This window comes from Amborella trichopoda, chromosome 8 (assembly GCF_054954075.1).
Source record: "Amborella trichopoda isolate Santa Cruz 75 chromosome 8, AtrichopodaSantaCruz75HAP2 v2.0, whole genome shotgun sequence".
Lineage (NCBI taxonomy): Eukaryota > Viridiplantae > Streptophyta > Magnoliopsida > Amborellales > Amborellaceae > Amborella > Amborella trichopoda.
This window is the reverse complement of record NC_142343.1, coordinates 6,878,481-7,149,558: the sequence shown is the minus strand read 5'-3', so window position 1 is coordinate 7,149,558 and position 271,078 is coordinate 6,878,481. Positions and strand designations below refer to the sequence as shown.

The 271,078-nt window shown below is 34.9% G+C and overlaps 8 protein-coding genes and 5 long non-coding RNA genes across 24 annotated transcripts; 3 read left to right on the top strand and 10 right to left on the bottom strand.

The window, feature by feature from the left end:
- Positions 1-2,077: 2,077 nt before the first annotated feature.
- On the top strand, positions 2,078-5,608 carry LOC148780751 (uncharacterized). The gene is made up of 2 exons (XR_016039759.1): positions 2,078-2,504; positions 5,216-5,608. It is a non-coding gene; the product is annotated as an uncharacterized LOC148780751 (long non-coding RNA).
- Positions 5,609-66,068: 60,460 nt separating this feature from the next.
- Positions 66,069-68,581, bottom strand: LOC148780750 (uncharacterized). Its single transcript, XR_016039758.1, has 2 exons — positions 68,320-68,581; positions 66,069-66,867 (listed from the first exon to the last, which is right to left on the bottom strand). It is a non-coding gene; the product is annotated as an uncharacterized LOC148780750 (long non-coding RNA).
- A 20,813-nt stretch (positions 68,582-89,394) lies between these two features.
- On the top strand, positions 89,395-105,213 carry LOC18436185 (FKBP-like peptidyl-prolyl cis-trans isomerase family protein). Of its 6 annotated transcripts, none has more exons than XM_011625818.3 (6): positions 89,395-89,550; positions 95,019-95,132; positions 103,350-103,483; positions 103,581-103,660; positions 103,966-104,058; positions 104,735-105,213. In XM_011625818.3, exons 1-6 carry the CDS (start codon positions 89,469-89,471, stop codon positions 104,883-104,885), a joined length of 654 nt encoding a protein of 217 aa, XP_011624120.1. In that variant the 5' UTR covers positions 89,395-89,468; the 3' UTR covers positions 104,886-105,213. The 6 variants fall into 6 exon arrangements, with proteins under 6 accessions (XP_011624120.1, XP_011624124.1, XP_011624123.1 ...); XM_011625822.3 differs by having other exon boundaries at positions 95,005-95,132; XM_011625821.3 differs by having other exon boundaries at positions 89,395-89,633.
- A 3,512-nt stretch (positions 105,214-108,725) lies between these two features.
- LOC18436187 (uncharacterized) lies at positions 108,726-114,177 on the bottom strand. Its single transcript, XM_088845678.1, has 3 exons — positions 113,688-114,177; positions 110,379-111,058; positions 108,726-109,430 (listed from the first exon to the last, which is right to left on the bottom strand). The coding sequence occupies exons 1-3, from the start codon at positions 113,723-113,725 to the stop codon at positions 109,357-109,359; spliced, it is 792 nt and encodes a 263-aa protein (XP_088701804.1). The 5' UTR covers positions 113,726-114,177; the 3' UTR covers positions 108,726-109,356.
- Positions 114,178-116,210: 2,033 nt separating this feature from the next.
- On the bottom strand, positions 116,211-119,541 carry LOC148780749 (uncharacterized). Of its 2 annotated transcripts, none has more exons than XR_016039757.1 (4): positions 118,743-119,541; positions 118,166-118,628; positions 117,753-117,914; positions 116,211-117,145 (listed from the first exon to the last, which is right to left on the bottom strand). It is a non-coding gene; the product is annotated as an uncharacterized LOC148780749 (long non-coding RNA). The 2 variants fall into 2 exon arrangements; XR_016039756.1 differs by having other exon boundaries at positions 116,211-117,128.
- Positions 119,542-123,468: 3,927 nt separating this feature from the next.
- LOC18436188 (DHHC-type zinc finger family protein) lies at positions 123,469-144,175 on the bottom strand. Of its 5 annotated transcripts, none has more exons than XM_006846210.4 (7): positions 143,811-144,175; positions 125,237-125,329; positions 125,039-125,140; positions 124,853-124,930; positions 124,667-124,765; positions 124,474-124,569; positions 123,469-124,023 (listed from the first exon to the last, which is right to left on the bottom strand). In XM_006846210.4, exons 1-7 carry the CDS (start codon positions 144,078-144,080, stop codon positions 123,913-123,915), a joined length of 849 nt encoding a protein of 282 aa, XP_006846273.1. In that variant the 5' UTR covers positions 144,081-144,175; the 3' UTR covers positions 123,469-123,912. The 5 variants fall into 5 exon arrangements, with proteins under 5 accessions (XP_006846273.1, XP_088701803.1, XP_020524008.1 ...); XM_088845677.1 differs by lacking the exon at positions 143,811-144,175 and adding an exon at positions 134,990-135,306; XM_020668349.2 differs by lacking the exon at positions 124,853-124,930.
- Positions 144,176-148,728: 4,553 nt separating this feature from the next.
- On the bottom strand, positions 148,729-153,498 carry LOC18436190 (laccase-17). The gene is made up of 5 exons (XM_006846212.3): positions 153,100-153,498; positions 152,872-153,023; positions 151,201-151,574; positions 149,394-150,365; positions 148,729-149,075 (listed from the first exon to the last, which is right to left on the bottom strand). The coding sequence occupies exons 1-5, from the start codon at positions 153,211-153,213 to the stop codon at positions 148,945-148,947; spliced, it is 1,743 nt and encodes a 580-aa protein (XP_006846275.1). The 5' UTR covers positions 153,214-153,498; the 3' UTR covers positions 148,729-148,944.
- Positions 153,499-156,385: 2,887 nt separating this feature from the next.
- LOC18436191 (zinc transporter 2) lies at positions 156,386-160,591 on the bottom strand. The gene is made up of 2 exons (XM_006846213.4): positions 159,753-160,591; positions 156,386-156,809 (listed from the first exon to the last, which is right to left on the bottom strand). The coding sequence occupies exons 1-2, from the start codon at positions 160,357-160,359 to the stop codon at positions 156,415-156,417; spliced, it is 1,002 nt and encodes a 333-aa protein (XP_006846276.1). The 5' UTR covers positions 160,360-160,591; the 3' UTR covers positions 156,386-156,414.
- A 5,673-nt stretch (positions 160,592-166,264) lies between these two features.
- LOC148780748 (uncharacterized) lies at positions 166,265-167,822 on the bottom strand. The gene is made up of 2 exons (XR_016039755.1): positions 167,465-167,822; positions 166,265-166,427 (listed from the first exon to the last, which is right to left on the bottom strand). It is a non-coding gene; the product is annotated as an uncharacterized LOC148780748 (long non-coding RNA).
- Positions 167,823-182,075: 14,253 nt separating this feature from the next.
- SDIR1 (RING/U-box superfamily protein) lies at positions 182,076-195,486 on the bottom strand. Of its 2 annotated transcripts, none has more exons than XM_011625823.3 (9): positions 195,250-195,486; positions 191,524-191,674; positions 191,340-191,394; positions 191,194-191,249; positions 190,810-191,038; positions 189,959-190,094; positions 189,718-189,766; positions 188,417-188,542; positions 182,076-182,328 (listed from the first exon to the last, which is right to left on the bottom strand). In XM_011625823.3, the coding sequence occupies exons 2-9, from the start codon at positions 191,599-191,601 to the stop codon at positions 182,203-182,205; spliced, it is 855 nt and encodes a 284-aa protein (XP_011624125.1). In that variant the 5' UTR covers positions 191,602-191,674; positions 195,250-195,486; the 3' UTR covers positions 182,076-182,202. The 2 variants fall into 2 exon arrangements, with proteins under 2 accessions (XP_011624125.1, XP_011624126.1); XM_011625824.3 differs by having other exon boundaries at positions 191,194-191,246.
- A 20,082-nt stretch (positions 195,487-215,568) lies between these two features.
- LOC148780747 (uncharacterized) lies at positions 215,569-219,737 on the top strand. The gene is made up of 2 exons (XR_016039754.1): positions 215,569-215,741; positions 219,117-219,737. It is a non-coding gene; the product is annotated as an uncharacterized LOC148780747 (long non-coding RNA).
- Positions 219,738-229,530: 9,793 nt separating this feature from the next.
- Positions 229,531-232,600, bottom strand: PCS1 (Eukaryotic aspartyl protease family protein). The gene has a single exon (XM_006846217.4). It carries the CDS (start codon positions 231,715-231,717, stop codon positions 230,422-230,424), a length of 1,296 nt encoding a protein of 431 aa, XP_006846280.2. The 5' UTR covers positions 231,718-232,600; the 3' UTR covers positions 229,531-230,421.
- An 18,693-nt stretch (positions 232,601-251,293) lies between these two features.
- On the bottom strand, positions 251,294-260,141 carry LOC18436196 (amino acid transporter AVT1C). The gene is made up of 11 exons (XM_011625870.3): positions 259,520-260,141; positions 256,543-256,823; positions 256,104-256,318; positions 254,913-254,936; positions 254,621-254,801; positions 254,086-254,305; positions 253,817-253,952; positions 253,568-253,733; positions 252,607-252,650; positions 252,054-252,116; positions 251,294-251,920 (listed from the first exon to the last, which is right to left on the bottom strand). Exons 1-11 carry the CDS (start codon positions 259,705-259,707, stop codon positions 251,825-251,827), a joined length of 1,614 nt encoding a protein of 537 aa, XP_011624172.1. The 5' UTR covers positions 259,708-260,141; the 3' UTR covers positions 251,294-251,824.
- Positions 260,142-271,078: the final 10,937 nt, after the last annotated feature.

Sequence of the window (271,078 nt, the reverse complement as noted above, 5' to 3'; positions counted from 1 at the left end):
AATAAAAAATCTTATTTTATATTATTTTATATTATTTTTTTAAATACTCAAATGGTCACCGAAACCTGCCAAACCCGGAAGTGGCTGGTTCCAATCTAACTGGGTGGTAACCAGTTAGACTGCTGGATTTTTCTTTCAATGATAGAAACATATATAGTGTGTTGCATTTTAGTTCGAAATAATACGCTAGCAACCCCACGTATACACGATCTTGTTGAAATCAACAACCTATAGATTTTCTCCACACGATAACCATTAGGACTTTCCAAAGTCAAATAATTCTACACTTCCGCGAAAGCATTGTAGGGATTCACTCAGGTAAAACCCTACCTACGAGCATTACTATGTACCCAAAGTTTAGAGAAGGATATGCTCAAAGGTGGCCAAATTTAAGAAAAAAGTAATAATAATTTACATTCATACTCGTTTTGTGTCTTAAAGAAAACACCCTCAAATTCAATAGAGAACTTCCAAGTTTTGAATAATTATTAGATCTAAGTACTTAAGTAGCTTAAAATCGGTTCTCTTTCTTCTCCTTTTTTTGTGATTGTTTTTTCCTCCCACTGCTGCACCCAGATTATCAATAGAACTTCCATCAAATTTTAATTTGATAACTCCACTTAATGGTGGTTTTCATACCATTAGCAGTCTCATTTTGGAAATTTTCAACTGAATCACGTCTTTCATATTTCTCATAAGATCTATTATACACCCCAACAAGTCCTTATTATTAGGTTCCCAATTAATCTTAAGTCTCCAAAGCAAAATTCTTCCCTTTGCTGTCACTTTTACCTCTACTTGAAAAGCTCTCCAATTTCTTTCTCTCCAAATCTCCATAAAATTACATCCCTAAAAGCTTTCCTCACCACCTTACCTATGTTTGGTAGAAATGACAAGTCTAAATGATCCAAACAATTAGTTGCAAACCATGGAGGATTGAAGAAGACTCTTATTTTGTTCACCACCCACATCCAAATACCTTATGAAAAAAGGTAATGCAAAATTATATGATCTATTGACTCTTCATCCACTTTACATAATAAACAACTGTTCCCCTTTTTCCTTATGAATCCGCCATAAAAATTTTCCCGAAGTAAGAATCCATGGAAAAGCTTGGATTTTAGAAGGAATTGGCCATTTCCATATCTTAACCACAGCTAGAAAATTCCACCTAAATAGTTCATGAAATAAGTTCTTCCACTGTGGATCCCAAAGTTTCTAATTTGAAAAATAGGATTGCATTGTATAAAGATCATTTCACTTTAGTACGAGGAGCTCACTGTCAACTCCTAGCCATCAAATATAACATCTAATAATTTAGGGTGTATTAGAAAGTTTTAATTTTTTTTATTTAGATTTTGAATCCATCAATGATATGTCATCAACAGCCTAATTTCATATCAAACGGTCTAATGGTGATTGTGAGTTTGTGGACCATAGATAAATAATATTAGCCTTAGGGATTGTCTATAAATAGATCATTTGTTTTTTTTTACATAGAGGTCACAATCATTTTTGTCCTTTAAATTTCAAAATGGGTGGTTGTAAGAGTATCATTGAACATAGACACAAAGTTCCCAAAAAAAATTTCTTGGTTTTTGTGATTCACCGCAATTCAGCCAATTTGACATCTAATGAGTGAGAATTATTGTAGCCTCCATGTATAAAAGATAAATGACCTCTTTGTATACAATCTCATAATCTTATGGGTAAGCTTTCTATGCTTTCCTTACAACATAAAACTTATATGCTTCCCCTTATCCAACCGTCCATTTTGAATAGAGGGCTAAGATTTCACAATGTCACGTCTCTACACTATTTTATTTTTAATTTTTTTCTATAAAGTATTTTGACACCAAATTTTGCATGTCCAATCATCAATTAAATTTGTACTAGCAAAAAATATAAAAATAATATTTTTAATAAAATAAAATGACCAAAATACCTTTGAAAGTTTAATGAGCATTTTGGTCATTATATTTTATAGAAAAATTATTTTTAATATTTTTATATGTGCGTTCCAATGAGAACATGGCACGTACCAAATTTCATACTCATACATACTAAATTTCATACTCATATAATTTGTATAAAAATAACTAAAAATAAAATACTTTGAGACATCGGATTTAAGATCAAACGACGAGTGGCTCTCTTGATCGAAATTGCACGGCTGGATGGTAGGGAAAGCATAAATATTCTATCCAGTAAGGGAAGTATAGAAACCTTTCCCTAATCTTATTGTTTACTTTTCTTTAAAAATCGTCCTAAGCGTGTATTTTACGTAAGCGAGCAAATATGGAGTTTGTTCCTATTAGAGCATAACAAAAAAATATCACAAGTGAATTCTTTATTTTTTGAAATTTTTTATTTTTATTTTTTTTTTAAATTAATATCCCCAAGTCGCCTCACACCGGACCCAATAGCTCAGAGCATGGACATCATCATCATCAGGAGTCTAAGCATCCCTCTATGTTTTCTATCTACTCTCTGTCGATCTCCAGGTAACAATTTCTCAATTGCTCTCGTGTTTTCTCGCTCTGTAAGTCCTAGTTTTTTTTTTCCTCTGCAGCTTCTAGTGCTTTTTTATTTGTTTTTTTCTCCACTTATTTGATACACAAGCCCATGAATCCTTGCTGCTCTTTTGTTGAAACCCCTCTAATGGGTTTGTGAAAGTGGGGGTCTTTATTTGCTTGGTAATTGGTGTGTAGTTCAACTATGGCGTTGATTTGAGGATATTTTGAAGATCTAGTGAAGATTCATAAAAAATTTCTGGTAATTTTTATTTGTAGCTTCTTGTTTTGGTGGAGGGTATTCGTCCTTTTTGTGATTTATTTTGTGGGTGTCAGCCAAATCACAATTTTGCCCAATTACAAGCTCCATTTCCTCTGTATTTTTCCTAACATTTCTCTCTGTGTTGGGTTCCTTGCTCTGTTTTTTATTCATGGGTATTGTTTGCAGTTGTTCTTTGTTACAATTAGATAGATATGCTTTAGAGCTGAGTTTGAGTCCGATCCCGGGGTCTTTTCATTAGGCATGTAATTCTTGGATTGATCATAACCGTTAGTTAACATCTGTAAGACGGTCCATTTTCAGTGCCTACCCTCTACTTGTAATAAAGAGAAGAGAGATATATGTGGCTTTAAAGCTCACTTTAAATTTACAACATGCCTGTAAGGTATTTGATAAAATCGCCATGAAAAACCGGTTTTTTAATTTATTAGGAACAGGGTAAATATTAGGTATGCATGCATGGTAAGTCGTTTGATGAAATTGTTTGCCAAACAATAAAAAATACTGAATTTATAAAGTTTCTGAAATATGAGTTGACAATCAAAGAGACACAAGAAAAACATACGAGGATAATGTTTTGGTGCATTTTTGGATCATCCAGAAATAAAGTACAACCTAAATACAATGTCAAGATAGAGGCCAGCTGCATGCCAACCCAAACATGGCACAAACCCGTGGGAACGGGCAAAATTGGCCGCACCCACACTCAAAAATGAGACAAAGGCTTGGGGATGGACATCAAGAACTCCGATGATCCACAAGCTACATGAGCCTAATCACCGATCAATCAGGCGGCAAACATGCGATATAAAGCAGACTGTCAGCATTTCAAATACTCAAATACCTATAAAAAACCTGTTAAACTGTATCCGAATGGAACTGAACATGGACGGTTACGCTAAAAATTGGAGTAAGCTAGACTGTTTGTCACTTGAAGAGCTTTCCAACAATCCAAGTTTTGTCTCAATCAGAGTTATGGTTAGCAACATGCCAAATATAATTGCAGGCTAGACTGCTTGTGGCTAACAGTTCTCCATATGCGGATATATCATGCCCCCTTGCTGCTGAATATTGCTGCATGCAAGTTTAGCACAGACACATTCGGTTAAACCATAGCCACATGCGGCCTGATTTTAGCTCGGTGCAGTCTCACCACATGGGGACCTCGAGAGATGATAATTTTGTCTACACAAACCCAATTTGATCATTAAATCTTAGTTGTCTGTTCAAAATCTTATATACCTTACTTCTTTTTTATAAAGGAAAAAGTTTATATAAGGGCTTAAACAATCAAATTAAAGCGCACATCAAAAATTCACTAAAAGAGGTTGCTTAGATGATAAAAAACCCTCAATTTGATCATCTCGATCTCAAGATGCATGGACATGAGAGAAAATAGATTTCAAGTCTTGAAAATAGTGTATCTTTTAATGTATTATTTAGACCGTCAATTTTCAAGATTTTCAAGTGTTCATAAATCTGCTTATTCGGCACAATTTTTTATTCTTTAAATTTTTTAACTAGAGATAAAAATAAATTTTTAGGCCATCATAAAGCTTTTTTTATATTGAAACAACATGTTTTGGCACTACTTGAAGGTGCGTCTTACTTTAATTGTTTAGGGCATCAGCCTTGTACAAACTCCTCTCAGCCTTCATTCAATATAGTTAAGGAAAATTGAAACCAGGGATTCTATCCTAGAGAGAGAAAGCCTCGGATATATGGAGGAGATGATATTGTTCAAAGTTGCTGGTCTAACACACAGATTCATGGATATTTTGGTTTCAGAGTGTCAAAAAACTTTTAATTTGAAACATAAGCCGATTCAATAGAAGAGGAATAGTAAATATTTTCTCCAAAAAATTGTATCAAGACTCTTCTTAGGAAATGCCAGGAACCTGATAGATCGGAACAAAAGAGAATATAGCCCTGAATAACCATCAGGGTTTAGAACTACATTCCGATACACAAGTATTTAAAAATTGAGGGGATTTATTGGAGACAAAGATCAATAGCAAAATAGCTAAAAAATGAGGGGCCTAAATACAAATTTTTTTTCACTCTATTATAAATGCTAGAAGTACAATGAGCTAAAAAATGAGGGGCCTAAATACAAATTTTTTTTCACTCTATTATAAATGCTAGAAGGGCAATGAATAGTTTTAATGGATTACATAATCATGGTGGAGTTAGATGATGAGGAGGTTTGGAAAAAAGCTATTATTAATTTTTCCAATGAAGCGTTCACCGATGAGCAGAGGCCAAAAATTAACCTTAGACGTGTACCATTTAAAACGTTCCCTCTAACAAATCCAGATCATTTAGAACTTCTTCTCTGTGAAAGTGATATAGAAGAGATAGTTTTCTCTTTGGTGGGTATAAAGCTCCTGGACTTAGTGGTTTTTCCTTGGCTTTTCTGCAGCTGTGAGTATTATTTTATTTTGATGGTTGGGGAGTTTTAAAAGTTCGCCTCGCCTTCAATGAAACTCTGTGTTTTGACGGACTCCGACATGATAGTTACTCCTTGAGGATGAGTCTATCTTCCCGCATCAAAGAGTAGCCATGAGCATCAGAGCCAACCAACACACATGGGAGAGAGAGGTACACAATAGATGAAGAAAAACTTGTATTCACTAATCCGCAAATGCTTATAACTCTCTGAGTTACCCCGCATATAAAATGTCTTCTTCCTGGTGTCGGCAATTTGATTTACAATGAATGGTCTAGATTTGTACAAGTGATGATAATCCAAAAGCCAGGAAAACTCTAGTCATTCAAGAAAGATCTTCTTCTACAATGTCTTCCTGAGGATAAATCATTAAGTCTTTTTGGACTTCCTTTGACTTCTCTAGATTTTTCTAGAACTTTCTAGACAATTATGATGAATTTAGAACCTTCTAGACAATTATGATAAAAAATACCAGACTATGTATAATATATGTACAAAGTTTTGTAGGGATACCTCACAAATTAGTTGGGTCTAACATTCTCTGACAACTAATTGGGCATGTTGCACTTTCTTCATGACACTCCCTGATCAACTTCTTAGGCACATACATCCACTCCATGATTCGAACCATCAAGTTTTTCCCTTAAGTACCACCTCAACTGAATCCTTTGACAAGAGCTCATGCTACGGTCCTTCCTTTTTTACCTTGTCACGAACCAGCCCTTGGAGTTGGCAAACAGACGCCATGAATTCTAGTTTGTTGCTGCTTGCTTTCTTTATCCAATGGGAAAAGTTTATATACAACCTAGGATCTAAATAATCAAATTAGAGCCTACATCAAAATTTTCACTAGGAGATGTTGTTTTGATGCCCGAATGTTATCAAATTGATCTTCTTGACATCAGTATGCATTGACATGAGAAAAAAGTGGATTTCAAATTTTGAAAATAGTGTACTTGTAACGTATTTTTGGACCGTCAATTTTCAAGATTTTCTATGTTCTCATAGATCTACTCAATATACACTATTTTTTAAACTTTAAATTTTATAATTAGTTATGAAAATATATTTTAAAGTATCACAAAAATTTTCAGTATGAAAACCATATTTCTCGACACTATTTGAAGGTAGGCTCTAAGTTGATTGTTTAGAGCCTCGGCTCTATACAAACCGCACCCTTATCCAATTCCACCTGCCATTCTTCTTTAACAGATCGGTCATGAATGTTGCATTTTCCGGAATTAAGATTCGCCCCAAATGGCATCGCGATCTCTACAAATATGGAATCGAGATTTTAACCTCTTTGGAATCGAGCATTTCACCTATTTCGAGTCGAACCATATGGAATTAAGAATTCTTTATATATGGAATCGAGATTCTAAAATCTTTGGAATTGAGATTGATACAAGTTTAGAATCGAGATTCATATCAGTTTGGAATCGAATTTCAATCCCCATGGCAATACAGATCTGTATTTTTATGGGGTTGAGTTTTAACGCCTTGGAATCTAGATTCCTATATCAATGATAACTTGCACCTAAACCACTTAGAGCCATGTCAAGAAATCAATATCAGAAGTCTCAAGGCTGTCAATTGGGATACTACCATGGTAACAAGCTAAAGACCACTGACATTACAAGCTATGTCTCCTATAAATTTCCATTTGGACTCATAATCACCCTAGCGGCTTTTCGCACCTTAATGAATAAGCTCTTCCACTCTTTATCTTGATCGGTTTGTGGTAGATGACATATTGCTATGCGTTGAACATCTAAGATTTTACATGGCGTACATAGAGAAAATGAGCTCCATGTCAAAATCGGAAAATACTTATTTGCCCCGCAAGATGTAACATTTCATATGCAGGGATAAGGATGAAGTGTAAAGGCCTTAACCTTTTTTTTTTTTTTTTTGAACAAGTGCGACAATTCATTACGGTAATGAAGGTTACAACAATTTTTGAACAAGTGCGAGAATTCATTACGGTAATGAACGTTACAACAAAAGAAAAAAGAAGGTAACAAAGAGAAAAAAAAAAAAAACTATTATTGACCAGACTAGAATGGGATCCTCCAAGGACAAATTACAAAAACCCTTCAAAAAAGACCAATTTTTATTTAGCAACGTTTACCCCAAATTAAACTTTTCTAACAAATACCTCCAAGTCAAAAAATATATGAACTTTTTGATGAAAATGTCCATAGTGCCGGACTCCTCCCATTTTGTGCCGAACCGTATGCCCAAAGTGATGGAACGCCCCTATTTTGTGTCGGACCGCATGCTTTCCAGAAGCCCACAGTGCCGGACCACATACCCAAAATGCCGAACCGCCCCTATTTTACGCAGAACAACATGCTTTCCAAAAGCCCAAAGTGCCGGACCACACACCCAGTTTCCAAAAGCCCGAAGGCTAGACCACAATTTCTAAACCAGTTGTTAGTTGGGAGTATGCGTTCATATGTTGTACACGATTGAAAAACGAGGTTAGAACTCAAGAGATAACACTTCAATGATAATGGCTCTGGCCCATTACATTACACAGAATAACATAGCAATAATGGCTTTATCGGAAAACGTTATTTAATGGTAGTTGTCTTAAATATAAATAAAACCCAAGTTTTTTGTTCTGGTGACGGTCTTTTGACTTGTTTTGAAGGAGTTATAGTTCACCCCCCTTTTTTATATTTTCATTGTCTCTTTCTTTCTATTCTTTCCTCCAGAATAATTGTTTTTGTTACGTATCATGTTATGACAACATTTATTATATTTTTTTTTTTTGGGTAATTCAGTGGGGAAGACATGCCGCTGTCTATTTTTTAAAATAATTTCAGAGCTAGGTTTTTTTGAAAATATTAGCGAGGTGGTGTCAATGAGAATGAAAACTACAATGTGGTGACTAAGACGTAGGGGTGTCACCACCACGACCCCAGCCCCATTCCTACATTTATCAAATCTTAGGTGGGCTTGTTTTCACAATGGGGATTAGTGTTGTTTGCATGGAAAAACAAATTTTTCAATCATAAATGAAAAGTATATTCCCTAACTGGTTTTAGGGTCTTCTTTGGTCTCAAAGCCAAAAAGAAATTTGGTTCAAACCCGAAGGATTCTATACAGGAATAAAAGAATTGACTCAGGAGTGTGCATTATAGATCTTAAGAGTTTTGCTGCCTCTCAAATGCATTATTGGGTTTTTAGCGCATCGTTGGGTTCCAAATGCTTTTAAGTGAGTTTCTAGCTCTCAAGTGCTTTGCTAGTTCTCCAATATATCGCTAGCTCAAGCGTGGCGGGATCTCAACTTCAGTTTTGGCACTAATATTATCAGATTCGCTTCGTTTCGGCTGAAGAGGTTGAAGTTTTCAGATTTTTGGCTTAGAAAAAAGTGAAGCGAAGTTTTGGTGCATCTGCTTCCGCTAGCTTCGGGCTGCTTCGGCCTACGTCGGTCTGATTCGGTCGAAGCTTCGACCTGTTATGAGCAAAGCACGTAATTGTCTTTTTAAATTACTTTTAAATTTTTGAATTTTTATTTTTGAATATTTATTGTTTTAATATTATTTTTATTTATAAATATTTACTTTATTTGTATTAATTTTTTTAGAAAATTTCGAAGCTTGAATCGGCCAAAGCAATGGATTGCTTTGTTTTTCTGACCAAACCCAAGAAGGCTCCACAGCAAATCTAACAACACCGGTTATCACTAAAGTGCGTTGTTGGCTCCTAGTTGGCAGAATAGATGACAATGCCTGTAAGAAAATAACTTATTGATCTAAACAAATGATGATGGGTCGTGGCAATTAGGGTAATTGCTTAAAAACAGTACAATTGAGCCTAAGGTTCAAAGCATAAAGGTCTACCTTTAGACGTGGTTTGGATACCTGGAAATATATTATCTGTGAAATATATTACTGGCGTAATACATTATATGCAAATGTTACTATTTGGATAGTATTTAGATGCAATCTGGGAAATACATTGCTCTTACTTGACACGGTTTAATATGGAATTGTATAACATTGCTCTTAGTAGACACAACGATTAAATATAGAATTTTCTACAAAGAGACCATTTATCTTTTGTACGCACAATCATTCTTGTTATTTAAATTTCAAAATGGGTGGTCCTTTAAATTTCAAAATGGGTGGTTGTACTAGTGTCATTGAATAAATACAAAATTTCAAAAAAAAATTCACTTCATGACTCACCTCAAGCCATCCAATTTGATATTTAATATTTGAGAATGATTGTGACCTCTATTCACAAAATCTCTTTGTAGAGATTCATATTTAATAATGAAATGGACATGTATAGATAGCATGACTACACTATGCTTGTCATGCCTCAAAGAATAATAACTTAATAGTGTGAGTTAATATTGGTCATAAACATTGAGTGAACTATTTTTAATCACAATCTTTCAATATCGTTAATTTGTAGTTTAAATAGTAAATGGTGATGTATTTTTTAAAAAAATTATTATTAAATGGTAAAGTATTTGAAAAATTACATTGAGATATTGGATGAGGTCAATCTGTACGTAATTTATCACTTCTTTATCTGTATCTAAACCATAATCCCAAAAAATCCTTTTTTTAAAAAAAAAGAGTATTCATTATAATTTAAATAAACTATAATTTATTTTTTTTCTCGATCTAAACCCTAATCTCAAAAACATCTTTTTTAAAACAAAATATTGGTAATCATTATAATTTACCCACATGGCTAGCTTGTAGAAAGAGAGTAGAGGAGAGAGGCTCGAAGAAAGACAGAGAAGAGAGGCTCGAAGAGGGACAGAGAAAAGAGGCTGAGTAAAGAGTACCAGCACGACTCACTTGGAGAGAAAGAGCACAGAGAAGGGAGGCCACTTTGAGAGAGAGAGCACAAAGAAGGGCGGCCACTTGGAGAGAGAGCACAGAGAAGGAAGCTCGCTTGGAAAGAGAGCACAAAGAAGGAAGGCCGTTTGGAAAGAGAGCACACAGAAGGGAGGCTCGAAGAGGGACAGAGAAGAGAGGTTGATTAAAGAGGACTGACTATATCAAAAGGGCAAACATAGAACATTTGGTTTCCATGAACGCAGTGCCTGATAAAGAGAGAAAAAGGTCGAAGAAGCAAAGAAGAGAGGGAAGTGTTAGGCTGAAGAGAGAAAGGTTGAAGAGGCAAGGAAGAGAGGGAAGTGGTAGGCTTACCAAGTTGAAAGGAAAAGGAGAGTTTGATAGGGAGCAAACAAAGGTCGAGGAAGCAACGAAGAGAGGGAAGTGGTAGGCTGAAGAGAGAGAAAAGTTGAGGAAGCAAGAAAGAGAGAGAAGTGGTAGGCTTATCAGGTTGAGAGGGAAAATGGTAGCTTGATAGAGAAGAGGGGAGCTTGATAGGGAGAAGTTGAGAGGGAAAAGGGAAAATGGTAGCTTGATAGGGAAGAGGGGAGCTTCATAAGGAGGAGTGGAGTTGGTAGGGAGAAGAGGATGTACTCAAGAGAGAGAGAAAAAGGGGAAAAAGAGAGCTTGATAGGGAGAAGTTGAGAGGGAAAAGGAGAGCTTGATAGGGAGAAGTTGAGAGGGAAAAGGGGAACTTGATAGGGAGAAGAAGATGTACTCAAGATAGAGAGAAAATGGTGTTTTTAGAGGATGTACTCAAGATAGAGAGAAAATTGTGTTTTTAGATGCACGCATTAGATTACCTGTCATGCCCGTAAAAGATTTTTTAATTCGGAAAATATTGTGTAATCTATTTTTCGTTTCCTTACTAATAAATATACCTAATGTAAAGGACATTTTTTTAGTTATCTATTTGGCTGTAATATATTTTCAGGTACCCAAACATGTCATATTTTTTAGTAATCTATTTTCCTGTAATATATTTTTAGGTACCCAAACGACCCTTTAACAGCATATGCATCACCATGAAGCTCAACACTTAATGGCAGAATAGATGCATCGACAATAATGTCATTAAGAAAATGGTGCGTATCTTAAACAAAACTAACCTCCAAAACTGAGCAATCACAAACAAGATTAGTTTTGATCAACTTGGACATAGATGCATGAGATGTTATCGGTGTCTTCTATTAGTTTTACATGTCAGACTTGATAATCTCAAGATGCAAATGAGCTGTGACAAGGATACCTGCTCGACACAACCTACCCCACTAGAGCATCGTGTGTTTGGTTTGCACTCCTAAAAAGACTACAAAGAGGCACTAACAACTAATTGATTTAGCTTCCAAGAAAAACTCAAAACTAAATTTTGGGTGAAGAAACTTAATGGTGGCTCAACCCTAGTAAAAAATGATTTTGGAGAGAGGTTCAAATCCTAACCGCTCGGGTAGATGGAACTGGCCGGTTCAGGTTTCGGCGGGGTATTTTAAAAAATTAAAAAAGATTACAAAAAAATCTTAAAAAATAAGGGATTTTGTTTGTAATGTATTTTTTAATGTTTTTCTTCATTTTGGCAAAGATTGGAAATTGTTTGGTCATTAATACTTATTTTTACATTTTTCCATCTTTTTTTAAAATTTTAAAAATACCTTTAGTACAAATCCATTTTTTCAACTTTACTGGGATGTGCATTGTTTAATCATCCTTTAAATATATTTTTTATATTTTATTAGATTTTTTGTATTTTTTTTTTTTTTTTTTACATTCGGGACTTACCCGGTTAAGCCGGTTGAACTGATTAGTTTATTGGTTACGCCGGTTGAACCGCTTCCAACCCATGTCCGGATAACCATTCCAGTTCGATTTTTCCTATACTATTTTGAACTTGAATGACAATGAGAGGTAAACTAGAGACGATGACCTTCGTCAACACTAGAAAAGAGAATGAAAAATGAGAATGTATGAAAAATGAAAAATGAAAACATTTCTGAAAATGTATTTTCAATTATCCCAACGATCCCTAAAAGAATATGAAAATGAAATATAGAAAAAATGATCTGAGACAAAGAAAATCTAGTCAAAGAAGGTCCTGCCCCGTTGATTTTGATGACCCTTAGAGCAATGGATTATTTACAATTGCATCGCAATAAAGAGATTTTGGTTTCGTGTTGATTGATTAAAGCTCAATTTTTTAAAACTCGCTGGGGCCTCGAATCGAGTCGGATTCGGCCTAGCAGTGTTGTGCAAAAGGTCTTCAAAAAAGAAAAAAAATTTAAAGTATGTGTACTCATGAGATACTCTCATCACAGTTGTTTTGAAACGCAAACACTAACATATTAATTACCAGATGAAATAAAAAAAATAACCCCCAATTGTAAAATTATGGACATTCTCATTTAAGATCCGATAATTTAATAGCATCTAATACATTAGAAATATCAATCATCTCAAGTTTTTGCAATTATAAGAATACTTTTTCTTACAAATTGGAATAAAAGAATAGTAGATATTTTCTACCAAAAATGGTAATAACCTTAGTATATGAACTTATAATCATGAAATCGACTCAGTTATGCATATCAGACTAGATTAGTATTGTGCCCTCCAAAGAACAACTCCTCTCAAATCTAATAAAAAAGAGTTGATATTGAATCACATTCTAAAGATTTAGTTTAGGACTATTTAGTAATAAGAGAATGAGGAATAGAGCTCTCTCCCTTGTTCCCCAAGTTGGTGGTCTTAAGAGACTGATTTTACAATATCTAGAGTGTATCATCCACAAAATGTCATTCCACTATCCATTTTTAACCATGGACGACAGAGATAGTTATTGTCCACTTGAATTCCACTTCCATACTCATTTTGATCTGCATATTGTTCTTCCCTGCAAATTACTACATTGTTTACAAACTCCACAACAAGATAAAAAAACCAACCTTAAACCCTTCCAAATGCGATATTGGCCAGGAATAAACAATGGTTGGGCACTAATGAATTTTCCTAATCGGGTCTGCATCCACCTAGATCTGGATCCTGATCCAAAAAATACACATAGAATCCAGAATTGGATCCAAAATGTTTCGATTTGGATCTCGATCCCGATCCAATCAATCCCATAATCCGATCCAGAATAGGGATTAGGTCTTTAAAAGTTAAAAATATTACATACATTATATATAAATTAATAAGTATAATATATATTATTTTATATACTATTTTAATAACCAGGTCAGATCCAGATCAATCCACCTATACTCGGATTTGATCCGAATAGTTATTTGGATCCAAATTTTAGATTCAGGTATGAATTTCAAATCCAAATCTCAGATCCAAACCCGAATCCAAAAAAGATAATTTGATCTTAGCGTAAATTCTTAGCGTTAGCATGTGTAAATATAATTTGATCTTAATTTTTTAGATAATATATAATCTTTAACATGGAGATCATGATATACAAAATAAAATAAAATTTGAAATCTAGAAATAAAAATTATGTTAAGAAAACATTTGGATTGTTAGTTACAATTGTTTTTAGATGGACCACCTATTTACATCCATCTTTAAGATTGATGCTTTATACCTCTTTACCACATATTGTAACATATTGTACAAATAATACGGTCCAGGCCGCATGAAACCAATTGTTCATATTTTTTTTCCCATCATTGCATCAACCGAATGTGGGACCATAAGTTTAAGTTGAATGGCTAAAACGACACTTAATCCATTTGGCCATCTTTTAGTGATTGAACTAAGATTTTATTTGCATTTTTCCTTAATGCCCGAAGAATCAAAACAAAGTTACAACAAACTTTACATTTTTTTTTTTTTTTCCTTAATGTTTGAAACACTAGAACAGAGCTTCAAAATATGCCCCAAAAGTTTGACCGTTGACAAAGAAAAAGAAGTTTCAACATATGCCCCCTTAGTTTGATCATGATAAAAGGAAAGATAGTAAACATGTAACATTTTACACCTCTATGTTCTTCTTAAAACATCACTTAGAAACTCAAAGAAAGTTACAGTTTCAAGTAAGATATACATGGTTGTACACCAAGTGTTAGACAAACTCAAGGAATTTCAACGATTTTTTCAAAATCAACTAGCTACTAAATCATTCATCAGACACCCAATTTCCTTTTATTGATTTTCTCACCTAATTTTTGTCTTCTTTCGCCCTTTAAGAATGGTACGACTCCTTGTATTTTTTATTTTATACCACTTAAATTTCTAGTGGAGGACCCTATATTGAATCATCATTCTGAATTTAAAAAAAAAAAAAAAAAAAAAAAAAAAAGAAGAAGTTATGTTTGCTACATTGTCATTTCTTATTGACTTAAAGGGGAACAGTTCTACATGGATATGCTACACAAGAGGTGTCAAAAAGTGTACAACAATTTCTTTTTGACTTAAAGGGGAACAGTTCTACATGGATATGCTACACGAGAGGTGTCAAAAAGTGTACATATTGTTGTGATAATTGTCAAAATCACCACTCCAATGTTTTTTCGGTATTATTTTGTGGGAAAAAGACCAAAGGCATTTCTTGAGGAGCAAGAAATAAGTTGCAATAGTCTCTACACGTAGGGATCAAGGACATGTAATACTAAGGTCAAACATAAAAAAAAAAAAAAGGACATGTAATACACATTCTTCTACGGGTCGACCTTTTAGGTTAACCTTTGGGGTGTCATGTGAAAGAGGAGATTCGAGAGAGAGAGATGGGTACCTAGACTCTTATAGAGAGGTAGTTCTCCCATAGGATTTTAGGCCTTACTCTCCACTTTTCGAAAAAAAAACCATCTAGGTTGATCTCAAGGTAATTTTTTTTGCTTAGTGAGATTTATCAGTGATGTTGGTTGGTCAAGGAAGTCAGTTTAGAAGAGAAAATCGATTAGAGTTTTGCTAATACTCAAAGAGAGGCATATCCCTTGTAACACATAACTATAATCTTCATCGGTAGTAGACTTCAACTTACTGAGTTCAAGGATGTTATTACCGAGTCTAATGGAGGATTCCTCCTTTCTATCTACTGTACGGAGTCTAATGGAGGATCCCTCCTTTCTCTCTACTGTTGTAACCATATGCTTCCTGTAAACTGTATATGTTCATTGTTTCTGTCAATAAAAGAACAAGTCACACAGAGCATTCTCGATTTACATGGTATCAGAGCAGTGCCATTGATCCATTGTATGTTACTGTGCGCCTCTCGTTTTTCTCCATCTCTTCTATCCCGAGCCCTACTGTGACCCAATTCCAGCTAGATTCATTGCATGTTGTTGTTTTTCTCCATCTTTGCTGCCCTGAGCCCTACTGCTACCCAATTCCGACCTATAGTCCCCGTGCCCCGTTGCGACCCAACTCCAGCCAGCAGCCCCTTCTTTGTACTTCTTCTCCTCCATCTCTATTCTTCTTCCACTCTACTGCACCATCTTTGATGCTCACCGCTTCTGCCCCTTTCATGGTCTTCCACAACTCTTCACCCCTTTACTGCGTTTTCTCCCACTTAAACCAAAACGTTGTTTTCTTTTAACATCACATCATCTGTCAAACCCAATACTTTTTACTCTTTTCTTTCATCCAAATTAACCCCCGGTTTTCCCTTATTCACTTAAACCTTTTTCTTTATGTATTTCCTTTAGTCCCTTCTTCCCCTGATACCTTCCACTTCTCTCTCTACAAAAAAAAACAAACAAAAAATCCAACAATGCCTCTTCGTTCGCTACTCTTTTTCTCCTTACTTCCCTTTTCGCTTCTCCTTCTTCATCTCGATCTCTCTCTTCCCATGGCACTCGATCACACCAAATCCACTGGAGAGGCTTCTGATCATTCCTCTCCTTATTTCCTTCATCACTCGGATAACCCGGGGTTGGTGCTCGTCTCCCAACTTCTCCCTGGAGATAACTACCCTCTATGGAAACATGCCATGAGCGCAGCTCTTGATGCCAAAAACAAACTTGGCTTCATCAATGGTACTATCACCAAACCAGTGGCGAATGCACCCACTTTCTCCGCCTCGAATCACTGCAACATAATGGTACTGTCTTGGCTCTGGAATGGTGTCTGCAAAGACCTTACTAACAACATCATTTACTTCAAGACTGCGCAAGATGTTTGGGACGACCTTTAGGAACAATTTTCCCAAGGTGAAGCTGCCCAAATTTACCACATTTCTCACGACATTTCCAATCTAAGTCAAGACCAATTTCTCATCTTTTCATACTACACAACTCTAAAGGGTTATTGGGATGAGCTCGACTCCCTTTCTTCCCTTTCCCAATGCTCTTGCAGAGCTACCAAGGAGATGTCCACACTCAAGCAAAACGATCGTGTTATTCAGTTTTTAATGGGACTGAATGACTCATTCTCGATTGTGCGCAGCAATATTCTCATGATGGACCGCCTTCCTACAATAAGCAAAACTTATGCTCTAGTTTTGTAAGATGAGCGACAATGAAACATGCACTCCCGCATGTCCCAGCCATTAGAGGCCACAACCATGGTTGCTTCTTCCAAGACCTCCTATGGCCGTGGACGCGGCAAACCCGATTGGCAAAATTCCAAGGGCCGCACTGGTACCCGTTGTGAGCATTATGGATTCTATGGTCACACCAAAGACCAATGCCGAAACCTCCATGGTCCTCGAGGCCGTGAACTCCCAAGATGTGACCACTGTGGTTTCTTTGGTCATGTTAAGGATCAATGCCACAAATTACATGGCTCTCAAACTGGCTGTCCCACTGCTGCTGCTACCACCTCTCATGATTTCTCCAACAAAGACACCGTCGCTACTGAGTCACTTGTCTCCTGAGCAACACAACCAATTGATATCTTTGCTATATATCGACAACAGTTTATCATCAGCAAACCTGACAGGCATGCCCCTTTCAAGTGCTACTTTTTCTTCTCAGTCATCTCCCTGGATTATTGATACAGGCACATCCGACCACATGATATCCTCTATGAACCTTCCGCTGTCACACCTATTCCCCACCAATATCAATCAGTTCGATTACCTAATAGAGAAATTGTCACTATTTCTCACAAAGGGCAGTGCTCTCTTTCTCCATCACTCATTCTTAATGATGTCTTATGCATTCCTTCTTTCCATTTGAATTTGTTGTCCATTAGTAAATTAACAGAGACTCACAACTGTGCTGCCATTGTCTTTCCTAACTTTTGTGTTTTTCATGACCTATTTATGAAGAGGGTGATTGGACTGGGTGAAGAACGTGACGGCCTTTATGTCATCAAAGATAAAAAAAAAACACATTCATGCAATCATGCTACATCATTTCAACTGTGGCACAACCGCTTGGGTCACCCCTCCAACCAAAGATTGCTATCATCTGCACTTTCTATTTCTTCTCCATTAAATAAATGTACTCCTTGTTCTATTTTCCCTCTAGCTAAGAAAACTAGAAATTGTTTTCCAATTAGTTCTACTAAAAGCTCATTTCCTTTCCAATTAATTCATTGTGATTTATGGGGTGCCTAATCTACACCAACGCACATTGGAGCACGATTTTTTTTAACTATTGTAGATGATTTTAGTCGCTGTACTTGGACGTTCTTGATGACTTTTAAAAGTGAAGCCTACTCGCATCTTAAACGATTTTGTACCATTGCTGAAACCCAATTCAATTCCACTGTCAAAACTATACGGTCGGACAATGGCTCTAAATTCCTTCCCTCTCAAATGCAAACCTACTTTCATGACAAAGGTATTATATACACACCCCAATAAAATGGTGTCGTTGAACGCAAACACTGTCATCTTCTTGAAATAGCCCAGGCCTTGTGTTTCCAAGCAGGATTACCCCTCACCTTTTGGGGTGAATGCATCTTAACATCCACTTACCTCATCAACCGCTTACCTTCTCCTACTCTCCAAGGAAAAACCCCTCATGAAACCTTGTTTCAATCCAAACGTTCATACCAACACTTGCATGTCTTCGGGTGTTTATGCTTTGCTCACACCAAGAGCAGCGACAAATTTGCTCCCCGTGCTTGGAAGTGTGTGTTCCTCGGTTACCCCTATGGCCAAAAAGGTTACAAAGTTTATGACTTACATGACAAAAAATTCTTTGTGAGTCGTGATGTGATATTTCGCGAACATGAGTTCCCCTTTCTTTCTGAACCTTCTCTTACTGCCTCTGGCCCCCTATTCCTCTTCCCATCATCCATGATGCTTCCATTGAATAGTATCCAATTTCATTTCCCAACAATTCCTCCGTAACCACTCTCACCATGGACCACTCTCACCGATCCGCAGTTCATCGCAACTCCTTCTCCACCTACATCGTTACTTCATCCTCCTTCTGATGATACCATTCACCCACCGGTCGACCTCATTCCTCTTTCCATCACACCAATGCTCCAACCGATTGTTCCCACCATAAGCACTACTACTAGTTCACCACCAACAGCTGCTAGCCCCCCACCTCGACACTCCACTCGCACTCATCGGCCACCCGGCTGGCTTGTTGACTTCAAATGTGCCCAGGTCACGACTTCCTCCTCAGCCAATCAATCCACTTCAGCAAGCTCTCCCACATGTACCTATCACCCCTTTAGTCATTCTATTTCTTATAACATGTTTTCTGCCCCATATCGCGCTTTTCTTGCTGCTCTCACTATTAACCAAGAGCCTAAAAAATTTTCATCTGCCTCTAAAAGCCCTTGTTGGAAAGATGCTATGACTGCATAAATTATAGCACTTGAAGCCAATAACACTTGGATTGTTACTCCATTACCACGGGGCAAGCATGCCATCGGGTGTCGATGGATTTACAAAATCAAGTACAACATCGACAATAGCATTGAACGCTGCAAGGCTCATCTTGTAGCCAAATGGTACACACAAACTGAGGGAATTGACTATCATGAGACTTTTGCACCTATGGCCAAGTTGGTCACTGTCCGTTGCTTACTCTCCATTGCCGCTACGTAAAACTAATCGCTTTTTCAATTAGATGTTCAGAATGCCTTCCTCCATTGTGATTTAATAGAGGAAATATACATGCACACCCGGCTTTCCTCGGAAGGGGGAGAATGGTGAACCATTGGTTTGTCGACTCAAAAAATCCTTATACGGTCTCAAACAGGCTTCACGCAATTGGTTCTCCAAATTCTCTTCCGCTCTTCTTCATGCTAGTTTTCAACAATCTACGGCAGACTACTCAACATTCACACTCAAAAAGCAGCATCAAATCATCATCATACTCGTCTATGTCAATGACATTATATTGACGGGCAATGACAGATCCACGATTAAAATCATTAAATGAGTCTTGTACAATCCCTTCAAAATAAAGGACCTTGATTTCCTAAAATATTTTTTGGGCATTGAAGTGGCTCGTTCCAAAAAAGGGATATTCCTCTCCCAATGAAAGTACACTCTTGACATTCTTGAAGAAACGGTGTGACACCGAAGATGACACACTGCTACCTGATCCTAGTTCCTATAGACAGCTTGTGGGGCGTCTCATCTACTTGACTATTACACGATCTGAAATAACTTTTTCAGTCAATTCCCTGAGCCAATTCATGCAATCCTCGTCAACCTCACATGGATGCTGCTCTTCGTGTTCTTCGAAACCTCAAGTCAAGTTCAGGGAAAGGCATCCTTCTACCATCATCTAACAATCTCCAATTGTCGGGTTATTCATATTCTGATTGGGCCATCTGCCCCGCCACATGTCATTCTATCACTAGTTTTTGCATCTTCCTCGGCAAGAGCCCCATCTTCTGGCGTACCAAAAAGCAATCTATCGTTTCCCGTTCAATTGCCGAGGCTGAATATCGGGTCATGGCCACCTCCACATATGAACTAGTATGGCTCGAACATCTCTTTCATGATCTCGGTTTTGCACATTCCCAACCTATGCACTTGTACTGTGACAACCAAGCAGTGTTACACATTGCTTCCAATCCAGTCTTCCACGAACGCACCAAACACATTGAGTTAGATTGCCATGTCGTTCGTGAAAAATTGCATGTTGAAATCATCTCTACTAAGTATCTTCGAACGAACAATCAGCTGGCTGATATTTTCACCAAACCACTTGGCAATGAACGCTTTGATTACCTTCAACACAAGTTGGGTATTTTTTATCCCCACACACCAACTTGAGGGGGAGTATTACCGAGTCTAATGGAGGATCATCATTTCTCTCTACTGTACCGAGTCTAATGGGGGATCCCCCCTTTCTCTCTACTGTTGTAACCATATGCTTCTTGTAAACTGTATATATTCACTGTTTCTGTCAATAAAAGAACAAGTCACACATAGCATTCTCGATTTACAGATGTAGCCCTTGGGGTTTATCAAGTAAATCTTGTGTCATTGTGCTATGCTTTTATTTTGCTATCTTTCTTGCCCTCTTCTTATTATTGTATTTGCATATTGTCATATTCAAATGACAATGTATATGACCTTGACTAAAATCTCAATATCTTGGAGTTCCTAACTCCACTAGTGAGGAGGTCCCAGGAACTCGTGGATAAAATACTCAAATAGAAAAAACCTCATTAAATACAAGGAAATACAATAACTTTTTGGTGGCTCACTTAAAGTATGATTCTCACGATACACAAACATGTGTTGTTTTTCTAGAGAGAAAAGTCTCTACATACAGGTATTAGAAAACAAGTCATAAAAAGTGAAATGCAGCTATAGATTCATTTATTAACATATTGCTAGGTTGGGTAACCGTCAAAATCACCACACCTATCATATATTTACTTCAAAAGATTACGGGGTATTATAGTAAAAATAAAACGTGAGGAGCAAAAAAGAAGGTCAAGGAAAACATAATACTCATCTAGTGATATCTATAAAAGAAGGTCAAGGAAAACACAATACTCATCCGCTTTAGAGTCTTCTTTTTGGGTTCATGGAAATGGAGCTTCAATAAGGAGATGAATCTCCAAGAGAGAGAGAGAGATGGCCCCTAGAGAGAGACGGTATTCTTATGGGATTTTGGGTTTGTTTAATTTCTACTTCTAGAGAGGGATTGTCTCTTGGTTGCTTTCAAAGCACTCTTTCTAGGAGTGATATAATGGTGGGCAAAACAAGGTTAATCGACTTTGTTGTTTAGTCAAGAGGGCGAGTTTAGAAGGGAATAAATGTGGGGTTTTCACCGATGTCTAGACAAAAGTATATATCTTGTAATAGAATTGTAATATTTGTTGAAATAGTAAATTTTTACTTACTGAGGTCATGGACATAGACTTTTGAGAAGAACCACATAAATCATAAATCATTTGCCTGCAAATGTGTTCCAACAGTGAATGGAACACATTTGCAAGCAACAAGGAAGGAGAAAATCCTAGAATAAAGAATCATATCCCAGAAGGTCTCAGTTTTGAGAGCAAGGGGTTTTCTAGGCCATAAACATTCCAGAGACGTGTTATGCATTGTTGGCCTATTGACTCAACGAAAAAAAAAAATTCAAATTACCATTTTTTTTTTTTTTTTTCTTTTTGAGTTTATCTTTTAAATTAGGAGGTGCGCAGGGATATGTGGGCATTGAGTTTGTGCGTGAGTTGCTATTTATGGATTGGGTTAGTTAGTTAGGACTATAAATAAGATAAGGTTAAATCTAATGGGAGTTTTATCTTTTCAACAATAGCTTTGGGTAAAACATGGGTGGCACTTGAATGGTAAAACATGGGTGGCACGTGAATTTAAGAGAGAGAAGATAAGGATGAGAGAAAATAGGTTAAGAGAGAGAAAATAGGGAGGAGAGATAAAATATTTTTAATTTATTTAGGGGATATTTCCCTTCATTGTAAATTAGTGGATGAGTTCATAAAATTTGTGCTCGTGAAAAGATTATTTTGAGATGGATTCCCTTGCAGACTTTGAAAGATGGTATATTCTCTTAACCTTTCTTGTTTTTTATTGTTATTTTTCTAGTCTTATTTTCTCTCCGCATCAATTGCATCAAATTGGTATGAGAGCAAGTTAGGTCCAAAGTTTACAATGCCACCAAAAGCGAATCAAGCTAATCCTGCTCCGGCTATGGATGATCGTTGGGGAAAAAGTTTGACTAAAGCTCTAGAGGATTTTCGAATTGAAGTACATGAGATGAATCCAAGGATGCAACGCCTAAAAGATTTTCGAACTGAAGTTCGTGATCAAAAGATGAATCAGAGTGTGTAATGGTTGGATCAGAGTTTGCAACGGTTGAACAACAATCTTCATCGTGAAGAATGTGCTCGTAGTCACATTCACCTTGCACCAATAATTCCACAACAAACCGAGAATGTTGATTTCAAGCGTAATGAAGAAATTTACAAGACAGATTCACGTCCTATAAAGCAACCACGAGATTTTGATATTAGAATCGATCTCCCAAAATTTTATGGTCAAAAGTGTTCATCGATTGGATATGGTGCTTCTTTGGAGCTGGATCCATTCCTAGTTAGGAATAATCAACTCAAGCTCGTAATCGATAATTACTATTGGAACACATTTGCAGGCAAAGTGTCTTACATCCTTTTTAAAGAAATTGAAAGAAAAATACTGAAGCTCATGGTGGGACTTCATCACCAACTTTTTAGAAGGCTCCTAAAAGATTTGAGTTCAATAAGCTCGAGGTCAAGCTTCTCCCAACCCCGGGAGAATGATGCAGCCAAAAAAAGAAATTCAAAATTCAAATTACAATTACAATTTTTTTTTTTTTTTAGTTTATCTTTTAAATTAGGAGCTACGCAAGGATATGTGGCCATTAAGTATGTGCGCGTGTTGATATTTATGGATTGGGTTCGTTAGTTAGGAATATAAATAGGATAAAGTTAAATCTAAAAGGAGTTTTATCTTTTCAACCATAGCTTTGGGTAAAACGTGGGTGGCTTGGATGGTAAAACGTGGGTGTCACGTGAATTAAAGAGATAGAAGATAATGGTAAAACGTGGGTGGCATGTGAATTTAAGAGGGAGAAGATAGGGATGAGAGAAAATAGGTTAAGAGAGAGAAAATAGAGAGGAGAGATAAAATAGGATAGTGTTTATTTTTTTTAGTCTATTTAGGGGATATTTTCTTTCATTGTAAATTAGTAAAATGAGTTAATAAAATTTGGTCTCGTGAAGAGATTATTTTGGGGTAGATTCCATTGCAGACTTTGAGAGAGTGTATATTCTCTCAACCTTTCTTCTTCTTTTTTGTTATTTTTTTGGTCTTACTTTCTCTCTACATTAATTACATCACCTATAAAAGCTCAAGAATGCGTGACGCATCACTAAGTCACTACGCCCTCCAGTACATCAAGTACCCCCTGTCATCTGGTCCTTCGTTTCAAATTAGCCAAAAGCAGCCTCTAGAATGTGACTTTTGAGATTGTTTCAAACCGTGCTATTTAAAAATTTGAGCTTGACGGGTCCCACAGTAAGCACCATACTATTTATAAGCAAACTCCTTATGAGACAGACTACTTCAAGTCCACCCTTATATGGCGTAAAGTCACTATTTAAAATATTATGTAGAGATATCCAATTTATGAGAAATCGGTATCAAATGAGACTTCTTTCTCACAAATAAAAAAAATGATTGTATACAGTGAGACCATTTACCGTTGATACAAGGTGGTCACAATTACTTACAGCTATCCGATGTGAAATTTAATAGCTTGGATGTGTCACAAAGTTCGAGAAAATTTCTTTTGAAGTTTGAACTTGGTCAATGGAATAATTGTTGTCACCCAATAATCTTTTGTTTGGTTAGCATTAATGTGACCACTTTGTACCAAAGATAAATGGTCTCATTTTATATTTTCCCTATATAAAAACAACTTTGGAAAATTCAAAGAAGATAGGACTAAAAGATATCGCGGGTTTTAGAATGAGAAAATAAATATTAAGAGGAAAATACTTAAATACAAAAAGTATCTGAAAGCCAAATCCTCAAGACCGGCACCGAGAGTTGTCACCCGATTAGACATTAGGGGTTAGTCTCTGCTCCATTATCCTTTGAGGTTTGCTGATCCAAAATTTGTTTTTTGAGCTTCGGGGGAGATGCTTAGGAATTTATTGTATGGCTTATTGGCTAGAAAGAATTTTCATCGTCTAAGTTTTATTCAAAATTTGCAGTAGGATTAGGGTTTGATTAGAGCTAGGAGGGTACGGGTCAGGTTTGATCTCCAAGACAGGTTGGAAGTCCCCAGTTTATAGAAATCCTAGAAGAAATGGACGGAGAATAGAATATATTAGATTTTCTTTATGGACTTCATGATTTTTGGGGATCAGGATGGACTCTGAAATTTTGAAATTTAAATATCTTTTCCTTAAAATGGTTGAGACTTGGTTATTTTGAATATTTGAGAATATTCTTACATTGGAATACGGTTTGGGATGTGGACTACAATTTGGTGGTCCTATGGAATACGATAGTGTGGCCCTAGGGTGTTAGAACTCAGAAAAAATTCCAAATTCGGAGGGGGTGTATGCAGGAGGGTTCCGCCTAATTGTGGACCACAAAAGGAGGACCTCACACTATCTTCTATGATCTACTGCCCACGCTGATTAACATTCTCCAAAACCGCGATTTAAACCGAAGGAAACGTGGGAAAACAGGAAGCATGCTTTTAAAAAGATTTTGGAAATAGTAAATGAAATAAACTAAGCCAAAAAAAAAAAATGAATTGAAAAGGATGCAGGCCTACTTAGCAAGCTAGACTGGGGGTCTTAATAAGAGCAGTTGGTGTGGGTGGATCATTGCCTCATCTTTTTGGAGTTCTTGAACTAGGGAGACTTGTTGTTAGGGTTCTTCGGAAAAGTAGAGAGGCTTTAGAAATGAGGGGGGACTACGGTGCTCTAGGCTACACCTAATGGTAGTCCATAAGCATGCCTTTAGCCTTTTGTGTTGCTTTAGGATATGGGAAAGTGAGTTTGGGACACTAAGTTGCAGGGAGTTTTAGGGAGTTCAGGACTAGCGTCTATCTAAGTCCAAGATTCCTAAGGTTTTAGGGCAAAAGAATAACTTGGGCATAGTCTAGCATCAAAACGTTTTGAGAAAGGAATACATATAAGAAAGAGTATGGTAATGACTCTGGCCAAGTGGTGGCTCAATCTAAGCCATCCAAGGCAATGTGACGGTCGCACGAGGTCTGATTAGGATTGGATCAGATTCGCAATGGGGTCCAACATGACACTAGTACACTTGTTTTGAGCATTGGACTCCTAGATAGGGGCAATTTCACACAACCTGTCCTCCGACACCCTGTAACAGTTGTTGGGGGCCGGTTATGGGTTTAATACCGGTTTTGGCAATTTTGGGCTTAATGACCTATTATCCTAACGTTTTCAAATTATTTTTTGGTTCAAATTTATGGTTTAGGCTAACCAGGCTGGTAAAAAATGGATCAGAATGTAGTGTTTGGGATTGAAATAAAATGTTTAAGGGTTAAGTTAGGCTAATTAGGCAGATGCTGAGGGTGATTTAGGTAAATTAGGCATGTTTACCTAATGGGTTGGGCTAATTAGGCAAGGTTAAGGCCGCTAAGTATGTTTTAACATTAAATAATCATGATTTTCTTATTATGGGACTTTTATGAGATTTTTGAGTTGTTTTTATGGTGTATAGACTATGGGGTGTGGTTCATCATGAACTACTGGGCTAGTATGGTCTCTAATGAGGTTTAGGGCAGGAAAACAGAGTTTCTAGAGGTTGGTTTGGGGTATTTTCCAGGAGTTACTTTGATATTTGGGATACTTCCAGGAGGTTTTGAGCATTTTGGGCAGTTTTTAGGACAATGATCCTAGGTGGGTGGTACATAACCCCTATAGGGTGTGTGGCTTCTTGGAAGATCTGGACCAAAAAAGTTCTCAGTGTCTTTAACTGATGCATGGCTCTCGCAAATTCGCTTGTAGGGACCAAAATTAAATTTTCCTAGACAAATTTATTTATGTTAACAGTTCTAAACTGTGAATCAGATTTGAGTGGTTCTTAGATCATTGGAAGGCTTATGATCATTGGCCAGAATTTGGATTCATTTTTGTGGGACTACGGTGTTAGGACTTTAAGGTATTGGTTTTGAGTTTTCCGATGCCAGGTTGATGCACATGGTATCTTTCAGTGCTTGTTAGACTCATAATGACTAAGTTGAGGTATTGTGTAGGTGAAAAGGCTGAGTTTTAAATTTGGGAAGGTGGTTAGGTCAGGGCCCTAGAGTTTGGGGTTGCGGATACTTAAGAATGTCCTTAGCCAAAGTAGGGTGTCTTCAGAACCACACAAAAACATAACATTTATTTATTTTATTTTCATTTTTTATTATTTCCTTCTCTTAATTTTCCAAGTAATTGTGGGGTTAGTCCACCCATGGCTCCCTAGTATCAATCATTTCCTCGTTTCTTTCATAGACTTGGTCTCCCTCCAAAGTGGAATCTATAAGAAGAATGTTGATTTGGTTTCTCATGCTTTTACATGTTTTTATTTTTGCCCTTTTTGCTTTTATTTTTCCCTCTTTTGTCGTATTTGGCACCTAGGGTTCAGTTCCTCTGAGTTTTATAGCAACGTGGTCCTCTTTTAGACGGACAATATGTTAGAATATAGTCCACTAAATGCATTAGGGTGGCCCCCCTATATAAACCATGTAGCCTACACCACTATATTTATGGCCTTTCTTATGAGCTCTTTATATGTTATTAGTACTTCCTTCCTGTGCCCTATGCCTTGCCTAGGGCTGTTAGTTGGGAGGGATGGTCCTCCACTGCTCCATTATATTAGTACAACGAAAATTCAGCTTTAAGCCGCATTAAATATCCCAAATTACCAACTCTTTTTAATACAATTTGTTTAGGGAGCCGCTTATATAGATTTGAGCTGCCTTAGATAATGACCATGAAAACTATTCAAACTTACGCAAGATATAGGAAAAATTTTATCCGAAACCCTACCCCAATTTAAGGCATTTTGGTGGATATGATGCCTTGCATATAAAGTCAACCTTTTGGAAATTCAAATTAAAGGCTTTCAAAACACCGAAATCCCACACAAGTTCAACACATGTACTGTACCACATGATAATAAATACCTTCCTAATATGAATAGACAAAAAAAAAAAAAAAAATATTATCAGGAGGTAATATTTAGAGGTTATTATAATTTCACGCTACCAAAAGAAATTCAAGAATTGTATGGGAAGCCCAGGTCAAATTCATTCAAATTTCTACCTCCAAATGTTTTTTCTATTTCACAAAATATATAGTCCTATACTCGTGCATCACATGGGGTTGTACAGTAACCTGAAGGGATACCGCCCTCTCATTGGGTTATCCAATAGAAACAACCGGATAGAATCACAAATCTGATACTGAAGTCCTTTAACTGCTACAACCCCATCTCTCATGTGGGTTTTTCACTTAAAAAAGGACACAGGTTAAGTCTCAGACCCAATTTTGAAATGCAATGCCCCTTAATAATTCGTTTTTTAAATAAATTATGACCCTGATTATTAAGGAATATACAGTCCCTAACATGGAGATTATTAATTAGTAAAATAAAAAATAAAAACTAAAAATATGTCTTTTTAGAAGGAAATATTTCAGCCATTGATTTTCTCCTTTTCTTGGAGCTACTTTTCCATTAAAAAGTAACCTTGCTCCACAGGTCTAATACTACAACGGTTTAACTACTACACATCATCTCTCATGTGGGTTTCCAATAGAGAAAGGCAAAAAGATTATGTATGCTCTCGAGGGAGCATGTCCTGCGTGCACTCTCTGGTGGGAGGAAACCTTTTAGGACTTTAATTTGGGGTCATTAGCTCCTCAACCTAGCCTACAACTTCAAAATAACATAAAATAAACATGCATACTTTGTATATGTTTGAAAAAATAACCTTCTAAGATTCAACAAAAAAAAGTGGCATTTTTTAACAATTACATGTAAGTGATTAAAAACTGAAAATCTAGTTGTATCGCTTTGTAATGTGATTCCAAAGTGCCTCCCAAGATGTAGAGAGTGCATATATTGTACTCCTATGGAAGCATATCATCTACTCCCTCGGTCAAAATACCTAGCTATGTTATTTTTTTATTCTACATTTTGGGAACCATATACAAACTAGAAGATCATCTTTAAAATAAAAAATTTGAATTTTGAGTTTTGTGACTCTTAGACCTTTCAAAATTGGAGGGTCTATTCAATTTTGAAGCATTAATTTTTTCAAGTGCATAAAGAATTTATTTTAAAAGAAAAACAAAAATGATTGAATAGCCGTCTTCTATAATTTGTGGGGGAGTCCCTTCCACTCTCAAAAACTCCATGCGTGAAACACACCCTTAGTCTTTTTTTGAGGGAATAACTGCATAGCATGCTCCGGCATTGGCTCACACAATAAAACTCGTCCACATATGTTAAGTCAATCCTAAAATTATTTTACTAGTTGAACTCAAGTGGGGCATATTGCTGCGGGTCGCAAGGAGCCCAACACGTGAATATTATAACCCTAAACTGCCCCAAAACCCCTATGGCCTACCCTACGCCCTGAGACACCATAGGCCCCAATTATTGGCATGTGTAATAAATAAGGAAACACAAAAATTTATTCTCACTTTCGTGCACTAAAGGGGCAGGTTCACTGTATTCAACGTGTGACGAAAGGGAGAGAAACGGACGCCCTTTAAAGCCCGTCCCTGCCTTTCCAGCACGTGCGAATAGGGCCAAGGCTGTTCTTGCACGTGCGAAACAGGTAGCGCCACCGCGTAGAGTCAGGACCACCAGTGGGGGGCCACCAGACGTAGCCAATGGTGGAGTACATGTGGGCCATTGGGGAGGGGGGCCTTGTCGCTGTCACCACGTGAGCTTGGGTGGTGCGAGCCCACCGGCACCCCGCGTGCGCTACAACTCCCGTGGGTCCGCGCTGCCGGGTTCGACGTGACCCTTGACCCAACCCGCCGGCGGGTCCGTCAACCTCTCTCCTGCGTGGAAAGCATCTAACCATTTTTTGTGTTTCTTTTGCCCTTTTTGTGGCCCCTCGTATCATAATCGTAATAAGCAAAGATCAATGATTTTGTGATACAAGTCACTATTTTCTCACAAAGATTTTTCTCATTGGTTAACGATCTAACTTTCAAATAAGTATGGCTGAGTTTTAACACTCGGATCATTAGGTGGATCGTTCACCGGCAAACTCATGTAAGATCGCTACATCCGCAATTCAGATTGAATTTAGGTCGATTTGAATTGATAATTTAAAAATTATTTAAACTAATAAAATAAAATTAAGGATTTATGGGATTGAGACGTAAGTAGGCTTAAAAAACATCATACAAACTTAAAAGAGGGAAAAACATTTATAAGAGGGGGAGTTTTTGGAGTGGGGGGCATCAGGTTGGATCCCATACCATGCCAGAACCTGCGATGATGGATTCCCATCCGCATCAGAAATTGCCGGCTTTTAAAACACTAAGTATAGTGATCCACAATTTGTGGTTGAGAATGGACGGTGGATATGTATGGGTGTGGCATGTGTTATACACATCCGGCGAGTGTTAAAACTTCCTTTTTGCATAAAAGGTTCTTTGGGAGTTTGTTGTGAATGGTGAACTCGCCATCCCTGATGTGATCAAAATACATGGGCAGGCATGCATTTTCAATCAGAACGGACGGTTTAGTTATATAAAGATGTCAGAGTTTCATGCATCCATCATTGAATCTCTATAATCCAATAGCATATTAAAAAAAAAAAGATCATTGTCATTATATAATTTTTTTAATTAATTGAAATCAACCACGTGAATTTTAATAAGCTATTCCGCTTCATTGAATACACCGGACGTGTATGGTTCACATTATAGACTTAGACAACCGGAAAGAATTAAGAAGAGAGGGCATTTGAGTGGCCCAAACATACAAGAATCGTTTTACTTTTGGCCCTTCTCCACGTCGAGGGAGATTCTTTTATATTTGGAGATAGAAGGGTAGTTTAGTAATTTATAGGGATAGTTTGGTCAATTTTGACGCACTTTTATTAGTGTTGTGGATAATGTTTGGCTTGGTGGCCACCATTTGTGCGGGGGTCACATCCCGATAATAATGGTGTTTGGGATTTGCCCTTCCTTTTTCTGCCCACCAACAAAGGTCTTGTCTAGCTGACTTCGCTCGCTATTTCGCCTACATTTCGTTTGTGAAAAATATCCGGCGAAATTTCGGATTCAAATGTTCAACATGATTTAACAAAGGTTGCGAAACAGAGATAACGGAAGAGGACACAATTATTTGCGGCAAATAAAGGAAAATTGGAGTCAAATCAGAAAAATAAAACGAAAAAGTTGGATGTTAATGTAGTGAAGTGGAGAAAATCAGAAAATCACTACAAAGAATCAAACATTTTAGAATACATTTTTTTTTTTAAAGAACAATTATTTCATGCAAGCTTGTCCGTATTTCTACATTATGCGGTCCCAAGGTATTATGCCTGTCCATCTAAAACCAATTGAAACTAGCCGTTCAAATTTTTTAATAAAAATATTATTTATAAATTTCAAATTTTATTAATTTTTTTATATTCATGATCTCCATGTTAGTGTTTATCTATCCTTAAAAATTAAGTTCAAAATCCATCATAAAAATAGATTTTTAAGTAGTGATTCATTTCTACATGCAGTCAGAAAAGGAAAAAGTTTATATAAGGATGCAACCTTATAATGTAGCACTATGGATGCACCTCAAAAATCCATCGAAAAAAGTAGTTTTAATGTTGAAAAACCGTTTGATTGATCATCTTGATCGGTATGACCATGAAAAATAAAAAGATTTTAAGTCTCAGAATTAGTTCATTTTACAACATATTATTTACACCGTCCATTTTCAAGATTTTCATGTCTTTATAGATTTACTTGATTTTAAATATTTTTTAAATTTTAAATTTTATAATTAGATATAAAAATAGATTTTGAGATAATCCTAAGAACATTTTACTTCAAAATTATATACCATGATAAATTTTGAAGGTGCACCTTACCTCTACAGCTACGGATGCATCCGTACGCCAACTGCGCCCCTCAGAAAAACCATGTCTTTTTTTTAAAACAACGTTATTGAGAAATAACATTAGTTGTTTCAACAGCTTTTAGATAAGGGAAAAGTTTATATAGAGATGCGGCTTTAAACAATCAAATTTGAGCATACCTCAAAAATTTCATTAGAAAAGGTTGTTTTGATGCCCAAATATCTTCATATTGATCATCTCGACATTAAGATACATGGATATGAGAAAAAATGGATTTCAAGTTTTGGAAACAGTGTATTTTGTAATACAGTTTTAGACCGTCAATTTTCAATATTTTCAAGTTTTAATAGATTATCGATCTACACTATTTTTGAAGCTTTAAACTTAATAAATAAATATGAAAATATATTTTAAGGCTATCACAAAGATTTTCATTAATGAAGCTATATTTTTTGATACTATTTGAAGGTAGACTTTAATTTGATTGTTTAAAACCTAAGCTCTATACAAACCGCATCCGACAAGGGAAAAGTTTAGGGGGGGGGGGGGGACACATTTTCAGCTTTGCTTTGCGTCCCCCAGGTATCGAGGTATCAAACATCTCTTTAAGATGGATGTAAAGTTGTGGTCCATCTTAAAAGAATAAAATTTACCCTATTTTTTTCAAAATGGTATCCTTTTAGCTTTGACTATATATATCCAAAAAAGTAAGTCTAATTTCCCTCTAATATGTACGTGTGAGTCCTAGGACACATGAAAACCTTGTCCTTTAATGATGGCCACTCTTTCTACTTCAGTATTATCATGCAGGTTGGGGTGGCCTGACCCTAAAAGACAGCCACGGAGCACAAGAAGTAGCACCAATAGCCATGGGCTAAGGTCACGATAGTGCAGGCTCGTCCTTTTTTTCTTGCTTTTTTTTTCTATTTTGTTAATTTGGATTGTTTTGGCTCGGTACGGGCCTAGAGGCGGCTGAGGTCGGAACCTCATCAGCATAGTTAGGGCTCGTGCTGAGCTACAAGGACTACCGGAGCTAGGGCCAATGCTGGCCCAGCCCAAGCTACTTTCATATCTTGTGATGAAAGGATCAATTTGCATTAAAATGGTTGTTATTTTTTGGAAAAATTATATAAATACATCTAAATTGGATTTTCTAGACAACCTCTTCCCATCAAGTTTTGTATGGCAACTTTTACCCCAAAACAAACTTTTATAGCAAATACCTTTCAAGTTAAAAAAAAATAGTTCTTTGGATCAAAATGCCCTCCTTTTGGTCGTTGAATATCGTCGGTCCAATACTTGTAAATACAGTTCGACATATTGTTACTCCGGTCTGGCAGTTCTGATGGCTTGGTCCGACACTTGTAAATGTGTTCCGAGAGTTTTGTCAGTCTGACGCTATGATGCCTCGGTTTGACACAAGTTACATGCGATTCGACAAATTATTGCTGTGTCTGACAGTTGATGTTCCATTCCAACAGTAATATGCGCCAAACCATCCTTGTTAATTGAGCGTCTATGGGAATGTGGCGCCTTGATATACATACAAGGGTATTTTTGTCCTCCAAACTATGACTTTTTGATATGTCGAAGTCTTTGCTGTAAAAACTAATTTTGGGATAAAAGTTATGATAACAAAAGAATTAGTTGGGGGAGGTTATAAAGAAAATTATATCAATAGGGTTTTTGCAATTTTCTCTTATTTTTAAGCATTGATCGGTGGACTTTGAAATAGGCATGACGAAACTGTGAGTGCGGGTGTAATTTTTTCTTAACTTGAGGGCTAACTTCGTCATTGAAGATAATAGTCTCACCCAGTGTTTTAAAAAACGGCGAGTCGAATCGGATTCGCCCGGTTCAACTTGGAAACATGCGTGCCCGTGTCGGTTTCAACCGAAAACCGGGAACCGCCCTGTTCTAGAGTGGAACCACCGGTTCCCATCCGGTTCTAGAGTAGAAAAGCCGGTTCCCATACGGTTCAGCCCGGTTATAGAGTGGAACCGTCGGTTCCCATACGGTTCAGCCCGGCTCACACATGACTCGCACGTGCGAGCGTGCCCCACGCATACTCACATGCCCACACGGGTGTCCGAGCGCAAGTGCAAGCGTGCCCCACACACACTCACATGTTCACACATGTGTCCGAGCGTACGTGCGAGCGTGCCCCACGTATACTCACACGCACACACGTGTGTTTGAGCGCACGTGCGAGCGTGCCACACGCACACTCACGCCCGCACACGTGTGTCCACACGAACATGCAAGGTTGTCCTAATATTTTTATACACATTTTATAATTCATATTGCATAGGTATTTATTTACCAAATTTGAATACCCATCTTTCGATGTGGGATAATTCCCAAACATCATTAAATGAAAACGAAATGTAAATATAGTCTATTAATTAGCAGTTTATAATCACATGTAGTTAGATGGCTTGATGGTTATGACTTTGAATATTTTGTATATAGTGGTTGGTATAAATATTTTTTTTGTTTTCAAATCCCTTGGGCATGTGTTCTATTTTTGTTGTATATATAGTGGTTGGTATAAATATAAATATTTTTGTTGTGTATATAGTTGTTGGTATAAATATAAATATTTTTGTAAATAATATAAAAGACATAAAACAATGAAAAATAAAAAAAATTAATTTTTTATGTAACCGTTAATTTTTGTTGTATATAGTGGTATAATTATTTTTGTAAATAATATGAAAGGTATAAAAAAATAAAAATAAAGTTTATTCTATTTGAAATCTCCATCTTTCTACTAACAATCTCTTTTACTAGATTTATTATAGAAACCTAAAAAAATAAATTTTTGAAAAATTGAAGTGTTATTTCCAAAATTTGTACGCATTTTATTAAGTTTTACATTGATAACCAAATCTTTTATTTTATTTATGAATTTTTTACATTATAAATCATGCAATGTACTATTTTTCTTATAGTTGTCAATAATACATTTTAAATTAAATAATATTATACAATATTTTTAATTTGTTATTATTTGTCTAATAAAATAGTTATAAAATATAAACTAATAATTATAATTTCAGTATATAATATTATAATTAGTGAGGTTGTAATAATTTTGTATTATAGTTAGTTACGCTGTAATAGTTTGGGTTTTTTTAGCGGATTAGGGTTTTTTGCCAAAACGAGAGTTTAATGACCATTCTTTCATTGATTAGTCTACTCTTTATAATAGTCCATATATAATTATATATTTTATCCTTCATAATTTTATGATTTTTCTTTTATGTGATGCAAATTTAATAGTTAAAATAAATTTATACAGGGCAAGAACATCTCAATATTTACAAATTGATAAAAAAATAAAAATTAATAATGTAATACCATCATTTTATTAGATTCTTAAAAAATAATATTTATAATAAATTTTAATAATTTTTTTGAATCTTTTTGAAGCTTTAATTCAACCGAGTCGGTCAATTACCGATTCGAATCGCCAATCCGCGGATCCTTGAGGTGAGACTCTCACCTTTTCCTTGGGGGGAACAAGCAATGAAGAGCATGTGCATCAATTCAATTTGCAGATTTTATAACAATTTCCGCTTTTTGCCCTCACATTTCTTTCCCACGTGGCATGTGACCGAAAACCTTAATAAATGTTTATCACACTAGAACGGTTTCCAACGCTTCCAGACTCTCATTTATCAAGCCTGGCCTCGTGCAATGCTACTTCTTTATTGTTTTCATACAATGCCCATAAATTCAACAAAAAAAAGACAAATGGTGGTAGTTGAGAGAGAAAAGGAATGAAACATTGCTTAGAGGTGTGCTTGTATTCGAACTTGCATGCTAATCAACATGGGAGAGAGGACCCTGTATAGACTCTTATCAACTATCACAGATTTAAATCACCCTAGAGAGAGAAAGTGCTTATGATTTCACTTTTAGAGAGTGACTAGTTTAGATTTAAAGACAGAGTGGGACTTGCTCCTATAGGTGGCAATGGCCCGGGTGCAATGGGCTCGTAGGCAAGGCGCTAGGGTAGTGGCAGCCCTTATTTTTTCATCTTTTTTGCTTCGTTTTACCTGGCCCGCCCTTACCCTAATAGGGCCAGAGCGAGGGTTGGGTAGACCCTCAAAAGAATAGAGCTAGAGCCACGGTCGGCCTTGTTGGAAATGCGGTCTATCAGGCCATTTTCTCTCAAGAATTTGTTTTTCAATAATAGTACAAAAATCATATTGTAGTATATGTGAAATATGATATAGTTAACATGAAACAATGCTATATGCATGGATATGTTTTTGAGCTTTAATAGAATGTAGTATTGAAGGAAAAACCCGATGTCATTAGAGGGAGATCTCATTTTATTCATTGTAAAAATTAAATTTTCAATGTTATATACACATATATCTTTTATTTAATATCTAAATATATTTTTATCAAATTGTTGGAGTTTTTGGATGACATTCTAACATTCTATCATATGAGTTATTAGTGGATTAATGACAGATTTAACTAATTATGCAATATTAAAAGCTTTGTGACAACTTGTTAATCATAACTAGCTGCACTTAAGATAATTAAGATAAAAATTATACTTAGATCTCAATTCATATAGAGTGTGAATATGAGAATTACGAAAACAAATATGGTTTCGGTAAAAAGAGGTTAACCCCTCATGAAATCATAATAAAAAATGACACAGAAGGATGAAAAACAATATATTTCATGATGGAAAATGACACAGAAGGATGAAAAACAATATGTAAGGTGAATGAGATTTTGTTATTTTTTATCGGGACAAACAGGCTTGGCCAAGAACCATTTCCCATAGCCTAGCGCCATTGCCAGTGTGTGTTAGAACGTGCATGGTAACCAACCTAGGAGAGAGGACCCTGCAATTTTTTTTTCAGTCATCATATATTTAAATCACCCTAGAGAGAGAAGGCGCTTATGCTGGCCATACATGTATGTTAATCACATTATTTAATTTCTAGAGAGAGAAGTTCAGAATTAGAGAGAGTGGCATAGCATATGGAGCAACTGCAAAGAAAATAATTGTTTTAAAGAACTTTGTCAAAAAAAAAAAAAAAAAATTATAATTGTTTTAAAGAATCCAAAGAGGGGGTGGCCCCATTGCTTCATTAAATAATTGAAAGGCCGGTTGGCTCTAGAATGTAATCAATGATTCTTCTGAAGATGAAATTAAAGGCAGGGTTGCCCGTTATAGAGTGGTAGGGGCCATGGTGCCTCCTCTCCCTCCTGCAACATGTCCCATCTTGATTCTTCCACGACCCAAACCCAAAGGAAAACAAAGATATAATATACTCCAATTACTGAACCACCAATTAAAGAAAGTATAGAGATAGAGAAAGCTTTTTTAAAGAGAGAGAGAGAAACTAAATGGAACAAGCAGTAGGCACAGTGCAATCCCTAAAACAGTGCCCTCAATAATTGAAAACCCAAAGCCACCGATTTTTCAGGACGCAGAGACGTAAAAGCTAGCGCGAGAAAATGTACTGAACAGTATAATTGATTCTTGTCTCTTTTGTTACAACAACCAGAGAAAGAAGAAGAAATGCCATTTTTTTTTTTTTTGAGAATTTGAAGAAATGCCTCTTTCAATGCCTCACAAAGAGGAAACAAAATTGGTATTTACAAGAAAGTCCCCTTTAGGAGAATCCGACTTCACAATGAAGTCCTTTAGGAGCGACAAAGCCCTTTCAACACTTTTTCCATCGCCGCAAACTTCAAAATACGGCACCGGGAGAATTTTCCGGCTCGTTTGTCAAAAAACCGGCCTCAGCCTTGATCTCGGCCGGGAACAGAGAAAAAGTGATGAATTCTCGACCGAAATCTCGATTTTGCCAAGGAAATTGCTCCTTACGAATCTCCATATTCTCGCCAACAAACGAGCATCGTCACACAACGGCGCATGATGTAGAACCTGGCGCGTTGTTCCTTTACCAGAGAGGCGCATTTTCGACTGAAAGAGCACCGACTCGTCGAGGGCGAGCCTCGGAGATAGGCGCCGCTCCTTGAGCACTTTTTCGTCAATTTCCACTTACCCTCAACCAAATACTCTGCCGTCGCCATTAGAGAAGTAAAACCAGGTGGGTGTCTCTCTCTAGGCTCTTCCAACTGGGTTTCTGGACCACTTTCTCTCTCCTGTGCAAGTTGCTCAAAGCAGTCTTCTCTGGCCTGGAGTACTTACTCTCACTACACCTCCCTCTCTCTCTCTGTATCTGTATCTATTGCAAGTTGCAGAGAGGATGGGTTTTCTCTGGCTTCTTCTTTTTGCAGGTTTTCTCTCTCCCAGTGGAATGCAGGTTTAGATGTAAAGAAAGTGAAAGAGGGGGTATTTATAAGGGGCAACTGGGGTGTGACACAGTGGGAGTCGGCATCACCTGGGCCTCAGCCTCGGGTTTGGCGCCGTTTCCATGTAATCTTTTATATTGAGGGCTGTTTCCAATACCCATGTCAAGCCCTCTTAATTTAGTGAGAGAAATTAGAGAGAGAAAGAGATGCTTTTAAAATAGTGGGCTTCACATTCGGCCCACTCCTGTATCCTGATTAGAGCCGATAAAAAAATCACGGACTTTCAATGGTCATCCCGAAATTTCGTATCTCAGTGAGATTTCGGGAACATATTGCGAAATCTGGTGGAAGGTTTTATTTGGGACTTGAGGTTTTGCAGGTGGGTCCGGCTAGGGTTCTGAGTCTGACATTGCTGTGACCGGACGAGGCGGTTGCTCATCAACCAGTTCCGGTTGCGTGACTTACTGGCAACCGGTTTGTTACCGCTTCTCTGATACTGCTCTGAACATATCTCTCGGGAGTTTTAATGGCCCAATCCACTCATTTTTACTCTCGGGGTGATATGACCTATTTTGGAAAATTTTAAATTTTGAGAGTTATTTAATAATGGATGGAGTTTTTATGAGGCCTGGGCTCTATGAAAATCAAATAAAACCTCACTTTAAATCCTCTAAAATCAATTTCCCAATACTGACCATTAAATTTGAAATTAAAAAACTTGTATAGATCTTGTGGATTTTTTAATACTTATTTTTAGGATGAAATAGACCGATTAGATATTTACTTTTAAATATATTGTATTTTTTAGAGTTTGAAATCCTAATTTTTTTTACAACTGTAATCTTCAAGTCGAGATGATTCGATGTAAATGTTTTCTAATGCTTGAATTACAATTTTTGATGAGTTATTAGGTGAGGCTTTACTTATTTTGATAGGATTGCAGCCCTAATAAACCATCTTCCTGCAAGAATTACTACGTTGTTATTTTTTTAAAAAAAGTAAAATTTGACTTTTCTAACTCTTAGATCTCACCATGTAAAATCTGATGGTCTCTACTCAATCTCTAGACATTATTTTTTTTAAGTTCATAGAGTGTTCAATTAGAATTTTTTATATTGAGATTAATCTATGAGTTGAAGAGATCACGTCCCCAAAATTTAAGTTCCTTGAATTTTGTAAGTGCGATTTTACCTGAGAGAGTAAATGCGCATTCTACTCATGAGGGAGTAGAAGATCTTTTGGTATAAAATTTGATTTTTTTTTTTTTTTTAATAGATGAAGACTATTTATTTGACAATGATATGGAAACTCATTTCTTATGATTAGACAACAAAGACAAACTAAGCGATAAAGGAACTAAGTATTTAAAAGGACTGAATTAAGGGAAGGAAAAGCGTTCAGTGAGTCGGCCAACTCACACTATTCTTGTGCGAACTACCTACAAAATATTATCTCATAGACGAATATTCGGTTTAAAATTTAGAGTTCGATAATCTCAACCATGGAAAATAATCTAAATTTGGAATTTTTATTTTGATAAAAATATAAATATTATTTTTGAATTCATTTTTGCACCATCCATTTTAACTTTTAGTAGATGTAACATTTTCTGACATCCATCTTAGAAATGGATGTTAGATAGGCAACGGACCACACGATAATATCGGTGAGTCAGCTGACTCACCAAAACCGTATCCTTAAGGGAAAGGTTTATGGAACTTTAGGCACACTTCCAAAACCCACCCCACCATTACATTATCCAAAGACTCTCCAACCAATCATCTTGACTTCAAGATCTACGCATATATACCAAAAAAAAAAAAAATCTTGACCTCAAGATCTACGCATATATACCAAAAAAAAAAAAAAGGCATCATGTACTAAAAAAATAAATGCATCTTACGATGCATTACTATTTTTAATACTTTCAACTGTTTATGCATCTGCTCTATTTTTGAAGCTTTAAACATCATAACTAATGGTACAAACAGATTTACAAGTCATTGCCAGGGTTTATAGCACTGGAATTGCATTTTCTAACAGATTTGGAGGTGGTTTCTAAAGGGATCACTTGCACAATACTGGCTTTTGCTTTTCTCCACCATCCCTCAACCTTGATCAACAGCTTAACTAGTGTTAATGCAAGCTTGGTACACCCACTAGTTCATAATTACCTACTAAATATTCAGTGAGGTTCATGTTTGGACGGTGGAGATCAGAATTCACATGCACTTTGTCCCCGAATGCTACATATGCCATTTACTTTGTGTTCTAAAACAATGTGCCAAAGTGATGGTACACCGATTGGATTTAGACCAAACATTGTGGGTTCCTTCACTCGAAATTTTTTTTTTTGATAGGGTAATCGACCGACTCATGTGTACAAATGCGGCCCCCCCTCTAATATCTATCTTAGATATGATTTTTTTTTTATCTAATTTTATTATGGATTCATCATCTAGACAAGGTGATCATTAATATGTAAAGAAAACTAAAATTTTAAAATTAAAAATATTTTTTTTGGGTATTTTTTCGTGCACCATCCATATGGAATCTATGTGTATGCTTTATACAACGTCCATCTTTATGATGGACGTTTGTAAGTTAACAGACTCTTGCACCTGACTCATGAAACAATTTTATTTTTTATTTTTTAATATTTTCTTTCACTCAAAATCATAATAAACAATTTTATTTTTTATTTTTTAATATTTTCTTTCACTCAAAATCATAATAATATAATTGTTATGATTAGACCGGACCATTGTCAGCAAGTCTTCATTTAAAACAAGATTTTTTTAAAATCCATTAAGAACTCTGTGTTGTTTAAAATATCTTAAAAAATATGAAAATTATCATAAATATACTTTAATTGGAAAAAAAATCCCTCAACTTTCATAAACCTTGTCCACATTTTTTCTTCTCAATTTTGATTTTTTATTTTATCAAAATACCCTTCATGGTAGTCGTATTACCTAATGACTACCACATTACGGTACATTATGATAGGGCCTTTAGGGTAATACAACTACCTAAGGCTATTTTGGTAAAAACAATTTTCAAAATTGAGAAAAAAAGTGTGTGGATGAAGTTTATGAAAATTGAGATTTTTTTTTTCTCCAATTAGACATAAATTAATATATATATTTATGATAAAACACGTTATATTAATTTAATAAAAAATTCCATCAAGAATTTCATCAATAAAATCCCTTAAAGAAAGTGTACCAAAAAATTCCAAGCAATATATTTCCCAAAAAGCCATTGTTTAGTGGCTTTAATAGACCTATAGAACAATTGCAAATCATAATAGTATATTATGTCATATTTTTATATATCCAATATTTTAACTCTATTTTTTTAATCAAATCCGAAATATTCATGATTCTTTAACTTATCATATTTTTTGGTGATCCGTATGTTGTATCCGAATTTTTACCTCAAATGTTAGTAAAACCAATTTATTAGCGATGCTTTGCTTTGCTATATACTATTATTTCCCGACTTGCTAACTATGGACCAGACCAGTTTGATCCATATATTTTTATTATATTTGAATTTTAAATTATTATCATTTTTTTATCTTTTTAGAATCTAGGCTAATTTTAAAAAGAAATGATTTAATGCAATTGTTGTATAGTAGTATAATGCAACCACACCTTTAGAAAACCATATTTTTGGCATTTGTATGACCCTAAATTTTGCACACACATCCTCTTCATCCTCATAATCAATTTTACGAATTTTTTTTTTCAATTTGCATCCTATATATGGTCAAAATTAGTACCCATCCAACAATGAATATCGACCATCCATTTGGTGAATTTCAAGATCTAGGCCTTAACAAATTCAAATTCACTTTTTTCTTTTTCAGCATTATTAATCTAATGATGATAACACTATATAAAAATTTTGGGAATAAAAAAAATCCTTTTGAGGCCTATATCTTACCATCTCAAAAAAATAGATGGCTTATATTAATTGGGCCAAAATGAAAACTTTTTAGAGTATTTTTTAAAAATTTTCTTTTTTTGTGAATGTTCTTTAGAATGGAAAGAATGCATATCTAAAAAATCGTATCAAACAAATGTCTTTAACATGGTCTTTTAATATAGTTGCATTATACTACTATACATTCAGTACATGAAAATCATTCCCCAATTTAAAAATATTATTACTTTTATCTTTTTAAAATCGAAGTCAATTTTTTCATCCGATAATTAGACCAAATTTACTAAAACAAACTCCTCACCGGTTTGATAATCAATTGTGACCGCTCAAAATGGTGACAATACCCAACATCCCATAAAATACAAGGGAAGGTTTGCCAAATGCAAGTGAAATTCAAATAAATTTTCGGATAGCATTCATAGGTTCGATCATTATCAATGGGCATGGATAAGTTTTCGGGAAATGGAAATTTTGTTGAAAATTTGAAATTCAGTAGTCGACATGGTGTGGGTGGTGTTCACATCAGGCACATGTGCGGGGTCGTGGATGGGGCCATGGGGACTCTCTCTCTCTCTCTCTCTTACTGTTTTAGAGAAAGAAAAGATGCTTTGTTTGGTTGATTGTTTCTGAGATGCACACGTGTGGATCGGCTTGAATAGCGGCATGGTGTCCCCGGTCTGTGGGACCGAAAGTCGATGACCTCCCAATCCGTAGTCAACCTCTCGGTGAAATAGAGAGCGTGTGAGGGGATAAGAAAGAGAGACTTGAATGCGCTTCTTCACTACCTTATCTTCAAAGTTCATACACGAATCAAACAAAGTTTTTTTTTCTTTTTGACAAAATTACAAAAAAAACCTAATAATACTACACTTTCTATCTAAGTTACCACCAATTTCACTTTTTTTTTCTCACATTTTTTTCCCAAATACGCTTTTTATGTAAATACCCCACCAACCAAATAAAAACTTAAAAAATGCCTAAACTACCCTCTATTACTATTACCTTCCCTACGTATCTCTCTCCTATATCCCATCAAAGTAGGGGCTCCGGCACCGTATAAATGCAGTCCGGTGCTCGAGCACGTTGTAAATCACGGTCCAGCAGCAGGTTTCCAGAATTATGTAAAGTTCGGTCCAGCGGGCTCCGGCACTGTGTAAACGGTTTGACAATTGAAAAGGGCAGTCTTACAATTGCAAAAGGGTTTGCGGTACACAGTGCTGTCCGACAATTGAAAAGGACTGTCCGAAATTTGCAAAAGGCGGTCCGGTAGTAGATGTTTCTAGATTCCAGGGCTCCTGCACTATGTAAAGGGTGGTTCAGCAGTACTAAGTTTCGGTTCGATAATTATCTTAGCGCAGTTCGGCACTTCCAACAATGTGATAGTGCACTCCAGCAATATGCTATTGGGTCCAAAAGTCAACATCAAATGTGACCAAAATGATTTTTGTGTATGAAAAGGGCATTTTCGTCTTAAAAAAATGAACTTTTTCCTTTGGGGGGGTATTTGCATAAAAAATTTCTTTTGGGAAAAAGTGAGAGAAAAAAGTTGGTTGGGGGTAAGTTGCATAGAAAGTGTAGTCTTGGATTATTATTATTATTTTTGTAATTTTCTCTTTTTTTTGTTGGATTAACATTCTAAGACAAACAATTATGTTTGTTTATATATAGGGTGTGGTTTGTATATAGCTGAGTCTCTAAACAATCAAAATAAAGCGCATCTTCAAATAGTGTCGAGTGATGTAGTTTCAATACTTGAAATCTTTGCGATAGCCTTAAAATATAGTCTTATAAAATTTAAAGGAAAAAGTTTATATATGGTTGCAACCTTAAAATGTAGAATTACATATGCACCTCAAAAATCCATCTGAAAAGGTTATTTTAATGTTGAGAAAACTTCTAATTGGTCGAGATGTATGAATATCAAAAAAAAAAAACATTTTAAGTCTTAAAAATAGTGCATCTTGCAATATATAATCTAGACTGTCTATTTTCAAGATTTTTATATGCTTATAATTCTACGTAGATTTTAACCATTTTGAAGTTTAAAATTTTATTATTAGATATGAAAATAGATTTTGAGATAATCCTTAGAATATTTTTCATCAAAATAACATGTTATGGACACACTCTCTCTCTCAAGGGTGAAGGGCTGAATGGTTTGTCCCTCTCATTCTCCTCTCTCTCACATAGCTACATTTGACTCTTGTTGGCGAGCCTGGACTTCAGCAATTTTGTGACTTTGAAATGAATCGGGCATTAGAATGGGAGAAAAAAAAATGCAAAAATCTACCAAATTTAAGTCCTCAAAACATGACCCAAGGAGGCATAAGAAGTAATAAAAATGGCAGATTGTTACTAGTGGTACCTGAAGCCAAGGAGACATCAAAATCAAGGGTGCTATACCAAGACATGGCCATTATATGTGATATATTGGCCTATACACCATCAAAATATAGATATTTTCTTAGGGAAAATATCACTGTAAATCCTATTTTGTGTACCATTTTCTCACCTAGGATTTTAAAAACTTCATGGCAGCATAGATTTTCTAAAAAAATATATCTTCTAATCCTTTGGCCCAATTTACCGCTTATAACTAAGGGAAAATTTTATATAGAGCCGAGGCTCTAAACAACCAAATTTGAGTCTACCTAAAAAATTTCACTAGAAGAGGTTGTTTTGATGCCCAAATATCTTCAAATTGATCATCTCGATATCAAGAAGCATGGATATGATGAAACATTCAGCCTGGTTGCAAAAATGACATCAATTCGTGCTATTCTCGTTGCTGCATCTGCTAAACAGTGGCCTCTCTTCCAGCTAGATGTAAAGAATGCTTTCCTCCACGGCGACCTTAAAGAGGAAGTCTATATGTCCCTGCCGCATACGAGAAAAAAATGGATTCAAGTTTTGGAAATAGCGTATTTTGTAATGTATTTTTGGACCGTCAATTTTCAAGATTTTCATTTTTTCATAGATCTGTCGATCTACACCATTTTTTAATCTTTAAACTTTATAAATAAATATAAAATATATTTTAAGGTTATCACAAAGATTTTCAATATTGAAACCGTATTTTTCGATACTATTTGAAGGTAGGCTCTAATTTGATTGTTTAGAGCCTAGGCTCTATACAAACCGCACCATTTAACTAATCGCTTTTTACTCAAACAAAAACTAAAAAAAAACCTCTATCTATCTAATAAACCTCTCCATACAACGTCTTTATTTCTCTCTCAGTGGGGGTTTTTTGATGGGGGAAGAGAAATAAAGACATGTTGAGAGAAATGTTGAGTAGATAAGTGGAGAAATCATTTTAAAAGTTGTTTGGCAAAGAAAGAGCAGTCAAAACGGTAACTTATGCCGCCATAAAATTTTTAAAATGCAGGTCTATTGGAAAATGATTAGAAAACCTATACGTCCATAAAGTTTTTAAAATGTTGGGTCTATGGAAAAATGATGCATCATTATAGGAAAATAATCCATCAAAATAGGGTGTTGAGAGATATTTTCCCTATTTTCTAAACATCAATTTCCCTGTTTTCCAACGTTATCTAAACATCAATTTAAGGGAAATGGTTGTTTCCCCGAGTTACACTTCCAATGGATATTCATGCGGATTATTACGAGAACAATTTTTTGAACCATGAGAAAAACCTAGTCGTAATGGCCCATTGAATTTTCCCAAAATACATTGATATGTGGAAATGCTTAAGTTAGGAATAACTGGTACAAACACTAAATTTAGTCACAAAACTTGTTTTAATACGTGTTAAAGCAACTTAAGGTTCCAATACACTGTTGAGAATACTTTTCCATCCTCGACTAAGTATAGAGATAAGTACCTGGTACTTGTATTTGAAAAAAGAAAGAAAGATAAGGAATCTCGAACTTTCATGTGTACAAGTGTTTTGGAAAACTAATTATGATTTGACTGGTCAAATATTTTAGTTAAACGGGCTCAATAGAATAACTAAGTTAATTTATTCCTAACACATGGGTTGGGAGTCTAATAGTTTGTCTCCTCCAACTTCGTATATATCCTGAGGTTTCTAGCACCAACGTAGATTCCCTTTTCATGTGACTACTCGCCTTCTTACTTTCATAATAATAATAGTAATAATAATAATAAGAGTAATTTATGTAGCAGACACAAAATAAATAAATAAAATATAAATAGGTCAATTTTGGTAAAAAATTATGAGAAAAGTAGTTTATTGTAGAGTTTTTAAAATTTTCCCATAATGCCCTTCGGTTCGGGGATGGTATCCCCAAACTGGTTTTAATATTTAATTTTTTAGTTTTTTTCGATTGCTTGGGCTGTGTCCTATGTTTTAGGATAATTGGTGGCTGGTCCGAGGATGAAGATCTTGGACCGCTTCAGTCTAGTTAGTTGTGTGAGGTCCCCATCCTCAAATCGCCCATATTGTGGTGTTCGACGACATTATAGGTAAATCCAAAGATGGAGACCTCAGACCGCCTGTAATGCGGTGTAACACAACAATCTGGGCAGTTTGAGGATGAGCACATCAGACTGCATATATTGTATTGTAATTCCACAATTGGGTATTGTAATTCCACAATTTGGGTGGTCCGAGGATACAAACCTTTGAAGGGTCCCCAACTATCCCAAAACATAGCACACGGCTTAGACAATTAAAAAAACTAAAAAATATATATTTAAAATTGTTCTAGGGATAACATCCCAATGAGGGGTAGTATGGGAAATATTAAAAAACTAAAAGACTTTTCATGTATTTTTGGCCAAATTTACTCGTTTTGTATTTTATTTATTTATTTTATGTCCGTATATAAATTGCTCTAATAATAATAATAATAATAATAATAATAATAATAATAATAGTAATAGTAATAGTAATTTTAATAATAGTAATAATAATAGTAATATTAATAACAATAATAATAAAAGTAATAATAATAATAGTAATAATAATAGTAATAATAATAATAATAATAATAATAATAATAATAATAATAATAATAATAATAATAATAATAATAATAATAATAATAATAGTAATAATAATAATAATAGTAATAATAATAATAACAATAGCAATAATAACAATAGTAATAATAATAACAATAATATTTATAACAATAGTAATAGTAATAATAATAACAATAATATTAATAACAATAGTAATCGTAATAATAATAACAATAATATTAATAACAATAGTAATAGTAATAATAATAACAATAATATTAATAACAATAGTAATAGTAGTAATAATAACAATAATATTAATAACAATAGTAATAGTAATATTAATAACAATAATAAGACTAATAATAATATTAATAACAATAATAATAATAATAATAATAATAATAATAATAATAATAATAATAATAATAATAATAATAATAACAATAATAATAATAATAACAATAATAACAATAATAACAACAACAACAATAATAATAATAATAACAATAATAATAACAATAATAACAACAATAATAACAACAATAATAACAACAATAATAACAACAATAATAACAACAATAATAATAATAATAACAATAATAACAACAATAATAACAACAATAATAACAACAACAATAACAACAATAATAACAATAATAACAATAATAATAACAATAAATAACAATAAATAACAACAATAATAACAATAAAACAACAATAATAACAACAATAATAACAATAATAACAACAATAAGAACAATAATAATAACAATAATAATAATAATAATAATAATAATAATAATAATAATAATAATAATAATATTGTTATCACCATTTTTCTTATGGGATTGTCTATAAAGAAACTATTTATCTTTTGTATATGGAGGTCACAATAATTTTTGTCCCTCAAATTTCAAAATGGATGTTTGTAAGAGGGTCATTGAAGCGACACAAAATTCCAAAAAAAGAATTCTCGAACTTTGTGACTCACCTCAAGCCATCCAATTTAACATCTAATGAGGGGAATGATTGTGACATCTATGTATGAAAGATAAATAGTCTCTTTGTAGACAATCTCTTTTCTTGTTGCTATTGTTAAGTTGAGGTTGTATCCGGTGCTAACCTTGTAACTTATAAGTTAGGCGTATCTCTAAATTTTGCCGGAAGATGTAGTTCCAATGTCGAAAATCTTGCGATGGATTGAAAATTCATATTCAACTCTAACTATGAAATTTAAAATTTCAATGACGGTGTACATCAAGTAAATCTATAAACACTTGAAATCTTTAAAATAGATGGTCCAAATAGCTTGTTAGAAGATGAATTGTTTTTAGGAATTGGAGTTCTTTTTTTTCTCTATATCTATGCATTCGAGGTCGAGATGATCCCGTGGAAGGTTTTCTAACTTCGGAAACACTCTCTTCTACAGATAAGGTTATAAACCAACCATCAGTTTTGTAAGGCTCATCAAGCTGGCCATTCGCCTGTTTGGCATAGTATTAGTCCCTATGTAAATATGATTTTATCTCTTTGCAACAGGAACACATACAAACTCTCGTGGGCATACACTCTGAGACACATTCGTATGCACCTACGTTCTTTTGATGCAACAGATAAAGCAAGTGTTTGGTGTGCCGGCAGAGGGCACGTTTGGTTTGTGTGAAAGTATTTTCTAAAAAATGTTTTCACGTGAAAATTTGTTCTCATGTGGTTAGGCGCGAGAATATTTTTATATTAATTAAACGTCAATTGGTGTGAAAAGATGTATTAGGACCAATTGTTGTCAAAATACTCCCGCACCTAACTTTATGAAGAATATTTTCATGTGAAAATATTTTCCAGAAATTATCTTCGCACAAACCAAATGTGCCATTATATCCTCCTTTGCTTTCACTTGATTTAGCACTCGAAAGCAAATGCAAGAACTTTACAAATGTATTTCTATCAGAGATCCATGAATTTGACGCTCCAAAAGCAATGAAGATCTGATGATTTTTTAGTAACTATAAAGAATGGTGTAAATTTGAGGGGGACAACGTGGGCCATTATTTGGGGTTGCTTTTTGTTTGTTTGTTTGTTTCTCATATTCATAATTGGGAGGGTGAGTATACTTGTAAAGTTTTAGATTGTCAATCCATCTCCAAGATGGAATTTGGAATAGCGGGTCCATGAGTCCACTGATGCACCCTAAGCTCATCAAATATTGATGTCAATCCACTGCACTAAATTTCTCACTGATGCACGCTAACCTCAATAAATATTAAATGCCAATCCATTGCACTAAATTTCCTCAACTATCCAAGAGTTGTTTCACTTTTCATCAGAGCTCATTTAACATATAATGATCTTTTACAACAAAACTTAAATGCATATCATAAATAACAAAACATGCAATACAGATGTGGGCTTCAATCAGTTGGATAAGAGTGATTACCAACAGGTTTTACGGTGGTGAGTATCAGGCCCCAATTGAGGCATGTGCATGCTGGTCGAGGGCTTGGTGATAGTACCTCACATTGGTGTTCCTAACATTGGTGTTGCTAACAAATAAAGAAATGACTCGCTAATCTTTGCGAAAATTCAAAGCGACATGTAGACTGTAATGAAAGCTTTGAGAAAGCTCATTCACTCAGCCACAGTGCACGAGTATGATGAGAAGTTCCTGAGCTAGATATTGGACAGAAGAATATATTTGATGAACACAATCTCTTCAACTAAAGCTCATTCACTCAGCCACAGTGCACGAGTATGATGAGAAGTTCCTGAGCTAGATATTGGACAGAAGAATATATTTGATGAACACAATCTCTTCAAGTTCACAGTTGTAGCTAAGACTAAAGAATGAATGATCCTCCCATAGCTGTGGTTATTAAGAAGAGTCTTGTGGACAATAAATTGAATAGTTAATTTGGTGGTGGATCGCTCCAAGACAAAGGAAAAAAATAAAGAAATAAATGTGCAGTGGACCTGAACCGATAGAGTACGAGGCAGTCCAAGGAATAGTCCTTGGGCAAGACAATGGCAAGGACTTCTCAAACTGCTTCAAATGCAAATGTACCTAAAGAGCCAAGAATTCCCCTTGTAAGCAGTCCTTCACTATACTTCAGATGGTTCAAGAAGATGAGTAATAGGTCTTGAGGAAGACCCTTTTTAAGCACTTTTCTTTGCAAACAGTGGAAAGAGCACTTCATACTTAGATCTAGGCTTTAGAAAGATTTTTCTTTTCTAATTTTTTTAGATGGCTTTATTATCATATGAACAATATTTAAAAAAAAAAATAATAATAATTTTGAATTTATGAAGGCTAAGATCTTGAAATTCACTACAATTTTCCCCTTATTTATGACCTATTTGATCAAGTTCATAGCGCTGGGCCGTTCACCAAATTGGGTTTGCACTTAGGATATTAGCAAGCCTAGATGAGGTGATGATGAGAAAACATATGTGACATCGTAAGGTTTCCTTGTAATGCAATTTGGGCTTGCAAATCCCCTCAATAGTCCTTTGCAATCTTATGAATGATGGGTTTCCTCAATATATCAATATTGTCCCTGTTGTATATCATGATAATATCGTAGCCATACATTTTATGACCATCATGGGCATCTAAGGCTTGTACTAGAAAGATTGAAGGTAAACAGATTTTGTTTGAAGTTGAAGAAGTGTATAATTGCCTAAGAGGATATTACTTTCCGGGCACAAGATGGAGAGGCACCATCTTGATGGATGAGCAAAAGGGGTACATGAGTTACACTCCATAGAGTTAGCAAATCACTACCGGCAGTTAGGTAAATCAGGGGGATACAATAAAAATATATTGCCATTAACAACCTTCTCAAGAAGGATGTGAATTGGAAGTGGAAGGAGGCTTGCAAGTTGGGCTACCGAGGAGTTAAACAAGATAATCATGAACAAGCTAGTCTATTTTCTCCCTAACCTTGATCCAGCATTTGAGGTGCATGCAAATGCCGGTGCTAATTGATGGGTACTTATTCATGATGATCACCTGCTGACTGTTTAGAGCTGGAAGCTCAATCAGCCAAGCAATGCAAGAAAGAGATGGCGACAATGGTAGTCCACTACTTAAGGGTCGGGCTTCATTATTTTCTGGGAAATATGTTAGTTATTTGCAGAAATAACTTGACGATGACCTACTGTTTTGATGCAGAAGAATTAGAATCCTAAGCAGGCCAAATGGAAAAAGTTCCTTGATGAATTTGGCAACACCATGGAGTATAAGCTAGTGAGAGCTAATGTAGTTCTGGATCCCCAAAAGCATGATACAACACTTGGTGGTGGCTGCATAGATGGTTCCTGTGGAAGGCTACCGGCTTGTATGCTTTGCTAAGATGTTTACTAGGATCCCATCCCAAGAAGCTCGTTCAGGTTCAACACACCAGGCGATTTTGGCTCCGGATGGCAATGCTTTATGGTATTGGAACACCTAGGCCTTCGAAAGAATCTCTGGGCACCATGATAATCATGTTGCAGCTCACCTAGGCCATGAGTGGAACTCACTTAGAACCCATCAATCTCTCACTTTCCTAATGTCAATGTTAAGAATATTATTATCCCACTTTCCTATCTTTATCCCATTGGCTGAATTAGTCTCTCTACAACTTACTCTTTGTAAAGGAAACCATTAGTTACATTTTCCCAAAAGAATAAGGATAAACTTTATTAAATTCTTCTCCCGTGCCTTGTGAGAAAATCCCAACTTTTCATTTATAATCCACCACTAAGGAGTGGCCCTCATATACTTCTTCTCTTCCTACATAGAAGATAGAAGGAGTGGCCTTTAGACTCATGTGGCAGGGTGCCATGGCATAACGTCCAGCTTTTCTAACAAAATCTCATATTAATATAGAAACGAGTAAAAAAAAAAAAACCCAATAGTATAGAACAAATGATGTGGAATCTAGCACTTTGATGATAGCTGATTCAGAGAAAGCAAAATAGTTAGTATCCATTCCAAGATCTAGAGGCAGTAAGTGTGACAAGTTGTGGCCCAAGACCTGCATCCTGTGTGGGCTGAGGAGGTTGAGCAGGTTCGGCCTTAGATTAACCCCCCTAATCCTCTTTTTCCATTGCCATCCACCCCCTAGAACAACCTTTCTAGCCTTTCCCTCTCTCTACATAGAAGAAGACGCAAGCAATGCATAGCCTCCCGAGTACATGGGGAAACTTCCACTCTAAAATCTAGTTTTGTGGCTGTGGCGCAGATTATGATGGAAATCTCCAAATGAATTTCAAAAGGTTGCAGTAACTGTTTTCATTGAAGAGATTAAACGTTAAGAAATCTCACATAAGACCATGTTAACAACTTAGGTGGCCACATCAGTTCCTACTACAAAATATACCCAAGTTCCTGATAACTAAAAAAAATAAAGATCATGGATTACTTAAACTTTTGTTCAAAGCTCTCACTCTAATCTCATTTTAGGGCCAATGATTTAGGATAGAGCATCAAATCATTAAACCGAACTCTCTGCAGCACTGGCGATAGTGATACATGGAAACACCATAAAGGGCAAATATAATATGATTCATAATATCGTTGTAATTGTAGTTGCTAAGTGATTAAAAACTTGTTGATCCAATTCAGAATCATCCAACGGATAGAGATAAATGATCCCATTCGAAATCACACAATGGGAGGGCAAATGACACTGCTGTTAATGATTCAAGCCCTGATTCCCTATGGTGTCATCCCGCTTATCAGTTCAATGATGATCAAGTCGGCTAGACAGAGTTCCACAAGGACCTGAGCCAAGTTCTAATAACATGGTTAGGGCATCTCAGGCTAGAAGTAGAAATTATCCCTCCAGAAATAATTTTTTTTAAATAAATTACATGACAGCCCTTGACATGCCTCCGATGGTGTCTATGAAGCAGCGTAACGATGCATCCTTGCCTGTCCACGCTCTTCCTTGTGCAGCTTCTTCCATCTCTTCCAGTGTCATTGATCTCGAGAGAGCTGCTCTCTCTCGAAACAGATTGTATGCATTTTTTGTAAGCTCAAAAAACAGTTGCTCCTCATCTGGATTGAGTGAACGAGGATCGTTGTAAAAGTCAGCATATTTGCCCCTTGAGATTGTCTCCATGTTGATGCCAACTCTTTTGAATAAATTTTTTCAGTTATATTTTTGCGAAACCACTCCAATTGAGCCTGAATGTAAGGTCCTCAGCGACAACCACCAATTGAGCCTGAATGTAAGGTCTTCAGCGACAATGGTTGTCACTGCCATTGTCATGTAGTAAGCTCCACTTGTATCCATATCACCCAATAGAGCAATCACAGGTTTACTCTTAGCAAGAAGTCACATCTCCCTCCATAACAAATCGGAAGCAATACAATCGCCTCCAGGACTATCGATTCTCAAGACCACGGCCTTATATTTCTTTGAATGCCGTCAATAACGAATTCTCTCAATTAAACGATCTGCAATGATGCCTGAGGATGCACCTTCAGCAGCTTGGCTGATGCATCCATATGCTCTTACAATGGCAATTCTGTCTTTCCCGCCCTTCAATCCGAGGCTCATTTTGCTTACTCTAGAGTATTTAGAAGTTTCAGGTTCTCCTTCTTGTTTTCCCTTGCAAATCTATCTTTTAGCATCGAGACCACCATGTCATCGTATATGACACCCGTGATCCAACCTTCATCCTTCAGCCTTTGTGCTTGATAAATCCCTTCATTCACCATTTTCTCAACATCCTCCCTACTCTTACCTAGATAGATGAAATTCTATCTAACCAGTACCTATAACGGTTTTCATGCAATGCATTGTGCATTTCGAAGTACTCTTTTGACATGCTCTTGCGTGAGAGTCTATCCCCCATGTTCTTATATTTTCCAATTCTTTGAATTTGTGGCTCAATTCCCATTCTCTCAAAGATTGCACCCAAAAATGATTCTTGATGGATGAAACCATATAAATGTTTGCGAACATTAGGAGGCACATACACTTCATCACAAGCACATGCAAGGTAATACTCTTTTTCACTGCAAATAGGAACATAAGCAACAACAAATTTTCCTGATTTCTTAAAAGTGATCTCATGTCTTCTGATTTCTTCAAACTTTGCCCACCCACAAGCAAGTGCATCAATTTGAAGATATATACCATAAATACGAGGATCATAAGCAGCTTTTATAAAGTTTTCGCAAATTCTCAACAGAGAGTGGATGCTAGAGGGATGGTGTAGCCATGGAGTTGCATGGACAGGGAATTGGCCTTCTTTATCTTGGGTGAAGCCATGAGCAATCTAAGTTTGGCCTTCAAGCATTCCCAGCCATTGATCTTTTGGTTAAATTCAATCTCTCCCTCTGGATAGCCTTCGTCCTCTTTGGAGATGCCATTGCCCGGAGCAGCTGCAAAAGAAACCCTAGATTCATCAGAGGAGGCCTGCTGCTGATTCTTATCGTCGTTTGAAGTGGTAGTTGATAGAACTTTGTTCATATCATTGGAGCATTGCTGCTTGAAATCAATAGAACTCCATATCGACGAACCATCCCATGCAACATTAAAATGAATATTTTTTTAAGTTTCAAGCACTTTAAAAAATTTATTCAAAATAATCTAATTAATAGTGTTCAGGTTTAAGAACCCGGAACAAGGAGTATTTCGGCAATTACGCTCAGTTAAGTGGACTGAGCTAAAATATGATAACCACCTTGGTTAGTCAATATTAGCAACAAGATATTAAAGTAATACCCTGATTGTCTTCGGCTGGCAACATGGAACTCTCACCTTTTCTCATTGTAAGCTCTTGTTATGTTGTTGTTAACTCTAAACAACCAAAGATATTATCTTTATTTGGCTTGGATAACTTACATAGGCCAAATTCTCAAAATATCTTTGTTTGTTTTGGATCTTCAATCCTGAATACGGATTTTTTGGTCATTTTTTAACATAATTATCAAGGGATGAAATGAAAATTAGAAATAATCATCCTATTGTTAAAAAATATGATTTGCTTCATAATTTTGTAAGGAGATTTGGCCATTTAATTGACATTTTTGTTGGCAAAAAATAGAATAGTTGAAGAGAGAAATAAAAGAAGAAGCATATTTTCAAGAAAGTACAAATTGGGTTAAATGGGAGATTATGAATCCACTCATTAGAGTTCTAAAGATGAGGCAGTTTGACAACTTAAATCAATATTTGAAAACCTTGATCGGCCAACTAGATCGGCGATCCAGAAAATTGATCGGGATCGGCGATCCGAATTGATGGATTGGTCCGGTCCAGTCTAAAAAAAATTTAAAAAAAAACCTAAAAATTGTTATAATGATTATTTTGGATTTCAGAAAAAAAGAAAAGAAAAAAAAAAAGCCGTAGTGCATTGCGAATTTTCGTTCTTTTACAAAAACTCATGAAATTGAGATGTTGTTTCTGTTGACTATCCTATATTTTAATGTTTTCAAAATCTAACTTCAAGCTGAAGATAACTTCGTCTCTAAAAAATTGGACTTGGGCAATTGGAACAGCTCCCCTCCTCTCGTTAAAGAACCATGCCTACCTCCTCAGTAAATGCTCAAGTTGAAGGCCCTGAAGAGAGAGAGAGAGAGGATGGAAAATAAAGGAAGGTTGCAGTTCAAAGAGTGATTTTTTGAGATAAAAAAATATTTTAAATGAACATTGAAAATTGGTTTAGTCGTTGGTGATTACCATTTGTCATTGCTTAATCCCATCGCTTATTTATCATATACCATACTTTAAACATGGACCAATTTTGCGGGGCTCAAAAACCCAAATTTCCAAACCTTTTAACACTTTCAACCCTCGGCCAAATTTGTGGCGTTAAAAACCACAATTTTGAGTCCGGGCAGCCACTAATATAAGTACCTCTCTCTCTCTCTCTCTCTCTCTCACACACACAAACACATGAACATCTCTCTCGCGCCCACACAGAAAAACAGTCTGGTTATTTCAAGAACTGCCCGGTTCCCGCCATATTAAAAAAATTCAAATAATATTTAAGAAAATTCATAGCACGCATGTCAGTTCCTTGGAAGAACCTGTCGGTTATTTAAAAAACTGCCTAGTTCACGATATACAAAGAGAACCAGAACGGCTCTCTCGAAAGCTGATTTGGACCAGGCAATTCAGATTCAAATAGGGCTTTCTTTAGATTTTGACTTAAATAATTGAAAAAGGATGTACATTTAAAGGAAGGAAAATTGTTTCATGTGGGCTCGACCAGATTTCTACATAGCGGTTCTGAAAGGGTCAAGTACCCATCTTAAAGATGGATGCAAGTTGGTGTTCCCTCTAAAAACAATGAAAACTAACTATCCAAATGTTATCTTACTAGAATTATCATTTTTAGATTTTAATTTTAATTTTTTTTTTTTTCATATTCATGATTTCCATGTTAAAGATTACATGTTTTAAAAAATTAAGGCTTAAAATCCATCTCAAAAATAGATTTATTAAAAGGCCTGCATTTCTACATATACGAACTTGGCCACATAGAAACCAGGTCCTTAAAAGAAAATGTTTTGATAGGGCTGCAACTTTTTCAAAATAAGTAAAGCCTCACCTCAAAACTCAACTAAAATTGCATTTTTGGTGTATAAAAAAAAACTTCAAATTGATCTTCTCGACCTTGACCATTATGGTTGTCAAAATAATTAGGACTTAAAAATAATGTACATTATAACACATTATCTTGACAATCCATTTCACCCTAAAAATAAGTGTTCACAGATCCGCAAGATCTGTGCTATTTTTTTTTTGCTTCAAATTTCATGACTGGTGTTGGAAATAAGATTTTAGAGCCATTATTAAGATTTTTTATGCCTAAAGTGTTTTTCAAATAAGTTTTCGAGATGAGGCTTTACTTTATTTCATAAAGCCTAATACGCCTTATAGAAACTGCATCCGTATGCAAATTTCTTTTTATTTGTTAGTCTGTAATGCCTATAACCGACTTTTTTTTTTTTTTTGATTAATTCAGTGGGGAAGACAGCCCCAACCGGTTTTTTCAAACAGATTAGGAGTTACCTTATTTAAAGTACACACATTTTCTCATTTGCTATTGGAAAATCCCCCCTCCAACCCTCAAAAACCCACCAACCAAAAAAAGGGATTTGTTTACGAAAAAACTATTTTATTTTTTTGTGTATGGAGGTCGTAATCATTCTCACTCATTAAATGTCAAATGGGATGGCTTGGGGTGAGACACAAATTCCAAAAAAAAATAAAAAAATTGGAGCTTTGTGTCTATTCAATTGCACTCTTATAACCACCCATTTTGAAATTTAAGAGACAATAATGATTGTAACCTCTGTGTACAAATCATAAATGATCTCTTTGTAGACAATCCCCAAAAAAAAAAAAAGCATTTTGGGATTGGGCTAGAGTATATTTAATGTTTAAAATCGATGAAGTGCTAAATACATATTCCAATAAAGAGAAGAGGTTTCGTATTTGGGACGCTCCAAATGAGGGAGCAATAAAGTTAATTTTAAACATAGTTCTCAAGGAAATCCTCGAAGTGGAGAGGAGTTGGAGAGATCATTAGGAGCATTAAAAGTGTATTTGTGAACTAATGAGGCGGAATTAAGATCATTACTATATGGACTCGCCTATAGATAATTGCATGATAAATTCTTTACAGAAAGGGATTCGTTGAATGTAAAGAATTGGTGTAGTGGAAAGAAGAATGCTCCGAGAAAAAATGTAGAGTTTAATAAAGGAAGTTAGGATTTCCGTCAAGATGTTTAAACTTTAAAGTGAGAAGAAGAATGACTTTTCCCAAGGGCACAAGCTCAGGTTTTACATGCTATATAAATTTGTTGGGATTGTATATTATGAGACTATTTATCTTTGTTACAAAGAGGTCATAATTATCTCTTATCATTAGATGCCAAATTAGATTACTTGAGATGTATTACGAAGTTCGAGAATTGTTTTTTTTTAATTTTGAATCAAGTCAATGACACTCTTAGAACTACTCGATTTAAAATATGATAGACAAGAGTGTTTATGGTCTCATTGTACCGAAAATAAATTATCTCTTTGTATATTTTTCCATTATTTTAGGTTAGCAAGTAGGTCTAGGAATGTTGTATGAAGGTTTTTATAGTAGTTAAGTAGCAGGTTCATAAGTGTTGTTGTAATCTTTTGTTTTCCTTTATAAAAACATTTGTTGTATAAATGACACAAATGTACAATGAATTTGGAGATTAATGAGAACGAGAAAGTTTTGATTATCGTAAAGAAAAATTAAAAAGACTGATGGACGATGGATAGCCATTCTATTACCGAATATGCAGAGGGTTCATTATCATTGGAGATAAAGTACAAGCCACTTTCGGTCACTTATTCGTAATTTTTTTTTGGGCAAGCTTTCTATGCTTCTCCTACAGCATAAAACTTACATACTTTCTTTTATCTAACTGTCCATTTAAAATGGCCCTCATCACAATGTCACGCCTCTACATTATTTTATTTTTAATTCTTTTTATATAAATTATTTTTACACCAATGTAGCGCCTTGATATTATTTTACTTTTAGTTTTTTTTCTACAAATTATTTTTACACCAATGTCACGCCTCTACGTTATTTTATTTTTAGTTCTTTTTGTACAAATTATTTTTATACCAAATTTTGGGCATCCAATCCTCTCATAAACTCGCTCTTATAAAAAATATAAAACAAATATTATCAATAAAATAAGATGATTAAAATACCTTTGAAAGTTTCAAAGTGCATTTTAGTCATTACATTTTATCAAAAAATATTTAATATTTTTTTAAGTGCATCCCAATGATAACTGGTACGTACCAAATTTCATATTCATACAATTTGTATAAAACAAATTTAAAACAAAATACTCTGAACCGTTGGATCTAATCAAACGAGTGATTGACTCACTAGCTTTGTTTTTTTTTTTTTTGTTAGAAGTTGACTACTTTATATTGACGCTTGGACTGGTTCGGGTAAATAATAATAATAATTTAAACTCTCACTATCCATGTACCGAAAAAAATTGGTATCTCAAGATTAACCGCAACTATCTAATTTTTTGGAGGGAATGATTTAGTTGTTTAAGAGCTCAAAATCTAACTCGTTTATTTAAAAATAATCATTTAGTTATAATTAAATGATCCCAAAATTTCAAATGAAAAAAACTACCCCAAGTTAGGGTTGTTTTAGAGAGTAGATGTACAGTGAGCTCCCGAGGGGACATAGTATACACGGTCTTTGGGGATTCCTAATTAGTCACCACTCATCAGTGCCTCTCCAAACTTGAAAAAGCGCACGATCCCACATGAATAATGAAGCCTTGTAAGCTGTGAATTTTATTTCTTAATTTCAAAAGAAGAATTCCTAACCGTTTTTGAGGCCATTGAACTACTTACATTGAAGGAATTATTTTCTGAAGAAAATTTAAGAGAAAACGTCTTCAAGGAGATGGTCTCATCCATGAAACTAAAAGTTAAAAAGAAAGAAACCTAACATAGAAAGGGACCCACAATAATTTATGTGGTCTTGGATCTATAAGTGAAACTATATGTAAAAAACCAATGAGAATTTTTTTTACAAGAGATCAACTAAACAACATTTAACTTATATCAAATAATAAAAAATACATATCAAAAGTACACGACTATGAGCTGTTAGAAAAAGGTCAATTATCAGCTTATAAAAAATTAATCGTATTTTGATAAGGAAAAAGTATATATAATAGTGAGGCCCTAAACAAACAAATCAATGCACACCTTGAAAATTCACTGGAAGATGTTGCTTCGATGATGATAAACCCTCAAGTTGATCATTTGGATCTCAAGATATATGGACATGATAGATTTCAAGTCTTAAAAATAATACATCTTGTAATGCACTATCTAGAATTTCAATTTTCAATATTTTTGAATTTGTAATGCACTATCTAGAATTTCAATTTTCAATATTTTTGAAGTGTTTATAGATGCTTTTGAATCTTGAAATTTTATAATTGTAGATGAAAATAAAATTAATAAAATTTTAAACCACCACGAAGATTTATGATGTTGAAATGATACGTTTCAACACTTGAAGGTGAGCTTTGCTTCGATTTTTACCGCCTTACGCTCATATAAACGGACCCTTTTAATGAAGGAAAAAGTTTATATAAAATTGCAACCTTAAAATGTAGAACTACGGATGCACTTTCAAAATCCAAGGTAGAACTACGGATGCACTTTCAAAGTCCATCGAAAAATATTATTTTAATGTTAAAAGTTTCGACCCTTAAATAGTGACATTCGGAAAGAAAATAAAAACCAAATACAAGAAGACCCGGAAATGGAGAATACTTTGTCAGCCCACACTCAAGTTGCAAAGAGTTCTAGAGAGACAAAGAGAAGTCAGAGAGTTTGAGGAGAGAGAAGAATGCTAATACCACAACAATCCATACAAAATAAATTACAGAGAGAAGAGAGTCCTACAAAACTCAGCAATCAACTAAATAACCTCAAAGAGAGAGAGAGAGAGAGAGAGAGGAGTCCTTCAAAACCCAACAATCAACTAAATAACGCATACATCCACAGAGAGGGAGATAGAGAGAGAGAGCAAGCTACATAATGTGATAACCAATTAACAGCGAAGAACAGACGATGAGGTACTCACATTTCAACTAAAAACAAAAGCCAAAACGGGTGAGGAAAAAAAGAAACAGAGAGAAGACGAAAAGTAAAAAACACACACTAGATGGCTTTCACAGAGAGACCGAGGGAACCAAAGAAAACATAGAGAGAGAGAGAGAGAGACGCTAGAAAAGGGAAGAGAGGGAGAGCAACGCTGAAAGCTTCTTGAACTTGTTAGTGCCTCCAGGTGATCAGGTGGTATCGGTTACGGGCTTTGTTTTGACCCCAACAGCCAGATAGCCATTCGAAACATGTTTTCAGCAACTTCGTAAATGAAGCCCAACACCCACCATGCCCTTTCTCTCCTTCACACGATCCATCTTCTGCTTCGTTAGGCATTTTCAGACAGAGATAATTGCAAAGGAGAAAGTAGGAAGATAATGGAAACTGTTGCTCCCCACACACTATATATTTATATTCTCTCTCTCTCTTCTCCCTTTCTCTCTCATCAAAAGCTTCCGTCCGCCCTTTTTTTCTCTCTCCTCCCTTTCTCTCTCATCAAAAGCTTGCCAAACGATCGCACTTTCTTTCTCTCTCTCTCTCATCATGCGCAGGCGCCCGGGAAGCCGGCACGCCACTGCTTCCACACGTGTCGAATTTGGCACCACCACTTCCACGCGTGTGGAATATGGCACCACTTTTGTTTGTTCCTAATTGGTAGCGGGAACCAGCATTTAGAATGTGAGGTCCACCCCCTTCATCATCGTCCATAATTTCATCGTACTGATGAAACTGCAATGAGCTATTATTATCTCCATGTCCAACGGACTATAGCAACACACTTCCCCTTGGTACTCCATAGGAGCACTCACTGTGCACTACGCATAACTCACGTTAAGGTTCTCATTGCTCCACCTTGGGGGACCCACTGTAGGGAATTTCGACCATCCACTATTGGAGGATCGCGGATGGAAGCTTCTATGGAGTACCGTATTCCATTGTAGGACTCGAAACACATTTAAATCATCAAAATCCATTTCTAACTCGAATTTATAATTTGGAGCTCCAAATTAATGTATTTCTTGTAGTCTCAGAAGAATTTAAATGCATATTTGGACGAACCTATAGCCTACCTAATTAGCAAAGGATTCAATTTTGGTAAAAGTTGTAGTCTTACATACTTGGATCAAGTTGCAGCTATCTTACATGACTACTTCATCCATTTATTGCGACTAGTGCATATTGGGCATTATTTTAAATGAAAAAAATTTATATTGCAATAATATGTACTATCTATTTTATTTGGATGTTGTAGATTTGATATTAAAATTATATCATATTTTGAAACTATCTTAGAAATATATCAAATCTACACCCTTCAAGTAAAATAGACAGTACAAAAAATAACAACCAACCACCATAAATTCAAAAAAACTACCAAATAGACCTTCTTACTGAGAAAGTAAACTTATACTATACTCCTTTAGGAGTACATCCCCTCTTGAATTTAACCGCAATGCATTGAAAGAGTGCATGGGGTTTATCACTTTTGGGTGTTGTTGTTGCTGAGCAGGAGCACAATTTTTTTTAAACAAGAGAAAGTGCAGGTGAGGGAGTGCTCGTACGTTTTTGGACGAAAAAAAAAAAAACATCCAATGATAATAAAAGAACATGAAAGGTGTCCGTACATAAAAATCTCTTTTAATTAAGAGGAAAACCAGCAATTCCAATCCTTCCTTAAACTCTCTCTAGTTTTTTACCAATTCTCTCTGTTTCACTCTAATAGCGGGATATGGAGTTGTGTTAATGGTTTAATCCCTCTTTCTTTCTCCAACCTCGAGCATCTCCCTCTAAATCTCTTCACCCGCCATCTCTAAACATCCGATAGACTCTCTACAAATTTAATAATGGGCAAGCTTTTGATGTTTTTCCTACAACATATATGTACTCCTCCTGGCTCAACCGCCCATTTTGAATGGACAGCTAAGATGCCCCAATCACATGCCGTATCTCTACACTATTTTGTTTTTAATTTTTCTCTACAGCATATTTTGACACCAAATTTTGGATGTCCAATCCTCTTTTAAGCTCGCACCTTTAAAAAATATAAAAAATATTCCTAATAAAATAAAATGTCCAAAATACTTCTAAAAGCTTCAAGGGACATTTTGATTATTACATTTTATCAAAAAATTATTTTTAATATTTTTTTTAGGTATGCCCCATTGAGAAGATGGCATTGTACCAAATTTCATATTCATACAATTTGTAGAAAAAAACTAAAACTAAAATACTCTAAAGCATCGGATCTAAATCAAACAATGAGTAGCTCACTTGATCCAAAATTGGATGGCTGAATTGGAGGGGAAGCATATATCTTATGCTGTAGGGGAAGTATTAAAAACCTTTCCCTTTAAGAATTACCCCAAACGAAAGAAGCAAACAAGAGTTTCTTAAAAAAAAAATATCTCCATGCATCATCTTTTTAGGTTTCATTTCTCAACATACACAAAGTTTCAAAATACAAATGGTGGCGTAGAGATCCCATGTATTATACCTCCCAACCTCCTGGACCAACTTTATCCCATTGTTTTTTAGCCCTAACAAAAGTTTAAATGATATCATTTTTTTATTCCTTTCTAAACCCCCTTCTCTCTCTCTTCCCGTGTTTCTCCCCAAACCTTTTTTTCTTTTAATAATAAAAAAATAATTTTTCAAAAGATATTTTTCAATATTAAAAAATATTGAAAAATACAATGGACATCTCTCTCTCACACACACACACGTACATATGCTTGTACAAAATTAGAAATATGTTGGGTCTCTCGCTGTCATACATACACACATACAAAATTAGAAATATGGTGCTCTTGGCAGAGCTTGCATCACGGTCTTCCTACCCCTTCACTGATGCAGTGTAGGGGCATTACCCATGCTTCTGTATGCCCTTTCTGTCTTTCTTTTGATGACAAGTTCCGTCACCTGTTGCTTGAATGCATTTTTTCACAAGAATATAGAGGTCGGTAGCATGGAGATGTGGTAAATGTTTTACCTCGGATTGCTCGATTGCAATGGCATTAAGGAAATGGTTAGCATTCAAGTTTAAGCCTGAAGGCATCACTAACATTTGGCGGCCTTTATTTTTCACAACAATATGGATGACTTGGGACGAGCGAAATCATTGTATTTTTCAAGGCCAGATACTCACATGTGAAAAGTCGATTAGGAGGATTACTTGCCATGTTTGAGATTTAGCAAATGCTAAGGTGTGGAGTTATCATATCTCAAAAAAGACTATTACGGAGAATTTTTCGACTTACATGGCGGGAGAAAAGAATCAAGTTTCCCATAATAGTGGCATGGCTATTCCCACGTATGTAGCATTTTAAGCTTAATGTTGATGGGCCTTCTTTTCGGAATCCAAGTGGAGTAGGTTTGGGGGTGTTATTAAGGGGGACGACGGCTCTTTTATTGCTGCATTTTTTATTCCCCTTGGTAATGCTTCCAATAATTATGCAGAATTTCATGGCTTAGCAGATTCGCGTCGATTTAGCTATTCAAATGGAATGTTTTCCTCCACAAATCGAAAGTGACTCCTCTCTACTTGTGCAGATTATACAAGGCAAATGTAAACCTCCATGGGCTCTCTATAACATAGCCGATACTTGTAAGTTCAGGCTTGGGAATTTTTCATGGTCTATATGCCATGTCTACCGTGAGGTTAATATGGTGGCCGATGTTCTTGCGAAGAATGCCACAATTTTGGCACCATTTGGCACTCCAGATTTCCTTCATCTTCCTTTACTACAGGATGTGGTGCAATTACCCTATTGCAGGGCTGTAAAAACTTCAAATTAATCATCTCGGGCTTGACTATTGTGTTTGTAAAAAAAATTAGGATTTCAAGCCTTAAAAATATGTATATTGTAACACACTATTGACACAATCGATTTCACCCTAAAAATAAGTGTTCACATATCCACAAGGTCCGTACCATTTTTTAGCTTCAAATTTCATAATCAATGCTGGAAATTGATTTTAGAGTCATCATTGAGATTTTGTATGCCCAAAGTGCTTTTAAAACAAAGATTGGAGGTGAGGCTTTGCTTTGTTTTCATAAAGCAAAAGCCTTATACAAACAACATCCACATGTAAGTTTCTCTTTTGGGTGCGGTTTGTATAGAGCTAAGGCTCTAACCAATCAAAGTACAAAGCATTTTCAAATAGCGTTGAAAGATACAGTTTTAAAATTGGAAATCTTTGCGATGGCCTGAAAATTTATTTTAATCTCTAATTATAAAATTTAAAACTTCAAAAGTAGTGTAGATCTAGCAGATCTATAAACGCTTAAAAATCTCGAAAATTAACGGTCCGAAAATGCATTACAAGATGCACTAGTTCTAAGGCTTGAAATCAATTTTTCTCATGTCCATACATCTTGAGGTCGAGAGGATCAATTTGAGAATTTTTAGCCTCAAAATAACCTATTGTAATGAATTTTAGGTACACCATAAATTGATTATTCAGAGCTCGGCTTTATGTAAACTCTTTCCTTCTAGGGAAAAGTTTATATAAAGCGTGACTCTAAACAATCAAATAAGAGCCTACCTCAAAAATTTCACTAAAAAAGATTGTTTTGATGCCCAAATATCCTCAAATTGATTATCTTGACATCAAGATGCATGGACATGAGAAAAAAATGGTTTTCAAGTTTTGGAAATAGTATATTTTGTAAAGTATTTTTGGACCATCAATTTTCAAGATTTTCAAGTTTTTATAGATCTATCGATCTACACTATTTTTGAAGCTTTAAACTTTACAAATAAAGATAAAAATCTATTTTAAGGCTATCACAAAGATTTCCAATATTAAAACCACATTTCTCGACACTGAATGTTGGCTCTAATATGATTGTTTAGAGCCAAGGCTCTACACAAACGGCACCCTTATTTGTTAGTCCGTAATGCGTGAGTAGAATACGCAATCCTTGGTGAAACACTTTACTTAGAAATCGACTCATTTTCCCATTTTTTCTTGGAAAACTGGTAGATAAAATAATCAGGGCACGGAAGGTTTCATTTACTAATTAGAACAAGGGACAATTATAACTACCCCTCTAAATTGGGAGTACCCATAATTTTCCATTAAAACAATGATAATAAGTGCATCGCATACCAATTCTAAAAGTTACGGAAACGCACAATTCTCAACAAATTAAAGTAGGAAAAAGTTTATATAGAACCGGGGCTCTAAATAATCAAATTCAAGCCTAACTCAAAAATTTCACTAGAAGAGATTGTTTAGATACCCAAATATCCTCAAAGATCATCTCGACATCAGGATACATGGACATAAGAAAAAAATAGATTTCAAATTTTGTAAATAGTACATCTTGTAATGCATTTTTTAATCGTCAATTTTAAAGATTTTCAAATTTTCATAGATATGTTCAATATACACTATTTTTAAGCTTTAAATATTATAATTAAAGATGAAAACACATTTTAAGGCTATCACACAAATTTCCAGTAATGAAAAGACATTTCTTGACACTATTTGAAGGTCGGCTCTAATTTGATTGTTTACCTAATTTGATTGTTTACCTAATTTGATTGTTTACCGCCTAGGTTCTATACAAACTGCAAGTAAGCCAAAAATAATTCTTACTCCTAGAGAAGTAAACTATTTATTTACTCTCTTAGGCAAAAACACATGCTAAGGATACTCTTTAGATCTCAAATTTTAGAGATGCAATCCCTACAACTCAGACTAATCTCAATGAAAATTTTCAAATAATAAACTCTCTGTGTACTAAAAAAAACTAATTCTTCAAAGCGGTCCAATTTTTAAAGCGCTAGATCTATGTGTCAAAAAAATTCAATATTGAAAATATTTCTTTTGATCATCTAGAAATTCTCATGTGGTCCCTAGAACTTTAGACAAAAAAAAATTGTCCTAAACAGTTGTTTTGGGGGACGGAGTAAATACACAACATACCCCGATAAGAGCATTGTATATGCGCTCTAAAGTAAAGTTGCATAGTTTAGTTTTGCAATGAAAGTGATGCAGCTCTGAAACCAATTGATGTAAATTGATGTAAGGAAAAATAAAAATCAGAAAAAAAAATAAAAAAAAATTAAAAAAAATTAAAAAAAATTAAAAAAATATATCCGCTCTTAAAATCTGCAAAAGAATCTACCTCCAAATAATCTCTTCACAAGACCCAAATTTTGTTAACTCATTCACCAATAATATACTGCGTACAAAATCATCCCTCCTCCCAAATTAACTTGACTTATCCTCGAACAATTTTTATTAAAAAAATAAAATAAAAATTAAACCCCAATTTTATTTGTATCATTCTCTTGGGGGACCTCGAGCTTCAAGCGTCAAGCGAATCATTAATTGGTGATGTAATCCCACTATTTGCTTCGGCACATTTTTTTCAATTTTTTCAAGACTAATGTAATACTATTTGCCTGCGACTATGTCTCAAGAGTAATTGTTGAATAGGAGTTTGGGCTGATTATTCCGATCTAAGAATGGGTTCATCGCCAAAGAAGCACCATATTCAATTGATGAACACCCTTGACCATGAAATTTTGAGAGATCGATTTTAATACTAAAATCTCGTGATCGCTTTATAAGATGCGGATCTGGTCTGTAAATTTCTTAAGTACGCTCGAAATCAACATTCTGGGTTTGCCGTGGAATTCCTATTGCAAGATTAATGTGGTTGCTGGTACATTCTTCACGATAAAGGTTATTATCCATTCGCTACAACGTCTGATCCAACTGTTGCATATTCTGATTCATTTCTTGGTTCATCTCACGTACTTCAATTCGAAAATCCTCTAGGCGTTGCATCATCTGATTCATCTCACGTACTTCAGTTCGAAAATCCTCTAAGGCTTTAGTCAAAATTTCTCCACAATGATCATCCATGGCCGACGTAGGATTAGCTTGATTCGCTTTTGATGGCATTGTAAACTTTGGACCTAACTTGATCTAACTTGCTCTGATACCAATTGATGCAAATTGATGCAAGAAGAAATAAAAACCAGAAAAATAACAATAAAAAAAATAAAATTGAAAGAATATACTCTCTCTAAAAGTCAGCAAGAGAATCCAATAATCTCTTCACGAGACTCAAATTTTATTAACTCTTTCACCAATAATACACCACGCACAAAATCTTACCTCCTTCCGAATTAACTTGACTTATTCTATGACAATTTCTATTAAATAAATAAATAAAAATTAAATCCCAATTTTATTTGCATATGAAAGCCTTGTGAACAGCAACAATAAGTGCGTACGGGTTTCTATACAAGTTTTTTGTACATGGTTCCAACCTGATTTTAGGTTGATTCGGAGATGAAATACATAAAAAATAATTGAAAGAACCTGTACACTATGCTCTCCAGGGAGCATGTTGTGCATCTACTCCCTCACTCCAAACAGGAAGTGTTTTTTAGCCTAAAATTTTGGAGATTCATTAGATGATTATTTTTAAAAGAAGATCTAGCCCTTCAAAATTGGAGGGTCTCTATTCAATTTTGGGGCATTAATTTTTTTCCTATTACATAGAGAATTACTTTTTGAAAAGTTTTCACTGAGATTAGTCTATGGGTTGCATATATTACATCCCCAAAATTTGAGAGTAAACAAATAGTATACTCCCAAGGGAGTAGGAAATCTTTTGGCTAATTGAAAATAGGCTTGCAACTTAAATGAACATTTCTGCAGCTTAAAACATATTGCAGATATGATGATCTACAAAGAAGTAAAAAAATTTCAAAGAGGTTGATTTTAACCTTCAATTTCTAGATTTATGAATGTAATGATCGAGATTATCAAAATGTAATGATCGAGATTATCAACCTCTAAAATATTGGATCTAAAATTCAACTCTAAGATGTATTTTGGAAAGGGAATTGCATATGAAGAGACAAGATAGGGATTTTGAATAACGTTTTAAACACCGCCTTTTAGAAAAGTTTTAAACGATTAATCGCCAAATTTTTTTAAACACCGTGTTTTTGAAAAGTTCGCCAAAAAAATGCTTTTTTTTCATAAAACCGTTAAAAACGGGTTTTTTATGAGGAACAAAAAAAAGGGTATAAACAAAAGGTTTTTTTTTTTTACTTGCAATTTTTTTTAGAAAGAAAAACAACTATTTTCCTAATCTGTGTAATTTTTAAAAGAACAAATTATTTCCACAAAAAAAAAATCCGAAAATGAAAATTTGGGTTTATGCTATGTTCTTCTTCTTATTGACAGTCTTTTTTTTCTTTTTCTTTTTAACTTCAACATGATGCATATTTCAGTGGTTATTTTGCAAAGAAACTACTGTGTGCAGCATGATTTCAATACCCTACAAAAATTGTGTGCAGCAAGAAAATACTGTGTGCAGCATGATTTTGCATAGAAAATAATGAGTAAAGAAAATCATTTGCCTTACAAATACCTTATCAGACTAAATGCTTCTTTCGCCCTTTCGATTTAGGGTTTACCTTCTAGGTTTCTTCTTCCACTTCGTCGAGTTCGAAGTTCGATTTAGGGTTTACCTTCTTTGAAAAACAGGGTAGATAGAGAGAGATGCAACCTTATATTGGAAAAGTTCTCAAGATTTAGGGTTTATCTTCTTTGAAAAACAGGGTTTACCTTCTTGAAAAACAAGGGAGAGAGAAATAGAGTTCGCAGTTCTCAGGTTTACCTTCTCTTCTGGGAATACCACTTTACCTTCCTTTTTATGGTTTACTTTTCGGAAAACGTTTTTGTAACGATGCAACCTTATATTGTAGAGCTACGGCTGCACTTAAAAAATCATCAAAAAATGTCGTTTTAATACTGAAAAACCCTTTGATTAATCATCTTGACATCGAGATGCATCACTATGAAAAATAAAAAGATTTTAAGTCCCAAAAATAATGTATTTTACAACATATTATCTACACCATCTATTTTCAAGATTTTCATATATGTTTATTGATGTACTTGATTTTAATGTGAAAAAATATATGGTCTATTTTTTGGTACGTATTTAAGTAGGTATGAACTTTTTTAAAGTATTTAATGTAAAATTTTATATGTATTTTTTTGATATGTACTAAATAGGTGTGATGTTTGTTAAAACATTTAATGAAGAAATTCATATGCTGTATTTATCATGAACTTATTATTTTATTTTTTATTAAGAGCATGAACGCCTAATGTGTGTACACTTATATATTCTTTTTTTTATTATTAAAAAACAAAAAAAAAGATACAATGGTTAGGTCAAAAGATCCATTTTGGGATTATTGTGAAGAAAGAGAACATAAATTGTATTGTAATTTTTGCGGTGAAGGATTTCTGCCAGGATAACAAGATTCAAATATCACTTGTCAAGAGAACAAGGGAATGATATAAAAGCTTGTCCCCAAGTACCAAATGATGTACAAGCTATAACTGATGAGAGTAATGGGTCATCTAAATTAATTGACTTAATTATATTAGTCTAGTAAAGTTTTTATGAATGGATTAGTTATTAATGGCTTTAACATAATTTTTATTTCTCAGAATTTCAAAATTTCTAACATTTTAACTTATCCGATTTTTTTACTTCGATTTTTTGAGCCTAGTCCGATATATTGGCGATATCTTTACATGAAGTATTTTTGCAGATCCGTATTTTTTATCTGATTTTTTCATCCGACTTTTTAAAATAAAAACGATTTTTTCTCGATTTTAAGATAGGCCAATTTATTGAAAGTCCCCGACTTGCTAACTATGAGATGAACAACTGCATCAGCATTTGACACACCAAAACCTCATCAAAATGTATAGGAGCTATGACATGTACAAATTAGTGTTATCAAAACGTACAGGCGTTGGTCATACTGTTTATCAAATGAACGGTCTAGTCCAAAGTCAATACCTAATTTGATTGAAAATTTGTCAAAATGGATATTTGATAGGTTTTGGCTAGCCTTGACTAAACTGGTTAAGTTTTTATAATATTATTTCATATTTTTAAACTATTCTTTCAAATTTTTTCAACTTTTAAAAGTTTTAGTTCAAACAATTCGACTAACGTATAAATTAATTTTTATAGAACCTCATGCCCAATGTTGGAAAAACCAGGCAATCTAGATGGTAACCACCCAGTTAGATCGGAACCAGCCAGCAGTGTTCGTAAAATCTAACCGAAACGGTTAACGGGATATGGGCTCGAAAGCGGATCAACCTGCCTAATAGGTAAACTAGCCGATTCAACCGTTCGTAACGTGTAAGTCCCTAGCGGTCAAAAAAGTGTTGAAAAAGTAAAAAATAAAATCTAATATAATGTGAAAAGTGTATTTTAAGGACATCCAAATAAAGTTGAAAATTAATGAAAAAAATATGGATTTTAAAGAATAGATTTGTACCTATGGGTATTTTTGAAAATTTGTAAACAAGATGGAAAAATGTAAAAATAAATATTAATGACCAAAATAATTTCTAATCTTTTCCATAATAATAAAAAATAATAAAAATAAAAATCCTTATTTTTGGGATTTTATATAATTTTTAAAAAAATTCTTTAAAATACTTGACGGGTCATCAAAACCGACCGAAACTGGAACTTGCTACCGGCCAGTTCCGATCTAATCGAGCGGTTACTAGTTAGATTGCCCGGTTTTTCTAACCTTGTTAGCCAGTGACTGGGCCGGTTCTGGTTTTGGTGACCAACTGTGTATTTTAAAAAACTTCAAAAAAAGTCTTAAAAAATCCAACAAATAATGAATTTGGTTTATAATATATTTTTTTAATACTTTTTATCATTATGGCAAAGAGTAGAAATTATTTTGGACGTTAATACTTATTTCTACATTTTCCATCTTGTTTTAAAAAATTTCAGAAATACCTCAAGGTGCAAATTTATTTTTGTATTAATTTTCAATTTCATTTGATTACACTTTGTTTAATAGTTATTAAAATATATTTTATTAAAAAAAATTATATTTTTTATTTTTTTCAACACTTTTTAACCGCCCGAGACTTGACTAGGCACAATCTAATTCTTACAATAATTCTTACAAGATCGTTGCAAATACCCCCGAACCCTTTGCAGTAACACAGTAGCCATCAAAAGATGAGGTCACACAATGAGTAGGCTTATGTCACCCACTCATGAGCGTCAAACCATGTAAAGAGAGGTTCATATGGCTTGGTTACTCGTTATCACAACCGTTAACACATGCTTCTTCAGTATCATACCGTTAACATATGCTTCTTCAGTATTCATATGGTTCCCAATTAACTTTTCATCATATTCTAGCTCATGTGTCTTGCTTTGCTAGTTCTTCCCAAAAAAAAAAAAAACCAATGTGTTTTCAGTACATGAGCCCACACATCGTTTTTAGATAGGCAGAAGTGGGCCGTCCCTTCACAAAGTGAAGGATGAAGATGAAATGATGTAGAAATACATATCTAGCTAAATTCCTCTATTAGTGTTACCCCATTATTTCATCTCCACCGTCCATTTACTGATGCATCCTCCTAAGTTTGGTATTTGGGAAGTTCAAAATAAGGGAGCAATGAAGTTAAATGTTAATCGCAGTTCTCAAGGGAATCCTTGGAAGAGGAGAGGAGTTGGAGAGAGATCATTATTACATGTACTCAGGCCAATAGATAATTGCATGATTATAAAAGGGGATTTTTTTAATGTAATAAATTGGTGCGTCGAAAGAAGAATGCTCCAATGAAAATGTGGAGTCTAATAAGGGAAGTTTAGGATTTCTGTCAAGAATCAAGATAAAAATATTATTTTGTACATGTTTAAAGGGAAAAGAATAATGAGGCCGGTTTGTTTAGCAAGAAAGGGGGCGAAAGCTCAAGTTTTACGTATTGTATAAATTCTTTTGAGGATTGTATAGTATGTGACTATTTATTTTTATTATAAGGAAGCCATAATTATTCATGTTCATTAGATGTCAAGTTAGATTACTTGGGATATGTCACGAAGTTCAAGAACTTTTTTTTTGAATTTTAAGTCTAGTCTTTGTGACTTCTTTGTACCAAAAGTAAATAGGATTGTCAACAAAGAGACCATTTATCTTTTGTATATGGAGGTCACAGTCATTCCCACTTACTAGAAGTCAAATTGGATAGCTTGAGGTAAGTAACAAAGTCCAATTTTTTTTTTGGAAATTTTGTGTCTATGCAATGACAATCTTACGAACACCATTTTGAAATTTAAGAGACAATAATGATGCTGACCTCCATGTATGAAAAATAAATAGTCTATTTATATAGAATCCCAAAGTAAATGGTCTCTTTGCATATTTTTCTAGGTTTGAATGTAGTGGGGTCTACTAATGTTGTATGAAGGTTTTTCTAATAGTTAAGTAGTCGGTTTATTAGTTATAATGTAATCTTTTATTTTCCTTTATAAAAACATTTTTTGTTTAAATGACCAATGTACTCTGAATTTGGAGATTAATGAGAATGAGTAAGTTACGATTGGACGGTGGATAGCCATTTTATGTTCTCTAGTATGAAGATGTTGACGGTTCATTATCGTCGGAAATAAGTTACGGCCACTTTCAGCCACTTTTTCCACGTTTTTTCTCTAAGGATGTGTTTGATAAGTGGAAGTTAGTGAAAGTGGGATATAAATGTCCCACTTCCATGTTTGATATTACTGTGTGGAAGTTGTAAAGTGGAAAGACGACCTTCATACAGCCTTTTTTTAGTGTTAAAATGAGATCATTTTTGGAAGACCTCTCTTCCATAAAAAATGATAGAAGATGAGTCTTTCATAATTTGTGGGAGAGTTCCTTCTATAGAAATGAACAGCAATCCACGAAAACAAAAAAAGAGAAACAAACACAAAGGAAAGAGACAACCAACCACAACGCAAAAATATACACGGTTCGGCAACGTGCCTACATCCATGAGAGATGAGAGCTTCTTTACTGGTAATGGAGAATAGGGTTACAATCGCTCTCTTCTTCCCTCTTCTCTGTTCTCTCTAATTACCAAGAGATGTACATGGAGATGAGAGCTTCTTTACTGGTAATGGAGAATAGGGTTACAATCGCTCTCTCCCTCCCGCCTCCCTATTCTTTCTTTCTAATTATCAAGAGATCTGTGTTTTTCCCTTAACCCTGAATGAAACCCCAATTGCGACAATATATATCTGTCCCAAATAGATAGTACAAATTATCGAAATACCTTTATATGGAAATATATCAAGTCTCAGATATATTGAATCCCATGTATGGATATATCCAAAATTTTCTTCGGGGGCTGCAGCTCCCGAACCCATCAGGGGACGAGTCTACTTGCACCGAACACTCTTTTGGGTTTTTAACAGCCCTACGAAGTTGTCCTTTTGACTCTACCTTGACAAATCTATTTCCTCAAAATACAAGACATCAATCCTCAACACCTGCCACTCCCAAAAACTCCATGTATCAAACACACCCTAAACTTTGTTTTTTAGTTTAAAGTTGACTACTTTATACTGACACTTGGACTGGTTCTAACTTGGGTAAAAAAATAAGAGAAAAGTTTATATAGAGCGAAGGCTCTAAACAATCAAATTAGAGTCAACATCAAAAATTTCATGTTTTGATGTCCAAATATCCTCAAATTGATCTATTATATATTGTATTTTTGAATTTCAAGATTTTCAAGTTTTCATAGATATATCGATCTAAACTATTTTTTAGGCTTTAAAATTTATAAATAAAGATCAAAATATATTTTAAGGCTATCACAAAGATTTGCAGTATTAAAACCACTTTTCTCCACTCTATTTGAAGGTAAACTCTTATTTGATTATTTAGACCCTAGGCTCTATACAAACCGCACCCAAAAAATAATAACAATATAATTTGAACTCTCGTTATCTATCTCCCTAAAAGAAATTGGCATCTCAAGATTTCAGTAAAACCATCTATCCTTTTTTTTTTTTTTTGGAGAGAATGATCTGATTGTTCAATAATTCAAAATCTAAATATTTTTTATAAAAATAAATATCTAGTTATAGTAACAAATATCCCAAATTTTCAAGAAAAAAAATCCCCAAGTTAGTGTTTTGTCGTAGAGAGTAGATATAAGGTCCCGAGGGGGTATAGTATACACGCTCTTATGGGAATCCCAGTTAGTCATTAGTGCCTCTCCTTAAAAAAAGGTTGAGTGATTTACTTGTAATTTTAAAATTTTAGATAAAATACAAAATGTTCTATTTATATATTAAAAAATTATAAAGAAGGTAAGGCAACTAGCTTTTTTTTCTTTCTAAATTGTCAGTTGATCGACCCGAATGTTGATATTTTTCTTTACTTTTTTTTTATTTTTATTTTTTTCGTTAGTAAGGCAGTGCCACAAGCTTTAAGGGCACTACCCTACTAATGAAAAAACAAAAAAAAAAAAAAAAAAAAAAAAATCATTATGATTGACTAAAGGGCGGTTTTGAAAAAATAAAAAACAAAATAGGTTGACCAACCTTTTTTTTTTTTTTTTTTGTAATTTTCACAAGTGGAGCATTTCGAATTTTGCCAAAAATTTTAAGGTCAATATATAAATAACTCAAAAAGTATATGAAAATTGAAGCCTTATAAGCTGTGAAATTTATTTCTCAATTTAAAAAAAAAATCCAAAAGATAAATTCCTAACCGCTTTTGAGACCATTGAACTACTTATATTTAAGTAATTTTGTTCTCAACAAAATTAAGGGAAAACATCTCCGAGGAACACAGGATGGTCTCATCCATGAAATTAGCAGTTAAAAAGAAGGAAACAGAAGGAACCCACTAGGATTTCTGTGGTTTTGGATCTGAAAGTGATTCCATATGTAAAATACCTATCAAAATACACGACTAAAAAGTGTTAGCAAAATATTAATCGTATTTTTCTGAGGAAAACTTTTAGCAAAAGGTGAGGCTCTAAGCGAAAAATACGTAGGACGACTGAAAACGTTCTTGCACTTGTACGTGGGTTTCGACCCTTGAATGTGCTTTCATCGTATCAGTTTCATGACACTTTGAGAAGAAAATAAAAAACCATAACCAGAAATGGAGAATACTTTGGCATGCCCACGCTCACGTTGCAAAGAGTTTTAGAGAGAGAAAGAGAAGGCAGAGAGGGTGAGGAGAGAGAAGAATGCTAATACCGCAACAAGCCATACAAATTACAGCGAGAGAGAGAGAGAGAGGAGAGTTCTACAAAACTCAGCAATCAACTACATAACAGCAGAGAGAGAGAGAGAGGCATCTAGATAACTATGAACAGAAAATGACATACTCACCATCCGACTAAAACTAAATAGAAAAATGAGAAAGAGAGAGAGAGAGAGAGAGAGATAGAAAAATGAATGAGAGAGAGAGAGAGAGAGAGAGAGAGAGAGAGAGATGCATAATGTGATAACCCATTAACAGCGAAGAACAGACGATGATGTACTCACATTTCAACTAAAAACCAAAGCCAAAACCAGATGAGGAAAAAAAGAAACAGAGAGAAGATGAAAAGTAAAAAACACACTAGATGGCTTTCACAGAGAGACCGAGGGAACCAAAGAAAACATAGACAGAGAGAGACGCTAGAAAAGGGAAGAGAGGGAGAGCAACGCTGAAAGCTTCTTGAACTTGTTAGTTCCTACAGATCATGTGGTATCGGTTTGGGCCTTAGTTTTCACCCCAACCGCCATTGCTTCCAAATAGCCATTAGAAACAGGTTTTCAGGAACTTCGTAAATGTAGCCCAACACCGACCATGCTTTTTCTCTCCTCCACATGATCCATCTTCTGCTTTCGTAACCCATTTTGAACGAGAGAGAGTTGCAGAGGATTCGTAACCCATTTTCAAAGAGAGAGAGTTGCAGAGGAACGAGAAAGTAGGAAGAGAATGGAAACCTTTGCTCTCCACACACTACATATATACCCCTCCCCCTACGATTCTCTTCCTGCCTTTCTCTCTCTCTCTCTTCTCTTTCTCTCTCGTCAGCCTCTCTTTCTCTCTCTACATGCTCAGGCCCCCGGGAAACCGTGGCACGCCATGACTTCCACACGTGTGAATAAGGCACCGCTTTTGTAATGGAAAGAAAGCGGGAACCACCATTTAGAATCTGAGGTCCACTCCCTTCATCATCGTCCATCATTTTAATCGGACTGATGAAACTGCAATGAGCTATTATTATCTCCATGTCCAATGGATTATAGTAGCATAGTTCCCTTCGAAAGCTATTTGGTACTCCATGAGAGCACTCAGTGTGCATTGCCTTCAACTGACGTTAAGGTTCTTATTGCTCCACCTTGAGAGACCCACTGTGGTGGATTTTGACCATCCACTTTGGAGGATCGAGGATATAAGCTGCTATGGAGTACCATATTCCAAATGCTAATGGTGTATGGCATGCTTTCTCCTTACCGGGGCCATATTACCCAGCAGAGAATTCTGGTGAGTCTGCCGACTCATGCATCTGCCCTAAAGCGTTTTAGCATCCGAAACACATTTAGATCTTCAAAGTCCATTTCTGACTCAAATTTATGAACTTGGAGCTCCAACACAATATAATTCTTGTATCTAAAGAATGGTGGGACAAATGTGTAACCTACCTAATTAGCAAACGAAAAAGTTTATATAGAGCCAAGGCTATGCACAATCAAATCAAAGCCCACGTCAAAAATTTCGCATAAAGAAGTTGTTTTGATGCCCAAATATCTTCAAATTGATTATCTCGACATCAAGATGCATATACATGAGAAAAAAAAATTGATTTCAAGTTTTGGAAATAGTGCATCTTGTAACGCATTTTTTTATTATCAATTTTCAAGCTTTTCAAGTTTTCATAGATCTGTTGATCTACATTATTTTTGAAGTTTTAAATTTTATACTTAAAAATAAAAATACATTTTAAGGCTATCACAAAGATTTTCAATATAGAAACCACCTGTCTCGATACTATTTGAAGGTGTGCCTTACTTTGATTGTTTAGAGCCTCGACTCTATACAAATTGTACCCATTAGCAAAAAGTTCAATTTTTGTAAGATCTCGTCTGACATAGGTAAGGTTGTAGTTCTCTACATCGTCTAATTATTGTTACAAGTGTTGTTAAGGGACAAGGCTTATATATTACACTAATCTACACTGTTCATTTTATTTGGATGTTGTAGCTTCAACACTAAAAAAGACGTACAACATAATGACATTATCTTAAAAAACATGTAAAAAAATCTATACTATTAAATAGACGGTACAGAATATGACAACCTTATTTCTACAAGTGAGGTTACCACCTTATATAAACTACGCCAACCAGCACTTCCAATCCTTTCTCTCTCCCTCTCCCGTTGTTTTTCTTTTCAAATCTCTTTACCCGCCATCTATAAACATCCAAATGAGCCTCTCCACAAATTTAATGATGACGCCGAACGAAAGAAGCAAGCAAGCAAGAGTCGCTTAAACTAATAAAAGATCTATGAAACGCATAGACATTAAAAAATAAAATAAAAAATTTAAAAAAACAACAAAAACACTTGGGAATCAAAATCACAGTGAGTAGGGTTATAGGGCTTGAGAAACTCACTTTAGTCATGAACAAAGGGAAGAAATGGGAGTTCTGAGCCAATAAATTATTGGATTGTATATTCAGACAATTTATTTATAGGATAAGGAGCTCACAATCACTTTAAGCATATTGGATGTGAAATTCATTAGATGAAATGTGTGGTTTGTATAAGGTTGCAACTTTAAACAATCCAATCAAAACGTAACACCAAATTTTATCATAACATATAATTTTGCTGTAAGAAATTCTTAAGATTATCAAAAAACCTATTTTTATCTCTAATTATAAAATTTTGAACTCCAAAAATGGTGAAAATCAAGGAAGGAGATCTCTACACATGAAAATCTTAATAATGAATGGTCTAGATAATGTGTTACAAGATGCACTATTTATGGGACTCGAAATCTTTTCCTTTTTTTTTTTTTTCCATATTCATACATTTTGATGTCAAGATGATATTCTTAGAGGGTTTTTCAATATTAAGCCAATATTTTCCGATGGATATTTGAGGCTCATCTTTAAGTCTACATTTTAAGGTTGCAGCCTTATTTAAACTTTTTCCATAGATGAAAGTATGTTACAATATTCATAAAATTTTGAATTGGACTTTGTGCCTAAACAATGATACATCCTCCTCAACTACTCGATTTCAAATCTAATGGTCAATGATGATTGTGCCCACCTTGTATAAAAAGTAAACGACCTCACCGTATACATCTCTATAAATTATAAAGGTCAACAAAAAATAAAATGTAAACCTAACAAATTGAACGTAACCTATCTAGGAAACCACTGGAGAAAGTAGATCCGGGCACAAGACTCACCATTAAAGATCAAGAATTTCATGAATTATATGGATCAAATTAATCCTCTTCAAAACCCAAATCATCTCTTTAGAAACTAAATCCATATATAAACATGAAAGCCAACAGAGCCATTTTTTAATTTAATTAAAAAATAGATAGGGTCATCCCCTCCACCTCTCTCTAACGACACCCCTTCATTAACTCCTCTGAAACCTCCTCTTCTAATTTTTGGTTTACTCTTTCTCCTCCCCTATTCTTTTTGCATATGTTTCTCACTCTAAAATAAGCATAGCGAAGGGCCAGCAACGGAGCAATCTACAAGTCGATTTGCTACAGTGTCTTGTGACTTGTCTGAATTGGCTCAGACTCGAGCGAGTTACGTCCTGTGGGTGAGACAGCATGTACACCCGATATAAATAATTAATATATTTATTTTAATCCAAATAACATGTAAATGACTTTTTTGACTAGTAATTATGGTTTATAAGCCTCATGTTCAAGGTTCAAATCTCCTCAAACACCACTCTATACTTATACTTTAAAAAAATAATTAGGGCTTCAAAAACAATGACAATATATCTTTTTGAAAAAAAATAAAACAATAATAAGGGGTCCAAAAAAGGGAAAATATTTTAAGAACTCCCAAAAATCCCTTTCATTTCATGATTGTCCCTCCCTCTAATTTTCTAACAAGCAGCACTAAAAAAACGTAAAAAGGTTTCATCCAACCCTATGATCCATCTCTCAAGTTTTAACTATCATCATCATTGTCAAAGCCTTTTTTCAACAATTTGGGGTCAGCTTCACAAATCCTGATCTGTTATTCTGCTTTATCCGAGGTAATACCTTCGGTAAGACCACAAGAGCCAATATCTTTTCTCATTGCTTCCAACCATGCTCTTTTGGGCCTACCCCTTACCTTTTTTTGAGCTTTCCACTTGAGTTAACTCGCACCTCCTAATTGGTGCTATACTGGGTTTACGCTGCATATGGCTAGACCACCTAAGTCTATTTTCTCTCATCTTATCATAAATTAGAGCTATACCTAAGTTCTCCTAAATGTAGGATGACATTTCTCATAATATTATTTCATATTTTTAAATTAATCTTTCTATTTTTCTCTATTTTTAAGTTTTGGTCCAAACAATTCGATTGACATATAGACCAATTTTGACATGACCTCACGCCTAACACATTAGGTGGTCTTATAACATTGCTGCAAATACCCCAAACACTTTGCAGTGATAGAGTAACCATCAGAAGATGAGGGCACACAATGAGTAGGCTCATGTCACCCACTCATGGGCGGCAAAACATGTAAACAGAGGTTCATATGGCTTGGTTACTCGTTATCACAATCGTTAAAATTTGTCATCATATTCTAGCTCATGTGTCTTGCTTTGCTAGTTCTCCCAAAAACAATGTGTCAGTACATTAGAGCACACATTGTTTTTACATAAGAAGAAGTGGGCCGTCCCTTCACAATTTGAAGGACGGATATGAAATGATGTAGGAATACGTATCTATCTAAATTTCTTTAGTAGTGTTACCCATTATTTCATCTCCACCGTTCATTTACTCATGCATCCTCCTACGTAATTACATAGCATGACATCTTTGGTGGGAGCCACACACATTATCACAGTTCAACATAGGTCAACAATTATAACCTCATGGTCATGAAGGTGTGATGACCATATATGATCCATACAAGGTCGGATTAATATTTTATCGTATCAGAATGGAAGGTTATATAACACTGTGTACGGTAATCTAGAGCAAAAAGTCCATCTATAATCCGTGCCAACAACGATGGAGATGAATGACAGTGATACTGACAGATTAAGAAAATCACCATCTCATATCCACCATTTATTTAACAAAGATAAACACTGACATTACGAAGGGATTCTCGAAAGATAATTAGGGTGGGTAGAATGTATTTAAGAAAGATTAGAGGAGCTGGTGTGCAGGAGGTTTAGGTCCAACTTTAGATCCTAGAAGGATTGAAGAAAGAATTTGAGGAAGTTGTAGCTGAGTGGGCAGCAAGGTGTAAAGAATTTCGTCATTACGCTAGAGTGTGTTTAATTTTTAAATCGTTGAAGTGTTAAATACATATTCCAACAAAGAGAAGAGTGTTGGTATTTGGGAAGCTCCAAATGAGGGAGCAATTAAATTTTAATTGTAATTCTCAAGGAAATCCTGGAAGAGGAGAGGAGTTGGAGAGATAATTAGGAATATTGAAGAGTATTTGTGAACTAATGAAGCGGAATTAAGATCATTATTGCATGGACTCGCCTGTAGATACATGATAAATTTGTTATAGAAAGGGTTTCCTTGAATTAATGAATTGGTGCAGTTGAAAGAAGAATGCTCCCAGGAAAATGTAGAGTTTAAAAGGAAGTTCAGGGTTTTTGTCAAGATAAAGATGTTATTTTTTAACATGTTTAAAGGGAGAAGAAAAATGAGGCTGATTTTGGTGCAAGCTCAGGTTTTACATGTTGGATAAATTCTTTGGGGATAGTATACAGTGGGACAATTTATCTTTGTTACAAAGCCTTCATAATTATTCCTAACCATTAGATGTAAAATTATGACAAGGGTGTTTGTAGCCTCCGTATACCAAAAATAAATGGTTATATTTTTTCATTCTTACCGGTTAGAATGTAATACGTCCACTAATGTTATATGAAGATTTTTCTAATAGTTAAGTAGTAGGTTTATTAGTGTTGTTGTAATCATTTGTGTTCCTTCACATAAACAATAGTTGTATAAATGAGACTAATGTACTATGAATTTGGAGATTAATGAGAAAGAGGAAGTTATGATTGTTGTAAAGAAAAATAAAAAGACAGATGGATGGTGGATAGCCCTTCTATGTTCTCTATGCCGAAGATGCCCAAGGGTTCATTATCGTTGGAGATAAGTTACAAGCCACTTACAGTCACTTCTTCCACGTTTTTTCCTTATGAAAATTGTTTCATGCGGTCCAAAAAGTGTAAAGCATCCATCTTAAAGATGGATGCAAGTACGTATTCCTTCTAAAAACAATAGAAATTAATGGTCTAAATGTTTTCTTACTATAATTAATAGTTTTAATTTTTTTAATTTATTTATTTTTTCATCTTCATGATCTCCATGTTAGAGATTATATGCTCTTAAAAATTAAGTCAAAAAATCTATCTAAAATATAAATTTATTAATAGGTTCGTTTTATTACATATGCATGCTAGGCCGCATAGAAACTGGGTTTTGTTAGAAGTTGACTAATTTATAGTGATGCTTGGACTGATTATAACTCGGTAAATAATAATAATAATAATAATAATACTAATAATAATAATAATAATAATAATAATAATTTAAAATCTCACTATCTATCTACCTAAAAGAATTTGGCATCTCAAGTTTCGTCTAAAATTTGGGGATCCTTTAATTATAATTAGATGATTATTTTTAAATAAAATAAATTTAGATTTGAGTTCTTGAAAGTGTTTTGTCTTAGACAGTAGATATTCAGTAAGCTCCCGAGGGGACATAGTATAGACGCTCTTTAGGGAATCCTAGTTAGTCATTAGTGCCTCTCCAAACTTGAAAAGCGTACGATCCCACATGAACAATGAAGGCTTATAAGCTATGAATTTTATTTATTAATTTGAAACAAAATTCCAAAAGATGAGTTCCTAACCGCTTTTGAGGCTATTGAACTACTTATATTTAAGTAATTTTGTTCTTAAGAAAATTAAATGAAAACATCTTCGAGGTGGTCTCATCCATGTAATTTGCAGTTAAAAAGAAGGGAACAGAGAATAGCAAGAAACCCATAATGATTTATGTGGTTTTGGATCAAAAAGTGAAACCATATGTAAAAAATTTGTTATAAGAGATTCACTTCACTGTTTAGCATTTTACTTATATCTCTATATTCAATTTTAAAATACCTATACGACTATTAGCTGTTGGAAAAAGGTCAAATATTACAGAGGACAACCCAAACCCTTCAATTTCTGACAAAAACAACCCAAACCCTTCTGGCAGTTCTATGTGGGTTTCGACCCGTGAATATGCTTTGTGACACTTTGAGAAGAAAATAAAAAACCAGAGCCGGAAATGGAGAATACTTTGGCATGCACACACTTAAGTTGCAAAGAGTTGTAGAGAGAGCGCAGCAAGCCATAGAGGGTGAGCAGAGAGAAGAAAGCTAATACCGCAACAATCCATACAAAATTACAGAGAAGAGAGAGAAAAGTCCTGCAAAACTCAGCAATCAACTAAATAACCTCAAAGAGAGAGAGAGAGAGAGAGAGGAGTCCTTCAAAACCCAAAAATCAACTAAATTACTGCATCGGGGGAGAGAGAGGATTATTTTAAGTAAACTAGCGATCCACAATGAGACTTCTAACGCATACATCCACAGAGAGAGAGAGAGAGAGTGAGAGAGAGAGAGAGATGCATAATGTGATAACCCATTAACAGCGAAGAACCGACGGTGATGTACTCACATTCCAACTAAAAACCAAAGCCAAAAACATTAGCTCCAATAGACCACGGGGTCTGGGCCGTCGTTTCTACCAGAACCGCCATTGTCTTTCATATGGCCTCCACCTTGTACCAGCCATTCGAAACAAGTTTTCAGGAACTTCGCGAATGAAGCCCAGCACCCGCCATGCCCTTTCTCCCATCCTGATGATCCATCTCTTTCTTCGTTACCCATTTTGAGAGAGAGAGAGTGTGTGATGCAGAGGAGAAATCAAAAAGAGAATGGAAACCGTTGCTTTCCACACACTACATATATCTTGGGTTTACGCGGCCCTATGGAGGCCTTGGGAGAGACTCTATAAAAACATATTAGTAAAGGAAACATAAACTCAATGGGAGTGTGGTTTTTTTGTGAATCATACTAAGTAAATGTTATATGCTGATACTCGGATTGGGTTTGACGAGATTTAAAAAACCAGAGATACTGGGCATAGGGATCTAATTGAGAAGGGTTTAGTGAGTTAATGTTGATGAGGCCGGTGTATGCCTGGATGAGAGCCAAGGAAGTCATTATTGTATCATGGTCTGGACCATGATTTTTGTCTCTAGGGTATGTCCCCTAATTTATTGGGTGACTTTGGTGGTTAATCATCAGCTCCAGCAGTGGATTGTGAGTCATGGGAACTTCTGAGTCAGTTTGAGAAAGTTAAGCAAATTGTGATTTGCAGTTGAATGTAGAATGCTCCAATGTATTGATAATTTTGTAGATCTAACGGATCGGATTTCTATCAAAATTAATTAATTTAATTAATTTTATGTTATGTGATTTTTAGAATGTTTATTTAATTTTTTGTTAATCTTCTCATATTTTATTTTTGTCATTTAGATTTATAAATTAAGATAAATTAAATTTTCAATGTTTTAAATAAGGGCAAGCTTTCTATGCTTCCCTATAGCATAAAACTTATATCCTTCCCCTTATCCAACTGTCCATTCGACGGTTAAGATTACCTCAATCACAATGTCACGTCTCTACACTATTTTATTTTTAATTTTTTTCTATAAACTATTTTGACACCAAAATTTGAACGTCCAATCCTCTATTAAACTCGTACTAGCAAAAAAAATGTAAAAAAAATATTTTCAATGAAATAAAATGATCAAAATACCCCTGAAAATTTCAAAGGGTATTTTGATAATTATATTTTATCGAAAAATTATTTTTAATATTTTTTATAGGTGCGCACCAATAAAAAGATGACATGTACCAAATACCATATTCATACAATTTGTATAAAAAAAAACTAAAAAAAAAATACTTTGAGACGTCAGATCTAAGATCAAACAGCGAGTGGCTCTCTGGATCAAAATTGGATGGTTGGATGGTAGGGGAAGCTTATACTCTAGGGAAAGTATAAAAACATTTCCATTTAAATAAAATATACGATTTAAAAATATGGGCCCAAAATTTAAAAACATGTGGATTAGGTTGGCCCCATGTGGCCACCAAAATGGTGGCACGCCCCACCCATTTACGAATTCTTCATAGGAATAATGTTTATAGTCTTGATTGACTTATCTTTTTAGGTATTGTTGAATATTTGAAATATTTATTATAACTTATTTGATAAGATTGATTATTTTAGATATTTACTAAATCTTTGTATCAAGATCAGTTGATCCAATAATTAAAGATGTGATATATTAAAATATAAACTTTTCTTATTTGATGGGAATAGATTTGATAATAGACTTAGAAAATGGAGATAAGGCTATCGTTTATCTTTTTTTAATTTTGATAGTAAATCAAGGAGATGGATGACTAAAATCTCTCACCCGACAAGTCTCCCTAAATCGATGGTTGAGATTTGGGCAAAATCTATGACATACAAAATCTACGAATTGAAGCAAAATCTATGATATACAAAATCACCCCTCATAATATATATATTTTTTTAATCGTATTTTCTTCACTATTTAAAAATCCTCTCCCTCCCTACCTCAAATTTTAATTTTTTAAATATTTATTTATGTTTTGATCTTCTCGCCTCTCTCTCCTCCCATTCTCTCTTATCAAAAGCTTGTCAAACGATCTCACTTTCTTTCTCTCTCAACATCCTCTCTTTCTCTCTCTGCATGCTCAACGTCCCGGAAACCACGGGCACTGCACTACTGCCACACGTGTGGAATATGGTACCACTTTTGTTTGTTCTAGGTAGTGATGGAAAGTAAAGCGGGAACCAGCATTTAGAATGTGAGGTCTACTCCCTTCATCATCGTCCATCATTTAATCGGACTGATGACACTGCAATGAGCTATTCTTATCTCCATTTCCAATGGACTATAGCAGCATAGTTCCCCTGGAAAGGTTTTTCGTACTCCATAGGCGCACTCACTGTGCACCACTCATAACTGACGTTAAGGCTCTTATTGCTTCCCCTTGGGGGACCAGACCACTGTGTGGATTTCCACGGACCATTATTGAGGATAGAGGACGGAAGCTGCTATGGAGTACCATATTCCATATGCTAATGGTGTATAGCATCTTTGTCCTTACTGGTACCAAATTGCCCAGCAGAGAGTTCTGGTGAGTATGCGGACTCATGCATATGCCCTGAAGGGTTTTAGGATTCGAAACACATTCAAATCATAAAAAGTCCATTTCTGACTCAAATTTATGAATTTGGAGCACCAAAATAACGTAGTTTCTTATATTCTCTAAAGAATAGTAGGATAAATGTATAACCTACTAACTAGAAAAGGGTTCAATTTTGGTGAAAGTTTGACATATCAAGGTAAGGTTGCAGCTATTTATATTGTCCATTTATTGTTACTATACCGTTAAATTAAAATAGACAGCATAGAACATGACAACTTTATTTCTACAAATGAATTTGCCGCCTTATATAAACTATGCCCCTATTTTTAATTAGAGTCATATATAAAAAAAAGTAGGGAAAATCCAAAAAAAGACAAATTAACTCAAAATTTACAAAGAAAATCAGTTGCTATAGACCTTTTAATTTTTTCCAAAATACCCCTTGGTTCGGGGATACCATCCCCACACTGGTTTACTGTAAAATATTGAAAAGAATGAACAAGAGGGAGCAATAACAACTCAATAAGAGCACAAACAACACTCTAATAGGACAAATCTTAGAGCATGGTTTTAAAATTTTTGGGTAAATTGAACGTAGATACCTTATTAATTACATTAACACCCTGTATTAATTTCCTTTATCATTTCTTTCTCTATTTCAAAATCCCATGAATATCGTTCTTCCTTTTTTTTTTGAAAATGCAATCAGTCCTCGTATTTTCAAATTGATTTGCAATGTTTCTTTTAGTTCTCTAAGCCAATACAGAAGATGCTTTGTGAGAAAGAGGTATTTCGGGACTGATTTCACATAAATCACATTTCGGCAAAACCCCATCTGCATCTGACTAAGTTTGGACCGGGATTAGGATAGGATGGGCTTTTAGTAGTCTGTCTCTTCCATATTCATGCATAAAAAATAAAATATAGATCGCATACAATGAGACCATTTGCCTTTGATACATGAAGGTTACAATTACTTATACCCATCATATGTGAAATCTAATAGCTTGGGTGTATTACAAAGCTCAAGAAAATTTCTTTTGAAGTTTGAGCTTAGCCAATAGAATAAATGTAACCACCCAATTTTACATCCAATGGTCAAAATTAGCTGTGACCACCTTGTACCAAAAGTAAATAGTCTCATTGTATAATTTTTTATAATTATATATATATATATATATAACTTTTGATACAACGCCATTATTGATAGATTTGAAGTCAGCGTGGTTGAGGATGTCTCGTTGTTTAGACATAAAGTCCAAAACAAAATTTCTCAAATGTTGTGACACTTTCATCTATTTTATACCAAAAATGAAAAATATCGTAAACCACAATCCCTTAAAAAAATATGTACATAGTCCTATCTATATGTGTCTTTTTATTCTATATCATGTAAAAGAACATGCTTAGCTTGTAGAAGTATCTACTCGTGTCTAGTGCTATTTGTAGTGGACTCATTTTTGTGTTTTAAGCAATTGATGTTATGGTGGACTCATGCCTAGCCTTATTTCTTATGTGTTAGTGAAGTATGTGACTAATTTGGATGTTATAAATACTTGGTTGGATATGTTTATTAAATATTTAGTATTACAGATTTTTTATCCTCACAAGAAAATGTATAAAAAAAGGGAAAGTATATAAAGAGACCTTTATCTTTGGTACAAGATGGTCTCAATTAATCTTGACCATTGGATGTGAAATTGGATGGCTGCATTTATTTCATTGACTCAGCTCAAAGTTCAAAAGAAAATTTTTTAAACTTGGTGACACACCCAAGCTATCAAATTTCACATCGGATGGTTGTAAGCAATTGTGATCTATCCGCACAATAGATTACCACAATTTGATCTTTTTTTTATCCTAACTTAATTGTAACAGTCCTGAGACGAGCTTCCTTTGAAATACCATGCCTAGTCCTTTGGGAATACTTCCATTGTGCAACTCAATGTACAACTTTTTATATCTAAGAAAAATTCTTCACCGAATAGGTCTTTTTGAATGGTTCGTTGGGATGTAAGGCTCAAAATAGAATGTTCAAAATTATCAAAAGTATGTAATTTTCAAATTAAAAAAGAAGGACGTGGTTTCTATGAGTCGTGTGGAAATGCGTCATCTCTTAAAAATTTATTTTTAAAATGGATTTTTGGACTTAATTTTTAAAGACATGTAATCTCTATCATGCGATCATGAATATGACAAAAGAAATAAATTTTAAAAATTAAAAATAATAATTTTATTAAAAACTTATTTATACTATTAATTTTAATTGTTTTTAGGTAGACCACCTATTTGCATCCATATTTAATATAGATGCTTTATACGTTGAGACTGCATATTGTAGAAATACGATCCAGCCCCGCATGACACGATTTTCCTCTCATAAAGTTCCTTTTCCTGTAATCGATGATGAAGTGTTATCACTGTGGTCGGTGGACGGTGATGGAGGAAGAGTGGATGCACTATTACGCTGCTAATCACATAGTGACCACTTGAAGGATGTTCAAAAGCCGGGAGCTTTGGAAAAATGCCAAACGATTTCGTGATTCCAAAGGAGTATAATGTCTATTTACTCTATTGGGCAAAATCCATTCTAGGGTATTTTTAAGAGATGTAGTTTATATAAGGCTTAAGGTCTATACCTTGAAACCTTGTTTAGAAAGTACTTTGGGCATAAAAAATCTCTATGATGGCTCTAAAATTAATCTTTAACATTGAAATTTGAAGATAAAAAAGTTGTACAAATATTATGCATTCATGTACACTTATTTTTAGTGCGAAATAGATGGTCTAGATAATGTGTTATAATATAAGTTAGTTCAGAGCTTGAAATCATTTTTTTTCTGTCACAACCATAATTGCCAAGGTCGATATGATTGATTTGAAGGTTTTTTTGATGCCAAAACTACCATTTTTGGTGAGTTTTGTGGTGAGGCTTTACTTGTACAATTTTTGGTGAGTTTTGTAGTGAGGCTTTACTTGTTTTGATCTGGCTGCAACTCTATCAAAAGATTTTGTATTTTTAAGGGATGCGATATGGTAATGCATCCGCCTTAAGAAAGAAAAAATAAGACCTCACCTCGAAAGTTTGTCCGGAAAAAACTTTGGACGTAGGAAATCCCTAAGATGGCTCTAAAATATATTTCCACCCTGATTATGAAATTTAAAGCTAAAAAAATGGTACATATCTTATGGACCTATTAACATTGAAAAATGGACGGTCTAGATAGTGTATTACAATATATACTTATATTTGAAATCCTATTTTTTTTCATAACTATAATGATCAAAGTCAAGATACTCGATTTGAAGGTTTTCGAAAGCTGAAACTATCATCATCGTTGAGTCTTAAGTTGAGGCTTTATTTTTCTTCCATAAAACTTTAGCCTTATTTTAACCTTTTTTCCATTTTTAAGACTCCAATTTTTGTAGATGAAGCATTTTCAACCCATATAATATGGTCAATAAAACAAGAGCAATTGTTTCATGCGAGCTGGACTGCTTTTGTATAATATGCGGTCAACAGGTATAAAGCATCCATCATAAAGATGGATGCAAATAGGTGGTCCATCTAAAAACAATTGTAATTAATTGTTCAAATGTTTCTTAATATAATTATTATTTTTTATTTTTAAAATTTTAAAATTTATTTATTTTTTCATATTCATGATCTCATTATATTTTCCAAAAATTAAAATCAAATTATATTTAAAAATATATATTTGCCAAGCCCACATTTGTAAGCATGGCCACATGCTAACGTCATTTGTACATGTGCGGCCTTTCCATATATGCCTCAAAATCGAACACAAACCTTCTAATTTTTGAAGGGCAAGATTGAAGTGTTAAAAATAAAATAAAATTCAAACTTTCCTTTGAATATATTGGATTTTTAGTCTCTTTGAATGGTATGATCTAAATGTTATAAAAAAATAAAAAATATAAATTTTCTTTTCAATATATTGGATTCTCGATCCTAAAATGACCGATAAAAACATGCTCCTAATCTAATTTTTATTCCTGTGGAAGTAAATTTACATTATGCTCGCGCGGGAGCATAGTCTACGCGATTGGGGATGGTTTTGCGAACTTCTCCTTAAACTATTGAATTTCTCTTGCATTGGTTGTTGGGTTTACAGTCCCACATTCCTTTTGTCTCTCTGTTCCAGGGAAAGGGTTTATCTCTCTAAGATTCTATGGCCATCGTCTTCTTCTGCAACTTTCACCGCCATAGCTGTTTGTTTCCTCCTCCCTCTTCGACGCTCGCCAACATCCAAAGTATTTCATCGCTTCTGCTAAGCTTAAGGCCGCTGGATTTACGAGGCTGATTTTTTCAGTATCAAAGTTTTCATTTTTACGCAGTTGAGTCATGTAAAGAACTGATTTGTTTTCATGGCATTAGAGTCACTCAATTTTCTGCTTAATTTCCATGGATTTTTTTGGGAATGATTGCTGCTGGGGTTTTTGTCTTTCTTTCTTTTATGACTGGTAATTGATTTATTTTGTGATAGGATGTCCTAATTGTTGTTTTCCAAATGGGAAATTGAAAAACGGTTTTAAATCAGTATAACTTCACATCTTATTTAAATATAATTACAGTGAAATATATATATATATATATATATATATATATATATATATATATATATATATTGGGGGAATACAGATTGCTACCTGCCATTAATGTTGATATTTATCCTTTGAAAGCAGTGAAGACTTGGTGAATACCAGACGAGGATCACCGTAGTTACTGTATCTTAATGACTATCATAGAATTTCTTTTTAGGTTATATGTTGCTGAGAAATTTCCTCTTTTAATAAATGATTGTTGATGAGAATTATAATTCAGTGAGAAAGGGCAACGCCAATGGAGATGGCTGGACTAAGTATCGGAACTTGAGGTGTAGAAGATGGAAATGATTAGTAAATGCAAGCATAGGCTGATTGGTGCCCTTGTCAAGGCTTTTTTTAAGGATTAATCCTAGGTTCTCATGTTAGGTTGATGTTTTGCTTGCTCAATTGATAGTGATGAAGGCAAACAAAAAGAGATGAATTATGTAGAATGGAGAAAAAGTGAGTAAAAAGAAAAAGAGTAAGAATCAAACAGATCAACAAGGATTTAATGATTCCTAGGATGTCTTGGAGACGATTTTGTTTTTTCCTTATCGTTGTCCTGAAGATCAATGTAGATTATGTAAACGTTTTCTGCATAAATATTTGCAGCTTCATTTACAGAAAGATGCATAGGTCGTTATCCCTTGAAGAGTGATATCAATTATTGTGTGCCGATTTAGCAGTCAGTTGGAATTAAACACCTGATTTTGAAAGGGCCTAACATCTAAGATTAGGTATAACTAGGGATTTGAGGGGTTGTCAGTGTTTTCCATCGATGATGCTCATCCTCCATGCCATCTCTATGGTGTGGTTCTTGATGATTAATATTTAAAGGGAAAGTTAGAGGTCGAATTACTGAACACCAATGATAGCTAATGATTTGTTTGATGAATGACAAGTTTGGGAACATAATATAATATGCATTTTCAAGGAGGCATGAACCTATCATTTTGTTATAGCAGGCCTTGTCATTCAACTAAAGTAGACATATTACATAATACCCACTGGACAAAGCTGTTGTTGATCATTAAGTGTGGATGCCGTGCATCCTCAGTAGTTTGGCACCACCACCTAAAGTTAACAAACATAGTTAGCTAGGTTTGGAACATAAATTTGTTTGGCTACCCAGATTTTCTATCACTACAAAACATGAACATTTGCTGATGTTGATTATTGATTGCAACATGGTTGCGAAGGCCTTGCGCTTCAGGGAGCATTTTTAGCTAGACCTTACTTGACTCGTAACTATACATGCCTGCACTGGTACTGTCCATCTTTTGTAATGATTAAAAAAAAAAAAAGTCAAAAAAAGTTTATTGGAATGACCTATAAGAAACATGTAGTCTTATCTTAGTGTACTTTACTGATATCATACCAAAAGGTGTTTCCATGATTAGTTTTAAGGCCTCTATGGTAAATTGGTACAAATTTTTATGACATTTAGCCTTTAAATTAGTTACTGGAACACCATTAGACATTTACAAATCTATGAAATATAATTTTCCAAATTGTAGATCATACAGTTATGCTGCAATAAGCTTTAAATGTCATCATTGATTGACACATAGGTATCAATTTTGTCATTTACTTCCGAAGATATGAATAAGGAAAGTGCCTCTTCATGTAGCTGTTTTTCATGCGCTTCCGTTATACTAAACAGTTGCACATCTGCTGTAAACATGGTTTTAAAATGCGACCCCATCATGCGGTCTGCGTTGGGCTCCGCATCAGAACTGACCACATATGCGCTTTTGACCTATGCAACCGCATCAGGCCGCATCGTAGCCGCATCCCGCATCACACCGCATCGCATCACATCCCACCGCATCCCCTTCTGCTGAAATTTTTTTCGATTTTGCCCCTCAGGGAGGGGCAAAATGGCCTTTTTGACCATTCAAATGGGGGAAACTGTTTTTTTGGGGGGGGGGGGCGGGGGGTATTAAACCCCCTAAACGATGATTTCCAGCCACTTTTGTGGCTCTTTTTGCATCAAATCGAGGGAAAAAAAAAATTTTGCAGAAATTTATTTTTCATTCAAATCTTCAATTTGGCAGTTGTTTGATACTTGGATGTTGATTTGATGCTTTTGATTGTTAATTTGGGGATTTTAGGGTGAATTTGTGATAAGAAATTGAGGGTTTCAAAGGTCGTGAAGAAATCGAGGGATGTTGATTTGATGCTTTTGATTGTTTGGTTTGTAATTTCACTATTTGTGCTTATGGTTGTGCTTATGGTTGTTGATGGTTGTGCTTTTGTGCTTATGGTGCAAATTTGTGCTTATTGTTGAATGTTTTATGAAGCTACTTTCAAGTTTCTAGTTTCTATTAGGGGATAGTGGATAGCTGGATACAGAATCTCTGACAGCTAATAATTTTGAAGTTAATCATTAAGCTAAAATAGCTACTATTGCATATATCACATCCATATTTTTTTCTATGCATTAACCTACTTTTTTAGATTTTGTAATTTTTTTTTACATTTATTGACCGCATCGTCGATGCACCCGCATTCGGGCCGCATCTAGCCGCATCACTGCATCGCCCCCCCCCACCGCTTTTGGCCGCATCCTGCATTTTAAAACACTGGCTGTAAATGCATTTTGTTTGAAGTTATAATCATAAGAGATCTTTTAGTATAACTAACTTAAAAAATCATATAAAAAATGTTTTTTCTTTTTGTTAACTAAATAACTAGTGATGCCTTGTTTTACATTTTAATTTGTCAAATATGATACTTTTTAATTTGTTAGTGCAATGCCGCTTTATAATGAATTATGCAAGTTTACTCCTTCCTAAATTAATTTATTCTGATTCTGAGTAGCAAATCTGTTTATTGTAAAAAGCAATATCTAAGTACCAAAAATAATAGCACACATAAATTTAGGTTCGCTTTGTAGAAAGAGTCTCTGGGATGTAAACCTGAGAATGCCCTCTTTGTAGCTAAGTGTCAGATCATTCCTTTTTACATCGCCAGCATCCAACCTTATAAAGTGGGAGGTGATGCAGTTCCTAGGCCTTCCCAGGTTCTAGGAATGCGGATTCCTTTGGATTTCTGGAGGATTTGTTATATCAAGAATTCCAATAAATGTCATTGGCCGTCGATATAGGCCTTATTGTATATCTATTTGGGGTAGGTCGACTAGCGAAACATGAACCATCTTCACTGCCAGATGTAATGCAGTGAACTTAGTTGAATTTCACTCTATTAGCTGGAGCAGTTTTATGTTTCTGTTCTCGACTACTATGGAATTCCTGAGTTTGCTTCCAATTTTCTATCAGGGTTAAACTCTAGAAGATTTAGGGCCTTTTTCGATGAGAATTAATATTTTCTAGAACGAACTATCTTATCTAAAACTAATATACTCTGGATAATATTATCTTGTTGGCTTTATGTATCATGTTATTTAGTCATTTAACCTTTTCAGCAAGTTTCAACTATTTTAGCTTTTCAAGCCAAAACATGCGATTTTCAGTGAATTACTAGGAAAAAAGAAAAAATTACTTTTCAGAAGGAGAAAGTTATCTATAATAAATCCCTATAAGTTCACATCTGATAGCTTTATGATGGGCACTGCCAAACAACATATAATTCATTATCAGGATTGCTTTTATTGAATTAGTGAATTACCATACTAATGATAACAGTACATCCAATCAGACCCTTAGTATTTATTTATCTATTTAGCATTGACATGGGGCATTTAGGCAAGTTCTATTGAGATTAGGATTTGTGGCTATGGCTATAGTTAGAGATTCAGAGGCTTGTTTTTCTTTAGTTTGAGAGGTTTGGGGATTGTATAGAGTTTATGTTGAAACATATGAGAGAATATTTGGAAGGAGGCCTTGAAACTTTTACTCGCTTTCTCATGTGATCATGGGATATTCTTTTGTTTTGCGTCTTTCGAACTTGCTCCTACATCATGAGGAAAGTTAATACAAGAAACAATCCTAAACCATAGTAAACCCTTTCTTGTTAGGAGTCCTGGCGACACGGATAGGAATGAAGATGATAAAAGAATTTGTTGCAATAGGAAGTTGTCATTCATTTGGTGAGGTGACTGCAATCATCCTCCAAAAATTTTCATGATTATAGTAGACTTCATTCAGAACAAAATCGAGCTTTCAATGCATTATTTAGCCTAAACTTTCATCTGTTGGAGGTTTGTGAACCGTGTTGGCAATATTTCTTTCGCCAATATACTAATAAAGCTAACCTTGTTTGTATTTCAAAAGGAGATACTTGAGAACGAGATACATGGACGAATTTTCTTGTAACACTAATGGTTTCCACCCCAAGCCTTACTCCTGAAACATTTTGGCTTACTATTGTCGATGATGTTGTTTGGACGTGAAAAAATTCTGTCATAGCAAAATGTTTGGATAGGTCAACATGACTGTTGTCTGGCTTTGACACAAGGTTGGAAGTCCCTCATCTATTTCATGGCATACTCTGGTGGTCTGCTCTTATCCTCTCTGAGAGCACTAGTATTACCTCATTGGTAAAACTTCCAAAATGTGTGTGTGTGGTCAGTAGAGTACTCCAACATCCGTTCTAGTGAGATAACAGCCACTTAGCAAATTTGCTGGTCCCATAAACAACCGTATAAAAAAGTCCAGAAACCATGAAGGGGAATGCATAGAACAATTGTTTCCTATTATTCTCCAACTTTATGGGACCCTCAAGAGAAAATACCCAAATGCTGCTTCTGCCCAAAACTTGAACAAAGGTGTGTTATTTTCAGACACCAACATACCCGTAGGGTTAGAAAACAAGTCCTGACTAATTCTGCCATCCCCAACTATGATTATGAGCACCATCCATGCATTCAATCCCCATAAGAACATGGCTATGCGACTGCGTGCTACTACATATTGCTACACCATTGGAAATGTGTAAATGGAGGAGTGGTACTTTGAGAAGTGAACATGATGGAAACCGCGGACAGATAGATCATTGGTCTAGCATAAATGTTTCTTTTTTATTTTTCAACAGAGCTCTATGTATTATTTTCTTTTAAGTAACTGTTATAATAGTATATTTACTAACTATATGTGAACAAATTTATATAATTTACTGTAGCCTCTTTATTTTCATTGTCCTGTGGTTTGTGTTGACCAGGTTGGGAATTCCAGGAAACATGGGGGATGTGCAAGATTTAACTGGGGATGGAGGGGTATTAAAAACAATTGTGAAGCATGCTAAAGGAGAAACGGTTTTGCCATCTGATAACCTTCCTCTCGTTGATGGTATGTACGATATTTTAAGATTATGGCTATCAGTTGTGCAGTGTAACAGTTGTAACACGATTCCTTCTATTGATTATCTTGAATGCCCTATATGCATGCTGATGGCAATTAGACATTCTTGGATATACAATTTTGCCACAAATGTAGTAAATGGCCACCCCCTTCTTGCGTGTATTTTTTTCTTTTGATTGACAGTTTCCAATTAGGTTTATCATTCGTCGTAATACCTGTAACCCATAGATGCAGATGATGACACTGATATTGCTCAAGAAATGCAAAGGTCTTCTTGTCCTCTTGTGCATTTAACTCTTTAAATAGTTGACCAATTTTCTAGTATTCTTAGTTTCTGTATTTTATTTCTGTTTTATGTTATTCTTTGAGTCGAGTTATAGGCAATGAAAGAACGAATAAATAAGGATAAATGTAACTATTATCGGATTAAGTACGCAAAAGGCACTGTTATTGTGGATGATGGAACGCTTGAAATGTGACAAGGCAAAGTTTCTGATATCCATCCTGTCATCAACTCTTACAAGTCGTGTCATCTTTCTAGTGATATCTCAAGGGCATAAACTATATCAGATATATCAGAGAAAAATATATGCTGTTACTATCATGTTGATTTCGGAACGATCTGTCCCAATATAGTTTGTTTTTAGTGCATGCATAGTTCTTGAGCTTTCGTGTTGTCACCTATAGAAGCTCTAAAGACTGGAAGTTCTTTGATTTATAAATATAAAAGAATCACTTATAATTGGGGAAATCCTTGTTGTCAAAGAACTATTCCTCGTCAGAAATTAGGAAATGACTACAATAATTGTGGTTCAATTTTCTTAGGATCCCAAGAGACCAGCTCCGTTTGCCTTACCTTGGGTGGCCACACCCTAGGCTTGAAACCCTATGCCTCGTATCTCTTACCTAATTAGGACTGGTTGAGACAGTGTTACTAAATTATTACTAAATTAAACTGCTAGATGCTCCTTGATTCGTTTAGGTTTATTCTGAGTCCTTAAATGATTAGATGACCAACCTTTTGAAGGCCTGTATTAGCCTCCTTCTGAATTTTCCTATAGTGCACTTCCAAGTTGTCTAGAAGAAGAAAAAAAATGTTTTGTGGAAAATTTTAACCGTGACTAGCAATTTACTAAAGTTCTTGTTAACCATGGTTTATAGAGCACACAAAAATTGGCAGAAATTGTTCCGAGGTTTTGGCTTTGAAGTGTAAAATGCAAATCATGCCTGAGTGATGCAAATTCGAATAATGAATAGAGAATAATGAACACTAGTTTGAAGCGTTGGTTCTTCTATCATCTTCGGGGTCGATAATAACTACTTGATCATGAGAAATTTGCATTCATTGGGATAGAAATCAGCGACATCACCTTTGGGTTCTTCAGCGGGCTCCTCGTCATAAATAGACTCTGCTTCGATGGCTCCCTCATATTCGTCATCACCCTCGTAAAGTTGTCTTCAGGCCTGCCTTTTAGGGCACTGAAAGGATCCATGCCCAGGCTATTGCACTAACACTTTGGACTTTGTTCTTGGATTTGAAGTGGGTCGTTTGCAGTTGGACCTTTTCCTGCTTTAGATGCATCACCGGACCGTGAGTTTTTGTCAATCACATCTCTCGGTTTTATATTTACAGCACACCTATTTTTTAAATCGAGGAAGATCCCTGACCATAGGGGCGATTTACAAAGCCCTCTTCAAGTTTATTTCAACTGTTAGGCTAGCTGATATGCTTCATCGGGACTGAAAAATTTGTGCAAAATAACTCTACCTTGCAACGAGCTGATTATTATCCTCAATGATCTCGTTTCAGCTCATCAATAGGTAGAATTCATAATATACTCTTGCATGCTCAACTCCATTTTTGAAGATGACAAAATCTCTGACATAGATCTTGTGCATAATAAGATGGAACAGACTTCTTCAACACGATTTCATCTTGTGGCCCTTAACCTGAGTAGCTATGCATTTTGTACGAATTTTGTCTCCTCTGGTAATTCTTTTCACTCATAGGACTTCACGTTGGTGGTCCAATCTAAGGAGTCATCGGGTTGCAATCTACCTGTAAATTCAGGCATATCGACCTGAGTTCCTAGATCTGTCCTAGAGTACATATGCACCAACTGATCCTCTAATGTGGGATTTTCTCTCCCCTGGTTATGGAATAAATTTATGTCTTCTGCAAAATCGTACCTTTCACAGTAATGAACGACTGAATCTCATTTAGAGAAGGTGTGGTATGATGACATTTTATGCCACTTCCTCGAATCTCCTCACCAGATAAGCGATTTCTTTATGTGTAGGTCCGGATCAACCATCTCGGCCACAGCCTCCATGTCCTCTTGCTGGCATCACCCAAATTTGCAACTTATCGATCGCTTTTAGAGAGACAACATGCTCGGATATCATATGATGCAATGTGAGCGTCCAAGGCTCTGATACCAGATGATCAAATTTGAACAAAGAATGGATAGACTCTAAAATATCTCTGATGATTTCATTGAAAAAATAAAAGGAGAAGCTTACATGCCCAGCTTCTAGCATTTCCCTGATAAAATCGGAAACTTACGAAAGATAATCTGAAACTCTGATTCCAAAAACCTATATGGACCCCATTTATAGGCTAATATCTAACTTACGCCTCAAGAAATCATAATTCTAATATAACTTGGAACTTCTAATTACAATGGATTCAAAATGACACCTTTTTCCCTAAAGAAAATAACAATAAGACAAGCCTGATAGAACCTTGAAACAATACCCTGACTTCCATAAGCCATAACTCTTCGCGCTGATGTCAAAATGATATTATGAGCCCAGTTTTGCTCGGCAAAGTAGGCTGAAAAAAACACATCTAATGGCTGGAACATTGCCCCTATAGTTCATTGCGTGAAGTCGCCCTGCATCATTGATGGTTATGTATAAAAAGGCCTTATTTAATTATGTTACAAAAATAAAGAACTATTACAAAAGAGGAAAACATGAAGATTATAGTACACAAATGAAAGGGAAAATATCATAGGATATAATCTTTGCATCCTAAAATCTCTCTCTCTCTCTCTCTCTCTCTCTCTCTCCCTATAATTGGTGTGAAGTGAATGTAGGTTTTCTCTATAGTGTTGAAGTGGATGTATAATTTTGGTGCTTAGAAGTTTGCATTTGGTCTTTCTTTGTTGATTTGGAGACTTAGAAAGGATGCACTAACACAGTGTGTAGCAAGAAGTATGGTTAGACGCCAAGGCCTCTTCAGGATTCTAGTTAAAAGGACATATTCAATGATGTACAAATTCTGGCATATTTGTTTCTTAGTAGAAACGAAAAGGCTTTCACTAGGTTGGGTGGCATGATTGCTTATGAAGCTTTTAACACAAAGGCCACTTTGTAGGCCTCCCATGTAAGATATGGTTTTGGGCCTTATTAGCCCTTATTGGGTAAACAAAATAGTTTCCTATTAAATAATGTTTGGGTTTGTTTTGCATCATGATAGAATTCCAAATACACTCTAAATAACTATTCTCAGATGATACAAAGAGAGGCAAAAGACCCGCTAGTTGCCAAGGGTGTTTGATGAGCCTTCCGCAGATCCCTATTAGATCTGACCATGTTGAGCTTAGATTCACATGATAATTGGATCGGTGGTTGTTGAAGGCATGATAAACCTCCAACCCGAGTTTCATTGCGACTGACCGAGATTTTTCAACAACGATGATAAACCTCCAACTCAAGTTCCAATGTGACTGACTGAGATTGACCCATTTCAGGGTCACTTGCTACCAGCCGTTGCTCTATAGCTTGGCAACTGATCTAATCCAAATTTGGTGACAGAAGCTCCTATGAGCACGGGGCCTGGGCTGGGCTAGCCCTCGCCCTACCCTGGCCCGACCTTGACCGGGCCAAGGAGGCCTTGGCTCATGCCCGGCCCTGGCCCTTGCCCTGTTAGGGCCGGGCCGGGCCGGGCCAGGCCAAAGGCAATCAAAGAAAACAAAAATGTCTAAGGAAGGAGGATTGGGCCTCACCCTACCTGGCCTGCCAGCCTTGTCGTGGTCCTGGAGCAGGCCCCAGTCCTGCTTGAACCTCAGTGCTGTGGTGGCCCAGCCCTTGGGCCACATTTTGTGGCCCATGCTCAAATCGAGCCAGGCCGTGCCACTTAGCTCATTGCCATTCCTATATGAGCCTAAGATTTCATGTGTAGTTGGAATCATACTCCTACAACCCATTCTTTAAAGCTTCATCAGGGTTGATAATGCATATGCACCTTGGCATTGTCACCATGGTCTTGGTAGTCCTGGCAATTGGTCATCAGATATGCCTTGGTGATCGGCCATTTGAAAACTCCATCAAAATGATCTTGAAATGAGATCAAACTTTAGGGATCTTGATTTTAGGGCAATGAACCTATCACCCCAATTTAATAAGATTTGGATGAGATTTAGTATCCTCACATGAGGCACTGACGACTGGTCATGTGAAACCCTACAAATAATATTGGAAAGGGATAAAACTTTGCATATCTCCATTTTAAGGCATTATAAGCCTATCATAGAAAGTTGGTCATTTGATACTTCTTGGATACACTTTACGCCAGGATATGCCGAGGCTTGGCTGCCGGTCCCAAATCGCACCATCTTGAATTAGCATGAAACTTGCTAGAAGTTTAATCTAAAGCATGATAAGCTTATTTCCAATGTTTCAAATCATTTGAAGATGATTTGACTTACTTCCTATCTATAGTCTTTCAAGTAGAGATTTCCCCCAATCTGTAAGGAGTTTTCTCATGAAATTAGGAACGAATGTTTCTACCGAATCCTCCATTGTCCATGGGAGGGGCTGTTCCTCATGGATTTGGATTTTGCAACCGATCTAACAAACAATTGGCTTGTTATCAGCAGATTGTAGTCCGGTATCTGGTGAGTGCTTCAAGCATAGATTTCTCCTAATCTTAAAATAGTTTTCTCATGAAAATTGGTAGAGATATTTCTAATACATTCCTTTTGTCAGATTATCAAGATTTCAGGGTCAGTGATTCCCTGATTTGAAAGAAGTTTGAGCCATGATGAAGATGATTGTGGAACAAAGTCAGAAGCTGCAATAGGGTGTCTTCAAAGATCCATATCTCCATCATTTCTGATGCATTGGGCTTGAAATTTATGTTAGTGGATTCATCTTTGAGTGATCTAGCAACACAAAATTTTAGATCAAAGGGCATCAAGCATTGGAAGAGATGTTGCAAAGAGTGAATTTGCTCATCTGCTGCTCTGCTTCGCTGCAGCTCCAGGCAGATAAACATGAACCTGAGGATTTCCTAGGATGACCTCCACTTTTTCGTTTGGGAAGTCCTTAACATATGCTATGTTTATCCTCTCACATTTCTGTAAGAGAGAGGTAGCCAAACCATCTCAGTTTGGGAGAAAGATGATCTGTAATCCATGTTTATCACTCCAAATGCTTAACAGAAGCACATTAACCTCTTAGAGAAAAAGGGAGACATTTTCATATCATACGTGCCTTCTGAGGGACGGCGTGCTTCTATACCACACTCTGTAACTTGAGGGATTTTGTGAGGCCATTTGGAGAGAAGATACTCAAGCTTAGACTCAACTCATAGCCAATATTGAAGAGGAAAAGAGCCAGTGTTACATGGACACTTCGAGATCACAGACACGCATCAACACTTGACCATACATGTCTGATGAGGCCATCAATTTTTTAGTACATATCGACACATTAAGTGTCTAGCTTTTTATGATCACTTATGCCTCAAAGGTCCAGGTGCAAGAGTGGGCGTCTAACCAAGTTTAGTTGGGAGTTTGATTCCCACCGATGCATTTCCCTTTTTATTTATTTTTTGTTGAGCTTTTTCCCCATTAAAAAATGCTAATGCCTTCAGAAACGGACCAAGGCAGGGCTTGAACCCTGGACAACTTGGGGAAGAAACCAGAATGCTACCATAGCGGCACCTTTGATGTCGCTGCATAATATTGACATTCTTTATATATATTATTGATAATAGAAAATATTCATAGTAGAAAACAATGAAACTCAAAGCGGTGGGGCTTGATAATGGGACTTCTCAAGAGGATATTTTTGAAGAAGTTTGCCAGCCCTACCACCCTGACGCTTCGATTTAGTTGTATGATTTCAGGAATTTATATTATATATACACATTATTCAAAAATATTAGCTGTACGGAAATGTCGGGAAATATTGGCATTTTAGCCTAAAATACTAGACTCTTGACACGTATTAGATATCGACATGCGTATCGGTATCCATGTAACACTGAAAAGAGCAACTTTGCATCCCTGTGTTTATAAAAACGTGTAGGGACTTCAATACATCTCTTGATGCTATGTTTGTTTTTTTACATTTCTTTGAGATCCGTAATATGTTCTGAAGCCCAATTCAAAGGCACTCAGTCCTTTATATTGGATTGATGTCAATGAAACAGGTAGCTTAAAGCTCCTGGAAGTCTTTTCCTACCCATAGATACAATAGACTAGCTCTTAGTCATATGCGGCTGAGAGTGAATTTGTTCCCATTTGCTGGTTGTTATCTCCGGTTATTCTCATATTAGGAGTCAGATCATCATCATAATCAGAATCTTTTTCCAACTATTTGGGATCAGCTACATGAATCCTAGTCCACCATTTTTCTCTATAAAGGGTCATACGCTCGGAGAGGCCATAAATCCCCATATTAGGAGTTAGTTACTTTTCTTTAATACAAACAATTTGGGGCAACACCTAAGCATAAGAGCTCTAACAAAAATGTATTAGTGAAATGTGGAAAAAAATAATGTTGGATTCTTGTTTCCACTTTCTGTGTTATTGTAAAGAAAGAGTAGTCTGGGGTTTGTGGGCTTGAGACTTACTGATTTGGTTACCCGTGCCTTAGCTAATGCCGGCCTTGGATAATTCTCATAACCAATGCTCAACCCATTTTTGCCTCAGGCTATCAAGAGTGGAAATCCATCACAATTACCTGCTTAAAGCTAACTTCAGTGTTTATACTTTATAATACAGGTAACCTTGGCTGTTACATGGTTAGTTTGGTTTTTACTAGCACGGTAGAGATGAGTAGGACGGAGTCTCCAAAATGCCTGCCACCTTCTCAGCACCTTCCTCGGTCCTTATCTAACCCTTTTCTCTATCTTTTTCAGTTTTGAACTTCAGAACTTTATTATAGGTTTCGGAGGTGTCTTCATTATCCAGCCTGTTCACTCGATGAAGCTTTCTGAGTAGCAAATTTGGTATCTAATGGCTGTTAGGTAGTCTTTTCCGACTTTAATGCAAAGAGGGCTAGGGGATGTGCTCTGTCAGTGCGTGGATGTGATTGTCCATACTAGTTTGGCTATCATCTCGAGGATGGTGATTTGGAAGTCACAGTAGGGGTGCGTTAGCTAATTGAATCGCCAAATGGTGAAGCCCTAGGTCATGGTCATGGGCTTTGATTATCAGGATTGGAGCCATCAATTCCATCTAATTCAACTGTGCTCAGGTCTTGTTTCTGACCAAGCATTTCAATTGCCTCAAAAAGATTTACTTCTATTGCTTACTATTCTCTAAAGTGAAGTGCTTTTACCTGAACCAAAAGAAACCATATAAATTTTCATGACAAGTACGCTGTTTTGTAAAGCTGCAAGCTTTTGCATTGTATCGATCAGAAAATAGTCGTATTATTATTAATCCAGCATGTTCCTCAAAGGGTTGCTTCTGCTCCTCGGTGATGTCAGAAACTCAGAAGAAAACAGAAACATTATGGCTAAACTCTTCCTGTATAACTCAGGCTGCCATGGTACTTCGCCAAAGATTTGTACCTTTGTCTATGGTTCACTGTGTAGATGCATCTATTGATGAACCTTATACACACTCGTGAGTCCTAACCATTGGGGGGCAAACTCGGTGAGTCCAACACAGACTCTCCTGAGTTACTTGGGCTCACCAGGCTGCCAATTGTAGAAAAAATCCCATGGCAATCAACCGAGGCTGGCCGTTTTCCTAAATTTTATTATTATTGTTTGGACTCATATAAGTCTCTGAAAGACACGGCCGAGTCTGTCAACCAAACTCAGGCTCGGAACCCTAGCAAGTTCCAACATTGGCCCATCACTAATATTTGGTTCCCATTGAGTTTTAACAACCGGGAAGTGAACTCATTAATCATTATTGAATGATTCGTACTGATTAATTCATTGTCTTTTCTACACAGTACATTATGAAGGTGTTTTGGCTGAATCTGGTGAAGTTTTTGATACCACCCATGAGGACAACACCATCTTCTCTTTTGAAATTGGAAAAGGCACAGTGATCAAGGCCTGGGATGTGGCCTTGAGAACCATGAAGGTATGTTGCTTTCCATCCTTCTAAGTTTCTGGACTAGTAACACTTTTCCAGACACAAAAATCCATGGTTCTTGCTTTTTCCAAATTCTTTCCTCTAGGTTGGGGAGGTTGCAAAAATCACATGCAAGCCGGAGTATGCTTATGGAAGTGCAGGCTCACCTCCTGATATTCCACCAAAGTAAGGCCAAGTGCATTCCCAATTACATGGTCCTATAGAAAATATTCTCCATAAGGGAAGGCATACTAGAGTCCTATGAACCAGGATAAATCATAGTCTTTTGGGGACATGGGGTCATTGATTACTCACTAGAGCAGGACATGACCCCAATGTTTGGTCCTGTTTCCTCATCAGTGTCGAGGATTTCATCAAGCAGAGATGACCCCAATGGACTATGATTTCCTTCATTTATTGAATTTTAGAATGCTTTCCCATAATATTATGATGTATTGCTATTTAATGCATGGTTTATTCTTATTTGGCAGTGCAACCCTTATATTTGAAGTTGAGTTGGTTGCGTGTCGACCCCGCAAAGGTTCAACTATTGGCAGCGTCTCTGATGAAAAAGCCAGGCTAGAGTAAGTTCTTATTCAACAATGTCTCTTATAAACCCTAACATTTCAGTGTTTCTTATATATTTTATTTAGAAATCCTTCTTCTATAAGAAATTTCCAAAATTATCTTGGTATTCTGAACACAAAACCCTCTTACCATTTGGAATTTAGGTATTGAAATTCTGAACATCATTTTTCAGAAAGGAAATCTGGAAATTATTTCGTTTAAGAATGCAAATATTAGAAAATGGTTTCCTCAGGTGTAGTCCATGTTCATTGCATTGTTGCTGGTATATGCTTTTGGGCAGTTATATTCATGTGGGAACTTTTCCGGTGGTTTACAGAATGGGAAAGCATAGTATAGTGGCTATAGTCTGTTCTATTATAATATACTACATAATCTATGGGGTTATCACCATCTGATGGACTTACGGACAGTGATGGAAAGAGGATACTTACCTGGGCTCTCATGTCTGCTGGGTCTTGCACACTCGCCATCACTGTCACTGAACAGTAATGATCCCATCGACTATGGTTTTCGGCCCAGCGGACTGTTAACATACTACATTTTTATTTCTCCTTTTTGATTGGTTAGAGTCCGGTGTGTTTTCACTTGCTGAAGTATGATGTAATAGTTGGAAGCAGAATTTGTTTTGAATTTTCATTTATACTGAAATTGTTTTGTGCTGAATACAATCAGGGAACTCAAGAAGCAGAGGGAGATTGCTGCTGCTCACAAAGAAGAAGAAAAGAAACGAAGAGAAGAAGCAAAAGCAGCTGCTGCCGCTCGTGTGCAGGCCAAGTTGGAAGCGAAAAAGGGCCAGGGCAGAGGCAAAGGAAAAGGCAAATAGAGTTTATATTTCCTCTTGCAACATTAAGTTCTAATATGCTTCGTTTGTGTTGAATCTTTCTAGGGTTTCTACTCTTTTACTAGTGTTATATGAGGGGGCACATTATGAGGGCATTATTCTCCTATGATATGTTCTATGAAGTATACAAGTTTTATGCAGTAGGGGAAGCAGAAAGCTTGCCCTTATTATATTTCTTGTAAACATCTTGGAAATCCTTCCATGGGCAACTCATTCTGACACATCTACCCCGCCCCACGCATATGTAAAAGCTATAATTCATGTATCACATCCTTGAAAAGAAGCCAATTGCTTTCTAGCATCTCACAAATCTGGAATTTCCGTTGCATTCTAAGAAGCGTATAGTTGAGAACAAGTATGTCCTTTCTTTTTTTTTAAAGGGCAATGATTTCATGTAACTGTTGTATAGTAAGTAATATGATGCAACAACTTTAAAAAATCGTGTAATAACAATTTGTCCAAATTTTGAAATATACACTACACAATATAGAAAGTGATTTTTTTGGCCCAATTAACATAGGCCATTCATTTTGATGAGATGTTTAGGTCTAGGTCTAAGAAGAATTTTTTCATTTTTAATTTTTTTGAATGGCTTTATTATCATTAGATGAACAATGTTAAAAAAGGCAAAACTGATTTTAAGTTTTTAAAGGTTAAGATCTTGAAATTCACAAAAATGAATGGTCTAGATTCGTTTTTTGAAGAGGTTCATTTCGACCGTATCTAAGGTTCAAATTGAATTTTTTTTTGGGGGGGATTGATTATTGAGATGAAGAGAGTGTGTGTGCAAAATTTGGGGTCATACAAATGCTATAAACATGGTTTTCTAGAAGTGTTGTTGCATTATACTATGATACAACCGTTGCATTGGATTATTGTTCATTTTTTAATTAGATATGAAAATAGATTTTAAGGTAATCTTAAGAATTTTTTATAAACAAAATTACATGTTATGATAAAATTTGGAGCTGCGCCTTAATTGGATTGTTTAAGGTTACGACCTTATAGAAACCACACCCCTACTCATTTTTGCCCCCTTTCTTTATCTAAAAGTGTAGGGCGGTGATTTCATACAACGGTTGTATTATAGTATAATGCAACAAAACTTCTAAAAAAACCATGTTTGTGGTATTTGTGTGACCCAAAATTTTGCACTCTTTTCATTTCAATAATCAATCCAAAAAAAAATATTTCAATTTGAACCCTAGATATGGTCAAAATGAATCATTTCTAAAAACGAATTTAGACCATTCATTTGGTGAATTTCAATATCTTAACCTTTATAAACTCAAAATCATTGTTGCATGAAATCATTGCCCATCCAAATTCATATATTCTTTTAAGCAATCTGTAATTTTTGTTTAAAAAAATGTTTTAATTTAGGAAATGTATACAATGAGATCGTATCACAATCATCATTGATCGTTAGATTTGAAATCATGTGGTTAATGATGTCGTTCTTTGGGCACAAAGTACAAACAAAAATTCTCGAACGTTGTAACATTTTCATCTATTGGATTTTACATCTAATGGCTAAAAGTCATTGGAACCTCCTTGTACAAAAAATAAACGGTTGCCTCTTCAAACTGGGGCATTGAGCTTATACTATTTTAACAGCCAGTTATCCTTCATATATAAAGAATGGCTTAGAAGCGTCATTTCCTGAGCTCATTGCCAGCCAAAACCTTTCCGATGGATAGTGAAAGAGAAACAACGATCTGCAACATCCATTGTTGGAATCAATCAACAGGAAACAGGTTACATCCTACTTGGTAATAAGAAGGTACTAGTGTACTTTTCCTAAACCGAAGTGCTTGTATTACAAACTTGAGAAAAGAGCAATGATCCAATGTAACAGGTGTATTATAGTATCATGCAACGACACTTCATGAAATCCTTGCCTTCAGAAACTTTTAAACTCCAAAAATAGTTAAAATCAAGTAGATCTACAAACGTATGAAAATCTTGAAAATGAATGGTCTAGATAATGTGTTGCCAGATGCACTGTTTTTGGGACTTTAAACCTTGTTTTTTCATATTCATACATCTCAATGTCGAGATGATCAATTAAAAGGTTTTTCAACATTAAAACAACCTTTTCGATAGATTTTTGAGGTGCATCTGTAATTTTACATTTTAAGGCAACCTTATATAAACTTTTTCCATTTAGTTTTCCCCCCTAAGATGATATAAAATTTTAATTTTCTGCCTTGTTTGATCTAAGTTCTAAATACTAAGAGAAAGCACAACAAGAGAAACACACAAAAGAGAATATCAGAGAGAATGTGAATCAAGAAGTATAGATCTATACCATCAATTTTGTTATTGCTGAGGGGCATTACGAACTAAGAGAACTAAAAACACAGAGATGAGAAAATTTCTTCTATGGATGGGGTATTACGAACCAAGAGAAAACCAGAGACAGAGAGAGAGAGAGAGATTGACTCAAGTGTTTTATAAGAACCACCTATTCTGTAATGGATGGATTATGACGAAAAAATCTCATTCAATAAATAAATGTAATTCCAATCTATGAATTATGTAATGAACTGTTAAACAAACTAATTTCCAAAGGGTGAGCCTTGCATAAGGTGCCCACCTTATACTCTACAAGTAAGGCACTCCTCAAAGAAAGTTCCAGTGTCAGATACCTTACAATAGCTTGAAAATCTATGTTCAATCCTAATCGTGACATTAAACATTTCAAAAATAATGCAAAACGAATAGATCTATAAACAATATAAAATCTTAAAAATTGATGGTCTAAATAACTCATTACAAAATAAACTTCGGAATACTTTTTTCTACTAGATGTTTGAGCTCCACCTTACTTCTATATTATAAGGTTGCAAACAATAGAAATTAAAACAACCATGGAACCCAAACAGATTGATTGCTGGTAGGTGCATGTGGCCCAAGACAACCGGGACAAGGCAGACCTGTGCCCAATACAATAAGCGAACAGAGTCAGGCCCAGTTCCAGAAGCCCTAGGAAGGGGCCGAAAACCAGCTCGTGTCAGGCTGGACCTCAAAGGCCATTTGGCTGCCCAGCCCATTGATTCCCTACTAAGCTGAAAAAACATGTAATATGGGCCCATCGAGCCTTATTACTAAGGCCAGAGCCAGGCCCGTTAGGCTAATAAAACCTTAAATACAAGCCCGGCTCTTGCCCTTTGTACCCCTAGTTACCAAACAAGGGTTCAACAGCTTTCAGAGCTCAAATGTTCCATGTTTCCCAATTTTCCCAATTTTCCATAAAATCAGAAGGAAAAACTGACACTCATCTTAAGTCACGCCTAATTTCTGAGTGAGCCAACACTCCAATGTATAATCTAACAAATCCAATTTCGCAACGTTAAAGAAGAAGAATACCCTTTCAAAGGATGTACAAAATAATGCGGAATTTTCCATCGAAGAGGAAGACAAACCATAGAGGAGTTGTTCATACTTCACAGGCAATGATACAAAACTGTCTAAATATGCACCGAACCCTGACTTCTCCCAATGGGTAGGGTGCCTGTTCCAGTCCAAAATCCCTATACTTGCCCCGAACCTGACCAGGTCCTAGAACAACAACGTATTTTTTAACAAAGACTCACCTGAGTTAGACCGCTGGCTCAGCCACCGAACTCAGCCTAGTTGAACTGCTGACTAAGGCTTCCGACCCTGGGGAGCCCAAGTCCTTATTTTCAAACAGTGATTCTAAGCCAAAACCTCAACATAGAGGACAGGAGAAGAGTTCAGAGAGAGACGCGAGGAACGAAAAATCTAATAATTCGTGTGCATCATTAGAGAGTAGAACAAGAACATGTGCAGAGATCATTGCATTCACAAAGCAACATTGATGAATAATATTGATTTAGAGTACTAAACCTTACAACAATGATAAATAAAATGCATGGATGTATTATGATCATTTGATTGGCTAGAAACTAAAATAAAATAAAAAATAAAAATAACGAAAAGATCCACGTGTACCCATTTAAAACCAAACTATCACCATACTCGGTTTATTCACCGATGCAGCTGCACCATGACAGCAAACCATCAATATAATGAGGGCAGTTGTGAGAACATACAGGTGGAAGAGAAAGGTTTTTCGTATATATATAATTACACACACACACACACACACATATATATATATATATATATATATATATATATATATATATATATATATATATATATATCGCGCGAGAGAGAGAGAGAGAGAGCTTATAAGAAACTTAAGACAAGATCACGTAGAAGAGAGACTATCTCTTCTTCCTTCTAGGTTCTTCCAGGGCTTTGCCCTCCTTTCTGTTGTTTGGTTGTCATGTAGAACAGTAGAAGTGACACCATCTCTGCTCCCTTCTAGGTTCTTCAAGCTCCTCCCCCTTCTTTCTCTGGTTTAGTTGCACCTTTTACATGTTCTTCTCTCTATCTTATTTAATTGGTCATACATCCTATGCTAAAGCATGAGCATCGAGAAATACTGCTCGAATTCTTGATCAATGGTTGGTTTTTTCACACCAAGAAGCGCATCTGCAGTCAAAAGGATGGTAATTTCAAGGCAATTCCTCAAAGCTAGGGTATACTTAAGTCCAATTAGGGGTGGCAATCGGCACCCATAGAACTGAGAACTGATAGGTAGACCCAACCCGGGTCGGGTATGGGTCCAAGATTGGGACTCGACAGGTCAGATCTGAGTCCAAATCTTGGACGCGACTATATTCGGCTACGGCTCCGGGTCCATGTGGACCCAACCCGGACCCGATCTGAATTTTATTAACTTATTATATATATATATATATATATATATATATATATATATATATATAGTTATAACATTTAAATAATGCATATGCATATGAGCTTGGTCAACGAAATAAATGCAGCCACCCAATTTCACAACCAATGGTCAAGATTAATTGTGACCACCTTGTTGCCAAGGTAAATGGTCTCACTATCTTCTTTCCCTTAACATATTAATGAAATATGTGTTTAATCCACACCGTTTATTCTTTTATAAGATGAACAGTGGAGATTAATCCTGTCATAACTAGCTTGCTCTCTTTTTTTTTAGTCTCTCTCTCTCTCTCTCTCTCTCTCTCTTTATTTTTTATTTTTAGGTCGGGTCCGGGTCCCTTATAAACCATTCAAGTCCAAATCCTGGTCCAGGTCCCACTAGTCTATTTTCAGGTCAGTTCCAGGTCCGGCTAAACCCAGACTTGACCTGACCCATTACCAACCCTAAGTACAATGGACTATGGACAAACATAGGCCAACAGCGTCATCATGACAAATAAAATGGACAGTGATGGAGAGAAACTGGGATCCACCATTGGGGATCATTTCCTGCTCTGGTGGGCCTCACACTCTCTCCATGTTGTCTATCATTTCATTGGAACGTGATAACTCCAATGGACACTGGATTACTGGTAGTCTACTGATACTTCCTCCATGACAAGACTTCTAGTTTCAAAAGCTCACCTTGGTTGATGCTCCATCTTCCAGATGAGAGCAAATACAAATGAGAAGAATCATTGTCAGAAAGAACGGAACTTTCTTCTGCTTCCATATCTAAATAGTTCTCTTTGGCTGTCCGATCATTATCAGAGTACTCATAACTGGCATCATAGGGGCTTGATTCCACCATTTGCTCATCTGGGTCTAAATATTCTAATTCTAGCTGCAAATACTTGGTGTAGTTTGAGCTTGACTCACCCTTAGTTCTTTTCTCAATAGCTCTGCTTTCTAAAGAATATATGGAGTTCTTGAAAGAGTCACTAGCACTGCAACTGCCACAAGAACTTGATGGTTGATCATAAATTAGACTTCTCGAGAAATCAGTTCGGTTTAGAATCTCAGGGTTTATCGATATGGTCTCGCTCTCGTCGGCGATGCTATAGCCATCTCTAGCAAAGTCCTGTTGTTTCATCTCAGTTGGGGCTCGGGTAGGAGATTCTTGATTGGATAAGTGTTCCTTAGAGTGTAGCATGGTTGTAACATCAACCTGCTTGGTTGATCCATGACCATCTATGTCAGAGCTTGGATATTCCTCCACGAGATTGTAGGGCCTGTTCCGAAACTTGTGCTTTGACAATGGCAAGACAAGTTGTTCTTCTAACTTCCTTTTCTTGCTTGGGTCGGAGGGAGACAGCTGTTTGATGCTGTGCAATATGAAATGATGAATGTGTAAAGCGATGAAGACATAAAAAATTTCAAGGTAATGGTGGAGAGAAAGAGAGAGAGAGAGAGAGAGAGAGAGAGGTGGGAGAGGAGATGGAGAATCGTTAATGATGTAATTGATATACTCAAACGTGCAAATGGCCAAAAAACCTATCACCAAAGAGCAATTGCCATGAGAGAAGGGGCATGGGATTTTTGTGATATCTAATATGTGATTCCCAACGTGGTCTGGTGATAGTATACCTATGGATACTTGACGAGGACCTCTTAATGCATTGTCCATACAAAATATTAAGAATAATACAATAAATGCACAGAAGCTATGAATAAAAGGTCAATCCACTCCTTGCAACTTTAGAATTATTCATTCTTGGACAAGAAAGACCAGTCCTTCCTATCAGCTTCTGAGTGCGCAATAAAATCGTCTTTCTTCTGACAACTACACATTAAAACCCTTATTAAAACCCTTATTTGTATCAGATCTAGTAGTAAATGGGTTCTATCAACCATCAGTTTTGAATATATCAGGGTTCTGGTTGCGATATTTGAGGTGGTAACAAAGTCTAGAATGTGTTCAATAAAGTTCACCAAAGTTTTCTCTCTCCCTCCCTCACTCTTTAACACCTAACTGTAGCACCAGAGCTATGATGCCCAAACCCTTTTAGTTATAGGGCATTAACAAGTACGCAAATAATTCAAGAAAATGAAGGCACCCCTTTCCTCTACAGTTAATTATAAATTGTTAAAGAATTTTTGTAGTGATGTTTAGGATTTTCATAGTGATGTTTAGGGTATACATCATCACCTTTTACTTATTTTACTAACTATATTACATTTCTAAATGATTCTGCAGAATTTCTTTTGTAAGTAATTTCTACATGATCCAGTAAATATGCATGTCACATAAGACATGCTATAAGTTCTAATTACTTCAAAGGGTCATTATTTCACTCAAAGAGTACTGCTCAAGGACAATGGAACCAGAGAGACACAATGAACATATTTTTAAAGGACAATTACAATTTTGAAAAAAAAATTGTGATAAAGTCATTCACATTGTGCCCATCATTAAATATCAACACAAAATTGCCAGGAGTTTGTTATTAATTACGGCTATGGTTAGTTACCCTCAATTTACTAATGAGAAATTCTTAAAAGACTTGAAACTTTCCCTACTAGATCGTATCGATACTTCATCCAAAAAAGAAAAACCTTATGTATAATCTTCTTTTCATAGTTAAGGTCTTATATGAACAGAGACATCAAAATGGATACATGTAAAGTCAACCAAGGCTATGGCTCCACAATAAGACAAATGCTATGCAGCGAGGGAAGTCTTAAGTTCATAATTATCTTGCAGACCAAGCCAATTCACCCAAAAGAAGAAAGACCTTCATAGAGTGCAGAAGCCCACCAAGGTAACCTGTCAAGATCATAATTTAGGTTTCGTCTACAAATAAGTTACTATCCCCCTAGACATACAATCCCTCTTTCCTTAGGAAGAACAACGTTGGCTCCAATTGATTTCATATGACAAACCTCAAAAGAATTTATAAGTTGAAAGTATGGACTGGTAGTAGAAATGCAAATACTAAAACTCCAAAAAAGGAAGCACACTACAACCCTTGTGGAGCAACCTAAATTATGAGTCATCTCAGAAATGATACTTAATTTAATCAGTTCAGCAACTCAATTTTAAAATGGATTTTGCTCAGATCACTTCAGAACTATTTACCTCGAGATCACTCATGTTTAAGGAATTTTATGTGAATTTGTTCAGATAATTCGACTTTTTTTTTTTTTTTTAACAACGCCTGGTCTAACTTTGTTTGAAGTTTGATTCTCGATGGAAATAAAGCTTGGACTTAAAATGTATAATCTTTTCCAATGGAGTACTGATCCTTTCCACAAATGGTAATCCAGATGGTACTAAATTTCTAATTTAAATAAGAAATTATGTTACCCCTATTTAATGACCTTGCCTTAAAGCAGCCAGTCTGTTATGGATTGGCTTAGATGTCCTATTAGTGGAAAAGCAAGGGTATAATACATATGCATACTGCATTCAAACTCCAGTATATAAGAATTAAAAACAAAACCAAATATTAAGCTCAAAAGCCCAGTTTCTAAGGGGAAATCAAGACTCAAGAATACTGAATCTGTCCCTCAAAGCACATCAAATCCCAAGCAAATAGCAAAAATGATAATTAACATTCCACTTTTGAGCAACACTCACGAATCATGCAACATGTACTAAGGCCTCATTTTTATTTATGTTGCACAATCAAAATTAGGGCATTTGATTTCTTTCTGCAATTATACGAGATTTACAGGATGAGTTTTGGTTTTTTGGTAAAAATGAATGAGTTTCTAGTAGTACCAGTAAACCCTGAAAACCCAAAATACAGAAAAATTACGAAAATAGGAAAATGAAAAGGAGGAACATTAAGAACGCCATATAATGATTCAGAGCTATCTTCAAAAGAAAGGGCCTCATATTGTAGTTTATTCTAGGAAATATAAACGGAAAATAAAGAGATCAAAGACGAAAAAGGAAGGAAACAACGGATTTTTTATAAATGGACGAAAATTAAAACGCAAGAAAAATACCTGTAAAAATGAGTTGGGTTCTCCTTGTATTCCTCCATTTTTACTGGAAATCAGTGCTTAAGCTCAGCTTCCTCTTCCTTCTGGACCCATTTTCGAGAGATCACCAAACCCAACAAAAAATGGGAAACATATATTTCATCTATGTAAATGCTGACATAGCAGTACTCCACGTGAGTCAGTCCAGGTTTGCTGTCTACTCATATCTCTCTCTCTCTCCTCCCATATCGAATAACCATGCCCCCTCTCTTCTCCCCATCTCTATCTGCACGTGGTTATGTCATGTTCGGACTTGGGCCTATATAACCATATCTTTACTCGTCCACTGGACCACTATCCATTCGTCGCCTCTGACCCACTACCTATCATCGTTATCCTCTCTGCTTCACTTCCCATGTCGCTCCAATTCCGAGTTCCAAAAACCGGCCTCCGTTCCGAAAGACCGATAAATTATCCAGTTCAATCGGGTGAGTCGCAGAAAACAATTAAGAAAATATCAGAAAAATGTAAAACACCGTGAAAAGTATATTTAACGTATGGTTAACTAAAGCACATCCAAATAAAATTAAGAGAAATTATCACAAATATATCTAAATTTTAGTTTAATTAAAAAAAAAAAAAAAAACCCAATTTTCATAAATTTCATCTACATTTTTTTCCTCACTATTAGCTCTTTTTTTTTTTTGGGTAAAAATAACATTCACAAATATACCTAAATTTTAGCTTAATCGAAAAAAAAAACCAACTTTCATAAACCACGTCTACATCATTTTTCCTCATTTTTTATTTTTTTTTTTTTGACAAAAATAAGTTTTAGATTTATTTATATTGTTGCATAAATAAGTTTTAGATTTATTTAATGGTTGGTCATCAAAATATTGTTTTTCTATAGTACTTTATGTAGTGGGGTTGGCCATTGTAATTTTATTTAGATTGTGACATCTATATGCAATCTAATGTCCCTTTATAATGCAACATCCTCATTATATATAAGTATTTTGAAACTTCTCAACCATATTTTATATTTGTTTCCATCTGAAATTTCTATACAACAATAATGGGTGACAACAGAGTGAAAATTAAGGGTTAAGCTCATGGGAACATTTTCAAAGAAGATGACCATGTCCCTAGAATGGCGTGGCGTGCTTACACCGAAGGCCCAAGAGGTAATAGACATGAGGAGAGATAAGTCCAGATTCCTTCATACTGTTATATGGGCACATGGTGATATGTATGAGATCAATGCGAATAAGAAATATGTTGTTAATCTGGCAACACATATATGCAGTTGTCGGGTGTGGTAGGCTACTGGGTTGTTGTGCAGTCAAGCGATCGTCGCTGTAGATCATAGGCATCAAAATATTATAGAGTTTTATGATGTTTATTTCACAGTTGAAATGTACTATATACCATATTCCCTTCCCTTCAACCTAATGCCTGATGCACTAGAGTTGTCAAATATTGTCTATACAACAGTAATGCCGCCAACTGCAAGGCGAACCGTAGGTCGGTCAAAAAAACGACGTAGACAAACAAAATACAAAAAGATTAGGCATCTTAAGTGTAGCCGATGCGAGGTCGTGGGTCATAACCGGAAGACATGTAAATCAAGTATATGACATAATGTAAAGAGGTCATTATTGCCAGTTCATCTTTTTTTTGAATTTGTAAAGAGGCCAGTGCGTGCTGATATGACTTTTTGGTTCAATCAATGAAATATCTAAAGTTGTTGATTTTGATGAGTGCTTGTTCAATTTTTAAAAAGTATGTGATCAAGCTTATTCAATTCTATGTGTTGTTTAGATCACTTAGGTTCAATTTTTATGTAATGTGGTATATGTGATTGTTTATAGAAGTGGACTTAATGTAATGTAGTATGTGATTTCATATTTTTTAAGAAATAAATGTGAAAATAAAATTGACATATTTACGCTAAAAATGTAAAATAAAATGTGGGTATTGTAATGCTCATGGACATATTTACGGTAATTCTTTTACAGTAAAGAATTGTTAGAGCATTACGGTACCCAAAAGGCCATAATGTTTAAAACTCCACAACTATTCCAGAGGGTTTTAGTGCATTACAGTCTTTTGGATACTATAATGATCTTGGACGTCTTCACGGTAAAACAATTATCGCAATAACTATTACGGTAATTGTTTTACCATAAAGAATTGTTAGAGCATTACAATACCCAAACGGACGTAATGCTCTAAAACTCCACAACTGTTCCATAGGGTTTTAGAGCATCATGGTCTTTTGGTTACCGCCCTTGGACATCTTTACCGTAAAAAAATTATCGTAATTTGCGGTAATTCTGTTACCATAAAGAATTGTTAGAACATTACAGTACGCAAAAGGTCGTAATGCTCCAAAACACCACATCTATTCCTGAGGGTTTTGGAGCATTACAGTCTTTTGGATACCGTAATGCTCTTGAACATATTTATGGTAAAAAAAATTACTATAATAAGTGTTATGGTAATTCTTTTACCGTAAAGAATTGTTAGAGCATTACGGTACCCAAAAGACTGTAAGCTCCAAAACTCCACCAGAGGGTTTTAGAGCATTACGGTCTTTTGGATACCGTAATGCTCATGGACATCTTTACGGTAAAAAAATTACCATAATAAGTGTTACGATAATTCTTTTACTGTAAAGAATTGTTAAAGCATTACGGTACCCAAAAGACTGTATTGCTCTGTCTTATCACATATAAGCTATACACATTTCATTAAACTTTGGTACCAACCATTTTACGTATGCATATATCCTAAACATCTGCATTTGGTTGAACACAATGATACAATGATGGCTTTTTGCTTTCCAATGATACAAGACAAAGACAAATAATGAAAACTGGTGGAGTAGTGCATATCATCCATATATCCAATCAATCCACATGTAAAGTTATGAGATATTAAAATAAAACGAATTATCGTTGGTGACACGTCCAAGCTATCATAGGTTATTATTCCAATAAAACACAAATATACAAATAACACAAAATATTGATATTTCAACTTTAATAAATATCACACATATCACAAAAAAACAGTATAGGCACTACTGGCCCCTTTACAACAAAAAAACATATTATCATGAATGCTTTCCTCGTACTGGTAACTTCTCAGCCCACTGTGACAACTGTAATTCTGTATTTGAATTGCTCTCCTCCCGTCTTACCACACGAGGACAAAACTATTATTGAGGCTCCTCTGGTTGAATCGGTGTGAGGATGAGTTGTGTATTACTTGGCCCTTCATCTGGTCGAGAAGGAAGTCATACTGGTGGTACGTTATCTTCCATCTCATCATCCAACTCCAATTCCTCGTATGCATCCTCATCCCCTGCAGCTTCTAGGTCATAAATTTTCAGCAATTCTAATGTTTCCCCAACTAGGTCCCAATTCCTTGAATGATAACCTTCACGTACAAGTTGAGCTGCATGGTTGATGTCCCTAGGTTGCATTAAATTATGGAAATAGATTGTTGAGACTTCTATAATTAAAATGTCGTGAATAAAACAACAATGGTTCTCAAATATTATTATCATTGTATCTTCATCATTATAACCTCGAGGTGTATATTTAGAGTGACGTTTTCTAAATGGATTATGGATTCATTAGCTTGTACCACTAAATGTATTCTTGTGTCGGCTTCCCATTGAACATATCTTCATCTATCTAACAAATATAATTTAACTTATTCGTCCATATATCAATTTTACTTCGAAGCTTATCTGGCTAGTTGTCAGTCATCTTCTCCCTTCTCTCCTTCCTCTCCCACTGCAAGGGATCAGTCGGCATCGCTTGGTGAAGTCCAAACTGCCGGAGTACATGATCTGACATGTACACATATGAGGTATGTGTGATACAAAGCAGTCTGACGGACAACAGGCCCATAATCTCTATCGTTTTTAATTTATTCTCCGAAGTCATGATAATCATCGTATGGGGTTCATATCACCCATAACAAAAAAATGACAAATTTTAAGTTAAATAACTTGCACCAAATATTAATTAAAATATAAATAAATAAAATCAATGATAAATATTCTATACTAACATCATTTATCCACGTGTTATCAATCTCCTGTCGCCCCTCGAGACTGAAGTTGTGAGCGTTATCCCATTCTTTGTGAGGGGCCCACTTGAGGGATTCAGGTTACACTGCCTTTATTTCTTTAGTAATTGGATGCAATAATTTGAAGTGCTCGTATGCCCAGCACTGAAATGCATATATATAACAATTAGAATTACAACAAAAAATATCTATCAAACTTTTAAAAAAATTATCAAAACATTAATATATTAGTATTGCCAATAAAATAGTGGTTGATCCACTTAGGTGTTGATGACCAGGATGAACAACTTTTGACAAGCCCCGAAACAAAAAAGCTAGGGCAGTTGCACCCCATGCATACTGACCAGCTACTTCCATATCCTAAAAAAGTTGTAAATATATAGTAGGCACTATACCATCTTTGGAATCCACAAATATTATGTAGCCGACTAGATATAGGAGGCAGGCACGAGTGTATCGTAGAAGGGTGGTGCAATTATAGTTAGGTGGCAGCCACTTAAAAGTGCTCATCAACCATGTCAACCAGATAATAGAATGCATACGACCAGGTGGCAGCTGTCCTATCATGCAGATTATATAATCCCTGTAGTTCTCTACTCTCCGCAACGTTACAACTATACCAGTCACCTTTAACCGAAGAATTTTCTATGCATCTTCAAGAGTATGCATCATCTCTCTGACGTCTATATTGAAGTGTCCGATGTTTGTCTCTACGCATCACCTCTCGATAATAGTAGATAATGTGTCACAGTCGTGGTGAGTCATCCATACCATGGTCAGAGGTTACGATCTTGATCATCGATTTGATCATTGTTTGTTAAAAGCCACAAAGAAGCTGCATTGGGCTTCTCATCAACTCTGAGGGGATTTTTCCGATCATGAAATGGAGTTTGTGATTTCATATATTAAAATAAATAAATTGATTAATTAACATGATAGATAAAAAACATAATTTGAAACAATTGTACATACATCTCCTTCCTAAATCTTATGTGATATATGTTCTCTTTGTCTATTTAGCAATGTCGAAATCTCAAAACCTCTAGGGAAGGGTGCATCTTCTGCCACGATTCCTGTTAAGAAAACCATCATAATCAACAAACTCATGGTTAATAGACTACTATTAGTCTATCAAACACCTGACCATTGACATTCAAAGTAAAAAAACAATATAAAAAAGAACTATTAGTCTATCAGACATCTGACCAAGGATAAGCAACAATTTTGCATGCTTGCAAACCTGATCAAATTTTAGCTACAATATTGTTTAACATTCAAATTTTCTTTGGATCCAATTTAGAAGAAGTATATTAATATGCAACATCTTTTAATCAACATGATTTGAAAATGTAGAACTCATTAAAGTTGTTACTGGATCATAATTTGCATTCAAATTGGGACTCACATTTAAATTATCATATCACTCATTTTATTCAATTTATGAATTGGATGAGTCAATATCTCTAGTGAATATCATTGGTTCAGAAGTTGGAATAGAAATATTCTACTTATTAACAGATAAAAAAGATTGTATGTGTGAATCAAATAGGTTTAATCACAGTTTTTACGAACAGCTGACTGAACTCTTTTGGTACAAGTGAATCAAGTAGGTTTCATCACAGTCATTACTACACAAAACGTAAAAGAGCATAAGCCCTAGGTGTGAGTACATATCTTGAATTTGGTTGTCTCAAACGATGAAGATATAAATCCCCAACCATTGCATACATGAAAAATGAATGCGAGAAAATTAGAATAAAGTATATAAAAAAAAAAAACACAATGTTGAACAAGTTCAAATAAAAGAATATTAGAATATAGAAACAATACAATCATCAGCACACCATCACATGGTAGGCTTGAAATGTGGAATCAAAAAATAAACATACAACCTCAACATAACTTTGGAGAAAAATTTCTACCACAAAGATTTGATGAGGTAACGGAAATGAGGGAGAGAGACCCGTGAGATATTGAGCACCACAAATCTTGAGGTTGAGAGGCATACCACAGTAAAATCAGAACCGTAAAAGCAAAAATGTCTTGGGGTTAGGGTATATAACATGCGAAAGTATTATGGCCTTTCGATAGCTATAATAAAAATTAAACTTCTTACGAAAAAAAGAATACCGTAAGTATTACGATACTTAAATTATCATAATATTACTTCAAGTTATTACGGTATTTGAAGTACCATATAACTTGCGATATGTATTACGGTAAAACAACTACCGTGAATGTTATTTTCGTAAAAAAAAAAAATCTGAAAATGAGGAAAAAGGATGTCGACAAGGTTTATGAAAGTTGGGGGTTTTTTCCAATTAAGTTAAAATTTAGGTATATTTGTGATAATTTTTTTAAAATTAAAAATTAGTAAAACAAATAGATTTTAAAAAAATGGTGCGGTTTGTATAGAGCCTAGGCTCTAAACAATCAAATTAGAGCCTACCTTCAAATAGTGTCGAGAAATGTGGTTTCAATATTGGAAATCTTTGTGATAGCCTTAAAATATAATTTCATATTTATTTATAAAGTTTAAAACTTCAAAAATAGTGTAGATTGACAGATCTATGAATACTTGAAAGTCTTGAAATTGACGATCGTAAAATGCATCACAAAATACGCTATTTTCATAACTTCGAAATCCACTTTTATCTCTTATTCTTGCATCTTGATGTCGATTTGATCAATTTGAAGATATTTGGGTATCAAAACAACCTCTTCTAGTGAAATTTTTGATGTAGGCTCAAATTTGATTGTTTAGAGCCTCAGCTCTATATAACTTCTCTTCAAAAAATCAATTTGTTTTCATATATATTTTTAAATTCTTTTAAAAAAGACAAAAAAATATAATTTATGGCGAAAAAAACTTTCTAATCTTTGCGAGAATGATAAAAAAAACATTGAAAAAATCATTACAAACAAATCCTTTATTTTTTGAGATTTTTTTTTTATTATTGTGAATTTTGTTTAAATACTAGCCGATCACCGAATCAGACTAAAACTGGAATTGGTCCGTGCCCTATCCTGATTTACTCGACCGGTTCCAAGTTGTTTTTAAGTAATTAAAAATCTTACGTAAACATGCACCAGTCGGGAATCGAACCCGATCTACTCGGCTGGTTCAAGTTTAACGGGCCGAGTTTGCGAACGCTTCTAGAATTAATCTCTCTCTCCTCTGGCGCACCTCTCCTCTCTCTCATTGTCGTCTCCTCTGCGTATAGCATTTGCACTGCAATTAATTTTTCTCTGGTCTGATGCGAGGTTAACAAACGAAACACCTTCTCTCTCATATGGAAACTACCCGTCTCCACGAATTTTATATTCCATATTTTGACGTGGATAAAGCTATCCAATGGAGAATCTTCTTTTTTCGCCACAACTAGCTTTCTACCCTACTGTGCGCGGGCATTTTCATTCGAGTATGTTTAGCATTCTCTCTTCGAAGGGATGCAGTTTTTATAGGGCTTAGACTTTACGAAAACAAAATAAAGCCTCACCTCAAATCTCCGTTTCGAAAGCACTTTCGACATCGCATATATTCATGATGGCTCTAAAATTAATTCCCAATACCAAAAATAAAATTAGAAACTTTGAAAATGTATAGATCCTTCCGATCTGTGAACATATATTTTAAGGTAAAATAAACAGTCTAGATAATTTGTTATAATATATATTATTATTAAATCTTGAAATCCTAATTTTTTTTTACAATCATAATATTCAAGCCAAGATGATCAATTTAATAGTTTTCCAATGCTTCAATTATAATTTTGGATGAGTTATGAGGTGAGGTTTTACCAAACTATTTTCCCCTAAGATTTCATCGTATGAGGGAAATCGCCTCCATGCCTTTCTTTTGAACGAGTATTTGAATAGGTAAAACATATTCAATTTATTTTGCGAAAAGATATTATGCTCCAACGAGAGTATACTGTCCATTTACTCCCTCTAATAAAACCCCACCTATATTTAACTATAGAACCCCAAAATTTGGGGATGTAACCTCCTTAAATCATTGATTAACCTCAATAAAAAAAAGCTCCTAATAGACACTCTATATACTTGGAGAATAGAAGTACAGTATGCTTCTGAGAGAGCATTCTATACACCGACTAAGGGAGTAGAAGTAAACTACGCCTCATGAGGGAGCATTGTATACATGCTCTTAGGCTGGGCCAATTTAACCTCCTACCAACTCGAAGAACATTCTAAGTCTGGCCGTGATATTCCAGTTGCAATCGGAGGTTATCTAGGTCATGAAACTAAAATTTTTTTGGGGTTTTTGTGTTGTTCAATATGGATCTGGATCAAATGGGCACATTCCGATCAAAGTCGTTATTTCTTGGTAATTTTGGGGTAGATTTTGCAGGGATTGTGGATTATAGGTATGGTGTACTAAGATTGTATGGTTCCAATAGTTCCAAGGTTTCAAGGTTTTAGGATGAAGTTTCTATGAGGCCTAGACTTAAACTCTATAGACAGGCCCGGACTCACCAAATCCTGCACGGCGCCACTAAAAAAACCATTATTTTGCCAAAACTTGCATGAGTCTCTTGATCTCCAAGATTCACCATGGTAAGTGCAAACTTTAAGTAGGAAAAGTATAGGGACCCACCCTCACAAAGTCCTGTGCGGCCCAACCGAAAAACCATCCTTTCACAAAAGCCTGCATTCCGACTCCCTTGATCTCAAATATTAAAACCGTGAAAAAAAAAAGGGGATGTAACCTCCTTAAATCATTGATTAACCTCAATAAAAAAAAGCTCCTAATAGACACTCTATATACTTGGAGAATAGAAGTACAGTATGCTTCTGAGAGAGCATTCTATACACCGACTAAGGGAGTAGAAGTAAACTACGCCTCATGAGGGAGCATTGTATACATGCTCTTAGGCTGGGCCAATTTAACCTCCTACCAACTCGAAGAACATTCTAAGTCTGGCCGTGATATTCCAGTTGCAATCGGAGGTTATCTAGGTCATGAAACTAAAATTTTTTTGGGGTTTTTGTGTTGTTCAATATGGATCTGGATCAAATGGGCACATTCCGATCAAAGTCGTTATTTCTTGGTAATTTTGGGGTAGATTTTGCAGGGATTGTGGATTATAGGTATGGTGTACTAAGATTGTATGGTTCCAATAGTTCCAAGGTTTCAAGGTTTTAGGATGAAGTTTCTATGAGGCCTAGACTTAAACTCTATAGACAGGCCCGGACTCACCAAATCCTGCACGGCGCCACTAAAAAAACCATTATTTTGCCAAAACTTGCATGAGTCTCTTGATCTCCAAGATTCACCATGGTAAGTGCAAACTTTAAGTAGGAAAAGTATAGGGACCCACCCTCACAAAGTCCTGTGCGGCCCAACCGAAAAACCATCCTTTCACAAAAGCCTGCATTCCGACTCCCTTGATCTCAAATATTAAAACCGTGAAAAGAAGAAGTCCAAAAAAAAAAAATTTTGGGTGAGTCAGTGGGGAGAGGACCCCTATACCCAGTAGGAATTGAGCTTAGGATGTAGCCTTGCAATTTGTCAAGCGCTAACCAATTAAGCCCGGGCTTTTTTTACAATCCAGCTTAGATGCTCTACTGCATTTCCATCCTCTCGAACTCCAAGATAAGTGGGGAAAAGCCTGGTTCAAGAGCCTAAAAAATGATGTAAATTGACTGCTCTCAGCCAGAACCTTATAGTACACAATTTTCCTCCAAATGCACTGCTAAATTTGCATGTATACAATCATAAATAATGCATGCGTACATATACATTTATAGAACACATGAAGACGTGAATATCACACATCTAGAATCTGTTACAACAACAGATTTTTCATATCTTTTCTCATGCACGAAGTTCGGGAAAAGTGTTTCTCCCCAAACATTTAATATACTTGCCCCTATACACCCATCTTACATCAAATCCATGGCTCTCTTCCCGCATCAATAAGTTAATGATAGATGCAACGTTGAACCTCTCAATTTTCCAAGTCCAAGGCAACAGTGGAACTTCTAGTATTCCCCCCATGTTAAAAAACCATGTGTGAATGATCAAAAACCATGCGTGAATGAATTAAAGGCCCCTTGCCTAGTGTTCCTTCATAAAAAGAGAACCACACGTGTGATCAAACATAACGTACACCTGTTTTCAGCTCTGTGCTTGGGATGAATTACTGTCATAAGAAGTACGAAAGCGGAGACCGGAACCAATATGATGTGAAGTTGGGCACACCCAACTAAAAATGTTTGGGCCTAGTACCTGTAGATGAAACCAACAAAAGGTCTTCACAACTATTTTTATCATTAAGGATTGACAACACCTTAATAAATGTATTCTTCTTTTCTAATCATAATCAGTCATGGTTCATCACAAAAGAAGGTTGGGCATATAACTTACATGCAGGCACACCACAAAAAGGAGTTGGGACACAGCTAAAATAATATTTCGAAAAAGAAACCAACCATTTGGACTCAAGCCAGTTTGAATCTCAGACAAGAAGTAAATCAGCTGTGTCCATGTTCCGATTCAGCTTATCAAGACCATGCTGTGTCCATGTTCCGATTCAGCTTATCAAGACCATGCTTTCTTATTTGGACAAGAAAGCTTAAAGGCCCATAATACAGACACATGCACATGCTTGCAGGTGCACACACACACAAACATGCACGTGTGCATATACCTAAACTTAGAAAAGGGAAGAATACTTACAGACACAAGGTTCTCATAAACCCCAAGATCATATGGATGCTGATAAATATTTCCCACTTTCTGTGCCAGCCACATTGCTCTCACCCCCTCGTGGTACTGCAAGAAAAAGACAGAACAAACTTCCTATACTTAATCTTCCAATGAAGCAGACACACTAAGAGCTCTCCACAGTTCTTCAAAATAATATAATTACCTCAATAGTTGTCTTGTTATGTGAAATGAGGTATACATGCCAGCCCAATAGAATGCTCAATGCCAGGCTTAAGGGAACCAGTATGGTTCCACAGATTATCTGAAAAAAGATACACAGGTAAAAACATATGCTGCAGTTTCACGTCAATGGATCTTCAAAAGACCAGGGAGGGAAGGAACTATTTACATATGAAGTCCTGAAGGAACCTCCATTCTCCTCCCGATCCTTGTGAAAATCATGGACTGCATTGCAGACCAATATAACCTGAAACACGATCATAATCTTGAAGATAATATACGCTATATTCCTCATTGGAACAAACCCATCAAGGAATAAAAGTTTCCATCAAGGAATCAAAGGAAGTATCTATACCAGGGAATGGATGCATGCCATCACAGCATACATCACAAATACAAAGAAGACCTTGTAATTTGCATGACCGACACAGTTATTTATCCACACACAATGGTGGTCCTGCATGAGTATATGATCATGGCAATAAAACTTGTTAGAGGCCTTCAGAGAAGAAAGTTAACAGCCTGAGGCAAAAGCACAGTGGCTCTCACATACCATTCTCAACACACACCTTCTACAAACACGGCAGTGATGTGCACGGGGTGGCTTGTAACGAGAACATTTCTGACAATATCTCAAGTCACCACCCTGCAGCCAAAATGCCAGACGTAATATTGGGATTGGAAAGAAAATTGTTAAGGAGCTATCCCTGATTGGTCAAGATGAGGTTCACAATAAAATGGATTTAAGAGGCAAAAATGTGCCATGCAAACTGTCTACAAGATTTAGTTCTATGAGTTTTACAAAAAGTGCACCTCAGGAAATAAGGGCGATATATATATGGCTTAAAGGAAAGGAATAAAAACCAAAGCATGTATTAGTCAGAACTCTAATGAAGGTCTAGTTAAATATTAAGAAAGCAATCGCTCATTGTTCTTTATTATATTGGTTTCACAGGTATCAGGAGTGACAGTGAATTCATTCAAAAGGTAGACCATAAGGCCAATTTGATCCAATGAGGTAGGGCCCATGTAAACTCTTGGTCCCCATGGTTATGGATTTGGCTTGACTTGCATGACATCAGCTGGGTGACATCATACATTAAGTGATTAAGGAGTCTGGGCAACATTAAAGTCCCTTAGATATTCTAGCTGGACCAGAAATGAACGCTTCAACCCTACATTCTTTCGCTTCTCCTTACTTGAGGAACAGTACCCTCAGCCTTCAAGCTACACCCTTTAGAAACATCTTCAGTTTGTATTTTGAAGTTTGTTTTATGTTGAGTTCCTATGGAGCAAATTGGGGGTCATAAACAGTCCACAGACACTATTGTTACATTGGCCTTCAATTCTCTAGCCATCCAGAGATTGCATTGCATCCCTATAAAAATCTAAGTATATCAGCGAATTCCTAGGCATTTGGAGGAATCATAATGTTGCCAAACCATTTTGGTCAATAGGTGGATTCTTTGAAAGCAAAATCAAGGATTTCACCAGCAAAGAAGGAAGTTGGCGCAGCAGTGGACTGGTAAGGAATTGGAGAACGATTGGTTTTGGAGAGACTTCATCCTGAAACAAGCCTGCCATAAATGGAGGTAGTGAGGCTAACTTTTATGGTAGCAGGTGGCCTGTTTAGCAATCCTGTTCCAGCATTCTTGGCCTATTTAAGATAACAATAGGATGGGATGTGAGGCCTCGGGAGTATATGGTTCTTTGGAAGCAGAAGTTCAATAACTAATGAGATTAGAATCAATGCATGATTCCTTTTTTAGCCCCCTTTTAGCAGAGGATGATTTCTCGAAAATGATCAGATGTGCCACTAACTGTACCAATTAAAGGAAACTTTAGAAAAGACTTCTCAAAGGTGTCCAAGAAAGGAGAACAATTCCAGCATCTTGGCGAGTTTGGGTGTGGGTGTTAGTTATCCTACAAGAGACGTTTCCTCCACATTTCAAAACCTATTTTGTTTTCTTTTTTCTATTCTGTCCGGTATGCCATTAGTTTCAATTGTTCTTTGAATGAGTCCTTACACATATTAAAAGAAGAAAAAGGGTATGTCCAAATGTAGAAATGTGGCGTTTCTCTTGAATCCGCAAGTCAATTACAACTACCTGGGTTGAGGCCAAATCAAAACATTCATAACCCCCTTCTAACTATTCATAGCAACTTGATTTGGCCAACTATTGGATATAGAGGGTCTTGGTTGTCTGCACTCTTGGTGTTAGTTATCCTACAACAGAAACTCCCTCCACACTAAATAAGCCTGAGCTTATTTACCCTTACAGCTAATACAAAGTCAATTGAGATTTCTCACCAGGTTTCAATTACACAAGAGTCCATCATGTAATCTTATCCCTGAGAGACTCAATCTTTACAGGCTGGAACGCGTCCTTCATCATCTTAATCTATGACAATGAGTTCTATTCTTTCTCCTTTTCAGGTTTTCCCCTTCATTCTATCTTTATGGATCGTTCTTTGAACCTCCAATGACCAATTACTTGCATCCTTAGGACCTCAAAACTTTAGATTTAACTCCATAATAAGTACTTTGACCCCAGTTGCTGTCATACATTTATTTTCCACAAAAAGCATCCTGCTCTATTTAATCCAGTCACACACAAGAACTTCCAGAATAACTATTTGTACCTGCCAAAATAAGTATTCAAACTCAATCCCTAAGCATACGAAAGACTAAGAGATATGTGATACAATAATCCACCTGTAGTTCAAAGAAGATCAATTCTAAAAGACACGCAGTTGAATCCAGTCCACAAATAACAGCAACAAATTTGATCAAAGTACCCATGCTTATACCTCAAATACTTCTATAAAACTCAAATGCAGGTCCCATGACCCTCATGTGACTCAGATCACCTTAGATCCTTTAAATTGGAGGTATACACCTCGAATAACTGCACACTGAAAGTATTTTATATTTTTCTCAAAATAATAGAAAATATTATCAATAATGTGGAGTTCACCTAAAACTTGACCAAGGATATGTCAAATTTTTAATCCATCCTTTGGTGACAAAACAATTTCATCCCATTTATCTGAAGCCCGAAGACTGATATTACCACCACAATATATCAAATTACTCTATGCAGCTTCACACCTAATGGTGCACAGGTAGGACATGCCATTTATGTACATGCCAATTTCCCACATAAAAAATCTAACACGCTATCTAATAAAAGAAGGTTAAGTACCCTAAAAACACCACCACTACATATTATTCCCAGTCTGAAGTAACTTCAGCCAGTGACCTAGGGCTTCAAGTCAATATCATAGATTCATGGTCTACACAAAAATTATGCAGGTGGGAAGTAGATGTATTGGAACATACAGCCTATAGTCTCATTGACTCCATGCATTGCCTACAATTTTCAATGAATTCAGATTCTCAGAGACTTTTTTGCTATGTAATTAAAAGTATGAGGCTTGGTGAGACAACGGAGAATTGCCTTGCCCAATTCATGATTATAACAGATTAAACTAAATCAAACAAAGCATAAGCCATTAATTAGTTGTCTTACCAGACCTGAAGACCAAAAAATAGAAGTGATAAATAACATCTTTGACAACTGAAAAGAGAATCTCATCATTTTTTGTAACTCAAGACAAAATCCTTCAAAATAAGAGCATTGCAAAGGCATGGAATACAGTACTTTCAGAAATGCTTCAAGTATTTTCTCAAGCACATCTATTGTAATTAAGACAAGCAAATTCCTTCATGCCACAAGTAGTGCAGCCATCATTGATTCTCATTTGAATTACAAGATTATTTTACCACAGTTGGCAATAGTGTCACTTATTTCAAGCATCCTAGGCTCATTATGATCTTGCAATGCTGATGTTACTTCTTCGAATCTCTTGATTAGTAGGCTTTTCCAGTGGTAGGTAATCTACTGAGCTGATTTCATGCTGAAGAGCTAAACCAACATGTTCATTGAGAAACTAGTGTACAATCTTGAAGCCCTAAGTGTCATACAAGATGAATTTTCCTAAAATATCAGTTATTACAGAGTTTTGGTCCAATCAATCATCAATCCATAAGCTTGATGGGGGAAGATGATACGCACCGCAAGGATCATTGATAACTTGGGAAAAACGTCCCCCCCAACCCACCGTCCCCACCCCCCAAACAAAACAAAAAAAGAAAATTAGATGTGCACGTGCATGTTGGCCCTATTGGCTGATCCACCCATTTGAGTAATTAATAGCTGTGGTATTCAAAAACTTTATGGGTGCGGTTTGTATAAGATTGACGCCTTAAACAATCCAAGTAAGATGAACCTTCTAATGGTGCCGAAGATGTCGTTTTAGTGTCAAAAACATACTTGTTGAAGGAAGGTGCCGGACTCCCTAGGGTTAGAATCAGCGTCCATATTTCTATACATTCAACAAGTTAAGAAACTAGATCCTAGGATACCTAGAAGCGAGATCTCATGTCACTAGGATCGAGGTCTTGATTTGGAGGAAAGTAAGCTCCACTACATATAAAACGTTTGTATAAGATTGACGCCTTAAACAATCCAAGTAAGATGAACCTTCTAATGGTGCCGAAGATGTCGTTTTAGTGTCAAAAACATACTTGTTGAAGGAAGGTGCCGGACTCCCTAGGGTTAGAATCAACGTCCATATTTCTATACATTCAACAAGTTAAGAAACTAGATCCTAGGATACCTAGAAGCGAGATCTCATGTCACTAGGATCGAGGTCTTGATTTGGAGGGAAGTAAGCTCCACTACATATAAAACGAGATCACTACATATAAAACGAGATCATTTACAAGCATACGATAAAATTAAGATCGACCCAATGTCTACAAGATCCATTATCATACACCTTAGCTTATTACCAATGCCGTACTCCAATTTACTACAACACAATTTAATGATATCATAAATTGGATTACTATCATATTAAATTGTATGTTTTCAATAACACAATTCTAGTATGCCACAATTTGATATGCACCTGAGCTTAACATATTCTAAAGAAATACATCTGTAATAACAAGGACAAGGAAAGAACCAGTAATTCAACTAATATCATAGCTCATTTCCTTGGAGGGATCCTACAAGCATGTGTGCCGAGATCCCATTTTATTGGGAGCGAGATTCCTATTTCTCTAAACCCAGTTCCCTCTAAGATTCCTAAGAGGAATCGCATGATCAAGTTCCTAAGGTGGGACCACGGCCTTAACCCCAAGGTTCTCGTAACTATGGCCGAAAATCCTTTTGACGGCCCAAAATCTATTTTTGTCCCTAATTGTGAAGTTTAAAGCTGTAAAAAATAGTATTAAAAATTGGGCAGATCTATGAATAATTGAAAATCTTGAAAATGGAAGGTCCAGATTATGTATCACAAAATGCACTATTTCTAGGATTTGAAATTTTCTTTTTTTCTTTTTCACATCCATAATCTTGAGGTCAAGATGAAAAATTAGAGGGTTGCTCGATGTTGGAACAACATCATCTCGTAAGTTTTTTGAGGTGCACCTTACATCTATAGTATAAGGTTGACACCTTATACAACCTTTCTCCAAAATAAATAGTTTGCCAGCATAATAAATTAGACTCACAAATATATAACCTAACAAATGTCTGTAACTCAAATAGTAACCGTAAAGTATCGATACTCTCATTTGGGCATTGAACATTATGAAAAAAACAACAAACTCATGGGCGAATATTTGGCAATTCACCAGAGCCAAGCCACTCGAAGGCCAAAAATGAAGGCCCAAAATATCACAAAAGCACACCGGAGCCCTTAGGGCAACCCATATTGGATTCCCACAAAACCATCTGCAAGCTTTGTCATTAATAGGAATAATGCAGGAAGTGCGGTTTTTGGTTCACTAGGTTTTGGGCTGACCCTAATTCATTATGATAAAAAATATCGGCTCTTATTTTGCAGTTGTGCTTAAAACCTGTGTCAGCTAAGGGATAACTGCACTGTCCTGCAGAAAAATACAAATGAGCTTCAACAATACATATATCACCCTTGTTGCATATCTAAGTGGTCCTGACCATATAGTACCCTTTCGGAGCCTCATTTCACCTTTTTATTAACCGTCCTAAACCTCCATAGCTGCTGCTTTTTACAACTGAATGTTATTCCTCCGTTCTACACCACAAAGCACCAAAGTAAAGCTATTTTATTATAATTATTATCTGATTGGTCCCCCCATCTATTGATTTCAGATAGCAACTATTATATGAGACTCTCCCAAATTGTTAATCCAAGCTTGCGAATTCCTTTGCCCGTCGTGTCTCCAAAAGTGTCAAAAAGTCAAACCAGAAACCACCCTATTTCCAGCTCCAGAGCTCCACAGATTGGCCTCCAAAGCCCCTAACTCAAGCAAGTGTTGATAAGCAAAGGAACTGCTGCAAACCCCAACCTCTCAACCCAAAAATCTCGATTACAAATACTTATTCTTTCACAATTATCATGAACTATTAATTACATTATGTTGATAAGTAACAAAATATTTCAAAATATGTTTCATTAATTGATCAAGTATAGTTTGAGAAAGAGAGAGGGCAAGATCTTATTAGATCCATGATATATCAAAGCCAAGATCAGTTTCCAACAACAAAGATTTGTTTCATAAAGATCAGCATAAACTTAATTCCTGAAAAAATGTAATACATCTCCCATTGAACTTCTAAAATTATCCCATTTTTATCCCAAAATCTCTTTGCAGTTAAGCCCCGAAGCATAGGAAATTTTAAAACCTAGAATTAGGGCAAGCAATGCATCAGGTTCAGGCAGCCTAGGCATGGCCCGGGTCCCCCTTAGACCCAAAATATACTTTTGGGCCAGACCTGTGCCGGGCCCGAATCATTAGTATGAGGCCCAGGCCCAGGCCCTGTCTAGACCACAAAAGTTCAGGTGAGGCAGCGGCAAAATATAATTTAATAAACTTCCAAGACAGTTGGCCAGGCCCGAAACTATTTCAGGCCTACCATGACTGGGCCAGACGGGCCAGCAAACCTTACATTGTCATTCAGAAGTCTCAACACTAGCTTATATAAGCACGGGGTGTGCAAAAGACTGATCCTAATAGGCATTATCATTGACCATTTTGTATGCAGTTCCTGAGTATTAACTGCATGGAATGGATAGATATTGTATTTACCCGTTGATTGAAAAGTACATTGGAACTATTGAGACCCTTCGACTAGTAATGTTGAATGTAGGCAGGCCATATGTCAATTATGACATTTCGTCGAATGAGTCTACTATGACACTTGTAGCATCATATGTCGTGTTATTTTTTTATTTTTATTTTTTGTTTTTTACGGCTTAGCTAAGGCAAGCTTGGTGTTCATGTCTTCAACCTTTGAGATACATTTAGGTGATATTAGGGCATATTTAGGTGATACAAAACACATCGAACACTAATACTCGCAACAGAAATATCTAGATAGGTGATGCCAAGCAGGGAACCTCTCAAACATGGGAGTAAGAAAAGCCTTGCATATGTTTAACACATTTTCATTTGTGTCCTTACAATGTTGTACAAAAGACACGTCCCCCACCTAGGATATTTCCCCTTTTGAAATGATGATATGCCACAATGAATCATCAGCCTAAAACATGCGGTGCATAAGTAGTTCTATAACAACAATTTATCCTTAGCTAAGTCTAAACAACTGCAATGTCTCCCACCTAGGATATTTCCCCTTTTGAAATGATGATATGCCACAATGAATCATCAGCCTAAAACATGCGGTGCATAAGTAGTTCTATAACAACAACTTATCCTTAGCTAAGTCTAAACAACTGCATTTGACTAAGGTTCCACTGTTTGGATTAGCCATTATTATACCAAGAAATCCCTCCGTATCATAGAACAAATAATTGCCACTATCAATCCCCGTGTAAATGGGTTTCCTACCCAATGTGTTTGAAATGCTGACTAACTCAAACTGAACCCCTAATTCGTAATTTTATGAAAGATACAATGGTATTAGATGCATCCTGGAATTGTTAGTTTTCGGGTTTCTCTAGAACCAATTTGGCATAGTCCTCCTCAAGGCCGAAGCTAGTTTTGGCCTGAAAATTTCGTACTTTCAGATAAAAGTTTCACACAATCTTGAGAACTGAAATATATCCTCATTGATTTAGTCCACAAAGTGCAGAAATGAACTCTCTTCAGTTCGATTCTCTCAAAGGAACAAGTTCCAGATATTAGACTAATAAACACTCTTTGATCCAATTGAAAAAAAAAATGAGAAATATGAAAATATCTAGAAAATATAGGAAAATCAGAAAATTTAAAAAAATAAGAAAAATAGTAGTGTAAATGATGGATATACACGAGGCATAGATGCACGAGGCATCACATGAAGTTGATGTGATTAGTGTAAAGGAAAGAGAATAATCTCATCAAAAGATAAATTTAGGGAAAATATCTCCGTACCCCCTATTTTTGGCTTCCATTTCTCAAGAGACCCAAGAATTTAAACTATTTCTGGCGGCATAAAATCTCTATCTTTTCTATCTTTCTACCCCCTAGACCCCTTTGACCATACATTATTGACTTAATCATTTTGTAAAATGACTCCATCTCTATATCTCTCAAACCTTGTAAAATAACTCCATCTCTATCTCTCTCAAACCATCTCTATCTCTCTCAAAACTTCGTATCTCTCTCCTCTCTCTCTCTGAAAATTCTGTCTCTCACCTCTCTCATCCTCTCTTTCAATTTTTTGAGCCTGTAAAACACTACTTCAATTTTTCTGCGGTTTTCATGGCTGATTCCCCAACTGATAAGGCCTTATCTTTCACATGAGAAACAAATTTCCCATCCCTAATTCTATAAGAACTCTCATCAGACTTTGGGGTTCTATGGTTTGAGTTTTTGGGCATGGAAGGGGTTTCATGGTCTTCTTCTCCATTACTGAAAGGGTTTCTGGAGAGAGAAGAGGTCTTAGAATTAGAGGATGAAGATCCACGACCTTTGAAATGAGCATCATCATCAAATGGGTTGTTAGAGAATTTGTCAAGAACAGGTGCAGAGGAGGTTCTTGGTGGTTTGGAATCAGACTCAGAGTCTGAAACGAATGGGTTTGAGGACCCGAAATCACCAAATGGATGCTTGAAAACAATAGGTTTTGGGGGTGTTCTTGAGGTGGGTCTTGACATGCTGGGGTTCCCTCAGTCTCTCTTGTATTTCTCCTTGTGTTTCCTGATTCCTAGGTTTAAAGTTGTTGATTTTCAGTTATATTTCGTAGTTACTCAGTTTTAGCTGGATTCCTAAGTTGAAAGTTGTTGATTTTCAGTTATATTTCGTATTAACTCAGTTTTAGCTGGATTTGGGTTTTTGGATTCACTTCAATAAAAATAATTTTTTTCAATAAAGTTCTCTCTGAGGAGGTCTCAACTGAGTTTGAGTTTTTTGACTGTTAATCTTTGTTCTTTTGAAACTCTTTCCATTTTTTGGGGCAAAGAAATAGATGCAGAGTTTTCAGGGAGAGAGAGCGAAAGAGGAAAGAGATAGGAGTTTTGAGAGAGCGATAGAGTCATTTTACAAAATGTTTAGGTCAATAATGTATGGTCAAAGGGGGGAGGGGTAGGAAGATAGAAAAGATAGAGACTTTATGCCGCAAGAAATAGTTTAAATTCTTGGGTCTCTTGAGAAATGGAAGCCAAAAATAGGGGGTACGGAGATATTTTCCCATAAATTTATTATCAATATTAGACAATATTAGAAAGAGAGGCATTAATTGAACAAGAAAGATGAGAGGGTATATGTATGTATGTATGTATGTATATAGACGATATTAGAGAGAAGCATTAATTTAACAAGAAAGATGAGAGGGTATATGTACGTATGTATGCATATATGTATGTACGTATATGTATGGAAGAGAGGGGGGAGGGGGGTGTTGCACATCATCATTGATCAAATGATCATCAAATATGATACCCCATCAAACACATCACATGGCAGTAAAATGCAAGTGGCATACATACAAGGTGTAACATATAGCATGTTAAAAACGACTGAGACAAGGACCATATATGAATAGTGAGGTCCATCTAATTATGGTATCATGACCATATATTGGATTATGGTCTCATGACTATAATGAACCCAATTGCTATTATAGTCCAAAACAAATATTTAATACAAGATGTTCATAACTTAAGTTCTACAATTAAGTCTTTAAATTAGGCCACTTGTTCATAACTCAAGTTCTAAAATTAAGTCTTTAAATTAGGCAAGATAATACATAAGTGAAAGTAACCTACAGACTTAAAAGTTCCACAAAATATTATGCATAACACTTACCAGGATAGTGAATGGACAAACCTTGAATTTTGTCCATTATTGATAAATCTCCCACATACCATACCTTGTCTTTCAGAAAGATGTGGTTTCTAAAGGCTTGTGCATTAGAAGCCCTAAATCATTCTTGGTTTTCACAAGCACTCTAGACAATGAGAGTGCCCAATCCCCTAGAGGAAGCGGACTCCACTTCAACACTCATACAGATGTGTCCATGGTGGATGCATTGAAGAGCAACACTCCAGCCTAGGCTTTATATCATCTAAGCAACAGGCTCATCAACGGTATAGCTCAACCTTCCTACTCATCGCAAGAAACACCTACAACATAGCCAAGGAAGGGGCAAAAAAATTAAAAATTTCTATTGAATAATATCGTGGTATCCGTATATCAAACATCACCTAAGTGCCTCGTTAACCCTTTGAACCTTGGCTTCACAACCACAGTTTAATGAGATTATAGGCCTGGGCCCTTGAAAAAGAGGCACATCTACCAAAAAGTTTCTTAGTCACTTTGTCCCTCAACTAATGGCTTCCACGGCTGTTAACTCTTACTCCATTGTGGATCAGGAGATAAAAGTTTTGCTCTTGAAACCGATGCAACAGCACCTCCACCATAGAGTAAGATCCATCAGCTAGTAGAAATGGATCCATAAGAATCTGATATCCAATTTGCTACATCAGATACCTAATTATGCAGGCCATAATCCATAGTTCATTTAAGATATCTCATAACATTCCAATGGTCTTGACGTTGGTTGCTGGGAACTAATTATCTTTCTGATAGCATAGGCAATATCTGGTCTCATGCACATCATTGTCATCAATGGCAGCCACATAATGCATTATGTGGCCCAAAGCGTATCAAAACCACCGCATGGGCGGTAATGCATGATACAAACTCCCCTTCCCCCAAGCGCATAGGTGGGAATTCATGATGCACCCGCATATGCGGGGCATTACATTGGAAGCGACGCACCCGCATTGTTGCTCTTGCACCTGGGCGGAAACTTGGCCCACGAGCAAGGGAAAAAAAAAGTAATTCACAACCCCCTGCCAAAAAGAGAGAGAGGGTTTTCGAAGGGTATATAACCCCTCAACATACTTAGAACCATATTTCCATGGTTCTAAGGGGATTAAAACTCCAAAAAAAAAAAAAGGTGTTTCTAAACTATTTGAAAAAATTAGGCAATTGTTTGATATTGTTTTGGGCATGGGCATCATTATAAAGGTTTCAGGTTGAAGATTCACCGAGCATGAAAGGGAGTCAAAGCCGAGAGGATTAAACCTAGAAATCGTTTTTCCTTTTGAGTTCGGGCATGGCATCAAAATTTCGGAACCTAAGATCAATTGTTTTTTATAAATTTCATTTCCTACCACCTCCTTCTGGAACAATGTCTTCTTCAAGTAACAACGATCTGCCATGGAAATATTCGAGACTCAATAACCCAAAGGATCTCAAAAATGTTTTTTGCATGTTATGTGAGAAAGCAGATTCGAGGGGTATTTTCTGGCAACAGCAACTTGCTGGAATTACCACGTATGTGAGTGCAAACCCATAAGCAACGACTGAGATTAGAAACAAGGCTAGGACATAGTTTGATAGCCAAAAAAAAACAGAGAGAGAAAAAAGATAAAACAACGAAACAAAAAGAGTTGTTGGCAAAAATTCAAATATATGATGCATTGTAAACTCAGAGTCAGCCACCTAGGCAACAAGAACAAGGGCAGGCCTAGGCACTGCAAATGGGTTTAGGCCCCCAAGAAGTTCTTAAGACAGGGGTTTAGGGTCCCTAGGGAGTTCCTAGGGCAGTTTTAGGGCCCAAAACCCCTTGAAAATAAAAATAAAAATAAAATAAAATAAAGAATCACAGACATTATCATTCATTACATTCAATTTTTTTTTTAAAAGGAGGCATTTGGAAAAAGAAAAACAAAAAAAAAAGAATGACAAATCATAACACATTACAAAAAAAAAAACACCAAACCCTAAGTCAAACATTGCAATGCACTACGATTTTCAAAATGAATTCGATATATGCTCAAACCAGTAAATATTCACAAAATATTTCAACTACAAACATATAGAAATATCGCAAAAGAAAAACAAAAAAAGAAAAGAATTTCACGTCATAACACATTATACAAAAAAATGTCAATCCCTAATTCAAATACTGTAATGCACTTCTCAAAATTACATCTATATATCCAAACGGCTGATCTTTGGTTGCCCAAAGTCCTCTTATGCAACTACTCCAAGGTCCAAAAAGTACCAGTGGAAGTATATCTTTCGATTTCACAAGAACTAAAAAATGTTTAAATTTTTTCAATATGATAGAAATATAAAAATCTTGGACTTTTGAGAGTTCTTCACTCTCTAAAACACATAGAGGGTTGTGGGGGGCTAAAGTGCCCCCAAATACCCTTCCCAAATCCCCCCGCCTCACCCTTCTTTTAGTGGGGGGTGGGGGTGGTTGATGTCAAAAATGTCCCTAGCCGATGGCCTATTTCCACCCTCAAGCAGGACACTGAGATTTTACCCTTCAAAAATTGGACCATCTATATTCAATCTTTAGACTGTGTTAAACATCCCTAAAATTTTAAGACCCTAAAAATAGTCTTATTTGGGTTTTACCCAAGTGCAGGGACAAAATGCTCAAAGCCATGTTTCTAACAAGATACGATTGCAAAAAATAGTCTAAGTTGGGTTTTGCCCAAGTACATGGAAATATGCTCAAAGCCATGTTTCTAACAAGATACGATTGAAATGGCTTCAAAAATGGCGGAACCATATACAATCCCATAATTGAGATTGTACATAGAGATGGCTAACCCAACTTCATCGGCAGCTCAACGCAGCTGAGTACTTTTTGAATCCATGGCTTCATTATAGCATCCTTCTATTGAATTTGATCGTATAACAAATGGTGGATTATTATATGTACTCGAGAGATTGTTCCCTGATCCTCTTATACAAGAGGAGATCCAAAGTCATGATTTGATGAAGTTCAAGTTTAAACTTGGGAACTTGCCACGTGATAACAAGATTTGAAACATGAACACCAAACAACTAGGTAACCAAAAAAAATTGCATCTTTAAAGTTTGAATTTCATTAAAAAATTATTAACTATATTATTTATTCTTTACTTTATTATACTTATATCGAGTGTTGGGTATCATATGAGAGCAAGAAACCAAATCTCCAACTTCTCGCTATTAGAGTGTTGAGAGCCTCACATGCAGATCCTCTGGTTGCGAGCACAACTGGAGCGCATTTAAGCATGTAAATCTTTATTTGCCTAGTTTTCAATTTTCTAGAATCTAGTGTAGAAAATTTGAAATCTATTGGGCACTTATTAAGTAGCATTTTTTCTCTTTTGCTTGTTGATTCTATCCTTGCTTTGTATCACAGCTCCATACCAAAAAAGGAACAGGTTGGAGCAACAAAAGTTGAATGATCTCATCTAGGTCTGATATAATGATCTCATCTATGTCTAATATAATGAGCACCTTAGGGAGAGGTTCTTGATGCGCATGGAAGTGGACCTTATTGTACTCGATGAACTCAACAGCACAACTGAGTGAATAGTAGATCCATAATCAGAGTGTGAAGGTGAGGAACTTGCCTGGATGTCAGGCCAGCTACAGGCATTAGAGAATAAGGCCTAGAAATAGATAGCAAAGGAAGAGAGTTGGGGTCGACCTTGACATTGGTTCCAAAGATCGAGGAGAAGGAGGAGGCTGACTCGCACAAGACAAAAGGAAGAAGTGTATGCGGAGCAGGGGCATGATACTGATAATGACACCTCGTCAAACTCAGATTCGGCTGGGGAAGATGCATGTGATGGATCATCACATGAATTATCTCATTAAGACCTGAGAGTTGACACATTGACTCATTGAGCTTGAGTAAATATATTATTTTTTATATTTTGTATGTTATGAACCTATGGTCTTTAATGTTTGGAAGTTATGTAAAATATCAATATTTACCTTTGGTTTTGAGGTTTTGGTCGTGATAGTGAAGTACTTTTGGTCTTGGTATGTTATGCTAATTCTTAATTGCCATACCTATTGGGCAATTTGCGTTTTATTTATTTAAATTTATGAATGGAATGGAATGGATTACTTTGTTTTACATGTAAGACCACAAACTTTGCTACTCTATATCAGACTATGCAGCTATCAAGCAACTGAACCATCTAATATATCAGAGTGAAGTACTAAATTAAAATATTTGATAAGAAATTTCTAATGTCACATAAATAACACAATTGTGTTTTTCTATAGATTCTTATATTTTTAAAATATTTAAAATTTATCTATCTCATCGCATGTGATGACCCTGTCTTAAAACTGCATCTCGCATCGAATCCTCACAACATTGAGTTCACATCTCGCAATTTGATAACATTGCACGACATTGCATAAATAATACATTCAAGGACCTTTGCAAAGTCCAAATGACAAACAAGATGTTTGTTATTCTTTACGTTTAATATGAAGATCATACAGGATTCGAGTTGGTTCACTCTCAAAGTGATTAAACATTTTGAGTATCTTTTCAATATAGTGACTGGGTTAAAGAGTAAACATATTGATTCTTCACTATCTTGATTCTAAGAATCAAATCAGCTTGCCATATATCCTTCATATTATATTCAAAAGATAGAAGTTTCTCAGTGCCCTCTTTGTATACACTGTTAATACTGGTATGAGCATAACATCCACATACAAGCAAATAATAACCACAACACCATTTTTCCATCCAGTGGATAAATATCTGTTAAGAGTGATTGGGAGTGAATTCATGAGATAAAATCAATCTATCAAAATGTTCATGCCATTTTGTTTTGATTCTTGCTACAAACCATATAGGGATTTAACTAGTTTATATACCTTGTGTTCTTGCCCTTCCAAGACAAATCCTTGCGGTTGTTCCACATAAATTGCTTCATCTAGTTCACCAAAGAGAAAAGAAGTTTTAACATCTATTTGGTGAATCTCTAGAAGGTATATAACCCTTTCGTCTATAACCCTTAGCACCCAGCCTCGTTTTAAATTTTTCAATACTACCCTTTAACTTTATTTTCTTTTTAGAATCCATTTACATCCCAAAGGCTTAGTACTAGTAGGTAAATCCAAAATTTCCAAGTATCATTCCTAAATATAGAATTCATCTCATCATTGACCACGTCCTTCAAAAGGGGGTGTCATTCAAGGATATGGCTTCTTAGAAGTTCTTAAGATCTTCCTAAAAAAGATAAATTGGAAAGTTAGGTCCAAAATCACTTGGTTTCCTGACTCTCTTGCTTTTCCTAGATCTTAGTCTTTCAGGGTTCTCATGCTCATTATGTTTACATTTCTTGGCCGTTCATCAAATTCTCTATCATGCCCTCCAATGAATGTGCGCGATATAATTTGATTTAGAATATGATATTCTGGTCAAAATGTAGCACGCAGACATCAAAGCTTCTCCCCACAAATTAGCAGGAGCAAGGAATCAACCATGTCCACAAATGTGTGGGTTTTCCTTTCGGCTAAACCATTATGTTGCTGCAAGTATGAGGCAGTTACTTAATGAATGATTCCACTTTCTTCACAAAATTTTGTGAAGCCAGTAGAACAATATTCACCACCGTTTTCACTAAACTCAAGTGACTTTCAACTTCAATTTTATAAAATTTGAACTTCTCAAATACTTCATCTTTGTTTCTTACAAGGTAAAATATGTGGATCTTGGGAAGTCGTCGATAAATATGATAAAGTATCTCTTGCCACCACGTTTCTAAATGTTTTCCCAATCACAAACAAAGCTATAAAGTAATTCTAATAATCTCGAACTTCTTTCTAGGAGGGGGGCAGCTGTCTATGATAGCAGCTGCATGGAAGTGCTCATCGATCTTCAAAACATAAGAGATCATCTCCTTCGTGGTAAGTTAAACTCGTGGACTTGGCATAGTACTGGACTTTTATCGGCAATTTTAAAGTTCAAGTAGCAGTTTACCAAGTGCTTGCTTCTTCCGACATCATCTTCTTTATATGTTACCTCCAAAGGTACTTTACAGTTGGCATTCATGAGTAAAGATAGAACAATGGATCACTTAAAGAATTTAAGGACATATGCCCTTTATATATGTAATCATCTGTTGCCTTTCTTCCTATAGTGGGAAGACTCTGCTTATGTTGCATGGGCCAGACGGGACAATTGATCATTATTTTGGTTCTCCAGTCTGAGCAGTTGTCGTTCTAGAAGGGGCGGTATCAGTATTGGCAAGAGAACAAGGTTGCTTCCGTACATACTCAACCCTCAAGGTCCTCAACAGCAAGAAGGCCATGGACTACCACCTTCTAAATTCGCACTGTCAAAATGTTCCAGTCTTCCAAAATCCTAGGCCATAACCTTCAACAAGCATTCTGATGCCAGTACCTATTTTGGTTTTTGGAGTAGAATAAATCTCTCTCTCTCTCTCTCTCTCTCTCTCTCTCTCTCATTATAATATAGAGACATAGGTCTCTGTCATTCACGATTGATGCTTGTTTGTACTAGTACAGAACACACATTGCATTTTCCAAACTACATCCACTTGAAAATTTCAAGCGCCAGCATGAAGTTCCCAAAGTGCTAAGTCCCAACCATAAAAGCTAGATCAAATTGAGTGACAGTAATATACATCAAAACCCCATGCTTACCAGTTATGCAACTGTAAATTGTTTAATGGCCTTGTATCTTCAGATTATTTTACAAGTTTAAATTCAGTTAAAATCTGTATTCATAGTTATTCGCACGCATATAGTACAGCCTAACATTCCCAACAAGTTTATAAGATACTCCAAACCGCAAAAGTGATTAAGCTCTCATAAATCCTCATTTAAACTTATATTGATAACTAACCCACAAATTGATTGAATCTCTCAAGTTATCTTTAATTGCCACTTGAGCATCCACATGTATAATAATCACTACGATGCTTTATGTGCATTTCAGGAGCCATGCACACTAGAGAGTCTAAACATCACTAAATATGCACAAATCAGGCACTATAGAGTGTTTTTAATACCAGCCCCCCAGTGTCTTCTACGCACAATAGACCTCTTCAGGAGCCATGCACACTAGAGAGTCAAAACATCACTAAATATGCACAAATCAGGCACCATGCAGTGTATTTAATACCAGCCCCCCAGTGTTCTCTATGCTCAATAGACCTCTTTAGTTTACATGCATAGCCTCAACTTTTCATGAAGAAACTCAGTCACAAATGTTTCTTATCTAGTTTGACATAAATATGCGTATTTAACATCCATTTGCATTGTTTAGTTGCACCAGAAGAGAGATGAGCATGCAAAATTGTGGAATTTTTTAATTGGTCAGCTTTATTGTTCCCTCCAAATCCATATTTCTGCTAAAACTGACATCAAGGCAGGCATTCAATTGAGCAACAGGACCATCTTTGTTTCACTTGAACAAGCCCATGACAGTATTGGAACCTAGGTGAATTTCCTATTTTTCTTAGGAATAACTAAATAAGAGATATTCTTCAACCATATCATGCTTCTACTCTCATACTGCTTCATTTTAAGATAACAGCACAGCACAAAGGTCTCTGCAGACATAAGTTTAGAGAAACACTGCACTATAAGAGGACTCAAAGTAAGTGTACCTCCTATTTGACCTACTAATTTGGCACATCTACAAAATTGCAAAGAAATCCATCTATTCCCGTCTTTAACACCTCAACTTGAGGTAGATAATGAGAAAGAAATCAGGACACATATGGAATGTCAATAAATGGCAATGGAGAATAAACTCCAATCAAAAGAACATAATCTTGACCACAGTTGGTCTAGAAAGCTCTCCACAAGGATAAAACAAAGGGCCAGGAACCAATATCCGCAGAATCTTTCAAAAAGGATACTTTGTAACAGTGGTCTTATGAGTGCTTTCAATAGTATATCTTACTAATCGACATTTATATACATATCAACATTCCCAATCACCACCAAAATAACAACAACAATAGTAATAGGAAGGTATACGTTAAGACCATTTACTTTTAGTACAAGGACGTCACAATCATTATTGACAGTTAAGTATGAAATCGGATGGTTGGGGATGTGTCAGGCACAAAGTCCAAACTAAAATTTCTAGAATTTTACGATACATTTTAATATGTAGGTGATACATTTTAATATGTAGGATTTCACATGTAAGGGCTAAGAGTAATTGTAAACTCCTTTTATCAAAAGTGAATAGTCTTACAGTATCAAATCCCATAATAATAATAATAATAATAACAACAACAACAACATATTGCCAATCAAATGATGCAGGATCATGTTTAACACTATTCGTGAGGATATGATGTTGCCGACGATGATAAAATCATCCAGGAATTACAAGGACAAAAGTACAAAACAAATAGCTTTTGGAGAGAGAGAGAGAGAGAAAGAGAGGGAGAGAGAGAAAGACAGACTATTTTTCTCGAGCCCGTTGAGTATGAACTTACTTTATCCTCCAATTTTCCCTCTAGCCATACCAACCATGAATCACACATTTCCCCAAATCAAAGAACTAAACAGGCCAACCCACTTGCCCATAAACAAACAGGCCAGCCCAAGAACAAAATTGAGAAGTTACATCAAACAAGCCCAACAAACTCTATACAATATGAAACATGTCAAAAATCAAAACTCAACTCCAATTCAACTCCCTATTTTGAAAACATTCAAACCCACACACAAAAATAAAGAGGAAAATTTTGCCAATAAGAAGGAAAAATAGAGAGAACACAATGATCAGATCAAGAGGCCAGAAAAATCACACCTTTCGCTTGATTTCCTGAATTGGGGTTGTGGAATCTTCAATGTCAGGCTCATAAGTTGCAGGAACATGGCCAGGATCCTTGAATATTGCAAGCACATAGCAAGCAATGGAAGCCACAGCAAAACCAGAGAAAATGATGGCATTCAAGAGACCAGGAGAGGTGTTAAGACCCAACCATTCCTCTATGAGAATGAATACCGTGGTGTAGTAAAGAAATCCAATAAACAGCAACACTACGAGAACGGGAACAGAGAGAAACTTGCACTTCATCTCTCCAATGTATCAGTGCATAGAGAGAGAAAAGAGGTGGTCACTTAAATTTGGGTCTAGAGAGGGATAGAAGAGGTATTTGGTGGCCATGGCTATGGATCTTAACCACCACCGCCACGGCCAGTAGAGGGAGAAAGAGGGGAGAGAGTGGGTTCTTTTGCCTGAGAAACTCGTCAATGGCATTAGCAGGACGTTTTGTATTGGGATTTAAGTAAGGATAAATGACCAAAATGCCCCTTTCTAGGTTGTTTACTGTGACCGACCCAAGAGAGACCCTGGTTTTAGATTTGGGAATTCAGACGAAACGACTTAACTTATGCCTCTTCGTAGGACAGGCCAAACAAATTTTGAGGCCACAAGATATTCTACTCCCAAATTAGAATCTTTTTACTAATTTCACTCCATGGGATAAAATCTCTCTCAAAAAATAATTTTGGGATTTTAAATTTTTGGCTGTTCAACTTTTTAAATTAATCTTGATAAAAAATTTAATTGCATCTCCAATGTACTTTGAAAAAACTAATGTCATGAAACCATCTAGTTTTTAGACGGCTAGATCTATGAGTTAAAAAACTCAACTTAAAAATTTGTTTGAGAATAATTATCAAGTAATTCTTAAATAATTTCTAAATTTTAAATTGAAAAATCGATCAAATGGGTCTTTTGACCGAGGGAGTAAAAGTAAACATGCTCATTTTTTACAGGGTGAAAATGCGAATTCGTTCATGATGTTTAAAAATGTTCTAACTTCAAAGAACAAAGGACCTTCGAAAAAATTCCACATGCATAATAATTGCCCACATAATTTAAAGATAACTATTTAACTATGGGTGTGGTTTATATAAGGTTGTAACCTTAAACAATCCAATTAAAGTGCATCTCTAAATTTTATCCTAACATGTAATTTTGGTGTAAAATATTATTAGGATTAACTGAAAACTCCAAAAATAGTTAAAATCAAGTAGATCTATAAACATATGAAAATCTTGAAAATGAACCGTCTAGATAATCTGTGACAAGGTACATTATTTCTGAGAATAAACTTTTTTTTTTTTTTTTCATATTCATACATCTCAATGTGGAGATGATAAATTAGAGTTTTCCAATATTAAAACAACTTTTGCGAATAGATTTTTGAGGTGCACCCTTAATTCTACATTTTAAGGTTGGCAACCTTATATATACTTTTTCTTTTTAACTATTTCTTTCTTTGAAATCTCCCTCTTGCACGCTAGCAAATGAAATACACGGAGAAATATTCAAAGATGAGCATATATACTATTCTCCCATCGGAGGAAGCTGTTCATTTGCTTCCTTAGATTAAAAAAACTTACCTGGAAAAATGTTTTGGAACTGAAAATTTTGGGATCTATTTAAATATCATCATATGATTATTCTCAAAAACATATACATTGGATTTTTTTCTCTTTTACATTTAGATCTTGCTGTCCAAAAATTGGACTGTTCGTTTCATTTTGGGACATTGTTTTTTTAGGTGTATAGAATATGTTTCTTTTTTGAACAATTGTTTCATGGGGGCTGGACACATTTTTATAATATATGGTCCAGAGGTATAAAGCATCAATTTTAAAGATGGATGTAAATAGGTGGTCCATCTAAAAGTAACTGTAACTACCAGTCCTAATGTTTTTTTAATATAATTATTATTTTTAGTTTTGTTTTTAAAAAAATCATATTCATAATCTCCATATTAAAGATTATATATTCTCTAAAAATTAAGATCGAATTATATTTACAAAAAACATATTTATTGCTAAGCCCGCATTTCTACATGTGTAGGCCTGCATGTGTCCTTCTCTTCTTCTTCCTTTTCTCGGCTTTCGAGTTTGTATCTAGGTAGGACACATCCCAAAATTTGGGGTCCTAAAAATATACCTAATTTAGTTTTTTTCCTAGGGAATGAATAGGTAGCTTGTTCCTATCATCATGATTAAAATCTTTTCCCAACTACTTGGAGTTCTAAAAATATATTTTAACTTAATTTTTATACAATGGAGTAGTTGGTTAGTTTGCTCCTATAGAAGCACAAAATAATTTAGCTTCATTAATACACATCCCATTTTTTAACCCATTTTTTAAGTTTGTCTATTAGGAGTGAGAAATGGGTGGGATTGACCTACCAACCCAATGGGTTGACAGGTCTTGGGTTTGGGGTAATTAAACTTGACAGGTTGGGTCCAGATCTAGATCAACCCAACCTCTAATGAAAAATATTGTACATGTTATGCATGATGTTATAATAATTAATTATTCTTTATATGTCAACCTTACCTGATCCGACAGTCAAATCCAATTGACTGACCCGACCTGGACCTGTGTGGGTCCAGGCTTACCCATTTACAGCCCTATATTGAGGTTAGTGTGAGGGAGGTTTGGATTCGAGGCTGGAGAGCTAATACAAGTGAAAATCAGTTTTCAAAAAGCAAGTGGCATAGTCATAGCAATAGAGTATGACTTTAAGGGGTTCCTCTAATGGGGAGTTATATGACTTGGGATAAATTGGGACAATCCATGCAAGATTCTAATTCAAAATGGATTTATTTAAGGGTGTGGTTTGTATAAAGTTGAGGCTTTAAATAATCAAATTAAGGTACACTTTCAAATAGTGTCGAAATATTTTATTTCACAATCATCAATCATTATAATGACCTAAAAATTTATTTTCATCTCTAAGTATAGATTGTAAATGTTAAAAAGTGGTTTAGATTGAGCAGATATATGAACACTTGAAAATTTTTAAAATTGACCATTTAAATAATACATCATAAGATACACTATTTTTGAGTCATAAAATCTATTCTTTCTCAAGTCCATAAATCTTGATGTCGAGATGATTGAGTTTGAAGTTTTTTCAACATTGAAACTACCTTTTCTATTAAATTTTTGAAGTGCACCTTAATTTGATTGTTTATGTCCTCACCCTTATATAAAACTTCTTTCTTGATTTAAAGCAAGTTTCTGCCATTTAGGGTCGTAGAATTACTCCTCGAGAATCAACTTTGTCAAAATTGTCAGTATATTACGTGTTGCCAAGCCACATAAGGAGATAGGAGGGTCTCATGAAACATTTGCTATTGTGGATTACTCCCGAAAAAAAAAAAAAAAAAAAAAAAAAAAAAAAAAAAGGGGGTGTATACAATGAGACCATTTACCTATGATATAAAGTGGTCGCAATTATTTATAACCATCCGATGTGAAATTTGATAGTTTGGGTGTGTCACAAAGTTTGAAATTTTTTTTTTTTAAGCTTGTAGTTGGGCAATGGAATAAATGCAGCCATCCAATTTCATATCCAATGGTCAAGATTAATTGTAATCACCTTATACTAAAGGTAAATAGTGTCATTCGATACTTTTACAAAAAGAAATTGACCTTATCGATGCGTTAAGTTCATTTGCCTAAGAAGGATAGGAGCTTGGTATTTGAAAAGCTTAGATTTATGAATCAAGGCTTTATAAACTAAATAGTGGTGGAGATTTTCATGAGCTGATAATCATCTAAGGAGGTAGGTCATAGATGTAAAATATGGCGGTTGATTGAGAATTAAGCCTCAAACAAATCTTACTCTTTTGTTTAGAAAGAAATTGTTTATTAAACAGCATTTTCAACATTATCTAGAATGCTTATTGGCAAAATGGACCAAATCCAGTGTCATAAGTGAACAGGATACAGAACACTAAAGTTATTGCATCATAAAGTTTACCATAAGGTTTCTCACGAAGATGCCTCAGTAGCAGAGGTTATTCAAGGAGATGTGTGGAACACTAAAGTTGTTACATCAAAATTCAAGTTTTTCTTTGGTTTTTGGATGAGGGGAAAACATTCACAATTGATAGACTGAAGAGAAGAGGAATGATTGTATCTAATGTACACGGAGATAGATCGCTTATTTTTTAATTGCCACTTAGCCTCCAAACCTTGCCCCAAGTTTGAGTTGAGCATCTTTTGTTGCATTACATGTTAGAAATGCGCACTAGAACACCATATATGATTCATCTGGTTGGCATCTATAATACTTCTCAATCATCTTCATCTATGTAAAATCGACATGTGTGTCAGTGTTTGATATGGACCGAGTATCAAAAATATTTATCCAAAAGTTGATATTTTAGATATGACACATCTATGTATCATTTGAAGAAAAAAAATATTAGCTTTTAGATGACATTAAATACTTTTATAAATGTTACAAAAAAAATATTATGTTTTCAAAATGTGTCATGTTAGGTTTTGCTTTTGAGGATTTTCAAAATATATACCTCTATTTGAACTATCTTCTCCTGGCTTATCTTTATCTAAACCATCAATTATGACGATTTTCAAATATTTGTAGTTCTACTCGATCTGTACCTTTTTAAATTTTAAATTTCATAATTAGATATAAAGTAGTTTTTCATATCATTATTGAAATCTCTTATGCAAAACTTACATCTCTCAATAAGCTTTAGAGGTATGCCTTATTGAATTGTTTTAATTTGACACCCTGCACAAACCACACCCTCAGCTTATTTTCTCACTAATCAGGGCTTCGGTTGAAACTCCATTAGAACAAATGTGAAACCAGTACTCCAGGGAAAATCAGCTATAATTTGTTCAGGGGAGTGCACATTAAGTAAAGAACGTAAGATGGAAGGAACAAACAAACACCATATTCTTCATTTAAAAAACATTACAAAATTTAGATTATTGCAACCGCATGTGTTACTCACAAGCAAAATCTAAAACAACCACCATCAACTTCTCCTGTCATACCCTCTCAGTGGAAAAACCCAAAAAATGGGCACAAAAAGGAATAAATTAAAAGGGCATCCCCACGAGAACGTGAATCGCTTCCATCAAAAACTCAACATGCGGGAAGATGGGATGGTGGAGGAAGAAGCTTCTGGTTCGGGAGCTTCCCATCATTTACCACCCAAGCCATCCGGAGACCCCAGCTTATGTGCGCCTCTATGTGACAATGCATGAACCATACACCTAAAATCACACCATCAAAGAGACTAGTCAGCATGTGTACACAACATGAACAATCCCATTCACACTCACTACTCGCATGTGTTAATGTAACCCCTTCTTGCTCTATTTGAATCTATTAGAGAAAATCCTTTTTTTTTTTATGGTAATTCAACGGGAAATCTATTAGTAATTTTCAGTAGAATTGAAAGGCACAACCTATAATTCAAATATAGAGGTGCCAACGACCCTAGCCTTTTTTCTCAAAGAAAATCTCTCTGATGTTGTAAGTACAAGACGGTAGAGAAAGATATAGAGAGAGAGGGGGGACAGAATCAGTACCAGGATTATCAGCCAAGAAGCGGAGAGCCACCCAACCACCGCTCGGCACTCCAATGGTGTTTCTCTCGACAGGATCCACCAAGTTGAAATTGGCAGGATCAGTAGAGGGATTGTAATTCCCGAAGCCCTGTCCGACCACGAAGAAATTGAAGCCATGCAGATGCAGAGGGTGGCTCTCCACCCACAGTATCCCAGTGTCCTGCAACACCAGCTCCACCCTCGTATTAAATTCGAGGACCTCCACCCTAGTGCCATTGCTCACATTCGTGTTATTGGGTGGCATCCCTGTGTAGTTGAACTTGTTGGGCGGGTTGTCAGGAAAATCTGTCCTGTATACCCCTGCCGATTGCCCGAAGAAATGGGCCTGAAGCAGTGCCGTTGTGGGCAATGAGAAAGAAACATTATTGATAGAGGCCGCGAATTTGGTGGCATTATTGGGGCCTTGACAAGTCTGGTTCTTCGGGCATGGGTTGGTCCCAAGGCCCACAGTAAACAGGAACCGTTTGTCTACTTTTTGAGGCACATTTGCAGGAAACTGGTTGGAAGCCAGGCTGCGAAGTCTTCGACTAAAGTTAGTGGCAAAGTTGGTGTCATTTAGGGAAGGAAGGCTTGGGAGGAGGAGGGGAAACTTAGGCACTGAGATTGAAGAGTTACTGAGAGAGGAGTTATGGTAATGGAGGATCCCTGTGGTGGTGGAGTTGTCGGAGGCACCTCGTCCTGTAACATAGGGGCGGGCGGCAATCGCAAAGGTGGCATTTGTTGGGTTGGGTTTCACAGTGAGGAGCACGTTGGTAGTCTGTCCGGGCGTTATGAGGACAGTATTGGTGGTGAAGGGCTTGACGTAGATGGCATCGACCTCGACCACAGTGAGAGAGTGGTTGGCAATGGAGAAGAAGAGCTCAGCGTTGAGTGCAGCGTTGATGATGCGGAGAAGGAAGGTCTTACCAGGCCTAACTCCAAGTTTGAATGTGTCTGCATACATACAAACTTTTTATTCTTATATTTCTACGTGTTATATCAAATTTGGTTTAGATCGACTTTTGTGATACAGTGTTTTCCACATTTGTTTTTTTAGGTAGTTAGGCTTTCCACAATTGATTTTGCACAACTATCACTTAAACTCCTGAGATTTTGACATTTGAGCTCCTTGCTATAATTTCATCCACTTTCTAATTAAAATTCCCGCCTGCCATTTTAATATTTTTATTTTATTTTCCCCAAAACATTACATAACATTGCAGCCCATAAAAAGGTATATTTTTTAATGTTAACTTGGGACCTCATAGAAGTTTTAAAACACAATTTTAATAGATACACAAAAACAAGTATTGCTCTATGGAATGTTGGGCCGTCAAAAAACAATACACCCGTAGAATGAGTATAGCGGAGATAACAATGTTGAGATGGATGAGTGGCAAGACAAGAAATAATAGAATTCGAAATGAATATATTTGAAAAAATTTTGGTTTGGCATCAATAAACCAACTCTATCCCTACTCCCCATAGGGCTCAGGCCCGATACGAACCCACCCTAACCAGGTCAAAAAGGCCATGTCCCAGGCCCAGCCCTAGCCTATTACAGTCAGGGCAGGCCAAATAAAATAGAAGAAAAACACAATAAAAAAACAAAGAAAAAAAGCACTGGCCGGCCCTACCCTCGGGCTGTGTCGTGCCATAGCCCGAACCTCATACCACATTTCGTTACCTTGCGTTTTAGGGTGGGGCTGAGTTGGGCCACCCGAACCATAGCAGAGAGAGAGAGAGAGAGAGAGAGAGAGAGAGAGAGAGAGAGAGAGAGAGTTGTTACCCTTAGCTGAGCAATTGTAAAGGGCACCAGGATGTCCATTGATGGTGTAAGAATCCGAGATATTAGGGCCTCCACCTGTTTGCAATGCCTGGCTGATGATGGCCTCTGTATCTGCTGTCCACCACTCTCCCAAGACAATGGGGATTTCCTTATGAGGCTTAGGGAAGGGGTAAGGAACCCCTATCTTAGGCAAAATAACAAAGGGACCATAAATAGTAGCCCTAAGCCATGATACATGGGCATGCCAAAAAAGGGTCCCTCTTTGTCCAATTATTGTGAAATTGTAAGTGTAGCTTTGGCCTGTTTGGATGGGGCATTGTGTTATATATGCAGGACCATCTGACCATCCAGTCTGAAGCTGCCGCACCCCATGCCTACACAAACACAGAGCAAAATTCCTACATTACAATGGAAATTCATGAATTATAAATAATGTACTTTAATAATCGATATGGAATGGCACTGAAAGAGAGAAAAAATACATATGAATCTAATTCTTGATAATTTACTGGGAGGTAACTTTTTTTGGAATATCTACGAATTTTTGTTTTTCTCATGAATTAATTTCTTGAATTACTAGAATTTTCCAATAATGTATTTTAAAACTTGAAATGGAATGGCACAGTTGGCAAGGAAAACAACATATGAATACATCCTAATTCTTGATAATTTCTTGGGAGGTAATATTTTTGGAATATCTGTGAATTTTGGATTTTTTCATGAATTAATTTTTTTTAAGGAAATGAGGAAAAATATGATGGAAATATTTTGATAATAAAATTTCTTGAGAATTAATTTCTTTATGGAAATGAGGAAAACCAAGAAGGGAAAAGAAATATTTTCTCTTTGAACTTGAATTAGAAATAATGTTTTTGTGGACTTAAATTTTCTTATTTTGTTCAACTGCGCACAGTAGCTTCTAATACGTCGAAGAACGAATCTTGTCCTTTAAAAAGAACGGACGTTGCTGCATGGTCAAGTTAGCACAAATCTCGTGATATGAGTGACATGTTTTCTTTTAAATTATGACACTTAACAAGAGAAAAAAAAATAACGTGCTTAGAAACCACATGTTTTTTTTTAAGATAATTCAGCGGGAAAGATACGTCCCAACGGCTCTACATGTTGTTTCAAATAGTTTCGGACTTAGTTTTTAAAGATGTTGTTAGTGGGAATGAAAAGAGGAGTCGGGTACGGGGTGCGACTACTACAACCCACCCCCTTTTACCGAAACCACATGATTTTTTAATTCACCCCTTTCCCGAAAATTACATGATGATATGTATCTTTTACAACCCAACCATAGTGTGGGTCAGATTATTAAATGTTTTAGTGGGATAGTGCCAATGAAAATGAAAACCCAAGGGATGACTAGGGGTACCACCCCGCCCGTTTACCGAAACCACATGATATGAATCAGCTAAAAAGGTCGCAGATATAAGCCAACTTTGATAGGGGGCAGTTCAGTTATTCAAAAAAAAAAAGAAAGGAAGTAGGGATAAAGGTCGTGACGGCCGGACCTGGGCCGCAACTTCTAGGGCCCGGTCTTTTTTGTCCCCATCAGATTGGTCAAAAAAAAAAAAAGGAGCTGGGCTGCCCGGACCATTGCCAGGCCTAACTAGAAAGAGAGAGAGAACGGTGATTTGGGTCATTTAAAGGTTGTTCACACACCAATGAATGGTGACGTTGTTGGAGACGCGATTCACCACCTTCACCAGCACTTGGTCACCCTCTCGAGCCACGATCTTAGGGCCAGGCACCTTCCCATTCACCGTTATCACCTGCTTAGTGCGACACAATCGAGTGATATTTTGTAGCCTAACCTGCACCCACAAAACAGACGCACACCTCAGTCCCCACCCACACAAACACTCAAAAAGAGAGACAGAGAGAGAGTACATTGAAGGTATAACGCCTGGTTATGCTGGCCTCTGTAAGCCCAGGGGCGAACCCAAGTGTGGAAAAAGTGCAGAGAATCAAGACAATGGCGACAGAACTGAAGAATGCTGCCATGGTTTCTACTTCACTCTCACAGTTCGATTCTTGGTTCTTCGAGTTTGGGATTAGAGGGTATTTATAGAGAGAGAGAAAGGGGTTGGCAAGATATTGTTAGTAGTGTTTCTAGCTTCTTTTACTGTTATTTTATTTGGCTGTGTAGGTATGAGATTATCCATCTAGAGTATAGAAATACTACGTTAGAGAGAGAGAGAGAGAGAGAGGGGTTTTTGATGGGTTCAGAGAGAGAAAGAGAGAGAGAGAGAGAGAGAGAGAGAGGTTTTTGGTGGGTTCATGTGGGGCGCAGTTGTGTTGGTCGAGCTGAACTTTAGAGTGTGCTTAAAGAAAATTTTGATTTTAAATAACGATTACTTTGATTGAGTGAGCTATTTGCATCAAGTTTAAGATTGAAGAGTAAATATGACAGGTCAAAAACAATTTCCATCTCTCTCTCTAGGTCAATACCAACTTCCACGTCTCCTCTCTTACCATAGGGACATTGGATCTTACCAAAAAGAGCTTTCCGATTGAGTAAATTATTTGCATCCAGCATTTCCATGTAGACAGGGCAACAGCATCTGCAACGTGTCTCTCTCTCACACACTCTTTCTCTCTCTAGGGGCGTTTCTCCAACCGTTATCCTTGATAATTACGACAGGCATTGGTTAACACACATTGATTAGTGCAGTAATTGGGACTTCCCATCGAAGTTCTAACGGTGTTGTCTTTGTGCCTTCTGTTGGACAGTCCAGATCGATAAGAGACCCTCCTCTCTAGTCAGATCTCAGCCGCCCATTTTAGCCCTTGTAGCCTTTCTTTTGTCTTGTCCAATACAATTGAGGTGTTTTACACTCCTGGATCTTGGAAGCATTCACAAACTTCACCCAAGTAATGAAAATTCCTTTATATTGACTTTTACCATTTTGTTTATATTCTAACTCTCCCCCCCCCCCTTCTCTCTCTTTCTCTCTCTAAAATGTTAACAACATCTCTCTCTCTATCTCACCCGCCCCCATTTTCCCAAATCAGGAACCGTTTTCCTTAAGGTTTGAACATATGTTAGTTTGTTGATGTTATCCCCCAAGAATACCGTAAGTGGGAGAAAGAATGTCCAACCAAACCGAACATAACACTAACATACTTGTTCTATTGAATGCTCCTTATGTGACGTCTCACCCATAGTTATTAGGAACAGGAGCGGGAACGGCTCTGGGATCCGGAATGGGTATGAGAACGGGATTGTCAATCAACAGGGTCAAAAGTTCTAGTTGTCTAGGATCGAGATCCATACAACATATCTAGTCTGGAGAGGGATCCATTTATCAAGGATATCGGTCCCGACGCTCATGGGATATGGATCCCATTTCGCAAGGACCGCCTTCTCCACTTCTCATGGGATCTCGATCCCAAATACTCAAAGACCACGATTCATATAAATTGGTCGGTCCTTGATCCGATGTTCATGAAAATTAGATCCCACTGTGCAACGAACAAGGTTCCTTCTTCACATGTGTTAAATGCTTTAACTATTTTAATTCTTGATATGGTTTACACAATTTATAAATCTAGTCTTATGCTCTATATTCCATAATGCATAGATAGCAATCTGAATATTTTGATTCTTGGATCACTACCTGATAAGGATGGGGATCCACAAATAAATGGATTGTGATAAATCAGGTGATCGAGATCTCAACATGATAGGGATCAAGATCCACAAATAGAGCGATCAAGCTCCTTGATTAGGGGATCCAGATCCACACAAATAAGAGATCGAGATTCCTAAAAAAAGGATTGAGATCGCTCCTTCGGAGCATGGGATCCGGATTCTAGAGCCGGAACAATGTCCTTTAGGGGGCACTCTTAAAGGGCACCCCCGGTAACTAAGGTCACACCAATTCAATTTCCCTGGATAATTATTTCGTTGTAATCTATCAATTTCTTTTGATGGGGCACTCTTAAAAGGTACTCCCCGTAACTAAGGTCACACCAATTTAATTTCCCCGGGTAATTATTTCATTGTAATCTCTCAATTTCTTTTGATGGCAGTAGTTTTCCACTGTTTTTCTAAATATTTTCTTGGGTCATTGTTACTTGCTTTCTCCTAATGTCTTCCAACTTCTAAATCCCTGAAAGTCAAAGGGTTTATTCGGTAATGATTTAGGTAAGGCCTCTACAGTTGATAATCTACGAAGAAAAGGTCTGGTTTTAGCTAATATTTGCTATTTTGTAAAAGTGATGAGGAAAGCTGTGTGCATTTTTTCTTTCTTTGTCCATTGTCTTTTCATATTTGGCATGGGCGACGCAAAAGATTAAGGTGGTAATGATAATGCCAAGTTCATTAATTACTGTTTTGGAGTAGTTTAAACTGATTGGATTTTCAAAAGTAGGGAGTGTGATTTGGGACATATTTAGAAGTAGGGAGTGTGATTTGGGACATATTTTTAGAGGTGTTATTATTTGGGAGTCGTGGTTAGAGAGGAACAAAAGAACTTTGTTGGGTTGTCTGTAGGGTTATTGGATCTTAAAGACAAAATTTTGAATACGGTGTGGAGTTGGCTAAGTGTTATTAAAGAATGTTTTGGGGTTTCTAAAGTGGACATTTTTCAAAACTTGGAAAATCTCGTCTCTTATCATTTCCTAAAAGCTAGACTAAGGTTGACTCGGATGCCGCCGTTAGTAGGAAGTTTAAAGTTTAACTTCTATGGATCATCCTTTGGAAATCCTGAGAACGCAGGTATTGGTGGGGTTTGTAGAGATAGTGGGAGTCTATTGTTTTATGTTTTGCTAGGTCACGTAGATTAGTAACTACTAATCAGGCTGAATTGACAACTTTATTACAAGGAGTTTTGATTTGGAGAGAGTGGGAGAGAGAGGGGTTTGGCAAATGCATTGGTTATAGAAGGTGATTCTTTAAATATTATTAACTTGTGCTCTTATGTTTCAAAACCACTGGGATGTCTTAGTTCCATGTGGCTGAAGATGATGGATTATTTATCTTCGATGGTGGTCACTTTTCAGCATGTCTATAAAGAAGCTAATGAGATTACAGATGATTTGGATAAGGGATTGCTCCTATATTCTCTACTGATTTCTTCTGCATTATTTTGAGCAATGTATTTAAACTTTCCTATTCAACCAACAAAAGAAGATAAAAAAAAAAAGACAATGTCAAATGATAGAATTACAATTTCTAGGGAAAAATAAGTCAAATATTATTTACGAGTCCCAAATCATGACAATGGCTATCAACAGCACTCCAATAAGAACTGCTAAGAACTTCCAATAAGAAGTGTCAAAGTAAGATGGATTTGTGGGCTTAAATCCTTTGGCTATGAGGTGATTGATGGCAACATAAATAAATACCCCGCAAGCCAGGCCCATGGATATGGCATAGATCCAATCAGCAGCTCTTCCCTCTGTTGTGGTGTTGATGGTGATGCCGATTCCGACTCCGATAGGGCTTGAGATTGCAAATGAGAACGAGTAAGCAACGGTAGTTAACAGTGGTCTGTTTGGTAACATCCGTAGTAGTGCAATTCCCATGGATATGGCTGCAAATATCTTGTGCAAACTTATGACCCATAGATTTCTCCAAGCATCTGCCTTGGTGTCTGAAATGGAGGAACTGATTATTAGAGCTTGGAAGATTGATTGAATAAAATTGAGTAGAAATAGTTTTTCACACATAAATTATGGAAATTTATGAAAATAATCATAAGATATCAATTATTTAGTATTTTATTCTTATATTTTGATTTAGGGAATCCCCCAAACACATACAAAAAGAGTAAAAAAATGTGCTTTTTTAGGGCAAAAATACCCTCATTTGACCCATGCTTATGTTACCAGTTGTTTTTTTATTTGTTTCGGACTGAAAAATGAGTCCGGTCAAGCACAAAAAATGTGCCGGACCGAGTCCAATGTAGCACAAACCAGTCCAGCTTTCTGATATTATGTGCTAAACCGGCACTATGAAATTGTGGGTAAAAGGGGTAGAGGGGTTTTTTGTCATAAATTTGTTTATTTTTTGACTGAGGGTAGTGCGAAAAAAATGGTATTAGGGTTTTTTTTCAATGTGAAAATCGCGATTCAAGGACGGGAGTTGGCCCATGTCTGAGGCGAGTAACTCGGGCCAAGTCTGGCGAAGCCAAAAAGTGTTAAAAAATAAAAAAATAAAAAATCCCATAAAAAAAGAAAAATGCGTTTAAGTAAAATTACACAAAACATGAGGTTAAAAAAGTAGTGAAAAAATGGATTTTGAAAAAAAATCAATATGTGATGGAGGTATTTTAGAAATAATTTAAAAAGAAAGAAAAAATATAAAAATCATTATTAATAGTCAAGACACTTTCCAATCTTTGCTAAAATGATGAAAATATATATTACAAATAAATTTCTTATTTTTTGAGGTTTCTATAAAAAAAAATTGAATTTTTTTAAGATCCCCAAATCGGACCACTGAACTCGAGGATACTCGGACTCACCGGTCTACGAATCCAAGGTTTTTTTATTGTTTTGTTTTTTTTGGGTAGCTTAGTGGGAATACATTCCCGTACCTATTTTTAAAAATAATTAGCTGTCTCAAATGCATTAGTGGGAATGAAAACTTAGACCGGAAGCAGAGGCTAAGTGGTCTGCCACCACGACCTCAACCCATTCCCACTGGATTCTTAATGGGAGAGCCGTTCGCGAATTAACAAGATGAATATAGGTAGTAAGTATGATATAAAAGATGACCATATGGTCAAGCTCCTAAAAACCCAAAATTATGGTACCTTTTAACCTAAAAATTTTCAGATCATGTTTGATTCATAGAGAGAACAATTCTGAAAACGCAAAATTCTTTTCATCTCTTTAAACCGTACATTTACATGGCGTAGAGAAAGTTGATTTGGAGCATTTTTTGAGCTAGAAATCTCTCTTTTTGGTTTTTATCTTTTTATTATGAAATCCATCTTGATCTTTATTAAGAAAAGTTTACTTAATAACTGGAAAAAAAATGTGGTATTACCTTATAGTTATATTATATTTATGAGCTTGTTTTTTTAGTATTTTTATTCTCATCTACCTCAATTTGAAGGTCTAAATTTTAAACCCTCCAAACCATACCAAATAAAAAGAAAACAGAAAAAAGATGGACCTATTTGAGTGGTTTTGAAAGTTCAACTTTTAAATCACCCCAAAAAGAAAATTAAATATTGGGTGGTTCTAAAGTTCGATGATTTGGGCAGTTTGAAAGTCAAATTTCGAATTACTGAGACATATTTCAAACATAGGCTCTCGAGCTGCCTAAATACATCAAAATTTTTTTTTTTTTTTTGGGAGGTTTGGACTTTAAATTTTTAAAATGAGACTAAAATAGAAATGAAAATCTCAAAAAATTAAAAACAGGAGATGACCCAATAATCCAACTATCTACATCTTTTTTCTATGTAAGTTTTTCTGTTTAAGATGATCTAGAAATGTTCGTATAAAAAAATAGGAAGTTTACAAAAATATCCTTTATATTTTTAAAATTAAAAATATCTCTAATATTTCATATTTTACATTCATGTTTCACTTTTTAAGAACGTGTTAGGTATTTCAATTTTTTCTATACGTAAGATTGAGCTCAAAATGTGTGTCTCCATATTTCTTAACATCACACATTTGTAAAATAACCAAAATATCTCTATAAATTTCTAAGGTATTTTGGTTATTTTTATTTATTTAAAATTATTATTTCTATTTTTTTTATATAGGTACATAATGTTGAATATTATGGACACCCAAAAATTGAGCTTAATCGTATGTATAAAAGACAATTAAAATTGAAGTAGATATGCTCTAAAAAAGTGGAATATGAACGTGAAATATGAAATATTGATGATAATATTTACGTTCCACAAAATATACAACATATTTGGTTTAGCGACGTGACATTGTGATTGGGGCAGTCTTAACCCTCCATTAAAAAATGAACGGTTGGATAAGGGATGATAGAACTTTTATATTGTAGGGAAACATAGAAAGCTTTCCCCTATTATAATTATTATTTTAAAATTTTTGGGATCCATCTAGTTATAACTAGATGATTATTTTCAATAAAAAAAACAAAGATTTTGAATTATTGAACATCTAAATCGTTCTCTGTAAAGATTGAAGTTCTCCCATGCAATCTTGGGATATCCTTTTTTAGGAACATAAAGAGTGAGAGTTAAGTTTATTCATGGATTTATTGATGGAATCAAATATGAGTATTTAGATAAAAGGGTATTCGGTTGGCTAACAATTAATAGACTTTTAATATCGAATCAGGATCAACTAGGGAAAAAATAAAACATTGATTAGTCTATAAAGATTATATCCCTAAATTTTGAGATTAGATATTCCCCAGGTAAATTTTACCCTAGGGAGTAGATAAATAATAAACTCCAACAGGTTGAAAATTTTTGGCAAAGAGCTTGGTAGAAAAAGGGTCTTCAATTACAAATAATGGGAAAGAAATTAGAAATAGTGATACTACGTCACGACTTCGAATCCCCTCTTTCTCTCTAAACTTTACAGTGACTGACCTGCAATGCCAACGGCAATCCCTTCAAACACAGAGTGAAAGCACAAGGCCAGGATGAGCAGCACGGTGTCCCCCACGTAGGTCGTCTTCACAAAAGCACTCACAAACTGTGCCCCTCTTTCGCTCTCTACGCTACCAACCTCCTCATCCTTAACCTCCCCACGATTTCCCCCAGTGAACCACAGCACAACACAGTCCCCCAACATGGTGAGAAGGTAGCCAGCAGATGCCAGCATGAAAGAGAATGGGTAAGACTTTGAGGTCAAATCCCCAAATTGTGATTGTGAGTCACTCAGAAAATGCATGAGAGAGGTGCCCAAGAAAACCCCACCTGCAAATTGTGTCCCTAAAAGCAAGAAACTCTCATTCCATCGATAAAAGTAGGGCGAAACCCCACCTAAAAATGTGCTCATCAACATGATAATAAGGCACCATATCTTTACTGTTATCAAGCCTTCTGAGTGCAGAGAAGAAGAAGAAGAGCTATCGCCGGCTGCATCATGGCCTCCATCGGCCTCTGTGTGATGGGTTTGTAGAGATAGAAAGAGAAATAAGGTTGGGATTAAAATTGGGGTTTGGATGGATAATTTGAGCTTTGAGGAAGCCATGGATCAGTAAGCATTCGTGGGCTCTTTGCCTTGGGATGGTTACATATGCAATGGCATTTTGGGTGGTTTGGAATTTTGATTGGTACTACTGTGTGTTGTACGACGTGGTGGACTCTAGAGAGGTAGTACAACGTCAACTTGGGCTGGTGATTAAAAATTTTAAAAACGGTTGAGGTTTCTATAAGGGCTAGGCTTCATGAAAACAAAATAAAGCTTACATCAAATCCTCGTTTAGAAAGCTGTTTTGGTAGTGGAAATCTTCATAATAACTCTAAAATCAATTTTCAACACCGACAGTGAAATTGAAAACTAAAAAAATAGTACAGATCTTGTGGATATCTGAATACTTATTTTTAAGACGAAATGGACGATCTAGATAATTTGTTGCAATATGCATTATTTTTAGAGCTTAAAATCCCCCCCTTTTTTTTTTACACAACCATAATGTTCAAACCAAGATGATTTATGTAAAAATTTTCTAATGCTTGAATTATAATTTTCTATGAGTTATAAGGAGAGGTTTTACTTATTTTGATAGGGCTGCAGCACTATCAAACCATTTTCCTTTCAATGAAAATTACACTCGACTGTGAGGTATTTGCCCCAACACTTAATTCATGTTTATCAGTGGACCTAGTCCACTTTATGAAACTTCCTAAAACTAACGGATTTAATTCTGGTACACCCCTAAAACTTCCTTCATAATTCCTACCACTAAGAAAGTAAAAAAATAAAAAAATGTTATTAAAAATAAAAACAAGGAAATATTATACAAAAATCTTTCACATAAAAAACAAACCCTAAATTCGTCCTCTCTAATTTCTCTCATTCCTCATCATTAAAAATGGAGGGTAAGGTCATAGTAAACGCATTTTATTGGAATCGTTGTCAAGTTCCATATAATATGTCGTGCGACGGGGTCTAAGTATGTCATGGTGCATAGTAAACTCCACCTTTAATTTTTTTGATAAGCCTGCCGGCCTATGTTATAGTATAGGCTGGATTGCTCAAATTAAACTTTGGGAACATCCAACGGCCAAGTGTGTCTATGCATTTTTTTATTTTATTTTTTTAATTTTTTGAGGTGGAATTTTGGGAAGAGATATACCGAACTTGCAAAAAAAAAAAAATAAATAAATAAAAAAGGATCATGGCTCAATAAATATTGACAAAAATGGCTTCCATAACAACGAATCTAAGCATAGCACGGGCCGTCACACTCATAAATTTTTCGGTGAAGTTTCCATAGGGCCCAAGTTTTATGAAAATAAAAAAAAGCCTCACCTCAAATCTTCATACCAAAAGCATTTAAGGCATTAGAAATTTTCATAATGGCTCTAAAGTCAATTTCTAACCTCGACAATAAAATTTGAAACTAAAAAGAGTTACAAATCTTGCGAATCTGTGAATACTATTTTTTAGGGTGAAATGGATGGTCAAGATGTTTTTTTGCAATATACATTATTTTTAGAACTTGAAATCCAAATTTTTTTTATAACTATAATGTTGAAGCTGAGTTGATTGATTTAAAGGTTTTTCAACACTTAAATTATAAATTTTTATTAGTTATGAGTTGAAGATTACTTATTTGATACGATTCCAGTCCTAGACTTTTTGCCCCTACTATACTCAAGCTTGATAGTTCCAGAGTCTGTCAAGGATTTTTCATGTGGGGACATTTACAAGCAGAGTTGTGATGACCGATGCAATCATTTCTTTCGTAAGTATGCTATCTCTCCTCCTAGAATATATGCATTTCCAACAGGTAGGCTCTCTCCTCCTAGAATATATGCATTTCCAACAGGTAGGCACATTTTAATAGAAAAAAAGAAAAAATGGTCCTAGTAATTTATGCTTCGGCATTGTGGTAGATATACTAGTTTGGGTGAAGATGGGGTTTCACGCCTTTGAAATGTGTTGCAAAAAGCCCCTTTAAGGTGAACTAATTTTATTTTTTTTTTTTTGCCCTTTTTTTTCCTTTCTTTTATAGAAAGGGCCTCTAAGTGATGCTGAGGGACCGCTGTTTTGGGTGAGTTGGTGGGGAGGGAGCCCCTACTCTTCCTAGGAATCGAGCTTAGGACGTGGTATTGTAAATTGTCAGGTGCAAACCAATTAAGCTTACACTCCTTTTTTAGTGGGCTCCATTTGTGCGTAACAATGCTTATTGGAAACTTTTAAATTTTTTTTATTGGGGTATATTAGTAGAGATTACAACCCCTCCTTCAAGAAAGAGTCAATTTTGGAAGTGTTAGTATGAATGGAGGTGTGACCTTTCACGATCGCAGCCTCATTCTCCTATTGCAAACACTAATTGCTTTGCCCTAATTGATGATTTGGTGAGGTCACTTGTAATGGACATCACAAGAAAATTCCAAGGAAATAAGAATAGAAAATGTTTTCGTGCTTTCATACGCAAGTGAGGTCCCCTTACAAATTTATGGCCGTGAAGGATTTGGGATATATTTTTCTATGAAGATAATCTCGACCATGATGACCAGGAATCCACCAAAAAAAAAGAAAAGAAGAAAAAAAAAAGAAGAACAAAGAAAGAAAGAATGGGAGTTAAACTTTACAGTAAATTATTTTAAAAAATGGGAAATGAATTACTTAAAAATAAATTTCAGAATAACTTAATTTTTCAAATTTTAATATTAATTTTCTCATATTGAGATTAACAACCTACCAAATTTTAAATCCGACATCCATTTCTAAGATATATTTTAGAAGGGACACTACACTTAAATAAAGCATGTTTGCCAACGAAGTCAAAATCCCATACATTAAAAAATTATGAATTTAGAAAAGAGAAAGGAAAATTGTTTCATGCGGGCTGGACACTACATATGTGGTTTAAAAAGTGTAAAGCATCTATCTTAAAGATGGATGAAAATAGGTGCTCCATCTAAAAAAAATGAAAACCAAAGTCAAAAATAGATTTATTAATAGGTCCGTATTTCTACACATGCAGCATAGAAACCAGTTCTAAAGAGAAAAGAGGAGAATAAAAGGGAAAACACTGTTGAAATGATCAATGATGGGTCCCAATCCGTCACAAACATCACCAATATGTTAGCGTCAAGTTTTTTTTTTTACAGTATACATACTGACTTTGATGATGATGATGATCCATATCTGCCCTGATGGGACAATTTTAAGGAAATAAGCACCAATGTCTCTGGACAAGAGGGTGGCCCTCACGGAAAAATTTCAAGGAAACAAGCACCAATGTCTCTAGAAGAGAGAGAGAGAGATCGATCAACAGGTAGAAATGGGTTGACATGATCCAAGTGAAGGATCCCACGGTCATGCCAGCATCAGCCATCCATTGATCCAACTGTGCCAGAGGATATGTACATGACCAAGTCAATCTGGTCTGCATGATTAGTTTTTCTTTAAGAAGAAAATAGTTAATTATTGAAGCATGTTGAAAATAAAAAGAAGCAATAGCTAAAATGCAGAGCCAATTTGCAAGTCCGATAAACGCTTCTATAGGGAAGTTGACAGATCTGAATGTACGGTTGGTATGGTTCTAATAATAATCTGTAGGATGGCTTAAAGTATTTCATTCTTAATTTTTTATAATAGCGGACCCAGGGCGCAACTAAAAAGAATTAAAGGAATATATTTCTGATAAGAAAAATTGACCGAATATCCATGTAAGTTTTAGGGATATTTTCGTTATTTTATTTTATTGGAATTTTTTTTTATTTCTTAAATGGCTTTATACGAAATCCACATTTGTCTGTCATGATAAATTTCATGTCAAAATAATTTGTCTGTCATGATAAATTTCATGTCAAGATAATTTGGTGACGGAAGCTTGATGATGCATGTAGCAAGGTGCCCAGTATGCTCCCTGAGGGAACAAGGCACTAGGGAATAGGCAGCTAGTGATGCTCAAGGAATGTTTAAAGGAGAGAAGCCCCAAAAAATCTTAGAAAAGTTACTTGCCTTAAGCAAGATAGAGCACATGCAATTCAAGTATCTTGATCAAGTGGGGCTAGAGGATCAATCCAACTATTTCATCCTTCATAAGATGCTGGGACATATAGAAAACTGCTTCCCTCTTAAATTTTATAATTAGATATAAAAATAAATTTTCAAGCCACCACAAAGATTTTTTATACTGAATATGCATGCGTCGACACTATTCGAAGGTGTGTCTCACTTTGTTTCTTTAGGGCCTAGCCTTATACAAACCACACCAAATATATAATCCCTTGTCAAAAAATATACATTATTTTTTCTAAAAATGGGATGATACCTATTTTAAAAAAAAATTATATCCACTCAGAACCTTGGCTCTAGCCCGGCCGTAGTGCCTACAGGCTCAGACTGGCACTGACGGGGCCAAAAAGGCCCTAGCGCAGTCTCGGTCCTAGCCCTAATAGGGTCACGCTGGGCAGACCATGCCAAATAAAATTGACAAAACAAAGAAAAGAGAATAAACCAAAGAAAAATATGGCAGGGCATAACCGAAATAGGTGAGCATTGGTCCAAGCCCACAAGCTGTGGTTACCTGGCCCTTGAGCCATTTCATGGCGTGAGCCCTAGTGCTTTAGGGCCGGGCTGACTGGGCTCGGTCGGGCCACCCTGCCATTGCCACCACTACCTAATACGTCAACGAAGAGCATCACAACCTAGCCTTACTATTTTCCCTAACTTATTTCCCTCTTACCACGCCCCACCCAAACTAGACTAGGAGTGGGCCGGGCGGCTTTAAAAAAGGTAAAGCTTGGGCTACAAATTGTGGACCGAGGGCCAGGCTAGAGCAGGTGCCGACCCGGTCCGGCCTTGCCCAACCTTTTTTTTTTTTTTCCTTGTTTTTACTTTTATTGTTTTTGGTTTATTTTTGGCTCGGTCTGTCCCAAACCAAACAAGGCCAGAGCCGGCCCTATAGGGACAAGGGCTGAGCCAGGGCCAGGGCCGAGGCTGGCCTGGCCCTTTGCCATTGTTAACCCAAACCCATTTTTCTGCTCTCTCACCCCACCCCCTTCTCTCTCGTTCTCCCCACCCCTGCCCTCCCTCTTTCTCCATCTCCCCCCTCTTCCCAAATTTGCCCTCTTCTCTCCTCTCTCTCTCCCTCTTCCCAAAGCTGTCTCTCTTAGACCGCGATGGTGCACTTACAAGAGGAAAAATAGACCCGCAAATGGTGCTTCCCTGACCTGATAGGTCCGTGAAGCCGTTGGGTGCTTCCTACACCAATAAGAAACGCCATCTTAGCATCACGGACTATGAGGCCCTTGGTTGATCTCTGGAAAAATAACAAGCATCCAACTAGGCACGTGATGGGGAATCAAAAGGCCTAATACGCCCATGAAGGGTATTTTGGTTTTTAAAAGAAAAATCTGAAAAATAGATGTGGCTTAATTTTTTTAAAGTAATATTTTAATTTTTAAAATATGTGTACAAGAAAAACTATCATATGCATCTATTTTTTACTACAAAATTGTAGAAATACCAAAATCTTAATTTCTGTACCCTCATAGCCATTTTCCATCTTTTCTTAAGATTCCTTTTCAGCCTCTTACCCTTTTAAAACACCCATGAGGCTTCCAGGAGAGTGCGGTTGCCTTGGGCACTGTCGCGAATTTGTTGGGACAATGAAGAAACTGCCACATGCGAAAAGTAATATAAAGAAAAAAAAATGGGAAAATAGTGTGGAAAGATAGGAATATGAAAAAAAAAAGATAAAAAAAAAAAAAAAAATGGAAAACAATGGGGCAAAATAGGAATATAGAGAAAAAAGATGGAAAAATCGGGTATGAATGTAAATTTTTTGAGTTTTTGGTGTTCTTGTAATTTTCTAAACAAAATAATATATATAATTGTTTCCCTTTCAATAATCTATCTCATTTCATATTCATAATTCAAACAAATATTAATAACGGGAAGAAAAATATACTTTGTCAAAGGATAAACAGATTACATAAATGTAATAAACGAATTGTTTAGGTTTGTTGTGCTCAAATTGTGAAAACAAACAAATTAAATAAACAACTAAACAACCTTAGAAAGGAAGAGAAAGAAAAGTTCATTCATCATTAATCTTCCCCAATATGGAGATCCTGCAAAAACAGTAAAAGAAAACTTCATAAGAGAAACCAAAAGACCACCCTGTTTCTGAGGAACATAAACATCACAAGAAATCTAGTGAGAGAAAGGGATGGGAGTCTCAAACAACGTGTCTCTCTCTAAAGAGCAGTGTTATCGAATTCACTTGGCTTCAGCTTCGAGCCATTGGATTTTAGGCATAAACCGAAGCGAAGCTCGGTGTTGCCGCTTTGGTCATATTCAAGTCGTTTTGGGCTGTTTCGGTTAGATTCAAATTTGCTTCGGGTCTCCTTCGGCCAGCAAAGATATAGTTATATAAAATATTTTATTTTTATTTTATTTTCAATTTTTCCATTATTTGTACATATTTTATATATAAATATCTAATTTATTTATATTAAATTAAAAAAAGGGTGCAATTTCTATAAGGTTACAACCTTATACAATCCTATTAAGGCACACCTCCAAATTTTATCCTAACATGTAATTTTAGTGTAAAACATTCTTAGAATTATCTCAAAATCTATTTCATATTTAATTATAAAATTTTGAACCTAAAAAGGGTCAAAATCAAGTAGATCTATAATTATATAAAAATCTTCAAAATAAATGGTCTAGATAATGTGCTGCAAGATGCACTATTTTTGGGATTCAAAATCTTTTATATACATATATATATATATATATTCCTACATCTCGATGTCAAGATGATCAATTAGAGGGTTTTTCAAAATTAAAACGTAATTCTCCAATGGATTTTTGAGGTGCATCTGTCATTCTACATTTTAAGGTTGCAACCTTATATAAACTTTATCCTTAAAAAAATGCCTCCAAATCGGTATTTTAAGGTTGCAACCTTACGTAAATTTTTTTTCTTATAAAAATACCCCAAATCGACCGAACCACCTAATTGTTTCATTTTTCCTCCGCAAACCGAAGAAGGCTCCAAAGCGAATCACACAACATTGCTAAAGAGAGATACAAAGAGAACAAAGATTATGAGACATGTAGAGGAAATATAGAGCATGAAATGGGGTAACCGGCTACTAACCGCTATGTGTTTCTTCGAAACACTGGGACTCTTCTTGGCCTTGAGTCCCAAAGCCCTAAAATCCTTCTCAATCTCCAATGTCGAGAGTTTGATCCCAATATTGCGCCAAACTCCAATACTTTTCCGCTTGATATCTTTATCTGAACTTCTGAGCCTTTGCGACGACAAGAAGTTTTGTCTTTCTAGACCTTCTCCTACCATTTTAATGGTGTTTTCAGGAAATTTGTCAACTGGTTCAGGCAGCTAATCAACACTCCTCGTCTTAGGATGAATCCTCTTAGACATTGTACCTTTTTTCACCACCCATTTTTGCTCAATTCTCTTCAATCTTGAATCCCAACAAAGAAAGACTCAATACAAATTGAGAACCAGCAACTTTGTGAGAAAATTAAGCATTAAACGAAGTGAAGAAATACAAGAAAACTATTAGGAAGGGGAGTTGGCAGAGAGAGGAAGGGTGAAAACAAATAAATAGAATTTTAAAAGATAAAAGTTTCACCCTGACTTTTCAGAACTGTGGAAGTAGTGTTGAATTAGATTTGGAGTACAACTTCAAGGTTTCAACTAATCACCAGCTTTAAGTTACAATTCACTTAAGTCATTCTTTCTGGGAAGTTTATCAATTAATTATCACAATAATGGGCTTTTGAAATTTTAATAAGTACATCGCTTATTGGATAGGTCTTATTCATTCTTTGTCTATCAATGGAGAAATTTATGCCTATCGCGCTGAAATATCTGTTACTGTAGGAATCCCTTAGTTTTGTATTTTAGAAAAAAAAATTTGTTGGTAACGTATATAATCTCATTGTATACAATCTCCAATCAGAATATCACTGATTCTATTGTAAGGCAAATGCACATTCCAAAATACTTGATCCCCCACCCCTTCCAAAACTTCAGCTAGTTTAACTTTTTGGTTGGTAACCCTCTCAAAAATGCTAGGAAATAATTGTTTTAAACGGCAATAACCTACCCATTTGTGATTCCAAAAAGAGGCTTGACCCCTATTTCCAATCATCCACCTTATATTCATATAAATAAATGGTTTACAAAGAGCTATAGGCCTCCAAAAAGTAGATGCCAATCCCCCATGACCAGCTCCTAACTAGAATCCTTGTCTATATGTCTCATAATTCGCTACCAAAACCCATAATTGATCCTTAAAAAGGAGGCTCCGCCACCACCACTTGCTTAGCAATTCCTGATATACAAGTTTTATTCTTCTAATCCTAAGTCCTTCACCTTTTGGGGTACACACTTTATTCCATCTCACCAATGATACTTTTTTGTCATTTCCAAATGAGTCCCATAAGAAATCATGCATCATTCTTTTAATCTTCTTGGCTCCAGCCGATGGCATCTGTAGTACGAACATTTGGTAGATAAGTAAATTGGCCATGAAAGATTGTAGCAGTGTAGCCCTACCCCCCAATGATAGGAATTTTGATTTCCAAAGATCCAGTTTGTTCTGAACCTGATGTAGAATAGGGTCCCATACTGAAATAGATAACCTTTTATCCGAGATCGATAATCCTAAATAAGTGATTGGGAACTTATCCACCCTGCAACTCAAAACTTATGCAAGCCCTTGGACCTCCTCCTCTTCACAATTGATTCCAATCACAAAGGTTTTATGGAAGTTCACTTTTAGTCCCAAAGCTACCTCACAAATATTCAAACAGGTGGCAATATTACTCACTTATAATTGATTCGCTTCACAAAAAATCAAAGTATCATCTGCGTATTGCATATGAGATACAAGCTCTCCAACATTTCCTATTTTGAAACCATTAAAATGTCATCTTCTCTCAATATTTTTAATCATCAAACTAAAACATTCAGCATATAAAGTAAAGAAGAAAGGTGAAAGAGGGTCTCCTTACCTAAATCCCCTAGAAGCTCTAAAAAAACTAGTGGCGTTGCCCTTGAAAAGCACCGTAAAGTGAGTTGAGAATAGACATCCAAAAATCCGACTCCTCCATCTATTCTCAAACCCCATCTTTATCATGATCTCTATAAGTCTCTCCCCCCCCCCTCCCCCCCCCCATTCCACTATGTCTTATGCTTTTTCCATATCTAGCTTAATGACCACCATCGGGTTTTGGCTCAAAAGTCTAGAATGGATGCATTCTTGTGTTATTAAGACACTAACCAAAATCAACCTATCTTGAATAAATGTCGATTGAAGACTCGAGATAATAAAAAGCAACACCACTTTTAACCTCTTAGCCATAATTTTTGCCACAATCTTATACAGGCTAGAAAATAAGCTAATGGGCCTAATATGTGTTAGTTCAACAATAATTGATTTCTTTGGGATCAAGCCAATGTAAGTAGAATTCACCCCTTTAAATAACTCACCTCGACACATAAAATCTTTCATCATCTCCAGCAAACCCATCTTAGTCAAATCCCAAAATTTTTGGAAGAAGATAAGTGGAAACTATCTGGTCCCGAAGCCTTATCACCTGAAAGTACAAAAACTATCATTCTTAGCTCTTCCAAAGAGATATCGACCTCAAGTTGAGCTATATGATCAAGCGATAAGCATTTAAAAGGACCCTTATTCAACTTAGGAGTAAAAGAAACGTAGGCCTTCTTGAAATTATCTACCAATGCAGTTTCTACCGCATTATGATCATTAGGATAAATACTAAGGATGGTACTGCCCGAGATGTCATTCTGCCTCTTGCGAGCACTAGCAATTGCATGAAAGTATTTAGTATTACAATCTCCTTCTTTTAACTATTTACTCCTAAATCGTTGTCTCTGATAAATATCTTCCATTCTCCTCAAATCATTAAGGGACTTAAGCTTAGCATTCCTATCCGCAGCCATCTCCATTGACAGAACCATCTTCATTGACAGAACACCTTCATGCTGAATATGAACATCCAAAACCTCAATATCAAGTGAGACCTCCACAATCTTAGTTTTGGTATCTATTCTCTTTTTTCCATAACATTAGTCTTTTGTTAATTTCAACTAACTTCTTATGTATCTAGAAGTCAATGGAACCAACCGAGATGGTATTCTTCTACGCATGACCAATGAGATCTACAATCTCTTGCTCCTCCAGCCAACCAATTTCAAATCTAAAAGGTTTCAGACCATCATTCAACTTTGGAAGACAACAGAATTGAGGTGTGGTCCAAGGATAGTCTAGGTAGATCCCACACAGAAGCCAAAAGAAAGGCCTCAAACCAATCAGTAGATATTAAAAATCTATCCAATATAGACATTGATAGGTTAATAGTATTACTATTTGACCACGAAAGAGTGTTCTCAATAAAGCCATTGAACAACCTCATGGAAGAATTGAGACCAAGCATAGAAGAAGACTCATCCGGCCAGCGAATGAAATTAAAGTCATCCGGCCAGCAAATGAGATTAAAATCCTCCCCCCCCCCCACACACACACAAGTAAACAGAAAAAAGAAACTCATTCAAAACAACAGATAAATCATAAAAAAAACCTTCTTTCAAGGCAGGTAAATTTGGACCATGCACATTCAAAAGCCCCCAAAAAAAGCCCGATTGCGGTCCAATAAAGCCAACGATCATAAACCTATCTTTAATAATAGTAGTAAAACTTTGCATGATCAAAGGGTTCCACAACAACCATGAACCCCTTGAAGCTCCAATTGAATATATCCCCAAAAAACTAACTGCCCCTGAGCTCCAAATTTCCCTGTCCCCAGAAACTGTAGGGCTTGGCAATTTGGTCTCTTGCATAACCAAAATGTCTGGTCTATACTTGCAACTAAAAACAAAACATGACACTCGCGTCTGGGGTCACCTAGACCCCTTACATTCCAAGAAATTATAAGCATTAAAAGGAAGATTTAGAGGTAGAGCCAGGACTATCCACACAAGGTCCGAAGTTTACCTCTTCTAGCATAAGGGTCTCCTTCAAAGCTGACGACTTCGATATTTCACTATCAGAGCATGAGATATCGTTACTAAGCTCCACCATAGCCTGGTCAAACGAGGAGACAACCTTCGGTTTTAGGACGCTCTTGATGATACCCCTAACTTCAAGGCGAGCAGACGATCTAGAACCCAACACGACTCTCTTTTCCTTATGCTTCTTGTCCATTTATCTAACTGGGGTGTGAAGAGCTTTAGAACTGCCCTGTGCATCACGCATTGTCGGCAATTTATTTTTATTAGCTCGAGCTTTCTTTCAAGCCTTTATCTCATCCAGAATAACTCCTAAAGGCACGTCATTATTTATGTTCATATCTTCCATAACCCCACCTTGGCTCTATCGGTTTCTTCCAAAGCAGCATCTGACCCTACCAACACAGGAGGAGGCAGAAGCAAGGCTGGCACCTGGTCTGGCTCTGGTTGAGGAACTGAAACTAGAGGTTGAGCATCAGCCACAACCAAAGCCAATTCTAGGTCAAAGTAAACCTCTTCTTCAGAGCCATCTAGACGAGCTTTTTCTTTAACAACTTCCTCTATCTCCTGGTAAGCAGGAACTAGACTCTCTTCCTCTGGGTCAAGAAGCACAATGGCCAGAGGATCAATGTCTAAGGGGGTGGTCAAATCTGGTCCTAGAACGGCCAGACTGGCCCTTCACTGCCGCAAGACGGAAATACAAAGGATACATCTTGAGTTTTACAGATAACATTAACAACAAAAGTTCAAGGCGGAGCGATTGATAGGGACGAACACCAAGCCTCACTAGGGTGGAACACCAAAGGACAAGGGCAACGTTAGCTTGCTTAGAAGATTTCTTAGAAAAAAAGATATTGCAGTCTGCTTGGAGGAAGAGAAGGAAGACCACATGTATCTAAGGATCCCTTTCTAAAGGAAGAAATTTACATAAGGTGATAAAGTTATTCTATAGAAGTAAGGGGCATCTCAAAAACCCACAGGAGAAGATTGCTTCGACACTAGAAAACCCTTTAACTGATTATCTTGACGTTGAGAGTATAGATATGAAAACAAAAAAGAAAAAATGATTTCATGTCCTAAAAATAGTTTATCTTCTATAACATTATTTGGGCCTTCCATTTTCAAGATTCTCAAGTGTTGATAGATATGCTTGATCAACATGATTTGTTGACATTTAATTTTGATAATTCAAGGCAAAATAAGATTTATATGGCATTCATATGGTTTCCGGCACCAAAACTGCATCTTCTGATGGAATTTGAGGGTGTGCCTTACATTGATTGTTTAAGGTGTACAACTTATAGAACGTCACCCATTTCTATAATATGCTCCAAAATATACATTGACACCTCATATCTCCAAATTATAAAGTTAGACCTTATCATTGGGAAATATGCTATTAAAACTTTTATCTATGTGAGGAATCTAACCTTATGACATAGTCCATGGCATCAAATTTGATATCTTATGACTGGATGTGATTGTGAGATACTTACACCAAAGGTAAATGGTCTTACACTATATATTTTCTTGTGAAATATTTAAATTTTTAACCTTTTTTGCGTTATAACCAACCACATTTTTTGCATGCGCTCTTCTCTTGAAATCACATGCCTTCAACGTGATATGACTTTAGAATAACATGATTAAAATCACGTGCTTCTAGCATGACAAGACTTTTGAATAATATACTTCTATTATGATAACCTTTATTTTTTAGTTCTCTTTTTTTAATTGTAAATACTTTTAAGCTTTTCTTTCTACATAACTAACAAAAGTGAGATCCAATTCCAAACCTTAAAAAGTTTAGAGAAGTTTAGTTAGATTACTAGAGGGCTCCTTTATTTCATGTGGTACGGTTGTGGTATTGGAGGAGACCAAAGAGGTATATTAGTTTAAGAATTTCTATTAATATCTTATTGTGATTATGTTATATGAATTTTATTGCGATTATGTTGTGTAATTTTAATGGATTACTATAATTTTTCTGAAAGTTTTATAATACATTATTTTATGATAATTGGTTTTATAATCGTTTTGCTTAACTTGATTATCTATTCCAGATTTTTAGCTTTTAATAACCTAGTGATATCTTTCTTAAATGATTATTTTAGATATGTCATGAGTTCCATTAATTATTATGTATCTACATTAATTTGATAATTTTTGTATATCTAATTTAAATTAATTATATATTTTTTTATGCTTATTGCATTTAGTAAGCTTTCTTCGACTAATTCTCCTTAAATGTTGAGGAGTGGTAATTACGGTTGAAACTGTAATGAGTGATAATTGGATATATGAGGACAATGCTATAAGGGCAAATCTTTCCATAATCCCATAATCCAGTAGGACCTTCATGTTGTTATTGTATTGGGGTAATAGAATAATCGGGAGGAAGGGGCAATTACACGAGGGAAATTGAGAGAAGAAGGGATAGTGGGTTAAGTCATAAAATAATAATTCAATACCAGTTAACACTCAGTAACTCGAGAGAGAATTAAGTAATCAAGGCAGGGAATTGAAAAAAAAAAATTTGGGAGGAGGATTTGCAAGATAGCAAAAAACAGAGAGAATAAAAGCAAAAATAAATAAATAATATTTTATTAGATACATGTTTCCCACCCATTTTTCCGAACAAGAAGCTTTGGAATTACATTAGGAGTAGAATAAGGTTAGCAGTAGAATTACATAAGAATTTGGAGAGGGGAGAGAGAATGTGAGTGAGAAGGAAAAGTGGGCCTCTATTTTCAAAGCTAAATAGCATAACCAAGTTAATTTAAAAATATTCAAACTTTAATTCAAATATAAATATAATTATACAAATATTTCGAATTCATATGTTGGAGTGGTGTATTTCATGTTTGGATGTCATTTGTTATGTGGGGAAGTGGGATTGGATTTTTATATTTAGAGATTTGATAGATATATATCCCATTCCATGAATGAATTGGTTATTTTGATATGTGGTGCATGTTGGGTCCACGTAAGACAGTTTTCTCATAGCGAATTAATTTCCTAGTAAATATATTTTTTAGATTTAGATTTCTCGTGCTTTTTTTCTCATGTTTGATAATACTGCATAGATTTTCTATGCAATTTTTTATTTTGTTTGGTAAACTATTTGGGAATCCACTATCCTAGAAACTTTTATTTGTTATTGCAGATATTGTTGAAAATGAATTGACAACTATCCATCGAATACGATATCTTGAAAATTACCCTGATGACTAACAAATTAGTTTACCATTATATCTAAAACTAAAATATTTTAATTGGTTATTCTTTCTTTTCCTCCCTCAGAAGCCATAAAAATGTTGATTAGGTATTAATATCATTATCGCCTAAATTATTAGTCTTAAAATGGTCGCGCTCGGTTTAAAAGAGTCTCTTTTTCACTCTCTAGATTTTAAAATATTCTCTCTCCCTCCTACATAAGATTCATATGAACCCCACCTAGCTCTTTAGATTTTAGTACAATGTCAAACCAAATTTGTGTTTTCTCTCTCCATATTTTAAAATATTATCTCTCCCTCCCACGTATGATTCATATGAACCCCACTTAGCACCAATTTCATTAGATTTTAGTATAATATTAGATTTTAGTACAATGTTAAACCAAGTTTGCGCATGAGAGGAGATTTTAGTACAATGTTAAACCAAGTTTGCGCATGAGAGGACACATAAAGGATTCTGTAGTTGTTTTTCTACATATTTGTATTTAATTTCTTGTTTCAGAGTACAAAGAAATTTTTCTTTATTTTGTAATTGACTTTTGACACTACTAATTTCTTTTAATTTTGGCTTATGAATAAATTCAAAATGTATGGGTACATTTTGATAATTAGAAGATATTCCTGTATGATCTATGGATAAGGGATATAGTAGTGTAAGGAATGGGACTCCAAGAATAACGACTTCACTTAGTCCTTTCACCATGATAAATGGTGTTTGGATACATTGATGATTATTACAAACAGAAGCATTAGATAATTTATAATTTATAAAAAGTCTACTGCCATCTGTAGTATTTAAGATTTGAGTTTTATATATATATATATATATATAGAAAAATGTTGGGTGAGCTCACTAGCTTATGGAATAATATAAGCCCAACGGCCTATATTAAATCTAGGCTGATCTAAAGAATACGGATGTCTGGCAGTGTTTGAATTTTAATTTTTTTTCTACAAATCCAAATCACTTGAAATTTTAGGCGTATGTTCTTCTCATCAAGTCGCACCTAATAAAAATATAAAAAAATAAAATAATAAAAATAATTGACCAAATTACCCCCAAAATGTTTCGGGGGTATTTTGATCAATTTATTTCATATAAAATATTTTTTTGATGATTTTAGAAGATTTACCTATTTTTGATATACATACGCTCCAAATTTCAAATTATTTCGATTTAAAAAAAAAATAAATTAAAATTAAAACACTACCAGACATCCGTGATCGTCAAATCGGTCCAGATTCAATCTGGGCGTTTGGCTCATTTTTTTCCTGTGAGCTAGTGGGCTCACCCTAGCATCTTCATATATATATATATATATATATATATATATATATATATATATATATATATATAGATATATATATATATATATATATATATATATATATATATATATATATATATATATATATATATGTATATAGAGAGAGAGAGAGGAAAACTCTTCCCAACGCCTATAGGCGAAATTGAACAGTGATTTCGCCTACCCTCATCACCATCCAAACTTCATGCACGGTCACAGTCGTCCAGTAGTATTTTAATTTTCATTTTTTTTCTACAAATCCAAATTACTTGAAATTTGAAGCGTATGTACATCTTAGTGAGACGCACCTAATAAAAATATGAAAAAAAAGTAATTTGTAAAATATAAATGGACCAAAATACCCCCATAATTATAGGGGTATTTTGGTCAATTTATGTCCTACGAATTACATTTTCATATTTTTATTAGGTGCACCTCACTAAGATGTACATACGCTCCAAATTTCATATCATTCTGATTAGTAAAAAAAAATGAAAATTGAAACACTACTTGACACTTATGACCGTGCGATAAAGTTTGGATGCTGATGAGAGTAGGCAGATCACTGTTCATTTTCACCTATAGATGTTTTGTAGTATTTTCCATATATATATATATATATATATATATATATATATATATATATATATATCAATGATCCAATGCAACGGTTGTATTATAGTATAATGCAACGACATTTCTAAAAAACTGTGTTTGTGGTATTTGTATGACCTCAAATTTTGCATACACACTCTCTTCATCTCAATAATCAATCCCTAAAAAGAAACAAAGTTCAATTTAAACCCTAGCTATGGTCAAAATGAGTTCCCTCCAAAAACAAATATAAACCATTCATTTTGTGAATTTCAAGATCTTAGCCTTTATAAACTCAAAATTATTTTTTTCTTTTTTAACATTGCTTATCTAATGATAATAAATTCATCCAAAAAAATTGAAAATGAAAAAATCCTTCTAAGACCTAGATCTAAGCATCTCACTAAAATGAACGGCCTATGTTAATTGGGCTAAAAAAATACTTTATAGGTTGTGTTTTCAGTTTTTTCTTGTTTTGTGATTGTTCATTAGAATGAAAAGAGTGTATATTTCAAAATTCGAATCAAACCAATTGTCATAAGATGGTTTTTTAAGGTTGTTGCATCATATTACTATACAACGGTTGCATGAAATCATTGCTCATATATATATATATGGGCAAAGATGGAATTAGCCCACTAGCTCATATGAATATTTGCGCCCAACGTCCCAGATTGAATCTGAGCCGATCTGACGATCACAGATGTCTGGTAGTGTTTGAATTTCAATTTTTTTTCTACAAATCCAAATCACTTTAAATTTTAGGCATGTATTCATCAAAATAGGTGAATATCAAAAATATATCAAAAAATATTTTATATGAAATAAATTGATCAAAATACCCTTGAAAAATTTCGAGGGATATTTTGGTCCTTTTGTTTTTTACAAATATTTTCTATATATATTTTTATTAGGTGTACCTTGATGAGAAGAATACACACTTAAAATTTCAAGTGATTTGGAACTGTAGAAAGAAAAAAAAAATTTCAAACACTACCGGACATCTGTAATTGTTAGATAGGCTCAGATTCAATTTGGGTCGTTGGGCTCATATGATCATATGAGCTAGTGGGCTAATCCCATTTTTTTCCTATATATATATATATATATATATATATATATATATATATATGAATGATCCTATGAGACCTTCCCACACCCATGTGTGTAGCACCCCAAAGGATCACCAATAAATTTGGCACAGATCTCTAAAAAATTACCACATGGGTATGAGACTTGACTTTTTTAGATATGTGTGCCAAATTTAATGGTGATCATTTGAGGTCTTACACCCATGGGTTTAGGAGGGTCTCATAGGATCATTACTTTTATATATATATATATATATATATATATATATATATATATATATATATATATATATATAAGCATCTACAAAATGCCTATAGGTGAAGTCCTACAGTACTTCACTTATATCTCATCACCATCCAAAGTTCATCACACGATCATACTTGTCAGGTAGTATTTGAATTTTTATAATTATTGTACTAATTAGATTTATCTAAAATTTGGAGCGTGTGTATATATGATCAATTCGTACCAAAATAAAATATTAAAAAATAAATATTCATAAAATAAAATGATGAAATTACCCCTGAAACTTTATAGGGATATTTTGCATAATTTTTATCTTTCAAATTATTTGTTTTATATTTTATTCCTGTGCATCTCACTAAGGCGCACACACCTACAAAATTTCAGATCATTATGATTTATAAAAAAAAGATTAAAATTCAAATACTATCAGACATATGTGATCGTGTGATAAATTTTGACCGTGATAAAGTTGTATAATGTTCAAACGTTCTGTACTACGACCCTGCTCCCCCCCCCCCCCTTCCTCAAAATACAAATGTTCAAGTTAGAAGAGGTTGTGATGGGTGTATTTATCAAAACAATCATTCTTTTTTTATTAAAAAATTATTTAAATAGATAGTTTTACCATCAAGCAAGGACAAATTTGAAATTTTCACAAAAGTACAATGGCATTTTTGAAATTAATATCCTTGAGCTTTATTTGTAGAATGTCCATATCCTTTAATTAAAATTTCAACTTTACCCTTTATGGAGATGACAAAAATAAGTAATCTTTACAAAATTGCCCCACAAAAGTAACTTTTTTAAAAAATTAGACAACAAAATTAATAAATCTACCCTTCACAACTCTCTTCATCTTAGACCTTTGTAATTTGAAAGGTTATATATATATATATATATATATATATATATATATATATATATATATATATATATATATATATATATATATATATATATATATATATATATATATATATTTATATTTATATTTATTTTTTTATTTTATTTTATTTTTTTTCTACACTATTTAAAGGTAGGCTCTAATTTGATTGTTTAGCGCCTAGGCTCTATACAAACCAGATATATATATATATATATATATATATATATATATATATATATATATATATATATATATATATATATATATATATATATATATATATACACACACGGTTGATCAACAATTCACAACCTTTCAAATTACAAAGGTTCATGTTATATTTTTATTTCTTATATTTTTACTAAACGACATGCATACTTTATAAATAAAGTTAAAAGATATTAACTTCAAAAATACCATTGTGCTTTTGTAAAAAAAAATTAATTTACACTGGATTAACTTGCTTTTTAAAATAATTTTTTTTTAAAAAAAATAATTCTCAATAAATATACCCCTCACAACTCATTCTAACATTAACATTTGTATATATTTTTATACCTAAAATAAATGTACCTTTATATTAACCATATATTTTGTTATAACTATAAAAAAGCTTATGGCTATGGCTCTTTTGACAGTGTTAACAGATGCATCAAACATAGATTAAACAGAACCACATCATCTCATTTTTACTTTGATCATTATATTTATAACGAACTGCAAAGAACTGCTCTCAAAATTGTTTCAATTAGGCTATTGGCTTCTATAAATATAACCAGCTGCAATAAAAGCTGTTTCTCTAACGATTGTTGCTCCTCTAAGATACATGCTCTCTAACAATTGTTGTTGGCTTCCGTAAATCCAGAGACTAAAACAATCATAGAGAGCCGGTTCATTTTATAGAGGACGTTTCTTCATTGGCGGGAGGTCAGGAGGACTAGTGAGCAAGAGCCTCTTCTATTTGAAAGAGCTCACCATACCGAGTATGAGATGTTGAGCCAAATAAGCTAGAGGAAAGCACGAGCTCACCATACCGAGTATGAGATGTTGAGCCAAATAAGCTAGAGGAAAGCATGATAAGGACAATGATGAACTTTTCCATGGGAGATGTTCAGGAGCCAGAGTGCCAGATAAGTCGAGTTGTGCCAGATGAGACTCATGAACTAGAGGAGAGCACGATGAGGACAGCACAATGAGGACGATGACTTATCTAGCCCATGGAGTTATGCCAGATGAGACACATGATGAGACTCATGAGCTAGAGAAGAGCACAACTCCAGATGAGACTCATGATGAGACTCATGAGCTAGAGAAGAGCACGATGAGAACAATGATGACTCTCATGTGGGAGATATTCAAGAGCAAGCTTAGGAATTCTAAGCACCCTATTAATTGATTTATCTAGCCCATGAAGTTGGGCCAGAATCCGCGGAGAAACTCTACAAACCCTACTAAACCCTACTAATTGATTTATCTAGCCCAACTTTTGGGCCAGACTCTACAGAGAAACAATTGTTCCATCCATGAAGTCCCTACTAATTGATTTATCTAGCCCATGGAGCCCTACTCATTGATTTCTACTAACTGATTTATCTAGCCCATGGAGCCCCTACTAATTGATTTATCTGCCCAACTCTCGAGAATCAATTGTTCCATAGAGTTGAACTAGATGAGACTAATGAGCTTAAGAGAACCCAATGAGGACGATGATGAACCCTTATCTGAGCTAGATGAGACTCATGAGCTAGAGGAGAACCCGATGAGGACGATGATGAACCCTTAAACCGGAGGAGAACCCGATGAGGACAATGATGAACCCTCATGTGGGAGATGTTCAGAAGCCAGAGTCTACAAGTCTTTGAAACTGGCACCTAAAAAGATTGATTTTTTAGTGAAACGGCTGGATTTTTAATAATATCTAAATTTTTTAATGATATCTAGATTTTAAAAGTAGTCACTAAAAAGACTGAATTTTTAGTCAAACCTAAATTTCTCACCAAACAGCCGGATTTTTAATGATATCTAAATTTCTCACCACTTGTGCTTTCCTAAAATACAACCCAAAAATTACTGTTTCTGGCAAAAACGTGCCTCCGAATAACGAAGGCAAAAGCGAAAAATAAATTTCCTATGAAAACCTGACTCAAATAAAAAGACTCAAATAAAAAAAGCCAAAATCTAGAACGAATAAAATTCTACGGAATGAAATATCTTAAATTACGAGTAACTCTGCTCTTCTTTGTACCATTAATGAAATTAAATTAAAATTAACGTAAATCCCCATTGTACCATTAATGGAATTAACTTATATTATATACTTGGTCGTAAATTAATTATCATAGAATTAAACTAATTAAATAATAAAGAAACTAAATCCTTACTCATGACACGCATACCATCTCAGTAACTTTTAACTCCAATGTTTGACACACTTGGAAATGGCATACGCATGAGTGCTAATGACAGAGGGTTCGGCATCTCAATAACTTTTAACTCCAATGTTCGACACACTTTCATACGCATGAGTGCTAATAAGAGAGGGTTTGGCATTTCAATAATTCCAATGTCAAGAAGAGACGCATGAGTGCTAATAACAGAGGGTTTGGCATTTCAATAATTCCAATGTCTAGAAGAGGGCTAGATTGTTGGGTTGTGATGATGGCACCCCCATACCTAGTTACCACGTTGTGGTTTTCAATCCTGCTAACACCATTTATTGACTCCTTCAGAAAAAACTAACTCTCTAATCTATTTGGAAAAAATGGGTAAGACCTGTCTTCCCCACTAAATAACCAAAAGGCAAAAAAAAAAAAAAAAAACTCAAATATTTGACACACTTGAAAATGTTATACACATAAGTGACAGAGGGTTAACCAATTTATGCAGTCGTCCATATCTACGAATTTAATGTTTTAATTGAATGTTTACATATTCATGAAGCATGAAACTGACTTAAATGCTAACAATTATGCCCTCACTCTCTCTCTCAATTCTGGGACCCATTATGCCCTCACTCTCGCTCTCAATTCTGGGACCCATTCCACAGGCCTTATACAAACAACTTTGTCTCCCAGTCTCTAACATTTAGCACATCTTTTGAATGTCCCGTGCCAGAAAAACCTGTGTGTTAGTCTCCAAAAAAAAACTGCATTTTCGACATTCCCTACGTATCCTAGTAAGTCATATGGAACTAAATTAACTATTCCATGTCAAATACTAGAAACCAAAAGAGAAGGTGGCTTTCAACAAAAACAAAAAAAAGGTTTTTCTCGTATAAAAAGATTTAAGAGAAGAAGAAGCTATATGTTAGAATAAGTGATAGTGACAAATAACCAAAGCACAGATTTGTTTCACAATATGTTGGAAATTAAACTTTATGTTAAAACAATGCACATCCGTATACATGTATTATGTGGAGATTCCCCCAAATTGAGCAAGGGACAGTAATATATATAAGGATGAAGCATGAAATCACACCATATAAGAGCCCCCGAGTTCGTTTTCCCCAGGTTCTTGCCAACCGGAACCAGCTCTAAATTTACAGACTGGGCAAGTACCCTGTTGCCGTAGCCATGGATCGATGCAACTTGCATGAAACTGCAACAAAATTTTAGCAATGGTCGTGAAAAAATTCAATAAACTAAAATACAAAGCACCACATGAAACAACGGTCCATCGTGTCCATTACGACAAAGAGAGACTGTGAGAGCCACAAAGAGAGACTGTGAGAGAGGGGAAGAAGACCCATCATTTCACCACAATAGGAAGAGCGGACCCACCATAGGGGTCATGTGATGTTCTGGTGGGATCCCACTCTCAAGTTGAGATTTATTTGCAACCAGGTGTAAATGAAGATGATAGAGGGTAAATGTAACTAGATCAGGTACTCCAAGACCAATAAAAAAAGATATGATTCCAAGACCCAATAGGTAGAATGGCAGTAATCACATAAAGTACACACGCTCTACGAAACAAAATAAGAATTGAAAATTTGAAGCATCAACAAAAATCACAATAAGTTGATACACTACAAATTATCATTCCAAGTCTCGAATCAGTTTTGAATGCTCTCCTGCGCATGATTAAAGAGAAAGCAAGAACAAGGAGCCACTCAGTTAGGATACTTAAGTAATAAACCTTAGAAATGATTGCTTCACAGGTACCAATGTTCAAGAATTTATTTTAGTTTTATTATTTTTGGTAGTGAGGCAGGAGGGTGGGTCATCAATAGTTTTCGAGGGTTTTGAATTACGGAATATAGGATCCATCATCCTCCATGAATCTTAAAGGCTATCTATGTTACATGAACTTGTTTGTTTGGTTGCCGTGCCGTGCCCGTGGTGGATATATGTAATAACACACTCGTTTCCATATTCTTCTTTTTCATTGACAATAGATTTTTTTTTTTTTAACATCATATAGATTTTGATTTTTTTCTTGATCGGGTAGAAACATGAACTTTGAAAATCCCTACTAATCTAAGCCAAATAAGGCATAACTGTTTTTCTTTGGCTACTTATCAATGAAATAGAATATAAGTAAGCAATGCTGGATTTTGTTATCTCATTATATGAAATGATTTGATAGGGCTGCGGCCCTATCAAAATAAGTAAAGCCTCACCTCAAAACTTACAAAAAATTGCAGTTCTGTGTCGAAAAATCTTCACATCAATCATCTCGGCCTTGACCATTATGGTTGTGAAAAAAATTAAGATTTCAAATCCTAAAACAAGTGTATATTATTATATTGTAACACATTATTTAGCCCGTTCATTTCACCCTAAAAATAAGTATTCACAGATCCAGAAGATCAATGTCATTTTTAAGCTTCAAATTTCATAGTTGGCATTGAAAATTAATTTTAAAGTCATCATGGAGATTTCTGATGCCCAAAGGGCTTTCTGGACAAGGATTTGATGTGAGGTTTACTTTGTTTTCGTAAAGCCTAGGCCTTATAGAAACTGCATCCCTCATTAAAATATAGCTACATCACCGAATCTTTTTCTTCAAGACATGAGGAATCCCAAACCTCATAGTTGTTCTGACACTTGTAGCACAATTACCTGTGCTCATGCAACATGGTCGTCAAGCCTACAGTTTTTGCGGAACAATTTCCTGGTATATCCAATAACCAACTATATTTTCTTGCTTCTAATCAAGTACGCCTGATAGACATTCAAAGGACAGCAGGTCAGAGATTCAATGACTTCAACTCACCCACTCCATATGCATCATGAGGCCCAAGCAAGAATGCTTTTAGCACCAAGAACACCCAATTTATTTTGAGCATCCATACCATTGTTTTTAAATGGGCTGCATAATGCATTATGCAGCTGCGTATGAAGAAATAGGTGACGCGCCTGCATATGCGGATGACAGTATGTGCCCACATCTCACAGGCAGAGAATACGCCCATAAGAAAGGACAAATTTGTAATTAAATGCCCCACCCCACCCCCCGCCCCCGCCCCCGCCCCCTCCCCTCCCCCAAAAAAAGGAAGCACCTTAGAACCATATTTCATTGTTTTAATGGTGATTAAAAGCAGAAATATTGAAAATTGATTTTTTTATTTATTTTTAATCCATAATTTGTGAAAGAATTAGGGTATTCTTTGGGCTATCTCTTGCAATTGGTCTGGGCATATTATTAGGAAGCTATTGGTATAAGACTCATCAAATAAAACTAATAAGGCTGAGGAGAAATAGAAATTTATTTTCTATCTTTTTGTACTTCCCTGAACTCAAATATTGTATAATCTCCTCCCTAGTAACCTCAGGAACATTTTTACACGGGGCAACATCCCCTTTAATATCGGCAAAGTGTTTTTCGAACCGGTAAATACCCCTGTTAGTATCATTTCCACAATAATTACATTTAATACAATTTTTATCATTCGGATTCGGGTTATAATCATACTACCAACCTGGATCACCACTGTTAAAAAAACCTAGAGAAAATATTTCCATAGAACAAGGCTCAATTTTATCCTTTTCTGATTCTTCTAAATACAGAAATTGTCTAATCTTATACCGAATAGCTTCAAGAACCTTTTTACAATAAGCAACATTCCTTTTAATGCCAGTAAGATGTTTCTTGAATCGGTTAATACCCCCATTGATATATTTTTCACAAAAATTACATCTTATACAATTTTTATCGTTTGGTTTGGGTTATGACCATACTTCCAATCAGGATCACTACTTCTAAAAGAATAGAAAATAGATCTTATTCAAATGACAAGGATTTTGTTCCTGTCTTTTATTTACAGAACTCATATATTGCTTAATCTCCTCTCTGGTAGCTTCAGGAATATTTTTACAAGGGGCAACATCCACTTTGACTAAATCCTGAAGAAGGCATATCAAAATAAAACAAGCAATCTAAAAAATAAAGTTTTGCACTTACTTTGATTGCTCAAACTCCAAACTCCTACATATTAGATGTTTTCTCGTGCTAAAATATTCAAAAACACCCTCTAATAGGATTAAAAAACTCCAAAACTAAATCTAATCTACCTGGGTGATGTTTGGATGCATTTTCTGTAACTTTGAGAAACATTTTGATCCAATGAAAATCACAAAATCTAATTTTTTTGAGGTTTCTTTTTCTCTAAAATAGGTTATTGTGGGTTTAGGTTTCGAATGAACCTAAAATACATCCTTAAAAGCTTTTATATTTAAAAACAACTCATTTCCGCCCTTAGGAGGGGCGCAGGCCCTGGACGCTCGCCCAAGGTTGGGTGCTGGGCGCCCAACCAGGGTTGGGTGCCGAGCGCCTGCCTAGGCGGGTGCCATACTGCCTAGGCGGCCACCAAAGGATTGCTGCGTAGTTTAGCTGCCTAGGCCTAGCGCCCAGGCCTTCTGTACCGCCTAGGTGGCCACCTAGGCGCTAGGCGGTCCGCTTTTTTGAACAATGGTTTGTAAATACTTGCTAAGTGGTTTTACCAAGCTGATATTACTTTCAATACAATGCACCTCAATAACTTCAAGGTTCTAATGGAGGCAATTGGAAAATTTGGCCTAGGGCTCAAGCCCCGTTCTTCCTTACATGAGTTTTGGAAGCTCGTTTTGAAGGATGTTGTGAAGGAAGTAAAGAAAATTTTGAGTTCTCAAAGAGAGACATGAGAAGAGAGCAATTGGGATCCACCTAACCAATGGTCATTTCGCTGTGGCATCCAATCCTACACTCCAAGGAAGGGGATCTTGCTCCTCTGCGATTCTTAAATTTTCGAATCTCGATCTTTCTTATTAGGAATTAAGGTCTTGAGTTACGAGGGATCCATATTCCCTAGCATTAGAATATTGTAGTATAGTGTCGGACAAAATAGCAATAAGTACAGTATAGCAGTATAGTATAATCTAGCAGTGCAGAAATACTAAAATAGTATACACTCTATAGTTTACTATGTATTATAGAGTTGTACATAGTATATTTAAATATTGTAGTATTTTACCAAATAGTAGAGTGTAAAAGTAAACTATAGTATATATCATAAGAAAATATAGTATATATCATAAGATTATCATATAGTATTGCAATATGCTATTGTGTAACAGTGGTATACTACAGTAGTATATACCATACTACTATAACAGTTACGTGCTCTCAGGCTCAGGGACCTAGATTTTTAATGGATCTCAGTCCTATATAATTTATCATTTGATCCCAATTAAGTTTGGAGTGAGCTCCCCACATAATGGGATCAAGATCCCCAGATTTCAGGGTATACAAAGTGTGATACGTACTATAGGGAGCCTTCTACTTATCACAACCCCAATCCAGGACTTTATTAGATCCCCATCCTAGCAACTATAGGACGAAGAATGTGGTGACCATCATGTGTGATGGATGGTCTGATGGAAGGCCCCTGGGATTTATTAATTTTTCAGCCTATTGTCTCTTAGAGATCTTTTTTGTGCAAGTCTCACGATGCAACTTACTAGTGCAGGGTGATGGGTGACAATGTAGAGTTTGAAAGGCAACATCATGTGGTACAAATTGTCACTGACAATGTTTCCCTCATTTTGTACTTGGGCATCTCGACATTGAAGAGGAGGCATATGTTTTGGACTCCTTGCGCAGCTTGCTATCTTGATCTCATACTTGAGGACATAGGGAACCACCGTTAAAGGGACAAGTTCAAAAAGTTAACTTTCTCATTGGTTTCACCATTACTCATACCCTGGTCCTAGCCAAGATGAGAGAGTTTACAAGAAGCCGAAGGCTGGTGAGGACCTTACTTGGTGCAATGTTGAGCATGCCGCGGATGCTGGAGAAGAAGTAAGGCCTAACACTAGAACGCAAAGGAGGAGAGTTGGGTCCAGAACCACATGAATTCCATAGGTTGTGGAGGAGTCTGACTTAGAGGAGACTGAGGAAGAAATATATGTGCAGGGAGCTGATGATAGTGATGATAATGCCTCTGTATCCTCAACTTCAAATGTGTGAAATGCACACGCACATGAAGAGTCTTTTATCTAATTGAGAATTGAGAGTTAAAACCTGGGAGACTTGAGAGTTGATTTTTTTTTTTTTTTTCCCAGGTCATAAAGCTTCTTTGGAGTTTACGTACCTGTAATTGTAAACTCTGGAGTACTTTTGGTAATTGGGTGTTGTGGCTTATAAATTTGGCATGTCATATATTTAGCATATTGGGTTTTAATTTTACTAAATTAATTTAGTGATAGAGATGGAATGGATTACTTGGTTTAGATGTTAATTGTATCAGCCATTCAGACAATTAGAAATTATATACAACAAACTATATTACTCTTTATTAGGCTATCAAGGGACTTCGATAACTACTAAATTAGAGATAAAAGCTTGTAGTACCTAGTATCATATAAATCACAAACTTATGGTTTTCTATGCATTATTATATTTTTATAAGTTTTATTTTTTTTAATTTATTGACTGCCACATTGACCCCCCCAGCCGCATCAAGTCGGCACCCCCACGTTGGAAACACTGAGTTGTACCCAAAACTGAACAACAAAATTGTTTGATCTAAAGGTCTACTATCACTTGTGCCTGGTAACAGTTGATTTTCAAATATCAAAGGAAAGCATGCATAATATAGTAGAATATAGTACATATGTGATATAATTGGTCTACATAGTGCAATATAGCATAGAATAAACAATTGAACAGGCAATAACTATACAATAAGATCACATGTGAGAATAGGCTATGCAATTGTCACTTCTTCCAAGTACCAACCATGCAATGCATGTGAAAAGCCTTCCTTTAAACAAGGGGCATGTGCAAAAAGCCAAGTAAGGAGCTCCTGCTAAAGAAAGAAATTCCCAAGGGTAGCATCCATAAACGATATTCTCGCATTCAAAAATGTGAGAAAACTATCAACCAACTAAGACATACAACTGAGCAAGGAAGAAAGGGGAAAGGAAGCAACAGAGAGCACCCATTTGAGTAAATGATGGTGATAACACGCAAAAGATAATTCGCCATTCTGCTTCACACAAAATTGATGTTTATGTATCTTGAACAAAGATAATGCAGAATTATGAAAAGACCCAAAAACAAGAGAGAAAAATCTCAAAATAATGCCTACAGAAATATTCATTTCTCCAGACAACCCAAGTTCAAATTATGTGGATCTCTATATTAGGTGTGTGTGTTGAGAGAGAGCGAAAGAGAGAGAGAGAGAGAGAGAAAGAGCACCAACCTGATGCAAGCAGGGCAAGCTACGAATTACCTCACCGACAATGACTTGCTCTAAGCAAACACTGCACGTCAATTCTTCTTCTACTGCTTTTGAAGTACCCTCAGATTTTGCAATCTCTTGCTTTTTCTGCAAACAAAAAGACCTAACACTAATCAATTCAGAGGATGACATGAATAATAATAAGAACCAAAATTGTGTAATTAAACTTTCCAATGAAACAGTTAGCAGTAACAAATGCTAGGGTCTTAAGATGTCCGCAGAATAATTATACGCCATCTTTATGTACCACGAAGGCAGCCTATTTGTCTTTTGCACAAACTAACGCAGTGCAATGTAAACGGTAACAATATATTATAATTTATCTGTGCACAAAACAGGAGCCATATACTGCCAATTCTCAATAACTCGACAAAATATGGTTTACATAATAATGCCATGGACAAGAAAAACAGAATATGAGTGGAGATATAAGAATAGGACCTTGAATCTCAAATTCCTATAGCTTACATGGATGAGAATCTTACTGCACTTAGAATTATGTGATTTGGATGTTGTAGTACCCCCAAAAAAGAAAACCTTACTGCGTGATTTTGCCATTCAACTACCATCCCCTCCCACTTTATGAGGATAATAATAGATCCATAAGATGGAACTTAAACATGTTTTCTGAATAAATAAAAATAAGTTGAGATGGCCTCCAAGGTGTAAGAGTGAACAATTATTGATTTGAACACAACAGCTCATCTCTTCCATGTATATGTGTATCTATATATACATAGATACATATATATGTCTATATGTTATATACATACTTGTATACGTACATACGTACACGCACACACATATATATATGTACATACAATATATACACACACACACATACATATACATATATGTATAAATATACATCTTAATACACACACATTATTTATATATATATATATATATATATTACCTTTGAAAAGCTGATGATATATTGAAAATCTTACAAAATGTAAAGGAATTGTTTATTTCTCGCAAACCCAAATCAGGGTCCAGACTCGGCCAAGTATGCAAGTCTCTGTGAAAAATACACATAATGGCAAAGAACTGGTGAGACTTGCCCAAGTCTCAAGGTTCTTTATCCAAACCCAGCACCACACTGGGATCACATAACCAGTATTCTCAGTAGGACAATAGAGCATGTTGATTTGTCATAAAATATTCTACAAAATGCTAGGTAGTATGATATCATATGCAGTAATATGCACTGAATTAACTACGTTGAAGCAAAGATTAACAAATAAAAGCACAAAGAAAACCTCATTGGTGACTGAAGATGATGGAGCCTGCTGCATCAACGAACCTTCACTGTTGACATACCAAAAATTGTTATTTTAATCCTCTAATGCATGAATTTCCAAAACACAGAACAGACTATTCATTCTTAAGCTCTCTGAAGCAGAGGATAGGTCAGAATGCCATTAAAATCACAAACCCATCCCTCATCATATCTTAAGAAACAGGCAAAACAGATTACAGCAAAAGAAACATTTTTAATACCTTCGAGGACCATTCAAAGGGACCTGATGAGATTGGCCTTTATACTTGTGTACAGGGAGGGCATTAATCTCTTCCTCACTCATCGAGGGAGCACTAGGAGAATTATCTGAATCCAGTGCTCTCAGTGTCTCATAGTCTGTAAGTGCAAGCATTAGCATAATACCTTTCATAAAAGGTTTCTGGTTTTATGTAAAAGTTATCTGAGTATCTGACTAAGCCAGCCCCAGATGAACAAGTAATTGCTTTTAACACGTGATGATAAATATGCCAAAATAATAAGAGAGAATGAAAGTCAAGCTAGAGTTTCCAACCCAGAATGGGAAACTGTTTAGATTATCCAAGAGATCTCTCAGTGTATATGTATAATTATCCTTAACATTCAGACAACTAGAACCCAGATTTTGTTAAGGATGTAGTTTGCACAAGGTTGCAACGTTAAACAATCAAATTAAGGTGCACCTCGAAACTTTGTCATGAGATGCAATATTGGTCTCGGAAATTTTTAGGATGGTACGAGAATCTATTTTTATCCCTAGTTATAAAACTTCAAACTTCAAAAATGGTTAAAATCAAGCATACCTATAAACACATGAAAATCTTGAAAATGGATGGTCCAAATAATACGTTGCAAGATGTACTATTTTTAGGACTTCAATCTCTTTTTTTCTCTACATCTATACATCTAGATGTCGAGATGATCAAGTAGATGTTTTTCTAACATCAAAATAACCTTTTTTGAAGGGTTTTAGAGGTGCACCTTAATTCTCCATTTTAAGGTATTAACCTTATACAAACTTTTTCCTTTTGCTAAACTTATGTTAAGTGCATTAACATAAATATGAAATCCATACCTAGGTCATCAAACTCACGATCAAGCAGAGCAAGTTGAAGTCTAAGGCCTTGGAGTCGCCCCCTCGTTGCAAATGCTATCGATGGTGGCATATGCAACCGCAACTCAGTGCCAACTAGACCGCTGGCTGTTGCTGCAGCATGAGCTTGAGCATGAGCTTGGAGTTGCTGACAAACTGCATACATCCTAAGGCTTGTCGCCATTAAGAAAACACCCAATCCAAGCCAAAGCTACAACAATAAGATGATTCATAAATACACCCAGAATAGCTCAATTTGACAGCATATAGCAGAAGAATAAGAACACAGAGGGCTACATAACCAAATTATGAAAGTAAAAAAGTTTTACTCGTCCAAAAAAAAGGGAATGAGTAAGGAAACCATACCAGGAAGTTTGGTGACATTTGATGTGAATTTAAAATCATGAATAGCAAAAGAACTGCTGCAACGATAATTTTGAGAGATTAGAAGTATTTGCAAAATAACTGCAATAAGAGAAACAAAGTTTGCTGACCAAATATCAAAACGGTACCTGTAACAAGGAATGCCATTGAGTTTGTGTGAACTGGCCGTCCTGTATGTATACGCTGAAACAAAGAATTTGGATCAGAACATAAACTAGGTTATGGATTACACACCAGCAAAATCCATTTGAATCTGAAGGCAAACAGTACTTGCCACATAACATTTTAGCTCAGTAAGTACAAGAAGCATACCACAGCACGCCTTTCAGGTATGAATCCAGAAAAGCCATTTTCTATGTCTCCACGAGTCCCACGGAAAACAAAACTCATAATGGGACAGCCAAGAAGAAACTCCCGTGTAATAAAGATACAAAGTAATTTGATGCTCCTTTTCAAAACATACCTGCCAATAAAATTAGCTGACACAATTCAAAAATCCCAAAACTACACCGGGAAATTCTCCAAAGCAATTTTTTATAAGTTGGAAAAGAAAAAGCTCCAGTACAGCAACTAAAGGAGTATTTGAATGACAAAATTTCAGCAATCCAACCATAGCAAGTTTCTTATTGTAAAGCAAACGTGCAAAGAGATTGACAACTGCTTCCATACAAAGAATAAAGGCAAAATCAAACCTAGCAAGACCTAGCAAGACATAGGGGGAAAAAAGGGTACTAACAAGATAATAAGCATGTCAATCCACCTCTCAAACTCAATTTCACACTTTTGAAATCATTCATCTCTAACACCAAATTATTCATATCAAAATTTAATTTCTAATTGTTGCTACAATGATATATTATACGAAAGATGACGGCAAACACCTTGTAGTATTGAGACATATGTTAAAACAAGCTAAATGATATCACTAAATGGTCCTTTAGGGGTTCAACCAGAATTTAAAAATATGATAAAATATCCTTATCTTTAATGAGAAATCTCGAGCCACCCTTCCCTCTTCATTCAAACAAATCAAAATGTAGTTTATTATGCCACACCAATCCAAGCATCATGCATTTGCATGCAGAGACACATGGCACACGAAGCCTAATGTTATCTATCAGATTCTATTAGATTTTATTCATACATTATGCAACAAGTGTAAATCACAAAAGGACATATAAAAATTGAATTTATAGAAATAGAGAATTATCAAAGTGTTAAACACAAGACACTATGCAACACAAGCATGTACTGAAATGTTTTACTTGCACAGTAGACACTTCATTGTTGTTGTATTAAAAAAAATTTGTTCTATTTTTCCCTCTCAAAATGGTATCCAGAAAATTAGAAGACAAAATCAAGCCTAGATCAACTTAACCGGTAAAAAGGGCCAAGCACTTGCACAAAGTATAGAAAACAAATTAAATAAATTTTTCACCAATACAGCACCGGTTAGGAGGTGCGATTTGGTTCAAGTAGACGGCTCTAAAAAGGCAAGGGGAACCCCCAAAAGGACATGGATGAAAGTAGTGAGAAAAGACATGGGATTTATGGTCACACTGAGGGTATGGCCCTTGATAGAGCACAATGGTGGAATAGGATTCGTGTAGCCGACCCCAAATAGTTGGGATAAGGCTGCTATGATGATGACGATCATTCAGATAAATCAATGTGCCAAAACATTGGTGGTAGCAAGCACAAAGCATTTTAAAATTAGGTATGGAGAAAGGAATCCCGCTTAGGATCTTTCTATTAATGTGGATTGCATACAAAAACAAATACAAATGTCAACTTACCTACAGCACTATTGCATAATACAACTCATTACATTAGTGTGCAGTGAGAAGGAAAAAACAATAGGCAACATGTGCCAGTGCTCACAGTTTCTGTTTTTTTTCATCAACCCCGCCCCCTCTCTTACTAGTTCAGCCATGAACTAAAACCTGGAATGTACTCAAGCAACTTTTAATACCCTAGCCATAAAACCAGGCTCCCAAATATCAATGCAAGGAAAATTAGTTCAAACAAATAGGTATGTTAGGATGTTTAATTATGCATTGTCTTGATCCTTGTTCCTTTGTTTGCCACAAGGAAGAGCTGAAAACAAAGAATACTGATACTCTGCTGGTCCAGCAATTTGAACTTCCCAGAAATCATGCAGAATATTGGAGGAGCATCTAGAACTCCCTAGGAATGTATATGCAACAAGAGCCCCTAAATGATACTAAGAAAGCCGCCACAAGGACTTACAAAGAGAAAAAATGCATCCATGTATCGTATTATCCGGGATATTGGACACGGGTCCTCCTCCAATACAGACAAAAACAAATATCACACGCAGGGCCCAGGGTCCAGTTTGGAAGTTCCTGTAACTTTAATAATCAATGAAGTAACTTAAAGAATGTCACCAAAAAAAAAAAATTCAAGTAGGCAAGGCAGAGACAATGGTGTCTTTTTAAGTAAATGGGGTTAGCAGGGTAGAGAAACAGGACTTACTCCTGATCAGCGGGAGTGGACCAAATGTCTCCTTTTACAGTTTCAAGTAAGTGGGGTAGAGAAGCAGAAATGTTTCTAAATAAGTGGCCTATCCAATCTAGCCGCGGCCTAGTTTCCCCAAAGCGATAGCACATGTTATTTCTGATACCTAATGAAACCCATGGGGTTTCAAGGGATTACGTCACGATATGAGTGAAAAAAAAATTTAGGTGTTATATGGGACCAACAGGTGTAGAAGATTCCAAATAAGGCAAAGGAAGGTGACAGCAGTGGGGTTTCAGGTTTCAAAATTAGCGTCTGTGACGAGAATAATTATGGATAACGTTTTACATTCTTTACATTTAATAAGGTAAAGGATACTTCCTAAATCCATGGATATTGGGTGTACATTTGCAGAAACTAAGGAATTATTGCCAACTTTTGAATTGTAGAAACAGTTAATCATCCTTGGTCAAAGGAACACAATGATGACCAATACGTTAGCAAATGCCATACAAATAGGTTATGGCTAGGTTTACGAGATCATATGCGGACATGCCACCTTAGTTTCATCTTCCTCCATTATTATTACCAATGATTCTGTACTTTATAAAAGTCATTACTAAATTCAAAATAAAAGACTAAAAATCACTCATAGCTCAAGTTCATCCATAAATTTCCTACACACACCAACAATACGTGTTGACCGGTTATGAGCAGAGCATACATTCTGGGATTACAGAATATAAAAAATCCTAAGCCTATGTATCAACCCAACAATATCCATCAAAAAAGACAGTGCCTCCATCCAATGATTCCCCCCGAATCCAATACAGAAATGTTTTACTAATCTTCTTACAAATAATAATGCACTTTGATACGGGCCATTAACAAAACATATGAACAAACTTGATGATTATATATAATAAAAGTCGCACTTTTAAGAAAGGATATCATGTTATGCCATAACAATTGCAGTCCCACTCCAACGTATCCAATGACAACATAATGAAATGGTGATGTGATAAGTATGATGCAAATCCCAAATTGTTATGGTGACAACAATTAAGCACATTAATATATTCTAGGTAAATAAACATGAAACAAGCATATAAAGAACAAGAAACAAAAAGTACTCTAGAATTAAGGTCACAAACTTGTCCTAATTAAACATATTTTAAAAGTAAACTATCTTCAGCAGCATGAGCCAAAGCAACATAAAGATCATAGATCTCCATAAGTCTGAAAGCACAGAGGCCACACCAAAAAACCAAAATTTAACAGCACATCACACCATATACGCAAAAATTTTGGATAATTATCACTACATCGAAGCCCAACTGGTGTTTCTTCCCGAAAAAAAAACATTCATAGAAAGAACGCAATATCATAACGATTTTTCACACAACGAACCTCAAGATTCATGGAAATCAAATTGCCAATAGATCTCTACAAACCCTCATTTAAAATGACAGAAAAGGAACCAGAATCATACAAAAGAAATTATTAAAAAGAAACCGTCATTTCCCAACTATCAAAGCAAATCCCAACGAAAAAACTTACAAATAACTCAGCAAAGTCAGATACTAGAGCCGAAGTGGAATCAGATCACACTTGAGGAACCACGATCACTTCTTCGGATAAATTAACATTAGAAAACCCAAATCTTGAATAAAAATGAACAGAAACAAACCCTAATTTTGAAACCCTAAGTTCAGGAGGAGCCTGAGATGACTGAGGGGTCAAAGGTTTGAGAGCGGAGAGGGAGAAGCGTCAACTTCGCGGGAGAACGAGTCGACGCGGTTTCATCGGTTTCATCTTATCCATCGGATAATAAAGGGAGTCCAAAAGCGTGTCAAATTTTGGTATTCTACAAGCAGGTGACGAAATTTGACGTCGACCGAATCCGCTATCTTTGATGGTGCTCGTGGATTTCATAATTTCGGCAAATTTTCGGCAAGTTCAGGCAACAATTCAGCAAGAATCCGGGTTGGTCATAACTCGCAATGAAAATGCCGTTATATCAGGCAAATCAAAAAAGAAAAAGGTAAAAACAAAGGGAGAAAGGAATATGGGGAAATGACAAAAAATGGAAAAGAGAAAATATTTCAATAAAATATCAACAAAATAGTCCAAAAACACCCATGGTACTCATCTAATCAACCGATTGAATGTTTTTTTTTTTTTAGGAAAGAAAAAATGCTTATTTTTAAAGGACACGGTTACTAGACGGGCCTGCCTGCATTGGATGGTGGGGATTGAGCGTCTAACTTGTTTGAACGGTGGGTGGTGCAAGTTCATTTGCAGGCTTTATCAATTCCTAAAGAAAAGTTTACATGCAAGTTCATATGCAGGCTTTATCTATTTAAAACTTTCACTAGAAGAGATTGTTTTGATGCTCAAATATCTTCAACTTGATCATCTCGACATCAAATGCATGGACATGAGAAAAAAAATGGATTTCAAGTTTTGAAAGTAGTGTATTTTGTAAAGCATTTTTTATGGTCATTTTTCAAGTTTTCATAGATCAATTGATATGCACTATTTTGAAGCTTTAAATTTTATAAATAATATGAAAATATATTTTAAGGCTATCACAATAATTTTCAATATTAAAACCACATTTCTCGATACCATTTGGAGGTAGGTTCTAATTTGATTGTTTAGAGCCTAGGCTCTATACAAACCGCACCCTTCCTAAAATCATATAATCTAATACTTTGTTACCTATCTGTCAAAATTTAAGAAACAAATATATATTCGCTTCTCTATAATTGTAATTTCAAATAGACCCTCGAGTCTATGGAAAGGCCATGGGCCCTCTAAGTTAAAAGACATTGTGCTTAACCTCCTCCCTACTCTTTTTCTTTTTCCCTGCATCCCCATCATCCAAATAAATTTTGGAATGTTATGTTTCAACCGGTGTTCAAAAGAACAAATTGGCCCGCTTAGTCGGTCCTTGGCTAAATCTGATTAGTTGGAACAATTCCGACTAAACCGAGCGATTAGTGTCTCGATTTTTACTGAAAAATATAATTTCGGAAAAATATTGCAAAAAAATTGTAAAAAAATGTTTAAATTTTATATGTATTGTTTTTTTATATTGTCACATAAAATTAGTAAAACACAAAAATATTATAGGCATAATTGGCTGTTGGAGAAAAATTTTAGACATATGAAGCAATAGTTTTTCAACGAATTAGTAATTGAAGAAGAATATATAATATTACACAAGTTTGATACCTACTGTTGGACTACCTAAGAAAAAAGAAAATGGATTGACCTATTTATTCAGCCAAAAAAAGGTTAGGACAATTTCAAAGCAATGATCACAAAGAAGTAGAAATTGAATTTCGAATGAAGATACCAACACTTGAATTGATAAGATAAATCCAATAAAATGATTGACACAAGTTATTATGCAAGACCTACCGTCTTTGATATAAGAATATTATCATCATCCCTAGCCGTTAGACGAGCAATCGGTAGGCTAAGAGCATGCCGCAATGTTAAAGAAACTTTTTTTTTTACTTTGAGGGTAGTTAAAGGTATGCCTCCTAGTCACCCAAATTTGCATCTAATGACTATGGATGATTGTGACCATACTGTACAAAAAGTATACGCTTTTATTGTAGACATAAATAAGAAAAAAGTTTATATAAGTGTGAGGCCCTAAATAATCAAAGTAAGAAACACCTAAAAAATTCACTAAAAAAGGTTGTTTTGATACTTAAAAACCTTCAAATCAATCATCTCAACCTCAACATATATAAACTTGAGAAAAATTGGCTGTAATGCATTTTTTGGACTATTAATTTTCAAGATTTTCAACTGTTCATGGATTTGCTCAATCTACATTATTTTTGAAGTTTTAAATTTTATAATTAAATATAAAAATAAATTTTCAGGCCATCATAAAGATTTCTAGTACTGAAACAACATCTTTTGACACTATTGGAAGGTGCGCCTCACTTTGATTTTTAGGGCCTCATTCTTATACAAACCACAATCTTGAAAACCTAATAAAGGAAAAAGTTTATTTAAAGGCGAGGCCCGTAACAATTAAATTAAGGTGCACCTCAAAAATCTAATAGAAAAGGTTATTTCGATGCTCAAAAATCCTCAAACTGATCATCTTGACCTCAAACATGAAAAAAAATGGATTTTAAGTCTTGAAAGTAGTTCATCTTGTAATGTATTTTTAGACCGTCAATTTTCAAGATTTTTCAAGTATTCATAGATTTTCACTGTAACACTGCAAAATCGGGCGATCTTTACAACAAATCACAAAGTAGAGCACAAATTGACCGATTCGTGCACTGCATGAAATTTTCAGAGTACATAACTTTTAGAATCGAGCCAACTCGGGATCCGCTGATGACCGATCCCGATCTAGTCGGCCGATCTTTTGATCACTGGTTTAAACTATTTGTGAGGTTAATGAGATAGGGGTTCAATGGAGGTCAAGATAGATTGTGTGAGAAGAAAGATAGATTGTGTGAGAAGAAAGGGTCTACTGGTGATGAAGAGAGAGAGGGGGAGAGAGGGAGAGGGAGAGGGAGAGGGAGAGGGAGGATAGCTTTTCTAAGATTTAGTGATGGGTATCTAAGAGAAAAGAAAAAGGATAAGTATTAAATTTTAGATAATAAAAAAGTACGGGTAATTAGGTTATTTAGCTCAAATGGTTTAAATCTGCCAAATTACCAAAATGGTCTCACGTGTTCAAAATTACGCATTTTAGGTATTTTTTTACCAAATTAGATATAGTCGGCCGATCTTTTGATTACGGGTATAAACTATTTGTGAGGTTAATGAGATGGGGGTTCAATGAAGGTCGTGAGAGATTGTGTGATAGGAAAGGTTAAACCGGTGATGAAGAGAGAGAGAGAGAGGAGGAGGGAGAGGGAGGATAGTTTTTGTAAGATTTAGTGATGGGTATCTTAGAGAAAAAAAAAAGAATAAATATTAAATTTTGGATAATAAAGAAGTAGGGGTAATTAAGTTATTTAGCTCAAGTAATTTAAAAAGGTCAAATTATTAAAATGGTCTCACTTGTTCAAGATTGTGCAATTTAGGCATTTTTTTATCGAATTAGATCTAGTTGGCCGATCTTTTGATCACTAGTTTAAACTATTTGTGAGGTTAATGAGATGGGGGTTCAATGGAAGTCGAGAGACATTGTGTGAGAGGAAAGGGTCCACCGGTGATGGAAGAGGGAGAGGGAGAGGGAGGATAGCTTTTGTAAGATTTAGTGATGAGTATCTTAGAGAAAAGAAAAAAGATAAATATAGATTTTGGATAATAAAAAAGTAGGGGTAATTATACCAAATTACTAAGGACGTTTATCTATGAATTTTTAAAAAAAACGTAACTACTTTGTTGGCGAATTGTTGATTGAATAGCCTCACTAATGTTTTAAGGTAGTTCGTTCAATGATATTTATCCAAATATTTTATTATTTCTGAGTCAAAAAGATAAACCTTTTTTTCCCAAGAGTACGTATAGCGTGTTCCCATGGGAACACGCTATACGATTAGTCTGTTAGCTCAATCCAAACCATCATTCTTTAAATCAAATAGTGTGGGCTCCAACGGGAAATTGGGACCAAGAGCAACCAGTTCCCCATTTGAAAATAAATTATTAAAATATATTCAGCACAGACGATGGGCAAGTCCATGCACTTACACCGTCTAGACGGATCGGATATCTACTGAATTTTCACCATCTTTTACTAATTTAAGTAGATAAGTGCGACTTTCAATTTTTATCTCGATTGGTTTTATTGGGAAGAAACAAAGACTAAAAAAGAATAGTGTTTCTATCTCTAAACGGTACAATATAGGTTTCCTTTTATGAAGGAATACTCAGAATTAGGGAGGGGTTCAAATCTCTTATTTTAGATTTTTTTAATAAATTGGTTGAACCTTATTTGGAGATGACCAAAAGTATGATAGAAAATAGGAATACTAATAAGTTTCCCATTTTCTCAGTGTTCGTATTCACTTATAAGTAGAAATGTAGTTATTTTTAAAGTGAAAAGAAGCATTATATCCATGAATTGGGTGTTTTAATCACCCCTTTCCAAACAAGCACAAAAATTTAGACCTCAAATTTTCCCATTTATACAATTGTGTATGTGTATATTGTTAGTTAAAATTGATGGCACAAATGAGACCAAACAGAGGGGGTGACTAGAGGCTGGTGATTGCAGAGCCCGGATTTTATGTTAGAAGCCCCTTTTGTTTTTTAGAGCTAGTGGGAAGAAAAGCTATATGTTTACAAGAAGCTCTGCATTTTTTTTTGTTGTATCTTCTTCTCTCTGGCTTCTCATATTTATAGGGACAATAAGGGCTAACATTCCTTTTTCCCTATGGGTCTATGAGAAAATATCTTCCCTGATCTCAGGGATACTCATCAAACATATCCACATGAACATTGGACCATATGAACATTAGAGAGGGATACTCATCAAACTTATCCACATGAACATTGGACCATATGAACATTGGAGAAAATAGTTTTATAATATAGATAATTATTTACACTTTTATGAATAGATAATTATAATGAAACATAGGATTCCTCCAAGCCCACAATTGTAGGCAATACCACGTGGGGCCTCATGGCCATGTACGTTAACATCTCCCACGTGGATATGACAGCTGAGTATAACAATGAGTCACATGCATACTCCTACTTTTGAGTATAACATTTAAGAAAATATCTTGTCATGAGGTTTTTCCCACGCTTTCGCAGATGTGCTTCTTATAACAAATGTCTATCATGAGGATTTTCATGCTAATGCAGATTTGTCACTCATGAAAAAATTGATTGGCTTAAACACTTTAAAGTCACATTAAGCTAGTATGCTTAGACAATAGTTCAACACTTAGACCTTTTATTAATGAATCAGTGATCGTATCTGATAAGGGCAAGTAACTAACAGTTATTTCAATTTTCTCAACTACATCTTGAATAAGGAGATATTGGACATCTATATATCTTTCTTTGGAGCTTTTTGTTCAACTTTGAATTAATTTAATTATAGCTTGATTATCACAAAATATTTTGATGGGTCTGTCGATTATTTACAGCTTCAAGTTATATATCAAGCGCTTTATCTAGACGGCAAAAATACAAGCAGTGCTACATGCAATATATTCTGCTTCCTGTGTGTACCTAGCAACACACCCTTGTTTCTTGCTAGACTAAGAAACAACTACCATCCAAAGAGGAAAACGTGCCCTGAGGTGTCTTTATCCCCAGCAAAATTTGTATCTGAATATCCTATAACTTCAAGCTTATCTGCTTGAAAATACAATTTTATGTTCTTTGTTCCTTTAATGTACCTTAAAATTATTTTTATTGTTTTCTAATGAGCTATGCTTGAATTACTTTGATATCTACTAATAAGTGATATGACATGGCTCAAATCTGGTCTTGTATATCTTAATGTATATACTAAGTTACCAATAACTTGTGCATAGGGAATGTTAGACTTTTTCTTGTCATTTTACTGGACAATCCTTCCAAGATAACTTTGCTTCCTTTTCAACAGGAATAGACAATGGTTTACCATTTTTCACTTGAAATCTTTTGAGAATGGAGTCAACATATCTCTATTGGCTCAAGCATAATATTTTTATTTTCTATCTCTAGTTATTTTTATGCCTAGGACATAAGATGTTTCTCCCATATCTTTCATCTCAAACCAAAAAGAAAGCCATGACTTAATCTTATCAATCATTTCTAAGTTATTTTTAGCTATTAGGATATCATCTACATAAAATGAGAGTATTGTGAATTTACTCTCACTCTTTAAGACTTACACGTAATAGTCCAAACTATTTACTTCATATCATATATATATGATGACATCATGAAATGTTAGGTACCATTGTCTTGATTATTGTTTTAAACAATATAAGATTTACTTAATTTGTATATTTTATTTTCTTGACCTTTAATTATGAAGCCCTTAGGTTACTTTATGTAGATGGTTTCTTTTAGTTCACCATTCAAGAATGCAGTCTTTACCTCCATTTGGTAAAGTTCTAGGTCATAATATGCAATGATTACCAAACTTATTCCAATGGATATAAACATTGCAACTAGGGAGTAAGTTTCGACATAGTCGACTCCCTTGTTAAGGGTAAAACACTTTGTTAGCTTAAAATTTATCAATTGATCCATCACATTTTAACTTATTTTTAAGTACTTATTTAGAACCTATAGGTTTCCCATCTGAAGGTAAATCACATAGATCCCAAACTTTATTTTTCTCAATAAAATCTAATTATTCTCTCATACCATTAAGTCATTCTTGATATTCTTGTGACTTCATCGTATCATTGAAGTCAAAAGGGTCATGGATTTCATCTAGGCCAATAAGGTTGTCTATCTCCCCACTCATATAGATATATAAATCATCAAGGTATGATGGAGGAGCTCTATACCTCTTTTGACCACTTAACATTGGGTGTGTGGGTACTTCAACAACATCATGTTGATCAGGGTTATTCATATCCACTATAAGTTGTGGTTCTAAGTCATCTATGATATTAAGTGGATTATCATTATCCACTACATGTATGTTTTCTTCAATAAAATCTTTTAGGAACTCAACATCTCTACTTCCAATGAATCACTCATCTTTATGATAAAATCGATATCCTTTTGAACATTCGAGGTATCTTATAAAATTATAAACTAGAGTTTTGTTTTCTAACTTATTTCTATGTTGATATTAAATTAGCACATGGGCAGTCGACCCCCACTACTTTAAGTTGGTTAGATCAAAATTTCTATCTGTCCACAATTCATAAGGGGTAAAATCTATTGCCTTAGTTAGAACCTTATTAAGAATATCTATGGATGTACTTATTGCTTCTCTCTAAAATATCTTGGGTAGATTAACATAAGTTATCATGGATCTAGTCATTTTTAAGAGGGTTATATTACGTCTTTCAGCTATTCTATTTTACTGTAGTGTATAAAGCATAGTGGTATGTCTTTTAATACCATATTCTTGACAACAAGTATTAAAAGCTTCGAAAGTGTATTCACCTCCCTTATCAATTCTAAGAACTTTAATGTTCCTACCAATTGGTTTTCTACTTTATTTTTATATATTTTAAGTTTTTCTAAAGCTTTTGATTTATGATGGATTAGATAAACATATCCAAACCTAAAAAAATCATCAATAAAAGTGATGAAGTATGATATCCATCTATAAGTTTTAACATTGAGGGGCCGGCAATGTCTGAGTGGACCACATTAAATAACTCATTAGCTCTCTCTCGTTTATTGAATGATTTTCTAGTCATTTTTACTGACAAGAACTGTTGACACGTTGGAAATTCTACACTATTTAGATTTGGAATAAGAAATTTCTTTATTTAACCCATTTATTTTGTCTTTTCCTATGTGGCAAAGCCTAAGATGTCAAGTATGCATCATCAACCATCGTTATCATCTTTCTCATTTACATGAAGAATGAACAAGTTGTGGTTATCAACCAAGTGTTTCCAAACATAAATTTGTCCACGCTTTCCAATTGATATTTTCATTGATCGGAAGCGGACTTCAAAGCTATTTCTAGTGACCAAGGAGACAGATACAATACTTCGACTCATACAAATGACAACATATACATAAGTTATTACAATATCGATTGCCCTTACATACAACCTACAAGTTCCTACACCTAATACATCAGAATAGGTATTGTTCCCCATGTAGATGTGTTTCTCCCCAGCTTGTATTTCTTTGAAGTCCTCGAAGATGCCTTTTGAGCTTACAATATGTTGATTAGAGCCTGAGTCTACCCACCATCATTTTGATGTCGTGATCCGCCAGCAGGCACTCAAAAACCACACAAACAACTTCACGCACCTTGCTTCCATTTTTGCTACTATTTGGATTTTGCAGGTTTCTATTCTGTGAGCAGCGGTTCTTGAAGTGACCTGGCTGACCACATAAGAAGTATTTTGGTGGTCCTTGTTTAGTTTCTTAGTTGTAAAGCTTAGTTAATATGTTTTTTAACCCATTGTTCATCTTATTAAACTTCCCTTGAAATTTCTGATTGTTGGGCTTGGTTTAGCTAGATTTGGGAGTTCATTGAGCAAGCATGAGCTTACTCCTTTTATCTTTGTTCATGTGCTCTTGCTCTAAGGTTAGTTGCATAGGTAGGTCCCCTAATGTAAGAGATTTGAGATTTAACTTCAGTGCAATTGTTACCATCCTCCATGAAGGTGAAAGGCTATTTAAGATAGCGCAAACTTGGATGTGCTCGGGGATTTCATTCCCAATAATAGCTAAGTCCTTAGTTATAACAAATATCCTATTTACATGTTCCACTACATTATTACACTCCTTCATTTTAAATGAGTTATATTGCTCTAATAGCAATTGGAGGTGTGTTTCAGAGGTTGAGTCATATTTATTTTTTAGTACCTCCAATATTTTCTTAGATGTTTCGTGATGTTCGAAAACCTTAATAAGGTTATCTTGCATAAAAGTTAAAATAAAAGTTTTTGCTATGATGTCATCTTTTAAAAAAATTTCCAACTTTTTATGTCTTCTTCAGTTGGTTTATCATCAACTACCGGTGGATCATCTTTTAGTACATATATAATTCTATCTTGGATGATGAGATATTTCATCTTCCTCTTTCACATGCCAAAATTGGTTTCATTCATTTTTTCAACTCTAGAAAGTTCAGCCATTACAATTCTACTACCCATTTGCTAAGTTATGTGTGAGCAACATAATACTTTCTAAGTTCTAAAGATACTAAACAAGGCACCAATTTTTTTTTAATATGTGGTCAATACTTGTACAGAGAGAACTGCAATTATTTCATATTATTAAGTAATGCCTTAAAAAAAATTTAAAATAGGCAATCTCTCAATCTAAAAGTTAGCACTACAATTATCAAAGATAATATAAAATTTCCCCTTTATATTATTTATTTGAGGTGCATGAGCAATATCAATGGTGTGTGAGCCCTTATAATAAAAGAACAAATATCAAGTATATGATTCACTTAGAAGACAAATCAATTTCTATATCATACTAAGGTAGTAAGTGCATTAATTGCATTCAAATATCAACATTACAAAAAAAAAAAAATAGCAAACTATGTCTTCTATAATCTTTCATCATCCCCTCATCCCCCCCCCCCCCCCCCCCTCGTTTTTTTTAATAGAAATTTCAGCTAAATATATAAAGGCAACAGAATAGCAAAAAATGTATTTAGAGATGCTATATATGTTCAGAGTGACTGTATCTCTGTAACAAAAAAATCCACCACAAGATATTTAAAATTAAAATATTTTTCCTTCCATCGTTTTAATATCTTTATGCAATTATAAGCAATATCTTAGATTAAGATATATATGCTATTATTGAGTGACAACATAATATATATGGATCTAATATGTTGTTACCAACTAGGCTCGTAGAAACAAAAAAATGTTAACAGAAGAAACCGAAGCAGCCTTTAAAAAAAAAACATCGATGGAAACATGAGCCTGTCTTTTTCTTGTGCATGAACTATAAACACAGTGCAAAGAAGGTAGACGGGTCAAGGGTAAATATGTGCCTTTGAGTAAGAAGTGGATTCTCTCTGTCAAAGCCTAGAGAGAGAAAAAGCAAAAGATTTTTGTGCAAAAGGACAACCTTTAATGTAAACATCCAAGTTAGAATTATAAATGATGCACAATGCTGAAGGCTTATCAACAACCGCAATATGTAGATATTATTTCCAACGAAACATTATAAGAAGGGTGAGGATGACAATATTGGTGAGAGGAAATAAACAAAGTTACTTCTTATCTTATTCAATACTATTATTATTATTATTATTATTATTATTATTATTTTGTGAGTAGGGGAGAATTTGGGCTCATGAACTTTTGTCCCCTATATCCGTCCAAGAGAAAAAAAATGCGAAGATAAGTCTCTGATTAACAAAAAAATAAAACTGTAGCAAACTTTTATGGTAGAGAATAAAACGAGGCTAGTTTGCTCATAAAGATTATGGGTTTTTCCTTTTAAAGAAATTTACAGTAAGATGCAAAGCATAATTTGCATTTATCTGAACTAAACTTGCTGAAAAAAATATATCAAGAAACTCATGAAGAAGTATAACACCAAAACAATATGGAGGATGGAACTTTCATGGCTCTGTTACCAATATTAATAAAATTTGACGGTTCGGATAAGACCAAACCTAAGATAAGAGAGGCATGAAGAAATATAACACCAAAACAATATGGAGGACGGAACTTTGATGGCTCTGATACCAATATTAATGAAAATTGATGGTTCGGATAAGACCAAACCTAAGATAAGAGAGGGGTATCCTGAAGCTGGTAATCGCAGAGCTCGAATTTTAGATTAGGAACCATTTTTTCCTTTTAGAGAGGGACAGGAGAAAAGCTTTCTGTTTGTACGAAGCTCTGTATTTTGTTTTTGTTGTTTTTTTATTGTATCTTTCTCTCTCTGGCTTCCTATATTTATAGCGAGAAGAAGAGCTAACATTCATTTTTTTCAACGAGCCTTTGAGAAAAGATATTATTTGATCTCAGTGATATTTATCCAACTTATCCACATGAACGTTGAACCATATAAACGTTGGAGAAACTAGTTTTATAATATAGATAATTATTTACACTTTTATGAACGGATAATTATAATAAACTATGAGATTCCTCCAAGCTCACAATTATAGGCAAGACTACGTGAGGTTTCATGGCCATATGTATTAACATGTATGTATGTGCGTGTGTGTGTTTCGATGTCTGAGTGTGTGTGAAAGAGTGAGAGATATTACTAAACTAAAATAAGAGCGCTAATGAATGAGAAACATTGGAGGAGAGAGAAAACATTTTTGCTTTCTTCTTTATCATAGTTGTTTTTCATTTGTATAATTGTGAAATATTATACTTTTTTTTCAAAAGAAGTTGGGATTTTGTGAGAGGAATAGCTTTAGAGAGACTACTCTATTGGAGTAGTGGGAAACTTGATTTTTTTTTTTTTTCCATATTTTTATGAGTTCCTCTCACTAGAAATTGTTTAGTTGGGAATGAAGAGGAATTGAACTAAAAGGCTTGGAGATCTACTAAATTTTTACCATCTTTTATTCATTTAACTAGATAACTAAATTATATTTCTCTTTCAAATTTTCAATTTTTTTCTATCTGAAGTGGTTTTATTGGAAATAAACATACATTAAAGAGGAATATTGTTTCTCCTTCTAAACCGTAAAATATAAGTTTCCCCCTTAGGAATTCCCAGAATAAGAGATGTGTTTAAATCTCTTATTTTAAGTTTGCCTAATAAATTGATTGAACATTATTTGGAGATGGCTAAAGTGTGATAGAAAATAGGAAAATTGATTAGTTTGCCATTTTTCTCATTGTTCATATGCATTTATAAGTAGGAATATATTTATTTGTAAAGTGAAAAAAAGCAATCTATCCAATTGGGTGTTTAGTCACCCTTTTCCAAACAAGTACTAAAAATGTCGACTTCAAATTTTCCCATTTATACAGTTGTGTGTATGAGAGAGAGAGATAAAGATCAATCGTTTTTGCTCTCTTCTTTTTAAAGGACAATGTGAGATTTGTTGTTTATCTGTATTACTGTGGCATACTATATTTTTCCTCAAATAAAATTGGGGTTGTTTGAGAGGAAGAGCTCTAGAGAGAGAGACAACCCTATTGGTGTAGTGGGGAGACTTTGAAATTTTTTTATCTCTTAATATTTGGTACGAGTTTCTGTTACTAGATGTTATTTGATCAGAGATGTTGAGGAATCAAACGAGAATGCTTTGGAGATCAACTGAATTATTGCCTTCCTTTACTGATATAACTAGTTAATTAAATAGTATTCATTTTTACATTTTCAACATCTTTTACCAATTATGCATTGTTACAAAATTTTAATTTTAATTTTATTAATTTTATTTTTAGAGATGTGGATCGACTTTTTATTTTTTGTTAGGATTAATTTTTAGAAATATGATTAATATGGTTTTTTTTTTGTTTAGTTGATAAAGTTTGTGATTGAGTTTATTTATTTATTTTTTTGGCAATAACATTTTTAGTTTGATAAAGTCAGTCTAGAGTTTGATGTCTTATTTTTTTAGAGTCGATTTTAGCAAATCTTTAAATCATGTTTTAGAGTTTGCTTCCTAAGATTAAGATAGGTAGATTGTTATCAATTTAGAGAATGAGGTTTCTATTGGACATGGTTTTTATCATGTGGAGTGGGATGTAGAAGGAAATAATGTAAGGGAGAGGACTGTTCATATTTTTAGATAAGGACACATAGAGATTAAGGATTTGTATGGGTTATCTTTAGGAGTAGTCTTTGGTAAGTACGTAGAAAATAACACGAGAAAAATAACAAACAAAAAAAACAAAAGTTAAGAGAATATACCCTCTCTAAGATCTGCAAGGGAATGCACCCTAAAATAATCTCTTCACGAGACCAAATTTTAAATAGACTAAAAAAAGAAAATAAACAAGTGACTTTCCTATTTTATCCCCTTAACCTATTTTCTCTCATCCCGATTTATCTCTTAAATTCACGTGCTACCCACGTTTTACACATCGTTGAAAAGATAAACCCCACCTTTTAACCAAAGCTATTGTTGAAAAGATAAATCCCTATATATCAAACATTATCCTATTTATACTCCTAAACTAACCATATTTAACCTTATCCTATTTAATTACTAAATTTAACATTATCTTATTTACATTCCTAAACTAACTAACTCAATCCATAAATTAACTCACACACAAACTCAATGCCCACTTATCCCTACGCACCTCCTAATTTAAAAGATAAACTGAAAAATCCTAATAATAATAAAAATTAATTATTATTTTTTTCATTGCATCATTATCCCAGGTTGGGAGAAGAGCTTAATTCAAAGCGGATCTCCTTCTTCATCACCATGAGATCTATTTGTTGAATGTGATCTTCTGGAACTTCTTCCTCTTCCTTAGTCAAGTGTACCTCCATCTTCTTTTTTTGGGCATTCAAACGAACGATATCCTGGTTGATAACCCATAAACTTTGCATTATCTTTTTTTCTTCATTAAATTTCAGTTGGCATAAAACCTCATTCTGGGGGTAAAAGCGTTTATCGATGCTCCATTGGTATTTCGTTTCTACTTGTAAAACAAGTTGAAAAGCTTCACCTAAAGCCCATAAGCGATGTAGAAAAACTCCATCCCTAATGGTAGGTTGAAGGCCATTTACATATCTAGTAACCTTTTGTCCTTCCGTTTCATGGAGGTTATTTCGAGCAACTAATCGATAAAACTCTCCAATATAATCTTCTTTTTTTTTTTCATTATGTCGAAGATTTTGGAGTTCTTGAAAGAAAATTTGCTCATGATCAGCAGGAAGAAAATTTTCTTTCAATTTCTTTTTCATCTTTTGCGAATCAGTAATTTTTCCTTTTCCTCCATGAAGTAGAGATTGTTGAACTTGCTCCCACAAGGCCGCAGCACACCCACAGAGTTTGGTAGCAATAAGTTTAACATTACGTTCTTTTGGCAATTCAGCCTATTCAAAATAATTATCACTTGCACTTAAGCAATCAATAAAACCTTCGATCTGGAGCTTACCATGAAATTCTGGTAGATCGACTTTAATACCAAAATCTCATGGTTGCTCTACAAGACGCAGATTACCAAAATCTCGTGGTCACTCTATAGGACGCGGATCTGGCCTGTAATCTTCGTTATACTCGAAATTAACACCGTCGTGAAATTCCTGATGCAAGATTAATATGGTTGCTAGTTCCTTCTTCACGAGGAAGGTTATTCTCCAACCGCTGCAACATCTGATCCAACTGTTGCATCCTCTGATTCATCTTACGTACTTCAGTTCGAAAATCCTCTAGAGCTTTAGTCAAAATTTCTCCCCAACGATCATCCATAGCTAGAACAGGATTAGCTTGATTTGCTTTTGGTGGCATTGTGAACTCTGGACCTAACTTGCTCTGATACCAATTATTGCAAATTAATGCAGGGAGAAAATAACATGGGAAAAATAACAAAAAAAAAAAAAAAAAGGTCGAGAAAATATATCCTCTCCCAAAGTCTACAAAGGAATTCACTCCAAAATAACCTCTTCACGAGACCAAATTTTATTAACTCATTCACTATTTTTACAATGAAGAGAAACATCCCTTTAAATAAACTAAAAGAAGATAAGATAAACAACAAACTTTATCCTATTTAACCTTATTCTATCTACATTTCTATTCATGCAGCTTTAATACAATTCATGCAAGCTCTGATACCAATTGACGCAGGGAGAAAATAACACGCGAAAAATGGAAATAAAAAAGTTGAGAGAATATACCATCTCTCAAAGTCTGAGAGGGAATCCACCCTAAAATAATCTCTTCACGAGTCCAAATTTTATTAACTCATTCACCACTTTTACAATGAAAAGAAATGTCCCTTTAGATAGACTAAAAAAAAGAAAAAGATAAACAACTGACTTTTCTATTTTATCTCCCGTAACCTATTTTCTTTCTCTCTTTTAAATTCACGTGCCACCCACATTTTACCTATTGTTGAAAAGATAAATCCCCACGTTTTATCCAAATCCATTGTTGAAAAGATAAACCCCCCTAGGTCTAACCTATTTACATTTCTAAACTAACTAACCCAATCCATAAATTAACTCACGCACAAACTTAATGCCCACCTATCCCTGCACACATCCTAATTTAAAAGATAAACTCAAAAATCCTAATAATAATAAAAATTAATTTTTATTTTTTTTTCACTGCATCAATAGGCATTTTTTAGAAGGCTTGTTTTTAGAAGATAGGAAAACGTAATTTTGGTAGAGAAGTTTTCGAAAGATAGAAACCTTTATAAAAAGAGATGCACGCCATTGTACTGGGGAATTATTTTTGGTGAATAAAAAAAGTGATATTTGCATGTCGTGTAGGGGAGAGAGATGGTGGAAGCATTTTCTTTTTTCCCTCTTGTGCTTGTGGTACGTATCATATGACTCGGATCCGCATGTTTGCTATCTACGTGTAGTTTCTTTTTTCGGTTTTTATTTCTCTCTCTAAATCGCAGTTATGCTTACTGGTACCGCATGTTTGCTATCTTCATGTGGTTTCTTTTTCGGTTTTTATTTCTCTCTCTAAAACACAGTTGTTTTTACCGGTTGTTGTTATCGATAAACTTTATACTACGTTAGGTAGTATCAGAGTGTAATTGATTCTTACGGATCATAGTGTTCATCGACAGACATCATGCTGATGGACATAGTTTATAGCCGGGTATCAAGAGTAAGCCCATCCAAGGAGAGCAAAACCTCTAAGATATTGAGACAAAAACTATGAGAAGGCAAGCAAATGAGTTGACCCAACGCTTGGCACAAAATCCAACTCCGATACACTATGAGGACGGTAGTCATAGTCGAGAGAGAGAGATTTAGTTAAGTTTGATGAAAAACCAGTAGGTTTGGATCTTTAATTGAAATTATCACTCCAAATAATCGTTTATTTGATGAAGGTACTATATTTGATGAAGAGTAAAATGAAAGGAGAGAAGTTTCCCTTGAAGTAGTTAGGATATCTAATTTCTTCATAGAGATGGAGAATCAAGATGTTGACATGAACATAGAGGAAATAAGATCTCTAATTTCTTCATCAATGGAGGGATGGAGAATCAAGATGTTTACATGAACATAGAGGAGATCAAGCTTATGAAATATTTGATGAAGGGAAAGAGAAAGACCTTAAAGGATAATCAATAGGTTAAATTGGTTTGACCGTTGAATCTAGTGATCATCTAAAAGATGCATACATAAGGATATCAGATCTCTAATTTCTTCATCAAGGGAGAGATAGCGAATCAAGATGTTGACATGAATATAGAGGAGATCGAGCTTATGAAAATATTTGATGAACGGAAAGAGAAAGACCTTAAAGGACAATCAATAGGTTAAATTGGTTCGGCCGCTGAATGTAGTGATCATCTAAAAGATCCATACATGATGGTGTGCTCTAAAGTTAAGTTTGACAAATTTCAACAGGTTTATATGGCTGAAAAATTGACATACATTGACCATTTCCTCGAGGACTTATCATTCTCAATATACAATCATTATGTTTTGATTATTGCAGTAAATCCAAAGGTCTTAAGATCGTCTTGCTTGGGTTGAAGTAGGATGCGAGGATATTGAAAAATTCATCTTAAGGCATTTCAAAACTCAATAATGAGTTTTCTCCAACCAGTGGAAAATGATGCAGATCAATAACTGATTGCTACAAAATATTGCTACAAAATTTTAATTTTATTTTTAGAGACGTAGGTAGAGTTTTTATTTTTTTTATTAGGGTTAATTTTTAGAAATATGATTAATATCGTTTTTTTGGTTTAGTTGATAAAATCCGTGATTGAATCCATTTATTTTTTTAGCAAGACAATCTTTAATTTGATAAAGTCAATCTAGAGTTTGATTGTGGTTATTTTTTTTAGAGTCAATTTTAACAAATCTTGGAGCAAATCTTTAGATCATATTTTAGTGTTTGTTTCCTAAAATTAAGGTGGGTAGATTATTATCAATTTAGAGAATCTATTATACAGGGTTTTTATCTTGTGGGTTAGAATGCGGAGGGAAAGAACGTATCGGAGAGGTCCGTTCCTATTTTTGAATCAGGAACATGGAGATTAAGGATTTTTATGGGTTATCTTTAGTTTATAATATCCTGCTATGAAGTTAGAGAGCGCGTATTGTAACCCCGCAGGAGCATACCATACAATAATTCCCTCGTACAAAAAATGATGCCTATAAGGATTTTTTTTTTATCTAAAATTTTGGATCTATCAAAGTATCATTAGATTATTATTAGAAAGAAAAATATTGGTTTTTGAGTACTGGAATATCTAGAACTTTGCCTCCAAAAAAAAAGGGTCTTTTTCAATATTAGGACGTCACCTTTTATAGGCACAGAGCCTGTGAAATAATTCTTTTTCTTTTCGATGAGATTGATCACTAGGTTCTAAAAATTGCATCCCTAGAATTGGATCTAAAAAGTAGACTTGGATTGAGTTTTACCCAAGGTTCTAAAAATTGGCGAGTCGCAATCGAATCGACACGGGAATCGGTCAACCCTATAGGAGAATCAGCGTCATAAATCGGTCAACCCTAGAGGAGAATCGGCATCATAAATCGCGATTCCATATGCTGATTACATCATAAATCGCGCGTCTCATAAATCACGCAATTCCAGCCGCTTAGTGACATCACAGGGCGTGATTCCAGCTGCTTAGTGACGTCACAGGGCAATCGCTCCTATTACGTCATAAATATTACGTCATAAATCGTGCGATTCCAGCCGCTTAGTGACGTCACAGGGCAATCGCTCCTATTATGTCATAAATCACGCGAAGCAATCGCCTTCCTATTACATCATAAATCATGTGATTCCACAATCGCTCCTACTACATCATAAATCACGCGATTCCAGCCGAGTCCTTACCTGAGGACATTTTGGTAATTTTTGTCAAAAATATTATTATGGGTGTATCTTTTCTCGCCATCACGCTGATGTTAATGCTTTTGTAAAGGTATTTATACCGTCCAAACTTTCTCCAATTCTTCAATGTGGGACTTGCGCTAAGCAATATTATGCTGAAAATTCATTCAATATAGCTAATTATTGTAGAGAACTCTTTAGCAATATGCAAAGGGTTGTTGTGGTTAGCATCAATATTTTTAAGCATAATATCCCAAGTTCCAATCCCAATTGGGATGTATTGTGCAAAATTTATTTTTTGTCTTCATAAAATAATAATAATAATATCATAAAAAAAAAATAAAGGATAGGTTTTTACTTTTGTCTTAAAAAAAAAAATTAAATGAAGAAAATAATAAAAAATATAGAATGCAATACAACAAGCAAAAACAAAAAAGGTAATATAACATCTTCTTTTTTTCCTTGTCATATATAAAAAAAAAGGTAATACAAAAAATATCATATTTTTTCGTAAAAAAGAAATACAACAAGTATTTCTTGTCAAAAAAATAAAAGATATTTCTTAATACAATAAATATTTTTAAATAAAAACCAAGAATAACTGATCTAATTATAATTTTATTTTTATAATATGGTAAGCTTTAACATAAATTTAGGAATATTAATTTTAAGATATGATTCATACACATTTGAAATATTTCTCTGTCTCTAACAATCTCTTCTATTAAATTTATTCCAGAATTCTAAAAAATTATATTTTTATAAATTTGAAGTGTTATTTCAAAAATTAATGTGCATTTGAATAATTTCTATATTGATAATTAAATATTTTATTTATTTATTTGCATTATAAATCTTGTAATGTATTATTTTTCTTACAGTTGTCAATAATATATTTTAAATTAAATGATATTATAAAATATTTTAAATTTGTTGTTATTTATATAATAAAATATAAACCAACAATTTTTGTTGCAATATATAATATTATAGTTAGATAAGTTGTAATAATTTTGGATTATAGTTAGTTAGGTTGTAATAATTTGGTTTTTTTTTTAGTGGATTAGGTTTTTCCGTAAATTCGAGATTTTAGTAGCCATTTTTCATCGATTTAGTCCATTATTTATCATAGTTTATGTATGATTATATACTTTATCCATGGTAATTCTATGTTTTTTGTTTTATGTGACGCAAATTTAATGGTTAACATAAGTTCATATAGGGAAAGAACATCTTAATTATTTACAAATTAATTAAAAATGAAAGTTAATAATGTAATACCCGTATTTCTTATTGGTTTTTTAAAAAATGACATTTATAATGAATTTTCATAATTTTTTTGGATTTTTTTTAAAGTTTAATAGGATCGATTCGGCCGATTCCCAATCGATTCTCGATTTGGATCGCCGATTCACCAATTCGGATGGGTTTTTGAGGTGCCCGATCCAGGGCATCGATCCGTTTTTTAAACCACTGGTTTTACCTGAGGGGCAAATGAACTGTATGCTTCCTCGGGAGTATGAAATCTTTCCAGAATAAATTATGTTAGTAACGTGTATTTCTAAAGGTAAAAATGTATATAAACTGTTAAGTTTATTCTACAACGCTCGTTCTCAGTTGGAATCTTCTTTGGAAAAGAGCTAGCATACCAAGCCAAACTCTAGGGCCAGCAGAATAGAATGCTTAGTACGCTACTTGGAAAGAGGTAAGTGGGATGGAAGTAACCTTTCGTCTCTTGAAAAGAGATGCGGCAATTTTGAAGAGACAATTATCTCACTTGCAAACATATTTGGGCGGGATCAAATATATGACGGAGTTACGCCATAATGTAATCATCGTTCATCACCAAGAAGAATAAAGTAAGGGGCATCTCAAAAACTCACAGGAGAAGATTGCTTTGACCTTGTAAAACCCTCTAATTGATTAACTTGGCATTGAGAGAATAGATACAGAAAAAAAAAAGATTTCATGTCCTAACAATAATTTATCTTCTATAACATTATTTATTATAATTGAGAAATATGCTATTAAATATTTTATTTATGTGAGGAATCTAATCTTGTGACATTGTCCATGCCATCATATTTGACATCTTATGCTGGCTGTGATTGTGACATGCTTATACCAAAAGTAAATGGTGATATATTATATATTTTCTTGTGAAATATTTAACTATTTAACTTGTTTTGCATTATAACCAACCACGTCTTTTGCATGTATTCTTCTCCTGAAATCACATGCCTTCAACATGATATGGTTTTAGAATAATATGATTAAAATCACATGCTTCCAACATGACAAGACTTGCGAATAACATAGTTCGACTGTGATAACCTTTATTTTTTAGTTTTCACTTTTCTTAATTGTAAAGAGTTTCGAGCTTTTCTCTCTACATAACAAGCAAAAGTGAGATCCAATTCCAAAACTAAAAAAGTTTAGAGAAGTTTAGTTAGGATACTAGAGGGGTCCTTCATGGGGTACATGCATTACATGTTGTGGATTGGAGAAGACCAAAGAGGTATATTAGTTTAATTTTTTTTATTAATATCTTATTATAATTATGTTATATGACTTTTTATTGCGATTATGCTATGTAATTTTAATGGATTACTATAATTTTTCTTGAAGTTTTATAATACACTGTTTTATGATATTTAGTGTTATAATCCTTTTGCTTAGCTTGATTATCTAGTCTTGGTTTTTAGTTTTAATAACCTATTGATATCTTAAAGGATTGCTTTAGATCTGTCATGAGTTTAGTTGCTTATTGTGTATCTACATTTATTTGATGATTTTTGTGTTTCTAATTTAAATTAATTATATAATTTTTATGCTTATTACATTTAATCCACATGCTTTATTTGACAAATATTTCTTAAATGTGGAGTGGTAATTAGGGCTAAAACTGTACTAAGTGATAGTTGGGTATCTGTGGACAAGGCTATACAGGCAAATCTTTCCATAATTTAGTAGGACCTACGACCTTGATGTTGTTATTGCATTGGGCAATGGAATGATGAGGAGGAAGGTGCCGTTGGACATGGAAAATTGAGAGAAAGATAGGAGAGACGGTAAAGTAATAAAATAATAATTCAATATCAGTTAACACTGAATACCTCCAGAGAGAATTAAGCAACGAAAGAGGTGTATTGAATATATATATATATATATATATATATCGGGGGGACGGGGAGAAGTTGCAAGATAACAAAAACAAAAAAACAGAGAGAACAAATAAATAAACAAAGTTTTATTAGATATATGTTTCCCACTCATCTTTTAGAATTGGAAGCTTCGGAATTACATTAGGAGTATATATATATATACATCGGGGGTGGTGGTGGTGGGGGAGAAGTTGCAAGATAACAAAAACAAAAAAACAGAGAAAACAAAAGAACAAATAAATAAACAAAGTTTTATTAGATATATGTTTCCCACTCATCTTTCAGAACTAGAAGCTTCGGAATTACAATAGGAGTAGAATTACATAAAATTTGGAGAGGGGAGAGAGAATGTGAGTGAGAAGGAAAGGTGAGCTTTTATTTTCAAAGCTAAATAGTGTAACCAAGTTAATTTTAAAATATTTAAACATTAATTCAAATATAAACATAATTATACGAATATTTTGGAATTATTTCATGAAAATAAAAATGATGCATCACAATTCTCTTGGAAAAACAAAGAGAAACAACAAAAGATAAGGGCTTTGGTTTCCATTTGTTGGGATAGAGGTAGGCAACAGAGAGATTTTTGTGGTTTTATATTGTTCGGATAAATACAACAATTCACAAGAATAGGATACTTTATAATCGATGAATAAACAATCTATACAAGAGACATGTGATTCTTAGTCATAAAACAACCTAAATTCCCTTTATATGATTTCCAATGAAAGCATCAAATAAAGGGATCAGAAGATGAATGTCGGGTTTTGGCTAATATAGCATGGAAGTTTGGACTTTAGAATTCATATGTTGGAGTGGTGTATTTCGTGTTTAGATGGGATATGATTTGTGGGAAAGTGGGAATGGTTTTTTTATTTAGAGTTTTGATAGATATATATCCCATTCCATGAATGAGTCCGTCATTTTGATCCTTAGTGTTCTTGCTTTTCTTATGTAATCCTGAAGTCATTTTTGCCATTTTTCCGCTTTAGATCTAAAACATCTAAGATAGAGCCCTTATTTGTACCATATAGCTAACATGTATAAGCAAAAGGAATTCACTTGGACCTGGGAAAGATATGGTGTATTACTGAATGACCTAGATTTTGGCCGAGGTTCTATTTTGGTAAAAAAAGTCTATTTAAGCTCTAACTTATGACCTAATGAAAATAGAAAAGGATTGATGTACTTGGGAAGTTCGAAATTGTAGCTTTGGAATAGCCCATGTTAGTAGCATTTTTATGTAGCATTTTTATGACCAAAAAAATTGCACATACCCTCTCTTCATCCCAATAGTCAATTTTCAAAAAAATAAAGTCCAGTTTGTATCCTAGATATGATTAAAATGAATCCCCTCCAACAATGAATCTAGACCATCCATTTGGTACATTTCAATATCTATGCCTTTACAAATTCAAAACCATTTTTCTCTTTTCGACATTGTTCATTTAATGATAGCAAAGCTATCTAAAGCTATCTAAAAATTTTGAAAAGGGAAGAAATCCTTCTAAAGCCTTGATCTAAGCATTCTTAACAAAATAGACAACTTATGTTAAATAGGCTAAAAAAATACTTTCCATAGTGCATTTTCAAATTTTAATTTTGTGTGATTGTTCATTATGAAAGAGGTGTATATTTAAAAATTGTGGTCAAACAAATGGCACTAAAATAGTTTTTAAAGATTATTTCATTATAAAACTATACAAATGTCACATGAAACTAGATTGGCCCAGATTCAATCTGGGCCGTTGGACTCATATGTTCATATGAGCTAGTGAGCTAATCTCAGTTTTTCTATATATATATATATATATATATATATATATATATATATATATATATATATATATATATATATATATATATATATATATATATATATATATATATATATATATATGAAAACTCTTCCCAACCCTCATCACCATCCAATATATTTTGATCAACTTATATTTTATGAATTTTTTTTTTCATAGTTTTATTAGGTGCGCCTCACGAAGATGTACACACACTCCAAATTTCAAGTAATTTGGATTTGTTAAAAATAAAAAAATGAAAAAATGAAAAACAAAACACTACTAGACAACTGTGATCGTGCGATGAAGTTTGGATGTTGATGATAGTAGACGAAATCACTGTTCATTTTCGCTATAGGCGTTGGGAAGAGTTTTCCTATATAGAGAAATGATATCATGTCACCATGCCATTATAATATAATGAAACCACACTTCTAGAAAACCATGTTTGTGGTATTTGTACGACCTAAAATTTTACACACACTCTCTTCATGTAAATAATCAATCTCAAAAAATAAATTTAATTTGCACCCAATATATGGTCAAAATGAGTCCCCTCCAACAATGAATCGAGATTGTTTATTTAGTGAATTTCAAGATCTAGGTCTTTATAAGTTCAAAATCAATTTTTTTTTAAATATTATTAACCTAATGATAATAAAGTTATCCAAAAATTTTAGAAAAAAAAAAGATCATTCAATGGCCTAGATCTAAACATCTCACAAAAATTGGACAGCCTATGTTAATTGGGCTAAAAAAACACTTTCTAGGTTTTGTTTTTATTTATTTATTTATTTTGTGATTGTTCATTAGAATTAAAATAAATTATATTTTAAAATTTGGGTCAAACTAATGGTCTTAACATGATTTTTGAAGATTGTTTCATTATATTACTATACAACCATAATACAAGAACATGCTCTCTAATAACAGTTCCAATCAAGTTGTGGGGTCGAAATCCATGGGGCAAATAATCTCTTTGGCTGCGAGCTAGAAATCCATCATTACAACTTTGAAACGAGTAACTAAAAAGGCTATTCCAATCGAGCCGATAGCTAGAAATCGATGACAAGAACTTTGATGTCATTAGAAAGGCCGGATTTTTCTTGATATAATTTTTCACTACAATATGCGATTCCCTAAAAACATTCCAGAGCCGGGAGGGAGGCGGAGGAGAAAATAGAGTTGCCCATTCCAAAGAGCCAAGAAAAAACACGATGGACCCTGCAAAATGAGAATGGATTCACCGGAGATCTCACGTCTAACAGGATGGCGACACCTTGCACATCAACGGCCGGACTTGAGTGGCACTCGATGCAGTGGCACAGGATGCCCAGAGCGGCACATGACGCCAAATGCCATGGAATTTCTATGGAGTTGTAATCACTATATGACAATTCATAACCTTGGAGTTTGGGAATCATAATCTTGTAGAAGATGTAAAGTGATTGGTCTTTGGTAAGTAATTTATATTGTAGTCACTAATGATGGAGACGTAAACTTAGAATCATAATCTTGGGCAAGGCCTTTCATAATTCATCTCGGCTTTATGAACTTGTGCAAGGTGGAATGCCTAGTACCATTATAGTGATTAACTTAAAATCTTTACGTTGTCATGAATTAATTTGTATTGAATTAGGTTAATTAAAGAGTCAAGAAACCAATTGATTTGTCAAACAAATCATATCGAACAAACAAGAACCTTTATTCCATATCAGGATCTATATAGCCGACCCCAAGTAATTAGAAAAAAGTTTTGACGATGACGACGACAATGATTCGAGTACAGTGTTCCCCCTTAGAAAATATATGAGCTAGAACCTCACAATGCTTTCCAATACAGTACAAACCAATGGTTAAAAAAACGCCGAGTCGAACCGGACTCGCCCGGTTCGACTCGGGAATCGCCATGGACGAATCGAATCGACGAAAAAAACGGGAATCGTTCGGTTCTAGAGAGAACCGGATGATTCTGTACAGTGACTCGCTGATTCACTGTACGAAATCGGCGAGTCTTGTACAGTGAATCGGCGAGTCCCGTACGGAATTTTATTTATTTATTTATTTATATTTATTTATATTTATTTATTTATTTATTTTTTTTTTGTAATCCATGATAGATTTTTTTGTAATACTTGATCAATTTTTTTGTAATCCATGATCGAATTGTTTTTTTTGTAATCCATGATCGAATTTTTTGTTTTTTTTTTTTTTTTTGTAAACCATGATAGAATTTTTTGTAATCCATGATCGAATTTTTTGTAATCCATGATCGAAATGTTTGTTTTTTTTTTCTTGTAATCCATGATCGAATTTTTTGCTTTTTTTGTTTTTTTTGTAACCCATGATAGAATTTTTTGTAATCCATGATCGAATGTTTTGTAATCCATGATCGAAATGTTTGTTTTTTTTTTGTAATCCATGATCGAAATGTTTGTTTTTTTTTTGTAATCCATGATCGAATTTTTTGTTTTTTTTTGTTTTTGTAACCCATGATAGAGTTTTTTGTAATCCATGATTGAATTTTTTGTAATCCATGATCGAATTGTTTTTTCCTTTTTTTGTAATCCACGATCGAATTTTTTGTTTATTGTTTGTGTGTTTTTTTTTGTAATCCATGATTTATGTAATCCATGATCAAATTTTTTGTAATCCATGATAGAATTTTTTGTAATCCATGATCGAAATGTTCGTTTTTTTTTCTTGTAATCCATGATCGAATTTTTTGTTTTTTGTTTTTTTTTGTAACCCATGATAGAATTTTTTGTAATCCATGATTGAATTTTTTGTAATCCATGATCGAATTGTTTTTTTCTTTTTTTGTAATCTACGATGGAATTTTTTGTTTTTTTATGTTTTTTTTTTTTTTGTAATCCATGATCGAATTTTATGTAATCCATGATCGAATTTTATGTAATCCATGATCGAATTTTTTGTAATCCATGATCGAATTTTTTGTAATCCATGATCGAATTTTTTGTAATCCATGATTGAATTTTTTGAAAATTTGTGATTTTTTTTTTTTAGTCCATGATCGAATTTTTTTTTGTAATCCATGATAGAAGTTTTTGAAAATTTGTGATTTTTTTTTTTAATCCATGATCGAATTTTTTTTTGTAATCCGTGATAGAATTTTTTGAAAATTTGTGATTTTTTTTTTTTAATCCATGATCGATTTTTTTGAAAATTTGTTAATTTTTTTTTTTAATCCATATTATTCAAAGAGAAAATAAGAGAGATGATGATTCTGAAGCTACCCTATCCCAGCCATATTATTCACATATCGAGTCCCAATAGCAACAGTGTAGGGATGAGCACGACAATGTATATGAGCATGAAGGATGGACAAGCTTCGGGGATTTTGGATTGTGAACACAATAAAACACTAACACTCGGGGATTTGGGAATAGTCAGACGCCTGCTAATATCGATGATTCGTTTTTAGATCGAATAAATGAATTGTTAAACGAATTCAATCAATGGCACCAGTGTGACCAAGAAGAACAATAACGTCGTCTATCATTTTATTTTTAGATCATATGTTACTAATTTTATGCTTTATTGTAGTCCATGTATGTTGATATACTTATTCCATGATAATTCTATGTTTATCCTTTTGTGTGATGTAAATTAAATGTTGATTGGCGGTTCATGCAGGGAAAGAACATATCAATATTCGCATATTCATTCAAAAACATGAAAATTCTTAATGGAGTACCCTCATTTCTTATTGAATTCCTAAAAAATAATATTTATAATGAATTTTAATAATTTTTCAGATTTTTTTTAAGCTTTATTCTGATCGATTCACCCGATTCCCGATCCGGATCGCCGATTCGTCGATCCGAATCGATTTTTTGGGTGCCCGATCCGGATCACTGATCCGTTTTTTAAACCATTGGTACAAACCAGTGTTTAAAAAAACGTCGAGTTGAACCGGACTCGCCCGGTTCGACTCGAAAATCGTAATGGGGGGATCGTATCGGCTAAAAAATCGGGAATCGTCCGGTTCTAGAGAGAACCGGACGATTCTGCACAGTGACTTGCCGAGTCACTGTGCGGAATCGGCGAGTCCGTGAAGAACACGGGTTGCACAGTGTTCTTCAAGAGATTCTTTGAAATTTTTCATTTTTTGATCATTTTTTTGTTTTTTTTGGCATGTGATCTAATTTGCAAGCTCTAAACAGCTTTATTCAGCTTTTACAAGGATTAAATGGTTGAAAAATTTGGTGTTTTTGGATCACGAAACTTGCTTTTTTAGGGTTTCCGCCTTTTCTGAAAGTTTCATGCCAAATAGGGTATGAATCTTTCAAAATTTGTAGCCATTTTGATCGTAAAGCTGTGAATCAAAACCTTTTGTTACTAATTTGTGATAATTGTTGAGAAAAACAGAGTTTTTTGGAGATTGAAGGCTTCGGTTCACAAAATCAGGTAAGAAGTTTGGGTTTTTTTTTTTTCCGCCATATGATTTATTTCACGGCATATTTTGAACATCATGAGTTCAATAATTAGGGTTTTTAATCTTTATTGTGTCTAGTATAATTTAAAATTTCCAATTTTACGTAATTTGGTCAATTACAGCATGAAATTTGAGATGAACACAGAGATGTCTGCGGAACCAAAATTCCGCTTTTTTTTTTTTTTTTTTTTTTTCCGCCTTTTGATTCTGTTTTCATGATATATTAGAAATAATGTGTTAAAAATTTAGGGTTTTGATTCCTTATATTGTTGTTTATCAGAAAATATACTCAATTGGATGTAATTTATTCACTTAGAAGTGGATTTTTGAGTTAAAATGGCTTATGTAAAATGGCTTTGTGAAGAACATAATTTTTTTTTTTTTTTTGTAATCCAAGATCGAATGTTTTGTAATACTTGATCGATTTTTTTGTAATCCATGATCGAATTGTTTTTTTTTTTTTTTGTAATCCATGATCGAATTTTTTGTTCTTTTTTTTTTCTTGTAACCCATGATAGAATTTTTTGTAATCCATGATCGAATTTTTTTTTTTTTTTTTTATTTTTGTAACCTATGATAGAATTTTTTGTAATCCATGATCGAATGTTTTGTAATCCATGATCGAAATGTTTGTTTTTTCTTTTTTGTAATCCATGATCGAAATGTTTGTGTTTTTTTTGTAATCCATGATCGAATTTTTTGTTTTTTGTTTTTATGTAACCCATGATAGAGTTTTTTGTAATCCATGATTGAATTTTTTGTAATCCATGATCTAATTGTTTTTTTCTTTTTTTGTAATCCACGATCGAATTTTTTGTTTTTTTTGTTTTTTTTTTTTGTAATCCATGATCGAATTTTATGTAATCCTTGATGGAATTTTTTGTAATCCATGATAGAATTTTCTGTAATCCATGATCGACTTTTTTGTAATCCATGATCGAAATGTTCGTTTTTTTTTCTTGTAATCCATGATCGAATTTTTTGTTTTTTGTTTTTTTTTTGTAACCCATGATTGAATTTTTTGTAATCCATGATCGAATTGTTTTTTTCAGTTTTTGTAATCCACGATTTTTTTTTTGTAATCCATGATCGAATTTTATGTAATCCATGATCGAATTTTCTGTAATCCATGATCGAATTTTCTGTAATCCATGATCGAATTTTTTGTAATCCATGATCGAATTTTTTGTAATCCATGAGTGAATTTTTTGAAAATTTGTGATTTTTTTTTTAATCCATGATCGAATTGTTTTTTGTAATCCATGATCGAATTTTTTGAAAATTTGTGATTTTTTTTTTTAATCCATGATCAAACTTTTTGAAAATTTGTTAATTTTTTTTTTTAATCCATGATCAAATTTTTTTTTGTAATCCATGATCGAATTTTTTGAAAATTTGCTGTACTTTTTTTTATTTTATTTCTTTTTATCCATGATTGAATTTTTTGAAAAATGATGATTTTCGAAAAGATGTGAAAATCGTGATAAGGTTTTGATTATCATGATGTATTAAACCCAATTTATAATTTTTATTGTTTAAGTTTGCTGTAATTTTTTTTTTTTTTTTCCATGATAGAATTTTTTGAAAAATGATGATTTTTCGAAAAGATGTGAAAATCGTGACAAGGTTTTAATTATCATGAGGTATTAAACCATATTTTAAATTTTTATTGTTAAAGTTTTTGTTGAAAAAATTGTATGTTGATGGATTATTTATGCAAAAAAATGCATGTTATTATATTTTTAATGCAAAACTGTATTTTTTTTATCTGTTGTTCATGGATTTTTTAGTTGGAATGACTGATGTTAGCTGGCTCTGTGAAGAATTGTTTTTATTATTAATTTTTTAATGCAAAAAATATATGTTCTTGATAATTGAGTTGTAGCCATGTTTGGAGCTTGCATTTTGTATTATATTATTCTGAATGTTTGTAATTGATATGTACGAAAATATTATTGTCAATAAAGGTATTTTGCAATAACAAATAACAACAAATATGACTACATGAACTACCGCAACATATTATCACTACACATGGTGATTATTTTTCTTTTTGAACTGTCAGGTTAATTTTATACTTTTTACATCTTAAAACAGTTGAATCATGCCAAGATCTGCTGGAGACCATGCATGGCAACATGGGATCAGACTTGATCCCAACAAGAAAGACAAAATTATTTGTAATTATTGTCAAAGACAAAATTATTTGTAATTACTGTCAAAGACAAAATTATTTGTAATTACTGTCAAAGAGTGATAAGTAGTGGGTACATAGGTTCAAGCAACACTTGGCAGGGGTTAAGAGAGAAGTTTCTGCATACGCTAGTGTCCCTAGTAATGTAAAAAAACAAATAGCGGCAATTCTTAATGCTAACAAAGGTAAAAAAATTGCCAAACATAGGATGAATGAGGAGATAGCTAGTTTATATACATCATCAAGCAGGAATGATACAAAATAGCAATATAATAATGACCTGGAAGAGCAATATAATAATGAGCTGGACATGGCCACAAGATTGAGTTTACATGAACAATATCAGAGGGAACGTGGGTTTAGAATGCCCGGTGAGTCTAGCTCAGACATGCATGGTGGGCCTAGCTTAGATATGAATGGTGGGCCTAGTTCAGATATGCATGACGGGCCCAGCTCGAGCATGTATGGCGGGCCCAGCTCAAATATGTATGGAGGGGTTGGTGGCAATATGTATCAAGGAGAATCAGTTGTTGAAGAAATTGTTTCTAGGCTACCTAAGAGTGCCAGTATTGCAGGTCATGGTCGTAAAGACCCATTTCTCTCAAAGCCTAAGTCACAACAGATGACCCTAAAAGGCATGGTTAAAGGTACAAGAAACATGTTAGGGAGATATGTTGGTAAATGGTTCTACGATAAAGGGATTCCCTTTGATGCAGCCAATAGCCCATATTTTTCACCTATGGTCAGTGCAATCCAGAGAGTCGAGCCCGGGGTAAAACCTCGATGGCACATGAGCTCAGTGGGCCAATATTAGATGAAGAGGTAGAGGAAGTTAAAAAGTGGATTGAAGAATATAAACAGAGTTCGCCAAGGAAAGGAATTACTCTCATGAGTGATGGTTGGTTGAATAAAGTTAGCAAAAATGAGTTTTTAAACTTTTTGGCCTATTCCCCAAAAGGTACAGCTTTTTTGTCTAGCAAAGACATATCAGGGACGAAGAAGGATGCAAACTTCTACGTACGACTATATGATCAAATAGTCGAGAAGGTGGGAGATAAGCATGTAGTCCAGTTTATTACGGACAATGCGCGTGTATGTGTTTCTGCGGGCAGCAAGTTGATGGATAAGAGGAAGCATCTAGTATGGACCCCGTGTGCTGCACACAGCATCGATCTTATGTTAGAGGAGATAGATGAGATCAAAATTGTGAAGGAGACTCTAAAGGAAACAAGGTTGGTATCGAGATTTATATACAACCACTCTAAAATTTTATTTCTGTTTAGAGAACACTCTAAGAAAAAAGAGATAATCAAGCCTGCCATAACTCGCTTTGCGACCGATTACTTAGCTGTGGACTCCATTCGAGAATCTGAAGGTGCATTAAAGAGATTGTTTACTTGTGAAGAGTGGTTAAATGACCGCCTCTCGAAGTCCAGTACCGGTATAAAAGTGGACAACATAATCTCAAATAGGCAGTTCTGGTCTCGATGTTCCCGTGTTGAAGAGGCCACTACCCCTTTGGTCACGGTGTTAAGAATGGTAGATGCTGACAAGAAAGCTACCATGAGTATCCTTTATGAAGGTATTAAGAGGGCGAAATCAGCTATTAGGGAGAAGTGTAATTTTGCTAGCAAAGTGATCGGGATTATAGAAAAGAGGTGGAACACCAAATTTGGACGTCCAATTCATTATGCTGGTAAATATATATTTATATCATTACAATGTTTAAGTTTAAATCATTTTTTTATAAAATTGTAAATGACATTTTTCTACCTATATATTTTTTAGGTTACTACTTCAACCCAAAATTTTTCTATTTGACACCTAAACAACCCCACAAGATTATGGAAGGGGTCAGATACATTATTGCAAGGTTGGAGAGAAGCCATCGAAATCAAGTAGCAGCAATACAAGAGGTATTATTTAATGTTTGGATAAAAACTTCATTGAGTTGTTATATTTGTGAGGAATAATGCACTAAAAAGTAATATATTTGTTTTAGCTTGCTATGTATAGGGATGCTATAGAATCCTTCGGAACTAGACTTGTTAGAAATTCTGGAACTATGATGGATCCAGGTTATCCCCTCGCTAATATTTTGTTCATTCATATATTTAATCTTATGAATTGTTCTTGCCCTTACAATGCTTTTTACATTTTAATCCAGCTGAATGGTGGGAGATATATGGTATTGATGCACCTCACCTAAAGAGGATAGCAATCAAGGTGCTCTCCCAGACATGTTCTGCTACTGGCTGTGAGCGCAACTGGAGTACGTTCCAATGGTTGCACACTACTAGGAGGAATCGACTCGCTTATGAGAAGCTTCATAAACTAGTCTACGTTCATTATAATTTAAACCTCAGAGAGCGACAAATAAGAAGGAAGCTTGAAGACTATGGGCCGATAGACTTAGACACAATATTTATCACAGACACGGCAGACCAATGGGTAGTAGAAGAGGAGGAGCTAGTGTTGCACAAGAGAGCGTTCCTTGAGGCTATCGGTGATGAAGATATTGAAGAAAGTGATGAGCAGCATGAAAGAGGAAGCAGCCAGCCAACGTATCCACAATATGTCGGTGATATTGCACCTAATGAGGGAGAGTGGGAAGGGGGTCTAAGAGAAAATGAGAGAGATGATGATTCTGAGGCCACCCTATCCCAGCCATATTATTCACATATCGAGTCCCAACAGCAACAGTATAGGGATGAGCACGACAGTGCAGGTGAGCATGAAGGATGGACAAGCTTCGGGGATTTTGGATTGGGAACACAACAAAACACTAACACTTAGGGATTTGGGAATAGTCAGACGCCTGCTAATATCGATGATTCGTTTTTAGATCGAATCAATGAATTGTCAAACGAATTCAATCAATGGCATCAGCGTGACCAAGAAGAACAACAACGTCGTCTATCATTTTATTTTTCGATCGTATGATACTAATTTTATGCTTTATTGTAGTCCATGTATGTTGATATACTTATTCCATGATAATTCTATGTTTATCTTTTTATGTGATGTAAATCAAATGCTGAATGGCGGTTCATGCAGGGAAAGAACATATCAATATTCGCATATTCATTCAAAAACATGAAAATTCTTAATGGAGTACCCTCATTTCTTATTGAATTCCTAAAAAACAATATTTATAATGAATTTTAATAATTTTTTCGGATTTTTTGAAACTTTATTCTGATCGATTCACCCGATTTCCGATCCGGATCGCCGATTCGCCGATCTGAATCGATTTCTTGGGTGCTCGATCCGAGTCACCGATCCATTTTTTAAACCATTGATACAAACAAATCAATTAATCAGGGGAAAACATCCAGAAGGATCGGTAGTTGGAGGCAGGGATCTAATAGCCTTTAACCTTTCCTTTATGGATTCAGTGTGCTGGATCTAACGGCCACATGGACCTCCCAACTAATTCAGTTGCACTCACAACAAGCATTCTTATAGGGAACCCCAATATATTATCATTATCTTTGTGGGGTACATAAAGGATCCTCTCTTTTTCTAGTATCAATTGTGAGCCTTGCAAAATGATTAAGGGTCATTGATTCTCTCCAGTATCACATGTGAGAGTTGCAGATTTTTTAAGGAGCATTTACTCTCTCTCTCTCTCTCTCAATCTGATTAAAGATCACTGATTATCTTTGACAGAACTCCAGGGACATTTTTTGACATGTCTAGCAAGATGTTCCCTTCAAAATATACAAACTTTATAGTAAACAAAGAAAACCTATATGATAGGATCAAGAAAATGAGAAAGGAGCGTGTATAGTATGATCCCACAAGATCATGGGTACTTAATCCCTCGGGCAAATATCCTACTTGGGAGGATTATTTTGATTTGAGATGCTTATTTTCAAAAAACAATGGTTTAGATTTTTGAGTTCTTTAATACTCACATATCACCCTTCATATACTTGGATGGTCTTTGTTCATCCTTGGGATGTTTTCTTTATTGACACGCATGGTACATATGAACTTTTATTTTAGAGTTAAATTGTGTTCATTTTAGAGTTAATTGATAAGCCGAAGGTGTCACATCTCAAAAATTTAGGGCACTAATAATACACCAAGATCGGGTTTTGTTTGAAGGAATAAATACTAATAATACACCAAGACCAGGTTTTGCCTAAAGGAATAAATAGATAATATGCTCTCCCAGGAGTAAGAAATCTTTTGGCAAGTAGAAAAACAAAACAGAAAGTGGTTTGATAGGAATTGAGGTTTCACTTCAAAAAATTGAAAATTCAAGCATTCGAAAACTTTTACATCGATCATCTCGGCTTTAAGATTATGGTTGCGAAAGAAATTAAAATTTTAAACTCTAAAAATAATGTATATTATAACAAATTATCTAAACCGTCTATTTTATACAAAAAATAAGTGTTTACAGATCCATCAGACTTATACTATTGCAATTTCAAATTTTATTATCGATGAAAATTGATTTTAAAGCCATTATGAAAATTTTCTTTGCTGTAAGTGCCTTCCATAAGACTATTTGAGATGAGGTTTTATTTTATTTTCATAAAGCCTAAGTCCTATATAGACCTCATTCAAAACAAAAGTAATAACGTCATACATACCCGGTACGCCTCTTGAACATTCCATAGGACAAAAGAGAGTATAAAAAAAAACCAAAAAAACAAAAAACAAAACAAGAACCAAGGAAATCACAAATAAGTATCGAAGGTGATTAAAATATCCTCAAATAAGTACAAGCATTAGCCAAATCTAGGGCTACTTCTATACACTACACCTCTAACCCTAGGGGGCCTAGAAACATGGAACTCATCCAGCAGTGGCTCGAGATAAAATCAAAATCCAAGGAGGGGCAAAATGGAAATTTAAAGCCACGTCATTGGCTTAACTCAGTCAGAGATGGTATACCAAGGGCAAAATGATAATAATCCTTCAATATTCGAATACCAGAACCGGAATAGCACTAACAGATCGCTACCCGATGATCATGGATGGAAACAGAGAGGCAGAAGAGAGAGAGAAGAGAATGGATGATCAAGAAAAGATTGATTGAAGGGTAAAAGAGTAATTTAACCTCAAACACTAAAGTGTGAAAGAGAGTAACTTTGCAATTTTCGGGTCAAGAGAAGTTGAAGAGGAGGCAAATACTGATTATTACCGTCAAACGGTTTTCCAATTAATTGAAATGGACTACATGTATCTTGTCTTGTTTTTTCATTCTGTTTTATCAACAATTAAGATATCAATGAGGGTGACATAAAAGAGCCAAAATGTGTGTAGAGTGAAATTGAGTTGAAAAGAGCAATAACTAACATATGAGAGAGGTTACGAGAGAGAGAGAGAGAGAGAGAGAGAGGAGTTTAAGCCATAAATGGTAACCTAAGAGGTCGAGATAGGAATTAAACGGAGTGAGCGAGAGTTAAGAGAGAGAGTTAAGATAAAGATAGAGAGGGAGATGGGTGAGTTGAAGGAACATGACGGTGACCTGCCAACAAAACACTCGACCCCATGACTCCATGACCCTAAGAAAAAGAAAAAGAAAAAAAACCAAACCGGACCGAAGCAAGGCCTGAACCCAAACTCTAGCGGACCATCTGGCGAGCCAGGTCGCACCTAGCTGGCGCGAACCCTAGCCTGGCCTTCTCCAAGTCATACTCAACCCACTGGTTCCTCTGATGATGGTGCCCTATTATATACGCCTCAACAGGCACCAAATCTGAATTCCCAAAACTAAGGCAATACACGTCATTTCTTTCTCTCTCTAAACCAGTCTTGTACAATAGAACATTACCCGAGACCACCATTTCAGCTCCTCTGAAGACCAAAACCACCTCTGGTAAAACAGGAAGGGGCTTTAGTGGAGGATGAGTATAACACAAATCCAAGGCCCCTTGATAAACAAAATTCTCGTCATTGATAACACTCAGAACCCCTTGTGTTTGTTTCAAGAACTCGTTTTTCAGAGCTGTATAAACTGGACCGAGAAGAAAAGTGAATTGGGTTCCTGAATCGACCATTGTTTGTCCAGCTCCAGTGTGGTCTGGTAGAAAGACCTCTTTAGGGAGTTGAAGAAGCTTTCCTGAAACCCTAATCCCTTCGAGTTGAATCGAATAAGCGACTCTGTCGAAATAAGGCAATGGAAAGGGGATCTGAACAAGAGGTGTGTAGTTTAATGGCATTGTCATGGTAAACGTGGTTTCACCGAAGAGCAAAAGACCAGAGGAAGTTGCATCAGAGATGCAGTAAGAGAATTTAGGGAACCCCATTTGAGAAACAAAGGAAAGAGCCCCCCTATTAAGCCCCATCATGCCAGTTGTTTTTGGGGCATTCGGGGGGCTGCTAAAGCTAGAGAAAACGCACCCAAAAACAATGGAGGATTGCGTTGAATCCCCTAAAGAAACCTTCTCAAATGCCAAGTTTCCTTCACTTGTTGATGCATCAGCATAGGCCCAATCAAAATGGCAAAGCTTCTTTTGATCACAGGTGGTGGGTACAGGAAAGTCTCTGGTTTTAGTTCTGCAGGTTTCAGAGCCGCAAATAACAGGGGAGTAAGAGGAGGATTTCAATGGATAGAAGGTGGGTTGATTAGGGCTTTCTTTACAGTTCAGCCATGAAAGCTCGCTGCCCGTGTCGATAACCATAGTGACGTTCTGAGGGGGGAATCCCACAGATAAGGGCACAACGAGGCCTACGCCATAGTTGAAGAGAAGCTTGCTGGGTGGCTTTTCAGCTGGGGGTTTAGCTGGAGGTTTAGCTGGAGGGGAAAGAAGAGGGGTTTTCATGGTGAGGAGGGGTAAAGCTATGGATTTTGGGGACGAGATGGTGGGTTTTGGGAGGAGGAATAGAGAGAATATGAGGGCTGAGATCCAGGGAGCCATGAATCAGACGAATTGTTCAGGACGAGATAGAGAGAGAGAGGGGTGCAAGAGATGAAATGAGGGGATTTTTTCGAAAGTAAGTTGAGAACTTAGAGATTAATTTAGAGAGAGAGGGCTAGGAGAGAGAAGAGTTAGCAGTTGCAGACTGGGGAGAACTTCAAAGAATCAGAGAAATGGTGTTAAAGAGAGAGAGAGAGAGATTTGGTGGGACTGTGGGAGAGAGAGAGAGAGATTTGGTTATCTGTAGAGAGAGAGAAGGAGAGAGAATTGGTTATCTAGAGAGAAAGAGTTGAGCTTTGTGGTGGACAATGGACTCGCAGTTGTCGAGCATTCAGCTAATCGAGATACGGGGCCTTTGGTTCTTAGAACCACCGCAAAAATGAGATTTTCCGGGACCTCTTTGTCCTTCGACATAAGCATCAGGGCTCTTTCATCAAAATAACCAACACGTGTCGTGCTTTAATATGTTGTTTATATATTACTGTACGAAAAACAAGAAGACGGGTCCCACGTGAGCTTCACGGTTGGTGAACGACTTTTGAGGTCCATTTGGATGTGTCGTCTTGTTTTTCGGGTTTCATGAGTATGGACGAAAATACCCTCCAGTTAAATTGAGTTACAAAATTTACGTAGCCCCATCTAATTCATGATCAATTTCTGGGTTGTTCGCCCATAAGGGAACAATGTCACTATTAAAATGCATGGCGTTGTAAAACTAGACTTTGGAATACAAACAAATAATTTAAATGACATCAGTTTTAGGAGGACAATAGTGCGCCAATTTCATTTAATATTTTTTAATTAACAAAACTAACCACACTAAACACAATGTCGCCCCCAATCCACTTACCTCAGTCTATGGGTGCTGAGTCCGGCAGAATTCGAAAAGGGAAAAAGTGTTTAAAAAAAGAATCTCAAAAAAAGAAGGAAAAACATGTTTAATATAAAATTAAAAAAAGTAGTGAAAAAATAGGTTTTAAAAAATCAATTTGTAAAGGACGTATTTTTGAAATAATCCAATATATATATATATATATATATATATATATATATAAAATTAGCTAAACATGACAAAAGCACTTTCTCATCGTTGTTAAAATAATAGAAAACATAAAAAAATATATTATAAATTTTTATTTTTGTGGATGTTTTATAATTTTTTTTAATTTATTTTAGATCTAATAAGACTATCCAATCGCCAGATACTCGGACTTAACTTGATGGCGACGACTCTGAGTTGGCTTGCCAAGTTTTTGTAAACAGCATCTCGACCTTTATGACGCTTCATCCATCCTATTTTCTGTTCGTCGCGTGCTCCATTGTCATTTCACCTAAAACTCTATTTTGCCTCAACTGTTATAGTCTCAATGATGGCTCCCCTCGTATGGCATATCAGATAAAGTCTCTTCCAGCATTCCCTAACTATAGAAGGTCTCGCTGGATCTCTATATTAATATGCCTGAAAATGCATTCATTATTAAAGCCCAAACCCAAAAGCAAGGTCTGCCTCTCTACCCTAAAAAAAAATCCTCCACCGAAAAAAGACGTCCCACCTTCTAACAAAGTATTGAACGAAAACCTCACCAAACTCAATGCAATGAGTGCAACAGCAAAGCTACCGTATAAATATCCTGCCAAACTTTTGATTTTGAATGTTTACTTACGAAACTTTAGTAGAGAGGTACGGGATTGTTTAAATACAAGCTTGAAAAAAAAAAAAGAAGTATGTAATGAAACTATTTACCTTCTATACACTATGCTCACAATTAATCTTATCTAATGGATATGAAATTGGGTGAATGTATTTGTTTCAATAACCAAGTTCAAAGTTTAAAAGAAATATTTTCAAACTTTATAACACATCCAAGCTAATTATAAGTAATTGTAATATCCCTATATCAAACTAAATAATCTTACTGTATACTATCCTAAAAAATAAAAAATTAATAAAAGTTTTTTTTATTAAAAACAGTGAAAAATAAAAAAATGATTCTATACGGCCCTCCTCTATCAATGTATTTAAGATATCAAAAAATCACCGTTAAATTAAAATCAGATTTATAAAAAAATTAAGTTCTACACGAATGTAATAACTTTTTTTAAAATTCATATCAATCTTAATGATGATCTTTTAAAAGGTTATACATTATTAAAAAAAAATCTTATAAGATCATTTACTCAGAAAAAATATATACGGATTTATAATCTTAATTAAAATACGGTCATGACATAATAGAATAATATATCCGAGTTTTTATAGCCGACCCAAAATAATTAAAAATTGATCGTATGATATGACGTGATCTGATCTGATTAAACTACGTTTTACTACGTACTCTCCTCATGTTACTCAAAGATCTTAGCCTTTTCACCCATCCAGTAGAAAATAGGAAAAGAATCTTCTGCATGTTGTTTGATGGCGCAGCCTTATTTAGGCGAAATGACAAGAATATCCTCAATCCTTTTATATCGTTACTACAACTATCCCTGTCACATCACGCTGGGTTTCCAATTGGTACAGAGAAATATGAGTTTTACATCATCGCAAAGTCTCGTTGAGTGAAGTTTTTGGCACTTTGTAAAATAGCCACCTGGATGTCACTCACGGACTTTGTAAACTTGACACCTGGATCTCACCCAAGTACTTTGTAAACTTAACACCTGGATTTTACAAGGGTAAACTGATAAAGCCTAAAAAAAAATTAAAAAAATCGAAAGTTCGATTTAAATAAAAAAAATTTCCCTACGCCCTTTACACTTTCTTCGAAGTGAAATATTTCCACTTGAAAATTTCCATTAATCCAAAAGAATTCCATCAATCTGTGAGAATATTTTCGCATTAATTTGTTTGAGTGGATCTTTTCGGATCAATTGATGGTTAATTAGTGTAAAAATATTTTCACACATTATCATACAAAAGAAGTTTTTCACATAAAAATAATTTTTTAAAAATAATTTCACGTGCTTAATCTCTTAAACATAAGCCTGGGCAAGAAAAAAAACGAGTTGAACCATGAGAAAAATACGAATCCATATAAGCTAGAGTAGGATTGACCCTAGCTTGGCCTTGATTGGGCCAAGCAAGCCCTAGCTTGGATTTAGGCTCAACCTGGCCTATAGCTTTAGCCCTATCATAGGCCAGGCCAATCTAGATGAAAAAAAAAATCGAAAAAAAATAAAAAAAAAAATTGCCAAGTCTATTGCAGCTGTGGCCAGGCCCCCTCAAACTTGGCCATAAGAGCTCTTGTGGGGGCTAGGCGCCGGACCGGCTGATTTATTATTGCCCCAAACTAGTTGAGCCTTGAGAAAAGTACTATACACAAGGGCAACTAGAGCTTATAAATATGGTTTTCCCTAGTCTTAGGACAGTACCATCCTGAATCGCCATCTCGATCAGCGGATTCGTGTGCGCCCCCAAATTTCCTTTTCACAAATAGTAAAGCGTTATGTCACTCTATTCATGGAAAACGATAGACTTTGTGGAGAGCCATGTGTCATCTCTTCCATCCATGGGAGGAATTGACAGCGGAGAATGGAGATTGATAATCTACTGGAGGCGCATGGGACGCAATTCTATAAGTTAACATCCCTCTGTTGACCTTTTTTTAGAAAAAGAAAGTTAAAAACTAAAGGGTGCGGTTTCTATAAGGTTGCAACCTTAAACGATCCAATTAAAGCGCATCTTAAAATTTTAATATAGCATATAATTTTGTTGTAAAAATTTTTTATTATTATTTTAAAATTTATTTTCATACCTAACAAGAAAATTATAAATTTTAAAAATAATTAAAATTAAGTAGATCTATAAATATATGAAAAGCTGGAAAATGGACAGTCTAGATAATGTGTTGCAAGATGCACTATTTTTGGGTCTCAAACTTTTTTTTTTCATATTCATACATCTCGATATTGAGATGATCGATTAGATAGTTTTTTCAACATTAAAATAATATTTTCAATAGATTTTTGAGGTGCATCTGATTTTACATTTTAAGGTTACAACCGATGGTTTAAAAACCGGATCGGTGACCCGGATCGGGCTTTTCAAAAACCGATCCGGATCGGCGAATCGGCCATCCGGATCGGCGAATCGGCGATCCGGATCGGAATCGGGTGAATCGGTCAGAATAAAGCTTCAAAAAAATCCGAAAAAATTATTAAAATTCATTATAAATATTGGTTTTTAGGAATTCAATAAAAAATGAGGGTACTCCATTAAGAATTTTCATGTTTTTGAATGAATATGCGAATATTGATATGTTCTTTCCCTGCATGAACCGCCATTCAGCATTTAATTTACAGTATTTCGTGCTCATCCCTACACTGTTGCTGTTGGGACTCGATATGTGAATTATATGGCTGGGATAGGGTGGCCTCAAAATCATCATCTCTCTCGTTTTCTCTTTGAATAATATGGATTAAAAAAAAAAAAAACAAATTTTCAAAAAAATCGATCATGGATTAAAAAAAAAATCACAAATTTTCAAAAAATTCTATCATGGATTACAAAAAAAAATTCGATCATGGATTAAACAAAAAAAATCACAAATTTTCAAAAAATTCAATCATGGATTACATAAAATTCGATCATGGATTACATAAAATTCGATCATGGATTACATAAAATTCGATCATGGATTACAAAAAAAAACAAACAAAAAAAACAAAAAATTCAATCGTGGATTACAAAAAAAGAAAAAAATAGTTCGATCATGGATTACAAAAAATTCAATCATGGATTACAAAAAACTCTATCATGGGTTACAAAAAAAGCAAAAAACAAAAAATTCAATCATGGATTAAAAAAAAACAAACAAACATTTCGATCATGGATTACAAAAAAAAAACAAACATTTCGATCATATATTACAAAACATTCGATCATGGATTACAAAAAATTCTATCATGGGTTACAAAAAAAAAAAAAAAAAACAAAAAAATCGATCATGGATTACAAGAAAAGAAAACAAACATTTCGATCATGGATTACAAAAAATTCTATTATGGGTTACAAAAAACCAAAAAATTCGATCATGGATTACAAAAAAATCTATAATGGATTACCAAAAAAAAAAAAAAAAAAAAAAAAAAAAAAAAAAAAAAAAAAAAAAAAAAAAAAAAAAAAAAAAAAAAAAAAAAAAAAAAAAAATTCCGTACGGAATCGCCGATTCACTATTCGGACTCGCCGATTCCGTACAGTGAAATCGGCGATTCACTGTACAGAATCGTCCGGTTCTCTCTAGAACCGGACGAATTCCGATTTTTGGGCGATCCGGTCCCTTTTTCACTATTTCCGAGTCGAACCGGGCGAGTCCGGTTCGACTCGGCGTTTTTTAAAACGCTGGTTACAACCTTATATAAACTTTTCTCAAAACTAAATAAAAAAAGTTTATATAAGGTTGCAACTTTGAAATGTAGAATCACAGATGCACCTCAAAAATCCATTGAAAAAAATTGTTTTAATGTTGAAAACTCTCTAACTGATCATCTTGACATCGAGATGTATGAATATAAAAATTAAAAAGATTTGAATACTAGAAATAGTGCACCTTGCAACACATTATTTGGACTGTCCATTTTCAAGATTTCCATATATTTGTGGATCTAACGATTTTAATTAGTTTTAGAGTTTAAAATTTTATAACTAGAAATAAAACTAGATTTTTAGATAATCCTTAGAATTTGTTACATAAAAATTACATGTTATGATAAATTTTGGAGGTGTGCCTTAAATCAAGAATAAAAATGGATTTCAAGTTTTGGAAATAGTGCATTTTGTAACACATTTTTGGACCGTCAATTTTTAAGTTTTCATAGATTTGTGGATCTACACGATTTTTGAAACTTTAAACTTTATAAATAAATATGAAAATATATTTTAGGGCTATCACAAAGATTTCCAATATTGAAACAACATTTCTCGATACTATTTGAAGGTAGGCTCTAATTTCATTGTTTAGAGCCTGGGCTCTATACAAACCGCACCCAAACTAAAAATGTGTATTGTCGTTATGAGAGAGAGAGAGAGAGAGAGAGAGAGAGATGCAACGGTATCTCGTGTCCTGCAGGATGGTAAAAGCAACCAGCTAGGACTGGGCTCAACCAACCCTAGTTCGAGCCCGGCAAAGATCCATGGATTTCAAACTTCTTTAGGGTAGTTTCCACTGAGGTCTAAGTATACTGGTATCTAGGTTTCCTTGTTTAAGGCTCATAATGGATGTCTTGGATTTCATTGGGTTTCCTACAGTTATTTCAATCAAGATTAGGGTGTCTACAACTTTTTAAAGAGAGAATCAAGCAAAAATTAGAAGAAGTGTATTTTTTGGTGAAAAATAGATCTTTTCAGGATCTAAATTTACCTGAGAAAATCACCCGAATTTTCAAAACTCGGGCAATACTTGATTTTTCCATAATAAAAGCCTGGTCACTATAGTGTATCGGGTAAAAGAAGTATGTTTTTGCTTTCATTCTTGTGGTAATATAGAAAAAACCAAGTTACTGGACTTTAAAAGCCACTAATCTAACTTGATGTTAACCTAGTCCGATCTTTCACCCCTAAATCCATTTTTGTTATAGACAGGACCCGGTCTAACTTTAGGAAAATATCAAGAATCGGTTCTCTTCTCCAAAATCATCAATTGATGCTTTTTTTATATTACATATTCTATTGATGCTTTTTTTATATTACATATTCTTTGTGAAGAGTCTCAGGCTTCTCTGAAGAGACTCAGTGTCTATTAATCATATGAATATACAGACTTGTCTTTTATAGATAAATTACAGATAAAAAAATATAAAAATAAATCACAGTTTCTATACTATATCCAGACTTACCAGAAATACAAGATATGGTATCTACCTTTCCTAAATATATAAATTACAATATATATCTTTCATATTACCTAGGTGTACAATATATACTTTTCCTTTCACATTCTCAAGTTCTATAAGTTTTCGTAGGATCCATGAGCTCCCGAAGTTCTATAAGTTTTCATAGGATCCATGAGCTCCCGTGTTTCTAGGATTAGGGTTTCATATGCTTGCCATGAATAGAGTAGGTGTCTTGTGCTTTCACTTTTTCTTTGATGCTTTCACTTTTTCTTTGATTTTCATTCTTCTTCCTCCATTTTTTGTGCTTCTTATCTTGGTTTGATCCTCTCCTGCCCGAACCCCATCATTACCATCTTCTAAGGTTACGGCTATGATTTTTCCATCCTCTTTATTGACTTGCTACACCACCATTTCACCTGAATTTCTAGGACCTCTATGTTTTGGCCAAATAGCTGATATTGCAGAACGAGATTGCTTCACTCTGGTTTTTCTTGCACCTTGGTTGGCTCCTTTGTCTTTTTTTCTTAATCCAGTCATTAAATACACAGTTGGAATTTTGCCTTATTTTGCTAAAATTTTGCCTCATGTGGCTAGGAACATCACTGGGATGTCAATGAAATTCTCTTGAAATTTCAGCAGAACTGTCATTCCTGAAATATTCTCTTTATTATAGTTCTCAGTGTTTTCAAATTTGGCTTGGCCTTGGACTCGGCTATGGCCATACTGAGTAACTCGGCTGAGTTCAGGTGGACACAGCTGTGTTGGTTAAAAAAACATAACAATTCAAAAAAGATTAAGAAGTCTGTTAAAAATAATTTAAAATAATAAAGAAGTAAAATACTTAATAAAAATATTAAAAGTCTATAAAAATCCAAAAAATATGGATAATTAAAACTTTGAATTATATCTTGAAAAAAAATAAAAAATTTGAGGAATACAACAATAAGTTTCATCATAAAAATCATATAAACCAAATAAAAAATCAAAATAATAAAATAAGATCTTGAACAAAATTGACGACATGTTAATATCTTCTAACAGGGGTGAGTTGTCCCAAAGAACTTAAGGCTGAGTTACTTAGCCAAGTCCGAGTGGACCGGTCCAAGTTCTTGAAAACTAATGATCTCGATCATGAAAATCAATGAAATTTTTTACGACAATTTTCTCTCTCCATTCAAATTTTATTTTTCACTTGATCTTTGAACAATTTTTTCTTAAATTTATGGCAAAAATTGAAAATGGGAAAAATTTACATCCTATTTTGTTATGCACTTTCTTAAATCAATCAAATCATAGTTTCCAAACCCTGCTTTGTTTGAAAATCGGGATTTTTGTTAATCAAACATGTTTTTTCTCTTTTTTTTTGTTTTAAAAAATCAATTTGTTTTTCTATAATCAAACAGGATTTTTTTTTGAGTAAATACTCAACTGTGATTCTTTGACAAATTTCGCCAGATACCAACTTACCATCAATACCTGATTTGAAAACAAAAGTTTCTAGTCAATTTAGGGAGGGTTGATAATAATCGGCATGAAGCGAACATGGTGTAAAGAGAGGGAACCTTCTTCCTGTAAGTTTTAGTACGAGTAATAATAGAGATAGCAAATACATGTGGAGAGTGAGATTTTGCAAGGAAATAAGAAAACCAAGTATGGAAGTGTCCCGGTCCTTGTCGGGAATCTTGCGTTAAGGTTACATACAAAGAGAGACACTCTTGAGAAACATAACATATATGGGCCAAGAGTAATGGTGCAAAATCTCGAAGTCATGCAAAATCTGGATCAGTTTGAATTTGTGATCCATAAAATATTAAAAACAAATGAAATAAAAGAAAAAATAAAATAGGGGTTATAGGTGGGTATTTAGAGGCAACAAAAAAAAAAAAAGACAAACCTAAAAATGGAAAATATATATATATATATATAAATGGGAGTTTTAGGAGGACCCAAGCTAAGACACATACCATTCCAGAACTAGTTCAGTTCCAATCGATTCTCATCCAGATCAACAATCCATATCAGTAATCACTGGATTTTAAAACATTGTATTCAACGATTGAGAGTGATCCTCGTACCCTAGGTAAATAATCTAAAATTCTAAGTATATTATTTTCTTGATATATGACTAAGGTGTTAGCATTTTGGTTTGAAAAATATTTGTGTATATTTCAAAACAAAAATATGGTTTTGTGGCATTTCCTAAACCATGTTTTGTAGAGAGAGAAAGTTATAGGTTTTTTGTTTTGTGTTGAAGAGTAAAGAGTTTGTATGAGTAATATTTAATGTGAAAAGCCTCAGATTTCTCTGAAGAAACTCAGTGTCCATTTATCGTAAGAATATACATGCTTGTTTTTTATAGTTTTATAAAAAATTACAGATAAAAAATTATAAAAATAAATCACATATTTCTATATTATACCCAAACTTATCATAAATACAAGATATTATATCAACCTTTCCCAAATATATACATTACAAATTACACCATCCATATTAATATATACTTTCTTTTCACATTTAAAAGTAGGCATTCACATCCTTTATACTCTTAATACAAAGATAAGAGAAATGGTGCATATATGGAGTACGTGAAGCAAACGATGCGCACGTATGTACGTATGGGTGCAAAGACACTTGATGGCATACTAATACACATTTTTTGAGAAAATACTGGGACCATAACAGCGGGCTCATCTCTCACCTTCATGAGAAGATCCAGGGAGCATAACTCAGTGAGCTCATCTCTCTTTCTCTACCCAGTTAGTTCCAAGCTCTGTTTTCCTATATCTTGAAAAAGAATTGTTTTTTTTTATACGCAACAAATAAAATAATAAAAAAAACGAATTATCTTTTTTATGCACAACAAATAAAATAAAAAAAAGGGACAATAAACGGTCTTGCATGCCCGAAAACAAAAAAAAAAAAAAATGGTTTTCAACTTTTAAAATTTGTACGATCTTTTTGCCTCTTTTCACCCAACAAATTTTCCAAGATAAGGATGAAGGTTAAACTGTCATTGTCAAAATGTTCGACTTACTCATAAATTAGGAGTTTCTCCCTTATCCCTACTTGCACCCGTGTCCTTTGTCGTTTTGCTTGAAAATGATATTAAGAGGTCGAGGTGGTGGCAAAATCTTGGATAAGTAGCAGACCATGCCGAGCCGCCCACGTTCTAGAGAGGGAAAGTAAGTATGGTCCCCTCGCAACTTCTGGTGAGAGAAAGTGCGGGTTCTTAGAGTCGGGTTGAGTGAGAGACAGCACGCATGCATTCAGAGAGCGCGGGTTCTTAGAGTTGGGTTGAGTGAGAGACGGCACGCATGCATTCATTCGTGGCCACCGTCTCTGACTTAGGCGCATTGCCATTAAAGGCAGCTTGTCCAACTCGTGCGCCGAAACGTCATCTCATGGGGTGCTTCTCACTTGCACCATCCCACTAACACCCTAGAAAAATTACCTCTTAAATTACGCCAATCATTTCATACAACTTGTCTGATGTAAGAACTTTAAAAAACCATCTTATAAGCCTTTCTTTGGTTCAAATTTTGAAATATACACTCACTTCATATTAATTAATTTAAATCGTTCATTTTGATAACATGTTTAGATATAAGTTTTAAAAAAAAAAAATTTATTTTTAATTGTTTTGGATGACGTTATTATCATTAGATGAACAATATTAAAAAAAAAAAATGATTTTGAGTTTATAAAAGCTAAAATCTTGAAATTCACAAAAATGAATGGTCTAGATTCATTTTTGGAGGGGACTCATTTTGACCATATCTAATGTTCAGATTGAAAATTTTTTTTAGGAGGAATTAATTATTGAGATGAAGTGAGTGCGTGTGTAAAATTTAGGATTATATAAATACCACAAACATAGTTTTCTAGAAGTATCGTTGTATTATACTATGATACAACCATTACATTGGATCATTGCTCCTTAAATTATTGGGCGGTCATTTGGTTGTTTAGTAATATGATGCAATAACCTTCAAAAATTATGTTAGGGCTATTTGTTTGATCCAAATTTTGGAATATATACTTTTTTTCATTCGAATGAATAATTATGAAAAATAAAAATAAAAACGTAATCTAAAAAGTGTTTTTTTAGCCCAATTAACATAAGTTAGTCCATTTTGATAAGATGTTTAGATCGTGCCTTAGATGGATTTTTTTATTTTCCATTTTTTTTAGATAGCTTTATTATCATTAGATGAACCTTATTAAAAAAAGAAAAAAATGATTTTGAGTTTGTAAATGCTAATATCTTGAAATTCACCAAATTAATGGTCTATATTCGTTGTTAGAGGGGACTCATTTTGATGGTATCTAAGGTTTAAATTGAATTTTTTTAGTTTTTTGGATTGACTAATGAGATGAAAAGAGTGTGTGTGCAAAATTTTGGGTTATACAAATACCACAAAATTTTGGGTTATACAAATATCATAGTATAATGCAACCACACTTCTAGAAAACCATGTTTATGGTATTTGTATGACCCAAAATTTTACACAGACACTCTCTTCATCTCAATAATCAATCAAAAAAAAAAAATTCAATTTGAACCCTAGATATGATTAAAATGAGTCCCATCCAACAACGAATCTAGACCCTTCATTTGGTGAATTTCAAGATATTAGCATTTACAAACTCAAAATCAAATTTTCCTTTTTTAACATGGTTCATCTAATGATAATAAAGCTATCTAAAAAAATTAAAAAAATAAAAATCCTTCTAAGGCCTGGATGTAAGCATCTTATCATAGATGGCCTATGTTAATTGGGCTAAAAAATTACTTTCTAGGTTATGTTTTCAAAATTTTCTTTTTTGTGTTGATCACTAGAATAAAAAAAATGTATATTTTAAAATTTGGATCAAACAAATGGCTCTAACATGGAATTTGAAGATTATTGCATTATATTGCTATACAATTGTTGCATGAAATCACTGTCTATATATATATATTGTTTTGGAAAGGTTCTACGAGTAAGCGGGTGCAAGAGCCTGTTACAACGACCATCTTAAAGATGAGCATTGAGTAAAGTGCAAAGGGTCAAATTAGATATAGACGGTACCAAAAATATCCTCCAAAAAAGCACATATTATTATTATCATTATTTTCATATTTATGGTTAGCTTGAATTGGATGATGTATTTATAAATTTTTGGTAAAAAATTCATTTTTAAAGTGAATTTTATAAGGAGGGTGCACGTGTACATATGAGTCGGCCGAATCACAAAAACCCCTCCCTATATGGAGTCGGGTGGAACCGGACCCAACCCAATAGGGTCCATGCGGGACTCAAACCCGGACTTGACCGATGTCGGGTCAAACAATTTGAATCCGAACCCAACCCGCCTGTTCTAAAACCTAGACCGGGAAGCGGATCAAGTCAACCGGTCGGGTCAGCGGTCGACCCCGATTGCCACCCCAATTTTTGGTATCACCAATATTGAACTTTTCCCATTATTGACTTTGGGAATTTGATAATTAAATCTTCTTTAGGTGATTAAGTAGAACAGTCAGGTTCATTTTGAGTTATTTTTGCTTGGCTGAACCAAATACTGATTATTTATATCCGGGAATGACAGCTAGTTTGGAAAATTCCCAATGTGAAAATATTCCGAATGATGTCAAAAAGTAGGCATCACTTTTCTTGTCCTTTCCATGGACTTGCTCTTTCTAAGTTAGTTGGGAGATTTGGAAGGACCACTCATCAGAAAAACACTAGTATGAAAGGGATTACATCATGTCTTACAGCTAGGAACTGGGAACTCCATCCACATTTTTCAAACGAGAAGTGAAAAAAAAAATGGCATTTCTAATAATTTTCTCTCTTGGAAGCCTCTTTCTTTCCTAGTATTTACTTCATCTAGGGCTAGGTTTTATTCCATGGATGCCATGTTTCCAACAGTTAAATTTGGTGATCTTTGTTGAGTACGTCTTCCTCGTTGTACAACTCCTATTTGGTTCAGTTAATGTTCAAGAAAATTTTTTTTAAAATTTTGGGTTACGTATCGACATTTCTCAAATTTAACCAACTTTAAATAGTTGACAAAAAGCTCGGATAATGATGACACAGAGCATCCTCAAATGTTATTGGGTGTTCTCGGAGTATGAACATTATATTGCAGTATACAAGTTTTATGGCACACCATGGATGCGTAGATTTCAGGAATGGACAATTCTCAAAGAAAAAACGCAGGTGCCCCATTTAGCATTTACCACCATATACAATGGAATAAGATCAGGAAAAAATCTATATAAGATGTCGACTTATATAGTAGAAATAAGTTACACCTAAAAAACCCAATCCTGACGGATGTTTTCATACTTAAAAACTCTCTAATTGATCATCTCAACCTCAAGATGTATGCAAATGAAAACAACGATTTTAAGTCCAAAAAATATTTCATCTTCTAATACATTTTCTGGACCCTCTATTTTCAATATTTTAAAGTATTTATAAGTCCGCTTGATCATCCCATTTTTTAAACTTTTAATTTTATAATTAAAGATAAAAATATTTTCACGTCATCATAAGGTCTCTGCCACCAAAACTCCATCTTCCCATGGAATTTGAAGGTGCGCCCTCCGTTAATTGTTTAAGGTGGACATTCTATGTAAACGTCACCCATAAGATTATATGCCGTCTTTTATAATGGAAGAAGATTATATGCTCCTGGAGGAGCAAGTTCTACATTTGATCCATCTGACAAATCCCTAGCTAGAAGAATTTTTGGGACGCCATAAATTTTGGGGTTAACCTACTTGACCTAGGGACTAAAACCAGTGAAATTTTTTTCGATACACATTCAGAGTTGATTGAAAAATCATGCCATAGATTGCTCGATTTTTAGTTGGTTGTATGTTTGGAAAATTCCTCTTTTTAGGTCTCTATATCATTGGAACAAATGTGCAATTTGCTCCGTCAGCGGGAATCCAAAGAGATAAGATTCTTTTTTAAATCTAGAACATATCTCTCAAGGTTCTCAAGAGTCCATATAATACCTGTCTTAACATCAATGGTCTTAACATCAATGGTCTTATAAGCTGCATCATTCTCTATCAAAACCGATCCAACATCAAGGCTCCCGTATGTGGTGAACCAATCTCAATGAGAGCACATATAATAGGAGCATCCTTAATAACAAACCCATGGGTTTTTAAAGTAATCACAATTTGTCAAAACTTATAACACATTGTTTTTTATTCACAGTTTGTCGAAACTGACAACACATTATCTGTTCTACTTATTGAGTTGCTATTAACAATATTGTATGTTTTGGAGGTTTTTTTCCCTTCTCTATGAGTTTCTGGCAATCTTTTTTTATATGACCCTTTTCTCGCCATAATAACAATAACATTACCTTTTTTTTGCTATGGATTTGGATTTGGACTTGCCTTGACATTCACGTGTCTTTTAATTTCTCTCAACAGATCTCCCTCTAGCCACTAAACCATCTATTTGTGGTTGAGCATTACCATGTCTCTTCCTTAAGGCACTCGAAAAAAGAGTCGAAGTTACATCCTCCATCTCTATAGTATCTTTTTCATAAAGTAATTGAAAGTTGAATAAGGTGATCTAGCACAGTGTATATAGTTTTAAATTTTTCTTCTTTTCACAAACTAGAACACTTATAATGGTTCAAATGCCATTAAATCAACTCAAAAGTAAACCTAAAACAATTAGAAAAGTGTTCTCACTTGCTGCTACTAATAAAATTTCTTCTGTTTAATTAACAAAAAGCACATAATACTCATAGGTACAAGAAAACATAAGATTGCAAAGCACAAAGTAAAATGGCAGAAGATTACCTAAATCGAACTTAGTATACCCCATTATGGGTCTCCTCCTCTTATAGTGCATGGGATCAATTGTCTATCTCAGATCCTTGAAGCATGAGAAAACCTAGGCTACAAGCATTAATCTAATATGAGAGCAATGGAACAACATGAGGTAATAGTCTAGACCTCAATGTCTAATGGTAGGGGTATGCCCCTCTCTTAGCCTTAGCATGGGCGTGCCCCTTATTCTTCTTCCCCAATATATTTTCTAAAGAGAGATGGAGAGATCTTAGAGAGAGAAGAGAGGGTGGCGCGCCACCAATAGAGGGTAGAGAGAGAGATGAGTGGTGTAGAGATTTGGTGGAGATTAGATTCTCTTTAGGTTTAGGGTTTCTTAATATCCTTATAGAGATTAAATCTAGACAATTGATGATAAAAGACCCGTGGAGTGAGATATTTGAGTCATACAATCTTTAGATCAACTATCATGATTCAAAAGAATGTACAAGAACTTTATCATTAAGCTTCTTAAATCTAATTCCATCAAATAATAAAATATAAATAATAATATCATGATTACTTTTATTTTTCATAATTTTCTAACATATATATATATTTTTAATTGAAATCAAATCTCTTTAATTTCAAAATCTTCCGTTCTTGTTTCAATCAAAATCTATACAAAACACATTCCATAAATTTTCTCTTGTTTGATTGCCTTGATTCACAAGGTTAGAAAATAGGCACATCACAATGGTGGACTTGGTGGGCCTCCACGGGTCCTCTCAAATATTTATGAATTATAAAAGTATTAAAATAATTTTTAGAATATTACTAATAAAAAAATTCTCTCTGAATATTTTACTATTGAAAAATCAATATTTCTCAATTTATAAATCCCTTTTATAAAAATAAAATATCTAGAGACTTTTAAAAATTCAAATAATCACTCTAAAAATCAATTAACATCAAAATAATTAATTTCAAATAGTTTTGATGGAAATCAGATTCAACTAGGTCTAGGAATTATAATATTGCTGAAGTACTAAATCTTCTACTATGGACTATAATTCACACTTACTTTCTCAAACTGAACCTGCAGTTCCCGTGACTCATAGACCACTGCAGAAGGTTCATGATTGGGAACATAATCTCAGTCTATGGATTATAGGTTCTCCCCTATAGACGAGTCCAAGGTCCACAAACCTGATGCAACCACAATTCTACGGCGAATAGGGGTAATCTCTTGCACATGTACATGCTTCGCTCTCAATGGTGACTCGCTTTCTTAATAAAGCTATCACATGTACATGTCATATGTACATGCCGTATAATGATTAAGTGATGAGGCTCTGGGCAACTGCGACCTCATCAAGGGATGCCTCTTCAAAATCTCATCAGTTTTATTCCATGCCCAGACAATGAAGTTTTCCAACTCGATTGGCATAGTACATCACTCCAAGTCTGAGTATTGACAAATAGTATTTACCTATCTTGGTTCACAAATGACCATATTCCCACTGAGTTTATGTTCCACTATGTCAAATATTTAAATACACGCTCTCACAAGACCTTTAATGGCCACAGAAACCTATCAATATCATGATAAACTTCTCTTACGAATGAGGAGTGAGGACAATAAGATAATAGTTATCGTCATCTTCCATATTAACACCAATGCTCAATAATTCACAAACAATTTTATTAAATTGATTCAAGCGTTCATGAATATCAATATCCATATCTTCATTCATAAGCAAGGTGTATATTTGTGGTTTCAAATACAACCGATTTGTGAGGGACTTCATCATATACAGACTCTGAAGCTTCGATCAAAGATGATGTCGAATCCTCATTAACGATGATAAACACTACTTCGCTAAATAGGCACAATCGAATTGTGATCATGGCCCTAAAGTCTAAGTCTTTCCAATCTTTATTTGACATGGATTCTGGTTTGTTCAACTTTCCTTTCAAAACTTTATATATACCTTGTTGTACTAGCAAATTGCAAACATTGATTTGCCAGATTTTGAAATTATTTTTTGCATCAAATCAAACTAGATTCTGATACCACTTGTTGTGTGCAGAAGCTCTAAAACATGACTAGTTTATTTCCAACAAATAAAGAGCGAGAAAAAATAGAACCGGCAACAAACAAGAAAAAATAAAGCATGAAATAAATAATGCTAAAAGAATACCAAAATTTTACGTGCTTCATCACATATAACTACAAAAATTTTACGTGCTTCATCACATATAACTACATCCATATATGAGGACAATCAACGGCATTTCACTATTTAAATGAAAAAAAATTACAAAAATCTCTTACCTGAGAAACCAGAGATGAATCCAATCTCTCATATTTCCTTATGTTTCTCTCTTATACAATAACTAATATGAGAAACCAGAGATGAATCCAATCTCTCATATTTCCTTATGTTTCTCTTATACAATAACTAATATAGAGTAATAGAAACCCCAAAAACTAAGCACGTGAAAGCCTTCCATTTTTTCGACCTTTTTGTAAATCTAACACTATCCTTGAAATACGAACTTTTATGACCATTTTAATCTTGTAGGACATTTTCCATAAACGAACTCCCAAAATAACAAATTAGTCAATGGAAATCCCAAAATAAATCCGAAAAACATGGGACACACAAAATGAAAGGAAAATAATCCCTTAAATATAAGAATTCAAGACAAATTATTAACACTCTCCCCCTATGTGTCTGTCTGTCCGTGTTGGGTGACACGCCAAAACTGATTAACGACACAATGATGATGGCTTATTTGCAGTAAATTGATTCAGGGAAAAATGGAGATTGTGAATATAAGTGCTGGCTTTCGGCTTTACTTTTGAAAATAAAGCATTATAAAAAGATTTTTGAGGTTCACCTTACTTCTAGAGTATAAGGTTGACACTTTAGATTAGTTTTTTTCATAAGATTAATGTAAAGGGAAAGGTTTCTATATTTCCCCTGCAGCATAGAAGATCTATGTTTCCGCTACCATCCAGCCGTCCAATTTTGATCAAGAGCCACTCACTTTTTTATTTTAGATCCGACGTCTCAAAGTATTTTATTTTTATTTTTTTTATACAAATTGTATGAATATGAAATTTGGTACGTGCCATCTTCTCATTGGGGCGCATCTATAAAAAAGATTTAAAATAATTTTTCCATAAAATATAATGACCAAAATACCCCTTGAAAATTTCACAGGTATTTTGGTCATTTTATTTTATTAAAAATATTTTTTTTATATATTTTTTGTTAGTGCGATTTTAATAGATGATTGGATGTCCAAAACATGGTGTCAAAATAGTTTATAAAAAAAATTTAAAATAAAATAGTGTAGAGACATGACATTGTGATTGGGGCAATCTTATCCCTCCATTCATAATGGAGGGTTGGATAAGGGGAAGTATATAATTTTATGTTGTTGGGGAAGCATAGAAAGCTTGTCCTAATGTAAAAAGTATTTAAAATGGTTACAAATTATTTACAGTAAAATGTTTTACAGTAGTACATAGCACAGTTCATTTATGATTAATAAATCACAGTAAATCTAGTTGTAAATCAATTTACTGTATAAACTGTAAATTTAATAAATCAATTTCTGTAGATCTATTTACTTTAAATTTTATTATTTGTAAACTAAGTCAGCTGATTTTTTAGTTTTGTAAATCTATTTTAACATGTCTATGCAATTTTATTGCAATTTACCTTCTAAGATTCACAGTAATTAGTGATTTGTACAAGGTTCATTTCATTGATTACATAGTAATCTGTAGGTGGGTCATTTGATTAAGTACATGATTCATGAAGTCCAATTGATTGCAAATGATTAAACGTGAAATGATAATACTAGCCATTTCTTGTAGCAGTTATTTATAGTTAACCATTACAAGAAGGAAGAGTATGCATGGATAATTAATAAGCATTGAGAAAGAAGTTGATAATCAAGAATTTACCCCATAATCACTTTGAAACTTCAGTTTATATCTGTTAAAATAATTAGGATCATATTTTTCATGACAGGTGAAATCACAAAATTCATGCCATTATAAACTTGCAATCAGTTTTATATAATAAGCTAAAAAGACTACCTATAAGAACAAGCAAAAAAAAAAAAAAACAGACGAATCAATGACCATTAGAACGAGATCCCATGGTCTCCCTTTCGGTTCCTCTCTTTTGATAGTAAGGTACGAAAAGCAGTCAAGTTGTGAAGGAAGCGTGAGTACCTGCAATAAATTGTTGGCCATTTGGGGTCGCTAGTAGTTTGGGCTATTACTTGAAAACACAATTTCAATTGTGGATCCGTTAAGTTATAGTGGCACCAATCGGTTACTCGGTCCATTAAGTGAGTGCGGATCGCGAGAACAGGATGACCTCCTACTAATTAACCGCGTTATTTATGTTAGGATAACGGATCCCAATTAGTTGGGAAAATACCTTGATGATGATGATGATGATTTATGTGAGTTAGGATCATATTCTATCAGTTTTTCGCAAGCTATGTTTGTTTGAAGTCACTCCAATTGGTTATGCTAGTCAATTATGCAAAGTGGGATCAGCTCAGATAAGCTACAACAGCTCATTACACTAACTATGATTGATTATGTGAGTAATACATGGCTCTAATCCAATCAATTAGGCTACTTGGTATCTTGGTTGAGTATTAGGACTTTTGGTGAATTGCATTTACCAAGTTGAATGATTGGCATTTGTAAATGAGAAATTAAGTAATTTATGACAAGGTGTATTGCCATTAAATTAGTATGGACAAGGATTTGGTGTCATATGTGTCCCCCTCTAGAAATCAATAAACAAAACAAATAATTTAAATGCAATATAATGCAAATCTTCAACCATTTTTTGTGATCTAGACAAACAATCTTATTAGACCTACTATGGATGTGCCATGATTTAAAAAATCTCAATGTCATCCAAAAAATATCAACATTCTATCAATTAATTATTCAACAAACACAGAAAATTTACTGACTTGAATCCTGGGCTCTCATAATCTCACAGTCAATCAAAGAAGGGATACTGCAATTCTTAAGAACCCAAAGAAGTTACCAAACAATATGTTTGCTAGGCCCAAGTCTCCAGAAACATGATATCCTAAGAGCTACGACTTGGTTATTTCCTCCTTATTTCATGTTAAAAGAACACAGCTTAATTCATCTTCCATGATTTCTAGCAGTATCAGATGAACATGGGACTTGGTTATTTCTTCCTTCTCTACGAGAAATCAGAGAAAATATTAAAACAAAAGTAATGCATTGTACAATGAATTTGGACCGAGGAGTGATTCTTGGGTCCTTCAACATAAACCACAAAAGAATTATGCAGTTTCCCCATCGTTGTGCCAGTATTCTTGAATCTACTTCATATTTAAGACAAACCACCACTTAATCGATGGTTCTTGAGCATCAAAATTGGATGAGAATTTGTTGAGATGGTTGTTTTATTTGATACCTTCACTTATTTTCCCAATTGCTGAGTAAGACCCAATGCAAGCGCATACCACGCCAACCACAATAACAAGCATGCATATGAACCGCTGTGGAAGAAAACAAGAACAAAATTCAGCACTCTGTAACCAAAGAATAACCATTTCAAAATTAATATGACAATATTGGGGATTGAGAATTCAACTGGGTGGAAGAAAAATTAGAGGGGTTATTCAAGGTGACCTGTAATAAAGTCACATTGCTGCCAAGGATGCTCAGGTAGCAAGCACAAGGAAGGATAAGAGCCTGCAAAACCATGGTATAATGATGAATAACTTGAAAGGGTTTTTGGGCTCTCTAATACAAGTGAATTTGGTCCTTTAATACGAATTCATTGGAAGGGGAGAGGAATGGAGAAAGAGATGTTAGAATGGGCAAAGACGAAACCAAAGTTATGGCTGTCTTCAAAACATAAATCTCACCAAAAAGAAGAGCTTTTTCTTTTAAACTACATGTTCTGTAATATTTCAATATTCACAAATATCTTTCCATCTTTATTTGAATAGATAAGTTTACGGTTAGATGAGTCTTATGATTTTCATAGGAGGTTTTAAAGAATAAAGGAATTATTTCCTAATATTATATTCTCTTATGCTTTTTTTTTCATTTTAATATCATTTTTTAAAAAAACAAATTATTAAGATCTCCAAGAAAAAATAATGTATTGATACATCCACAATAAACTACAATGCTTTATCATAATCTAATTGATAACAGAAAAGAAAAGAAAACTTACAACTAGCATGGTAAGGACAGATCCAATGAACGCCATCACAAAACCTGAAAAACAGATGACAGGTAATTTCATTTGTATGCAAAACAGATATTTTATCAGTATCATTGTTTTATTTATTTGTTTGTTTATTTGTATTTAGACACTTGTCTTTGCTTTGTAAGTCTACCAAAGTCTAATATATTTTAAAGGGAAGACTCTGTACGTACGAAGGTGTGATCCCTAAGAAATCCATGTATGAGGGATCTTTTACTTCAAAAAAAGAAAAGAAAGTAGATTATGGGCTCCTAAAAGCCTAGATCTCATTGTCAAACAAACGGTTTTTGGACTGTCCAGATTTAGAGTTTGAAGTGCTCAAAATCCTTTTGCTTTTAATTGAACTGTAGGTGAACTGTAGAGATAGGCACTCTTTGCTCAGGGAAGTCTTTTTCTTTTGTCAAAGATGTCGACAGTCATCAAAAAAAATAAGCAGATATGATATATTTTATTTGTTTTTACAATTCATTGTAATTTCCATGTTGAAGGCATAGGAATTAGGAAATTCTCTTCTAACTTGGCCCTGAAAGAGAATTACAGCCAAGGACCAGAAGAAAACTCATGAAGAAATTGGTCCAATAGTACAAACGGTGGCTCCAAAGGTTGACATTCGATCCAAGCTAGTGGCAAGCGATCGCCAAAGCGCAAACAAATGCTTCATTAAAACAAGGTAAGGAATATCATGATTCATATGATTGTAGAAAATATAGTCATAAGTGCCATTGCTGTCCAATCAAAGAATGGAACCTGGTGATGTCAATGTTTTAGGGGGTCACACTGTCTCATAACCATGCATCCATTGGACAGCATAAAAGCCACAACCATTGGTTTTCTATGGTACTAAAGAGCATAGTACACTATTCCTATAAACACTAGCCCTTTGAACACAAGAAGGATGAACAAGAATTAAATTGGAAAGAGTACTTACCAAAGAAAGGAACTGCAAGTGCCACAATCAGAGTAGAGAGCACCAACCCTGTTCTAATCACTATTGAGAAGAAGTGGTACTTGAGATGAGATGCAGGCAAAAGCTCCTCCAAACTAAGTGCCACTGGTGTGATTGTCAAGGCATACTTTGTAAATGGGTTCACAACCTAGAGAGAGAGAGAGAAATCACTAATACTCAATTGAATACTCATGAGAAGAGAAAATGCTAACAAGGAATCAGGCCATATACCGTGGTCCAAACCCCAACTTTGGAAGCAAAGAATTGTTGAGGCATGTTGAGAGTAAATTGAGAATTGATGCTTTCTCCAAACATCATATAACCCATTATAGCAACTCCAGCATATAAAATTGTACATGCTACAGAACTGGAGCATAACAATCAAAGTTAAATAAGCTAATGCTAAACCAAATTCATTTATATGTACTCCCTCAGAAAAGAAACAAAGGATAATTTGGTATTGTAGTATGTATTGCAAAAGAATACAAATTTCTAGGTACCTGGTTAGCAAAACGGCAGGGAATTGACTTGGATTCTTCATGGACGAATATATATTCGGGTAAACAGCATGTCCCGAATAGCAAAAACCATATAACCCAATGGCTACAGGAAGGCCACTAAGGTTCAATGAGGTACCACCATGATGAAACCCCACCCCATCCACCACACCCACCCATATCAAGCAAATCACAACAAGTAGAGATGCAATAACTCCTCCAGCTGAGAGAGAGAGAGAGAGAGAGAGAGAGAGAGAGAGAGAGAGAGAGAGAGGAGAGAGGGGATAAAAAGAAAGAGATAGAGGTCAATATGGTTTATATCTTAACTTGAAGGTCGAAACACAGAGGCACAAGCATAATCGCATTTGCATGCACATATCACACACATAAAGAAGTCATTATGGTTAGTAACTTTAACAATAGATAGATAGATAGAGAGAGAGAGAGAGAGAGATCATTTTTGTTAATTGCTTCACTTGAAAAAATACCAGCACGTGCGCGCACACACACACAGAGAAAGAGAGAGAGAGTTGTGAACCTGAAATGTAAGAGAGAACACTTAAGTCACGAAGCCAAACTGTAGGAAGCACTGCAAGGGTTGTTATAATGGCGAAAAGTTGATGTGAACTGAGCTGATATCCAGCTAAATTTAAGTGGGCATTTGGAAATAAAGAATTTAGGTTATCGCTCTCCAGGATTACATATTCTACACAGCAAGCCTGCCAAAATGAGTGATTTTGTGATCAAGCAAACTTAACATAGTAACAAACTCACTGCAAACTATAAATCCAAAAGAATATTAATTGAAAAGCTGGAACAGTAGCACTTACATATAATTCTGCATATAAGATTATCTGCAAAGGACAAGGTTGGCATCAAACGTTAGCAATATATAATTGAGAATAGTATTCTTTCATGAAAACCGGGCAAAAAAATGGCTAAACTAATTCTATTGCAAGAGATCATTGGAGAATTGGATGTCCCATTGCAAGAGCTTAAGGCAAACATAAGGACATTTGTTAACTATTAGGAAGTACTACGTATTTTATGTGGGAATGTCATTTGTCACATGGTTAATCTCATACTTCTAATCAATTAGAAAATGTCATCAGAAATTTCCATTAAAGGATTTTATACTATAACACTGTTTTCCTTTGATACAAGAATGCCAAAATCACCTCTAGGCATCTAATGTGGAAATGGCAGCTACGTGTGTGTCATTCTTTCCTACAAAGTTCAAAAAAATTTCTCAGATTACGAGCATAGTTAGTGGTACAAACCCAACTACCTAATTTCACATATGACAGTTAGGGGTAATTATGATGTTGCTACCAAAGGTAAACAGCCTTATTATGTACTTTTCCTTCTAATAATTTCCAACAGAGTATCTCCAAATGGCATAAGATGCCCCTGATTGGAAACATCTTTTGCCACAAGGGAAAACCATTTTACTTGTGGCAGGGGAAACCTATTAATCAGAACATGAACACCATCCTTCCATCGTTATTTTGGATCTTATTCCTTAAGAATATAACCACACAGTTTCAAATTCCAATTATAAATGTCTAGAACCAATGAAACTTTTAGCACTTATTTTATGCTACATGATATCTTGAATGTCACATGGGGTTGCTCATGTTAATGTCACTCACTAACACATTATTAGAGAAGAATGAACCATAAGTAGAAAAGGGTAGGCCAGCTTGTTTAAGTTTTTGAGACGAACTTCAAGAGTCCGCACGCTTGACCTCCATGACCAAACTGCCAAACTACTATGTCTAAGACTAATCCAAACCCTAACAGATGAGAAGAAAGAGACATTGGTGAAATGAATACTGATTTGAGTACTTAATCTAACTCTTAAAACAAAAATGATAAGTTAAAGTTGCTTGATCTATAGCAAAACCCATAAATGTGTAATGGAAAATTAATGCTGAGAACTTAAGACTGACAAACTATTGGTTCTTAGAGGATAACATCTATCAACAAGAGAATTACTCATAAAGCAAATGAGAACTTACAGATATACCTAAGCGGCCCACTTTGCCAAATGCAGCCTGCCCAATATCTGGATAAGTATGGAGGCCTGGTTTGCTTTCCAAGCATCTCTTCAGCAAAACCCCAGTGTAACAAGATATGAGGGCAAATGACAAAAGCACCAATAGCCCTAACCACCCTCCCTCTTTGACGGCATAAGGTGTGGAGAGAACTCCCACCCCACAAAGAACATTGATCCCTACAACAAGAAGAGCCTAATCTTTCATCATACATTTTCACCTATACAATTTTTCATACATAGATGATAGACCCATACTTACACATGACATATGTAAATGCATGCATATACGTATATGCATATATATATACATATATACGTACACATATACATGCATTGTCAAGTGGTCAACCATGGATGATAGGACTGTGAATTTTTAGAAATTGCTAGAGAGAGGGAATCACCATTGATAACGGCCTGAGAGTAGGAACATTGTTGTGAAAGAACAATGCCGTGTGGGTCATAGAAGGATTGCTTGGTTTGTGGATGAGGGGATGTGAGCTGTTCCTTTTCTGAGGCAGTAGAAATGAGGGGTTCAGTGGAAGGATAGTTGATTTCTAGAGGGGGGTGTCTCCTGTGAACTGAAGAAGAAGACCAAAAGGAACTTCCTGCTCTTATTAAGCTTGAGCCAGCAAGGATAGTGAGGCTTGGTGGCGTCACGCTACTGAATATGTCCATTGATTGCCTGCAATATTTTGAATTACAAACAGTATTTGATCAATGTCAAGACTCTAAAACACTAAAACAGTTTTTCTTGACCAGAAAATATTGCGGTACTCACAGGCTGTTTGTACCAAAAAGTATATATGAAAAGATTGGCACCAATATATGTTAATTAATATGTAATAAGTTCTGTGGAAAATAGATAAACACATGTTCTAAAAGAGTTTGCAAGTGTAATCGATCTCAATGACAATGGAGTTGAGTTCTTGTGACTTACGATCTTCTTATCATTAATGTAAAGATATCAGGTTTAGCCTAATTGGTTTTTCTTATAGAGGTAAATGACCATCAAAAGCTTAGTTGCATCTAAGAAGCTCGATAAGAATGGCCAATATCAATTGCAATGCCTAGAGTGAATTCTAGCAATAAAGCCAGCTATCCAAAACTTTGTCACTTTTACTTGAAAGTTCAAACTGTACATGGGGCGTTTTGTCCTCTCTAGCTTAACAGGAATATCTACCCCACTTACTTGAGATGGGATGACACCACCGGCCCATTTAGTAAAAGAAACAGAAATGTTTCATGTAATAGTGGCGAAATTGCCGAAATGTCTAAGCAATGGATCCATCCAAGCAGACCATTAGTCAATAGCAATAATATCAAGTTTTAAACTTTTTATCAAAAGATCCTATTCAAGGGGACCTCCCCATTCTCTTCCCCGGGTAAAAGCCAGGAGCATTTGTAGACCCAGACTTTGTGATTGCAACCTTTTCAACTTAGTAACTAATCTAAAAAATAAAAAAAATAAAAATTAAATCTCAAATCAAATTTTATATGTGCCTAAAAAGAATACCCGAAAAATGGAATTCAATTTTTGGATCCTTAGATCTAAGCATTTAAAAAATCACAACATAAATTTTATGTTTTGAAAATAATTATCTTCTAATTGAATTCCAAAATTTCAGATTGTAAAAGTCCTCCTTGATAGCTCTTTTGTCTGATGGATTATGCAATATGCTCCTGCAGGAGCATGCTATACGTGCTCATAGTTTATTTTAACTTGGCTGAAAATGGACCCGGTTTAAAGACCTCCTTAAGAAATTTCTAGGGTATCCCTCTTAAAAACTAAACATTAGAAAGTAAGCCAAAGAAAATAAAAGCAACCAAATGAAAAAAGGGCATCTAACACGAGGTTTTCATGCTTGCAGACTTGGTAATTGTCACGCCATAAAACAGAACAAACAGATAAGCTAAAAATATTCCTGCTCCCGCTGGAGTATACTGTCTATCTACTCTCTCGAGCAAAACTTACGCTGAGAACGTTTTGTAGATCCCAAATTTTGGCGATGTAATATCTACAACTCAGCAACCAACCCCAAAGAAAATAAACAATTAACGCACTCTCTTTGTGCCTAACAAAAATGGCATACGAATTGTGCGATTTTTTTAAGCAAAGATATAGATGTTCAAGAACTCAAAATCGAAATTTTTTCTCTGAAAATAATTATCAAGTGATATTTAAATGGATCCCCAAAAATTTAAATTAAAAAAAAGAAAATCCCAAGTAACTATTTTGCCATAGGGAGTAGTATAACATGATCCCGTGGGAACATACTATAACTTGAGTCTCTTAATTGATAAAGAACTGTTCAAGACCATTTTGTTGGGATTTCCATGAATCAAATAAGGCCAAAATGTCTATTTCCAAGTGAATTCTTTTTTTTTTTTTTTACCGAAAATAATCAATTTTCTTGGGTATTACAATGTATCTAGTATTCCCACCCAAAAGCATGGATGGAAACACTGGCAGAACTCTTATTTTCCACTAGCTTGTGTAGTCACAAAGTTGGAGATTTGGTTTTTTTTTTTGAAATTTGAGTTTGGTCGAATAAATAGAGCCATCCAATTTTACATTACATCCCATGGTCAAAATTATTTGATTCTTTAATTTATTGGAGAAGTTGAAAAAAAAGAGACCAAAACAGATTCCATATTTCCATGAAAAATAAAAGGGCAATGCATCACCATAGATGTAGGACACTACTATAGTATGCTGCAAGTAACATCAGAACTCTGTCCTCCGTTTCTGAAATGGACCGCTGATGTTAACTTGTAGTATCTGCAGTATTAATCATAGAAAGACTTTAGTTTTGGTACAAAAAGCTTGTAGTATTTTCTAGCCGTAGATCTGAAACTGGGAGGCTGAGAGTATTCCATTGACTGCGTTTAAAAATTCAAAAAAAATACATGGAATTTTGTGATAGACTCCAAGCTATTTGATATGAAATTTGAAGTCTAAGGAAAAATGGCTCCTTGTTAAAAAATGAATGCCGATATACAATTCAGAAAAATAAAAGGAAATATTTTAAATCGAAGTTAAGCTTGAAAAAATAGGTGTAAGGGGGAAGAAAGAGAGAGAGAGAATGGCGGATGCATGAGAGAGTTTAGGTGTTAAGAAATTGAGTGAAAAAGAGAGAACAACAGGGAGATTTTAATCAATCATGAAATTCCAGAGAGAGAGAACAACAGGGAGATTTAAATCGATCATGAAATTCCAGAGAGAGAGTGTGTCTTTCTTTGATCATGAGATTGTTATGATAATAAGAGGAAGAAAGAGATGTTAATCGATCATGAAATTCCAAAGAAAGAAACTCCTCAAATATTTACTGTGAAAGCCACAAAAGATTCACGTAGAGAGAGAGACAGTGAGAGGGATACTTGTAGCTCTGTGGCCAGGACGTATTGCAGTCATAGGAGCTTCGGCCGTGGCCAGACGACTGGCGAGTGGATGACATATCGGAGCCATCAGATTCATAGTCTTCATTGCCCATCGTATCCGCCTGGTTTTCTTCATCGTCGGTCTCAAAGTTGAAGCTTCGTTCCCGACTCATTTCCTCGTTCTTCATCGCCTTCCCCAGAGAGAGAGAGAGAGAGAGAGGGGCAGGATCTCTAATCTCTATTGAAGGAGGCAATGGGTTCCGTCTGCCTTTGAAGAGTTGTGCGAGCCGCTTCCTTTTATACCTTCATAAATGACTCTGTGTTCCTCTCCCTCACCCCCTCTAACCCTGAAACCCTGAGTTGAATGTGTGCTGGTGGGCTCCAAGCCCAAATTAGGGATTATGCGGCTGATCGAAATGGTGATGCATGTGGCGCTCTAGACTTATCAGACGCTTGCTGTACTGGCTTTCTCCAATGCTTATCTCTCTCTCTCTTTCCGTTGGAGCTATCCCCTCTGCTCTAGATGTCTCTCTCCATCCGTTGTGGCGATCCTCTCTCTCTGAATCACGCCATCGTGGCGCTCCAATCTTTTGCACGGTCCCTCACTCCAAATAATTGGTTTGAACTTTGAAGCCATTCGCGCTCTAAATAATTAGTTTCCAGTTCTTGGACATGTTCAAGCGGGTCGTGTGCCGAGAAACTTGCTACTCGTCATGATAAGCGTCCCCTTAGCCATGTTTAGCGGTAATTTAGCTTCTTTTTTTAGTTTTTTATTTTTCCTTAATACTACATGGCGTTGTTTAGAAATGGATGAATCAAGCATACTATGAAAATGTACTTAAGGAGACTTCTTGAAATGGATCAACCAAGCACCTATATATATATATATTTAGTTATTTATTTATTTATTTATTTATGTTATAGTTGTATGAGAAGAAGAGAATGGTCTACAACACCCCCAAAAAGGATCGAGCTATTACTTCAATCGGTTGGAGTAGGGAGCCTAGTAGCGAGGCAATAGATAAGATAGAAGAAGGGGCCATGGTCAAGTTTTCCGGCTAGGCCCAAAAGGACTCTCAGGCAAGCCAAAAGAGCAATCATAGATTTAGGAGCCCGCCCATTCCCACCAAGAAAAGGTAGAATCGAAAGGAGGGGCAAGGCTCAATGGAGACAATAGCTTCTAGTGATGATGTAGCTCTCTTTGAAAGAATATCAGCCACCATATTAACCTCACGAAAATTATGGGAGATGAACCACCCACAATTAGAGAGATGTTGTCGAAAATTTACTGCAACCGTATACAACTTCCAAGGAGAACAATAGCTTGCATGACTAACATTAACGAGCAAGGTGAGTCACTTTCAATCTGAACAGAGAAGCACTGTAACTAATCAACTAGGATCAATTCTTCTTCAAGAACGAAAATTTCTACATCGTTAATAGAAGCAATGCCAAAAGGTTTAGCATGTTGGGTTTATGTCGCCTTTAAAGGCCTTACGAGAGCTTGTATGAGCATTGTATATAGTGAAACATAAAGTCAATGGGAGTGTGGTCCTCTTGTGGATGATACTAGGCAAATGTAATTTGCCACTACTCGTATTTGGTTTGGCGTACTAGGCTAGCCGAGTTGGAAAACCCAAGGTACCTGGGTATAGAGATGAAACCAAGGAGGGTTTAGTGGGTTAACCCTTGATGAGGTCGGAGTATGCCCGGATGAGAGCCGAGGGATTATGTGACCCTTGTGTGTGATGAATAGTCTATAGAGACAGGACTAAAACATCATCGTTGTATTATTATACGGTATGTACATAGATATTCATGAAGCGTGTATATATGCAAGAGATTACCCCTATACACCATAGAGTCATGGTTGCATCGTGGTCTGGCAGATCATGGTTTGTCTCTAGGGGAGAACTTGAAATCCACATACTCAGATTATGTACTCTAGCTCATTGAATGACTTTGGTAGTCCTATCATGAGCCCCTGCAATGGACTGTGGGTCATGGGAACTGCTGGGTCAGTTTGAGAAAGCTAGTTTGGATCGTGGTCCATAATTGAAGGTGGAGTGTTCTTATGTATTGATTAAATCCTAGACATATTCAGATTTGATTCCCATCAAATTTAATTTAATTTAATTAATTTTATGTTATTTTATTTTTAGAATATTTATTTAAATTTTTATGAATCTTCTGATATTTTAATTTTGTCATTTGGATTTATAAATCAAGATAAATTTATTTATAAAGTTTTAAATAAATTAAGATATTTGAAAAATCTAAAAATCAATTTTTATTGTTTCTAAAATATATGCAACCCTCCATAATTATAGGAGACCCATTTAAATCACATGGGACAATTGGGTGGGACCCATGAGTGGCCACCAAAGGGTGGCACGCCCCACCCATAGGGGATTGCCTTTTCTTGCTAAATATGGTGAGAGGTATCCCATGCTAGTTGGCTTTTTATTTTGGAGATAAGCCTACTTGTATTAAGGAATGATGATATTGAGTTTTAGAATATTTTTTTAATCAAGAATATTTGATTTGACAAATAAGGAATGAATATTTTTAATAGAGAAAGTAAAAAGATAATGTCTTTATTTAACTTACTTGATGGAAATAGGTTTAGGAAGGGGAGGATATGGTTCTAGCACCTTCCTTAGCATCTTGATGGTGAATCTAAGAATTGATGACTCACATCTCTCACCCCACAAGTCTCATTATATCGATGGTCAAGATTTGTTCCTACGATTTTATATCAAACCCTAATGAATGAAAAATCTATAAAAGAGATCATTCTCCTCCATTGTCTATATACCTCTTACTTTATATTCTCTATCTCTAAAATAGAATCTCTCTCTCAAGCCTCTCCATGGGCCCACATAGGTTACTCTCTCTCACAACCTATCCTAAGGGGAACATGCCCAAACTAGACTAGGTTAAGTTTGAATCTTTCTTATCGGTTCTAAATCAAGCAAGGTTTTGGTTACATGATTTTGTGGGCATCAAATGGATCATCCCTAGCTAGTAGTTTTCTTCGCCCTTTTTTTATTTCTATCCCTCATAAGGGTCAAGCTAAGGGGCTTGAATTAGGCTTAAGCATTGAGGCTTTAAATGCATGGTTATATATTATGATCGATGTGCATTGTTTGGGTTTTGCCATAAAAATGAGAATCAAGAAACTGATCAAAGATCCCGAGCACCATCAGAAGGAGGAGACTCGACGTGAGGTGTACTAAGCCCGATTGAGGTAATCTTCTACAGCCTCTTTTTTTTCTTCCATATTTATTTATTGTGTCTTTTCTTTGTTATTGAAAGAAAAATTTTGAATTACTCCAAGTTCTTGAGATCCTATTGTATTATTTTATTTTATTTTATTTGAAGTTATTGTATTGTAAAAAGACTACATGTAAGTAATCTAGACCATGAAGAAAAGAAAACGAATTGAAAAAGAAATAAAAATAATTATTATGTACTCCGGCTAGATCACACAAGTTCTTCTTTCATTGGTATCAGAGTTATTGAAACTTGCTATCATTGGTGGTCTTTCCTCTTTATTTGAGTCAAGATCTTGTTTGGAAATGAGATATAATTGCCCCCACTTCTTGTGGTCAAGTGATACACCTCCAGTGGAATTATGAAAATATTCAAAACATCGAAAAGACACTTTGTAGAATAGGTATTCTGTGCTATTTTTGCAGCAGTGATATGAAGAAAATAATGAGGTATTTTTCTATTGCATACTTCAGTGATATTATGTATTTTTGAGAATAGGATCTATTCGCAAAATTTCAGAGGGAGATCCTATGAAGGGTATCAGTTCTGATCCTGCAAAATCCAGGAACTGTCCATTGAGTTCCATGAATTTTTCCACCAATCATATGATTTTAATTTTAGCGTAAATTTAACTGTACTCATAAAATTGAGTATACTTTGAAACAAAAATTTTCATGAAGACAATCCTTGTGGTTTGAATGATAGGATCATTGTTTTGAAGGGTGTGCAAGTGTTGTTTTCTGCAACGAAAACGGTTTTAACGACTTGGAAATCATGATTTTATTTCATTCTTGACAAAATATTTTATAGCCCAAACCAAGTTTCTAAACTTTCATTTTGAATATAATTTCTAATAAAATTTATTTTAGAGAAATATATCTATGGGAAGAGAGGAATAAAAAATATTTATTAAAGAGAGGTCATCCTGAATTTTCAGCAGTTTGGTGTGTTCTTCAGTGAGACATGAATAACTATATTTATCAAGCCTGTTTAACATAGCGATATGAGGTTTGTAGAAATATATGTATTACCATTTTGTATCTACTTTCAAACAAAATTGGTTTAAAAGGGAAACTCCTTGAGGGTAGAGAGAAAATATAATTTTATTAGATAGTGTTCAGTTTAGAATTTTGCAGTATGGTTTATTTTGTGATGTGAATGTCACTTATTCATTTCTTTGAAGAAAATTATTGTTTGGGATTCACACCAAGATTTTATGCTTTAGGTTTGAGTTTAGTTTTCAACAGAAAAGATTTTAGGAAGAAATCCTTTGTAAATTGAGATAAACAAAATATTTTATTGAGAGGTATGCAACTTGATTTTCTGCTGAGAAAATTGTATTGTGAAGAGAATGTCACTAAATTGTAAATCTATTACATGGTGTGATTGAGAGATGGAACTAAGCATTACTTTATATTTTTTTAGTCTATTTCAATACTCAAAATGATTAAGAGATAAACTTTTTATGAGTTGAAAGATATCATATTTTTATCATGAGATGCTCATGTTTTATTCTGCAGTAAATTAAAAAGATGTGGCATGTTAACACATCTTTGGATTCCTCATAATGAATGCATTTTTAAGGTCCATTTAAAATTTTTATAGTGTGCCAAGAGTATCGTTTATAATAGTAAAATTTCAGTGGGAGGTAATACAAAGTTGACGAGATATGACACTCTATGTAAAGAGTGTTCGATCTGGGAATAGCAGAAAGAAGAAGAAACACAATACTTATAAAAACATGTTGGTTTCTTCGAAATGAATAGATATATAGAAAGACTTGGTGGTAGCATAGAAACGCTAAAGATCAATAAGAGAATTGAATTTATGATATTTGAGATGATGGGATGAAGATAAGTATTTTTTCATGGTGTAAGAAAGGGAGAATCCAAGTGCAGCTGAGATAGACACTTCGTGACTTGTGAAACCGATGACCAATATATTCTTCATCAATTGTATGTTCTTCCAAGATTATAAAAGCTTGTCAATAAGTAAAAGCAAAGAATCAATAAAGCTTAGGTACCACACTACATGGTTTTGTGGTATGAAATCTATCTCATCTTGCATAGTAAGGTCATATAGAGAAAGGGGATTCAGTAACATTTAATTATGTTTCATTGGTTATATTTTTTAGCTATTTGTTTTATGAATCTGTGTGGAGTGTATGGACATTAGGTGATAGGTGCTAACAAATTTAAAAGAGCCAATTTATGAATACTCTTTGTTTTAATGCCTCCTTGTGCTTGGGTATGAACTACTTAAGGTAGTGATACATATGGAGATGTGATTTGATTAAAGACTATGATCCTAAATATGAAACACAAGAGATGAGCTTGGCTCATTCAAATCTGTAACCACGAAGGGGGTGTTATAATGGAACTCGGTCTTAATGACCATCATCTCAATAATGTCCAGTAATATGATGTGCTGCATGTGATGATGATCTTGTGATTAAGTCTCCATATTTGCCAAAAATAAGTATTTAAATAAAATTATACGATGGTCTTTATGATTTGTTTTTGTGGCCATGAACCTGACTTGGTAGAAAATTAAAGGTGAATGAGATTAAATGATTTTTGAAGACTAAGCATGAATTTTAAAATTTAATTGGATAATTTGATAAAAACCTAAGTCAATGAATATGGTTTTGAGAAAATCTCATAATCTTGCAAGATCCACTGAACCTTTATGAAAAATCATTCTAAACTGTCATACTATTATCTAACTATTGCTTGTGAATGTATATATACAAAGTCAATAGTTTTTTAATCAAAGAAAAAAGCATTGTGTTTTGAAGATATTTGTAAACTTAGGAGAAAACTGCCATTTATTCATGCACTGATTTTTAAATACCCATATGCATTTACTCATGTTTTGAGTTATTTAAAATTCTCGATTTTCTAAGACTTTGAACCATAGGGAATGTTGTAGGAAGGTCATCTTGCTAGGTTTCCTTGATACATGTTGTGTTTATTAGATAACTTGTTTGTATAGATTTACTATCAACAAGACTAGACTAGTATGGTTGAACTTTTGTGGATCATAAAGGTCTTGCATATTGTGAAACCAATGGGCATTGAATTACTTATTGTATCAAGACTTGATATACCACATGATATATGCATAAGAATGTTAATAATGTATATGTTATATGTGTAATAATTGAGTGGGAGATGCTACAGTCCCACAATTCTTTTTAGCTGTTTAGATATTTAGATATATAGATACTCTATCATGAAAGTTCTAGATGAATTCAATATTCTAGTGGGAGTACCTGCTTATGTTTGACAGGCCAGCTAGAACAACATATTACTGTTCATCCATGGAACCCGGACGTGTGGCGCTGGTTGTAAGGCTACAAAACAGAGCAGCTTGATTGATGAATCGCTTTAAGCCCATGAATATATGATCCCATGAGGGCACGTGATGATCTTATGCGACAACAGATCCATGATTCACGATGCGACATGAAAGATGGACTACGATCAAGTTCAGGATGAGATCCGAGCAGCAAAAAGAAAGAGGCACTGCCTCCATAAATCCTTTGTGAAATGTTTGATGTTGAAAGACATGATTAATGTAATAAGAAAGAAAAAGTGAAAAATGCTTGAGAGAGATTGTAATTGGGGGAATAAGACTATGAGGAAGAGAGATTGTAATGCCTCCAAAGGCCAAGTGGGGATGTAGAGCTTATGTGGCATTTAAAGGCCTTATGAGAGCTTGTATAAGCAGTATATATAGTGAAACATAAACTCAGTAGAAATGTGGTCCTCTTGTGGACCATACTAGGTAAATACAATTCGCCAATACTCGAACTTGGCTTGACTTGCTAAGCCAGCCGAGTTGGAAAACCCAAGGTACGTAGGCATGAAACCGAGAAGGGTTTAGTGGGTTAGCTCTTGATGAGATAGGAGTATGCGCGGATGAGAGTCGAGAGACTGTGTAATCCTTGTATGTGATGAATAATCTATAGAGATAAGACTAAACTTCATTATATCATAACACGACATGTACATAGATAGTCGTACTAAAATAGTAATCCACCATTGAGGGTAAAGCATGTATATGTTCTAGAGATTACCCCTATGCACCATAGAGCCATGGTTGCATTATGGTCTGACGGATCATGGTTTGTCTTTAGGGGAGAACCTGAAATTCATAGACTAAGATTACATCTTCTAGCCCATTGATTGACTTTGGCAGTCCAATCATGAGCCCCTATAATGGATTATGGTTCATAGGAACTGTTGGGTCAGTTTGAGAAAGCTAGTGTGGATCGTGGTCTACAGTTGAAGGTGAAGTGCTCCTACGCATTGATTAAATCCTAGACCTATTCGGATCCGATACCTATCAAAATTAATTTAATTTAATTATTTTTATGTTATTTGGATTTTAGAATGTTTATTTGAATTTTTATTAATCTTCTGATATTTTAATTTTGTTATTTGTATTTATAAATAAAGATAAATTCATTTATAAAGTTTTAAATAAACTAAGATATTTGAAAATTTTAAAAATCAAATTTTATTGTTTTTAAAATATGTGGGCCCTCTTTAATTACTAGATGCCCATTTAAATCACATGGGACAATTGGGTGGGGCCCATGAGTGGCCACGAAAGAGTGGCACGCCCTACCCATAGGGGCTTGCCTTTTCTTGCTAAATATAGTGAGAGGCATTTCATACTAGTTAGCTTTCTATTTTGAAGAGAAGCTTACTTGCATTAAGGAATGATAATATTGAGTTTTGGAATATCTTGTTAATCAAAAATATTTGATTTGAAAAATAAGTAATGAATATGTACTAATAGAGAAAGTAAATAGATAATTTCCTTATTTAATTTATTTGATGGGAATAGGTTTAGGAAGTAGATGATAAAGTTCTAGCACCTTCTCCAGCATCTTGATGGTGGATCTAGAGAATGGATGACTCACATCTCTCACCCCACAAGTCTCTTTAGATCGACAGTCAAGATTTGCTCTTATGATTTTATAGCAAAATGCATGAAAAATCTATAAAGAAGATCATTCTCCTCCCTTGACTATACACCTCTTACTTACTCTATCTTCTCTCTCTAAAGTAGAATCTCTCTTTCTCTAGCCTCTCTATGAGGCCCACATAGGTTACTCTCTCTCTCTCTCTCAAACTATCTTAAAAAGGGTAAGCCCAAGCTAGACTAGGTTAAGCTTGAATCTCTCTCATGGGTTCTAAATCAAACTAGGTTTTGGTTATGTGATTTTGTGGATAGTAAATGGATCATTAGTAGCTTTCTTCCTCTTTTTTTGGTTTCTTTCCCTCATAAGGGCAAGCCAAGGGGCTTGAATTAGTCCTAAGCATCAAGGCTTTAGGTGGGTGGTTCTAGATTAGGATTCATGTGCATTATTTGCGTTTTGCCACAAAAAAGAGAAATTAAGAGACCGATTAAAGATCCTGAGCACCATTAGAAGGATGAGACTTGATGTGGGGTGTACTAAGCCTGATTGAGGTAATCTTCTGCACCACCTTTTGTTTTTTCCATATTTATGTATTGTATCTTTTATTCCCAAACATAAGTTATGTCTTTTTTTTTGTTATTGAAAGAAAGATTTTGAATGGCTTTATGTTCTTGAGATCCTATTTTATTATTTTATTTTATTTTATTGTATTTGAAGTTATTATATTGTAAAAAGAACTACATGTAAGTGATCTAGACCATGAAGAAAAGAAAAAGAATTGAAAAAAAAAAGAAAAAATAATTATTATGTACTCCGGTAAGATCACACAAGTTCTTTCATAATGAAAGTTGCAATAATAGCACCACGCCCACCTGTTCGGCATGAGTTATGCAAGGAAGCCTCATCAATGTTTCGTTTAAAGTGATTAAGGCTAGGAAATGACCATACGATCGAAATAGTAGTTTTATCCCTATCAAACACCTTTAATAATATGAAAAAGTAGATAATGAGAATATTTATTTTTGGTACAAGGTAGTCACAATTAATCTTAACTATTGAATGTCAAATTGGATGGTTGCATTTATTCTATTGAGTGAGCTCAACCTTTAAAATTTTTTTTAAAAAATTTTGTGACACATCGAAACTATCAAATTTCACATTAAATGGTTATAAATAATTGTGTCCTTTACATAAAAACTAAATCGTCTCATTGTATACGATCCCTAATAATACTTAGCTAGTGCATCCCCGAAAGCACGTAAATTCCACGCCACCGCAGGTTACCTCATAGAAATCATTCTATTCTTTTTGGTCAAATCTTATTGCTTTGGAGATAACTTAGGGTTAGGCCTTATCATAATGGTAACTTGGTAAGGGCATTGCTTGCGAGATAATGTAGTGTTAGGAATTATTAAGGCGATGACAGTTTATATTGATGCCCACGTCACATGAAACTTATTAGTAAGAGAGAGAGTAGACTTAGGTAGACTTTGTTGCATGCCAATACAACACATGTTACGAGATGTGATTTAGTTCAAGTGGAAGGCTAAAAAGGAGTAAGAGATAGATCCAAAAGGATAATGTTGGAAGTAGTGAAAAAAGATATGGAGACGGCTTCACTAAAGGTATGACTTTTAATAGAGCAAAAAACAAAATAGCGATCTAGGATTTGTGTAGCCAACACCAATTAGTTGAAAAAATGCTTTGGCGATAATGATAAAATGTAATAGGAGAGATGCGTGTTAAATAATACCTCTATATCGATTATCAAGGTTTAGAAAAACAAATTCGTGACCCAAATCAGGTACCCCAAAAATCGTGTCGGATTGGTAGATTGACGATCCAGATTATAGAATCGGTTGATTGGTCAGTTTTCACGTAAAAAAATTCAAAAAATCACTAAAAATTTCTAGAAGTAGTATTTCTTAAGGTTAAAAAAAAGTGGGGATGTTAATTATGTACTTTCATTATTTGAAAAAATACGCGACTTGACTTTCCTAGCTACTAAGTCGCGAAAGGAAAGATTCTTTGTCATACCACTTGAATAACGATAATCGGAATTCAAAGCCTTAAAGAAAAAGCTTTAGCAACGGGAGGAGGAATTTCGTATGCCAGGACCCGATGACCTTCTCCCGCAACAAGAAGAGATAAGCTATATAATGTATTATTTTTTGCTATAGTTGTAAATGACATTTTTTAGATTAGATGATATAAGAAAAAGTTAAATTTATTCTGATTTGTAGAGTAAGATATTAATAAAATATAAACCAACCATTTCAATTCTAGTGTATAATATTATAGTACGTTAGATTGTGATAATTTTAGATGTGCAAAGAGAATTAATAGATATTTAATGCGATACTAATTTCAATTTATAAGGAGTATTATTATTTTTATCGTATCATATGGAAAACTTTTTAAAAATTAAAAAACATTTATATAGCGCCAAGGCTCTAAACAATTAAATTAGAGCGTAACTCAAAACTTTCACTAAAAGAGGTTTTTTTTTATACCCAAATATCCTAAAATTGATCATCTCGACGTCCAGATTCATGGACATGAGAAAAAAAATGTATTTAAAATTTTAAAAAGTGTGCATCTTGTAATGTATTTTTGGACCATTATTTTTCAAGATTTTCAAGTTTTCATAGATCTGCTCAATCTAAACTATTTTTTAATTTTGAAATTCTATACTTAGATATGAAAATATACTTTAAGGCCATCACTAAGATTACCAGTATTGAAATCACATTTCTCGACACTATTTAAAGGTACGATTTACTTTGATTGTTAGAGCCTCGTCTTGATACAAACCGTACTTTTTAATTTTTTCGAATCGTTTTCATGTAATATTAGAATTAAATAATAATTATAATTTATAATAAATGCCTAATTATGAGTTATAATATTATAATAATTATGATTAAAAATAAAAATAAAACCATTTATAAATTTCAATGTTACAACATAAAAAAAATCTTCAAAAAAAGATTTTTCCCTGAAAAAATGGAAAATAAAGTTATCAAAATTTAGAAAACTAAAAAATAAAAAAAGTATTGAAATGCATCAATAAACTGTATGCATCAGAAGCCCCAATTTTATTAAAAAAATTATTAATTTACGAAACACAATTTCTCAAAATCCCCAAAACCAATCCCCATTAATGACCCAAAATCTATGTTCTTTCCGATTACTACCCAGTGTATTGGAATACAGGTTCACTGTGATCATTTTGAATCAAATTTCAAGAAATTTGATTCAAATTTGTGGAAGAAAATATTGGTACGGAGGAACCCTTAAATCTGTAGTACGTTCTTGCAAAAACAAATTTGTAGAAAAAGAAATATTTT

Excerpts from the sequence above, each read along its gene's own strand:
- LOC18436190 (XM_006846212.3), bottom strand. The coding sequence starts at position 153,213 with ATGGCAGCATTCTTCAGTTCTGTCGCCATTGTCTTGATTCTCTGCACT. Across the intron at positions 153,024-153,099 it reads CCAGGCGTTATACCTTCAAT|GTTAGGCTACAAAATATCAC; the intron begins GTACTCTCTCTC and ends TTGTGGGTGCAG. Across the intron at positions 149,076-149,393 it reads CTTCTTGGCTGATAATCCTG|GTGTATGGTTCATGCATTGT; the intron begins GTACTGATTCTG and ends GTGTGATTTTAG.
- SDIR1 (XM_011625823.3), bottom strand. The coding sequence starts at position 191,601 with ATGAGTTTTGTTTTCCGTGGGACTCGTGGAGACATAGAAAATGGCTTT. Across the intron at positions 191,250-191,339 it reads AATGGCATTCCTTGTTACAG|CAGTTCTTTTGCTATTCATG; the intron begins GTACCGTTTTGA and ends TTATCGTTGCAG. Across the intron at positions 190,095-190,809 it reads TCGTGAGTTTGATGACCTAG|ACTATGAGACACTGAGAGCA; the intron begins GTATGGATTTCA and ends TTGCACTTACAG.
- LOC18436187 (XM_088845678.1), bottom strand. The coding sequence starts at position 113,725 with ATGGAGGAATACAAGGAGAACCCAACTCATTTTTACAG. Across the intron at positions 111,059-113,687 it reads AACCCAACTCATTTTTACAG|CATCAAACAGCTGTCTCCCT; the intron begins GTATTTTTCTTG and ends CATATTGCACAG. Across the intron at positions 109,431-110,378 it reads AAGATGGAGCATCAACCAAG|ATGCGCTTCTTGGTGTGAAA; the intron begins GTGAGCTTTTGA and ends TTTTGACTGCAG.
- PCS1 (XM_006846217.4), bottom strand. The coding sequence starts at position 231,717 with ATGGCTCCCTGGATCTCAGCCCTCATATTCTCTCTATTCCTCCTCCCA.
- LOC18436191 (XM_006846213.4), bottom strand. The coding sequence starts at position 160,359 with ATGGCTTCCTCAAAGCTCAAATTATCCATCCAAACCCCAATTTTAATC. Across the intron at positions 156,810-159,752 it reads GATTGCCGTTGGCATTGCAG|ACACCAAGGCAGATGCTTGG; the intron begins GTCAGTCACTGT and ends CCTCCATTTCAG.
- LOC18436196 (XM_011625870.3), bottom strand. The coding sequence starts at position 259,707 with ATGAAGAACGAGGAAATGAGTCGGGAACGAAGCTTCAACTTTGAGACC. Across the intron at positions 256,824-259,519 it reads TCCTGGCCACAGAGCTACAA|GCAATCAATGGACATATTCA; the intron begins GTATCCCTCTCA and ends AAAATATTGCAG. Across the intron at positions 254,937-256,103 it reads TGGGCCGCTTAGGTATATCT|ATAATCTTATATGCAGAATT; the intron begins GTAAGTTCTCAT and ends TGTCCTTTGCAG.
- LOC18436188 (XM_006846210.4), bottom strand. The coding sequence starts at position 144,080 with ATGAAGTGCAAGTTTCTCTCTGTTCCCGTTCTCGTAGTGTTGCTGTTT. Across the intron at positions 125,141-125,236 it reads GAAGGTGTGTGTTGAGAATG|GACCACCATTGTGTGTGGAT; the intron begins GTATGTGAGAGC and ends ATACTCATGCAG. Across the intron at positions 124,931-125,038 it reads TGGCATGCATCCATTCCCTG|GTTATATTGGTCTGCAATGC; the intron begins GTATAGATACTT and ends ATCGTGTTTCAG.
- LOC18436185 (XM_011625818.3), top strand. The coding sequence starts at position 89,469 with ATGGCCATCGTCTTCTTCTGCAACTTTCACCGCCATAGCTGTTTGTTT. Across the intron at positions 95,133-103,349 it reads TAACCTTCCTCTCGTTGATG|TACATTATGAAGGTGTTTTG; the intron begins GTATGTACGATA and ends TTTTCTACACAG. Across the intron at positions 103,484-103,580 it reads TGGCCTTGAGAACCATGAAG|GTTGGGGAGGTTGCAAAAAT; the intron begins GTATGTTGCTTT and ends TCTTTCCTCTAG.